Source organism: Erythrolamprus reginae, unplaced genomic scaffold (genome assembly GCF_031021105.1).
Source record: "Erythrolamprus reginae isolate rEryReg1 unplaced genomic scaffold, rEryReg1.hap1 H_22, whole genome shotgun sequence".
NCBI lineage: Eukaryota > Metazoa > Chordata > Lepidosauria > Squamata > Dipsadidae > Erythrolamprus > Erythrolamprus reginae.
The window spans coordinates 172941-461298 of NW_027248476.1; the positions used below are offsets into that span (position 1 = coordinate 172941).

Below are 288358 nucleotides of genomic sequence, written 5' to 3' on the forward strand. Positions count from 1 at the left end.
ACATTTAAAAGTCTCCATGCTTCCATGGGATCCCCAGGCCTAATAGCTGAGCCATATTGGGACCAGCCTGGGGGCGGGGAGGGGAGGAATAATGTATGAAGGTAGAAAAAGGACTTGTCTTGGGCATGAAGCTCTTTGCTGATGTGATCTGACATGAACCTGATGGGATGGATGAATGTAGTTGGGGCAATGTAACAAATAGAACAAGTGTTCTTCGATTATGAGCAACTTTGTGCACATACTAAAAGGATACATCTCAAAGTAGGTACGGTATATTCCTACTATGACATAGATTTTGTCATAATGCCTGTGTTTGTACAACACGCTTACCAATGCTTAATTAACTTAGTCATGGTTTAATGTTTTCTGTATTGTGGATTTCTTGGAAATCTGTGTCTGTTTTGACATACGGAGCCATAAGAACTACTGAAGGTAGCTCAGCCTACACATATTCATTTAGTGACCATTCAGAGTTACAGCAACACTGAAACAAATGAACATGTGACCAGTCCTCAAAGGTCCAATCGCAGTACCCATGTACATGAACATAATCTTATATAGGGAGCTGCTGTTGTTGTTGTTGTTGTTATTATTATTATTATTATTATTATTATTAATTAAACTTGTATGCTGCCCCTCTCCGAGGACCCGGGGTGGCTCAACATAGAATACAAAACAATATAAATCCAAATCTAATAATTAAAACAGTAAGCTAAAATCCCCATTATGATAAAAAACAATCAGTCTACTCAATCACATCCATACATAACATTTAATGGTCAGAGAAGAAGGGGGCATAATCTAGCTGCCCCATGCCTGGCAACATAGATGGGTCTTAAGGGTCTGACAAAAGGCGAGGAGAGTGGGGGCAGTGTGAATCTCCGGGGAGAGCTTATTCCAGAGGGCCGGGGCTGCCACAGAGAAGGCTCTTCCCTTAGGCCCCGCCAGATGACATTGTCTGGTTGATGGAACCTGGAGAAGGCCAACTCTGTGGGACCTTATTGGCCACTGCGATTTGTGCGGCAGAAGGCGGTCCCGTAAGTAGTCTGGTTCAATGCCATGTAGGGCTTTATAGGTCATCACCAACACTTTGAATTGTGTCTGGAAACCAATCAGCAGCCAATGTAGGCTGCGGATTGTTGAAGAAACATGGGTGTATCTGGGAAGACCCATGACGGCTCACGCGACCACATTCTGCACAATTTGAAGTTTCCAAACACTCTTCAAAGGTTGCCCCATGTAGGGAGTGTTACAGTAGTTGAACCTCAAGGTGATATAGTTATAGCTATAGTCATGTGATTGCTATATGCAACCTTCCCTGCCAGCTTCTACAAGCAAAGTTAAAGTCCTGCACTTGTGTAGATAGAACAATACATGCGGCAATGAAATTCTGTTATTTTGTCTTGGGTTACCATATCTGAACTGCAGAAATCATAACCACCACAGTCAGGGCTGCATGAAGTCATGTAGGCCACTGCATTTTGACCAGCTAGAGCTTCTGGATGCTCTTCAGGGACAGCCCCATGGAGAGTGTGTTGCAACAGTCAAGATGGAAGCTAACAAGGACATGAGTGACTATGGGTAGAAATTGTTGGTCCAGGAAAGAGTGTAACTGGTGCACAATTCACACACAACCCAGTGCACAACATAGCTACTATCCAGTGGCTAATGGAAAAGGCAAATTACAAAATGATTCCTATTTTTGGTTACATTGATTATACAATTGCTTTTCATTTTGTAGACCACAATTAATTACTAATAGGTCTTAAAACATGATTATACTGGGTCCTCTTATCTGCCTATTTAAGAATTTTTGGGATAACTAGGAAATAAAAATGAGTAGAATAAGGAACAACTAAATGTTTCATAATTGAGTACTGTATACTAAATTGTATACTGTTATTTATTTATTTAACTTTTATTATTTAACTTATTTAACTTAAATGGAGAACATGTCTCAAGAAATGTTAGATTAGGTCAGGGGGAAAAAACAGAAATTGGTATTCAAACATCAAGACATCCAAAAACTTCAATTATGCTTATGATACTTATACTATAATGGCTGGAAATGAAGAAGACCTAATTATTTCTTGTTGAAACTGAATTAAAGAATGTAAAAACTATTCTGCTACAGTATTCAACAAAAATCTAAGATTATATCAACAGCTAATGACAACCTAATATAACTATGGAGTGAATAAATTAATAAGTTGAATTAGACTAGATTTATTCTTCCTAAACTAAACAATTCATGGGTGCCTAATGTAGACATACCATAAAGAAATTACATAACATTGTTTATATACATAACATGGGTACTGATAAGAGGGATGGTAGGCATCCTGGTGCACTTATGCATGCCCCTTACTGACCTCTTAGGAATCAACAGTGAGGTTAATAGTGGACAGTCTAAAGATAAAGTTTTTGGGGTTTGGTGATGAAACCAAAGAGTCAGTTAATGAGTTCCAGGCACAAACCACTCTGTTGCTAAAGTCGTAGTTTCTACAGTCAAGTTTGGGGTAGTTCACTTTGAGTTTGTATCTGCTGTGTGCTTGTGTATTATTGTAGTTGAATCTGAAGTAGTCATTGACAGGTAGGGCATTGTAGCAGATAATTTTATGAGCTATGCTTAGGTCGTGCCGAGGGTGACGTAGTTCTAAGCTTTCTTAGCCCAGGATTTCAAGTCTGATTGCGTAAGATATTCTGTTGTGAGTAGAGAAATGTAGGGCTCTTCTAGTAAAGTATCTCTGGACACTTTCTAATGTATTTATGTCCAATATGCAATGTGGGTTCCAGACAGATGAGCTGTATTTAAGGATTGGTCTGGCAAATGTTTTGTATGCTCTGGTTAGTAGTGTGATATTACTGAAGCAGCAGCAGCTATGTTTGATTACATTAACAACTCTTGTAGCATTTTTGGCAATGTTGTTGCAGTGGGCTTTGGCACTTAGGTCATTTGATATGAGTATTCCAAAATCTTTGACAGGGTGAGGGTTGTCTGCAAGGTTTATTTCAGCTTGTATTTGGTGTTCTGATTCTTTTTGTCAATGTATAAGAAAGAGCATTTGTTGGTTGAGATTTGGAATTGCCTGGTGTTTGACCATTCTGATACTGACTCAAGATCTTTCTGGAGGATAGTAGTGTTGTTAGTGGTGTTGAAGAGTTTTACATCATCGGCGAAGAGTATGCAGTTGCTTGTAATGTGATCGCAGAGGTCATTTATAAAGAATATAAAGAGTATTGGTCCTAGTATGCTGCCTAGGGGTACACCACTGTTAACAGGAACAGGGTTAGATAGGGTGCTCCCTATTTTGACAACTTGTTGTCCGTTTGAAAGGAACACAGTTATCCAGAGATGTCGTAGGATTTCAGTTTCAGAAGTAGTTTATCATGAACCACTGAGTTGAAGGCTTCATAGAAGTCTACATAAATTGCGTCAATTGTTTTTCCCTGGTCAAACTTTGAGGTCCATATGTTTTTGCAGTGCAGTAGTTGTAGATTACAGGAAAAACCAGGGTGACACAGTGGTTAGAGTGCAACACTGCAGGCTGCTTCAGCTAACTGCTAGCTGTAGTTCAGCAGTTCAAGGTTGACTCAGCCTTCCATCCTTCTGAGATGGGTAAAATGAGGACCCAGATTGTTGGGGGTAATATGCTGATTCTGTAAACCACTTAGAGAGGGCTATAAATGCACTATGAAGTATATTGACCACAAGGTTTATTTTTTTTTGAAACATAGTAAAAATACAGCTGTAAACCAAAATGAAAAATACCTTGTTGTCTAAGGTATTCTCAAAAAATGTTTGAGAACATCTTGAACCACAAGAAATAATTCAACAATAGATGAAATAAAACCTGATTGCTTACTGATAGCATGAATAATGAAGCTAACTTTAGATATTTTCAAGACACTAAAAATGTAGGATCCTTCATAGAAGATGCTGATGTTTTAAAAAAGGCAATAAAAAGGAGATCTATAGAAGAGAAAGTAGGTAGTTATGTAAGCATAACCTTACAAGAACTGAACCAAGCTGAAAAAATCACGCCCATCAGCCACTAAGAGTTGGAAGCAGTTAAACTAGTACAACAACAAATGTTTCTTGAGGCAGTTCCAACAAGCCCTTATTCAAAGTTATACAGTGGAGAAAAGCAATATTTCTGTGTCTTGAAAGCTTCTTGATCTGGAATGTTATTGCTTCTTTGTCTGTTTGGCTTTATCACAATCTAAGGTCATGAAAAGGGCTGTGAACACAGAACTAGCTAGGATATATATTGTGGATTGATTCTTATCTGTGTCAGAGGAGCAAAAGAATTGGAATGAAAGACGAAGGGAAATGATGAAATTGTTGGTTATTGAAGGTAATATTAGATAGAAATAAGCTAATGGGGTAAATGGAAAGAAGAAATTAGATAAATCAGTGCTCCAGAAAAATATAAAAAGAAAGAGAAAAAAGAATTAAGATATTTCAGTATACATCCAGTTTATAGACAGTTGCAATTTTCTTTTAGTACACAACATATTAACGTATTTTTTAATGCTTCTTGAATAAGAAACAATGTAATGTCATCCCTTTTTCATTCCATTAAGTTATTCATAGTAATTATCAAAATACACGGAGAGGGGCGGCATACAAATCTAAATAATAAAAATTAAAAAAAAATTAAAAAATAAACATTTTCAGGCTCTTAATTCATTTATATATGAATTATTTTTGGAGCAATTATCCATTGAATTCAGTAACTCTTATTTATAAGTACTGTATGTACATTATGTATAGAATCAACAGTTTCAAAATGTAATATAGTTTATTTCATTCAAAACATTATTTCTACCAGTTAGATTTTAAATATTTTTTAAAGTATGCCTCTTACATGTATCTTTTAAATGGTAATAAAAATAATTTATCCTTTTAATATTTCCAGTTATTCATTTGACATTTTTTTCTTTTTCTTTACTAATTTCTACATTTTAGATTATCAGAATATTTAATATCTATTGTTGTACTTTTGTTTTGGTTATGAATAACGTAAAACCTGAAACACATTTGAGCATTTATTATTTTAACTCTTTCATGAGATATTTAAATTATATTTCTGTTTGAAAGAATGCCTGACAATCCTTTCTTTCAAGTCAAGCTAAAGTGGAGAAGCATATACTACATGGAAAATTATGTATCTTCATTATCTCAGGATTGCACAAGAATCCAGAAAATCTCCACTTCTCACATCCTAATCCACTCACTGATACTGAACTCAAGGCAGTAGCTAATTTTTTGTGGCTATTTCTGCTTCCTTTCCCTTCTGCTAGCCTCCTTGTTTCAAATTTCACTATTGAATTTGTTTGTTCCCATTCAAAACAAGCCCATCAAACTGTCATGTATTGAGGGTTGTCTGATAAAGTAGAAAGACATTGCCACATTATGAAAGAATGCTTCTGCTTTCCCATGCATCTATTTGTTTTGAATGTGAGCTTAACAAGCTAAACTTGCAGTTAAAACAAGCTTACTGACCACCTTTTCAGTAGGCATGGTAAAATAAGAGAATCCCCAAAAGGGGAAAACATGTCAACAGAAGACAACATCCAGTATCTTAAGGGGGAATTGTGTCCATGCTAATTGGTGAAGAATACAGGTAGTCCTCAATTTACGACCTCAGCTGAGCTCAAAAATTATGTTGCTAATTGAGACATTTGTTAAATGAGTTTTGTTCCACTTTCTTACCACAGTTAGGTGAATCACTGCAGTTGTTTAGTTACATGGTTGTTAAGTGAATCTGGCTTCCCAATTGACTGCTTGTCAGAAGGTCACAAAAGGTGACCACATGATCTCAGGATACTGCCACCATCATAATTATGAGTCAGTTGCCAAGTGTCTGAATTTTGATCAAATGATAACGAGGATACTGCAATGGTAAATGTGAAGAAAGGTCACTTTTTTCAGTGCTGTTGTAACTTTGAATGGGCACTAAATGAACTGGTGTAAATTGAGGACTAACTGTATCAGATTTTACACACTTTAAAACCATTATAAGATCAGAGATACTTGTTGTCCATTTAAACTAACATTTATAGACTGTAATTCACATCTATGATTATGATTATGATTTATTAGACTTGTATGCCGCTCCTCTCCGGAGACTCGGGGCGGCTCACAACAGTGATAAAAACAGTACATGATGACAAATCTAATAATTAAAATCTAAAAATAATGATAATACATTTAAAAGTCTAAAAACAAGGAACCCCAATATATAAAAACATACATACAATCCTATCATACACAAATATTACATAGGCAGGGGGAGATGTCTCAGTTCCCCCACAATTGACGACAGAGGTGGGTTTTGAGGAGTTTACGAAAGGCAAGGAGGGTGGGGGCAGTCCTAATCTCTGGAGGGAGCTGATTCCAGAGGGTCGGAGCCGCCACAGAGAAGGCTCTTGCCCTGGATCCTACCAGACGGCATTGTTTAGTCGACGGGACCCGGAGAAGACCAACTCTGTGGGACCTAACCGGTCGCTGGGATTCGTGCGGCAGAAGGCAGTCTAATAGCAAGTTTAATGCATTGTGTTTTGTGTTGGCTTCTGTGATGCTTGAATTCAACTACTATCAATTCAGTAAACTGTGGTTGAACAATTGCTCACCATTGCTGAGTCTAGTGATGTTATATTTTTCAGTTTCCATGGGAAAGTAGTTGTTCATAGCAACTTTATCTAACTATGCCACAATTAGAAAATAAAAATCTGAGCACAAAACCACATACTGGAAAAATATGTTAAATATGCGGAATCTATTCTTATAGGTGGGAATGGAATTGCATTTATAGAACTTGCTCTGAATTGCAAGCATGGGGAATGCAGAGGCAGCAAAAGAATGCTAAATTTATTTCAAAGAATAAGGCTACTTTACATAGCTCAGTATTTTAGTGTTTTCTCATACTATTTTATATGATTAGAAAGAAAAATAGTTTCTGGCTTTCCATGTAGATACAGCATTAGTTACACTTAGCTTGTAATGGAGTACATGGGCTATTTTGCTCATAAGCCTTTGGTTCTTTAGGATATAATTTGTATTTTGAGAATTTTTCTTGTTGCAGGGTGGAAATAAATGGCTTAACTGGCTTCATTAATGCAGCAATAAAAATCCTTTTTATTCAAATAAGTTTGTATGAATTATGAAATATATATATAATTAAAAAACATACATTTATATTCTTCCATTATTTTTCCAGTATGTTGTTACTATGTTAGCTATCGCAGTAGTCAATAATATGTTTATAATTTATTATGTATTTTTAACATAAAAGCTTATTAAACTATACATGAATTATATAGATTTACATTTTTCCAGTGCCCAAATCCTTCTAAGGATGGTGGTTACCAGTAGCTGTTGCTGTCAGAATTAGGGATGGAACTTGGGGTATTCTCTAATAAATTGAAGGTGAAGGGAAGATGGAGCAAAGGGGAGAGGATAACTGAAGGTGAAGCATCTGCATTACTTTAGTGAGGGAGAAAAAAAGTAGACTGATAAAAAAGAGGAATGCGATTGGGATAATCAAGAAGATTCCAAGTGGAAGACTATCATCACAGGAACTGATAGTGAGTGGTACAGGGTTCAATAGCTTGAATGCAATCTTGTGGGATATTCCCCTTATATTAGAAATATAACCATTGGTTACCAGGAAAGCTCTAGAGAGTGGGGGGGCAGCAGCCTTGGTAACTTTAAGTCTTGTGGACTTCAACTCCCAGAATTCCCCAGCCAGTCATGTTGAAGAGAATTGAAAGAAACTGAAGTCCACAAGTCTTAAAGTTGCCAAGGTTGGACATCCCTACTCTGGATCCTGGGAATTGAAGAATTTGCCGCAGAGGTACACAGCCTCTTGGTCAGATTGTGGAGGGGCAGTTGTGCCAACTCTTTCCCCCCACCCCATCCCAGTACAATTTTTTAAAAGTTCCATTCCAAGCATATTTGAAGGTAAGATTGTTAAAGTACCTATTTTGAAAAACAAGGAGAAACAATTCTAATTTTAGTTAGAAACCATTATAAAAGCAATTTTGTAATACAATGAATCCCACTACACTAGTAAAACAACAGTAGGCTATTGTACACATACACAAAACAATTTACTTGTATTCGGAATTTGAAAACTATACAGAATTATGTAGACATTATTTTATTCACCCTTCTTAAAAATTGAGAATCCAAATTTGCTTCTTTCCCATATGACATTAAACTACAATTTCATTTTATGAGCATGAGACATGATTGATAATTCTTCCTTTCTCTGCTGCATAGTAATGAGAGGCCCCAAAACTTATTTCCTGCTAATTTATTGTTTCTCATTATATCCAAAATGGGAATGGGTTTATTGAAACAAGGCACAATTATTAACATTGACCTCTTCCATTAAATCATAGTTCATACCATGGTCTCTCAAGGTTCAGATACAAAGAGCTGAAAATTGAAGTAAAAACTTCCAATCTCCATGCAGTTGTGCTGGAAAGAAATGGAGATTAAAGCTTTCTCGTGTGATATATACGAAATATATTTTAGTGCGGCATTCAAGGTCAGGCTATTCTTATCAATATGTACTCCAATCCAGAAGTGAGTTCCTACCAGTTCTAACAGGTTCTTTAGAACTGTTAGTAGTTTGGTGATGATATCATGGAGTCAGTTAGGCTGATGTCGGTGTCGGTCCTACCATCTTGGATTTTGCTTCTGCACATGCACAGAAGCCAAATTTTGTTTCTATGCATGCGCAGAAGCTATTTTTTCATTGTGGGTGTGCCTGCATGTGCACAAAGCGCATACACAAGGGGCGATCCTGAACAAATTGGCAGCAAAAAGATCCAGAACCTACCTCTGCTCCAATCAATGTGTAAGCGGTAAAGAGAACATAGCCAAATAGCTACAAGGAACGAAGCTCAAGAACAGTACAGTGGTACCTCTACTTACGAACTTAATTCGTTCCGTGACCAGGTTCTTAAGTAGAAAAGTTTGCAAGAAGAAGCCATTTTCCCCATAGGAATCAATGTAAAAGCAAATAATGCGTGCGATTGGGGAAACTACAGGGAGGGTGGAGACCCTGTTTCCTCCCAGGAAATTCCTAGAGAGGCTCCATGGAGGCTTCTCCCTGCCTTTTCCAGTCCTGTTTCCTCCCAAAAGATTCCTAAAGCGGCCCTATGGAGGTTTCTCCCCACCTTTTCTGGCCCTGTTTCCTCCCAGGAGATTCCTAGAGAGGCCCCATGGAGGCTTCTCCCCACATTTTCTGGTTACAGTTTCAGAGGCTTGGGTTTGTAAGTGGAAAGTGGTCCTTGAGAAGAGGCAAAAAAATTCTTGAACACCTGTTTCTTATCTAGAAAAGTTCATAAATAGAGGCGTTCTTATGTAGAGATACTACTGTATATATTAGTCTCTGCTACTTCCTTCAGCAATTTCTGATTTATAGTAACCCTTATGGAACCTGGAATCTCCATAGCATGTGGCTCTTTCATCACTCTGTTGCAGCTCCATGTCACTCAATACATGTGTCACAAGCACCACCAATATGTAACATCCGCGGGTGCGGGATTTATTGAACTTTTTGACCCAACTGTTTTTTTTCTGAGTTCAAAATCTTTTTATTGCATGCAGAAATTTAAAAAAAAAAATTTTCTGTAGCAGTTCATTGATTACATAAATGCAACACACTACAGTTTTTTTAATACATAGCATAAAGGTAAAAAACAGTATATGACCTGAGTGTTATCTTCCTTTTAGATGTCAAAAGCTTTTTGTGGCTCCCCGTGTTTTCTTTTCTGTGGGAAATGGGTCCAAATGGCTCTTTGAATGTTTAAAGTTTCCGACCCCTGTCTTAGGTTATGGTGATAGTAATTTATTTGGGAAATTGTTTTGTTTTGAATGTATTGATACACATTTCTTGAAAGAGAGACATCTGAATTGTGTATTTTAAAAAATATAATTCAACATGGAAGGATGCATGTAATTATTGCCAAGGACAATAAGATAAAAGGAAGCTAACTATTTTCAAAGTCAAATGAAAGATAGTTCCAAAATTCATTTAACATATACTGTAGATGAAACCTTATAATGAAAATAGCTTCATTATAAAATTGTAGAGCAACAGTAGAGGGCACTCTAGCAGGAAATTGCACTCACAAGTGAAGCTAATATGCTGTATATTCTACAATATATATCAGCATATATATAGGTTTAATAGAAATAATAACAGTTATACATGATTCAATATATTTAGAAGAATAATACTGACCATAGTTAAATAAATAGCAATATTCAGATGATTTCAGATACCTTTGCATATAGTAGAGATTCTTTCATTTAGATTCAGGCAAAGCTTGTATGTTACATGCACATATTCAGAAGATTAAAGGATGCAGAGCTTCCACCAGGAAGAATAAAAAGGAATTTCAATGTAGAGTCCAAAAGTTCAAAGCATCCAAGCACCATTTCCTTACAGAAAAATACTTTAAGAAATTTATTATATATCCAATACACCAAATATAACATAGCACAACTTGGATAAGTTTATACTGGTTTGATGAATTGAGCATTTGATACATAGAGATCCTGTGACATTTGCTTGCCTGAAGTAGGCAATTGGAGTCAACCATTCAGTAATGAAAATAGAAATACTATTTGCAGTTTGCTGTAATTCACATAAAAGAATCACCAATGTAATGAAATATGGTCATAGCAGTTGTTACCTCACAATGCTTGCAATGGCAAGCATTGCAATTATGTTATCACTAGGTATTTAGTTTTGTTTCTAATTGTAAAAAATAGGGATGTAGATTAAATGACAGTATCTGTATGCAAGAGGAACTAGCAGCTAATTTAGCCGATCTTGAATTTTGTGGGAGTAAAATCAATTACACTTATAGGCAGAGAATTCAATAAAGAGTAATAAAGAGATTGTGAAAAAAGAGATGGAATGGAATGGTTGCAAAAAGGAAAAGATGTGATTTCCTGGTTCACAGAAAAATAAAATTTAAATTATTAATGGGCAGAAGTTAGTGCAACCATAAAATCAATGAAGAAAATCAGGATTTTGGTGCATTTGAAAGTGGGTTCAATTTCTCATCAAACCTTCTTATGTTACACAAAAGCTCATATATTTTTGAACTCAATCCTTATTTAGATGGATATTTCTCAGATCTGGAAAGTACAAGTATAAATGATTACCGACAATTGCATTCTTATGGTTAAATTAAAGTAATGGGCAGAAGTAGGTTCCTCCTGATTTGGACTGGTTTGTCCGAACTGGTAGAGACTCACTAGTGACATCACAATGACATCATGGAAACAGTTCGATTGGTGCCAGTCCATGGGCATCACCATCTTATTTTGGGGGGGGGGGGTTTCCAATTTTTTTTCCTCGCATGGCACAGGAGGAAGCAAACCAGTAGCAAGGTAAGTTAGAACCCACCCCTGGATAGTATCCTACTTATAAATTGTAAGGTGCAAAACGCAGTCTTTCTGTGAGAATACAAGTACTGTAGTTCAAAATAAATAGACTCACTAATACATACAGAGAGAAAATGTAGCCAAATGGAAATTCAAAACAAGGAAGAGAGTATATATCTATATTCTTATATTTTGCACATTACTGCTTATATCCATTAAATGTACCTGAAGGGTGGCAATTTTAGACTTTCGGAACGCTAAACATTTAATTCAATTTTGTTTTTCTCAATTCCAAAAGCAACTCTGAGCTTTCTCAACTGACGATTTATTATGGCATAAACTTTCCACAGATTAAAGAAAGCTTATAATAAAATTTGTTAGTCTTTCAAGTTGAAAGGGAATAAAGGAGGGAGAGAAAGAAAGTGTGAGAGATAGAAAGGATAGGGAGAAAGAGGGAGGGAGAGAAAGGAAAGAGAAAGAGAGGGAGAGAAAAGGAATGAAGGAGGGAGAGAGAAAGAGTGAGAGATAGAAAGGATAAAGAGAAAGGGAGGGAGAGAAAGGGAATGAAGGAGGGAGAGAAAGAAAGAGAGAGATAGAAAGGATAGAGAGAAAGAGGGAGGGAGAGAAAGGAAAGAGAGAAAGGGAGGGAGAAAAAGGGAATGAAGGAGGAAGAGACAGAAAGTGAGTGATAGAAAGGATAGAGAGAAAGCGGGAGGGAGAGAAAGGAAAGAGAGAAAGGGAGGGAGAGAAAGAGGGAATGAAGGAGGGAGAGAAAGAAAGAGTGAGCGATAGAAAGGATGGGGAGAAAGGAAAGAGAGAAAGGAAAGAGGACAGAGACAGAGAGAAAGGAGGGGGAGCGAATTATGGATGTCAGAACTTGCGCATGCGTGATAGCGTGCGCCCACACTTTATTTATTTATTTATTTATTTATTGAGTTCTATGCCGCCCAGTCCCAAAGGGACTCGCTCAGACACTATACTTTTCCGCCCACACTGAAAAAAAATTAGAGGGAACACTGCTTTCAACTCCTAGAGTGCTTCTTTACCTGATACACATCGCTTGAAGTTAGATTAGCCAATAATCTATAATCTATAAACTATAATTGCCTAGGCATGCTCTGCATTGGGCAGACTAATGACTAACGTGTAGAACCAATGTGGAATAAGCCTTGCTACAAAGCTCAAAATCTACCTAGTGCTAACTACCTTGTTGTATGCCAATGAGACCTGGACTGTATACAGGAGACATGTTAGACAATTGAACCACTTCTATATGACCTGTCTCTGTAGAATTCGGATGATCCGGTAGTAGGATAAGGTGGCTGACACTGAGGTCCTCTCCAGAGCAGGCCTGCCATCAATTCCCACCCTGCTGATGAAAGCCCAGACACACTGGGCAGGCCACGTTGCTAGGAAGCCAGACCATCGCATCCCTAAACAGCTCCTCTATGGTGAGCTGTCTAAAGGAAAGCCATTGCATGGGGGACAAAAGAAGCAATACCAAGACACATTGAAAGCCTCTTTCAAGTCCCACAATATCGACACCACCTCCTGGGAAACCCTGGCACAATATTGACCAATGTTTTTATTTATTTATTTATTTAATTTGTCATACAAATATAGTATTGTATTGTACTATGTTTAACCTAATATAAGTATAAAGTAGAGATAGAAAAGATAAAGAGACATTAGGACAGGAACGGTAGACACTTATGCACTCTTAGAAAAGGGGAGAGGTCTATTGTAGATAATGTAAGGCTGAATATTTTGGGATTGGGGGAAGAAACAACAGAGTCTGGTAGTGATTTCCAGGCGTCGACCCCTCTATTGCGGAAATCGTATTTTCTGCAGTCTAGTTTGGAGCGATTTACATTTACTTTGTATCTATTGCATGCTCTTGTGTTGTTGTTGTTAACGGTGAAGTAGTCACTAACAGGGAGTACATTGTGACGTGACACATGCTGATTCACCAAGGCTGCTAGACATCTGAGGCCAGAAGAACATTCATAGCAAAAGAGAAGCGAACACTCCGCAAAGCCAGAGCTGCAAATGCTGCACAACACGTGGCAGAACATTTTGTGCCTGTATAGGCCTTAACAGCCACCTGCGGACGCATGTACGTACAGCCAGTGATGGGCTACCAAAATTTTTACTACCACACTGTGGGCGTGGCTTATGCATTTTGTTTCAACATCTTTCAGTGCAAACTGGGTGCTCTGGGCTAGAGCTCCAAATTTTGCTACCGGAACTGTGTTCCTGACCGTTCCCGTAGGAGCCCATCACTGCCACAACACATTAGATGTCAAGATCCCCTTCAAACATCATCAAACTATAATTCTCTCCTCCCCCGCTTAATCTGAAATACTTAAAAAAAAAAATCAGGAAAGACTTAATGAACTCAATCTGTATAGTCTGGAGGACAGAAGGAAAAGGGGGGACATGATCGAAACATTTAAATATGTTAAAGGGTTAAATAAGGTTCAGGAGGGAAGTGTTTTTAATAGGAAAGTGAACACAAGAACAAGGGGACACAATCTGAAGTTAGTTGGGGGAAAGATCAAAAGCAACATGAGAAAATATTATTTTACTGAAAGAGTAGTAGATCCTTGGAACAAACTTCCAGCAGACGTGGTTGGTAAATCCACAGCAACTGAATTTAAACATGCCTGGGATAAACATAGATCCATCCTAAGATAAAATACAAAAATAGTATAAGGGCAGACTAGATGGATTATGAAGTCTTTTTCTGCCATCAGTCTGCTATGTTTCTACATTTCTAAATAGGCAAGCGCCACCCAAGGAATCGAACCCCATTTATAGAATTTTGTCAAGGCCTCTTTTTGATAGCAAATGGAAGAATTCACCTAGCGTGTAAAGAGGAAAAAAACGGGACAATCAGCACGAAAGGCTGAGGACAGCTCCGGAATCAGAAAAAAATATACAATGAAAACTTTCCTCGGGCAATTTTCCAAGGCGCAGATAAAGACCTCCCGGGTTTTGCATCGGCCAGAAGCGGCCGGTTCTGTCGATCCGTCCCCAAATTCACTTCGCTCCAAGTCATCCCCTCTCTCTCCCCCGCCGCCACGAAGTTGGATATAAAGATTTTTTTGAGATTCCCTTCGGCCCGCAATGCCAGGGCCGCGTAAAGGCAAGAAAATTCGCCCCGCCCCCGATTGGAACTCCCTCCCTCAATTTGGGAACAACAGTGCCAACGGGAACGGAGAAATGGGGATGGTGGATCTCCATCGGGGACCGAGACGCCTTTGATTCCCATCCCCACCGGCAGCCCTGCAAGCCAGCCCGAAGCTACCGCGCGGGAGGGGGGGGGGAGGTTAGGAAGGAGGAGTGAAGTTCTTGGTCTCCCGCTCCCGCCTGAAGTTCGGCAGCCGCTCTTCTCTCTCCCCACCTTCCCGTGCGCACGAGGGGGGCGGAGCTTGCGGCGCCCTCCCGGGGCCGTCGGTGCGCTCTGGCTCGCTGCATACGGATCGAGGGGCGGGCTGAAGCCTTGGGGGGCGGGCGGGGGGGAGCGGTCCCGCGTGCCCCCTCCCCCTGCTACTCCGCATGCCTGCCAAGGCCGAGGGAGCTTTTTTAGCAACTGCGGCTGCCACAGCGCTGCTTTTTTTTTTTTTTTTTTTGGCCACCTCTCGCTCATTCTCCCGCGGCGGCTGTTCTGCCTCGAACGGGAGGCACAAAGGGGGGGGGAGCCTGTTGGGGGTGGGTGGGAGGGCGCTCGGGGGGCCACCAGAGAAGTGCAGCGAGAAGAGGAAGTAGAAGAGGAGGAGGAGAAAAACAAGCACCTGGGGCTCGCGGCTGCTCGCCTCACCGCCGTTCTCTCTCTCCACCCACCCACCCCAAAAAAACACCCCTCCGCCCGCCTCTCATGCCATTACAGCAACAAAGAGCACGCTGAGCGGCGGGGCGGTAGAGGCGCCTGGCTCCGGAGCTCCGTCAGCCCAGAAGGCGGCGGAGGACCATGGCTAGGAAAGGGGACCCCGCTGTCTCTCCTTACGGTAAGTCTGAAAGAGGAAAGGGCAGGTGGCCGGCTGGCCAAAGCACAGCAGCGCGGGCTGAGTGAGGGGCGCGCGCTCGGCGCCGCAAACCTATTCCGGGTAATTTGTTTTTTGTGGCCTGTTTTTAACCCCGGGGCGTCCAATTGCCTGAGATGTTTTATTATTATTTTTATTTGCCTGGGGTGGGAAGAGAAAGCCAAGCGAGGGAAGAAGCCCCGTTCCGGCCACCACCACCCCCGTTCCCCGCTTCCTCCCCTTCTTCCGCCGAGGCGGCTTGTTGCTGCGTCCTTGAGGAGGTCGGAAAGTTGGGGCTCGGGCTGCGCGAAGCGGGGGAGGGCGGAGAGGAGGAGGAGGAGAACTCCGGTGCGTTTCGCCCTTTCCTCTCTGGCGCGCGGGCTCTCGGCTGCAGCCCTGAGGCGGCGTTTGGGGGGGGGGGGCAGGTGCACCCGCGCAGCTTTGTCTCCCCTGGGAAATTGTTGGCCGGTTGGGACCCGAGAGGACTGGGCAGGCGTGGGCCAGAGAGAGGACAAGGCTTGAGGCGGGAGGTGGTGGTGGCTCTGAGGCGAAGCGGCGCCTGACTGAAGAGGATGGCGGGGCAGCGCTTCTGGGGTGGGTTGGTCGCGAGATAAACAAGCCAAAAAAGCAAGGCTTGGGACGCCTTGCCTGCCCACCCACCCCCCCGCCTTTGCACTGACTGGATTAGAAACTATTCCTGTTGAATGTTACTATCGAGGAGTTGGGGGTGGCAATAAATCCGGGGGGGGGGTGTACGGCAGAGGCGAGGGAGATGAAAGGGGGCCGGGTTAGGGGTCAGGACAAGAATCTTTTAGGCGGGGAAAGCGAGGGGTTGAATTTGGAGGGGACTGAGGGGACTCGTGACTCTTGGGGAACAGCCCCTTTGGGGACTTGAAAAGATCTTAAGAGCAGTTCTGGAAGCAGAAGCGATAAAAAAAATAAAATAAAACCGTTGTCATTCACAGCCACTTTTTCTGGGTCCAGACAAAAACAGCTAAGCCTTCTTTGCTCGTTTATTTAAGGGTTCCTTAAGGGAGGAATACATGGGTGTAAAAAGCTGGGATGCAGTAACTGCTCCAGGCTCCATGTGGACATCCTGTTGTGATTTGCAGTTCAGAGGCAGGGTAGAGATAGATGGATGCTCTGTGTGATTTGCAAGGTAGATGGGTCTCCTCTTCAGTGCCACCACTAAAACCCAATTTAGATTTTAAATTTTTTCCTTCTGTCCTCCTGGTTCAGTACCAAAAGCTGTTTTGTGCCAGATATTTTCTATTTATATTCGACTTTGAAATTTGGATTTAGTCAGCAAACAATGCATTCTGGTTCACTGCAATAGGAATGACCATATGGGATACTATTCAATCATGTTCTGGGGTTTGTAGATATTTTTTTAAAAAAAATATTAAAACATGCTCAGGATTTGTAGATGTTCAAAGTGATCAATGGATTTTAAAGATGATTGTGGGGTGGGTATAATGGCATATCAAAAGTGAAAAGGAAGGCACAAAAATGTAGTAGTCATTACTAGTTTTTCTTTGGGTGGAAGAAAGGGAAGCAACTATTTTATCAGAGTTTTCTCAGTGGTTCATATCCTTCTTTGTTCACAATGACAAGGCATATTTCAGCTATTTGATTGCATACCATATAACATCTTACAAATAATACCTACAGTGTTGCCTGTGTAAGTCTTGAGATCAATACTGGGGTGGGGGGGAGAGAGAAGCTAAAATAGATACATTTTTATGAGTCCTATGTTATGATATATAGTAATCTTTTTTTCATGAGCTCTAATTATGTACATGAAATGCATACAAATAAGAGCTGAGTTTTCCATAAGAATATAAATATGTCTTATGAATATAAGGCACTACCCTTGTATTTAATTGTTTTTTATTTTATTTTTATCCTGCAGTTATTTTTACAACTCAAGGCAGTATGCATAAACATTCCACCTCTTATTTTCTCTTTACAACTCTGTAAGGTGAGTTGAGCTGAAAGGGAGTTATCTAGCAGGCATTCATTCACACATATGGGAAAACTGGAGCTCACAGTCTTCTAAGGTCTAATCCAGAGCCTTAATCACCACTATAAGTAGCTCTTGACCTTTCATTTAGTGAGCATTCAAAGTTGCAATGGTACTGAAAAAAGGAACTTATAACCATTATTCATATCCATGACCATTGCAGCATCCCTATGTGATCAAAATTCAATCACATGGTAATTGGCATTTATTTATGATGGTTGCAGTGTCCCAGGCTATGTGATCACCTTTTGCAACCTTTGGACAAGCAAAGGCAATGGGGAAGCCAGATTCACTTAACAACTATGTTACTAACTTAGCTTCTGTAGTAATTCACTGTGAAGGCAAAGAAGGTCATAGAATGGGGCAAAACTCATTTAACAATTCTCTTGCTTAGCAACAGAAATTTTGGGCTTAGATATACCATAATCACAAATAAAAGACTACCAGTACACAAAATTGGCTCTCAGTTATACAGTAAATAAACTACAGATAATCCTCAACTTACAACCATTCATTTAGTGACGTTCAAAATTGTGATACAACTTTCACATTTATAATCATTACATGATCCTCATAATCATGTGATCCACAGTGGCGCACTGCAGGCTATTTCTGCTAATCACCCACTGCCAGCAGTTGGGCAGGCAGAATGTCACCAGGCTCAAGGTTGACTCAGCCTTCCACCCTTGTGAGGTTGGTAAAATGAGAATCCGTCTTGTTGGGGGCAATATGCTGACTTTGTAAACCGCTTAGGGAGGGCTGTAAAAGCACTGTGAAGTGGTATAAAAGGCTATGTGCTATTGCCATCAGAATTCAAATGCTTGGCAACTGGTTCACATTTATAATCGTTGCTGTATCCCAGAATCATGTGATCACCTTTTGCGACCTTCTGACAAGCAAAGTCAGTTAGAAAGACAGATTAATTTAATCATCATACTAAGTTAATAGATGCAGTGTTCACTTAACAACTGTGTCAAGAAAATGAGAGCTTGCTTAACAACTGTCTCACTGAGCAATATAAATTTTGGGCTGAATTGTGATAAGTTGAGGACTACTTGTACTGATGCATACTTTGACAAAGAGTGCTTCTTAAGTGCACTAGTAGGATATTTTTCATTACTTTCTAACCTTTAACTGGATAACCAGGGACTGAACTACTGAGTTTTGTTTCTTCCCTATCATTTGAATGAAAAAAACATGCAATATCTATTTATTATAGAATGAGGCCAGCGTATGGGAGATTCCTGTGTATTTATTAATCAATTTTATTTATTAACCGCATTTGTATAGCAACCCATCTCACAAAACACAGCCTGGCTTGTACATAAAATTCTGTACAACCTGAAATAATACAGTGTACAAACAACCAGTTTGTGCCATGTAGATTCACAAGAAAACCATTCAACTAGAAAGTGTAGCAATTTAATGAAGAGTCTTCTGTCACTTAGCAACATTTTGTTTTACTCTAGATTCTCCTTTTCCTATTCTTTCCCATAATTCATTTTGCTCTGTACCTATAATCTACAAAGGATAACTCTAATAACAATGTTAGTTTTAAAAGACACAATGTATTTACATTTCTTCTGCAACAAGTTATTAGGATTGCCTCTAGAAATTGTGACATGGCTTTTTTTAGTCTCGGGTGTATGAATGTGTGCTGGATAAGAAAAAAGATGCTGTCTATGACTGCCTGGCAGAAATCCCACTCTTTTTTAAAAAAACGTGGGCCATGTGCATCGCACACATAAAAACAGGGCAAGGCATTGATCACATAGTTGAAGCTGCCATCTTATTTTTATGGCCGGGGTGGCGCAGCAGGTAGAGTGCTATACTGTGGGCCACTGAAGCTGACTGTAGATCTGCAGGTTAGCAGTTCAAATCTCATTACTGGCTCAAGGTTGACTCAGCCTTCCATCCTTCCGAGGTGGGTAAAATGAGGACTCAGATTGTGGGGGCAATATGCTGGCTCTGTTAAAAAGTGCTATTGCTAACATGTTGTAGGCTGCCATGAGTCTAAGGAGAAGAGCGGCATAAAAACCAATCAAACAAATAAATAAATGGCCTCTTCCTTTGTTGGAAACCTTTGTTAAGTTTGGATACCTTTGTTAAGTTTGATCTTTAGCAGGTGTGGGGACTACACACATATGTATTTTCCCAAAAACATGACCTACCCTGAAAATAAGCCTTAGCCCAATCTTCATGCCTACGCCTAAAATAAGCCCTACCCCCCCCCCCCAAATAAGTCCTGCCCACCATCTGGTTGTACAAGTTGGGGCAATGCACAGGTGTAAAAGTCAAGCTAGGGCAGGGTGGGTGAGTTGGAGATGCCCCATGTGCCCCGCAAGGGCATACTTTAGGACCACCACAGTCAGGCTTCCCATGGCCCCACACTGTTGCGCCACTGCCTGATTGCTTTTGCAACCAGTTGTACCTGAGTTTGTTGCAGTGGTGGAGCCGCTCTCAGAAGGACACCGTGAGGTTTATCGTGCCAGTGGAGTTGCTCACGGTAGAACGCCATGAGGCTTGTCAAGCCGGTGGAGCAGCTCATGCATGTAACGGCACAACACACCATGCAGCATACTGCCACAAGCAGCTGCACCGGCACAATGAGCCTCGAAGCGTCCTTCCAACAGTGGCTCCACTGGTACAACAAGCCTCATGGCATCCTTCCAAGAGTGGTTCCACCAGTGCATTGAGCCTCGTGGCCTGCCACTAGTGGCTCCATCAGTGAAACAAGACCTGAGCTCCAGTGTCCCAGAAACAGCAGGGCCAGCAGGCAGGGAGAGTTGAGCACAGGACTTCGAGAGCTTGGGTCATTATAGACAGTGGGACAGAAGGTGGGACAGGCAGTAGCAGTGCTCTGGCTCCCATTGTGCTTGCTGCCTCCTGCATTTTAAAAAAGTAAGACCTCCATGGAAATAAGACCAAGTGCTTATTTGGGGGCCCAAAAGAAAATAAGACAGGGTATTATTTTGGGGAAAATATGGTATTGGTTGGAAATATTTAGACTTTTTAACCAACATACCTGAAGAATAACAGAGTGGGGAAGACTGAATCAACATGAAATACACCAAAAGGTCTTAAACCCAAATAGTAAACCATTTTGCTACCAGAACAGGATGCTAAGAACTATTATGAAGTAACTAGTGAATAAATAAATTAGCTAATGCTTAGAAATCTTCCCATGGGGTTATAATGCAGGTTACTTGAGAATGTCTCCTTGAAATAATTAAACTCAATTTCAGATGTAAGTGGATGACTTTATGTTTTATCTTGCAATTTTTTCAGCCTCCTTTTTTGTTATATGCAAATTTGAAAAAGCAATTTGAAATGTTGTTTCACAGATAATTTTCTAGCTCTTAAAGGGGAAAAAAGATAGAAAGTGCAGAGATTTTCCAAAGTAAAATGAGGAGTTAATCTTGCTTTGATCTTTGCGGCAAATAGATGTCAAAATCTCTAACTCTGAAAAATAAGACAACCTGCCAAGCACCACTTGTCATATATTTCAGAGATAAAGGCATCATTATCCATGATTAGTAATAATTTTCTTTTCATTTTCTTAAAACTCAGATTAATGTGTAACGCAGAGGGCTGTCATTTTAAACCCTCTTCTAACTAACCAAAATAACATAACTTCAATTGTATCTGTAAAAAGGCAAGGTTAGGGACAATTTCACAGGAAAAAATGGTCTATGTGGTCTCTAAGAATTGATATTGACTTGATGGCATATAATTAACTTTAAGGAACGAAATTCAAAATAACCAATGATACTTGCCTCACTTGACCTAATCACTGAGGGTACATAATACTTCAGATTCAAAGTTTTAAAAAACTGTGTCACAGCATCTGGGCACAGCTGTAATACTTGTGGGAAACTGCTTAAAGTGGCCACCCGCTGTCCTCTGAAATACCTTTTGGCTTTGTTAAAGTGCTGCAAAGCTAATTTCTTCAGTATCTATTAACATAAATTTGAATAATAAGAGAAATCAAAATATGTAATTTCATACGAATATTTCTTCTTTTCATTGTTTCTGGACATAGGACAGAAAGGCTTAGAATTTAGATTCATCCAAGTGTCTAATAATAAAATCTTGGCAGAAGGTTGACAGTGCTGCAAATCTAGCTATATTGTACCCATTATCTAGCATTGTCTAATCCCCCCTCTCCGACTCTTTAGATGCAGCTGTCAGTGTACAGAGAGGATCCTCCCACAGATGATAGTAGCATTTTAAAAAAAGATAATCTGAAAGGTACAGGCACAGCAGAAGCATAGTTTACTTTTCAAAAGGAGCATTCTGTATAATTTGTTAATTACCACCATTTATTGATTTCTTTCTATTGTTTATAGTCATTGAAATGAGCTGTGTTGCAAACAGGCCACAGAGCTTCAGCTAAACCATTCATAATTTTTTGTTGGCTGTAACTAATGACTTTCCTTCTCAAGTTATTACTGTGACTGTTGGCTGACTCTTTGGATAGCACTAATTTGGTGCTTGTCTAGCTATCTAGAATGCAAAGCAGTCAATTGATATCTGAGAAGATATGCACAAATAGCTTTTGTAAACCTGTAAAGATTTCCTTTATGTTCTCATTTGTGATCTATTGCTTATTTTAGACGCATATGTGTGCTTCAAATATAATACTTACCCAGAATGAGCATTGCATGCTGCAGTGCCTTAATATCCTTTAATTGTGCAATGTACTGCAAAATTTTCACTTGAGATAGTTACAGTAAAAATAAAATATGTTTTTGACAGAGCAAAGTTTTTAAACAATTAGCATTGTAACTGCTAGGAATATGGCATAATTATATGTCTTGTATTGCACATTGGTATAGATCGGGAGTTGGCAATCCTGGCTCTTGACCGTGGCTTTGGACCCTCTCCTGTGGCTCCCTGTTGGATGATCCCACCAATGGGTGACCCCTCCTCTCCCCCTCACTCCTCTCCTGGCTTGAGAAGGGAAGGGTGACTGCAGCAGATGGAGACTCACTCCATATTCCAGAACAGGAGCAAAATGCCCCTCTACTTGCCTCTTTTTCTGGCCGTGGGTTGGTGCTCTGGGGCCACTAGAGCCACTAGAGCCACTGGGGAAGACATGTGACTTTTCTCCATGCTGAGACACTGGCTAGGACCGCTGGTTGCAGTTGATGTTCCATATCGTAATGGGCTCCAGGAGGAGGGGACGCCATCTCCCCCATTGTGCAATGTGCTAGGTTTAAATGCAAGAGCAGCAATCAGCCATGGGGGTAGCAAGAGGAATATGGGGAGATGTGCCCCACCTGGTGTCTGAGGGAAAATCATGCATCTCCCCACATTCATCTCACCATCTCCATGGCTGTTTGCTGCTCTTGCACTTAAACATGATGCGCTGCACAATGGGGAGACAGCATCCTCTCCTCCACCTTTTGGAGCCATTACGATGCAGAGCATCAGCTGGGGCAGCCCAGCCAGTATCTCAGCATGAAGACAAGGGCTGCAAAAAGAGGCAAGTAGAGGAGCACTTCACTCCAAAGCAAGTCTCCATTCACTGCAGTCACCCTTCTCTTCTCAGGGCAGGGGAGGAGTGAGGAGGAAGGGATGGTGATGGGCTGGTGGCGGGGGGGGGGGGGAGGGACAACCAGCCCCAGTGGTGCTGCAGCAGGGAGATGAAAGAGCTTCATTTAACTGGGAACCTGAAATGACTCTTGATTTAAAATTAAATCAGATAGTAAAAATCAGGGAGTAGGGAGAAAGAGAGAGGTAGAGAGAAGTGAGACAGAAGATACAAAAAACAACTATTCCATTAAAAAAATTATTTGTATTCTTAAAAATATACATAGAGAAACATGAGTGGTGGACGGTACAACAAATTAGGTGCCTGTCTATAACTACCTTCATTTATTTATTTCAACTATTGTAATAAAACTATATTGGTTCAAATGTACCATAAATCAATTTAGCATCTGGTTTTTGAAATAAGTTTATGTGACAAAAACTGCATTATCAGATTGACTTATTGCCAATTGTGTAACAAAAGAAACATTTGACAGAAATTATGTACTTAACAAATATGTCTGATAATATATAATCAGTTATTAGTTTATACAGGATTGAAATGTTCATAAGTACTTATTCATAGTTAGCTCACTTTAATTCTGTAGCTAAAAGGAATGTAAATTATAGTGATTTTTTGTGTTTTTGCAGCTGGTTGAATTTTTTTTGCAAAATAGTGCTATCAAGTGCTATTTTTATATTCTTATGCCATTAAGGAAAGTTCTACCATGAGATGGATGTTTGTTTTAATTGGTAGTATAAATGGTGCCATGGACATCTGCATAGTATATTTAGTTGGTATTTAAAACATAAAGTACTTTTATGGTAGAATCTATTTTAAGGGAAGATTTTTTTAAACAGCTACTCAGTTTTTGTTAAGAATTCTATTGTGAACAATTTTAGATCAATAGAAGGACTATTGGAACTGAACATGGAGTTCTGTGGACAAATCCCAGCTGCACACTATTGCAAACTAGTCATGCTCTTAGCTTCAGTTCTCTATTATAAAATAAAAAAATGAAAAAGAATTGATTCATTGAGGTTTTAGGAATGCCAAAGAGCTTGTGGATTCCTCTTTTATCTCAATTTGACCATAAATCTAATTTTTATGTTTGGCATTATCAATAGACACTTGAAAGGATCAGTTGCCCATTAAAAAAAAATCAGCTGAGTTGTGAAACATTTTTGCAATACATTTAACTTTAGAGAACTGAAAAATAACAATCTGATATGAAAAAAAGGAAGGACTGAAAGTGACAATTGTCAGTTCAAAAATTCTCTCAGCTCATGCAGCAAGAGTAATGGCCTTTATTTTTTAATCGACCCTTTGGAAGTAATTAGGGATAAAATTATCTATACAAATTCTCTTTTAAAAATTTGTCTAATATTCTGCATTCTTAGAACAATTTGTTTTGAGGCCAATCTGAAAAGTTCAGTTATGCTTTCAGAGATATGTCATTACCAGGTTCCTCCTCAATGCCTTCACAGTGATAGAGCTTCTAATGCACTTCATTTACTAAAAAAGTTGGGATGCCTTCAGAGTAATGGTGGTGTCCTGCCGGTGTGGCTAATTGTATGCAGCTCTATGGCTCTGGTGCACAAATGCAGATTCGAGCACAATTTTACTTCCTGCACATGTGCGTCCCCGTGTGAGATTTTGCTACCTGCACAGGTGCAGGAAGCAAAATGTCTCTCAAACATGCACAATTAGCCATACTGTCAAGAGTCCACCACTGCTTCAGAGATATATTTACCTTGAAAATTGTATAGCATAGTCAAACATCAGCACAGGAAAATGTTTTATGGCATTTTGTATTACAGTATATCATAAACTGTTTTATTATGATTTTTATGTAATAAAATGTTTTATGAAATTTTCCAAAAGCATCATGGATCCCAGATTCTATAAGTTAGCCCATTTGATATATAATGGATCAAAAATGCTTGCCCGATGATGCACTTAAAGTTTAAAAGTTTTAGTTGCATGCAGATGGGCATTGTCAGAATTATTTATTTAATGTATGTACCATTGTTTTCAATACATTAACTCCTAGACAAAGTTTGCAATGTCTCCCTATGTAAATTTGATGATATACCCACAGTAAGGTACAAAAAAAATCTGTGATAATAAGATTTAGAAAAACCCAGCATTAAAAAGTAGAGATTAAATAATTAGGAACAGGTGCTTGGACTAGAAGCTACACAGAGAAAGATTCAAGGACATCATTGCATGAAATACTTTTACTATAGATACTTGAAAAACAATACATTAGAAAATCAGTAACTTGAAACTCTAGAATTTAAGCCCTATTTAAGTCCCCAGATTCAAATTTAGGTGTATTTTTCCTACAGTACTTTTACATTTTAATGGCTTGAGCACTGTTCAGAGCTCAATGGAAGAAGAGATTAGCATTTTGGCATTATTATTTTAACAGACAAGTTTGTCTCAGTTCTCTGAGTTTTTTTGCTCTCTGTTCATTTATAGAGCTGTTAACAACTATAATTAAAATGTCAGGGGGGGAAAATTCCCTCACTAGATTTTAGTTGCTGTACTGTAATATTAAGTTTTTTATGCAGGGAGGAACCAAAATAAAATCTGCTTTATATTAGATGTTTCCAAGTAGAAAATTAATGCTACTTATAGTAGCAAGCTTGTAAAACTGAGAACTCACCTCAGTTGGATAGTTGGACACATTTTGAGAACCCGTTATGAATAATGGGGGACTAGTCATAAAACTGTCCTTTTTCTGAGGAGATTGGTGTGCTTCCATTCATAGTATAGGACTCTAGCTGCTGACTATATTTAAATATTTATAATAAGCAAATGTGGCGATAAAAATGATGAAAAGTGCACTGCAGTATAATGATACAGATAATGGCAGTATTTTTGCTGTGGTATCACATGAAGTACGTTAGTCATATGGATTATAGTGCATCATGGTGACACACATAATTCTTCCTTTGCCTTTCCCTAAGGAGGATATTAATAAATGTATCATGTTAAAAATTATATTGTTCTGAGGTTTTATATTTGTTCACATCAGTATGGAATTACAAGGTTTTAGTAATTAACTAAAAATTACTTGTTATTAATTGCCATAAAGAAAAAAATGTCAAATATTGGGTTAGATGTTTGCATGAGGTGATCTAATGAGATGCAGTGACATTTTGGAAATATTATAATCTATTGTAAATTTATATTTTAGACATGTTTAAAGCATGGAATATGTAAATGTCTGGTATAAACTTTCAAAACCCATTATGCTGACAATGACTAACTTAATGGCTTTTTTATAAGGATGTAGATAGGGATACTGAAAGCCATATATCTTCTCAATAATATAGCATATTTGGTAATTCAAAATAAATTAGCACCTGGTATTAAAATATTAATTGGCATTGCAAATTATTTAAAATGACTAATTTAAATAATTTTGAGGCTCTCCTATATAATATATAGAATTTGGGAAACATTGCAGCAATGTACAGTATTAAGATATTGAATGCTTGTTATGAACTCAATTGTACAAAGAAAACAATAAGCAATAGTTTTATTATAGAAAATGGTTTTTGGGCACTTATACCGCTAAGCTATAGAGGTGGGAGGGAAGCTAAAGTCAGCATTTAACTATATGACCTTTTATTCATATTCCTTAAAACATATGCAGAAATCATAGCAAACTGGATCAAAATACAGAACGTTTATGACTGGACATGATCCCGAGAAGAGCTTAGCCATCTTACAACACTTTAATACATTAACTATTCCTATTTGTTTTCAGTTCAAAAACAGGAATTATGAAAAATACAGCTTCACTATAAGGACATTGTATTGTGCATTACATTGTAATTGTAAATAATCTGTGTTTGTGAAAGGGAGGGAGGGGAGGGAAAGAAAGAAAGATGATTATTTTCTTTCTTTCTTTCTTTTTTTCTTTCCCTCCCCTCCCTCCCTCCCTCCCTTTCACAAAGACAGATTATTTACAATTACAAGGTAATAATGTGAATTAATGAGTGATTTATGACAGAGATCAGTTAAAACAATTAATTGAATAAGAATCAAGGAAAAATTGATAAAGTAGGAATAGGGATGATGATGATGATGGAGAAGGAAGAGGAGGAGGAGGAGGAGAAGGAGGAAGGAGTAGTAGTTGTTGATTACAATTTGGTGTTAGGGAGGACTTTTTTGTCCATTTGTGGCTCCAGTCCTTCTAGCAATAAGTTGTAATTTTAAACAGAAACACAGATCTTTTAAAATTTTTCATTTGGAGTAATAGGTGATTTTCTGATTGTCAGGGTTAATCCAAGTTAAAAATCTAATCTATCGCTGAATCCACTGCATCCCCACAAAGAATTTTAACATTAACAAATTTAAATTCCATCTTCAATTTTTCAGTATAGTTGCCATGGCAACTACCGGTGTCTTGCTGGGTACAGAAGTACATAACTATTGTGGGACAGTGCTTTGGGAATGAATTGGAATCAGGTGGGCCAGGTAATGGTCTTTTACCTTGAGTGATTAAACATTAAGGTATGTTGTCTTATTCCATAGGGTTGAGCTTTTTCTCAAGTTGGAGTGCAGTATTCTTGTATATTAATATTGTATATTTTTCTCATAACAAGTTTTCATTTTTAAAAGGTGGGCAGATAAGCAGTATCAGAAATGTTGTTGAACACCTATTTAACTTAATTTAATTGACTTATATGCCACCCATTCCCATGGGACTCAGGGTTTTATGGGACTCATTGGAAGTAAGAATGACCACATTATAAATTTTGATTAATATTGCTCTTTTTCAGAGCATTTTTTTCATTTAAAAATATGAGTGAGTAACCCAATACTGTATATGGAACGTTCCTAATGAATATCAATATAATTTGGCCTTCCGTAAGTGGAAGGACTTCATTCTGATAAACATTTCTGCTTTTAAAATATATTTTGACTGCTTTTTCTGACATCCTGCATGCCACCCTTCCAAATGTATATGGTAGGGTAGGGTAGGATAGAGAATGATATGAACCTTGGGTTGGGTAAAACAGGAATCTGAGAGTAAAGATGGCTTTCTGTTGAGGATATTAGCAGCAGCAGCAGCTCCCAATTAATATGGGAAAATCTATATCCAGCTCTATATAACGCACCAGAAATAGCTGCACCTGCATTCCAGAAAAACAGATAATAACCATATGAATCTAGACTGAACACCGCAATTGTCTACAACTCAATTTCCCCCAATTTTTAAATGTAACTGTATTATTTTTTAAAATGAAACGTAAATAAGCAGGAAGAAAAAGAACTAAAAAATGACAAAATCAATAAAAAAGAAAGATAAAAATGCAAAAAGAAATAAAACCGAAAATGGACGACTTCCAACTTTCTTAGACAAAAAAAAAAATCAAATGCTTACTGTAAAGTTCACAAGTCTATTTTATTTCTCTAATTCCACGTAATTCTAATCAAATCCCAAAAATCAAAATTTCATTTCCTGCAGCTTTTTGCAAAAATTCTAAAAGTCGTTTTCTTGTGGAAATAAAATATATCTACCTGGCTTTATTCTGAATTTTTTTTTCATGGATTCAAATTTTTAATGCTCCTACATTTTGTACTTCTGCATAATAAAAGCTGCTTTTGTATTCCTCTATTGGACCTCCTTACTTTTGATTTTGAGTTGGAGAGCATAGACCTGTTTACAAATATTGTAGTTCTTGCCAACAGCAAATGTTGACTTACAATCTGTAATACTTGACAATAAGTAAGCTTGATGGCATAGCTCCAAATCTGGAATATACTGTATTAATAGCACAGGTCTACAAAGAATATTTTTGTAACCATCACAGTTGACCTTGTACTGATGTCAAAAATGTATATAGTTTTTCTGTAGCAGGTATAGTTTCCACAGAGCAGCATCATTATTATAAGGTATAGGACAGTGATGGCGAACCTTTTTTCCCTTGGGTGCCGAAAGAACATGCGTGCATGTCATCACGCATGCATGAGTGCCCACACCCATAATTCAATGCCTGGGAAGGGCAAAAATAGCTTCCTTTGCCCCCCCAGAGGCCCTCTGGAGGCTGGCTCCAAATGCTTCCCCGGAGCTGGGAGAAGGTAAAAACACCCTCCCCCATCCCTCCAGAGGATCTCTGGAAGCCAAAAACACCCTCCCAGAGCCTCAGTTGTGAGCCAAAAATCAGCTGGCTGGCACACACATGCACGTTGGAGCTGAGGTAGGGCAGCAGCTCGCGTGCCAGCAGATATGGCTCCACAGGCCACCTGTGGCACTTGTGCCATAGGTTCGCCATCACTGGTATAGGAAATATACTAGCGACATTAAGAAAACAGTAATCTACATATCAGAAAAAAATGCTTGACGTGAAGTGATGGTTTCATATTTACATTGTGAAGCAACACTGCTTTCAAACTTCTATGGAATTAATCAATAAATAATTATCAATATGCAACAAAATACTCTTGATTCAGTTCTTCAAAGAGGCCATTCATTCATTTTATTGGATTGTGTGGCTTTGCCCTGTCTTCCAAGGTCATCCCCACATACCATTACAAAAATCACCTCTGCAAGCTAGAATTTAAGGCAGTTGTAGTCTAATACATCTGGAAGAGACCATGTTTGGGAAGTCTGCTCCTGACAAAGAGCAGCTCATTAATTTATAAAAGGCATAGCATTATTGCAGAATTTTTCATTTATTTATTTTTATCCCGCCTTTATTATTTTACAAATAACTCAAGGCAGTGAATATATCCAATAGATCTTCCTCCTCCTATTTCCCCTAAAACAACAAACCTGTGAAGTGGCTTTGAATTGAGATGATTGATATTGATATTTTATGGGAAAAACATAGAAAAACCACATACATTGAAAATGTAGAAATAACATAATTACAAAAATGCTTCTATATTAGAAACTTTATGTGTAAAACTAAGCAAAACTAAGCATATTTTTTAGAATCAGCACATTGAACTCCATAAAACAGATATATTCCCTTTGCTGAGGATTTTTTGTGTTGACCAGTGTAATGTTTAAATATTCAAAAAGTGCAATAAAGACATTACAATTGTTAGAACATTTTTGGGTGGTCACCTTTAAATAATCACAACAATGGCATTTGCTAGTCAAATCTGTACATGGAAAAATACCAATTAAAATTATGGGTGTCTTATCCAGTGGTGAAAAAGTCTAGAATCTGAATGCACGGAATTAGAACTATAGGGAGTGACTTTACCTTTTTGGTTCTGTTCGGTTCATCAATATATTTCTTGGGGTTTTTTCAGGAATGCAGAAGGAAAATAGTATCATATACACCAGTGATGGTTAATCTTTTTGTTGTCACGTTCCGAAAGGGTGAACACATAAATGGAATGCATGTGTGATCCTTCTATGTGCCCCACCCTATGCATGTATGCGTGACCTCCTCAAATGTGTCCTGTGTCCTATGCATGCACAACTCATGAGCTCCCCTGTGCATGCATGTGTGACTCCCTGCATGCTCCTCACCCCATAGATGCACATGTGATCCCCACATATTTATGTGGGACCCCCCACCACTGCACATGCATGCGTATCTCCTGCATGCGCCCTGCCGCCTATACATGTGTGGCAGAGACCGAAAAACCAGCTGGCCAGTGGGAGGCATGTGCACATACGGGTTGGAATGAAGCTGGGGTGATGGCTCGCATGCCGGCAGAGAGGGCTTTGTGTGCCGTCTGTGGCATGTGTACCATAGGTTCATCATCACAGATATACACCATGATGTGAATTATGTAATGTACATCTTTTATATCTGTGCTGTCAAGATGAGACTAAGGCTAGTTGCAAACTATGCATAATATTTGTAATGATGTCATGATACATGAGGTCATTGTGACCCCTACCAGACATTTATACTATTTCAATTAAAATTACCTCATCTTTTCAAATTATCCATTTGTCCTTTACCTGGCATCAGATTGCTGAATTGCAAGTAAGCCTTCATCTCGGCATTTAATTTTCATTGTAAACTTCTCAGCGACAGTTGTCTTTAAAATGTTTTCTTATATGGATCTGATTATTATCTATATGGTAGTTCCAAAGATTCAGAAAGCTACAAAACAGCCTTTCTCAACCTTTTTGAAGTGTTGTATTCAGCTCCATAATAATAATAGTTAATGTAATCAAAGAAGTCAGCCTTAAGCTATAGAGAAGACAAGAGAAGTTAATATAAGATTTTCCTAGAGTGTAAATTGTTGTACAGGGCAGAAAGTAAACCTGAAGAAAAGCAAGAAGTACCATAACCAAGACAATGGTCAGGTAAAATGTGAGGCGGAGGGGGACGGAGAAGTGTAACCTCAGTAATTTGCTCAGACAAAATCCGTTTTAATTCTCATGAAGGTAAAAGGAAGGGGAGAGGCAACATATTCAGACTCGAAAGAATGATTTCAGCATTTCAAAGGAGAATAGAGTAGAAAACCAAAGACTTGCCTGCTAATACTAGTTTTATTATAATGTAATAATAACAGAATCTTAGACCAGCTTAACATTTTTAAACTCTGTTGTTCTCAGCTTAAATACTGGAGGTTAAAACATGAAGAATGGTTGTCACAATTGTGAATGCCTATTCTAAAGATAGAAGGACAAGAGACGATCTGATAACAGTATCCAGGGACTGCCATAGAGAAGAGGGGGTCAACCTATTGTCTATGTGAAGCAGTTCAAGAAGCAATGGATGGATACTAATCAAGTTTTATAATTAGGGTATATGTCTTCCTCTTATGTATAGCTCTCAATTGTATATCTACTAGGGATTATTTGTTTTTTAATTTTTATTTATTCTATTTTTATGCCACCCTTCTCCTTAGACTCAGGGCGGCTTACAACATGTTAGCAATAGCACTTTTTAACAGAGCCAGCATATTGCCCCCACAATCTGGGTCCTCATTTTACCCACCTCGGAAGGATGGAAGGCTGAGTCAACCTTGAGTCGGTGATGAGATTTGAACCACTGACCTACAGATCTACAGTCAACTTCAACGGCTTGCAGTACAGCACTCTACCTGCTACGCCACCACGGTTCTTAGTATTGCATTGTAACTAGGCAATGATTGTACTGTACTTCATTAGATCAGAGTTTACTTGCCTATCTGGTATGTTTGTTGGTTTTATATTTTGGCAGAGAAGTAAAAAACTGAAGTTGGTGCTTCATACTAGTGATATATGTAGCCATTAATGTACCACTGGTACAAATGCTAAATGTACCTCATGTACTTCATTGCTATCTGTTTTGAGCTAGTACATCTGTAGTTATCAGTCTCACACATGTGCCACCAAGTCCCAAAAAGCTTATCTGGATTGGTATGAATTTACAGTTTTGTGCCAAAGCTGTGCTTTCCAAGTATAAAATTATCTATTGTTTCAGTATGTGAAAGTTCATTACTTTGTGGCAGGAAGCAGAAATAATGTTTTAGTCTCTGTCAAGCTAATATTTACTTCTTATCAACACTGTTACAGATGCCACATTATTTTTTCATAAAAGTATTGGTATTTTTGTTTTACATTTATAATATCCCTATCTGAAGACACTTTGTGTAGAGGCAATTGGCAGATCTTTTGCTATAGCATATTCTGCTTTTTTATAATTCTGTTCCTTTTCTAAACATGAACGTCTTGTGGTGTGTAGGAATATCATTTGTTTCACCAGGAAGTATCTTCAAACCTAGCTATTAGGCCCTTTGTTTGGCTTACGGATCCTGAGATATTCGTGAATGTTGTAAGAAAAATTCCCAGAAAGCAGACCAACTTATCTTAATGCCCTTACAGCTCTATGGTATAAAGCTCTATTGATACAATGCCTTCAGAGTGCAACACCCAGGCATTTCTGGGCATTTGCAGACAATGAAAGAGGGCAGAAAACGGCTAGTGTGCAAATGGTATATGACTTTAGGTCAGCCAGTCATAAATTAATGTATACTCTCATCAGGACTGCATTGCACTGACGGACTCCATTGTATTTTGAATAGCCATCAAGCAGAGAACTATGTCAGTAATGGCCCAGTCACAAAATCCCTCTTTATATGCATGGTTCTTGTGTAGGTAGACTTGTTCTTGGAAAAGAATTTTTGAATTCTAACTTAGTTTTCAGAAAGGATCTGCATGAAATACAGGGGAATGCGACTCTGTTGATTCTGCTTTTGATACTTTTAAACACAGTATTCCCTAGCATGTCTTTGTGAATTGAAATCAGTACTTTGTTAAAGTAATGCAGCTTCTGGCTGTAGGCAGTACATCAAAAAGTAGGTTGGTTTATTTGTTTTGGTGCCTTCAAGTCAGTTTTGTCTCTTACTGACTGTGTGGACTAATCCCTGCAGTTTTCTTGGCAAGATTTTGGGAAATGTTTTGCCATTGGCTTCTTATTGCTGAGAGTGAGTGAACGACCCAAGGTCACTCAACTGACTTAGATAATCCTATTTATGAACTGGCAATTTTGTTCTTGGATGCCAGACAGCAATACTTTAATCCCCCAGAGTTATTTAAATCTATTTAATGATGCTTTGTTATCAGGAGTTTTGAAGTTGCATGTAGAGAATAATGAGAATGACCTTGATGGAGAAAAGCAAGCTATGTTCCCAAAGCTATGATAGTAGTAGTAGTAGTAGTAACAACAACAACAACCACAACCAGAACAACAACAATAATAATGCAGCTTCCTGCAATAATACCAGCAGAACTGCAAAAAAACCTGTGCTACTCGGAACATTGTATATTTTAAGATACTTGGTTGATACCTAGGACTCTGCAGCAATCTGTATCAACCATTAGCACCAGTCAGTATTTGTGATGCATTTTTTAATGTTCAGTTGACTGAGTTTCATGTTTAATAAATAAAGTTAACAACAACAATACAAAACCACCTGTTGACTCAGATAGATCCTTAGTTTTACAGGCATATAAGAGGGAGAGGGAAGTAAAACACAATCAAATCTGCAAGATTTTATTATAAAACTACATCTTGATAAAAGTAAATTAGACTTCTCTGGAGACCCACTGTTACAGCATTGTCAAAAAGGTACTAAGAATTGTTAATTTAATTTTAAGTAGCTTCTTCTCTGGCAATATTATACTGTTAACCAGAGCTTACAAAACATTTGTTAGACCAATTCTGGAATACAACTCACTTGTCTGGAAACCACACTACATATTCAGTGAAGGGCTACCAAAATGTTTACTATCACACTGTGGGCCTGGCTTATGCAGGACCCCCTGCATTTTCTTTCAACATCTTTCAGTGCAAATTGGGTGCTCTGGGGTGGAGCTCCATTTTTGCTACCCCAGTGTGTGCCCCCCCCAACTGGGCAGGAGCCCACCCCTGTACATATCAGACATTAATACAATCAAGAGAGTCCAGAAATATTTCACAAGAAGAGTCCTTCACTCCTCCGCTCTCAACAAAATATCTTATCCCACCAGACTTGAAATACTGTGATTAGACAATTTAAAACTATGTTGCCTCCAATTTCATCTAATGTAGTTCATAAAATCATATACCAAAATGTCCTTCATGTTAATGACTACTTCACCTTCAACCACAGCAATACACGGCCATGTATTATTATTATTATTATTATTATTATTATTATTATTATTATTATTATTATTTTATTCAATTCTATTAGTAGTATTAGTAGTATTAGTATTATTATTAGTAGTAGTAGTATTAGTATTTATTAGATTTGTATGCCGCCCCTCTCCGCAGACTCGGGGCGTAATAGATTCAAACTAAATGTAAACCGCTCCAAACTCGACTGCAGAAAATACGACTTCAGCAGTGGAGTGATCAATGCCTGGAATGAATTACCTGACTCTATGATTTCTTCCCCAAACTCCAAAAACATTAACCTTAGACTGTCTATAGTTATCCTCTCCCCATTTCTAAGAGGTCTGTAAGGGGTGTGCATAAGCACATCATTGTGCCTACCATTCCTGTCCTACCGTCTTATTATCTTGTTTTATTGTTACTTTTTTACTTATGTTTATACAAACTATTATCCTATACATGTTTGACAAATAAACAAACAAATAAACAAACAAATAAACTAAAATAAATAAAATGTTTTCCTTTATGTCCCCCCCATTTTGGCTCTAATATTATTTAATTTTTAAATTGTTTTATTATGTGCTTTATATTTTATAAACTGAGGTACATGTGTATAAGGAAGAACATCAATGTTAACTACATAAATAAATGATTTTTTTCATCTGGAGTAATAATTCTGTATTAGCATAGAGGCCTTCATTTAGATACTCATATGCATAGCCTTTTTTAAAAAGAATAAATTATGTTCCTTCTCTTGTGTTATACCCTAAAGTAATTTAGTACTATTTTAGAATATTGAATAGTAGGATGAGTTTTAAAATAAAGTATTAGAGATTTGTCTCTAAGGAAGACATGCTCCTTCTTTCTGAACAATAAGGCTATTTTCCATTAACATTCTTCTAAGTGTGCAAAAAAAATTACTTGATTGGATCTATAGCTTATAAAGGCAGTCCATTGTTAATTACAGGAATTAAAACTTGAATTTCCATCTAAGTGATACAATTGAAAAATGTGACAACTTGTGACCATGTTGCTCAGTGATAATAGTTTTGGCACTTCTGGTTGCTGTCATTAATCTTTAAGGACAACATCATTTGCGATCTCCTGTCAGTTTCCCCATTGACTTTGCTTGTCAGAAGCCAGAAGTGAAGATTGCAAATAGTAATCACTAGACTGTGGGGTACTGCAACACTATAATTGTGAACTGGTTATTGAGCACTCTGATTGTAAACATGTAACCAGAATAAGTTCTGTGATCTTCGAAAGTATAAGGATTGGTCTTACGTATCACTCATTCAGCCCCGTTATAAGTTTCAATGGTCACTGAAGAGGTGGCTCTTAAGCACGGAGTACCTGTAATCGTATCTGTGAGCTATCTGTGCTGCCAGGCGTGGGGCCATTAGACCCTAGTCCCCTGGCCGACGAGTGTAGTATGTCTTGCTGTGTGAATGGGACTGAATGATTTTAAAGGTTATTAGAGCTTTTAAAGTTTTTAGCTATATTAATTGGTTTTTTTAGATATGTACATTGTATATTGTTTTGATATGTTATGAGCCACCCCGAGTCTATGGAGAGAGGTGGCATACAAATCCAATAAATAAATAAATAGATAGATAGATAGATAGATAGATAGATAAATAAATATAAATAAATATAAATATAAATATAAATATAAATATAAATATAAATATAAATATAAATATAAATATAAATAAATAAATATAAATAAAATAAAAAATAAAAATAAATAAAAATAAAAATAAAAATTAGATTTGTATGCCAACCCGAGTCTACGGAGTAGGGCGGCATACAAATCTAATAAACAAACAAACAAACAAACAAGCAAACATACAGTTTGGACACAAATCCAATTAAATCTGAAAAAAATCTGAATGGATAGTCCTTGGCAACAATAGTAATTGGGACTGGCAACTCCATTGCTAAGTGTTGTGATCATAAAATGTGACATCACATGAACACACTGACTTACAGCAGCAATTCCAGTTGAGGTCATTAAGTGAATTTCACATCGTTGCAGTTGTGACTTTCTGCTGGCTTCTGCCAGCTTCTGACTTTGCTTGTCAGAAGTTGACAGTAAAAGTCACAAAAGGTGGTCACATGACCATAGCATGCTGCAGCTGTCATAATTGCTAGCCAGTTGGTCATAAGTCTTCTCATTCATCAGTCATCCTAGTATCTTTTAGCAGAGGCTATAGATCAGGGTGATAAATTATCTCTTTATTTTGCTTTTTCTAAGTTTTGCGATTTTATTGTTCCTTTGCCATGAATTTGAGTGTTAGAGAAGTAAAGGACAAATAAGTAAATCAACTCATAATTGTATGTATGGGATTTTTTTTCATACTGAGCTTGTAAGATCAAAGAGCAATTGAGAGAGTTGCAGTTTGACCAATTTGAAATGAGTTCTTATTCTGAAATAGCAAGGAATGAAACCTGGATTTTCTTACTTGATACTCCAAAATAGCTATTAATTATGCATTTATGATGTCCATGTATAGAAATGCTTGCTTTTCCATTATTGGTTTGTCCTTAGTTACATTCACAAAAGATAAAGGCAAAGATTGAGACTATTTGTTCAGAATGGAAGTTTCAAAAATGGATCAAGGTAAGTAAGATTGCTAGAAAGTTCCTAGAGAAATCTGCCACCTTAAAGAAAAAAAATTGATTTTTTTTCTTTCAAAAGTACTTCTTTTTTTTAGAAAGTTTTAAATTGCAAAAAAATTCCAGCATGTCAGCTAAGAAACCAAACATCAATAGAACATAATCCCTTCAATCTCCTTTTATTGTAAACTATATTTACCATAAAACTATGTTGTGTTATTCATATTGAAATAAACCTTTTTTCTTTGCATTTCCATTATCCATCCATTAATCTTTTATTAAGAGCTGGGGTTACCAATTGATGCTGACTTTAAGCAAATGGATGTGGATGAATGGGAAAAAAAAGGTATATAATCATGAGTAAATCCACTTTTTATCAATTTTCTTTTAGTGAAATATAATGCTTTTCTAAATACATGCCATATTGCTGCTTTGTTACTAAGTAGCTAAGAATTATAGAGAATGTACAATATATGGAAAAATGCAATGATGCATTTTTAAAAAGTCAGAAAGATAGTAATGCTAGATTCCTTTTTTTAAAGTCAGATTACCTAGAATCACATTTTGGGAAATAAGATTTAAAAAAATAGAAAGAGGCAATCTATTTCTACAGAAATTTAAAGAACCTGAAGTACCTATCTAAGGATCAGCAGTGGACTGCTCCCAGTTCAGCCCTGTTCTAAGAACTGGTAGCACTGGCAGTGGGAGCTACTATGCAGAAGCATCGTTTGCAAGAACCAGTTATTTTCTGTTATGCCCTCCCCAGGAAGAAGTAAACACTTTGTGCCCACCCGCAACTCTCTGCTGGGACAATTGTTTGCAATATTCGGCACATTTTCACTGAAAAAACTCAAGCGATTGGGGTATAATTTGTTTAAGTGACTCCTTAATTTATTTGGCTACATGCTGTCCGCTGCCAACATTTTTAGACACAGTAAACATACTGGTCTTTCCTCATCTACTACCATAGTCCCAGTGAAACCAAGCACTACATACTGTACGCTTTGTCATTTTTCCTCATTATCTCCATCTGTATACTGTACTCCTTTTTTTTCATCCCTGTTAAATATTTTTTTCATGATATCTCTTGAAAGTTTGTTATCTGCACTTCATATCTCCTGCTCTGTGCTATTGTTCAATGAAAAAAACCTACTCCCTGCAGCAAAAAAGCATGTTCCCTGGGGTTACTTGCCCACCTGGTATTGCTCTACGCCTCCCCAGGGCCCCCCGCCCCACTATTTGAGAAGCACTGTGCTAAGGATACTAGCATTTGTAATTCAGCAATGTACAGAATTACACTAAATATATGACCCTATTCTGGCAATTGTGTAATACAGCAAATGCTTTAGACCAGCAATTCTCAAAGTGTGGTCTGGGGGCTGCTGGGAATCTTTTAAAAACTTTTAGGGGTTCCACAAAGTCAAATAAACACTTGAAAATTTCTCAGTTTTAATTTTTAATTCACTAAATATTGATAGATCAAACCCACAAAAACCAAAGCTCTTTGGGGGCCACAATCATTTTTAAGATTGTAAAATGGTCTTGTGTCCAAAATATTTGAGAGCCACTGCACTAGATCAGGGGTTAGCAAATGTTTTCTATAAATGGCCAGGTTCCACCCTCTTTTGACTTCATAGGGGCAGAGGTCAAGCATAATAGCCATTGACAGTATCAATCCATCTGCAAGGAAGCTGGTGATAAGCTGCCATCATACCCAGGATATCCCACCCCTTGCCCCAAGAGCATGGTTGAGGTTCAAACCTGGTGATTGCTTCCCATCCACCTATTCTTAAATACTTAAATTTACAAAAGCAGGCAGACTACAGAGGCTGTAGTTTGCCAAGCCCTGTTTCTAGATTTTGAAAACTTTTTAAAAGTTACTTAGCTCCCTCCATCTAAAATGTAATTTATAAATATTCCTTTACCTGGCAATGAACAATCAAGGAATTATTAACTTTGAAGATTCTTTTCGCCCTTTGGTTTATCCAAAGTCCTTATTTTGCCTTCTCCAGTTGGCTAAAGTTTAGGAAGAAAGAATAATATAAGCTTTGTCTAAAAACTAGAACCATCGCTGGTATAATAGACTGATTAATACATGACCTTTTTCCTCCCAGAAATTCGAGTGGGAGAGAGGCTAGTCAAAAGTCCTGCTGAAGTGGGAAGGAGCAGCATATGAAATAGATCTGGGACTTGCAGTTACACAGAGAGACATCTTTTGTGTTTCTAGAAAATAGAACATTAAAAAAATACCTTCCTCAGAGTAGAAATTGAAATAAACTTTGCCTAATTACATTGTTTCTGTATGAGGAAAAGGTCATACAGTGCATTTTGCCATTTCATAGTCCTCTTAAAGTAGCTTCTATCCGTCTTCTAGTTTTAAATGGGGCTGCTAAGATGATCGTGTGACAGACCTGTACATTTTTTGTGTTGTCTCGCCTTAAGTTTCAGGCCAATTTATTCAATCCAAGAATTTAATAAGCCATCCTTCCCCCTTCAGGAGTGATTAATAAATAGGTTCAGGGTGGTGATATCACTAGTCAGCACAGTTTTGTCTGTGGAAATCGAAGACAATGTCTTTTAGTAATAGCCCAATTCTGCACATTTTCTGAACAGGCTCCTGTATTGTTCAATTTTAGCTAAAATAGTAAGTGGATTATTATGTTCATTACTCTGTGCTCCTTTGCAAGAACAGTGAAACAACAGCAACATAAATTGGTGTGTGAGAGAATGTGTACAGTAGTCAATTTTTAAACATACTTTTAAGGATAGGAATATAGTGTGTCTTTGGTTTTTCGGATACTGTATTTTAGATGCTTCTCTTTCTCACCCCTTTCAAAATAGTGAAAAGAAATAGTGAGATTTTATTCTGACAGTTTCAATTTGGTATGTCAGATTGGCTCAATCCTGGCTATTTTTAAATGATTGGTGTGGTTTTGAATTCACTGCTTGCAGACACATTTGTGCACAGATGCCACCTGTCTCTACAATGTCTGGTCTCAGGCCTGCATGTTTGGAATACCAGCAAGAATTGTTCTATGGCAGATTTTCATCTACAGATTCAGTTCCATCCTTCTGCCAACCTAATTCACATGGGGAAATCTATCCCATTTTAAGCCCTCTGCTGGCAAAACTAAGGATTTAAGATAGGGCTATAACAGTGATGGCGAACCAATGGCACGGGTGCCACAGGTGGCACACGGAGCTAAATCTGCCGGCACACGAGCTGTTTCCCTAGCTCAGCTCCAGCATACCTGTGTAAACCAGCCAGCTCGCACTGAGGCTCTAGGAGGGCATTTTCGGCTTCCAGAGGGCTTCCAGGGAGATGGAGGAGGGCATTTTTGCCCCACTGGTACCAGGGAAGCCTCTGGAACCTGGTGAGGGTGAAAAATGGGCCTACTGGGCCAACCAGAATTTGGGAAATGAGCTGTTTCCAACCTCCACAGGGTCTCGGGGGGGGGGGGGGAGATAGGGTAGAGTCTTCGGAGAGGGGCGGCATACAAATCTAAGTAATAAATAATAATAAATAAATAAATAAATTTCGGCCTGAATTCTGGCTATGGGCATTTGCACAGGCATGATAGTGTGTGTGCACGCACTTTCGGCACCTGAGGGAAAAAAGGTTCGCCATCACAGGGCTATAAGCTTCTACTGTGTTGGTCAACATACAATATTGTGGCTAAACAAATGTTTTTTCATTTTTGTTTTTCATGAAGGGTTTTTTTTTTGTCTAAGAATTGTCAGAATTACTTGGCGAGAATGTTAATTTTTCATGTCAGGATTAGGTGAAAAGGTAGTCAAGAGAGAGCATGACTGTATGGAGACAGTATGTTTATACTGTACTATATGTTTATGTATATGTTTATACTGTACTATATTATATGAGAGCCAGTTGCTGTCTCTTTGCTTTGCTGTCTTTGCTGGAATACAGCCCTTCATTCCTGGGAATCCAGACCACAGTCACCACATGCAATCACACCTATACCTTTTTAGGAATACAATTCCCAATTTAACTTCCAAGAATTTCACCAGGTTCACAAATGAATTTTACCTTTTTAGTTAAATTGGAAATTGAAGGAATGTTTTCTGCCATTTCATAAACATGGATTCAGTACTAAAGAAGTATGAATGAAATAGATCCACCCCCCATTCAGTATCAATAATTTCTGCCAGTGGAGATTTATAGTACAGTATTTCTCTAAATCCAAGAAACCATTGATTTTAACATGTTGTTCATCTATAAAGTCAGTTGTGTAAGCTTATTACAAAGGCATTAAATTGCATTATTATTAGTAGAACTGCTCCTAATGTCCAGTGATAGTTTCAGAATAATAGCTATGAAGTTTTTATAAACTCTGCTGTGGCGTTATTAGGCAATCATTATCACTGGGGCTTTTTCACAGTTCTTCCTACTTTTTCCGTCTTACGAACCCGCCGCCTGAATGCTGAACCCGGAAGTTCGGCAAAAGTTTAGGTTCGGGTGGCCGCCAACAAGCCCCGCCGCCTGGCTGTCGCCTTTTGAAACAGCCGGGGGGCTCCTCGGCGTTTTCCCAAATGCCGAACCCAGAAGTTTGGCAAAAGTTTGGGGTCAGTGTTTGGGTTCAGGAGGATGCTGAGAAGCCCCACCGCCCGGCTGTCAGCTGTCGGGCCGGTTGGGAGGCTCAAACGGAGGTGGGGAATCCCAATAGGGAATTCCATGGGTGGAGCTTTAACGTCATGAAGACGTCCTTCCTGGTCGGCCGAAATGTGAACTCCAGGAAGGACGTCTTTGTGACGTCAAAGCTCCGCCCATGGAATTCCCTATTGGGATTCCACACCTCGGTTTGAGCCTCCTGACCAGCCCGACAGCTCCGCGGCTCTTTTGAAAAGCTGACAGCTGGGCGGCGGGGCTTCTCGGCGTCCTCCTGAAAAGTTCGGGTTTGGCATTCGGGTTCAGGAGGATGCCGAGAAGCCCCCAGCTGTTTCAAAAGGCGACAGCTGGGCGGCGGGGCTTCTTGGTGGCCACCCGAACCCAAACTTTTGCCGAACTTCCGGGTTCGGCATTGGGAGAACACTGAGAAGCGCCCGGCTGTTTCAAAAGGTGACAGCCGGGCGGTGGTGTTTTTTTGCGTTTTTTTTCTTGCACGCATTAATTCATTTTACATTGTTTCCTATGGGAAACAATGTTTCATCTTACGAACTTTTCGCCTTACGAACCTCCTCCGGGAACCAATTAAGTTCGTAAGATGAGGCATTACTGTATTTTATTTCTATCAGTTTAATAAAAAATCAAATACATGTCAAGCTATTATTACATCACAAGACAGTTAATACAAAGAATGGCTTAGTAGACCGAAAGCCCTGTTAGTCTGTGGTAGCAAAAAAAAATTAGGAGTTTGGTAGCACCTTTTCAAACTAAAAATATAAATTAAAAGGGATCTGTTTGTTGGATTTAAATATCAAGGAATACATGATGAACAGAATAGCTGCTTTTACATCGTGATTTTGAGGCTTAGATTTGAACAACGCTTCTGTTACTTGTCCCAGCTTCTGCCAACTCAGTTTGAAAGCATGTAAAAATGCAAGTAGGAAAATAAGGACCACCTTCAGGTAACAGTGTTCCATGCGCCTTCGGCATTTAGTCATGGTGGACACATGACCACAGAGATGTCTTTGGGCAAATGCTGATTTTTTGCTTTGAAATTGAGATTTGGTTACAACTAGCACATGTGTGTAAGGAACCTTCCTTTTACCTTTAATATTGGGTTCATATAATTGTTTTGTTCTTGGCATTAATAATGTCTAAAAAGTGATTTGGCTAGCTAGGGTATAAATGTGAATGTAATATCTGTTTGCGATATTTAAAACAATTGTATGCTTTCCTGGGAAACATTGCATAGCTTTATGTGTTGAACTGTTAAGGAGCAACAATCTTCCAAACAGCTTTAGGAGACTGAATCTGAAATGTTGCACCAAACCTACCTAATAATCCTATTCTACTTCCTCTTCTTCTGTCTTTCAGTTTCTGCTGCAGTCTGTAATTTTGTCTGCCTGGTTTGGTTTTTCCTTCTACATATTAGTGACTGTCTTTATTGGTTTCATTTCATTTTTTCCCATTCAAGATTTTAGTCTTGGAGAAAAGTGTATCTGTTGTTAAAGCACTGAGAAGTTTGTGAATAGATTCAGAGCCTATAAAAAGGTCCAAAATGGGAAGCAGGATGGTGGGAGAAATCTCAAGGTACTGTATAGTTCCTGTCAAATGTTAGTTTTGACAGAGCAGCTGTGCCACTTTCCTTCATCTTATTGCAAAGAGGATATGGGATTAACATCTTTGAAAAACTCAAAACAGATTTTCCTATACTTGTATCAGGCAAAAGGGAATAATATCCAGGAGCACTGAATCTTTAGGGAAAAGGAGGAAACATTGATAGAAGAGGATTCTGGAGATGAGAGGTGGTGGGAGAAAAGGATGGATGGAGAGAAAAGCTTTTAAGATTTCAACATTTACATGTTTCATTTCTAATACAGTGGTACCTCTACTTAAGAACTTTTCTAGATAAGAACTGGGTGTTCAAGATTTTTTTTGCCTCTTCTTAAGAACCATTTTCTACTTAAGAACCCGAGCCCGGAAAAATTTCCAAGGAAATTTGAGAGCAGCATGAAGGCCCAGCCAGTTTCCTGCCATTCCCCCTTTAATCCTGGCCATCTTGGGCTTTTCTGGGCTGCCAGAGGAGCCTTTTGGTGGCGCTTAAGGAGGCTTTGGCAGTCCAGAGAGAATGAAGCATTTTCCTTTCTCTGGGCACTTGGACAGGGAATAAACCTCTGCCAGCACCCACAGAAAAGAAACGCTCCCTTCGCTCTGGGCAGCGAATGTCCTCCTCCTCTTCCTCCTCCTCCTCCTCCCACCCAAATTCCGAGCTTTTATTTCTTTCCTAATTACAGTATTTGCTTCCATTATTTGCTTTTAGATTGATTCCTATGGGAAAAATTGCTTCTACTTACAAACTTTTCTACTTAAAACCTGGTCACAGAACGAATTAATTTCTTAAGTAGAGGTACCACTGTATATGGAATACAGTAGAGCCAATCCGATTGTAGAGGGTAAAACATAAGGCTAGAAAGTAGAAAATCTAGTCCCACCATAGGCACAAAGCTACTTGGTGACTTTGAGCTGGTCACTTTCTCTTAGTCCTACAAAGCAGGCATTTGGCAAACCCATTTCTGAAATCTTTTTTGGAGAAGACTTATCCAGGCAGCAGAAGTCAAGACTGACTCAAAGACATACCCACATGTGTGTGTGTATGTGCACCATAGAGAACATACTGTATATTATTATAATCCTTTTTGAACATCTCCCCATTAAATTTATCTTTAATCTTCCTGCTGACATTTGTGACCTATTTTGTCCCCCCCCCCAAACATAGTACATTTTCAGATCTAATAAAAATTTATGTGATGTGTTCCTCTTCTTATAAAAAACAAGGGTTTGCAAATCATGGAAGCTCTTTCTGATACTTAATAGATGGTAACTGACAAGTATAAAAATTTATGTTATAGTTGAAAGATAATGTTTTGTTTATTGTACTTGTTCTTTGACACCTCCTTTATTTTCATTTTAAGATTATTGTGACATTTTATTTTATGTCTTTAATATACCCAATGTGAAATGCTTTCAAACCTCCAATACAGAATAAACTTATCTGGTCAATGTATTACATAATTGGCATGAGCTATTCAGTATTTCTGTCATTCTTGTGTTGTATTATTTTTATAGCAATAAAGTTATTCCTTCGGAAATCAAAGCACAACTAATTTATGCTGCACAGCTTGAATTGTTATGTCAGTTCTGCATCTCCACAATCTGTAATCTGAAAATTCATCAAAAAAAATTCTTAGCTGCTCAGTGGTTCTCAGCGTACAGTGGTGTTCATCAAGAAGCTGGTATTACTAAGGAAGCAGATGTGAATATGTTTAAGCATCTTTGACTCACAGTTAAATGTATTTTCCCCCTTGGTATTACTTCCAATGACATTAGCTGATAAATGTTTTATCATATATTATTTCCAAAAAAGCTTTATTATTACAATTTATCTCAGGAAATTTCATTAGTGTTTAGCTTTGATCAGGCTATTCTAGCATTAAGACAGCTGACAGTTAGATCTCTTCTACCTTCCAAGGGATAAATTTTTAGGGTGATCCTTTATAACAGTGGTTCTCAACCTTTCTAATGCCGTGACCCCGCAATATAGTTCCCCATGTTGTGGTGACCCCAATCCAAAAAATAATTTTGGTGGCTACTTTAAAACTGTAATTTTGCTACAATTATGATTCAAAATGTAAATACACCTGATTTGCATTATGTATTTGCATTGCTACAAATCCAACATAATTTAAACATAGTAGTTAATCACAAAAACTCTTGAACTATTTCCAAAAACAGGTGAGGGCTGGGGGGGGGGGGTTTCTCTCTCTTATTCTTTCCAAAAACAGGTGAGGGCTGGGTTTTTTCCCCTCTCTTATTCTTTGGGTGCTTTTTATCATATGCTTTAAATCAAGAGTCACTTCTCTCTTTTTTCTCTCTTTCCTCTCATTCTCTGCCTCAATCATTTTTTCATTTATCTTTTTTCTTCCCTTTTTTCTCTCATTTCTCTCTCTACCTTCTCCTCCTCTCTCTCTTTCTTTCTCTCTCACTCTCTGTCTGTTGCTCTCTCTCTCTATCTCTTGCTTTCTCTCTCTCTGTCTTTCTCTTTCTCCCTCTATCTCTCCCCCTTTTTTCTCTCTCTCACTCCCCCTCCCAGATGGTCATCAGGCCAGTGGCGGCAGCTTGCGGGGCGTAGATCCATGCTCCCCCCAGATGGTCATTGGGCCTGCACCAGCAGCTCGCGGGGCGTGGATCTGCAGTTCCCCCCCAGACGGTCATTGGGCCTGTGCCGGCAGCTCGAGGGGCGTGGATCCGCACCCCCTCCCCCCAGATGGTCATCGGGCCGGCGCCGGCAACTGGCAGGGGGGTGGGGAGAAAAACCCCATTTTAAAACAAGAAAAACCTTCACCGGCCTCTGCACTTTCGTCGCTCCCCACCCCCAATTCCAATGCCCAGATCCATTGTGCATGGCCTTTGAAAAGGCTGCGCGGGGGGTTGTTTGTGCATGGCCGAACACCATGCCACCGCCCCATGGCTACTGCCTGGTGCCGCTGCTGCCGGCGCCCTCCCGCTGGGCCCCAAAGCTCACCTGCCGCCACCACCACCAGGAAAGCTCCAGTGCTGCAGCTGCCGGAAAACTTGGAAGGCACGAAGAAGGAATCTCAGCTTCCGGTCTCACAACTTTTTGCTCTCCGCACCCTCAGCAAAAAGTTGCGAGATCGGAACCTAAGCTTCCTTTTCACCATGTCTGACCATGGTTGAAAAACACTGCATTAGGCGACCCCTGTGTTTTGGTCATTCAACTCCCGCCGGGGTCGTGACCCACAGGTTGAGAACCGTTGCTTTATAATAACAGGTCAACTAGACATTTTAATCAAACAATGATTTCAAACCTTAAAATAGTGTTATGACTATGGCAGTATCTTCCAACGTTACCTACAGCTCTGTTGGAACAGAAATTTTATAACATGTTACATGCAACCAAGCTTCTATATGTCTTTGTATAGTAGGAGCTACATTTATCTGCCTATCCACCCACCCACCCACCCATCCATCCATCCATCCATCCATCTGTATCTCACCTTTATTATTTTACAAATAACCCAAGGCAGCCAACATACCTAACACACCTCCTCTTCTTTTCCCGACAACAACAACAATCCTGTGAGGGTAGGATGAGATTATGGTAATGCAGTCAGCTTTCATGCCTGACTGGGGATCAAACTCGCAGTCTCTGGCTTTCAAACCATGGTGACTTAATCACTAGATCAAATTGGTTCTTCGTTTCACTTCTTTTTATACTGTGCTTTTTTGTAAGGATGTTCTTCTATACTTTATAACTTGCATGTTCCCTAGCCACTCAACTTCATTTTATTTACTGGCTAGCCAGAATGTCTTAAACATTGCTAAACTTTACTGCTTGTAAAACCTGTCAATTTATGTCTCCATGCTTCTTTTGTTGCTTTATTATCAACAAGTTTTATAACTTACTATTAAGTTTTGCTTCACTTTTATGCTCCTAATTTTTAAATTGAGATTTTGTTGTTGTTCCTTGACTATAACAAAGAATTACTTTTTATACATTCAACCCCCAAACCAATTACAGTACTCACAAAATTGTAAGAAATTTATTCTTAATTGTGTACTCATAGGTAGATACAATATTTTCATTCTCATTGGTGATCTATAGGACTTTTTGTCATGCATAAACATTAAATCCACAGGATTTACATTTTTTAAAAATATAACAAGCTCCACTAATGCTATGATTAATTAAGAGGCAACCTCAAATTTTCCAATCCTTTTGTTTAGTGAATTCCCGAAAACTACAATGGAAATGTGCAAATGTGGATTAATTCAGTTAATTCCTTTATTATAGTTTTTTCTATTATAGCCAAAGTGAATTTGTTTTATGTAAAATAATTTCAGATTGATGTAGGACATACTGCTTTTAAATATAAAGAAAACAGTTTATGAAATCAATCATAAACTAATCCATTACACTCCACCTCAAAATGAATAACCTACTTTCCAACAAACAATTTGGTTTCAGAAAAAAATTATCCTGTGATCTAGAACTCTTACACTTCAAAACATTTGGACCACTAGACTTGACCAGAGTAAATCAATTGATGCAATCTACATTGACTTTTGCAAAGCCTTTGATTCAGTGGTTCATGACAAACTTCTTCTGAAACTTAAATCCTATGGTATCTCTGGACCACTACATGATTGGTTAACAGCGTTCTTATCTAACAGACAAAAAGTGGTCAAAATAGGAAGTCCTACATCTAATCCTGCTCCTGTCAACAGTTGTGTCCCTCAATGTAGTGTTTTATGACCAACACTCTTCATACTTTACATAAACGATCTTTGTGATCACATCACAAGCAATTGCGTTCTCTTTGCCGATGATGTTAAACTACCGTATTTAATATCAACAACATTGCTATCCTTCAAAAAGACCTTGACGACATAGCTGTTTGATCAAAAAACTGGCAACTTCAAATCTCTACCACTAAATGCTCTGTCTTACACATTGGTAAAAAGAATCAGAATACTAAATATAAACTTGGAGGAATTGAATTTATTGGTGACCCTTACTCTGTCAAAGACCTTGGAGTACTCGTATCCAATGACCCAAGTCCTGTAACAACATTATCAAAAAAGCTTTAAGAGTTGTTAACCTAATCCTACGCAGCTTCTTCTCTGGTAACATTGATCTGCTAACCAGAGCATACAAAACATTTGTCAGATCAGTCCTAGAATGCAGCTCTCCTATATGGAACCCACATTGCATATCTGTGCCTACCGTCCCTGTCCTACTGTCCTATTGTCCTTTATCATTACTTTTTATCATTACCTTTTCTAATGTTATGTTTATACAAACTACCATCCTATAATTGTCTGACAAATATAAATAAATAAATAAAATAAATAAAATCAACGAATTGTAGTTGTTATTCCATTATGAATAGAAATACTTGATATTCTATCCTAGCATTTGGTGAGAACTAAATTTCTGTAATTTCTTTTCAAAGTCATATTACTCTCCTACTCTTTATTTTGTTATTCTATAGGTTGACTTTTCTATGTTAAAATACAAATACCACTATGTGTTTATTTATATTATAGCGCTTATAAACTTTAGCAGGAATGATAAATGATACAAATTTATTATGCGTCTCATTCTGGTAATCTCTTCTTTTGTAATTCATTTTCACTTGTCTAGGGTTGCTAGACATTTCCTCCTGAGGTGCTAAGCAACTTAACTAACTGTCTGCCTCTGTTAGGATTACTTTCTTTTTACTTGGTAATTCATCCCAAAGGTTATGCTTACTTGCTTCCCCATCCATCCATCCATTTATTCTTAACTGCCCATCTCCCTCAGTATCTAACAGTACTTATATAACAGTATATAACAGGTTGGGAATCTAATCCATTCCTTTTGTTTACTTCAAGACTATTATGGGGCTAACTTTGAAGAGTGCTTGGAAACTTCAGCTCGTCCAAAATGCAGCTGCGCAAGCAGTCTTGGGTTTTCCAAGAAATGTCCATATCTCACCATCCCTCCGCAGACTGCATTGGCTACCGATCTGTTTCTGGGCATAATTCAAAGTGTTGGTTATGGCCTATAAAGGCCTACATGGCATAGGACCAGACTATCTCCGAGATTGCCTTCTGCTGCATGAATCCCAGCGACTGGTGAGGTCCCATTAAGTTGGTCTCCTTAAGGTCCTGTCGACCAAACAATGTTGGTCGGCGGGACCTAGGGGAAGAGCCTTCTCTGTGGGGGGCCAAGCCCTCTGGAATCAGCTCCCCCCAGAGATTCGCATTGCCCCCACCCTCCTCGCCTTCCTAAAGAGTTTAAAAATCATCTTTGCCACCAGGCTTGGGTTTTTAGATCTTCCCCCCTGACCAATGAATGTTTTCAGTATGATTGTTGAATGATTGGTTTGATAGGTTCTCTTTTAATTAGAATTTTAATTATTGTTTTAATGTATTATTAATTGGATTCATATTATTGTACTGTTTTTGTACATGCTGTGAGCCGCCCCAAGTCCTCAGAGAGGGGCGGCATACAAATCCAATTAAATAAATAAATAAATAATGCTAGGAAAAGCTAAACAGACAGACAAATAATTTAGATGAAGAAATCTGTGTATTTAGTGAGGTATCCGGTACTTCACTAAGGCTTACTTATGAAAGAAAGGCCAAAATAGAAAAGTAATAATTAAAAATATTCTGATCAATAATTAAAATCCTACTAATTTATAGATTGGAATCTTTGCATGGATACAGTTTTCAGGGATGTACTTATGTAGCATTACCATCTTTGTACATTATTAAAAAATAGATTCTAGATGCCTTTGAATACTCTTCTTGCAGGTTGATGAAGCATGATGTATCCTGGGAAAAGAACTCATTACATTATTACAGAGATATTTGTGTTCAGAGGGTTTTCAACTGTGTTCAGTCTTCTATGACTGTTCTCTCTGAACCTTGTCATTTCAACATTAGAGTGTTTCTCTATGAAGAACACTTATGCAGAATAGCCTTTTAACAGTGTCCTTTTAAAAAAAAACATCTATGCTAAGAGTAGCCCTAATACCAGATGCACCTTTTCCTCCCTAAAAGAGGCTCAGAATTCAGGTGTGTCTTATATTCTGAATGTAGCTTTTTTCATCTGACTAGGTATTAACGGTCTTCCCAGCTCTTATCTTGCAGGTTCTTTGTTACTCTTTGTGAAGAATGATTTCCAAGCCCTAAGTCTTTGCAGGTTTTTTTGAATTGCTCTAACTTGCTACAAATTTTTCTTTCCAGTCTTAACCAGGTGCTAACATTGTTCCGAGCTCTTACCCCTTGCAAGCTCTTCATTGTTACTCTCTGCAAAGAATGTTTTCCAAGCCCTAAGTCCTTGTAGTTTTTTTCATTGCACTACTTGCTCTGAATGTTTCTTTCCAGCCCTAATCAGGTGCTTGCAAGCTCTTTCATTGTTACTCTCTCTGAATAAGGTTTTTTAAATCCCTAACCAGAGAATAAAATAATGTGCTGAAGTTGACCAGATTAAGGACTCTAGCCAGATGAATACCTGGTAAGCAGATTCTTTTCCCTATTTTCCTCCCCAAAAACTAAGGCACGTCTTATACTCTGAAAATATGGTACATTTCTTGGCTTTGCTAAAAGTAAGTTTGGTTTTGATACTTTATTTCACTATTTTGATGTAAGAAGATGATAGAATTATTAGTTAAGCCAAAAGGGGCATGTTATTGTACTGGAAGTATTCCATTGCTTTGTCTAAAATTATTTATTGGGATAAAAGTTTCAGTGAAAGAGATAGTAGTTTCTGTAATGGGGTAAGATCTTTTTGGTGTTACAGTTGAGCTTGTAAAATTTCTCATCTAACGAGCCTTCTAAAACAGATGCTCTTCTCATATGTTAGATTTAGCATTAGCATTAGATCTTTCCATGCTATGGGCAACAGTTTAGTTGTATACTGTGGATTACAATTCCAAAGTCACAAACCATCATGGTTGTGGTATTGGCAATTATGTACAATTGGAATGCCATATTGTGGGCAAGCATCAAATTGTAGAAAGCTTAGTTTCTACCAGAATAAAAAATAAGTAAAGTCTTCACTGCTTGATGGCCTTTTTATTTCTTTTACTTGATGATTTTAAGAGGTCCGTATCCAAATTATATTCTAAATCATTTAAGGTCCTCCTTGAACAATCTTTTTATATCGTGATGAATAATATAGTTCTGGTTTATCCTGTGGCTTCACTTAGTACTGGGTGGTACAGGAAACTAATTGGTTTTTCATCACTTATAATTTGTCCTGATAGGATTTCTTGGACGTGCTTGGAACATTAAAAAGCAGCTGACTAGGAAATAATATAGCAATAATGCTGCACTTATTTTGGGGCTTGCAACGATAAATAGCCTCTGTGCTGTCGCTTTGCTAGTGGCAGACCAAAAGGCAATGAACTATAACACTGAATGCCCTCTTTCTGTTGACTTTGATACAATGCAATATCTGTGCTTGTAACTAGACAGCCAGCAAGATGATAATAAATGCAATGTCTCTCTGGCCAGCACACTTGAATTCTTGCAATGTTTATCCCAATAAGTAATGTGACAGTATGAGATGAGATTTGTGAAAAGCTTGTGGGTTTTCAGTAGAAATGACATTTTTCCAGTTCTCTTTAATTCTGACACATAGCCTCAGTACTGAGGAAAGGAATTATATACTGTAGAGCTCCAGAAATGACTGTACTGTATATAACTCCAAGTAATCCCACAGTAACTATATTGATTAGGGCCTCCAGGAATTATGATTCAGCAAGATTTGAAGGAGCACGGAATATCTATTTCTGACTTAAATTGAACCCTGTATTTATCCACCCAGAAAGGACTTTATTTTCAATTTTTTTCTAGCTTATGCACTTTTGAATCAGTCCTTCATGTAGAGTTATACATGATATCATATGAAAAAAATACAATCAGATTTACTTTTTAAATATATATATATAATTTAGATACCAATTCATAAAAGGGCTCAAACTGACATAGAATAAAAAGCAAGAATAACAACAATACAGGAATAATACAATAAAAAATATCCCTTGGTAACAGCATTGTATTCTCTCATTCTGACACCAGTGACAACTATTCAATCTTCATAATCCATGCATGGCATGAAAATGCAATTACAACAGCAGAGGTATGGCACTCATTCAGCTAGGAAACAAGGAAATAATCTAAAACCTATTTAAACTGAGTTTGCGTATGTTAAATAGGACACCAAATCTGCTTTCTTTACAGCAGCCATCAAGCCTTCCTAAGGAGGGCATTTCAGAACTAGAACCCAGGGAGCCACCATGAAAAACTCCCTGCTACTTACGTATGATTGGAACTAATCATGTGAGATCATACGCTGAAGCTTACCCCATTTTGAGTCTAGAAGATAACCAGGAGAGGACAATAATTGGTGACTTTCCTTTGTGAAGAGTGGTTCCAGAAAATGCCTCAGATCAGGCTAATAAAATGCAGAAAACGGGGATACTTTTGTTAAGTTTCCCAAAAAATCAAGAAATCATCTTGATAAATATTTTAGTGCAAGAATAACAGTGTATAGTTTTGGGCTAAGCCTTTGCAATTAGCTACTAAGTCCTATTTAAATTTTGTCAAAAAGAATCTAGATGCATATTATGCATTATTGATTATTTTAGTTAGTTATTTTATTTAATACATAATATAAACTCTATCATGTATTATTAATCTTGAACACCAGAATTCTGTGCACTAATGATCTTGGAAAATTGCATCAAAATGTATGCCATTCCCCTCCTCCTCCCCTTCCCAAAACTTCTCAAACAATCTGTGTCATTGGAAGGCTGAAGGCAAATGTATTATAAAATAAAGCTGTGTTTCATTTTACAATCTACATAAGTTTAAAAAAATGCTTTTGTAGGTACAAGGAATGGTAGGCATTATTTCTCTCTATATAATATTTTATGAATATATGTCATTTATGTATATATGTTTCTTCCCACCCTTGCCTTGGCAATAGACGGTAGTGACACATCCCATATAAAAGGGGTGAACTGATCTCTCCCATAAGGATTTTTGAATTAGATTGAGAATCATTGAAATTAGCATAAATGTTACATGCATTCTGGATTACTGCTGATACATCAGACTATGGCGAACTTAAATTGATTATGCTTGATTTGATATCTATATTGGCTTATAAATTAGAATCACTACTTGAAGCACAATATAATCCATTGATTCTGCAATTATAATTTGTTCTCTCCTAAGGTGAAAATTTAGCTTCCAAAGGATACTGCACTTAGACTCACATGAACAGAGATAGAAAATGAAGTCAAACATGCAGCTTTAAAACTGGATTGCTGTACATTTTAAATGTGGCTTGTTCAAGTAAGCTATAACACATAGTAAGCAAGCTATGTAGTGGCTACAACATCAACAATATTGCATCTGATGCAGTAAAGTATAAATGCAGAAATATTTATATATTTATAAAAGTTATATATTTATAAAGATAACTATACATTTGTACATAAAATATGGTATGGTTTGTGAATATTACCCAAGTTTGGCTAGCTCTTGTTTTGCAAATAATAGTATTTATCAATTTCTTTTTGCAAAGCAAAGTAAATTAAATGCTTTCACCATGGTAAAATGCTTTTACCATTTTTTTAGTCTATTAACTGATACATGTATCTAATGACCTTATAGTCATTGATAGAATAATATAAATTATATTTTTGTTACATATTAACTACCTAGAATACAGGTACTCCTTGACTTACAACAGTTCATTTAATGACCATTCAAAGTTATAAAAGTAGTGAAAACATTGACTTATGACCATTTTTCAGACTTATGACCGTTATATCATCCCCATGGTCACATGATTTACATTTGAATGCTTGACAAATAACTCATGATGGTTGCAATGTTCCAGAATTATGTGATCCTCTTTCGCGACTTTCTGACAAGCAAAGTCAGTGGAGAAAACAGATTCACTTAACAACTATCTTACTAAATTAACAACTGCAGTGATTCACTTAAAAAATGTGGCAAGAAAAAGTCATGAATTGGGGCAAAACTCACATAAGCTTACTCGGTCCGCCTTCTAATGTTCCATCGAAAAACAAACAATAGAGTAAGATTAAATATCGATCACAACTGAAATGTAAACATAGACTTTTACAACATAACTTTTTAATGTACTTTGCATGACAAAAACATCTACATCATCACACAAACACCAAAACTTACTACTACGATTTTGCATCTGATCTATTACCCTTTACCATATACACCCAGCACATAATCGAGCCGAGGTGGCGCAGCAGGTAGAGTTCTGTACTGCAGGCCACTGAAGCTGACTTGTGTCTAGTTGTCTTGGTGTGCGGTGGTCTATAGCAACGTTTTGAGGGTAGGAGTTGAAACAGTTTATGCCCAAGATGTGAGGGATCAGTAAATATGTTCACAGCCCTCTTTTTGACTCGTGTAGTATACAGGTCCTCAATGGAAGGCAGGTTGGCAGCAAGTGTTTTTTCTGCAGTTCTGATTGTGTCGGTCTGTGTCGGTCCTGTTGGGTTGCAGCACCAAACCAGACAGTTATAGAGGTGCAGATGACAGACTCAATGATTCCTCTGTAGAACTGTATCAGCAGCTCCTTGGGCAGTTTGAGCTTCCTGAGTTGGCGCAGAAAGAACATTCTTTGTTGTGCTTTTAAAAAAAAAATTAAATTGAGTACTACCTGTAATTATGTCCTGGAATTTAAAAAAAACAATTAGGCATAGGTGAAATGTACCAGTGTTTTAGCAACTAGCTAATTTCTTTCAGTTTTACCAATCTGTTGTTTAAATCATGCCTTAGGTCCATGACGGTGAACCTATGGCATGTTTACCACAGATGGCTTGCAGTACCCTCTCTGTTGGCATGCAAGCCATCACACTAGTTCAGTTGTGCTATGCATGCACACACACGTCCCACCGGCCAGCTGGTGATGGGCTCATTTCTGCGCATGTGGGGGGGGGCAGGGGGTGTGCAGGAGGTGCATTTGGGGGCACCATGCATACATGCATGGGGCAGGTGCATGCACAGGGATCATGCACACATTGCATTCTGGGGTTCAGGTTAACCTGTATTTTGGGCAGTCGGTCCAGAAAAGGTGAGCCATCACTTCCTTAGATGTTAGAAGGTTAGAACTTTATAGCAAACTGGTTATTGTGCCAACCTTCAAAATGAATTTGCTTCAAGGCAATTTTATTCAAACAGGGCAAAGATATATCCAAACTTATTTCCAATCTGCTTTTATCCTTCTTAATGATGCATAAAGGTGCAGTTTCGTACTGTGTATCAAGACAATAAACATACTGTGTTTGCTGGAAGAGCAAAGAACCAGAGAAAGGCAATATATTGAAACCTCTCCAGTATTGTAAGTTATAGGCTATGAAGATTTAATGGATACTAGACTTGTGCTTTAATTAAAGAGTTGAAATCTTTAGATGCCTAATTAAAAGCCAATTCTGAAGAAAAAAAAGTTCTTTTGTAACCTAATAAATAGCATGAATGCACCTTCACTGTAGAGCCCATAAATGTTTCCTCATTTAATTATCTTATAAATTATTTTTACTATTAAAATTAATTGTAAATTAGCTGTTCCTTTTGCTTTATAGATATTTTATTGAATTCACTTCACCTGATGGAAGTACATGATAGAGGGCTACTCTTTCAATGGGAAAGTGTCCTTCTTCTGAATTCTGTAAGCCTCTGCAAAAATAGGAAGGTTCCAATCACATTTCTTTGATGTGATGTGACCAATACCAGTATCAACATGAGCCAAAGTGAGCTTTAAGAATGGTTAAAGGCTTTTGGGTTTTTTGGTCCTATTCTTAACTTTAAAATAGAAGTAGTGTCTTTAGAAATAGAGCAGTATTTAAAAAGGGGGGCAATTAGTATATGATAAGGGTAAAGAAATTTTAAGAGGTAAATAAGGATGTGTGACAATTGAAAATAATCATTTTGGCCCTAAATGTAATAAAATTTAATAGATAAGTAAAATAGGTAAGTAAATAGATGAGATATAATAGCAAATAGTATTGTAAGTTTGTATAATGATATTTTTAAAAGTTTATATGAAAGTTTTCCAGGTGATAAAAGTAAAGGAGGCAGCATATTGTTGGATGATAAATACCGAATATAAATGTAAATTCATTGTATTGTATTGAAGATTGAAGGTATATGATATTGCAATGTTTAAAAGTGGAGAAAAATAAAAAACTTTTACCCCCCCCCCTCCAAAAAGAAATAAAGCAGTATACATCCATGTTAAACTAATGTTACAAAATGCAAACATATGCCACCAGAACATTTAAGCTAAAGTTCAATAAAATAAAAGCTCCATTTTAAATATCAAACCACTTCAATTCTACCAGATGGGCAGAAGAAGGAGGGAGAAAATGGAGTGCAATTATCAAGTTGTAAATTACTCTTGCAAAGTTAAGCTTGGAAATGCTGCTTGTTTTGCTTAGTATTGACAAACCAGAAAACAATAGAAGTGTGTGTGCTTTCCATCAAATCCTGAGAACTTACTAAAATGCATGTGAAATTCTGCTTTGCCCATACTTCCCATTCAATCATAGGAAGAGGCAAAAAAAGTAGGTTGTATGGAGAAGTGTAATTTCTACATTGGCACAATAGAATTTCATCTATTTCTCCTCAGAAGCTGGAGAGAATGCTTAGTATTCTGGAAGACAATTCACACAACACATCTAATTGGAGGGGCTTAGTTTAGTTCCTGGACTTAAGTTGATTAGAGTATTTTCATTAACTTACTTTTGATCCTGATAGGTAAATAAATAATAAATGTTAATAGGATCAATTAAAACAGTGGTTCCCAACCTTTCCAGCCCTGGACTGACAACTGGTATGTGTGTGAGAGAGAGGGGGGGGGGAGAGGACATGGTTTAATGTGTATGCCCACTGTTTGCACAATCAACCCCGTTCCCAAAGGGTTGTGAACCAGTACCGGGATATAGATGGAGTGCTGGGAACTACTGAATTAAAACATGAATGAACTATTATCACTAAAAACATGGTGTGTAGAAATGTTGGTTGTTAGTGGAGATTCTGGTTTGTTATATGCAGGAGAAAGGCTGGGTTTGTACCCTGCGACCACTGTGATGATAGTTGCCAATCTAGTTTTCAGAAGAGCAGGACATGAGAATATAATGGTATTTACTGGAACCCTTAAATGGCACAAAGACCAGAAAGTGCTTATATAAGGCTGAAAGATGCACCAGGACATAGCTGATATCAAAGCTGGGGAATCAAGGAGGAATTGATAGCATCCAGGACTAGACCTGTGATAGGAGCTGAGGCCAAAGGCAACCCACGGCATGTTGCAGTTGGCAGGGTTCGTGGTAGAGGAGACAGTAGAGTCTATGGAAGCGATCTGAGCTGGCTAAAGATGCTAGTTAAGCTTCAGTAGTGAGACAGCTGGTTTACTAATGTGGTCTTTGATAACAGAGCTGATGACTGCCCAAGGTTGTGGGCTTGTGGCCTCAGCCACAAGTTTAACTTGTGGAGTTGAGGAGGATGACCTCAACTCCTGGAATAATTTATGTTCAGTAGAGAGGATCCTGGAGGGATACTTTGGAGGAGAATAAGAAATGTTTGGGTAGTGCTTGACAGCACCATGTTAGGAAGAGTTTAGTATTTAAGTTGTTACCTTGTGATTTAGAGATTTCATATGTATGCCAGTGGTTGTCTTCCATGCTTGTGCTCTAAATTTAATCCTTCTGGGGACTCTTTACCACTTGTAGATTGTGGTATCCTTTCTGTTCTGTTCTGTTCACAACTGTTCAGAGTTCTGATCTTTCTTACTATATGAAGTTGGTGGAGAGCATTTTGGGGTGTCTGGCTAGGCTTTCAGTGCTACCTGTCATGGAAGCCTGCTTCCTCAAAGACCTGCTTATTGGAGATGGTTGGGTACCCGGTGAAGCATGAATTAACTATAAGTTGCCTCTTGAAACAGTCAAGGGATGTATTGCAGTAGTGGGTTCTAAAACCCATTACTACCAATTTGCACATGAACTCACATGTGTGATGCTTCTGTACATGTGCAGAAGGATTCCGGGCAGGTGGGCAGAGTCTCCGGCCACCAGCACTATTAGTTCTAATAACAGGGCTGAACTGGGAGCAACCCGCTACTGGTGTATTGGATATTAGCTTCCATGAATCTTGAAAGTGTGTCAGTGTCTGCTCTACATACAACCAGATGTGAGGGTCTCTGACTGAAATTGAGCTGATCTACCACTCTCTCTGATGTCCAGCATCATCCTTGCCTCAGTTGCTGGATTCCATTGTTGGGCTGCAATAGGGACTTTAAGGCAGGTAGCATTCAGGTGGTTTCAATTTTCCACCTGACCTCATTGAATCTGGGACAATTCACGAGTGAGTAACATGGTAACCATGGAGTTTCTTAAGCTATCAATACTGGTGGCTTTAGATTTTTTTGTTGCTGTTTGTATTTCAGGACGATTACAATGTGATCTTGTATTGGGGGACATTAGCATCAATTTATTTCCATGGACAGATTTGTTTTTTAATTACCTTTCATTTGACTGGTGACAAGCACACTCCCCCTCAAGGACAAGATTGTTCACTTGTTCTGATGGATACTGATCTTCTATATTTTATATTTCTTTTATGTTTGGAATATTTTTGTTTTGTTCATTGTGAACTATCTAGTCACTTTGGGATTGGGAAGCATCTGTAATCTAATGAAATAAATTATAATAGTTGATTTAGTTGAATAACAAATTATTTCTATAATAAATATTTACTAAAGTACAAATATCTTAAAAGATGTGATATTCTTTTTAAAGAATAGACTAAAGTGTAATGACAGAATAGTGTATGAAGGGAAATAAATAGCAGTGAATGAAGTGATTAAATTTTTTCATTGAAAACTACTAATATGGTAGGCTGCAAGCTTTGTTAATTTTATTTTAGTAGTTTTCATCCATGTTTACAGTATATTTTGAAAATGTATATATTTTATAATATTTTGAAAAGCATTAAAAGCCATTGAGAAATAATATTTTTTTACAATACATCAGTTAACAATGGTGCCTTTTAGATTATAGAGGGAGAAATTAGGATACAGACTTTTGGTGAAGAAATGGTACTGAAGATAGCTCTGCAAAAAGCAGTGCTGACAATTGTGGCTGTGAAAAAGAAGCCAATGAGTAAATTTGCTCCTTCAACCTCTTCTGGAGAAAGAGAGGACATGAGGTTGTCCACATTATGCTCCATACAGTGGCTTTTCATGGGCAGACTGCAAAGGCTATCATCTCTGGAGGGTAGGAGAACCAGGAGATGAAGAATTTTTTCACTCTTGCTCTAGTCCTAGTCAGAGGACATTGAATTTGTACTTCCTTTGTTAATCACTTTTGGAAATTGTCTATTAATTACTTTAAAGAACTTAACATACCTTCAAAAAGACAAAACTGAAAACTCCATGGGGATGTCTTTAGTCCTACATACATACATACATACAAACATTAAATGAGACTGTATCTTTATAAGCTTTAACAATTCAGAATGAACAGCCAAAAGTAAGACATGGTTTGAACTACAGAAAGTTTTAAACAGATGAAAGACTCAGAAAATCATGGAATATTTGATTTTGAATATTAAGACATTGAAAATAATTTTTAAAAAATGAATGCATTTTTATGGCAAAGAAATATTATTTGTTATATTGGAGACTTACTACACCATTATTGTGCATAATGTTAATCAGATCTGCTGCCCAACAGCATGTATATGGTAGAACGTCAAGTCCGAATAAGACACGCTGTTGTGCAGTTCATCTGTGGATATGAAGGTGGCTCTGCAGCAGGGGTGGGCTGCCCCAGGTTCGGACAATCCTCTAGTGAAGATTCTGCGCAGTTCAGCGAACTCCCAAATCCCACTCCTGCCTGGCCCCACCTGTCCCACCCCTTCCACTCTTCCCACACTGCCCCTCCCCTCTAAGGATTCTCCACACGGCCTGTTTTGGATGTCAGGTAAATGCAGGGCCCATGTGGAGGCTCAGGGAAGGTGAAAAACGGGCCTCCCGGAGGCTCTGGAAGGCTGGAAACAGGCCCATTTCTGGTTTCCGGAAGGCCTCTGGTGCCCAGGGGAGGCCATTTTTGCCTTCTTGGAGGCCTCTAGGGCTCAGGGAGGGAAAAAACAAGCCCCACCCCCTGCCATGGTGCAGGAGACCAGCTAGACCATGCCCACCCAGTAACCAGGCAGAGAACCTGTTGCTAAAATTTTTGAAGCCCTTCCCTGCCCATAGTTTCCATAGACATTCCATTATCTATGATAATACATATCGATTCTGGAGCAGTACCAATGGCTATGGATTTGGTGTAAGACTTATTAACAGTGAAAGTATACTTACCTTCCATCAGGAAGGAAATATATCAAAGGAGAAAACATTGTTCTCAGAGCTCATCTTTTATTGTGCTTCAGCTGCCTAAAGATGTATGAAAACCAAGTTTCCCCATTAAGCTGAAAAGCCCCTACATGGCACTCTCACATTTTCCATACTAAAATGTAATTTAAAAGGGATATCTTTTGACCTTATCTATGAGCTTTCTTCCTCAGTTTCTCATATCTTGGGAGTATATCTGGGCATCGGTAATAAAGATTTATTGAACAGCAGTGTACCTGGCATCATAGTACTGTATTTGAAATCTTTAATTTTCATTTGTTTTTGCTCTCCCCTTGTAGACAACATTTCATTACTTCATAACTTATTTATTCTTATTATCAGTATGTTTTTAATTGTAGGTATTAAATTCATATCAAGGATAAAAAACAGGGAGTACAACAGGGTTGCAGGAATAATATTTAATACACTGTTCAAAATGCAGAATGATTTAGTAGAAATGTGAAAAAATACCACTAAAGCTGCTTACCAAGATGACATTAAGAACAATTCTCTAATATTAGAAGCCATATTACAAGCTATTATAAGCCACAATAGACCACCGGATGGATCTCTTAATAGATGACAACAGTAATGTGCTAACTTAAGAGCTAATACAGACATTGATGGCAGGTGGGGTATCCAGTTTGATATAACTTCACAAGAATGGCATAGAAGAATTTAAAAAATATTTAAGGAAACAAACTAAGTACATGAAACAATCTAATGACTGAAAAAACCCCTCCTCATGTAAGAGAGACAATTATTCCAGGATCAAGTAAAATTTATGTATTGTACATACAGTACTGAAAAAAAATCTAATTCCCCTAAAGAAACAGTAGAACATTTAATAAAAGGAAATAAATAAGAGAGCTATATATTTCTGGGAAACATTTTCTTCCTTTAGAAAAATACCTCTAAACTTTTACTTTAGGCTTCCATCTTATATTCATCTCAGTTACTGAGGTCGATTTTTCAATATACAGGTAGCACTTGACTTAAGACCACAACTGAGCCCAAAATTTATGTTGCTAAGTGAAACAAAAAGTGACTTTTGCCCCATTTTATGACTTTTCTTGCCACCGTTGTTAAGTGAATCTGGCTTCCCCATTGACACATGATTCCAGGGCACTGCAACTATCATAAATATGAACCAGTTGCCAAGCATCCGAATTTTGATCATGTGACCATGGGGATGCTGCAACAGTAGAGGTGTGAAAAGCAACTATGTCACTTTTTTCAGCGCCATTGTAACTGAATGGTCACTAAATGAACCATTGTAAGTCAAGAATTACCTGTACTGTCTCCTTCTGATTCACCCTTCTTTTTGTCATTCATTCTCTGTTATTCATGCCTTTCCTGCTTTTTATTCTTCACTTTACTTTCAGCTTCCCAAATCTACCCTGTTATGCTTCAAAATGTGTAGTCTTTGATCAATTTGCAATACATTTGGGTATCCAGTGGAGCCTATTTTTTATTGCTTTTAAAATAATGACCAGAAGAAAGGAAACCTTCCTGACAAGGTAATTAACATAGTTATGATAAATTCTAATGCCCCACCTCAAAAATTGCATATACAAAGTGCTTTTTTTTAAAAAAAAAGTGAAATAATACAACAAATAAAAAACTCAGTTTAATAGTAAACATACATGTTTACATTTATGTTCAGATATGTATGTTTCTAATATATTAAATATGACTTTTTCCCCCAAAATGTTTCTTGAAAAGCCATTAGGTTTTGGGGGAAAGGAAGTGAATTATATAAATAAGATTGTGCAACAAAGGGGAATATTTTCAGAGAATAGTATTTTCTTGTACATGCCTAGTAAACTGAATTTGACAACTGGACAATGATTCTCTGTGCCCTTATTGCAGCATTGGAAAATAAATGTATGACTCCTTTCACTAAATAAATTGAAAACCTGATTGCACTTGGCACTTATGAGTAGATTGCCTATAGATATAGACTTTGTATGGACAAATAGAATGAAATATGGGTTTCATTTATACCAAATATAGTAGGTTATCTCCTTCAAACCAAACATCCTCACTCTTACTCCTTTGCCATCAATCCTTTCTTCTTGCTCATTGTTGACAGATCCTTCTCTACATGTTCTGATTCTCCTTTTCATTTTCTGGTACATTTCCCACCTTTGTCTCTTTCTGCTTTTTAAAATTATCTCTATAATTTGAGTGTGAGTGTTTGAGTGTGCATATATACATATGTGAGTATTATGCATGCAGATGAAGCTCCCTGTATCTTTGCTTTCCACTTGAGCTGGGAAAACCTAACTCTAATGCAGACAATAGCCCAAAGCTGAGGGTCAAATGGGGAAGATATTTATTGAAAAATTCATTCCCAAACCACCCATTCTAGACTTGATTCTTTCATTCCCCTTCTCCTTAACAGCAACAGCTAGATATGAATTACGAAACATAACATGATTGCACTGCTATTGACACGATTGCAGGGTTCCAATATTTTAGGGGCTGCCACAAAGAAGAAAAGCTCTATTTCTACTTACCAAAGCATCTGAAGGCAGAACAAGAAACAATGAATGGAAACTAATCAAGGAGATAACCAACCTAGAATCAAGCAGCATTTTTCTGATAGTTAGAACAATTAATCAGTGGAATGACTGAATGAAGTTGTGGATGCTTCATCACTTAGAGGCTTTTAAAAACAGATGGAAGAGCGTGTTGTCTGAAATGGTATAGGACAGAGGTCCCATTTGGAACCATTTGGAACAGAAAAGAAAACACTGTAAGCTGTAAGCCAATAATTTAACAACTGTGGTGACTCACACTCACCAGTCAAATGAAACTCCTTCCAGCCATGCCTACTCAACCGGTCATTACAGCAGAAAAATGTTTGTTAAATTATTTGCCCAGTCATGCCTCACACCTCTCAGCTAGCTCTTGCCACACTCGGTCTCGGGTGCGTATTCATCTTTGTCTGTCTGTCTCTCTCTCTCCCCCCCCTCTTTTTCTCTCTGATTCTCTCTCTGTTTCCTTCTTTCTTCCTCTCTCTCTCTCTTCCTTCCTCTCTGTGTGTCTGTCTGTCTCTGTCTCTCTATGTCAGTTTCTCTCTTTGTTTCTGTCTCTTTCTGATTCTCTCTCTCTCTATCTTCGACTATCTCTCTCTCTCTTTCGGATTCTCTGGCACCTCATCTCTAGCTGGGTCTTGCTGCCCAATATACTGCAGCAGGAAATGGTAGCTGGCTACTTCTGGTCTTTGTTGGTGCTGGGTGTGCCTTGCTTGCTTGGGGAGATGTACGACCTGTTCTCCATCCCGAGCCACCGGTCCAACCCCTGCCATGGTTGATGTGACTGCTGTTGCCAGGGGCGAAAGGGGCAGGGTCGCATTGTGCCTCTGTGTTGTAGTGGGATCCAGGAGGAGGAGGGGATCCCATCTCCCCCATTGTGAAGCATGCTAAGTTTCACTGTGCTGTGCAATGAACTGAGAGAGCAGCGGGCAGGCCATGGAGGCAGCAACAGCAGCAACATCAGCCACTTTTCTCTACAGAAGAGGAATGAAAGGAGGGAGCCTCAGCAAAGAGATAAAAGAGCCACAGGTTGCTGACCCCTAGTATGGTTTCCTGCTTGAATAGGGGGTTGGACTAGAAGACCTCCCAGATTCCTTCAACTCTGTTATTCTGTTAAGGAAGTGTGTGCTTGGAGGTATAGGTGTTGTTCTCTTTCTCTCAAATTTAAAGGTTCAGATTTTCTTTTCTGCATTAGTTCTCAAACATGTAAACATAATCTGATTGCTTTTGGTCTGAATCCCTGACATGCAATTAAAAAATATACTGCCCTCGGCCTGGTGGAAATGATAGGACCACATCCTGTGGCCAAAATTTATCCAGATTGTTTTGACTGAGTTTAGGTATCATACAGATGAGAGCATCAAAGGTAGCACGGAACCCCCGCCTACAATTATTTATAAATCTTTGTGACTGTATCCAACACTTTCCAGAAATAGATGCATTGTATTATGCTCTGGAGGAAAACTGAAACTGCACCAGTTCTCTCTCTGCCTATCCACAGACTAAAGCCAGAGGCCATTAGCACTGGACACAATCTGATCCATTGGGGCTCCTATCACTTGTGATCCATAGCTTCCCTATCCAAAAGAACCTGCAGGATGCAGCTTGCAAATGCTGCTTAGCCATAAGATTAATTCATGTCCTGAAAACATTTAATTGTCTGAAAAATTATCTGTTGTGATCGTAAATCTCCCACAGTTTAATGGAGAGTTTTCAGCATGTGTGCAGTTCATAATCATGAGCCTAAGAACTACATTATAGCTAATACATTCTTTTAAAAACAAACAAACAGGTTACCTTCATTATGATCAGTTTACTTCTCAATAGCACTTTTTATATAGGATTATATATATAATGGTATAATAATAACTTGCTCTTTGTCCTTTTTCTTTATTTCTCTTAATACTGATTGGTTAACTGATTTAAGGTAGAAAACAATACTATGGTTTACAATTCCCTATTATTTCTATTTTTGCTAGCAATACTATATCTGGGCTGTAAAAATCTGATGGTTAAATAACAATAAATTTAGATTTTATGGAATATATTGCTGCCATATAACAAAAAAAGTTTGTTCCTATTACCCAAACCTGGCCAAACAATATGAATTACAGGTAGCTCTCAACCACCATTCATTTACTGACTTTTCGAAATTGCAACAATACTGAAAAAAGTGACTTGTGACTGGTTTTCACACTTATAACTGTTGCAGCATCAGCATGATCATATGATAAAAATTCAGGCACATGGCAACTGGCATGTATTTATGACAGCTACACTGCCCCGGGATCATGTAATCACCATTTGTAACAACCTCAGGTGGCTTCTTTTTTTAAAAATAGTCTTTATTAATTTTCCAAGGCCGAAACGTGGCCTCCAGGAAGGACGTCTTCGTGACGTCAAAACTCCGCCCATGGAATTCCCTATTGGGATTCCCCACCTCCATTTCAGCCTCCAGATCAGCTGAAAACACCGCTGCCAATTGTAAAAACGGCGCTCTGCCGAGCGGCGCCACCTAGCTGTAACCTTCTGAAACAGCCGGGCGCTTCTCGGTGGCCTCCGGAACCCGAACGTTTGCTGAACTTCCAGGTTCGGTGTTCAAGAGAATGCCGAGAAGCCCCTCGGCTGTTTCAGAAGATGACAGCCGGGCGACAGCGCTTCTCGGCGGCCTCCCGAACCCGAAAAGTTTCCGGTTTTGGGTTCTTAAGAAGAAAATGATTCTTAAGAAGAGGCAAAATAATCTTGAACACCCGGTTCTTATTTAGCAAAGTAGAGGCAAAGTAGAGGCATTCTTAAGTAGAGTTAACACTGTAGTTGCATACATATGATCCAGTCTTTTAGATATATAACAATATATGGAACAATTCTTTGAAGAACATCCAATTTTATTTTACTAAATACTTTATTAATTCAGACCTTCCCAGGCAAGATATATATATAAAAAGTAGAGATTCGGTGTCTATGAAAACTTTTTTCATTACGCATGTGCCTATCTTTAGAAATTATACTGCGAAGTCTGCTTTGCTCAAGCTCTGGAACTTGCATAAGAAAAATTCTGCTAAGACTGTGGTACATTAAGACTCTGCAAAAAAGGGTTTGTTTGCTACGAGAAATGCTTTGCACCTTCATGGTTTCCTACACTTAATGTTTGAACTCTTGTGCCCCTAGGCAATTGATAAACTTTGACTGTAAAGCTTGAGCAACAAATTGAAAATTTGTGGATAGGTTTTTATGTGGCAACTGGGACTTGTGCTTATTGAAGGAATATAGCAGATTTTTCATTGTAGAGAAAATCTATAAGCATTTAACAGGATATTAAACTTTTGTTCTGCTTTTATGTATTTTATAGGGCATTCCCTATAGCATGAGTGAAATAATTCAACTTTATCTTGAACTTTTTCTCTGTTCTCATTTTGCAATAATATACAGTGGTACCTCTACTTAAGAACTTAATTCATTCCGTGACCAGGTTCTTAAGTAGAAAAGTTAGTAAGAAGAAGCATTTTTTCCCATAGGAATCAATGTAAAAGCCAATAATGCATGCAAACCCATTAGGAAAGAAATAAAAGCTCGGAATTTGGGTGGGAGGAGGAGGAGGAAGAGGAGGAGGACAGTCGCTGATGAAGGAAGAAGGAGAGGTGAGGGGAATCAAAAAATCCAAAACTTTAAGGCTTAAAAAAAAAGAGGGACTCTCAGACGGCGAGGAGGAGCACGCGCTTCCAATACACCAGGGGCGAGGCTGCCTCCCATATACTGCGCCAGAGAAAGAAACCGAGGGGAATGGCAGGAAACAGGCCAGGCCTTCATGCCACTCTCAAATTTCCTGGGAAATTTTTCTGGGCTCAGGTTCTTAAGTAGAAAATGGTTCTTAAGAAGAGGCAACAAAATCTTTAACACCCAGTTCTTATCTAGAAAAGTTCTTAAGTAGAGGCGTTCTTAGGTAGAGGTATCACTGTACTTTAAATCTTGAATAGATTAGATGTAAACACAAATTAAAAAATAGATGAACCTGGATTAATAATTTTCATTAATGGTATATATAATGCATGACTTTAATGTAAAAAATTCTCATTTGAAAAAGGAAATCATGTTCTAACATTGCACTGCATGTCTGTTGGTAAACTTAGTTTAATTAAAGAAATATCATTTCCTGAGAAGTGTCACTTATAAAGACGTATCTCCCTGATGTAATAGGTTGCAGCATGAAATACAATGATTTACAAGATTTATATATCAATTCCCAAATGGCTTGGGAATTGATTTAATGTTCTAATAATTATTTTTCTAGATATATAGTTCTGATAGAAATATTGAATATGGACATCTAAAATGTTTGTATTTCTCTTTAAAATCATAGATATACCTTACAAAGATATTAAAGTACAGGAAATAGTGGCTAAAAGTTATGTAGTTCAGCCCATTTGTACCTATGATATCATTCAGACATTTCAAGTAATGTAAAGCTATGGATAGAAGTTGTAATAAATTGAAGATTGTAGGAGGTTTCTGCAATCTTTCAGTTTCTTCCTTTGCAAAACCGAAATAACAAGGAAAAGACATTCCATTTACTGGCCAAAAACATATTTCATTTTCAAACAATTCCTTCAGATCCAGAACTATTTAGGCAAGAGGAGTTCTTTTATATGAAATAAACTCTTCTTCATATTCCCTTATACCAATTGTACAGATAGTATGCTATAAAATTAAGGATATCTGTTTATATCAGTGTTTTTCAACCAGTGTGCGTGCCGTGGGACGTGATCAGGTGTGCCACGAGCCCACCCCGGCTGGAGCTTCCCTGGCAGTGATGGCAAGTGAGCTTTGGGGCCCAGTGGGAGGGCGCCGGCCACTGTTACCTTTAAGCTGCGTGGGCGTGCGCCCGCACAGCCATTATGATCCCCCCCACGGAAACTTTTGAAGTGGCGCAAAGCCATGCAGTCCCGGATCACTCGCTTCTCCGGCCAGCAAAGCCGGCTGCCCAGGAAAGCGCCGCGTTTGAAAAGTGTGATGCTTTCCTGGGCAGCTGGCTTGCTGGCCGGAGAAGTGACTGACTGCGTGGCTTTGTGCCATGATGACAACGGCACTGTGGCAGTCTTCAAGCGGCGCCCTTCGTGGCGCCCCACCACCCGTTCCTGCAGGTAGAATTTTGGTGTAGTCCTATATTATAAACAATATTTTTATTCCTTAAAAGTTAAAACACTAATATACCTATAGAAAAGACAAATCTCAGATAATAGAGATTTAATTGAGCTGACATGACAATATAAATGCTTGATAATAGACAAAACAAAAATACTTATTTCAGTTCATCAAGCAAAGTAATTATAATAATTTTTTACTGCCAGGTTGAAAATGGATTGCACTTTGCCCATATATGTGCATAAAGGTATGTGAAAGTATTTTGTACAATATACAAAAATACATCAAACCAGCAAAGTACAGTACAGTATATACAAAATTCTTAACAAAAACTGGGATATTTTAGAACCCATGATAAAAGGAGTGCAAAAGTTTGTTATTGGAGTGTAAAAATTTGTGTACATATAATGTTATATGACATATGTAGAAAAATAAACATGTGCACCACAGAAAGGAAAGCAACAGATTTCTTGGAGCGGAAAGGTAGGAGGATCAGTGGTTAGGGAATTGTTTCCAGGCATTTAAAAAGAATAGTTTAAATTTAAATTACCATGAGCAAAGGAAAGAATCAGATTGAAGTTTTAAGTGTAGATATGTCCTTAGTGTCAACTATATTGCTGTATCCCTCTAATATAAGATTCATCGATGTTGGCTGTTTAATTTTGAACATAATTATGGTAATGATGTCAAGGGAAAGCGTAATAAAATATATGGATATAGTTTCATCTAAAATTTTAACTGCATTGCAAAGACGCTCCTTGGAGAAATATCAGATACCTAGATCATATATAGTCTCAAGTGTTGTAAAAATGCCAGAGCTGTGTTGAGATTTTAGAAAATTTAATCAGAATGGGTTGTGATGAGAACGAAAGCTCTTTTTTTTAATGGTATGTACCAGCTGGTGATTTTTAAGACCAGAGCCACATAGATGAAAAGTTTGTGCTTGAGTAGCTCCGTGTATATTTTAATGTATCTATTGTTTTTTTAAAAATGAATCATGTTCAGGGGAAAGACTTATGTAAATTAGTCTTTCTTTGGACAAGTAGTGCTTTTCTGCCTATTCTTTACAGTGATGAACTAATGCTGTTAAAATGTATTTTTTTTAAATTAGCAATTCCTTGTCTTCACAAAGTTAATATTATATTGCCGGTATTATACGACATTAGTTTCTTCAGACTCCATAATTGGTACACCTTTGTACCTTCCTTTTGTTTCTGGGAAAGAATCAAGGGTACTTTGAAACAAAATCATTTTGGAAATATAAGTTTGAGGTAGTGAACATCATTGGAGGACTACTTCCAATAGAAATATAGGCATGAGCAACGTAAGTGTATTTTGGCAACTCTACATGGATGTCAATTTTTGTAGTTAACACATATTTTGGATAATTCTGCAAATGTGATAAAAATATGGGGACACTTTTTGATTGCTTAAATTTTCCTGCCACTTCAGCTTCTAATAATTCCTGCACTAATTTTACTATCCAAATTACACATAGTCAGTGATGAGTCAATTGTCCGTATTGAAACTCCATATATCTTGGCCAAACCAATATGTAATACTAAAAAGAGAAGGCTTTAATTTTAAATTTGTTCATCTTCTACATATTCTGTTTTTAGAGAAAATTAATTATTTTGCTAGCCTTTATGAATATGGCTTCACATATTTTATTCTCAGCTGGTAATGAATATAGCTCTGACTTTTCATTTCTTATATTCAGTGGCAGCATTTGCTGCCTTAGAGCAAAAAGTTACCGGTAGTGATCACTTATTAATTCTTGGCAGCAGCTGAGTGTTGAACCCTTGAGTGATGAGACACATACACAGCGAGAGAGAGGTATTTTTTAAAAACTTCAGTTAACTTTTGTGTAAATCTCCTGATTTGGGGAGTCTCAATGCTGATTTATGAATATACTTCATATTTCAGAAGTGGCTCCTGAAATACCAATTAAAGTGGATCATAATTATTTCCCACCACATATATAGTACATTATGATATTTTAAATGTAAGGCAGCAAAAAGGGATAAATGTCCCTTTGCTTGCAGGAGTTTGACCTGGACCCAGGCCATCTGTTCTTCCTCATAATGGTGGCAAAAATGCAACAATGATTAGCTATACAGTACTGCACAGTGTTTATGAAAATGAGGAGTAATGCCCAAAAGAATGCAATAATTTATTTACATTCTCTTTATTTTGTAGGAAATGTGTCATAATCAAGGTAGCTTGGAATATTTTGAGGATGAGGGCTACCAGGGATGATGGAAATTATAGTCAAAAATATCCAAAGGTCATCTTATTGTGGAGTGTTGGCAGTTGAATAATTGCATTCATGAAGGAGAAAAGTAATCAGAGACTATAAAAATCAGAACACTGGGAAAAATTTGAAATGACAGGGCTATTGCAGAATAACCTTGTTACTATTTTGGGGAGAAAAGGTGAATTAAGTGTTCAACCTTGCACAAACTAAGGAAATTCAACTCAAAGGCACACAATTTCTTATGGAGAAATGCATAAATTGTATCACATTTGTTCTTGAAATAGGAGATAAGCCAAAACAGGCATGGTTACAAAATTGCACGCTGTTGGATGAGTTCTGTTCCATTTATGAGGCAGGCGATATCTGGTATGTTCCTGTGACCTCTATGGAGCCATACATAAAGCATTTTTATAGTCTTGATTATGCTTTCCAAGAAAGAGAAATTGTCTTTTTTTTCACATACATCATGTTGTGAATGGGTATTCAGAAATTAGCATACTAGAAGAAATTTTGGGGCTGTCTACACTGTATGTGAACACCAGATATTTACATAATGCAAAATTATTGTATTATGCACCTGCCTCAGGCAGCAAATTTTGATATCACGAGAAAGCAATAAATAGCTATTAAATTTGGTACTGCTGCATTTTTTCTGACAGAGAAGAAAGATGTGCTTGAAGGAACTTCTGACTTGAGCAAAATTTACTTGGCTAATTTCAGGTATTATACACATGCAAATTGAAAGTGAAGGGAAGTTATTTGGGATATAGTTCAATTGAAAGCATTAAGTAATGCATCTCTTGATTTCAATAAGCTAAAACAGCCTGAACAATGTACTTTATTATTTTTCAGGAAGAATTAATATTCTGGATTAAAGAAGAGTTGAACAAAGGGTCAGAAAAAACAAGAACAAGCTTGCATAAAAAGCTAGGGGTCCACAGTGAACAAAATACACAGCCTAAATTCAGAATTCAGTTTGCTAAGGCAGTTAAATACATGATTAACTTTAGGAATGTGCTTTGAGAGCCATTAAATCCTTGCTTGATGATGATGAGTACACACTTGAGTACATTCTTAAATGTGCTGTGTGAGACATAGATAGCTAATGAGTATAAAGAGAATGCTTTAGTGTGAGCTAGGGAAGAGTTGCCCTCCAAATATTTAGGACTACAACTCTTAATAGTCCACAGTTAGTATGGATAGTAATGGTTATAGTTATAGTAATCTGGAGTGTATTATGTTGCTTATCCTTCCTTAGTTGCATGTGTTTGTGTATTCATTAAAATGCATAATGAGTCAAACTTCATTTCATTTGACCTTTTGAACTATTTATAAATGCAATACTTTCATGATGTAAAAGACTCTGTATCTTTCACTTGTTAGCATACTGGATTTATTTTCACTTTTGAATGTTTTTTCCAATATTTACTGTAGAATGGGTGATAACAATAAGCATTCAAAATTGTGATTACCCGGAACAATTCTTCTCATTTATATCCAGAGTCTAGAAAATAATAGATATGTATATTGCCTTGACTTGGTGTGCCAGGCTAGATTAATTTACCTTTTAGATATTTTTGCAGAGGGCAATCAGTGGCAGCTCTATGAAAGCCGCCTGTATGTGACTAGTAAAAAGTGTCTCCATTAACCTTGTGAATGATGTGACAATTTGCTTCAGAGGTTTTGTAGTCTAGGAAATATGGATGGCAGCATCATCCGATTTTAGCCTTGTGCCCTCCAGATGCCTTTGAGTACAAATACAATTTGAAGCCAATGAGATTGTGAAAGCAAAACCTTGCTGCAGCTAGGATATGCTAGTCCCTTCTGGCCATCTTCACTGTCTCACTCTCAGTTCAGCCAAAGACTGAAGACTCCGTCTTCTTGCAAACTACGAAAAAAGCATAATATGGCTATTGCAGGGGGGGGGGGGGGGATGCATTGTGGAATATGTGTGCACACATACAGTATGTGAATTAATTGGGGGAGCAGAGAAGATAGAGAAAGTGAAGCTAGGAGGGTATCTGGCCAGGTGAAGAAACTGAAGAGTTGTAGGGTGGCCAAAGATCCCAATACTCTCTCGGGCTGTTAAGGGGAAAGAATGAGATCAATAAGAATTTACGGAACCTATGGAGTTTGGGACGCCCGCTTTCGCCGTTGTCTGTTAATTATGACAGACCTCACATTCTCCGTGCTAAAGGAGCGGGTCCGGCAGTCACACGGGTTGCTCATGTCCAATCCGGTGGAACTGAGCCTTGTATTAAAAAAGCCTGCTGGATCCGCCCCTTCCCGAATTCGCTCAGTTCTCGTATCCATCGGTACGGTGAAACGCTCGTTCAACATAACACCTTCCCTTGACTCCTTCTGCTTAGAACAGTAAGCATATTTCTCTATTCTTAACTTGTTAAATAGCTCGGCTCCTTTAAGGGAGAAGCCTGCAGCCCAGCCCCCCGCGGCTTTTCTTTGCCGCCAGCCGGCTGCTGCTGCCGGCTTGGATTGTTTCCCTCAATCCTCTCGGCCTGGAGGTTTTTTTTTCTTTGCAAACAAAAGGCTTTTAATTAGAGGGCATTACCTCCTGCGGTGTGAGACGTTCTCAAGTTTCTCTTGTCAGTCTCCTGGACTTAGTCATCGCTTCTTTAAACTCCGGAGCGTTTTATTTTTGGCGCGAAGGCCTTCGTGTCCCCTTAATTGCGCACTTTCGTTTTTGGCTCTCTGCCATCCGTTTAGTGCTTGCAGTCCACCGCTTGGATCCTGGAGTGGGCTTTGAGTCTCTCAGGCTAAATTCTCCACCGGCTAAGCCTCTAACCAGTGTGCCTTGGTTAATTGATTAACTTTAGGGAGGCTAGCCACGCTGCATTTGAGGACACGAACTCTGGTCTCGCCCAGATTGCCCTCAAGTCGCAGCAGCTCCTAGGCCTAGGAGCAGGATCCCACTCCTCTTGGGAACAAACCTTTTAAAAGTGCTTCTCCCCCCTAGGTTCTTTGGCTCAAGCCTGGTTTCTGCTAATTTCAGACTATGGCTTCTTTTCCCAAGAGAGGCACAGCTAAAGGTCCCAGAGAGGCCAGGCCTACAGGTGATGAGATTACTAATTTACCCCAGGCCTCTGTTTCCTCTCCTGCTGGAGCTCACCATGTGGCTAAATCCACCAGAGCTGAAAAGAGAAGGGACCTAGCCCTCCAAAAAATTCATGACAAATCAGCTAAACGCTTAAAGGTGCAGGCCCAAGTGCACCTTAATCCTGACCCCTCAGAAGCATCTATCCTGCCTCCTCCTGGGTCAAATGTTTTATCTCTGGATGAGCCAAACCTAAACTTACCCCAACCTAACCTGTGGGGTCTAGGGCCAGAGGAACCAGATTTAGTGGAAGACTCCTCCCAGCCAGAAACCTCTCAGGCTCCCAAGGACTCTTCTAACATTTCTGCTGATATTTCTTCTCTACCACCAGAATTTCGATCTATTTTCTCTGTCTTATCCAAGGCCATTGATGCTAAGCTCTCAGCCATCAATGTGCCATCTGTGTCTCACCCACCTGTGCGTCCTTCCCGCCCCCATGGTTCTTCCTCAACCTTTAGGGCTCCAATGGAGGAGGTCTCAGACTCCTCCCAGGACGAAGATGAGGATGAATACCCGGCAGAGGAGGAGGACCCCTTTCAGGGTCTCTCAGAGGACGAAGAATCTCAAGTCAAAACACCTACTCCAGCTACTATTTTTCCTTCTCAACTTTTCAAATCTCTCCTTCTCAAGGCAAGAGTATCCACAGGTTTAGCTGGACAGGAGAAGCAGACTGCTTCCTCCACTGATCCCCCAGAGGAAAATTTGCCATACTTCTCAGAAGAGCAGGAAGATAATGAGGTAATTCCTATGCCAAAATTATTTAAGGATGCTTTACTTAAACAGTGGGATCATCCAGCCTCTGGCCTCAACCCCACTACCAAAGACAAGAAATTGTACAAGCTCTCTCCTTCATACGAAGAGCTTCTATCATGCCCTAAACCTGATGAACCTGTCAAAACTCTCCATTCTGCTGCAGCCATGCCTGGTGAGGCAGAGGAGGTGCTTCGCCCAGAAGATAAGCGACTTGAGCAAATGCTCAAGAGAGGATTCACCGCTGACTCCTGGGCAATAAAGAGCGCCGCAGCTGCATCCTTCTTCTCCAGGGCTATGCTTCTTTGGCTTCGTCAACTTCAACAGCATATTCCTCCCGATGATCTGAGGGGTCAACAGGACTTCAACAAGGTTTTTGCTGCTGCCCAGTACGTGGCGGATGCCACTCTTCAATCCTCCAGATTTGCAGCCAGGTCTATAGCGGCCTCCACAACAGCCAGAAGACTCCTATGGCTCCGTCCTTGGCAGGCAGGAGTACGACAAAAGTGGCAACTTTCCATGGGGCCATTGAAACGTGACCTCCTCTTCGGAGATCTCCTGGACCCCCTGCTCACGGAGACCACAGACAAGAAGAAGGTTTTGGGCCCCACCATCAAGAAGGCGTCCAAAACACAGCCTTTTCGTCGCCCAGGGCGCCAACAGGAGCAGGGGCCTGCCTTTCAAAGACAGCCAGGTCAGTATTCCCCCCGCTTTCGTTCCCAAGCTAGAGGTTCCAGGGGTAGAGGCTTCCGGTTCCAAAGAGGAGCCTCTTCCAATAGGGCTTCAAAGAAACCCAGATGGTAATTTCCCTTCTCATCCGATAGGCGGCCGCCTAGCCCATTTCTCCTCCGCTTGGCGCCGCTCCTCCAAGGACCCCTGGGTCATTGACACTGTAGAAAGGGGCCTCTGTTTAGAGTTTATTTCCTTTCCCCCCAAACGTTTCATTTCCTGTCCCTCCCCTAGATCCTCCTCATCCAGTTCCCGAATGGAGGAAGCTATTTCTCATTTACTATCTATTAAAGCCATTCAACCAGTCCCCCCCGACCAAAAAGGCCGGGGTTTTTATTCCATCCTCTTTATGGTCCCTAAGACGTCTGGAGGCTGGAGAGCCATTCTAGATCTCAAAAAGTTGAATTTATTCATCAAGTATAGAAAATTCAAGATGCACTCCTTGGCATCCATTTTAGCTTCCCTTCATCCAGGGGATTTCATGGTCTCGCTGGACCTCACAGAGGCATACCTCCATATTCCCATTGCCAAACACCACAGGAAATATTTACGTTTTGCCTTCCAGGGCAGACACTTTCAATATAGAGCTATGCCCTTTGGGCTCTCCTCAGCTCCAAGAGTCTTTACCAAGCTTTTGGGAGCTCTAGCGGCTCACATCTGGGCCACGCCCATTCACATATTATGTTATTTAGATGACATTTTAGTTCATGGGAAATCTAGAGATAGGGTGGCCGCAGATCTTTCTGTCACCATGTCAGTTCTACAGAACCATGGTTTTTCCATAAACTTCGATAAAAGCCACCTTCGACCATCTACTGCCATTCTGCATCTGGGATCCATTATTAATACTGAGATATCCCAGGTATTTCTCTCTCCTGAGAGGAAGCAGAGCATAGAAGACCTGATTTTCTGTGTGTTGTCCCAACAATTAGTCCCCATAGTTTCCCTATCTTCCTTGCTGGGGAAAATGGTATCATGCATTGGAATTGTTCCCTGGGCTCGCCTTCACGCCAGGGAACTACAGTGGCTTCTGTTACCTTTCCAGAGATCGGGACGCAGCAACTCGACACGGCGTATCGCCATTCCACCGGCAGTTCGCAGATCTCTCAAATGGTGGATTTCTCCAGCCATGGACAGGGGCTCCCCCTTCAGGTGCCCAGACCAGTTTGTGGTCACCACAGATGCCAGTCTCCTGGGCTGGGGAGCCCATGCTCAAGGATTGATAGCCCAGGGCACTTGGTCTCTGGAGGAGGCCTCCAGGCCCATCAACTGGCTGGAGTTAAGGGCCGTCTCTCTAGCATTAAAGCAATTCTATCCTCACATCTCCAACTAACATGTTCTGGTCCTGACCGACAACATAGCCACCAAAAGCCATATTTGCAGACAGGGAGGCACGAGATCCAAGGCTCTCATGAGGGAGGCCCTAAAGTTAGGCCTTTGGGCGGAGAAACACCTCCAGTTGCTCTTAGCCGATCACATTTCGGGAAGCCTCAATGTCCAAGCGGACTGGCTCTCACGAGCGACCATAGATCCAGAAGAGTGGAACCTCCATCAGTCACTGTTCCACCAAATTTGCCTCAGGTTCGGTTTTCCAGTACTGGATTTATTTGCGACCGAGTCCAATACCCAGCTCCCCCGCTTCATCTCCAGATTTCCAGCCCCGGGAGCGGAGGCAACCAATGCCCTCAGGAGCCCCTGGCCTCCAGGCCTCCTCTATGCTTTTCCTCCAATTCCGATCTTACCGGAGGTGATTCACAAAATCATCCTAGAAAGAGCTCGAGTGATCTTGATCGCCCCCCACTGGCCTCGCCGGCCCTGGTTCGCAGACCTTCAACAACTATCCGTCCAGGACCCTTGGCGACTCCCCGTTTCGGAGGATATGTTACGGCAGGGGGCCTCATTCCATCCGGACCTGGAGTGGTTCCACCTCATCGGCTGGCTGTTATCCGGAGAGACTTAGACCTGCGAGGGTACGATCCGGATACAGTGGAAATCATCCTGAAGGCCAGAAGGGGATCGACCAATAGGATATACGACCATACCTGGTCAAAATTTCATCAGTGGTGCTCGCAGGAGGGTTTCTCCCCCCTGTGTCTTCCCATCCACAAGATACTTGCCTTTCTCATGAAAGGTTTCCATCAAGGTCTCTCCACCAGCACTATCCGTCGGCACTTAGCAGCCATCTCTACGGTCTTGGCAGGACCTCGGAGACAGCCGCTCCGTTCCTTTCCGGAGATCCAAGAATTCCTCAAGGGTATGGCCAACCTCAGACCGTCTAAGGTCCACAGATACCCTTCCTGGGACTTACCTCGGGTTCTTCACTCCCTTACTCAGGCACCATATGAACCCCTGAAATCAGCGTCTCTCAGGTACCTATCTTTCAAGGTAGCATTCCTGGTGGCGATTACATCCGCCCGACGCATTTCTGAATTGGCTGCTCTCTCAATCAGACAGGACCTCTGCCAGTTCCATCAGGACAAGGTGGTCCTACGCTTGGACCCCACCTTCCTACCCAAGGTCAGTTCCATGTTCCACAGATCCCAGGATATTGTTTTACCTTCCTTCTGCTCCCAACGGGATCATCCCCTAGCTATTAGATGGCACACTCTGGACTTGACTAGAGCGCTGAAAATTTACATCCAGCGCACAGGCCACATTCGGAGATCTGAAGCACTCTTCGTGGCCTATCACCCCAGATCCATGGGCTCCAAAGTGTCTTCAACAGTGATAGGCCGTTGGATCAGGGGAACCATTTCTAAAGCCTATGAATCAGCCTCTCTCTCCATTCCAAAGAATATTACGGCACACTCTACCAGAAGCGCTGCCACATCGGCCGCTTGGGCGACTCAAGCCCCGTTGGAAGAAGTGTGTAAAGCAGCCACTTGGGCCTCACCTAATTCCTTCATCAGACACTATAAAATCGATACATATGCCTCAGCAGATGCGGCCTTCGGTAGAAGGGTTCTCCAATCCGTTATTTCTCACAATGACAACTTGAACCCTCCCTAGGGACCTATCTATTGGGTATGTCCCATGTGACTGCCGGACCCGCTCCTTTAGCACGGAGAATAGGCGTTGATCGCTTACCTGAACGCCTCTTCTCGTGCGGTGAGCGGGTACGGCAGTCACTTCCCTCCCTTATGTGTTTTTCTCTTCTTATCTTCTATAACCTAACCTTATTCCTTTTCACGAGAGTTGAACATACTTGAGCTTTCACATCTGAGCCTAAGTCTACGGATTCGCGAATTCTGGGAAGGGGCGGATCCAGCAGGCTTTTTTAATACAAGGCTCAGTTCCACCGGATTGGACATGAGCAACCCGTGTGACTGCCGTACCCGCTCACCGCACGAGAAGAGGCGTTCAGGTAAGCGATCAACGCCTATTCTCAACAGTGCTAGCTGAGGCAAGGGCTGTTGAAATGTCTACTCAATCATTAGCCGAAATGTACTTGCCTGTCACCACTGCCGCTAGCCACAACACTGCAGCCGTAGGACTTGTAATTTTTACCTTTAATGATATCAGGAAGAGATAGGTGGGAGAGGAGTAATAGCACAATAACAATAGAGTAGGGGTGTCAAACTCACAATGACACATTGCCACGTGACGTATCACAACTTTTTCCTCCTTTGCTAAAATGGGGCTGAGGGTGGGCTGCGAGTTTGACACCCTTGCAATAGAGTGTAGTTAAAGTTTAAGAGATATAGCTGTAGAAGTTAAGAGTAAATGTAGAAACAAGGGTTTAAGGCTAAGAGATATAAAATCAGGACTCAGATACAGTATAGCCAAAATTATATACATACATACATATAGATCAGCGTTTCCCAACCGGTGTGCCGCGGCACACTGGTGTGCCGCGAGACACGGCCAGGTATGCCGCGGGGCGCTGCCGGTGCCGGGGCGGGGATACCCGAAACAGACGGAGAAAGCCCTCTCTCGCAGCCCCCTGGCTGGGATCGCTTTCGCTGCGAGAGAGGGCTTTCTCCGTCCGTTTTGGGAATCCCCGCCCCTCCCCTCTCACGCGCGCGCCGCTCCCCTTTGCTCTCAGCCCTCCCTGGCTTCGCTTCTCAATCCCTCCCTCCAGAGCCGCCAATAGATGGGTACTACTGGGAGTCCCGTACCGCGGCATCGAGCAGAAGCCGGGGGACAGCTGCGAGCGGGAGCCCCAGGACGGAAGTACCGGCAGCGCCCCGCCCAGCTGAAACTTTCCTGGCGTCGGCGGCAAGTGTCCTTTGTGGCCCGGTGGGAGGTGGTAGGAGGGGGGGCCTGCAGCGGCCGCAGGCAGTCGCGGGGAGATGGCGGCGGCGAGAGGGAGCGCTCTCTCTCTCTCTCTCAGCTGACTGCAAGCGGGAGCCCTGACGTGCGGTTGGACGTGCTGCTGGACGTCGTACATGCTGGCGCTGCGGGCCTGGCATATACGGTGTCCAGCAGCACGTCCAGCTGCCACCGTCAGGGCTCCCACTTGCAGTCAGCTGAGAGAGAGAGAAAAAGAAAGAGAGACATATAAGAGAAGCAGAGAGAGAGAGAAAGAGAGACATAGCAAGAGAGGCAGAGAAAGAGAGATAGAGAAAGAGAGAGAAAGAGAGACATAGCAAGAGAGGCAGAGAAAGAGAGACAGAGCAAGAAAGAAAGACAGCAAGAGAGGCAGAGAAAGAGAGATAGAGAAAGAGAGAGAGAAAGAGAGACATAGCAAGAGAGGCAGAGAGAGAGAAAAAGAGAGACAAAACAAGAGAAAAAGAGAGACTTAGCAAGAGAGGCAGAGAGAGAGAGAAAGAAAGAGAGACAGAGAGAGAGAGAGAGAAAGAGAGATAGCAACAGAGGCAAAGAGAAAGAAAGAGACATATAGCAAGACAGTGAAAGAGAGAGAGAAAAAAGCAAGAAAGAGATAGCAAGGGAGACAGAGAGAGAGAACAAGGGAGAGAGAAAGACAGAGGAAGGGAAGGAGGGAGAGAGAAAGAGAGCAAAAAAAGAGAGGAAGAAAGAAAGAAAGAGGGATGGAGAGAGAGAAAAAGGGAAGGAAGGAAAAGAGAGAAAGAGGGAGAAATAGAGCGGAAGGGAGGAAGAGAGAGGGGTTTTTGTCCAAACTTTTCTTTAGCCCGCCCCCCGCCCCCCGCCCCCTTCAATGTTCCCCAGGATTTTGAAAATATGAATAATGTGCCACGGCTCAAAAAAGGTTGGGAAACACTGATATAGATAGATAGATAGATAGATAGATAAAAATAAAACATAGCTATATCACAGGTATAAGCAATAATGGACAGCCAAAATGTTTACTGCCACACTGTGGGTGTGGCTTATTTTGTGGGTGTGGCTTGATGGTCATATGACTGGATAGGAGTGGCTTGCCGGCCATGTGACCAGGTGGGAGTGTCTTGAACAATCACGATCATCAAGTCAACTGTTAAGTCCTTGACTTACAACCTCACAAGTGTCTCTCTCGGGGGTGACAATTTGCTTCGCGTTTCCCATGCTTTCTTTCCTGGGTTGTCCCCTGCCTCAGGCTGGGTAGCTAGGCTAATGGGTGCTGATCAGCTGTTGAGAAAAGAGAGGGGAGGAAATGGGCTCCCTGCAACTCCTGCCGGTGCTGGTCTACCTGACACTTTCCGAGGAAGAGGAGGAGGATGGCAGGGGGAGATAGTCAGCTGAAGCTGGGCACACAGCTTCATTTCCGCCAGTGGAACTGCATTCTACTCCGTCCTGCTGGCTGCCCACCCCTGGGTATAAGGAATAGAATGGGATTAAGAAGTAGAAAAGGAATAGACATTGAAGTGGTACTGTTTAAGAAAAGCCATAATCTCCTTGATAGAATAAGCCTTTATTTTTTGAACTGCCCAAAATATTTTTACCTCTTTGCACTCTGCCATCCTGCAGAATAATCCATGGCACTAATGATGATGTGACTTTTTGTTCAGTTCATCTGGAATGCTTCAGATACCTTATGTTCACCTTCTGAAAATACCTTGGAAAGCTATGGGTTTTGCTGATTAAAAAAATTTATTCAGATAAGATATGCACATACATTAAGTGATGTAGTGAGTTGGGTTTGATTTTATTCTCTAAGGAAGTAACTTCAAAATAAGCTACTTGATTATTCTATTTAGCCAAAGTAGATTTATAATAGGAGAGGTAATGTATTGGCTGTCAACTTCTGAAGCTCGTCACTTACTGGAGGAGGGATTTATAACTCACAGCAAAGATACTTGCAAATGTAATTTGCATGTACTGTATTACAAGCATACTCACTATTGAGTAGAGTTTTAGGGATGGCCTTGAAAAAGGCATCCAGCAGTATTTGAAAAAAAAAAGATCAGCTTGACTTGGCAGAAAAACATGAAAAAGAAATTCAAATTACCCTAAATTGGCTCTCCTTGGTATAAAAAGGAAAAGAAGAACCATGTCAGGCTTTTAAGATTCTGTAATTATAGCCTATACTAATAAATCAGAGCTCTAAGATTGCTCACAGCTTACGTTTCTTAAACTTCTACTGCAGAGGGTTAACATTACTGTATTGTGTGTTGTTTCTGATAATGTTTGTTTGTTCACATATTTCAGAAACTATTCAATAATATTTCATTTTGAATACATATTTCATTGTTCTACAAATAGCTACAATGTAAAACAGATACCGTAATAACAATAGCTATTGTAAAACAGATAATAACAATAGCTATTGTTATTTAGGTATTATAAGACTTGTCTCCTGGGCCAATATGGAATTGATTGATCAGTTGCCAGGTTTTAAAAGTATTTAGGTTTTAGGTTTCTAAGTTATTTGATTATTCTTAAAATATAATGAACCCTATTGAGAGAATAATCTATAGAATCTAGGCATCTGGGGGAATTTTTCTTACACCTATCAACAACAGAGCTAACACTATCTTTTTATTGCCTCTAATAAAATGTAACTTGTAGCAGACTTTTTCCCTTCTACTTTTTCTTCCCATTTTTTAAACTGAAAGATGGCCTAGATCAGGGGTGTCAAACTCACATCATCATGGCTGTGTCACATGACATACAAGGACTTTACCCCTTTCACTACTGTGGGTGTGGCCAGCACATGAGTTTGACACCCCTGCACTAGAGGGAATATCTTGTTTTCCATAACCAAGCTACTTTTAAGGAAAATAACAGTATTAATAATAGCTAATATTTTGCTTAAGTTTGGAGCAATGACTTGACATGATTTTGTTATCAAAATTATGCTTTACTTTCAAAGCCCCATGCATTATTTTTTCCCCAGGATTTCTGATGATCAAACATCCGTTGACTCTAGTAACCCTTCATTTCTTACATAAAATAGAACATCTTGGTGACTGTTCCGTTTCCATGGAGACTCTCTTTGAATGCAGTTATAATTAGCATGCTGCAGCCACAGTAGATTGTCCTTTAAAAGAAATAAGAACATCGTAGAAAAGATGTGTTATGTTGTCAATTGCATAACATGTAAATGGAAGCAGTTTCTACAAACCACTATGATCTGAGGCATATCAGTTTACTAAAGCCTTAAAATAACCCCCAATCTTCTATTTTTTTTTACATGGCATGTGCAATTGTTAAAAACCCACATTTGGCTTTATGCACAAATTATATTATTTTAAAACTTATTATGGTCTGACTTATGAAATGTATATATGTTTCTTTGCAAATATATGATCCACTTGTGTCAATTATTTGTGCCACATATTTGGAACTGTGATAATGACTTGCATCTCTTATAGCAGGAGCATCCAATCTTGACGACTATAAAACTTATGGACTTCAACTTCCAGAATTCCCTAGTCAGCATGGGACTTCATGACTGACTGGGGAATTCTGGGAATTGAAGTCCATAAATCTTAGAGTTGTCAAGATTTGGAGACTCCTGCATTAGAGTCTTACAAACTGTTAACATGAATTATGTGTATTACTTAACCATACTGGTGGTGAAACTAAAAAGATGGGATTTTTAACATGTTTGCTTCCTTGAGAAGAGCAGCTGTATCTAATAGAAGCAAGCAGCTGAGGAAAAGAAAGTTTAGGAGAAATGGTGTTTGAATGAATTCAGTTCTGAGAGATTAAGAGAGATGGTATTGTTCATGAAGAGATTTATGAAACAAAAGGATACAGAGACTTAACACTATTTTTAGAATACAACCAGAATAGGAATATTATTGACAAATGTGATCTAAGTTATGGAAGAATCAGTTGTGGTAAATGAATGTGTCAAAACAAATATTCATTAACAGTTTCAGGGTTAAGAGTATTTAGCCTAATTTGTCAAAAACTATCACATAACTTTTATTGTTAAATAATCACAAAACAAGATGCATAGATAGGCTTGTATAATTCACTCTCTCAGCCCTAAGGCAACAGTAAGCTACCTCCGAAATCTGCCCATGAAAATTGCTTTCCACGAAATTGCTGGGAATCAATGCTGACTCAAAGGCACCTCTTCCCACACAGAAACTAAAACCACAACACTCAGAGAAGAAATCATATTTAGGTGTTCAATTTGCTGGTTAGCCACAAAAAGCAAAAGTAAATACAGTGGAACCCCGACATAAGAGCTGCTCGAGATAAGAGCTACTCGAGATAAGAGCTGGGAGAGGAGAGACATTTTTGTTCGTCTCCCGAGCTCAAATCCGCAATACGAGCCGAGAAGAGCCGGGCTGGCTTACTTTCCTTCCTTCCCGCGCTGATGCAGAGCCACTCGAACAAAGCGTCGCGCCCCTCTGACGCTTTCGGCGGCTTCCGAAGCGACGCGGGGCTCTTTTTCCGCCAAAAGCGTCAGGGGTGTGTGACGCTTTGTTCGAGTGGCTCTGCATCAGCGAGGAAAGGAAGGAAAGTAAGCCAGCCCGGCTCTTCTCAGCTCGTATCCCGGCACTTGGTGAGTGGAGAGGCGGTCGCCTCCCCTGCCGCCCCACTCTGGGGGTCCTTGGCTTCTGCTGGGGGTGGGGGGGTCCCAACGCTGTTTTGAATTTCACATTCCAAGTGGGCTAGCAGGGAGATAGGGAGCGCGCGCAACCGCCCGTGCGCCCCCGACATTGAATATCACCTTCGCCAGCCTCCGCTGAGAGAACACTGCCACGTCTCTCATGCAACCCCCTTGCTGAGAGCCCAGGACGCGGAAGTTCGCCTTTAGCGTTTGGCTTCAGGAGTTAGCTCGCAAACGGCGCGGCTGTTTTAAAAGGTCGCTGCCGGCCTGGGGGGCTTTCCAGAATCCCCCCAACCCCCAACCCCTTCCTTCCCACCCTCTGTCCATTCATTCACCCATTCCTCTCTTGATCGCTTAAAGCCGGTCCCTGGTGCAAAAAGGGTTGGGGACCTCTGTCCTACAGGATTGGGTGGCAGAGAAGTTGAACATATGTAAATTTAAAAGTTTAAGAAAGTTTACAAGTTAAGTGAAAGAAACTTCATTATTCATTTATATGTACATGTACATTTCTTCATTAAAAACATGTCTTTCTGCATAATTTAGACTAACTTTGTGAGTTTTTTGAGGGCTGGAACCAATTAAAATTATTTACATTAATTCCTATGGGGAAAAGTCGTTCGAGATAAGAGCTGCTCGACTTAGGAGCCCAGGTCCGGAACGAATTAAACTCGTATCTCGAGGTACCACTGTATCAGTTTTAAGAATGTAGGTGTTCAAGAATTCAGAGGTTTTCAGAAATGAAGCACACTGGAATGTTTAAATGCAAACTTTTTCAAAAGACAGAATAATTTACACATATAGGGGAGATGAAGAACAGTTCAAGCTAGATAATTGTTCAGCTTGATGACACTAAGAAATAGTAGAAAAAATATTTCCCTTAGTGAATGGGTGGGCAGAATGGTGACTTTGAGCATCCATATACCGTATTTTTCGCTCTATAAGACGCACCTGCTGATAAGACGCACCTAGATTTTAGAGGAGGAAAATAGAAAAAAAATATTTTGAGCCAAAAAGTAGGCTAAAATATTTATTACAATAACACTCTACTTACGAGCTGCTCGAGATAAGAGCTGGGAGGGGAGAGACATTTTTGTTCGTCTCCTGAGCTCACATCCGGGATACGAGCCGAGAGGAGCCACGCCCCCCTGACGCTTTCGGCGGCTTCCGAAGCGACGCTGGAAGGAAGGAAGGCAAGCCAGCGCCAGGCTCCTCTCGGCTTGTATCCCGGCACTTGGTGAGCGGAGAGGTGGTCGCCTCCCCTGCCGCCCCACTCTGGGGGTCCTTGGCTTCTGCTGGGGGTGGGGGGATCCGAACGCTGTCAGGGGGACTGTCGCTGGCAAAGGCTAGCAGGGAGATAGGGAGTGCGCGCAACCGCCCGTGCGCCCCCGACATTTCCAGCACCCCCCGAACTCCCAACCCGGGTTCGGGGGGGTTCTGGGAAGCCCCCCAGGCCGGCTGTGATCTTTTAAAACAGCCGCGCCGCTTCCCAACTGACTTCTGAAGCCAAAAGCCAAAGGCGAACTTCCGCGCTTCAGGAGTCAGCTGGGAAGCGGCGCGGCTGTTTAAAAGATCGCAGCTGGCCTGGGGGGCTTCCCAGCACCCCCCCGAACCCCCAACCTAGGTTCAGGGGGGGTGCTGGGAAGCCCCCCAGGCCGGCTGCGATCTTTTAAAACAGCCACACCGCTTCCCAGCTGACTCCTGAAGCCAAAAGCCAAAGGCGAACTTCCGCGCTTCAGGAGTCAGCTGGGAAGCGGCACAACTGTTTTAAAAGATCGCAGCCGGCCTGGGGGGCTTTCCAGCACCCCCCCCGAAGCCCCAACTCGGAACCGCGTTCAGACGATTCCCCCCCGTCCCCGTCCCCGCGCCTACCGCGCACCGCTCGCCTTCCCGGGCAGCCCGACACGCCGGATCGCTCGCTCCCTCGCGCGTCCCACCCGCCGCCAAGCCCCGCCCGCTGCCAGGCTCCTTCCATCCACCTTGCACGCATTAATCGCTTTTCCATTGTTTCCTATGGGAAACAATGTTTCGACATACGAGCTTTTCGACTCACGAGCCTCCTTCCGGCACCAATTAATCTCGTAAGTCGGGGTTCCACTGTATATCGCCGCCCCCCCCTCTGCTCCAGCGCCTCCCCCCCTCCCTGCCTGCATCTTCGCTCCATAAGACGCGGCTGATTTTTCATCCTACTTTGGGAGGAAAAAAACTGCGTCTTATGGAGCGAAAAATACGGTATCTATGGAAATCTTCTGTTGTCAGAGTCCTTGATCTGTCAGATTCTCTAACATCATCAAAAGTGGGGGCTCTGTGAAGTTTAGAGCTGAAGTGGTGCAGTGGTTAGAGTGCAGTACTGCAGGATACTTCAGCTGACTGCTAGCTGTAGTTCAGCAGTTCAAATCTCACCACCGGCTCAAGGTTGACTCAGCCTCCCATCCTTCCGAGATGGGTAAAATGAGGACTGAAGATTGTTGGGTGCAATATGTACTCTGTAAACAACTTAGAGAGGGCTGTAAAAGCACTGTGAAGTGGTAAATAAGTGCTGTTGCTATTAAAGGCACTTTATAGGTAAAGGTGCTGCATAACATAACAGTTTCCCTTTTAAATTGGTATAAAAAATAACATGTTAAGTCCTTGCAGTTATGACCGTGCTGACTGATAGTTGAGTCTGATTGGCTCAGATGCAAGAAAATGGCAAGTGGGAAATTGGAGCCTTGTAACTGGTTGAGAGTTTGACATATCCAGTAGCTTGTCAAGACACATGTTCTCTATACTGTTTCTGTGATGCTGAAATAAAGATTGTTGTTTGCTGTTCACTTCTGAAGTCTCTCTCTGTTTCTGTCAGTTTCACCCATCAATTTAATCCTATAACTCTTTTATTTAGACAGCCAATGATAGCAGAACAGCAAAAATGCGTGGGCAAAATGTTGTGTTTGTTTGAATTAATATGAGAAATTCGCTGATTGGTTAAAATGCGGCTATCGGAAAATAGCCGCGAAAGTTAAATGTTGACAGTTAGCAAAAGCCCGCGGTTTTATAACAGTATAAACAGGGCAACGGAGTAGCTGTTGCCCCAGTTCAAATACATACTACGAGAGTGAACGTTACTCTGTCTCAGCTCTTCAATAAATGAAGATTTAGTTCAACCAGACTCCTAGTGGTGATTTAACAGTGGCGACGAGGAGGTTGGACTCCCGCAAAAGCAACCATGACCGCGGCCATGGCTCCACCACCACCTTTCTTCAATTCTGACTTAGAATCTTGGACTTCTTACATGTCCAAATTCAGAATTTTTCTCCAGGCAAGCAACCTACACGATGCAGAAGACGACAGGAAAAGAGCCATTTTCTTGAGCTATTGCGGACCAGCTATTTACAGCTTGGCTTCAACTCTCGTTGACCCAGACACATTGGAAACCGTCGCATGGTCAACTCTACAAACCAAGCTTGCCGCGCATTTCCAGCCCACGACTCCCGTTCATGTACACGGTCACCAATTCACCCTGATGCGGCAATCAGAGGGAGAATCCACCAACGATTTTATTACCCGCCTCCGCGCCATTCTTCCTAAATGCAGATATAAGGATCCCGAAGAACAATTGGTTGACCGTCTCATCTTCGGGTTAACCAACATCACTCTCCAAAAGAAATATCTTGTGGACGAAGAAGCCTCCCTCCAAGACATCCTGAAGGCTGCTAAAGCTTCCGAAATATCCGAAACTTCTGTCGCAGAAATCAAGTGCACCACACCTACCGTCCACCACATTCCAGACGACCCCGAATGGCCCAGCTGCCCGAGTAATGACCAACATCTGGATTCCAACGCGCAGACGACGCCTGCCTCTGAGTGGTGATTTAACACAAAATAATTACATTACTATATTAAGGAAGCTGCAGTCCCAAAAAAGATCTCTTTATTGCAAAAACAAAAGTGCCTATGTTGCTAACTTTAGAAGCTGCTTCAAAAATCTATGCCACCAAATAAAGAGTGAATGCACCAATGATCTATAACTTTGTAAACAACCAACTCAAAGACTCGAAATCCATCCCACCCCTTAAAGGATCTAATGGTAAAGACTATAACGATGAAGCCATTAAAGCCAACCTCTTTCACACATTCTTTGGCTCAATCTTTGTAAACAGCAATGGCTCATGCCCAATATTGTAATCTGCAACTGCTATACTGCAAAAACATATGGACCACACAACTCGATCAGGGTAAAGTAATAGATGCAAATTACATAGCCTTTGATTCAGTGGTAAACAACAAACAACTTCTGAAACTATAATTATATGGCATCTCTGGGCCTGTATTCCTATCAAACAGACAAGTGGTTAAAATAGAGAGTTCTCTATCAAATCCTGCATCTATCAATACTGGTGTCCCTCAAGGTGGCGTTCCAGAACCAACACTCTTCGTACTTTACATCAATGACCTTTGTTATCATATTGTAAGCAACCGTGTCTTATTCGCTGATGATGTTAAACTATTAACACTACAGACAATGCTACTATCCTTCAAAAAGACGTTTACTATGTATCAGAATCATCAAACAATTGGCAACTTCCTATCTAAACCAACAAATGCTTTATCTTACATATTGGCAAAAAGAATCAGAACACAAAATACAAGCTTGGTGAACACAACCTTGTAGATGACCCTCACTCTGTAACAACCTTGCCAAAAAGGCACTAAGAGTAGTCAATGTAATATATATAGAGCGCTGGTGAGACCACATTTGGAATACTGTGTTCAGTTCTGGAGACCTCACTTACAAAAAGATATTGACAAAATTGAACAGGTCCAAAGACGGGCTACAAGAATGGTGGAAAGTCTTAAGCATAAAATGTATCAGGAAAGACTTAATGATAATTAAGACTTAATCTGTATAGTCTGGAGGACAGAAGGAAAAGGGGGGGACATGATCGAAACATTTAAATGTGTTAAAGGGTTAAATAAGGTTCAGGAGGGAAGTGTTTTAATAGGAAAGTGAACACAAGAACAAGGGGACACAATCTGAAGTTAGTTGGGGGAAAGATCAAAAGCAACATGAGAAAATATTATTTTACTGAAAGAGTAGTAGATCCTTGGAACAAACTTCCAGCAGACGTGGTTGGTAAATCCACAGTAACTGAATTTAAACATGCCTGGGATAAACATATCCATTCTAAGATAAAATACAGGAAATAGTATAGGGGCAGTCTAGATGGACCATGAGGTCTTTTTCTGCCGTCAGTCTTTTATGTTTCTATGTTTCTATTTTGTATAGCTTCTTCTCTGCCAATATAACCAGAGCATTCAAAACATTTGCTAGACAAATTTTAGAATACAGCTCATCTGTCTGGAACCTGCACAGCATATTGAACATTAATATAATTGAGACTCCAAAAATATTACATGAGAAGAGTCCTCCACTTGTCTGCTTGCAACAGAATACCTTCTTCCACCATTTTGGATTTAGACAACTTAGAACTATGAGGGTCACCCAGAAAGTAATGCACCACATTTTTTTTCTCAGCCTACAGTAATGGTATGAATGTGAAGATTTAGATATATATTATTTGAATTGTTAAGAGTGTGTGTTTAATTTTTTCATTTCTTCAGATAGTGTAGCTGCAGCAGTGTTTCAAAATGGCGTCTATAAGTGATGTATGTTATAAGCCCCCATCCACCCTACAGCCCTGACCTAGCTCTCTCAGACTTCCACGTCCACTTGTTTGGAACACATATTTGGGCCATTAAAGAATGCCATTCACGGAAGACATTTTGAGGATGACAAAGAGGTGATTTGCACAGTGTAGAAATGGCTTTGTGACCAGAACAAGTAATGTTACCGATAGGGCATACATGCCCTTGTGTCTCGCTGGAGGAAGGCCATAGAATGGGATGGAAATTACGTGGAAAAATAGAGAGTGTAGAAGAAACATTATTATTTCACTGTGTTCAATAAAATAAAATGTGGTGCATTATTTACTGGGTGACCTTGTATATCACCTTTGATCTTATCTGAATCTTTAATCTTTAACAGGAGTATGCATGTATGTATGTATGTATGTATGTATGTATATATGAATACGTACATATGTATATGCTTATGCATATATATACATGAGAAAGAGAGAGAGAAGTAGAGAGAGAGAATGGTTTTGAGGGTTATATTAAATTTCAACTCTGGAGATTCGTATTGTGCATTTTTCTGTCAATAGAGAATTCATTTATTTCCCTATCAGCCTTAACAGAAGCCTTGAAATTCTTGGTTTGCCAGGCAATCTTTAATGTAGCTTTAAAATTCTGTGCATGTTCTTTGTTTTTTCCCTTATCACCAAATGCTGTCCTGTATTATTAGAATCATAATCACTATTACTCATAGGCCAACATATACTGTTGTTTCAGAAACGTATGGCGGAAAACAATTTTTCACAAAATTTCCCATGAAATGCATACAAATAGGGTTGCTGACTTTCCAAGAGATTTGATACTTAATAGGTCATTTGGGGGGGGAAAGAGAATTGTCCTCAGAAATACATTTTTCTTCCATAACTCAAACTACTTTCTGTAGGTTCTTGGCCTTAATGAATGCTTAATGTTTTATTTGGGATAACTGGAAACAGAATTTATTTATATGTTTGCACTGAGTTGCTTTAAGGTATAGACGCCCCGAGTCTACGGAGAGGGGTGGCATACAAATCTAATAAATAAATAGCCTCAGCTCAGGGAATTAGACTAAAACTAACCAGAAATATTTTTGATTAGCACACTACTAACCAGGGAATACAAAACTTTCGCCAGATCAATCCTTGAATACAGCTCATGTGTCTGGAATCCACACTCATTTCAAACATGAACACTTTAGAAAATGTCCAGAGATACTTTACTAGAAAAACCCTCCACTCTTCCACTTGCAACAGAATACCATCTGCAACTAGACTTACAATCCTAGGTTTAGAAAGCTTAGAACTACGTCACCTTAAACATGACCTAAGCATAGCCCATAAAATCATCTGCTACAACATCTTTCTTCTCAATGATTACTCTCATTTTCAACCACAACACACAAGCACACAACAGACACAAACTTAAAGTAAATCGCTCCAAACTCAACTGCAGGAAATATGACTTTAGTAACCAAGTAGTTGATACATGGAACTCACTACCTGACTCTGTAGTATCATCACCTAACCCCCAAAACTTTATCCTTAGACTCTCCAGTGTTGACCTCACCTGTTTCCTAGGAGGTCAGTAAGGAGCGTGCCTAAGTGCACCAGCATGCCTTCCGTCTCCTGTCCTAATGTTTCTCTCTTACTAGTATCATGTATATAACTATTACTATACCTTTGTATACTACCAATAAGTACTTTACAAAATAAGTAAATAAAATAAATATAAATATAACAAATTATCTACATGAAATTTTTACCTGTACAGAGTCTGAAAAGAAAAATGTTGACAAATTATGCATATGGTATATTATATACTTCATTTGTTTTTTCATATTAATAAATCAATAGCTTTGTTTCTTTTGTAGATGTTAAATCTTATTCTCAACAATGCAAAAAGAAATTCTGGAATATTAGACACACCACCACCACCACTACTACTTTCATTTTATATTTTAAAAAAGTATGCTGCACTCAATTACTTGCCAAATATGACATTAAAGGGAAATTTGTTTCTAGCTCTGGGTTCTATTGGAATAAAACCAGTGGTGGGGTTCACATAATTTCCCTACCAGTTCACTCAGCATAGAAGGTGTTTGTGCATGGCTTTCTGCACATATGTTTTGCTCGTGCATGCTGCTTGCACATGTGTAAGTTCAAAAAGTGGCCCAAAGGTTGCTACTACTGGTTCACCCGAACCAGTCCGAACCAGCTGAATACCCTCTCCAAATAAAACAAAATAATTATGATTCTATATAAGAGTTTATCTCCAACTTTGAGATAGGAGGGGTAATGGTTGCTTATCCTTGGGAAGGATAATCCTTCACTTAATAATTAAAAAGGGACACTGAAGCTTTTGGACTGGTATTCAAGTTTGGTTAATATGGTCTGCACAATAAAATAATATTCCTAGAATCCCTGCAGTATTTTACTTGACCTGGCCTACCTCACAAGACCCATAGATTCTCAATGGTCTTTGTGTTGTACATTTATATTTGTCATTTCCATAGCTGAAAGATATTTAAATGCAACCTCAGCATGTGCGTTTTTAGCTACAGTGATATCTTGATGCTCAACTGCTTTGAAACTTATCAAATTTGGAACTCAATGCATTTTGACACAACTTTTTTGTCCTGGTATTAATAATTGTTTGGTTTCAATACACAAACCTGTTGGTGTTGGCTGCCTTGTGACTTATTACATTATTCCTTATGGGAAAATTTTGTTTGGTACTCATTGTTTTTGTTATTCAATGTGTCTCCTGGAACCAATTAACTAACACTCCCAAGGTACTCCCAAGGTATAAGCAAAAGGATCCAGGAAGTTTCAAGTCTTTAGAGTGTATATGTTGCCTTGGTGCAAACCTACCAATAATACTGGATTAATTTTTCACAATACTTCTAAGTATGATGGCCTAAGACAGTGATGGCGAACCTTTTTTCCTTTGGGTGCCGAAAGTGTGCATGCGTGTGCTATCACCCACACCCATAGTTCAATGCCCCCATGTGCCCCATTCCTTGTGCATACGAGTGCCCCCTGCATTGCCCTACCCTTGTGCATGCACACACAAACCCTCCTGCCCTTTTCCAACATCCAATAGGGTCATTTTTCACCCTCCCCGGGCTCCAGAGGCTTTCTTGGAGCCTGGGGAGGGCAAAAGTGCTCTCTTCCTCCTCCCCTCAGAGGCCCTTCGGAGGCAGAAAGCACCCTCCCAGAGTCTCCGCACAAGCACAAAATCAGATGGCTGGTGTAGAAATGTGTGCTGGAGCTCAGCTAGGGCAATAGCTCATGTGCTGGCAGATATGGCTCTGCGTGCCATCTGTGGCACACATGCCATAGGTTCGCCATCATGGGTCTAAGAGAAACTCAGTATGTTGTGTCTTTCTCCGGGTCCCGTCGACTAAGCAATGTCGTTTGGCGGGACCCAGAAGAAGAGCCTTCTCTGTGGTGGCCCCGGCCCTCTGGAACCAGCTCCCCCCAGATATCAGAGTTGCCCCCACCCTCCTTGCCTTTCGCAAGCTCCCACCTCTGTCATCAGGCATGGGGGAATTGAAATTTCCCCTCCTCCTAGGCTTATAGAATTTATACATGGTATGTATGAGTGGTTCTTTAAATTGGGTTTTTTTAGATTGTTTTAATATTAGATTTGTTTACATTGTCTTTTTATATTGTTGTTAGCCGCCCCGAGTCTTCGGAGAGGGGCGGCATACAAATCTAATAAATATAAATACAAATTATTGTAGTGAAGTTTCTACAGTCTATCTTTAACTCACCTTTCAGCAATATTTTAACCTTGGGTCAATTCCTGTAATTCTTTTTAGGTTATTGTCTCTGGATGTAATCCCTGATATAAACCCTGAAATCTTTTCTGATTACTGGTTTGTATTTTACTATTGTTTCCTTTTCATCATTTTCCACAAGTTACTCTCTAGTTACTTGCTTGGTTATTTACTTTTTCATTTGAAATTATGCTTTGGTTGTGATGACCTCACCTTATCCAAACTGAATTCATCAGAATGTGTTTTATTAAAGGGAAAAATCAATTTAGTTACTCTTGCAGTTAATGCAATAGTATATGCTAATGAAAAATCCTTAAATTAATTGTGTATATGGATATGTTTTATATTAGTATGTTTGTTAATTTGGAAATTTTGCTGGGAAACCTCTCACGAGGCAGTAAACAAATATAAAATTTGGGTCTAAATGATGTAAAACTTAATATTTCTTTTTAAAGTTTCTACAAAAAAAGCCTATTGTTATTTTCTTAGCAATAATCATTTGCAGCTTATGTAGTGATATTATACAAACCTAATTAAACCAAAGGGACTTGCAAAAAAGCCAAATAAAGCAAGTTAGAATTGTAAACAAGTTTGGGAAGTTATTTTTGCTATTTACATTGGCCATAATTTTAAAAAAATTGTGCAATTATTTCTGTATAAAAGTGAAAAGGAAGTACAGATTTTAACCATTAAATGAAAGCTATATAGGTAGTCCTAAATTTACAACTATTCATTTAGTGACCATTTGAAGTTACACTGGTATTTTTTAAAAAGATGAATTATGATCTGCCCTTGCAGGTATGACCATTGATCATGTGACCACATATGAACATATCTATGGTCACCTGATCAAAATACCTATCGTGAGCACATATGAACATACTAGTGTTTGCAGCTAGTGTTTGCAAAAAATGGTGATGAAAAAATAGCTTCTTGCCTACCTCAACCATGGGTTCACTATTACTCTTAGTAGGTGTTGTCCTGTGCTTAACCCCTTTTTTTCTTTTCCTCATTGCATTATTTTCCTGAGTTGCTTTTCTCCCTAGCACAGCACATCCTTAAAAAGTACTAAGAGCAAGTTAACAAGCTTGGTTCTGGGATGTTAATGAACTGAAGTTTGCTGGCAGCTGCTTCCTAAAATTGAGAAGTCTCTAATAAGTTTCACACTGAAGTCTTTTATTTGCTTCTTACTGGCTTGGGGCTGGGTGAGTACTAGGTAAAGTGCAGGCATATGCCTTGATTACTCTCATATAATCCCTTCCTTTCAAATTAATATAAATGCATTAATTTTCTTGCCAATTATACCAGTGCTGGGATAGGCATTCCAAAAGGCTGGGAGTGGGGAATAAAAGCTATAAGATTTGTTCTTTTACTGGGCTTCATTTCTGTAAACCTTTCCTGCTCTTTGCTTCATATCCTTCTGATGCTGCAAAATAGAGGAAAGCTAAAGTCAAATCATAAGCACAGCAGTGTCCACATGATTTTCACTTAGTGGCCACTTCACTTAAGGACATAACTGCTGGTCCAAGATTGCAGTTGCTGAACAAGAACTACCTGCATTGTTCACTATTTAACAATAATTATCTTATTTCAATTCTAATTATCTAGATCAGCTGTCCTGAACATTTAGGCACCAGGGAACCAAAAGTTTGGAAACATCTGGGGAAGGCACGGTTTCACATGCTACCTTGATTTTGCACGGGCCGTAGCCTTGTACTGATCCACAGCCCAGGAGTTGGGGACCCCTGATCTACCCTATGTGGCAAATGGGCGTAAACACTGAGAAAGCAATTGCTTTTGTCCTCAGATTATTATTATTTTTATTTCAACCAGATTGTTTTCCAGTGATAAAAGAAAAGACAATCCCTTTCTTTGACTGTGAATCTCAATTACTATTCTTATAACAAAAACAAAAACCAAGGCTTCCATGTGATGTTTGTTATATCCAGCGATGGGCTATGAGCCGGAATGCTAAATTGCACTCTTAAGTTCTTGCGGGACCAGCGTAATTTTGCTGCTGCACCTGTGGAGGTAGCAAAATTGCGCCCATGTTTCGGCGAAGTTTTACCTGCGGCTCCGTGTGCAATTTTGCTACCTCCACAGGTGCAGCAGCAAAATCGCGCTGGTCCTGCAAGAACTTATGAACCGCGGCGGCAAGCACAATTTAGTGTTCCGGCTTGTAGCCCAATGCTGGTTATATCCCTAAAGTACTCAGCTTTGTAATCATGAAACAATATATATTAGGCATAGTGATTAATCTACAAATACTAGTTCTTTGTGTGCAATTGTCCCTGCTTGAATCCTAGACATTGCAGAGTGGCGCTAATTGCCATATATTGTAATATGGAAGGAATTAACATCTGGTCTTCAGTATACAATTTTGTTTCTTACCACTAAATCTAAACAGGGATTTTATATTCCTGTGTTCTTCAGCAAACTGAATCAGAAGAGCTGACGTCATGAACAAATTCAATGTGTGTTGCTATATGCATTTCTTAGTGCCTCCTAAGTATTCCACCAGGGAAATTAAACTAAAAACTGATAACAAAGATGATATCAAAAAATGCAGTTGCTTAATTCAGTTGGGAACGGATGTCTTCAGAATGCTAACTAGTGATGAGTAAATAATTGACAATCATCTAGAAGGACAATCGTAACTAAACTTAGTTTCATACATTGATGACTAAAATCAAATTTTGGACAAGTAGCTTGACTGCAGAACAATGTGGTAATAGGATTTAAGAGCCGAGGTGGCACAGTGGTTAGAGTGCAGCACTGCAGGCTACTTCAGCTAACTGCTAGCTGTAGTTCAACAGTTCAAATCTCACTACCGACTCAAGGTTGACTCACCCTTCCATCCTTCCGAGGTGGGTAAAATGAGGACCCAGGTTGTTGGGGGCAATATGCCAAATAATTAAGTGGCAATATTTATATGTAATGTTTATTTTTAGTATTAATACTAGGGAGAACAACTGTAGAACTCTTGTTATAATTATTAACCTGATTTTTAAATTATACATTTTAATCATTTGTAAACAATTTTTTTTTTAAAACTATAAACAATTTTCAATCATATATCCATATATTTTAATTGCTTCATTATTGTAATTTTCTTTGAATATATTTAAAAGTGTTTTTAAGGCATTACCTCCTAAAAAATGTTCCTTTAGTAAAAGGTTTAGATTTTGGAAACAACTATTCTTATTGGAAGTTCTGGCAAATTTTGAATTTGCTTCAGTGTTTACGTGTGATTTTGATGCAAAATAGATTCTAACTAGGGGCAAAACCCAGTCAAATGTTGTCGATGATATTCTAAAGTAGAAAGGCACAATTGGAGTGGTTTATGAATAGCTTCACAACTGAGACATTAAATTACAGCCTGTGTAATCACACGAGGATAATGAATACAGGATACATAAAACATTTTTATTATTACCGGTTACCTTTAAAGTTGAGCAGAATGAAAATCCATCATACTGGCGCAGTCCCACTGACATCTTACATAGGGTCATTATAATAAAAGGAATATATATATATATATGTATATATATATATATATATATATATATATATATATATATATATATTCATAGATTTTCACGGGCATATGTATGTAGATTGTTCTGAGTTCGGGTTTTGCCCTGTGTAATATTTTGCATGTCTATGCGACGTTTCGGTGAAATCACATTCACCATCATCAGGCTGAAACTTCAGCCTGATGATGGTGAATGTGATTTCACCGAAACGTCGCATAGACATGCAAAATATTACACAGGGCAAAACCCGAACTCAGAACAATCTACATATATATATATATATATATATATATATATATATATATATATATATATATATACACGAAATCTATGAAAACACACACACACACACACATATATATATAGTGGTACCTCATTATATGAACTTAATTGGTTCCAGGAGGAAGTTCGTAAGGTGAAAAGTTCGTAAGATGAAACAATGTTTCCCATAGGAATCAATATAAAAGCAAATAATGCGTGCAAATCCTTCAGGAAAATCCCAAACTTTAGAAGGGAGCCGAACAGAGGGCAGGGAGGAGCAGCTAAAGGGGGGCGGGTGGAAGAAGCAAGGCTAGGCTAAAAGGTGAGTGGGAAGGAAGAAAGGCAAGGAGGGGCGCCCCTCCCTTTTCTTTCTTCAAAAGACACCGTTTCAGTGCCTTTGCAAGCATGTTATTCTCTGCAAAATCTTTCCTCCTCCAAGCCACCCTTCCCTTTTCTTTCTTCAAAAGACACCGTTTCAGTGCCTTTGCAAGCACATTGTTCTCTGCAAAATCTTTCCTCCTCCAAGCTGCCCCTCCCTTTTCTTTCTTCAAAAAAGGGGGAAAAAAGAAACCCCTTCATCCCAGCAGCAGCTGCTTGGGTTCGTAAGGTGAAAATAGTTCGGAAGAAGAGGCAAAAAAATCTTAAACACCGGGTTCGTATCTTGAAAAGTTCATTAGAAGAGGCGTTCATAAGATGAGGTACCACTGTGTGTGCTATGCACTATGTAGTTCTCATCATATTCATCTATTACATGTCCTGAAACCTTTCTCTTCCAACTTCAAATTCAAACTCTTTTCTTCCTTTTATTATAATGACCCTATGTAAGATGTCAATGGGACAGCACCAGTATGATGGATTTTCATTCTGCTCAACTTTAAAGGTAACCGGTAATATATATATATGGAAACTATATATATATATGTGTGTGTGTGTACCTACATCAGCATGAAGGATGTTTGACATCCTTTAGTTTTTATGTGAGCACTAAAAATCCAGTTCATTAAAGGTAGATTAAGAATGAAAGTACATTGCAGGATCTAATTCAGCAGTGTCAAACTCATGTTGTCACAATGGTGTCATTTGGCGCATTGAGATTTTTTTCTTCCACTAAACTGGCAAGAGGCATTCAGCCCCACAGGCCAGATGTTTGACAGCGGTAGTCTAGTTCCTGAAGTTAAACATGATCAATGTAAATAGGGGATTAATAGTGATTTTTTTAATGTTTGAAGTTTTAAATCAGTTCCTTCAAATATTTATTGTCTGCTCAAATTGAATTTTCAATAGTTATATATGCTCTTTAGGCTATGCAACTTTATACTTTTATGCTTTTTGAGAAAGGTTGGTTAATTTAATGCTCATCAAGTAAATTAGACAAACAAAATGTGCTGATTTACTAGCTTTTCATTCCTAAGAGTGGGCTTATGATAGCAAATTATTAAGCATGACAGTACATACAGAATATGGATAATAGTCTTTAGGAAAAATGAAGGGTTTTTTTTCATTCCAGGTTAAGAAAGCCAAATTGGGAAGGCTTTGAGGTAATGATTATTGTATTTTGACCTCATGATCCCTAGCAATTGGTAGCACTTAGCTGCTTGGAAACAACATCATGACTGTTTCCTTGGATATCTAAAGATTACTAGGGGTTGTTTATCTCCTATGTGTTAAAATATCTGTTAACAATTTTCTTACAAATGGGAACATACAGCAGTTATATTTTCTGTTGAATTTAACTATTTTACTGCTGTGTTAAGCTGCAGTTAGCAAAACCTATGGTTTTTTTAAAGAGCTGTGATCACTAACAAGATATTTTCACCATTACTGCTTTTGCCTGTTTCTTTTATATCTTCTAGTCTCAGTTCTAGTATTTAAAAGTTCATAAGTCGAGGATCATAAGTCCTCGACTTATGATCACAATTGAGGTCAACATTTCTGTTGCTAAGTGAAACAGTTGTTAAATGAATTTTGCCCCATTTTCTGACTTTTCTTGCCAGGCTAGTTAAGGAAATCACTTCAGTTGTTAAGTTAGTAACATGGTTGTTAAGTGAATCTGGTTTCACAAAGCAATTGACTTTGCTTGCCAGAAGATCAAAAGGGGATCCCAGCCAGAACACGGCAACTGTCGCAAATATGAGCATCCAAATTTTGATCTATTGGGATGCTGCAATGTTGTAACTTAGAGCAGTCACTAAGTGAACTATTGTAAATTGAGGACTACCTGTAATAATATATGTGTCAATCTTGATTTTTTAAAAATCTTTCTCCCATTTTGATATTTTATAGCCGTTAAAAGAAATTGGAGCAAGTGGGCACAAGTAATAAATAACTGTAATCTTTCTAATGAACTTAGTTTTCAATGTGAAATTCACAAAAATGCATTGATTGCAGTTTGACAAGCCTACAATTGAAGTGTATTCTTACACATTGAATTAATGTGATATTAGTATGGCCTATTAAAACATCTCAACAATGATTCATGGTTTTAAGACCTTTAAGTGTTTTTCCCCCCTTCAACTTTAGAACTAATTTTGTTATGTTTATATATTGGAAGAAAGACGTGTTACCATAAAAGCTCATTGATATGGTGCCATTAGAAATCTAGTCTAGTATTTATTCTACTTTGATAAGATCCAAAAAGTAAGATAAGATTCTAAAAGTATTTAGAAACAATGAGAAAAAACTTGAAAGTTTCTGTTATTATAGCCAATCTTAACTAAAGTAATTGAGAAATATTTTGTGAGTTAGTTTCAAGGTACATTATACCTAGTTGGATTGACAGTATGTCACACTGATATCCTTTATGAGTTGTGGTATAAATCTAATTAATCATAATAATGAATAATAATATACATAGGATTATATTGTGATTGCACTGCATATGGATGTCTGTATATGTTGGCATTTATGAAGTTTTCACAAATTTTACCATGAAACCAACCTCTGAATATCCTTGTTCTTTCCTAAATTTGGAATGGGATATTGTGGAAAATGCAGTATATTGGGTAGGGGGTGGGGGTGGACAACACACATATGGTAAGTGCTATGTTGCCCTTTTGAAGACTAAATAAAAAATAACCTCATCTTTGGTATAATATTTTAACATGAAAAGTTAAAATAAGGAAAGTACATACTGTTATAATTGTGGGTTGTTTTAAATGTGTTTTCTGCATAAATACGAATGAGTGACTTTGACAAGAAGCCAAAGGATGCTATTTTTTAAAAAGCTAAACAAGTTAGGGCAATTGTTGTAAAACTGCGGGACTGTGGGAAGAAGTTTAGCTTGCAGATTCTTTGCAATTTTTAAGCCATCAAATGTGATATCATATGTATCCAGATGCTTGTCTTGCACAGTCAAATAAAAATTTCAGATACTTGGAAGCTGAAAGTGCTTTTTAAATTATTATTTTATATATTTAAGATTTGACATATTTTAACTTTAGATGAAATTAACAAATAAACCAAATCTGAAGGATGGAACTGACTTTGTATTTTCTTCAGGTGCAGATTTAGTTTTGATTATTTATAAAGTTTTTATCTGCAATAAGATTTAGGGAAAGCTTAACGTGGCAATTTTGCATATAGTCAGTGCAATTACTTTTATTTTTTATTTGTTACAAACTTGATAGTAATATAACTTTTCTTTCTGATTTATCAAACTCAAATAAAATTTATAAAATGTGCCTTATATTCATGTACATTGTATGCCATATTAATAATAAGCTTGCAAAATTAGCAGAAAAGGCTACATCACACTAGTAATAAGCTCAATGAATGAGCACGTAGTTCCATTTGATGCTGTTCAAGATGTACATTTGGATATAAATATTTTATTATTTTATAATTGCTTTCAGTTGTACAAATGTAACATATGCATAAAAGTGAGAATTAGGATTTTGAATTGATAAAAGTATGTTCTAATAAGTACAGTATTAAAAAACCTCTATTGAAAGAAGGAAATGCAAGAAATAATTCCTTCTTTTAGTTGAGATTTCCTTTTTATAGTATCATGGTTAAACTGTTAGACTGGATAACAGAAACCTAGACTAATGTGCCCCACCTGACTATGGAATTGAAAGGATGATTTGGGATTAATCATTATTTTTGGGTTCACCAATCACAGGATTGTTGCTGTATGATTAACAGATTAACAGAGTTGAAAGGGATTTTGCAGGTAATCTAGTCCAACCCCCTACCCAAGCAGGAGATATGATGCAATTAAAATGATGTGAGCGTCTGCATGTATACTGTGTTGAGCTCCAAAAGGAAAGGAAATATGTAAATTTAAGGTACTAACAACAATAATTCTTTATAAGAAGAAAAAATGAAAGACACATTTTAAATGCTATAAAAATCAAAAAATAAGATCTATCGTGTATAAAGAAAGCTTTTGACACTTTGAAATAGTCCTTCATGCATATGCTATTGAAGAAAATGATCAAAACTCCCTTAAATTGTTACAGAGTAGTTAAAAGAAGAACCCAAGATAATAATAAATAGTCTTCCGTAACAAAAATATACAATAATGAAGCTAATAAAACAATAATGTTCCCCCTCTCACTTTTATTTTCATTGGCACTACAAGTACAAAGATATGTAAAGAAAATAAAATTTCAGGAATCAAGTTAGCAAGCCAAGGACATAAACTGAAATTATATGCTGACAATGTTATTACTATTATTTCTCATATAAACATTATTGATAATGGAATATATACAGCAATTTAATTCAGTATCAGGAAATTGGATTAATGAGGACAATACTGAAATGCTGACGTTGAGTAGATCTGAAGAAAAAAGCAATAAAAGAACTTTATATTTTTAGTGGCAGTATATTCATTATGTTCTATTTTGTTTTCCAAGATCTCAGCAAATCCTTTCATGTTCAATTAATTATACTGATATTTCAAATCTTGCTCTTGCTCTGCATGTGTTTAAAAACATTTAATATTTTATCAATATCAGTGAATAATGTGTATTCCAACAAGCAACTATGTTCATTATTTTAAATTAGATCATTGCTTTAAAAAGACCTGTTTAAAAATTCAGTATCTGAACTACATGGCATATGGGATTATAATGCAAGCACTGAATTGCTTAATTAGACAGTTTTCTTTCTATACAAAACTTATTGCTCTCTTTAATGAACTTTAAGGAAGTAGTTAAATTTTGTTTTGTTCTGTATTTATTGATTTCAGAGGATTTTATGGAGAAAGCACAACTATAAATAAATGCATTCACTATTACTTTAAAAATATTATAATTGTGTATAGAAACATTGCATAAGACCATACAAAACATGCTATTAATCATATATACAATATAGTTTCAACTTCAGAGACAGAATTGTAAAGATAATGCAAACCTTCTTAACTTAGGAGCCCAATCTAGATAATAGCAACTTCAGTCCTTTTTCTAAGCAAGATTTGGATCAGTAGAGACATGTTTTCATGGGATAAATTTTTATATTAATTTTAATGAGACATCACCTAAATAAATCAGTAAGGAAAAAGAATTCCAATTCACTGGGGATTCACTTATTTTGCACTTTATATTTATTTGTTTAACCTTTTAAAAATGGGTATAAGTAAATCCAACATAAACAAATTACTCTCTGCAGCATTAATCCTTATTATATTAGAAGAAATTGTATTTTCTTCTATTCTGGCAACTATAGATCTTCTAATTTATATTTGGGACATTATTTTCCTAGCTATTTCAACTACTTTTATAGTATATACAGCGTATTACAAATCATTTTCAAAAGTAAAATAAAGCATGGAATAGATATATAGTTTGTCTTTTCTTCATGATATAGGTACAAATTCTTCTACAAAATATTGCTAAGATACAGCAAGCTATAAACTCATACTAAAGGGCAAACTATATTCATTAAAAGCATATTTTAGAACCATAATTTAGGCTGAATTACATTACAGGTAATTCATGGATTGCTGCCTTGCTGTGGCAAAGGGCCTTGCATAGCTCAATGAAGCTACCAGATGTGCTGTGCAGTACCATCCAAGATTTACAGGTCATAGCAGAGAGCTCTGACAAAACCTGTTCTACTAGAGAAGGAAATGGCAACCCATTCCAGTATCTTTGTCATTAAAACCCCATGGACAGTGCTAAAAGGCAGATAAATATGACACTGGAAGATGAGTCCCTTAGGTCAGAAGGTGTCCAATATGCTATTAGGGAAGAGCAGAGTGCTAGTACTTGTACAACCAGAAAGAATGAAGCGACTGGGCCAAAGCCGAACGGATGCTCAGCTATGGATGCATCTTGACAGTGAAAGAAAAGTCTAATGCTGTAAAGATCTATTCTCCATAAGAACCTGGGATGTAAGATCCATGAATCAAGGCAAGCTAGACGTGGTCAAACAAGAGTTGACAAGACTGAACATCGACTTCTTAGGAATCAGTGAACTAAAATGGACAGGAATGGGTGAATTTAATTCAGATGACCATCAGGTATACTACTGTGGGCAAGAATCCTTCAGAAGAAATGGAGCCTTCATAGTCAATAAAAGAGTAGGAAAAGCAATACTGCGATACAAGCCCCAAAATGACAGAATGATTTCAGTTCGAATCCAAGGCAAACCATTCAATATCATAGTAGTCTAAGTCTGTGCCTCAACCACTGGTACTGAAGAGGATGAAATTGACCAGTTATATAAAGCCCTATAGCATCTTATAGAATTAGCACAAAAAAATTATGTCCTTATCACCATGGGGGATTGGAATACAAAGTAGGAAGCGAAAAGATAACCGGAATATCAGGCAAATTTGGCCTTAAAGTACCAAATGAAGCAGGGCCCTGGCTGGTAGAATTTTCTCAAGAGAATATGATAGTCATAGAAAACATTCTTTTCCAACAACCCAAGAGATGACTCTACACATGGGCATCCTCAGACAAAGGGGATCAGATTGAACAAAGAAATCAGATTGACTATGTGTTCTGCAGCCTAAGATGGAGAAGCTCTATATAATCAGTAAAAGCAAGACCAGGAATTAACTGTGACTTAGATAATGAACTTCTCACCGCAAAATTTAAACTTAAATTGAAGAAAACAGGGAAAAGCACTAGGCCACTCAGGTATGAACTAAATCATATCCCTGATGAATATAGGGTGGAGGTGATAGATTTAAGGAATTAGATCTGGTAGACAGAGTACCTGAAAAACTGTGGATGGAGGTTCGCAACATTGTACAAGAGCAACTAAAACCATCCCAAAGAAAAATGCAAGAAAGCAAAATTGCTGTCTGGGGAAGCTTTGCAAATAGCCAAGGAAAGAAGGGAAGTAAAAGGCAAGAGAGAAAGAGAAAGATACACAATTGAATGCAGAATTCTAGAAAACAGCTAGAAGGGATAAGAATGCCTTCTTAAATGAACAATGCAAAGAAATTGAAGAAAACAATAGAATAAGGAGTACCAGAGATCTCTTCAAGAAAATTAGAGATATGAAGGGAATGTTTCATGCAAAGATGGGCATGGTAAAAGAGCAAAATGGCATGGACATAACAGAGGCAGAAGAGATTAAGAAGAGGTGACAACATTACACAGAAGAACTATACAAGAGCAAACTTAATGTCTCTGATAACATGATGGTCACTGACCTCCAGCCAGACATCCTAGAATGTGTAGTCAAATGGGCCTTAGGAAATCTGAGCAACAACAAAGCTAGTGGAAGTGACAGTATTCCAGCTGATCTATTCAAAAATCTTAAAAGACAATGCAATAAAATGGCTATACTCAAATTGCCAGCAAACTTGGAAAACTCAATAGTGGCCACAGGTTTGGGAAAGGTCAGTTTACATTCCAATTCCGAAGAAAGGCAAAGCAAAGAATGTTCAAACTATTGGACCATTGCACTCATTTCACATGCTAGTATATTTAAAATCCTACAAGCTAGGCTCCAACAGTGTGTGTATCGAGAACTACCAGACGTACAGGCAGCATTTCGAAAAGGCAATTTGATCTAGAGATCAAATTGCCAACATATGCTAGAACAGTGTGGCAAACCTTTTTTTCCTCGGGTGCCGAAAGAGTGTGGGTGTGCACTATCGTGCATGCACGAGTGCCCATACCCACAATTCAATGCCTGGGGAGGGGAAAACAGTTTCCCCAGTGCCCTGGAGGACCTCTGCAGGCTGGAAATGGCCTGTTTCTCAACTTCTGGTGGGCCCAGTATGCTCATTTTTCACTTCCCCAGGCTCCAAAGGTTTTCTTGGAGCCAGAAGAAATGCCCTCTGCCATCCCCCCGGAGACTCTCTGGAAGCCAAAAACACCCTCCCAGAGCCTCTGTGCGAGCCAAAAATCAGCTGCCTGGCATAAACATGCATGTTGAAGCTGAGCTAGGTCAACGGCTTGCATGCCAGCAGATTTGGCTCCATGTGCATCCTGTGGCACCCGTGCCATAGGTTCGCCATCACTGTGCTAGGACATGGAGAAAGCTAGGGAGTTCCAGAAAAACATCTACTTCTGCTTCGTTGATTATCCAAACATTTTGCTGTGTGGATCATAACAAATTGCAGCAAGCTGTTAAAGAGATAGGAGTACCAGACCATCTTATTTGTCTCTTGAGAAACCTATATGCTGGTCAAGAAACAACAGTGAGAATTGGACACGGAACTGAACACAGAATCACTGATTAGTTCAAAATTGGGAAAGGAGTCCAACAAGGCTGTAGACTGTCATCCTGCCTATTTAACTTATATGCAGAGCACATCATGAGAAAGATGGGGCTAGATGATTCAAAATTTGGAATTAAGATTGCTGGGAGTAATATCAACAACCTGAGATATGCAGATACACTCTAATGGCAGAAAGTGAAGGTGGAACTAAAGAGCCCTCAATGCAGGTGAAGGAGAGTGCAAAAGTTGGCCTGAAACTCAACATTAAGAAAGCTAAGATCAAGGCATTCGGCCTTCTCAATTCCTGGTAAATAGATGGGGAAGAAATGGAGGTAGTGACAGCTTTTATTTTCCTGGGCTACAAGATCATTGCAGATGTGGATTGCAGCCAAGAAATTAAAAGACACTTGCTCCTGGGAAAGCTATGGCAAATCTAGACAGCATACTAAAAACAGATATATCACTCTGCCAACAAAAGTGCATATAGTCAAGTTGCAATATATCGTTGAGAAAGACCATAAGAAAGGCTGAGCGCCAAAGAATTGAGGCCTTTGAACTACGGTGCTGGAGAAGACACTGCAAATCCCTTGGACTGCAAGACAATCAAACTGGTCAGTCCTAGACAGGGATGGTTTGTGGATCCTTTTGCTGCCGGTTTGCTCTGGCAAGTAGAAGCAAAATCCAAAATGTCATCATTGATTTACTAATGATTTTAAAGAACCAGTTAGAACTGGTAGGAACCCACCTCTGGTCCTAGAGGAGATCAACCCTGACTGCTCTTTAGAAGGCCATATCCTGAAGATGAAACTCAAATATTTTGATTACTTAATGAGAAGGAAGGACTCACTGGTGAAGAGCTTAATGCTGAGAAAGATTGAAGGCAAAAGGAGACGACAGAAAACGAGGTGGCTGGATGGAGTCACTGAAGCTGTGAACTTGGGTGGATTCCAGAGGATGGTAGAGGAGGGGAAGGCCTGGAGGAACGTTGTCCATGGGGTCGGACATGTCTTTGTAACTAAGAACAACAATATTAAAGGTTTGTAGCGTTCATTAACATTACAGTGTTTCCCTTTTGTATATAGTATTTGGGGAATGAAGCAGAAACAAAGCATGCAGCGTACAATGGATTTTTTTAATCAGTTGAGCCTCTATTTTGGCTACAATTACCTTTGAAGGCAGTGCTACTTTTAGTTGAATGAAAGTGCAAAGAGAAATAGTAATACTTAAAGAGTTATAGAAAATTACATCTGAAATTTTTTAAAAATGAAAGATTAAAAAGATTTAAAAAATATGAAAAACTATCTACCACCTCTTCTAAAATATAGACTGTTTGTGTTTTATGATACCTTTCATGATGTTGAGTTAGAGAGATCACTAAAAGGTGTGTAAGAAAATCTTTATTTAAGTCAAACAAAAGATGACTAAAATGTAAGAGAATCTAAGCTTTTATGGTCTTATCTTGCAGTGAGGAAATAACTTTTACAAGACAATTACACAGTATATCTGCTTTGTGGCTTAATAGTCTGGAAGTTATAAGGCCATGGATGGGAAGGAACAGAATCAGGCTTAATCCTGGAAAGATTTAGTAATGTAATATTTTGTACTTCCGATCCCTGATTAGGAAGGTACTGTATTTATATTTACCCCTTTGGATAAAGTATAGTTTGGGGGTCTTCATGGACTCATAGCTCCTATTTGAATTGGAGTTGTGGCCACACAGATGTTCCAAGGTTCTATGCTATTCCAATGATTTATTTTGAACCATTTACTGTTGTGGGCTTAGACAACAGTGTTATTTGTAAACATTGCTTGGTTCTGATAAATTTTGTACCACAAATCTTATTGTTTTAATTAAATGACAGCCAACATGTTTTACACACATACCACACACACATGCATAAGATCCACGGGGTTCATCCTTTTTTAATCACATCACATTACTGTATACTGTATTTATTGTGTTTTGTGAACCAGGTTAATTTTAGTCTATTCAACAAAACATGGTTAAGTAACACAAGCTTATTATGTTTTTTTAATTCTTCCCTACCTTCAGCTTTATCCATCTTTTGTTTGCAATATATTATATAATTTATCTAACAATATAGCAAACTGAAGACTTTCTAACCAGTGAAAGACTGCAAAAAATTTACTACCACACTGTGGGCGTGGCTTATTTTGTGGGTGTAGCTTGCTGGCCATGTGACCAGGCGGGAGTGGCTTGATGATCATGTGACCAGGGGGTGGCTTAAGGGTCATGTGACTGGCTTAAAGGTGGCGAACTTGACGTCACTCATGTTAAGGCTTTGGGTTAGGTTTAGGGTGCCTGGCATCTCCTCGTCTCAAAGAGATACAATTTCTCTTACTATTACTGAACATCCAAAATATACTATTTAATTTTATGTATATATGCCATATGTGTACATACTTATTACACACAGGCACACAAAAATATACATTATCTATTATATAAAGTCTATATACACACATGCACACACAGCTCTTCTAAAATTATACACATTCAATCTCATTTATTATGATAGGAAAAACATACCCAAAGCCCAGAAGGGAAAAAAGAAAAAAAAAATCAATTTTTTTCTACCAGTTCTGCATATCTGACCAAATTTTTTATAGTGGCTCTGCATACATGTAGGAGCCCATCACTGCTTCCAATAGATAACAGTATATTTTGCTCTGAGAATAGACCTTTTGACGTACAGTATGTCTAATAAACAATCAAATGAGTTGCTTTACTATTTTTAAGTATATATGGAAAATCCTTTTATCAGATTCATAAATGGTCAAGAGTTTATTACAGATAATGGTTGTATTGATAATTTTGGTGTTTGATTCTTTGCCTCACTCTATAGTGTAGAGCTATTCCCCCAGCTTTAACTAATATTGAATTTTAGTTATCTGACACAAGCTCAACAACTACACATTTTAATAGCTTTGTATAGTTATATATATTTCTCTAGGAACACACTTTACCATTTACAATATCACTTGCGATTTTAGCTATACAGGTACATTTTTCTGACAGAGTACACAAAACAAACCCCATGCAAATTAAATTCTTTGTAAGTTGGATTTCCACTTGTTCACGGAGCCTAATAACTTCCAATTCAAATGGCTTTCAGAAAACTTTCTTAAAATTCTTGTCAAGCTCCTATGTCCCATCTCCTTTCTTGATAATAAGAGCAATAATGGCCACCATTTAATCTGTTTTCAGATTGATCCATGTGTGAGAAAATTGAGGTCAAGAGGGGCCTGGCAGTTAATGAGATTTTTACATTTTAAAGAAACTATGGTCACAACTAGGAGCCATATTTGGCTTGAAGTTGTTAAGCCTTTTCAGTTCAGATTGTGAAACTGGTGTGAGACCAGGTTCCTCTGACCGAGTTTCACATAAGACTTTAAAGTGAGCAATTTATATATCACTGGGTGTGATATATAAATTGTTAACAAACCTGTTATCATGTGTCAAAATAGTGGGAGACTTTTACCTTGAGCTACAGAAAAGAGCTATTACCATTATTTCAGATGTGAGACCAACATACATCTGGAGAGGCCAGATAGAGATAAATGTTGGGAAAAGTTCACTATGAAGCCCTGAAATATACCAATTTTTCAACTGGCCAAAATAATAAAAGGCGCCAAATATTATCTTTGATTTTTTTCTGGGACTTAATGGAAACTTATAAAACTAAACTAAAACTAAGCATTCTCCAATAAATCTTTGGTTTCATTGTATTGATGCAATTATTAGCCTTTACAATTTATCCAGAATTGCTACAATGAAACAAAACGGTAAAAATACTGGAAAGAGTAGCACACTTAATACAATCTGTTTGTAATTCTTTCTCTTTCTGTTGGTTCACTGTTACTGTGTAGATAAGACTTTATTCATACCCTGGGGAAACAGAACAGAAGGTTTGAAGGGTGGAGTGGCAATGTCCCAAACAAAAGAAATGATTTGCCCTCAGAAATGGTGACTGAAAGTTGAGGAAGCTGGCAGAGAAGGTAGATAGGATATCATGTAGGGAAACATCACCGATTTAAGTGGAAAAACAAATGAGGACAATTTGCATTACAATTCATATCATGTGAATTTTACAACGTCAATAAATTGGTAGCAAACCTATATTTAAAATTATTTTAAAAGCATTTTTTGGTGTGTGTGTGTGTGTGTGTGATTACATTTTCTTAAAAGCCCAGGTGGTCCTTATACTCCATTTTCTCTATCAATATGTGGCCACATAAATCTATTTAGCTTCTCCCAGAATAACACAATAATTATGGGATCTTAGACAGTCTGTCCTCGAGGGCAACAGATGGCATCATTTGGAATCTCACCAAGAGAATTTTATTCTCAAATGGAATTTATTAAACTTGGATAATATCCCTCCAGGCATTATTTATTTTGAGTAGATTATGCCAGAGAGTGATTACAATATAGTTACATGATGACACAACATTTAGAGGGGAAATATCTGATACATTGAATTCTTTCTTTATTGTCTCCTTTTTACAGTAGACTAGTGGTTTATACTTGAACCAATGTGCTTACCTGTATCTTTAGTCTAAGATTTCTATAGTAGCATTGACATATGGGGTGGTTATACAGTATATAGTAATTGAAAACCGAGATTACACATTCTAAAATCAGGCTTGTAATTTGTTCATTTTATTGTAAAGAGAAATGAAAACCATTTGAAAACAATTTTATATGCATGTGTGTATATAAATAATCCGAAGCTTTTAGTATTTGCCATCTTCTCTATTTAATACATTTTGGGGTTCATAGTTTTTGATTCAGCATAGGAAAAAAACCACTGATATTCTAGGGGAAGCAGATAATTATTCAAAATATTTTATCTTCAAATATGGGCCTTTTATTTGCTTCAGCAAAATTTACAAGCCTGCAGCAGATGCATAATCTGCAAGAAATTACCGTAAATCCCTATAAATATTGTTAAGTATGTTGCCTGCCGCCATGGTTTTCTTGGTATTGTAGCCTGATCTGCCCTCTCTTTTGTCTTCTAGTCAACCTTCTCCATTTTTTTGGGCCCTGACTAAAGATCAGCTTTTTAATGAAATATACTTGAATGGCACATTGGTTTTGATTTATAACCTGCTTGTCAAAACATTGAAATTACTGTTGATATAAAGACGAAAGTGCCTGCGGAGAGGAAAATTATCTGCAAAGAGTTTAGCCATGTGGATTGAGAAACCCATTTTTCAATTTTCCATCATTGTAAAATTAATTTAAAGGTTTTAATATAATGTATTTATTATATTGTACCTGCTGTGCTGTTGGTAGTTTAGTTTTAGCATCCTATGATATCCCTGAAATGAATGAAATTTTTATGTTGATGTAAATTGCCATTCAACATAACATATGGATTATAACCATCATGCACTTTGCATTAAAAAAAAGCTTCTTAGCAAATAGAAAATGAAATTCTGTTGCAATTATTAATATATTAAAATAACTTTTCAGTATTTTAAAATACTCTTAAGCAAAATGTTTGGAATGTTTTTTATATGTGAATGCAACAAATGCATGAAAAGCCTTCCATTACAACTGCACCAAATAATCAACATACGGTAGTGTAATTGTGGGCAGAGTTGACACAACAGTTGGTGAATTTCAAAATGATTTGTAATGATAGAGACACTATATTGAGTACTAAACTGGCTGTGGTGGTTTCAAGTTGAGCCCCTATTTATATTGTTTGGGGCGGGGAAAGAACTTTAATGAAAATAGCATAGAATTCCTACTTTTAGAATAGTAGCCTTATTTTGGCATGAGATGAAATAACTTTACAGAAAGCAGAAGTCCTTCCCCCATTTTCACTTGTGTCCTGATTGGAAGGCTTGGTGTGTCACTCCAGCTAAGCTTTATTTTTAAACCTAGTCAAATAGTACTTTGTGGACACAAGCTCACTGTACAAACTGTTCTTCCTGGCAAAGGTCTTGTAGTGGCTAAAGTGAGGAATCAGAAAATGGCTAAGAAAGAAGAATTCTACTACGGAATAAATGGTAAATCTTTTTTTCCCCTTTGCCTTTACAGTAATAAGTAACTTGAGAATTTTTTTTGTGGTAAAAGCTGGCATTAAACTCTTTGAAGATCACTTTCTCTGATCTCTCACAGTATTTAAGATGTACTAAAAAAAAACCAGCAGAATTTTAGAGCTGTATGTATGTAATTATTTCCAAATTACAATTTTTTGTTGCTTGAATTAGCAGTGCTGTTATGATTCATTTGAATTTATATTTATCTTTGTTCATGTAATTATGTTTTGCTACTGTGTTTTAATTTTCAGTTAGGTTAAAGAAGAAGTTGTCTTTTTGGTTGTAATCATGTTTATTATGGAGTGCTAAATATTGATTCATACTTAAAGTAGCTAAACATATAAAGGAATTAAACCAATGTGTTTTCGAAGCAATTAACAATCATAAAAGTTATGATAACTATGAACATAACCCTAACAATAGAATAAAGTTAAAGACAGTGTTTTCAACATACAAATTATTAACAAAATTGAATACTTGCAAAAAGAAATATTAAAAAGAGCATGTTGCACTTCTTTCCATGTGTTATCCGCCATTCACCAGGACTGGCGTTAGCATATAGCATGGAAAAAGTGGATGGAATGTTGAGAGAGAGCTAATTTGCATATTGGTATGTAAATCAGTTTTTGGCAGTTGGAAGATAGAATTCTTAGATATTCATATGCTGACTGTTGATGAATCTGCATCATAGAGAGCAAATGTATAGAGAAATATAGTCATACTGTCGAGTTGTTTATTTGCGTAAATATGAAACCAGTTCAATGAGAAAAGAAGAAATAAAAACATAAGTTTTATATTGGAGTCATTGTATTGTGTACTCCAATATACATTGTGTACTCTAATACAGTGATTTTCGACCTTTTTTGAGCCGCGGCACATTTTTTACATTTACAAAATCCTGGGGCACACCACCAACTAAAATTACACAAAATGACACTCTAACGCAGTACATATTATACATATAGTTAATAATATCGTTTCTAAATGTATTTATATTCACTTAGTGTGAAACTTGGGCCTGTTTCAATGAACACAAAAGGGATATCCTGGCAGGAATGGTAGTTTGGGGACCATAGTTCCCTCTAAGCTGAGCAGTGAGCAATTGCTCACTTAAAAATCATCATCAACTCAGAGTTTTTCAAACCTGCCCAGAGGCTGAGAGGGAGAGAGTGAGAGGGAAAGAGTGCCACCCAGTCCTGAAGGGACTGCCGCTCAGACACTATACTTTTCCGCCCACCCCCCAAAAAAATTAGAGGGAACACTGTTGGGGACCCATATTTAATTTCCCCACGGCACACCTGACCATGTCTCACGGCACACTGGTTGAAAAACACTGCTCTAATATATATTGAAGCATGGTTCTGCTATGAGGAATCTCTGCTGTATGAAGTGAAGAATAACAGAAATCCAACAGGTGGGTTCCAACTTACTTTACTGCTGGTTCACTCCCTCCTGGATTGTGTGGGCATACGCTTTGCTCAGTAACATGCCCAGCACATGCCCAGTTAAAAAAATCCAAAAGCAAAAAAGATGGCAACTGGAAAAAAAAAAGGAGGCCGCATGCACAGTACTGGAACTCAGCTTCTATGCATGCTCAGAAGGAAACAAATAAATCAATTTTTTAAAAAATGATGGCGGTGGCCACAGATTGGCACTGACTAACCAGTAGGCTGCTAACAGTTTGGTTGAGCTGGTCTGAACTGGGAGGAACCCACCCCTGATACATACATACATACGACACAAATATCAACATTGCTATTATTGCAGCATTATGCAGAAAAAAAGGAGAAATATAGAAACATAGAAGACTGACGGCAGAAAAAGACCTCATGGTCCATCTAGTCTGCCCTTATACTATTTCCTGTATTTTATCTTACAATGGATGTATGTTTATCCCAGGCATGTTTAAATTCAGTTACTGTGGATTTACCAACCATGTCTGCTGGAAGTTTGTTCCAAGGATCTACTACTCTTTCAGTGAAATAATATTTTCTCACGTTGCTTTTGATCTTTCCCCCAACTAACTTCAGATTGTGTCCCCTTGTTCTTGTGTTCACTTTCCTATTAAAAACACTTCCCTCCTGAACCTTATTTAACCCTTTAACATATTTAAATGTTTTGATCATGTCCCCCCTTTTCCTTCTGTCCTCCAGACTATACAGATTGAGTTCATTAAGTCTTTCCTGATATGTTTTATGCTTAAGACCTTCCACCATTCTTGTAGCCCGTCTTTGGACCCGTTCTGATTTTAATATATAAAATAAATCAAGTTTTGACTTGACATGGGTTTTAAAATAGATTTTACTGAAGTGAAAAAAATATGTATATAACTGTGACAATTTACCTAGGCTTTACATGGTTGGGCTAATGGAAGGAAAGATCTGCATTTATCTCTCAAAGCCTAGATATATTTTTCCTATGAGTTGCATAATTGGTTAGTCATGACTTTGTTTGGGATGCAGACAAACATCCCAAAGTATTTGACAGGACTCTTATATGAAAAAAAACCCTATTTGAAACCTAGAATTTGTTTTGAAAATGATCCTTGCTTTGATTCTTAATTTTTTAAATTCTTAATTCTTAATTTATGTTTGCCTTTGATGCATGGTTGTATCAAAGAGTCGGGGCAGAATTTAGAATAACAATTATCCTTAGAAGACAGATGCCAGTCCCACTTTTACATATCCATATAGATTTAATAATGTACTTTTTCTGACATTATGGAAAAGTATTCATGTGTAAAATACATTTACATGTGCTAAGTAATTACAATTTTACGCAATTGTCTTAATTGGGTACACAATTGCCTTAAAATTGTGTAGAGTTCTGATAATGAAATTTTTAATCCAACTGGAGAAAGGTAGTACAGTAATTGGAGGATCTGACGATCAGTTCATCTGCTTTTCAATATTTTAATTATTGTTTGGATGAAAAGAGGGAAAGAATGTTTATTAGATTTGCAAATTTATTAAATTTGCAAAGACAGAAATAACATTCCCAAAACTGGATAGATTGGAGAAAAAGCTAAAACTAATAGTAACAGGGATACATAAACAGTTGTTCACTTAAGACATGAAAAAGACATGGACGGGTATAGGATATGGAATAGTAGGCTTAGTAATGTAATATCAAACAGAGTATGTGTGCTGTGGCTACAAAAAGCACAAGTGTAATTTTAGTTTACATCCACACAGGTATAATTTTTAAACCACCGAAAGTGTTCATTCCATTCTCTTTTTTTAACAAACTCCACCTTGAATTCTCTGTCCAGTTCTAAGCACCGTACTTTAATAAAAATTCAGAAAAATTGGAAGAAGTTGAGAGAAGGACAATGAGGATAAGCAGAGGACTTGTCTTTCATTTGAAGAAAGATTATAGGATCTCTGGGTATGTTTAACCTGAAGAAAAGAAGACAATATGATAGTAGTCTTCAAATAACTAGAAGAGTGTTACATGAAAGGAGATTCATAGCCTGTTATCTTTTCTTGAAAAATACAGGATCGAGTAATGCATGAGTTAAGAGAAAGGAGAATTCCAGCTCAATGTTAGAAAAACTTACAAATCACAGTTCAGCTAGGGCATAAAAAATGTGATGGACTTCAAGTATACTTGAAGGAGTTCTAACATTACTTATTGATTATACCTTACATTTATCTCCTGAGCCTAGATTTGATATGAATAATTTCTATATGACAGCATGAAATGTATTCTACTGTTTGATCGCATAGATATTTTCCAAAACTATTTTTTTATATTAGTAGTGAAATGTATTTCTGATGGGTACTGCAGTGGAAAAGAATGTATTTGTTGCAATGTAAACAGAAACAAATCAGCTTTCTTCATTTACAGAACAGGGCGTGTATTTGTAAGGTTTTAAGATATTATGGTTGTGGCCAAAGTCTGAATTTAGTTAATGAATAGTATTCATAATATCTTCCAGGAAGGAAAGTTCACAAAGCATGCAATACTTGTACATAGTTATTGCAAAGTTAACCATGATTATTGAGAATCTAGCATACTTTCATGGAAACAAGTATATGTTTCAGAAAAAAAAATGATGAAAGCATGTCTTTTAGCAAATACTAATTGAAAACCCATGCTTCATTTTTATGGATATTGGTTTGATAGGTATATTATTAAGTTGAATTACATCAGGGATTAGGCCTAATAAATTGCTACTGAATTCTCAGTATCATAACATCAGCAAGTCACAAAAATTTAAGGATATCTTATAGAAAATTATGATATTTAAATGGAATCAGGAAGATCTTTACAATATTTTGTTGTCTAAAACAAATCAAATTAGAACAGTTTATTTTGGGTTTTTTTCCTTTAGACAATGCAAATACATTTTTTGGCTAGGAAGTTATTTATGTATGAAACATCCTTGTTAAATATGATGATGAATGTTTGAAAACTACATTGCATTTACAGCATTTTAAAAATCTGTAATTCTACATTTTGAATTCAGAATAGAGCAGGGCTAGGTTGCTTGGTATCTCCAAATATTTTGAATTACTGTACATCTCCCAGGATTCCTTACCAGTATCTATACTAGCTGAAGAGCAAAATATCTTAAGGACAACAAGTTCCCTATCTCATTTAACAATAAAATCTTCTAAAACTAATGGCACTAAGTTAGAAATAACGGGGGGGGGGGGGGGGGAGAATAGTGCAATATAGTCAATATACTAGAATTACATAATAGAGGTTTAACCTCAAGCACGACTATATTGACAAGATGTTACTGTGCTTTCATCTGACAAGGACTCAAAATTAAATCATTTACTTTATATGGAGAAAAAGTAAGCTAAACTGATGGCTCAAAGAACTGAGTGACTTCAGATTTGTCTTGGTTTCTGTACTTCATCTCAAGTACAGAAAGCTGTTTTTCCATTATGAAACTAACTGCTGTTTTCATAACGATTGTATCATTGTGGCATTCCCAGCAATTTGGAAATGCACACCACCAGACATAGAATTGTTGTATATAATAAAATAATATAAAAAAAAGATATTGTTATATTTTTGGGTTTTTAAAAAATTTACATATTCTGAATAATAACGAGAAGCAAAAGTAATAAATACTTTAATTTATCTGTCTTTAATCTGCTGTAGAAGATTTAAAAATTGCTGAAAAGATGCTACCACAATGTGCTGAAATTATGAGCCAATTGTAGATCAACTGACTTAGCCTAAACATTTTTCCTCCTTTAGACTTTTTAGTATGAAGTATAAAAAAAAGCCCTACTGCTTAGTATAGATATTTTCAATGTAGTGAAGTAAACATCACATCTGAACAAAGTACCTATTAATCTGAACATTTCCCTACTTGGAGTTTTCCAGTATTAATGCCAACATGGTACATAGTACACAGTAACTTACTATGCTTGGAGATTCTTAAAATAGTTTGTGAGGCCATTGGCTTTCTTTTTTTAAAAAGGATCATTCTGCCCTGAAAATATAGTACTAATAATAAAACAACTTTTAAAACATTGATTTTTATCATTCCTAAAGGCTGATTTAAGGATAAATTTATTTTTATTTCTGAATTTTCTGATGGGAATTTGTCTAAACAGACAACCCAGTAGAAACATACTATGTGAACTCATTCAGTTATAGTTGTGGCCAAAATCAGTATTTATCCTATTATCCAATTATCCTATTTAATTTATGAAAATTAATTAATCCTGTTTAAATGTTTTGCTGCAAAATATTTCCAGCAATGAAAACTGCTGTAAAAATATGTTAGTTTATGAACAAAACACTCTTCTCAACATTAGGTGGGTTCGTGCAAGAATTATTGAGACAATATAGTAACTTTCAACCCATCATCTAATTGACCTTAGAATAACCTGCAACAGATTTATTTTCTGAAACACCTGCAAATCTAGAAAATATAACTACAAACACTACCTCACTTCCCAAATGTACTGACCACTGATTACTTTTACATTGTGACTGGTTTCTATTCACAATAACCTCAGATGATGTAATTGTCTATTGTTCAATTCTCTGACTCTGGCATATTGGCGTGTCAGACATGTTTCGCACTAAAATGACTTAACAAAATTGGGGGGGGGATCCCAAGTAAGGGAATCTCAACCAGAAGGTATATAGACATGGCAGGGAAGAATATGATAGGAAGAGAACTAATACTTGTTATCACCCCTAATTCACAGGTCAAAAACTGCTCAAATGTAGGAGAAATAATTTTCAGTTCTTCCTAGATAAAGATTATTTCCCTTTGCCTACAGACAGAGAGCTAGCAGCCATGTTAGCCCAGATGGGAAAGAGTGTGTGCATGTGTGTTTATATGTGTTTATATGTGTTTATGTATATATGCATGTGTGTTGTTTGTATGTGTATGTATATATGGTATAAAAGTCAAGATGGCTGTCATGCCATAAAATCAAAGCCTTGCTCCATTTTACATGCATTTTGGATTTAAAAGGAATGGACTTCAACTGCATAGCAACATTTGTGCTTTTTTCCCTTTTAAATCCTCCTCTTGATTCAGGCACACAAACCAAATTCCAGTTGCTAACTCCATATTTCCATGTTGTAAATGGCATTTTTGACCCACAGCATAGTTCCCTCTAAGCTGAGCAGTGAGCCATCGCTCACTTAAAAATAATCATCAACTCAGAGTTTTCCAAACCTGCCCAGAAGCTGAGAGGGAAAGAGTGAGAGGGAAGGAGAGAGAGAGGAAGAGAGGAAGAGAGAGAAACAGATAGAAAAAAGAGAGGAAGAAAAAGAGAAAGAAAAAGAATGGGAGTAAGGAAGAGAGAAAGAAAATCAAAATCTAGTTTGAAACTAGCTCAACTATTTAAGTGGCATTTTGATATTGATAGAGTTGCCCTATTATGAGCTCACTGTTATAGACACACAGTACAGTATTTTATTTTGAAATTCTCTGAGGCAAAACAGGGTGGGTTTTTTATTTATTTCTTTGTTTATTTGTTTATTTATTTATTTATTATTTCTGTGCCGCCCAGTCCCGAAGGGACTGCTGCTCAGACACTATACTTTTCTGCCCACCCCCCAAAAAAATTACAGGGAACACTGACCCACAGTATTAATTTTAAATGTTGTCATTGATCAGTATAAGCACAATTATTTGACACATTGAAGCAGATCTGAAATTAGATACTATAATATTTGTGCTTATTTATTTGTAACCTTCCTTTGTTGTTTTTACAAATTACTGAAGGCAACAAACATACCTAATACTCAGTAAAGGGCTACCAAAATCTTTACTACCACACTATGGGCATGTCTTATGCAGGACGTCCTGCATTTGCTTTCAACATCTTTCAGTGCAAATTGGATGCTCTGGGGTAGAGCTCCATTTTTTGCTACCCCACTGCGTTCCCCCACATCTGGGCAGTGGCCCGCCCCTGCTAATACTCCTTCCTTGTCCTATTTTCCCTGGAAAAACTACTCTGTCAAGTGGATTAGGCTGAGACTGAGTGGCTGACCCAAGATCACTCAGCTGACTTCTCCGTACTGAAGGAGTGGGTCCAGCAGTCACGTGGGTTGCTCCTGTCCAATCCGTTGGAACTGAGCCTAGTATTAAAAAAGACTGCTGGATCCGCCCCTTCCCCAGAATTCGCTCAGTTCGCATCCTCGGATGTGTGTGAATGCTCGTTCCTCTCGATAAAACACCTTCCCTTCGATCTCTCTTCTATAGCAAGTAAGAATTTTCCATTATTTAGCTTGCCGGCAGTGGATTTTACTCAGCCCTACAGGGCTTTGAGTTGGGGGAGAAGTTAGCGGCTCAGCCATTCGCGGTTTTTCCCTCCGTGCTGTAGCCGCGGCTGGTCTGGTATTTTCGGCCTTGGAGGTCCTGCCGGGGGCAAGCTTGATTTATTTGACTATAATTAAGGGCTAATTACCTCCCGCGGTGTGGGACTTGATTTGTCTCCCGGGCTTAGTTTCTCCTATTGCAATTAACGGAGCGTTTATTTGGCGCCAAGGCTCTGACGCCCAGTAAGTTGCACTTTCGGTTTTGCCCTAAGAGGTCGGCCATTAGTGCCTCCAGCCCGCCACCTGACCCTGGAGTCGTCGCTTTGAGTTCCCTCGGGCCTATTCTCCACAGAAGTGGCCTCCAACCAGTGTGCCTTGGTTTTTCTTAAAGTTAAGTTAGCGAGGCCTGCCACGCTGCACTTAGGGACAAGAACTCTTGGTATCGTCCGGATTGCCCCTTAAGGCGCAGCAGCTCCTGGGCCTAGGAGCAGGGTCACTTATCCTCTTGGGAATTCCACAAAAATAATTCTTCTCCCCCCTATTTTCTTGGCTCAAGCCTCGTCTTCTGTAATTTGCTCAGACTATGGCTTCCCTTCCCAAGAGAGGCACTACCAAAGGTCCCAAAGAGGTTAGGCCTACTGGTAATTCTTCTGAGGTTCCCCAGGCCTCTTCCTCCTCTTCCTCAGGCTCCCATTCCTTAGCCAAGCCCACTAGGGCTGAGAAGAGAAGGGACCTAGCCCTACAAAAAATACATGATAAATCAGCCAAACGTTTTAAGGTGCAGGCCCAAGTGCATATCAACCCTACCCCTCCGGAGGCCTCTAACCTGCCTCCCTCTGGGGTGCCTGTGCTATCCCTGGATGAGCCAAACCTAAATCCACCCCAACCTAACCTATGGGGTTTAGGTCCAGAGGAGCCAGATATTACCGAGGATTCCCCCCAGCCAGAACCTGCTCAGGGCCTCAGGGATCCTCCGGCTTTTCCGGCTGATATTTCTTCCTTACCACCGGACTCCTCTCAGGAAGAGGATGAGGACGTGGATGCAGAAGAGGATGATGACCCCTTTCAGCGTCTTTCGGAAGACGAGGAATCTCAGATTAAGATTCCAGCCCCAGCTGCTATCTTCCCTTCGCAGCTTTTCAAATCTCTCCTGCTTAAAGCTAGAGTATCTACGGGGCTAGCCGGGCAAGAGAAGCAGGCTACTCCTTCCACAGACCCTCCAGAGGAAAATCTTCCTTACTTCATGGAAGAACAGGAAGACAATGAGGTAATCCCTATGCCCAAGTTGTTTAAGGATGCCTTGCTTAAACAGTGGGACCATCCAACCGCAGGCTTCACTCCCACTCCCAAGGACAAGAAGCTCTACAAGCTCTCCCCCTCCTATGAGGAACTCCTAACATGTCCCAGGCCAGATGAACCAGTGAAGACGCTCCACTCGACTGCCGCCATGCCTGGCGAGGCAGAGGAGGTTCTCCGGCCAGAGGACAAACGACTTGAACAAATGCTCAAAAGAAGCCTCCTTGCAGACTCATGGGCCATTAAGAGTGCTGCAGCGGCATCCTTCTTTTCCAGAGCTATGCTCTTGTGGCTTCCTCAGCTCCAACTACACCTGCCTCCAGATGACTTACGGGGCCAACAGGATTTCAACAAAATCTTCGCAGCTGCCCAATATGTAGCAGACGCTACTCTCCAATCTTCCAGATTTGCAGCCAGGTCAGTAGCAGCCTCCACAATGGCCAGAAGGCTTCTATGGCTCCGCCCTTGGCAGGCGGGGGTAAGACAGAAGTGGCAGTTAGCCATGGGTCCGCTGAAACGCAACCTCCTCTTCGGAGACCTTCTGGACCCTCTCCTTACAGAGACTGCAGACAAGAAAAAGGTCTTGGGACCTACCACCAAGAAGGCCCCTAAACCGCAGCCCTTTCGACGCACGGGGCGTCAGCAGGATCAGGGCTTCGCATTTCAAAAGAGTCCAGGTCAGTATTCCCCGCGCTTTCGCTCCCAATCTAGAACCACCAGGGGCAGAGGTTCCCGTTATCAGAGAGGATCCTCTGCTACCAGGACTTCCAAAAGAGCCAGATGGTAAGTTTTCCCACCTTCCTATAGGCGGTCGCCTAGCCTGGTTCTCTTCCGCCTGGCACCGCTCTTGTTAGGACCCCTGGGTCATTGACACAGTGGAAGGGAGGCCTAAGGTTAGAGTTCATTTCTCCCCCCCCCTAACCGTTTTATTTCTTGTCCCTCTCCCAGTTCCCCTCCATCTCGTATTCGAATGGAGGAGGCTATTTCTCATTTGTTGACTATTAGAGCTATTCAACCGGTCCCCTCTCTCCAGAGAGGTTTAGGCTTCTATTCCATCCTCTTCATGGTCCCTAAGACCTCTGGAGGCTGGAGAGCCATCTTGGACCTAAATTGAACCGGTTCATAAAATATAGAAAATTCAAAATGCATTCCTTATCTTCCATTTTAGCAGCTCTTCATCGGGGAGACTTTATGGTGTCTCTGGATCTCCCGGAGGCCTACCTCCATATCCCCATTGCCAAGGTCCATAGGAAATTTCTGCGCTTTGCCTTTCAAGGCAGGCATTTTCAGTATAGGGCTATGCCATTGGGCTCTCCTCAGCTCCCAGAGTTTTCACTAAACTTTTGGGATCCTTGGCGCTCATATCCGGGCCTTTCCCATTCATATTTTATGTTATTTAGATGACATTTTAATTCATGGTAATTCCAGAACTGGTGTAGCTGCAGACCTCTCTTCTACCCTGTCGGTTCTACAGAACCATGGTTTCTCCATAAACCTTAAAAAGAGCCACCTTGATCCATCCACTTCCATCCTGCATCTGGGGACTATCATTAATTCCGAAATATCCCAGGTTTTTCTCTCCACTGAGAGAAAACGCAGCATTTTGGATCTCATTGCTCGCATCCTGCCCCAGCAATCTGCCTCCATTGCCACCCTATCCTCCCTTTTGGGTAAAATGGTGTCATGTATTGTATTGTCCCCTGGGCCCGCCTTCACGCCAGGGAACTACAGTGGCTTCTATTACCATTCCAGAGATCAGGCCACAGCAACTCGAATCGACGCATCACCATCCCACTGACGGTTTCGCAGATCCCTCAAGTGGTGGACTTCTCCAGCCCTAGACAAGGGATCCCCCTTCCGGTGTCCCGACCAGTTTGTAGTCACCACAGATGCCAGCCCCTCGGGCTGGGGAGCCACGCCCAAGGTCTTTTAGCTCAGGGCACATGGTCACCGGAGGAGGCTTCCAGGCCCATCAATTGGCTAGAGTTAAGAGCCGTGTCTCTAGCTCTAAAACAATTCCAACCTCACATCTCCAACCAACATGTGCTGATTCTCACCGACAATATAGCCACCAAAAGCCATATTTGCAGACAGGGAGGCACAAGATCCAAGGCCCTCATGAGGGAGGCCCTGAAGTTAGGCCTTTGGGCAGAGAAGAATCTCCAATCGCTTCTAGCCGATCACATCTCGGGGAGCCTCAACGTCCAAGCGGACTGGCTCTCGCGAGCGACCATAGATCCAGGCGAGTGGAATCTCCATCAGTCACTGTTCCACCAAATCTGCCTCAGGTTCGGCCATCCAGTGTTGGATCTATTTGCGACCAAAGACAATGCCCAGCTCCCTCGCTTCATCTCCAGGTTCCCGTCTCCGGGAGCGGAGGCAATCAATGCCCTCAGGAGTCCTTGGCCTCCGGGCCTATTGTATGCCTTCCCTCCAATTCCAATTCTGCCAGATGTGATCAACAAAATCCTCCTGGAGAAGGCACGAGTAATTCTGATTGCCCCTCACTGGCCTCGCAGGCCCTGGTTCGCGGACCTCCAACAACTGTCCGTCCAGGACCCCTGGCGACTCCCCGTTTCGGAGGATATGTTGCGGCAGGGGGCCTCCTTCCATCCGGATCCAGAGTGGTTCCACCTCACCGCCTGGCTGTTATCCGGAGGGACTTAGACCTGCGAGGGTATGACCCGGACATAGTGGAAATCATCCTGAAGTCTAGAAGAGGGTCTACCAACCGGATCTACGACCATACTTGGTCCAAATTCCATCAGTGGTGCTCGCAGGAGGGCTTATCCCCCCTGTGTCTTCCCATCAACAGGATAATCGCCTTCCTTATGAAGGGTTTCCACCAAGGTCTCTCTACCAGCACCATCCGCCGTCACCTGGCCGCCATTTCTTCCATCTTGGCGGGGCCTCGCAGGCAGCCCCTACGCTCCTTTCCAGAAATCCAAGAATTTCTAAGAGGGGTGGCCAATCTCAGGCCTTCTAAAATCCACAGATATCCTACCTGGGACTTGCCATGGGTTCTCCACTCTCTTACTCAGGCACCTTACGAACCCCTGAACTCTGCGTCCCTCAGGTACCTATCCTTCAAGGTAGCATTCCTGGTGGCGATTACTTCCGCCCGACGCATATCTGAGTTGGCAGCCCTTTCTATCAGGCAGGACCTCTGTCAGTTTCACCAGGACAAGGTGGTTCTGCGACTGGACCCCACCTTTCTAACTAAGGTCAGTTCCATGTTCCACAGATCTCAGGATATCGTCTTACCTTCCTTCTGCCTCCAACGAGAGCATCCCCTGGCAATTAGATGGCACACTCTGGATCTCACTAGAGCGCTAAAGGTTTATATCCAACGCACAAGATCCATACGGAGGTCTGAAGCACTCTTCATAGCCTACCATCCCAGATCCTTGGGATCCAGAGTGTCTTCCACAGTAATAGGTCGTTGGATCAGAGGGGCCATCTCTAAGGCCTACGAGACAGCTTCCCTATCCATTCCAAGGAATATTACAGCGCATTCCACCAGAAGTGCTGCCACATCTGCCGCTTGGGCGACTCAGGCTCCGTTGGAAGAAGTCTGCAAAGCAGCCACTTGGGCCTCGCCAAATTCCTTCATAAAGCACTACAAGATTGATTCGTACGCATCAGCGGACGCGGCCTTCGGCAGAAGAGTACTCCAATCCGTTATCTCTCACGATAGCAATGTACTCCCACCCTAGGGACCTATCTCTTGGGTATGTCCCACGTGACTGCTGGACCCACTCCTTCAGTACGGAGAATAGGCGTTGATTGCTTACCTGAACACCTCTTCTCGTACGGTGAGTGGGTACAGCAGTCACTTCCCTCCCTTTGTGTGGTCTTCTTTACCTTCTATTCTAATTTCTTATAACACATGAGAGTTGAACATTAAAGAGCTTCACTACTGAGCCTAGTCTACGGATTCGCGAATTCTGGGGAAGGGGCGGATCCAGCAGTCTTTTTTAATACTAGGCTCAGTTCCAACGGATTGGACAGGAGCAACCCACGTGACTGCTGTACCCACTCACCGTACGAGAAGAGGCGTTCAGGTAAGCAATCAACGCCTATTTCACAGCTAAGGCAGGATTTGAATTCATTTTCTCTCAGTTTCTAGTCTTGTTTTTTAAGCACTACATCAAACTGGCTGTATAGAATACGGTATATTGAATTATATAGAAATTTATATAGAAATTTCAAAATATAGAAATCAGTAGTATAAAGACAAGTTCTTCAAGAAATGTAATTTCAGTATTGTAATTATTGAATGAAACAATTTCAGAAACCTATTTTATAAGCTTGCCAGTACATATATGTAATTATCTGCTTCATATTCAACAAGTGGCATAGAGATAAAAACTAGCAGAAGTCAAAGTGAAATTCAAGATTTAAGACAAAAGGCAATGTCTCGTCAGCAGAGACCTTTTACTTTTTCTACTTTATTTCAGATAAAATTGATTAAAAGTAATATGTTTAAAAGATTAAACTCACATTGACATTTTTTTTTAAAAAAAATGGGGTTTTTTAAAGTATGGTTGATGTAGGAGGAATTGTGAAAAGTATAAACAGAAACAATTTCTACAAACAATTACTACAAATGCTTCTATGACATTACCAGGAAAGGCACTTATAACTTGCAATATGATATACTTTTACTATTTATTTTTTTGTTAAAAACAGAATTGTTAAACTACACATAGCTTAGGACCACTAATTTACAGTGTAGGGGAAATCACCCTGCACTGTTCTGCATATGCAAATTCATTTAAATCTGCTCTCTGATTAATACTGCTCAGTGCGAAAAGCCAACTTAATAATTTCTGTAATCAATTCTCATGGTGACTTAGAAGAACATTTCTAATGATTTCTTCAATTCAAATCAGAAATTAGCTATATATTTCTATAACAAAATATCTATCTATCTAGATATTTCCTCAGCTAAGGAGTACTGATGAAGTTATGACTTCCTGATTATATATCATGGTCTTCAGTATAGAACATATGAGTTATGCCCCTGATTAAAATTTATTAAGGCATCATAATTCTTGATGTGATTCCTGACCTATATATATATGGTGTAATCACAAAAATGACATTTTGAACTTCTGAAGACCACGGTGATAACATATTCAATCTCTAAACTTACACTCATTCAAGAGTTCCCCATTCCTTCCACTGATTTTTTTTTATTTTTTTGCCTTGGGTAAAATTACACAATAAACTCTTGTAATCACTGCCAAATATTTACAGAAGAATCACAATAATTCATCCTTCGGTGAACTACTCTTTTAATGCGTGCTGTGGAAACACCAGACTCTGAAATTATAATACAGTAGCTCCTCTGTCTTCTCTTAAGCTGCTACCACATCACAGAATTTCTCTAGGGGATATTTATCCTCTTCTTCAAATTCCTCATTTCCCAAGAGTTTGCCACACTTCCATCAAACTGGACTGATGACTTGGCATATATCCACAGCTTTAAAAAAAGGTTTTTCTGATCAAAGCAGCTTTCTTTTTCTGTGTGATCTTCATAATATTTGCTCTAGCTGTTATACGATCTTATTGCCATCTTATCGCCATCTAAGCTGGATCAAATTTCTTTTAGGTCCAGGATTCAATTTTGAATCAGAAGATTCAAAGTTCTTTTTGAAGACCTTGTTCTTCAGGCCATCTTTCAGAAAATAAAGACCATTCCTTCCTATTGATGTCTGAAGAGCACTCGGCTTCTACGTGAACCAAATTATGCTGTCCCAGAATCCAACATTTCTGTCCTTCCAGAGAACTTAATCTTTCTTCACAATGTTCTCCCAAATAGATGATAGGAACAATGAAGTTTTGTTATTAGTTGGCCAAACAGAATTAACCTCATGTTTACTCTATGAAACTGATGACGGCATCTGAAGTTTTAGCCAAAATACTTGTCAGGAAAGCTGTGAGCTATGAACTGAGATTCCAGCCGCATTTCAAGATCAGTGCTTTTGCTACCTTTCCATGTTGCACTGCACTGTGATTCACAGAGTATCTAGAGAATAATAAACATTAATGGTTTAACATCATTGTTGGCCATATGCCACGGCTGAGTGGTAGTAGCTCAAGAAGACAAATCACTAACCCTTGAGAGTAATCTACTGCATTTTATATGGCATTATTCATCCAGAAGGGTACCAAAGTTCTGTGCAAGTAAATATATATTCATTAGTCTTGGCAATGGTAAATGCTATAATTTATTTTACATTACAGATATCTGTTATAAATCTCTTTATTCATTTCCTGATATTTTTGTTGGTTTTTGGGCCTCAGGCTTTTTTGTGTGTGTGTTTAACTTCTACTTCTACTAGCCATCTTTGTCACTGATTTCCCCCCCCCCCCCCGTGCCTTACTTTTCCATTTCACTGTCCTGTGTCTGTTTTACAGAGTCACACCATGGGAATATTCTCTGAACACGAGATAGATATAACATTATTTGAGAAAATGATATATTGTGTTTTTAAAAATAGCAGGTCATTTTTCTAGCTACAGTCTCCTTGAATAAATCTGAGTATAATTATATATAATAGTTCATGGTTATAAATAGTCTTACACATGGCTATTTTTTTCACAACCCCATAGCATTTAAAATCCTTTCCCAGCCCTTTTGATCTTCAGAATAATTCTACATAAATGGAAAAGAGATGGCAACAATTCAAAAGGAGCGGCGTCCTAAGGACCTTTCTTATCAAAACAAAGTTTGAGAAGTTGTTCTTACAGCTTGTATTGCCATATAATTGATCACGCTGAAAAGCTTCATTTCATATCACTTAATTTATGCGCCCCCTTTTCTTCTAATTAGGGTCTTGCTCTTCTTGCAACACTGGCTGTTTTTCTGCTAGTTACAGCCATTCATACTTTCCATTGAAAAATGTGATAGTTCAAGCACTCATTTTAAGAATAGTGAATTGAATATTGAGGCTTTATTATGTTCTTAAGATAACAGGCAGTTCATCAAGAATGCCCAGAAGGATACAAGAAAAAGAACATCAATCATCCAGGTTTTCTCATTTCCATTTAAAGAAGTTCCAATATTATTGTACTTTCCATTCCACCACCTATTTACAGTTCAATCACTTTCTTACAAATTATGTTACTACTGTGGTGATTCATGGTTAGTTTTCAATGAATAATGAAGCTGCTTTATTTAAACAAATCATTGTTGAGATTAACTAGGATTTTATGATAGAACCATATAATAATTCAACTGATTATGTACTTTCAAGTTGGTGTAAACATTTAGAAATTCATAACTAGACCCAGAATGATCTGTCCCCAATCTGGCCCTTCAGATTTTTTAGTGGTAGACACTTTGCTTCTAAAATCTAGTTTGTTTTACTCACAGCTAGTTGTTCTTTCTTTTCCTTTTACCTTTCCCAACATTACAGACGTTTCAAATCAGGTATGCCTTAATACTAATACCATTAGAGTAGCCTGTCAACTGCTGGCCCTTCCAGCAACCAATTCAGATCAGGAGAAGGCATGGGAGTCAGAGTCAGCAACAAGGCAACCTGAGAGCTCCAAGGGGGAAGAGGGAATAGAGCTGTCGGAGAGAGAGAAAGAGAGACAAAGCCATCAGTCCTCAGATGGAGAGGCTAAAGCAGTGATAGCAAACCTTTTTTCCCCTCGGGTATCGAAGGAACGTGTGTGTGCACTATCGTGCATGCGTGAGTGCCCACACCCATAATTCAATGCCTGGGGAGGGTGAAAATAGCTTCTGCCGCCCCCTGGAGGCCCTCTGGAGACTGGAAATGGACTGTTTCCATACTTCTGATAGGCCCAACAGGCTCATGTTTCTCCCTTCCCAGGCTTCCCTAGAGCCAGGGGAGGGTAAAAACGCCTTCCCCTATCCCCCTGGAGGATCTCTGGAAACCCAAAAATGCCCTCCCAGAGCTCTGTGTGAGCCAAAAATCAGCTGGACGGCACACACATGCACGTTGGAGCTGAGCTAGGGCAACAGTTCACGTGCCAGCAGATATGGCTCTATGTGCCACCCGTGCCACCTGTGCCATAGGTTCGCCATCACTGGTCTAAAGTCTGGAGGTGGCTGATGGAGAAAGAGGAGGAACAGCTGGGTCCAGTGCCTGATGCACAGTTTTGCCAGAAGCAGAGGAGAGGGGGGCAGTGGGAATCTATGATTGATCCTTGGGACAGAAGAGCCACCACTGCTAGTGAAGTCTTACCCTAGCTCCAGGAATAAAATGTGGGGGACAGAGATGATTGGATGTGACAGATAGCTATTAATCTTGCTGCCAGATGGACTTGTTAGCCTGCATTGAGAGAGAAACTTTTTGCCAGGACTGCTGGCACTCCTAATAAAAGGATCATTGATTTAAATACAGCAGAGGGTTTGTCATGTGTGGTGAGCTGAGTCAGAACAACCACATAGACCAAGGCTACAAAAATCTGGCCATATATAATAGCTAAAATCATATCATAAATGGTCAAGACAATTTTAAAAAATTGATCTCTTTGCTGGGCTGAAGGAAAATGTCTATCTGCTCAAGTAAATCAGCCATTATCTTATAATGGAATACAGTGGTACCTCTATCTAAGAACACCTCTACTTATCTAGATAAGAACCGGGTGTTCAAGATTTTTTTGCCTCTTCTCAAGAGCCATTTTCCACTTACAAACCTGAGCCTCCAAAAACTGTAACTGGAAAAGGGGGGGAGAAGCCTCTATTGGCCTCTCTAGGAATCTCCTTGGGAGGAAACAGGGCCGGAAAAGGTGTGAAGAAGCCTTTGTGGGGCTTTTCTAGGAATCTCCTGGGAGGAAACAGGGCCGGAAAAGGCAGGGAGAAACCTCTGTGGGGCTTCTCTAGGCATCTCCTGGCAGGAAATAGGGCCTTCACCCTCCCTGTGATTTCCCCAATCGCACATATTATTTGCTTTTACATTGATTCCTATGGGAAAAATGGCTTCTTCTTACAAACTTTTCTACTTAAGAACCTGATCACGGAACAAATTCAGTTCGTAAGTAGAGGTATCACTATACTACCTGCTCCCTGTCATCACAGAGTATGTTGAATCTATAATGGATTATTTTGGGATCTTCCTTTGAATATACCGTCCAAAATGTTTTTTTATTTTTTTTTACAGTCTTAATTTTTGAGATTCCAGGGAGCTTTACTCATATCTCACCTTTGCATATGGTTGTTTCCACCGGATAAGACACTTATAGATTAAGATTGTAGCTTGTCTAGAAGTAATTTTTTTTAAATCATTTTCATCCTTACTTTTTTAAAAAATGGTTTCACTTCGATTCTTTTGTAATTCTAGCACTAAGCCATATAATATATGGATTTAAGAAGCTTATTTTTATGCAGTGCTGGAGTGTATGAAAACTGATAAGAGTTACTGACTAACTAATGAAAGGATTAACACTGTGAATTCTATATGCTGCATTCCTGATGTGCTTACTACATTCCCCATTACTTCAATGAAAGATTGAAGATAGTAGTACTAACAAAAAAAGATTTTTGCTATAGACTGTCACAGAGAAGAGGTCAGTTGGTGGTATGTAACTATTAAGCTGCATTACATTTTTTGTTTGTCAGAACCAACCTTCACCTCAGAACTGTATGAATTAGTTGCTTGATAGAGCACCACTATGTTTGGCATCTTGAGTTGCATTTGGAGGAAAAAAAGAGGAGAATAAAAATCTAAACAGCAAAAAAACCCTAAATTTGATTGATTTTATTTGATTTATTGGATTTGTATGCCGCCCCTCTCCGGAGACTCGGGGCGGCTAACAACAATAATAAAACAGTATACAAAATAATCCAATAGTAAAAATGATTAAAAACCCATTAATATAAAAACCAAACATACATACAGATATACCATGCATAAAATTGTAAAGGCCTAGGGGGAAAGAGTATCTCAGTTCCCCCATGCCTGACGGCAGAGATGGGTTTTAAGTAGCTTACAAAAGGCAAGGAGGGTGGGGGCAATTCTAAATACAGTAGAACCCCGACTTACGAGACTAATTGGTTCCGGAAGGAGGCTCGTAAGTCGGAACGCTCGTATGACGAAACATTGTTTCCCATAGGAAACAATGTAAAGTCAATTAATCCGTGCAACAACAAAAAAAACCGCTGCCGCCGAACGCGGAAGTTAGCGTTCAGAGACAGCTGCGAAGCGGGGCGGGTGTTTTAAAACGTGGCAGCCGGCCTGGGGGACTCGGGGGGAAGCCCCTGAGCCCCCCAGGCCGGCTGCCACGTTTTAAAACATGCGCCCCGCTTCGCAGCTGTCTGCTGAATCCGGAATGCTAACTTCCGCGTTCGGATTCAGCAGAGAGCTGCGAAGCGGGGCGGGTGTTTTAAAACGTGGCAGCCGGCCTGGGGGGCTCGGGGGGAAGCCCCTGAGCCCCCCAGGCCGGCTGCCACGTTTTAAAACACGTGCCCCGCTTCGCAGCTGTCTGCTGAATCCGGAACGCTAACTTCCGCGTTCGGATTCAGCAGACGGGCTTCCCCCCGAGCCCCCCAGGCCGGCTGCCATGTTTTAAAACACCCGCCCCGCTTCGCAGCTCTCTGCTGAATCCGAACGCGGAAGTTAGCGTTCCGGATTCAGCAGACAGCTGCGAAGCGGGGCGCGTGTTTTAAAACGTGGCAGCTGGCATGGGGGGCTCAGGGGCTTCCCCCCGAGCCCCCCAGGCCGGCTGCCACGTTTTAAAACACCCGCCCCGCTTCGCAGCTCTCTGCTGAATCCGAACGCGGAAGTTAGCGTTCCGGATTCAGCAGACAGCTGCGAAGCGGCGCGCGTGTTTTAAAAGGTTGCAGCCGGCCTGGGGGGCTTGCCAGCACCCCCCCGAGCCCCCCAGGCCGGCTGCAACCTTTTAAAACACGCGGGATACGAGCGCCAAGGAGCTGTCTCCTGAAGCCGAAAGCGGAAGTTAGTGTTCGGCTTCAGGAGACAGCTCCTTGGCGCTCGTATCCCGAATGTGAGCTCGGGAGGCGAACAAAAATGTCGCTCCCCTCCCAGCTCTTATCTCGAGTAGCTCGTAAGTAGAGCTGCTCGTATGTCGAGGTTCCACTGTACCTTATGCGATAAGAAAGTGCAGGTAGTCCTCAACGTATGACCACAATTGAGCCCCCAATTTTTGTTGTTAAGTGAGACATTTGTTAAGTGAGTTTTGCCGCATTTTACAATCTTTTTTGCCACAGTTGTTAAGTGAACCACTGCAGTTGTTAAGTTAATGAGACTATTGTTGCATCAATCTAGCTTCCTCTTTGACTTTGCTTGTCAGAAGGTCACAAAAGGTGATCATAGGACCCCAGGACACTGCATCTGTCATAAATATGAGTCAGTTGCCCAGCACCTGAGTTTGGATCATACGACCATGGGAGCACTGCAAATGGTTGTAAGAGTGAAAAATGGTCATGTCACTTTTTAAAAGTTCCACTGTAACTTCAAACAGTCACTAAATGAATTGTTGTAAATCAAAGAATATCTGTGCACATTTGTTTTTAAGGTTGGGAATGCAGATGAAGGGTTTGGAGAACTTTAAAGGGTAGAAGGACATTTCAGGCTCGATATTTTTGTGAATCTCTTTTCATGATTTCAAAAGGGGATGCTTTTCTGCATAGTAATGGCAATTACATCTAATTGATTCATAGATAAGGATTTTGAAGTAAAACTAGGTTTGAAAGAACAGAGTTATTTAGGAGTGGAAATGTACACTATAAGATATAAGATAGTATATAAGATAATGATAGAAAATCATTCAAAGAATAAAGTGATTGATTGGTTTGGCGAAAACAATATATCTTTCTTCTATTTGTCTTAATATACTTTTGACACATAGAATTTCCATGTGAACTCACACAAATAGACTTGCAATACTTTTCTCTTAAACTATACATTGAAGATCTTAATGACAGATTTGAAACTGTAGAAAGTGTTCACATACTTGCATTCTCATGCCATACAACAATTTTATACGATGAAAATAACATAGGCTTTGTTAATTCTGTATTTCTTGGTTTGACACTGACCTTTTAAAAAAGTCATAAATACAGTATATACTAGTTGATTTGACCTCAAATTTAGAAATATTCATTTTTATTTACTATTAGATTAAATGAAGGTAGCCTAAAATCTCTTTGTGTAGAAAAATTCATACTTTACTTGCTGGTCAGTTAAAACAAAACATTCACACACTTATTATTATTTTTTCTAAATACAACGGAGTGAAATAATTAGATAGATTGCTTGAATAGTATGTGCGTTTTTCTACAGCTAAGATCAGATTTTTGAAGAACATCTATTCAAACAACCAAGGTAAAAAAGGAGGTGGGATCAGGATAATATCCATATTTGATTTATTTTAAATAAAAATGTAAAGTGATTTAAATTTAATGTATCACATGTAACTAATAAGATTACTCCCCATGCATTTAATAACTTAATTCATGCCAATTAATTTGAAAGGCAACTTTTCAAGGACTTTGGGGGAATAAAGGCAGTATCAAAGCAATATCAAAGACAATTGCAGTTGGAATATTTCTGCCCATCACTGAACATGTCTGGAGCTGCAGGATCTAAGTGAGATAGCACCTTATGTAGACATTAATGTTGTTGTTGTTGTTTGTTCTGCTAGGTTTCAAGGTGTTCCCAATTTCAGTCTTTTGATTTGGTTCCTGGTTCTGGATTCTTAGTTCTGGATTTTAGTTCTGTTCTCAGCTATTAGGGAGTTTTCTCAAAATAATTCATTTAGAGCACATGGAAGCAGATGAGTCCTGACTTTTTTTGGTTATGTTTCCTATGACGTATTTTATAATCTTTTATTTTAAATGCAGGTGAACCCAGAAAATTTGATCCAAAGTTCAGCGGACCTATTCACAACAGGTAAATGTTTTATTTTGATATATCAAATTGTGTATTTTGTGTATGAATATAAAAGAGGGTATATGCATTTAATTGACCAGGAAGGAAAACGTTTTTTCTAAAAGGAATTCTTGGGAGCACTTATTTTCCTCTCTCACTGAGGGAGGAAAAACATACTTAAGAGAATCAGGAATCATCATGTTTCCCATTCCTTCAGTACTCTTAAAAGAAATATTTCTGTTAAGACTTGCTTCACAGCTGTGTGAAATTTGGAAAATATTCTTGCCCTTGTTGCACAGCCTTAAGAGTTGTTATTTACAACTGTCTCCTATATGAAAAGATTTTGAAAAACTGAAATTGGAGCACAGAGCATTTTGGTAGTAAGTATATGCTGGCCTATTGCTTGTGTGGCCAGGGCTGCCAAGCCACAAGGGTTGGAGACCACTGCTGTGAAGCACTAAGAAGTGGTATATAAGTCTAAGTACTATTGTTATTGTTCATTAACTTTCTACCATTTAAAAGACAGAAGTTATTCTGTGCCAACACTTTTAAGTTCTAAGAATATCATTCTTCCAAACCAACCATTTTATCCATTATTTCATTTTCTAATAATGCTATGTTAGCTCACATAGAGAGAATTGTTGAGGCTGGAGACTTTTACTTTATTTGTAGCATGCCTAATTCACATTTATGTCTGTATTTGGTTTTTATTTTTATTAAAAGGATCAAAGTCGTTCTGAGCAAGTCAGAACACCATATGTAAATTCTTAGTTGGTGGAATGTGGGCAATACTACACTATCTTCCAAAGTATATTACAGATCTATCTTAATAGATAATACTGTATGTGATATGTGTATGACCCGGAGTCCTGAGTAGTCTATACTTTCACCTTACTAGAAAGTTTTATGTCGAAGCCTCAATTATCCAAAGCTATGATGTTAACAGCTTTTGGTCCATCTGATAATAAACACATAATAAACTCACATAAGATTATGATTTGAAATGTAAGACAAGTAAACAGTAAAGAGAAAAAAAGAAAAGGAAGGAAGGAGTGTATTTGTGAAACTAAGAGAAAGGAGAATTAAAATAATCTGATCTTGTGCAATGTATTCATTAAAGCATGCAAGGCAAAGAAGGTAAAGTTTGAATTATAAGTAAAAAGAATAAAATGTATATTAGAAAGCATGGGTCAACTATTTTGTGATAGGTGGATCTGCAAATAGAAATCCTAATATTGAGATCCTCTCAAATTAATGGTGATAATGGAAGAATGAAATAATAGATTTGGGGAAAATTGTGGAACACACTGAATGAATATAATCCAGAAGGCAGAAAATCAATTAGGTTACATGAATAGGAACAAGATAAAAAAGTATAGAAAAAGTGACTTCACTATTTGGAGACTAGAATAAATTGGAAAAATGGTAGTTCAGTGAAGATTTGCTTTGAAAATGTTGGCTCCAAATAAATGGTTTAAGCATTAATCTACTCATGGGTTTGTGTGACAAAGGAATAAATATAAATATAAAAGCACAATTGACTGGGTTGTTTTTGATGAAAAATTGGCAGAATTAGTGTAGAATGCAAAAATGGTGAGATTGTCAGATGTAGGTCAAGCAATTTTTCTGATTATATCAGAAGTAGATCTTGGAAGAAAAGTGGGCATGAAGCAAAAAAAGTTAAGAAATAGAAAATATGGGTCATGGAAAAATAATATTAGCAGATACTGTAGATTACTCCATCAAAAAATGAATAGAGAGTGGACATAAGGAAAGAGAATGTGATTTCTTGTGTGGAGTAATAGTAATGAGAAGTATGAAAATGAATGCCTGGTGGAACATGAACTGGATGAGAATAAAAAAATATAGGGAAATAATCACTACAAAAATGGAAGATGATAGGAAAATACTAATACAGTACATATGTGTATTGAGTAAAGGAGTGGCAATAATAATAGTCATAGATAGCAAGTGGCAGTTAAGATTGAAAGGGAGGAAAAATGCTGAAAGATTTTGATAAAGGTAAAAACTTTTTAAAGTAGACGAAGAAGAGTTCAGTAATGAGCCTTCTGCAGAGTAAGCGGAATTAAAAATAAAAGGGCTCAAAAGATGCGAGATAAAACTGAAGTGAGAAAAAGCTAACATGAATATCGTGGATGTTTATATTGAAGTTATAGAAATATGTTGAAGGAATGGGATTGAAGTAAAAGTAGGTGAAGAAAAATAATGTGAAAATGTTTTTAAAAGTTTAAAGCTGCAGGTTTAAATAGTTTAAGGAAGAAAATATTAAAATATAGATGTGGTGGGCTTATGGAATGGCTGTGAAAATTCTTTAACATGTGAAAACAGCATCTATGCCTGAATAATAGAAGAATATGGTTACTATTATAATACTTAAAGGAAAAGTAAGGAAGCACAAATGAAGAGTACAAGAATAACATTTCAGAAGTATAGGGTGGTTTTGTGCCTACATGTCATGCAGAGGTCAAATTTTTGCTATTCAGCAAACTATTAAGAAATGTGTGAATACGAGAAAGGAACTTTATTACATGTTTGTTGATTTAGCAAATGCATATGATAAGCCTGAATTATGCAATGTTTTACACAAACAAGGACTTGAAAGTTAACTTGCTGAATGTGAGAGGCATATAATGAAGAAAAGCATGAGTAGGAATAAATAGAATTTTTAATGTGCTTCAATATGTATTGGCAGTTCTGTGTTAGCAAATACTTCAAAAGAAAAGGATTTAGGGGTAGTGATTTCTGACAGTCTCAAAATGGGTGAACAGTGCAGTCAGGCGGTAGGGAAAGCAAGTAGGATGCTTGGTTGCATAGCTAGAGGTATAACAAGCAGGAAGAGGGAGATTATGATCCCGCTATATAGAATGCTGGTGAGACCACATTTGGAATACTGTGTTCAGTTCTGGAGACCTCACCTACAAAAAGATATTGACAAAATTGAACGGGTCCAAAGATGGGCTACAAGAATGGTGGAAGGTCTTAAGCATAAAACGTATCAGGAAAGACTTAATGAACTCAATCTGTATAGTCTGGAGGACAGAAGGAAAAGGGGGGACATGATCGAAACATTTAAATATATTAAAGGGTTAAACAAGGTCCAGGAGGGAAGTGTTTTTAAAAGGAAAGTGAACACAAGAACAAGGGGACACAATCTGAAGTTAGTTGGGGGAAAGATCAAAAGCAACATGAGAAAATATTATTTTACTGAAAGAGTAGTAGATCCTTGGAACAAACTTCCAGCAGACATTGTAGATAAATCCACAGTAACTGAATTTAAACATGCCTGGGATAAACATATATCCATCCTAAGATAAAATACAGAAAATAGTATAAGGGCAGACTAGATGGACCAGGAGGTCTTTTTCTGCCGTCAGACTTCTATGTTTCTATGTTTCTAATATTGAAGAAGGAGTAAGACAATGATGGACAATGAACCCTTGAGTACTTAATACATTAATGGATAAAAGTACAAGGAATGGTTGTGGTTATTTTGGAGATGTTTTGATTGAGAACATGAATATACATGTAGTTTCGTAAACAGGTACAGTGGTTCCTCTACCTAAGAACACCTCTACTTACGAACTTTTCTAGATAAGAACCATGTGTTCAAGATTTTTTTTGCCTCTTCTCAAGAACCATTTTCCACTTACAAACCGAGCCTCTGAAACTGTAACTGGAAAAGGCATGGAGAAGCCTCCGTGGGCCCTCTCTAGGAATCTCCTGGGAGGAAATCACTGGAAAAGGTTGGGAGAAGCCTCCATGTGGCCTCTCTAGGAATCTCCTGGGAGGAAACAGGGCCTCCACCCTCCCTGTGGTTTCCCCAATTGCAGGTACTTTTTGCTTTTGCATTGATTCCTATGGGAAAAATTGCTTCTCACAAACTTTTCTACTTAAGAATCTGGTCACGGAACGAATTAAGTTTGTAAGTAGAGGTACCACTGTAATTTTGTATTACTGAGAATCTAAATAAATTGCTGGAAAATTTAAATATATTGTATTGTGTCTCTGTGTGCATTTTGTAATTTGATCCTCATTCATACTTTATGTTTGAACCATCTGAAATTATTTTTTATTACATATAGTGCATTCAGAAAGTATTCAGAACCCTTTCACTTTTGTCAATTCTGGTATGCTGCAGCCTGATTCTATAGTTGTTGGAATTCATTTTTTTCTCATTAATCTACACTCAGTGTCCCATAATGACAAAGGATTGGAGTGGGGGAATTGAACCTGAATGCTTTTTTTTCTATGGAAACAAGATAATACCATACAGTTAGCCATATTTATCAGAACAATCATACCAATGCCAAATGGTAATTATTTCTGGTATATACAGTATTACATTAGCAATATTAGCACATCAAAATAATAATCTAGCATATAAGAAATACAGTGTTCCCTCGATTTTTGCGGGTTCGAACTTTGCAAATAGCCTATACCACGGTTTTAAAAAAAATTAATTAAAAAATACTTCACCTATACCACGGTTTTCCCCACCCAATGACGTCATATGTCATCGCCAAACTAATAATTTTTGCAAATAAATAACAAAAAAAAAATTGTTAATAAATAATTATGTTTATAAATATCAGGATCACTAAGTGTCTTATTTAATGGTGAATACCAGTAATAATGGTGAGTAAATGGTTGTTAAGGGAATGGGAAATGGTAATTTAGGGGTTTAAAGTGTTAAGGAATGGCTTGTGATACTGTCCATAGCCAAAAATGGTGTATTTACTTACGCATCTCTACTTTGCGGAAATTCGACTTTCGCGGGCAGTCTCGGAATGCATCCCCCGCGGAAATCGAGGGAACACTGTATTAGAATCCATTCCTATTATCATTTATTGCCCAACAAGCATGAATTCTTCAGAGGAGAACTAGCAAAATTAGCTGCTAAGCAATCCATCTAATTTTATTTTAGCAATAATGATATTTAATATGCTTAGAGAGTTTAAAAGGCTTGATGCTGGAAAGAAAGAAAAGTAATAAAAGGTCTGCTCTTTATCTTCAATTTTGACTTGAGGCAGAATTTCTATTAATGGGAGTTGAAGATGTTTGGAATCTTTTAGAGACTACATGCTATGTAGCAGCTTACTAGTGGTGTAGCAAAATTAACTTCTGATTTTATCCCCTTGCTTTACACTATGACACCTTAATATAAATATATTGTTACCATGACAATAACTGCAGATACTTGCATTTCGCAAGTTCTACAACCACAGCATATTCTGCAAGGCAGGTGCTACCTAACTACTGTATTGTCTAATTTCAGTATAATTTATAAGGCTCTAGGAAGAAATGCAATATGGGAAACTAGCATTTATTTTCTGGAGATAAAAAAAATCTTCTTCCCACTCTGCAATGAACACATAATTCAAAATTTCCTCTCTCTTTTTTTTTTTATAGTTCTTTATTAAGCAGAAAGTGTTTATTGTTGGCGTATGTGCTGGATCTGTTTGTATGGTATTCATTAGTCAGTATTTTGTCACTATAGACCAGTGATGGCGAGCCTAGGGCACGGGTGCCATAGGTGGCACGCGGAGCCATATCTGCTGTCACGCAAGCCATTTCCCTAGCTCAGTTCCAAGGTGCACGTGTGTACCGGCCAGCTGATTCTTGGCTTGTTCAGAATCTCTGGGAGGGCCTTTTTGGCTTCCAGAGAGCCTCCAGGGGAATGGGGGAAGCCTTTGGAGCCTGGGGAGGGTGAAACATGAGCCTACTGGGCCTACCAGAAGTTGGGAAACAGGCCATTTCCGGCCTCAAGAGGGGGGCAGGGGAAGCTAATTTCACCCTCCCCAGGCATTGAATTTTGGGTGTGGGCACTCGCACATGCGTGATAGTGCACACACGTGCTCTTTCGGCACCCGAGGGAAAAAAGGTTCGCCATCACTGCTATAAACATTAGTCAGTATTTCTAACTGTTTATGACAAAGCACTGTGTTTTGTTCAGTAAATTAGTGTGTATATATTTAGTTGCCCCTGTTCGTTGTTAACCACACCTTCTGTAGAAAATGCTGTTATTGCCAGAGCAAGCAGGGCATTTATATATTTTTTATATAGCCTTTAGTTTTCTTTAAGAAGTAATCTATCTCTGTATCAGTTGTGGGTTCCTACTGGTACGGTCCACTCTGCCGTTCTGGTAGCGGCCTGCTGATTGCGTAATTTGTGTGCAACAGCTTCAGTAGCATCTTTGCTGGCCTGTTGGGCATGCCATCATTTTTCCTGATTTTTTTGCCTTTTTTTTTTTTGCTTTCTGCACATGCATGGAAGCAAAATCTTGTGAGGGGATGCTTGCAAGATTTGAGTGATTTTTTTTGCTTCTGTGCATGCACAGGAAGCAGAAAATTGCCAGAATCGTGCATGCGAGAGCATCCCCTTGCGAGACACATGTGGAGGAAGTAAAATTACATGACCATGCATGTGTAGGAAAACATGGCAATGCATGCGCAGTACACCGGTATCAAGGTAACAGAAACCCAGCCCTTCTGTGTCTAGAAGCATAGACAAGCAATGCCCTGTATTAGAACAAACTAAACACTGAAAAGTACCTTCAAATTCTTAGCAGACAACTGTACTTAGTTTGATGAGTAGAATTTTTTCTGGATACAAATCCTTTTGCTCTTGCTAGTCAGCCATCATCAGCCAACTAAACTGACTGAACTCAAGATCTAGTGTGCATATATAGGCTTGAATGGCATTATTGCCCTCAATTTATATCTGTTTTGAATTATATGAGATGACTCAATGCACATTAGATTTTCAGGCCCCCCTCAAGACACTATTTTATGGATATTTAGCAGTTTCAGATGGCAGAGGCATTTGTGCTGAGATGGATATTCTAAACTTGCATTTGTTAGAATTTGCCCACAGCACTCTGTTAATTAATTTTTTTTTAAAGTAGTTTTTAGTGGCATGTCATCTTTTATAGCAGAAATTGTTCAGTGTCATCAAATCAGATCCAGAATCTATAATAATATTTGATGAGAAGTTGTTTAAAATTAATACAATTATTTCCCTTGATTTTTATCAATTATATCAAAATTATAGGCAGAATAAATGAACTATTAAACCACTATGAATCTCATCAGTGTCCCATAAAATATGCTTTGTACCATTTTTGTCAATTAAAGTTAAATAGATAAAGAACAATTGCAATCATAGTAGTTTGATTATATTGGCCTATATTATCTTGCATAATTGATTCTATATTTAAGTGTTTTTTAAAATGTTAATATAATTGCATTTATGTTTGTAAACTGCTTTAAGAAGTAGAGGCTATGGACATTTTAAGCAAATAAATAAATTATTGTGTACATGCTAAGTAACACCCATTAAAACAAGTTGCCCCTATATGGCTTATTCAAAATTGTGAAACTCTTTTTATTACAAATATATTATTGTGAATATATTACAAATGGTTTTTTTTAAAGGGGCAGTACTTCTGTGCAGTCAGAGATAAAACAGGGATCAGGATCACACAATAGTGTTTATATTATTGCAGTAGTTTATATTATAGCAATAATATTTTTTTTAAAGTCAGAGATCAATTATTCACTATACTGATAAAAAATATTTAAAAGAACAATATAACATTATTTGTTCATTATAATAGACAAAGTAAACTATTCACATCTAAACAGCAAATATACCTTCTAAATTTATGGTGACAGAACTAGACTAATAAACCCTTATAACCATAACAGTTGAACAAAACTTACCAAGCCTTCTACAGTGGTTCCTCTACCTAAGAACGCCTCTACTTATGAACTTTTCTAGATAAGAACCGGGTGTTCAAGATTTTTTTCCTCTTCTCAAGAACCATTTTCCACTTACAAATCCGAGCCTCCAAAACTTTAACCGGAAAAGACAGGGAGAAGCCTCTGTGCAGCCTCTCTAGGAATCTCCTGGGAGGAAACAGGGCCTCCACCCTCCCTGTGGTTTCCCCATTCGCACATATTATTTGCTTTTACATTGATTCCTATGGGGAAAAATTGCTTCTTCTTACAAACTTTTCTACTTAAAAACCTGGTCACGGAATGAATTAAGTTCGTAAGTAGAGGTACCACTGTATTGATTTCTTGGATACATCACCTAATAGAAAGAATGAATTTTTTGTTATTGTATGAACAAAAGCATAAAGTTAGAGAGAAGACTTAACCAAATGGACAAACACATGAGATTGATTTTGGTTGTTGTTGCTTTTGCTTTTTCCTGAGGGATAGCATTATGCTTTTCTTCTAAAACTGTAATTAGTAACTCACTTAGTCTAACCAAGACTATCCTTCTATCTGTCCTACTAAGTCAGATAAGGATGGGCAAGCTACTAGTTTTTTTCATGTAAATATTGCCCACTGATTGGAGATAGGAAGCATGATTTTTTAAAATGACATTTCCTGTCCTATGTGGGAGACTGAAGTTCAGAGAACTCTATCTTACTAGCCCTAAATGCTTTTCTCCAAGTGCCAGGATAAGATTAGGTGACTGCATCAGAAGTTTAATATAGTGTAGATTTTGGTTGTTTTTAATGTTTTTAATACTGTATACAGTATTTAGTTTTATACTTTTGATGTAGCCATTATGCTGTTTAAACTTTTTTAAATCTTTGGAAACCACCCAAAGTTGGTCATAAGATGGACAGCTATCTAAATCTAAAGAAATGATGTACAGGATGAAGATGTTTAGATGGCTGAAATGAAAGTTTTCCGAAAAAAGTTCCTTTTCAATAATAGTTTAGGAAAGTTTATTTTTTGACAAGGCTTGAGTTACAGAGTTGATGTCAAAATTGAAACATAGGAGTGCTAAGATATATCTTTGCTTAACTCTTTTTTCATGGGTATTGAGGCAGAAAGATCTCTGAAGATGAAACATATGCCCTGCATGAAAGCATTTTCCTGCAGAATCATAATTATGTGAAGTACACTGACAAGCTATAGTAGAGACTGACCATTTGCCCCATAGCATCTGTCAAGAAATCAAAAAACACCTTTAAATCAATAAAGGCACTAGACTACTTTTCTGCCAAATGATGCAGGACAATACAATGGTCAGACATTGACCATTCTGCTTTAAATTCTGCTTCTTCGCCTGTATACACTTTTATTTTGACAGCCAATCAGTTCATTTCCCATGCCGATACCCGGCGGCATATAATTTGCTCATAGTACTTAGGAAAACTGATAGACCAACAATTTGACAAATCCACCATTTCTTTTTGTTGTAACTGACAGTGGTAATAGAACAAATCCATTCCACAGGCAGAATAGAATAGATAGAATTCTTTATTGGCCAAGTGTGATTGGATACACAAGGAATTTGTCTTGGTGCATATGCTCTCAGTGTACATAAAAGAAAAAGATACATTTGTGGTATAATCATATGGTTCAACACTTAATGATTGTCATAGGGGTCAAATAACTCCTACCCTCAAAACGTCGCTACAGAGCACTGCACACCAAGACAACTAGACACAAGAACAGTTTTTTTCTGAACGCCATCACTCTACTAAACAAATAATTCCCTCAACACTGTCAGACTTTCTACTAAATCTGCACTTCTATTCTATCAGTTTTTCTCATCATTCCTATCACCCATTTCCTCCCATGTTGACTGTATGACTGTAACTTGTTGCTTATATTCTAAGATTTTTATTAATATTGCTTCTTTGTTGCTTATTTGACCCCTATGACAATCATTAAGTGTCGTACCACATGATTCTTGACAAATGTATATTTTATTTTATGTACACTGAGAGCATATGCACCAAGACAAATTCCTTGTGTGTCCAATCACACTTGGCCAATATAATTCTATTCTATTCTATTCTATTCTGTTCTATTCTATAAGCAATGAAGAAACAGTCAATATTAATAAAAATCTTAGGATACAAGCAACAAGTTATAGTCATACAGTCCTAAGTGGGAGGAAATGGGTGATAAGAATGATGAGAAAAAACTAGTAGAAATAGAAGTGCAAACTTAGTAAAAAGTTTGACAGTGTTGAGGGAATTATTTGTTCAGTAGAGTGATATCATTTGGGGGAAAAGCTGCTCTTGTGTCTAGTTGTCTTGGTGTGTAGTGCTCTGTAGCGACATTTTAAGGGTAGGAATTTAAAAGGAATGGTCAGTGTAGGGTACTGGTAGTCCTTGACATATGACCACAATTAAGCCTAAAATTTCAATTGCTGCACAAAATATTTGTTACAGCCATTTGTTTACTGACAGCTTTGAAAAAAATGATTTTTAAAACTGTTTTGTACACTTTCACTTTCACTGGGACTCTGCAACCACCATCAACATTCCTCAGTTGACAAGCTTTGGAATTTTGATCATGTGAGGTAGCAATGATCATAAATGTGAAAAATAGTCAAAGGTGACTGTTTTCAGTAGCATTGTAACTTCAAAAGGTCATTAAATGAACTGTGGTAAGTTAAAGAATATCTATATTGAAGCACTAACCAAAGTTTACTCCATAAAGATCTAGGTGTGGTGTGGTCATGACAATAAGTAACCCATGGCCTTTCAAATGGTGAAAGACAGAATAAATCATCTATCATCACTGACCATATTACTCAACTGCAACAAAAAAACCCAAAACCATTTACATTAGCCATAGTTCCCTATGATAAGCTTGTTCTTGTACTTTTTCATCAATATTTTCTGTCTGTGAACATTAGGGATCTTAAAACAAAATTGTAAGATGATGTCAATATTTTTTAATTTTTTAATTGGGTGGAAAAAGAGATTATTTTTAAATTAATCCTTTGCAGAATATTAATCTTTTAGTCATGGAAAAGCTAGATGATTCAGTAATTTTCTTCTTTTTCCCCACATGGAATGTTGAAACAATTTAGAAAGCCAATTTTTCCTGATTGTGACAAGGCTTCAGCCTTTCTTAATTATATTTCTTGAACTGCTGGGCTGTAATAAGACCTCTCATTTCTCAAATTGAGAAACAATCATTTTCTTCCCTGCTTTCATATTTAAGCTTTGTAAAATAAGCTCAGACTTACTTATTGGCCTTTGTGTTTCTCATAGATAACACAAATGGGAAGAGCAGGCACGTGGGAAAACAGATTAAGCTATTGCTTTCCAAGGAATTTAGATAACTCTTGGTATGACTATAGAAAAATATTGAATATTTAAAATGCCATTTTAATGGCATGTTACTAATAATAACTTATTGGGAAGGAAAAGCATAATATGTTAAAGTGAGAAAATTGCTTAGGAATGCATTTTTTCACTGCTGCTGCTATTATTTTGATTATAATACATGCTGGACAAAGAAGTCATTTATAATATTATAATATTTCCTTCCTGATTTATTTATTTATGTATTTTTATTTATTTATTTTGTCCAATACACAATGAGAGTTTTAGTGGGTATATATATATATATATATATATATATATATATATATATATACAGTGGAACCCCGACATAAGAGCTGCTCTACTTAAGAGCAACTCGAGATAAGAGCTGGGAGGGGAGAGATATTTTTGTTCTACTTACAAGCCCAAATTCGAGATACAAGCGCCAAGGAGCTGTCTCCTGAAGCCAAACGCTAACTTCCGCGTTCGGCTTCAGGAGACAGCTGCGAAGCGGCGCGCGTGTTTTAAAAGGTTGCAGCCGGCCTGGGGGGCTCGGGGGGGTGCTTGCAGCTTTCTTTCTTGCTCTTTTTCTTTCTCTCTTTTACCTTCCCTTCCTCTATTTCTTCTTTTCTTTCTCCTTCCCACCTTCTTCCCTCCCTCCCTCCCTTCACTCATTCCTCTTTTACTCTCCCCTTTCATAAGTTTCCTTGCTTCCTTCCTCTGTTCCTGTCCCTTCCCTCTTTCCTTCCTTCCTTCCCACCCTCCGTCCATTCATTCACCCATTCCTCTCTTGATCGCTTAAAGCCGGTCCCTGGTGCAAAAAGGGTTGGGGACCTCTGTCCTACAGGATTGGGTGGCAGAGAAGTTGAACATATGTAAATTTAAAAGTTTAAGAAAGTTTACAAGTTAAGTGAAAGAAACTTCATTATTCATTTATATGTACATGTACATTTCTTCATTAAAAACATGTCTTTCTGCATAATTTAGACTAACTTTGTGAGTTTTTTGAGGGCTGGAACCAATTAAAATTATTTACATTAATTCCTATGGGAAAAGTCGTTCGAGATAAGAGCTGCTCGACTTAAGAGCCCAGGTCCGGAACGAATTAAACTCGTATCTCGAGGTACCACTGTATATATATACACACACACATAGTAAAATACATGATGAAGGATATAGAGGAGATAGTCATAATAAAATACAGTGTTCCCTCGATTTCCGCGGGGGATGCGTTCCGAGACTGCCCGCGAAAGTCGAATTTCCGTGAAGTAGAGATGCGGAAGTAAATACACCATTTTTGGCTATGGACAGTATCACAAGCCATCCCTTAACACTTTAAACCCCTAAATTACCATTTCCCATTCCCTTAACAACCATTTACTCATCATTATTACTGGTATTCACCATTGAATAAGACGCTTAGCGATCCTGATATTTATAAACATAATTATTTATTAACAATAATTATTTTTTTGTTATTTATTTGCAAAAATTATTAGTTTGGCGATGACGTATGATGTCATTGGGGAGGAAAAACCGTGGTATAGAAAAAACCCACGAATTATTGTTTAATTAATATTTTTTGAAAAACTGTGGTATAGGCTATTCGCGAAGTTCGAACCCGCGAAAATTGAGGGAACACTCTATATCTATGAAAGAATAGAAAAGAAGATATAGTAATAGAACATATTCACAAAGGTTTCTTATTATCTACTGGACTGTGTGATTTGATGTCCATCACAAATATCTCCTGCAGCAAATTGAAAAAAATATACAAAACTGCATTGCAGTTTGTCTCAGAAACCTCATATTTCCATTGTATCATGACTTGACTAGATCTTGATCCTTCTGTGCACCATTAAATGTCAGAGGATAATGCTTGGAAAGCCAGATATTGTAGCTTTTAGTCACACAATTCAAAATGATAGATAATAGATACAAGAGAGAGATGGGGGGGGGAGAGAGTGAGAGACAGAGACAGAGATATGTGTGTATATGTATACGTAAAACACAACTCAAAGCAGTGAACATACATAACACAGATAGTCCTTAACCCAGGGGTCCCCAAACGTGGCAACTTTTATGACTTGTGAACTTCAACTCCCAGAATTCTCCAGCCAGCTATGCTATGCTGAAGAATTCTGGGAATTGCAGTCCACAAGTCTTAAAATAGCCAAGTTTGAAGACCTCTGCCTTAACCTATGACCACAATTGAGCCACAAATTTCTATTGCTAAGCAAGACTTTTCTTGCCACCGTTGTTAAGTGAATCACTGCAGTTAAGTAACATGGTTGTGGCTTCCCCATTGACTTTGGTTATCAGAAGGTCACATAATGTGATCTTAGGACCCTGGAACGTTTCAGCCATTATAAATATGTGCCAGTTGTCAAACTTCCAAATTTTGATCATGTAACCACACATGGATGCTGTAATGGTTGGATCAAAAATAGTCATTAGTTACTTTTTTCAGTACCATTCTAACTTTGATTGATGGTCATTGATCAAATGATTGCATGCTGAGGACTATCTGTACCCTGTCTCATATATATTCATATATCCATAGCCATATACTCATGCACCTATTTTTCTTATATGTATATGTAGAATATATGTATATACACACATACTTTACTTATGTGTAAATATATGTAAATATGTATTAAATGTATTAAATTTTTCATTCATGTTACTAGCAGCTCCCATTTCAACCTCTGGCTCAGCAAAAGAGAAAATCACTTTTGGAAATTTGAAAACAAAGTTATAGCCAACCTCTTAGTCAGAGTCACCTAATATTGGGACAAACTATTAGTAAACCTAATTCTATGTTATCTATGTGACTGTTTGCAGGTAGGGCAGTGATGAAAAAATAACTTTGCAGCTAATCTTATTTATGACTTTCTCAAACCTAGAATGAAGAAAAGCTGAAGCAAGATCATAAGCACAGCTACAGATTTAGTGACCATCTAACTTAATGACTCAGTTGCTGTTCCCAGTTATGATTATTAAAGAAGGACTACCTGCATTAAGATCCTGTTTTTTTAGGATTTTAGAAAGGCAATTTTCTTAGACTGAGCAGGAGATATATATACAGATTACAACAGAGACTTTCAGCATGCAATTCACATGCTCTTCCAGTATTTATTTAACTTGCAATTAATCATCATCAGTGGTAACAATACACTTAACTTACATCAATCACAAAAACAGCTCTAGGTGACTTACATATTAGTGTTACAATGAACACAATAATAAAATCAATCCATCTTATCATACATCAGTGATGGGCAACCTTTTGAGCTTGGTGTGTCAAAATTCGCCAAAAAACCAAGCATAACTCGGGTGGTGTGTCACCTTGAGAAAAAAACATAATTTTGTGATATTTATAGTTTAAATAACAAATATGTATAATTATTTAACTTATCTGCTTAGTGACTTCTTTGTTAATCTGTCAGTTGGTTTCTTTTGTTGGTCTTGCTATTATTTAACTTGTGTGTGGTACCATGAACTAAGATAAGTGAGGGGGAGGGGGAATTCTTCCAGTGATGGCGAACCTGTGGCAGTCCAGCAACAGCTGGACTGCCACAGGTTCACCATCACTGATTTAGTGACTTCTTTGTTGTTGAATTTCATTGGCTAAATCTTCAATTGAGGTTGAAGGCATCCACTCAAATGTGTAGAGACCCAGCTTTTAACAGGAAAGAAAAGGAATACAAGATTCCCTCTTATTTATCTTTTTTCTTGTTAAAGAAAAAATATTTCTTTTATTTACAGGCTATATTTTATTCAGAAATCCCAAATGGCCTACAGCAGTGTTTCCCAACCTTTTTTGAGCCGCGGCACATTATTCACATTTACAAAATCCTGGGGAACGATGAGCGGGGGGGGGGGGGGGGGGGGGGGGCTAAAAAAAGTTTGGAGAAACCCTCCCTCTTTTCCTCCCTTTCGCCCTATTTCTCTCTCTTTCCCTCTTTCTTTCACCTTCTCTCTCCATCCCTCTTTCTTTCTTTCTTTCTTTCTTTCTTTCTTTCTTCCTCTCTTTTTTGCTCTTTCTCCCTCCTTTCCTCTTTCTCTCTTTCTTGCTTTCTCTCTCTCTCTTTCTCTGTCTCTCTTGCTATCTTTCTTTTATTCTCTCTTTCTCACTCTCTCTCTCTTGCTTTCCTTCTCTTTCTCTTTTGCTTTCTTTCACTCTCTCTCTTGCTTTCTTTCTCTCTTTCTCTCTCTTTCTCTCTTCCTTGATTTCTTTCTCTTTCTTTCTCTCTCTCTCTTTCTCTCTCTTTCTTTCCTTCTCTCTTTCTCTCTTGCTTTCTTTCTCTTTCTCTCTCTCTCTCTTCCTCCCTTTCTCTATTTCTTGCTTTCTTTCTCTCCCTTGCTTTCTCTCTCTCTCTCTCTTGCTTTCTCTCTCTTACTTTCCTTCTCTCTTTCTCTCTTTTTCTCTCTCTCTGTTTCTTGCTTTCTTTCTCTTTCTTTCTCTCTCTGTTCCTCTCTTTCTTGCTTTCTCTCTCTTTTTCTCTCTTACTTTCCTTCTCTCTTTCTCTTTTTCTCTCTCTCTTGCTTTCTTTCTCTTTCTCTCTCTTCCTCTCTCACACACACACTCTTTCTCTCTGTCTCTCTCTTCCTTGCTTTCTCTCCCCCTCTCTCTTGCTTTCCTTCTCTCTCTTTTTCTCTCTTATTCTCTCTCCTCCTTTTTCTCCCTCTCTTTCTCTCTCGTGCACCACGCCGGCAACAGAGAGAGAAAGAGAGAGGGAGAGCGGAGAGAGAGTGGAGGGCGGCTTGCTGGTCCATGGCCCCCTGGATCAGCATCCCTGCATGGCCCCAGCGCAGACTCTGCCATCGCCTTCGCCTCCGCCTAAGAGGCAGCAGCCACATTCACCCCTTTGCCCTCCCAGGTGTCCATGGAGCTCAGTGCCTGGCCACGCGCCGCCTCCGCCTCCCGGTAGTGCGCCAGACATCTACCTGAGGAACGGGGGGTTGGGCGTCACGAAGGGTGGCGCTTGAAGTCCACCATAGTGCCGTTGTTGTCATCATGGCACAAAGCCAGGCAGTCCCGGATCGCTCGCTTCTCCGGCCAGCAAGCCGGCTGCCTGGGAAAGTGGCGCAATTTTTAAATGCGCGCTTTTCAAATGCGGCGCTTTCCTGGGCATCCGACTTTGCGCCGGAGGAGGGAGCGATTCAGGACTGCGTTGCTTTGCACCACTTCAAAAATTTCTGCCGGGGGAGGGGGTTCCTAATGGCTGTGCGGGCACACAATGTCCGGCGCCCTCCCACCGGGCCCCAAAAGCTCACTTGCCATCACCGCCAGGGAAGCTCCAGCCGGGCCGGGCTCCTATTCTCGCTCTTCGCACGTCCGCGTACCTTTTTTTTTTTTGGTGCTCGGAAATCAACAACGCGTATCCTTTAAGAACCTGCGCTTGCGCTCTGCCGGCTTTTTCCTTCCCGGGCTGGGTGGGGGGGAGGCGAAGGAGGCGCGGGCTTCTCCAAGCAGCAACGAATGTGAAACAGGAGGGGGTGGTGAGAGTGAGGAGGCTTTTTGGGGGGGGGGGCTCGCGTCGCGTGCGTTTGGTGCATTCTCTCCAAAAGTTTCTCCGGCGGCCGCGTGTCACTAAAAATGGCTACACGTGTCAGTGCTGACACGCGTGTCATAGGTTCGCCATCACTGTCATACATAGAATGAAGAACAGGAAACTCAATAACAACAATAAAATGTTGCTTCTTGGTTATGGCTTCTGTTGTGTTCCTAATACAGTATTGCTTCTACATTGCCTTCTTGTAACCAGCAGTTAAGGCAGAAATAACCTTTGTTGAATATTGTGCTTTTATATCTTGCATTTTTTAAATAAACACAATACTCTGTCTGAATCACATTAAAATAAAAATAGTGCAATTCAGTTACTCTGCAGGTATCAAGTGAGCAGTGTGATCTAACTTAGAAGCAGCTGCTCAATGCATTTAATCTATTTGTATTAATTGGTGAATTCTGTAGTTTTAATGACTGAAGGTGATGGGATCAAGAGCATGGACTCCTAGAAGGGTAATCTTTTCCAGCTAGATCAAAAAGAGGAAAATAATGCTAAAATAATCCTTAATGAGTATAAGAGAAGTTCGAGAGTTTAAGTACTACCATTCATTATCACTTGGAGTTTTTCCAAATTGGAGTGTGACCTCAGCATCTGAACTCATATGAAACACAGACTTCTGTACCCTAACAGTGTCAGAGACCTTCATTCATCTTGCATTTGATTGCTGGTTTATCTTTAATGAACTACGTAAAAGTTCTTAGATTGTTAATTGTGCCTAATTTTTCACTTCATACCAGTAGTGGAACGGCTATGGAAATGGAAGAATTCTAACGGTAGTAGGGTACGTGATTCTCTGATGATCCTAACTCATTAAAAGAAAATCAATTCAAGACATTCTAACAGAAAGCTTTGAACTTCTTTCCATCTCTCCATTCTGACATATTCTGTAATTGCAATGAACATTTTTCATTGCTTTTGATTTCACAATTTCCCTAAAAGCCTCCCCTTTGTCCTTTCTTTTAATTGTTTCTTGTCTTTCATATTTCTCACGGAAGCTGCCTCACTTTACCATAGTGGTCAAATAGCTTTGTTCACATCTCTCCAAGGACATTTCTGTTTGGAGGACTTTTTATTTTTATTTCTTGAAGTTTCAACTTGAAAGACACATCCCAAGATTCTTAGCACTCCTTACGAGTGGTTATTCTGTTTGCAGTTCATGAAATCATCTTTTATTCTCTTACATAACGTTAAGGTATCTTGGGTGTTGATAGTAAGAATGTCAAAAGAAAGAGTAAGATAAAAATTAAAAAGACCACGTCTTTTAAAATAAAATAGATCTTCTGTAAATATATTTACTTTTTTTAAAATTCCATTTCCTAATTAACTCTACTGCGGTGCAGTGTTATGGGATTTTATATGATTGTTCATAATGTTGAAGTACGTATTTCCCCCACACTTTTTTTGTTACAACCCACTACTTATTCACAGTGCACTAAACTTTATAAACCTCTTGGAACCTTTATCGTATTTTATCTACATCATAATTGTACCTCTTAAGCCCATCATGTCAGCTTCTTTAACAACCAATCATTTATATCTGTAATCAGTGTAATGCCAACCTATTATTCATAATCAGAGAAATGCAATGGATATCAGGAACCTGTATTTCTTTCAATTTGGCCCTTGCAGAAAAAATTGGTTAAAGTAGGCTGAAGTTTCAGCTTAGTAAGATGATATTGTTTGATTTGAACGCTATTATAGTTCAGACATTAACTCTCAATAGGAAGGTACTATCTTTGAAGGACATCCATGACATGAGGCTCATACCAGCTACTAATGAATGAACAGATAGAAGGTATGGTCAAGGGGACTTTTATCCAACTTTGGGGCAACAGTTGCAAGCTGGATTGTGAGGATTTTACAATGGTAATTTTGAGCCATGCTGGAACAGTGGTTAGAACATAGTATTGCATCCTAACTCTTGTCAACTGGCAATAGTTCGATTGTCACTGGCTCAAGGTTGATTCAAACTTCCATCCTTTGTAAGTTGATAAAATGAGAAGCCAGATTGTTGGGGGCAATATGCTGACTCTGTAAACCACTTAGAGAAGGCTGTAAAGCACTGTGAAAATATTATTGCTATTGCTATCTTTAGCTTATTGCTATTGTTATCCTTATTACCATATAAGTAAGGTTCTCCAGATAGAATTGTGTCTAAAGGTAACTTGGAACTGCAAGCTGTGTCAGCAAATTTATTTATAAGTGATGATCTGGTAACACCAGTATATGAATTGTACATTGGTTTTCATTTAACCAATAAAGACCTTGGTTTGGCCAATATGACTTGGCTGCAAAGTATCTCCAACACTATCTCCTCTGAATGAAATTGATATGATTATCATGGGAGTGCCAGTTGTGCCAGTTGTCATAGGAGAAGAAACTTGACTTTGGTGGGGGGGTTTGCTGTAAGAGTTTTCAGTGATAGCATATCTTTTATAAAACAACCTCCTTCCTGAATTTAAAATAGAATGAAGGTATTCCAAAAATTAGTTAATATAAAGTTATTTGGAAGAATGCATAATATCTAATTATTTTAGTAACCAGTTATTGAGTTTTGGGCCAGATAGATAGATAGATAGATAGATAGATAGATAGATAGATAGATAGATAGATAGATAATCATATTAAGTACTGAGAGGGCTTGGTGATTATGGAAATACAGTGATCCCCCGCTCGTTGCGAGGGTTCCGTTCCAGGACCCCCCCGCAATGAGCGGGTTTTCGCGAAGTAGCGCTGCGGAAGTAAAAACACCATCTGCGCATGTGCAGATGGTGTTTTTAACTTCCGCAGCGCTAGCGAGGAGCCGAAGATTGGGGGCGGCGCGGTCGCTAGCACCCCCCCGAACCCCCAACCCGGGTTTGGGGGGTGCTAGCAAGCCCCCCATGTCGGCGGCCCGCGCGGCTTTCCAATGAGTCCCGAAGACAAACACGGAAGTTTGACGTTTGTCTTCGGGACTCATTGGAAAGCTCCGATCGTTTTAAAGCAGGCGCGCCGTTCTCCGCTGACTCCTGGCGAACTTCCCCGCTTTAGGAGTCAGCGGAGAACGGCGCGCCTGCTTTAAAACGATCGGAGCCGGCCGGCTCCGGGCGCGCTGTTCTCCGCTGACTCCTGGCGAACTTCCCCGCTTTAGGAGTCAGCGGAGAACGGCGCGCCCGGAGCCGGCCGGCTCCGATCGTTTTAAAGCAGGCGCGCTGTTCTCCGCTGACTCCTAAAGCGGGGAAGTTCGCCAGGAGTCAGCGGAGAACGGCGCGCCCGGAGCCGGCCGGCTCCGATCGTTTTAAAGCAGGCGCGCTGTTCTCCGCTGACTCCTAAAGCGGGGAAGTTCGCCAGGAGTCAGCGGAGAACGGCGCGCCCGGAGCCGGCCGGCTCCAATCGTTTTAAAGCAGGCGCGCTGTTCTCCGCTGACTCCTAAAGCGGGGAAGTTCGCCGGAGTCAGCGGAGAACGGCGCGCCTGCTTTAAAACGATCGGAGCCGGCCGGCTCCGGGCGCGCCGTTCTCCGCTGACTCCTGGCGAACTTCCCCGCTTTAGGAGTCAGCGGAGAACAGCGCGCCTGCTTTAAAACGATCGGAGCTGGCCGGCTTCGGGCGCGCCGTTCTCCGCTGACTCCTGGCGAACTTCCTGGGCGAAGGGCGGGCGAGCGGGTGCTGGGGGGGGCTTCGCCCTCCCGCCAGCAAGAGGGGGAAGACCCAGGGAATCCGCCCAGCAGCTGATCTGCCGGGCACCATCTACGCATGCGTGCCCATAGAAAAAAAGGGCACGCATGCGTAGATGGTATTTTGACTTCCGGGTTCAAAATTCGCAAATTACCCTGTTCGCAATGGTTGGGGACGCAATAACCGGGGGATCACTGTATACAAAAATAAGCGGAGTAAGAAAATAAATAAATAAATATATTTTTCATTATTCTTTTATTGCTTAATTGTTCCTTCCTTTCTTCCTTCCTTCCTCAATGCCCTAAACCAGTGTGGTGAACTTTTTTGACCCCAAGTGCCAAAATGAGGGAGCACATGCATCTGCGTCCTGGAAAAGCAGCTAAGTACATTCTGGGAAGATGTTCTTCCAGTTTTCAGTGTGCCATCTGGTGTTCTGGTTTCTGGTGCATGCATGTGCAGACCAGCTGGCTGGTGTTCATGTGTGTGTGCCAGAAAATGGAAAAGTGTCAATGAAGCACCCCCCACAGCCCGCCACTGAGAACAAGCCAGTGCAACCCACCACCCATCACTTTTGCCAAGGAAATGTGACTGCTTCCCAGCCAATTCTTACCTCAGGGCTGGGCTGATGTTCCTTCCCCCTGGAGCAGGCTTCTTGTGTGGCCCCATCCCTCTAGCCCATGACACCAATATGCATCCATGGTACAGAATTCCTGGCTGGGTCAGGCGCACAGAGTAACATTTGCTGGTTAGATGGCCATCTGCTCTGCCTACTCCTCCTGCTGCTGTGGGGGGGAGAGGGGATGGTGGCAGTTCTCACACTGCCGCTTCCAGTTGGGATGCTAAAGGAGGAGGAGTTACTGTCAGGGAGGTGAACGGCCCCAGGATGGACCGAGGAGAGCACAGCTCATCACAAATACAGACACTGCCAAGGGCCTGGCTCACCAGTGGGGCAGCAGCTGAGGGAACTATGTGGTCACTCCTGCCCCTTGCCCTATGGCTGTTGCTGCTGCTCTTTTAGGGTGGCAAGGCTACACGGGAGTAGAGTGGCAGCCATAGGGCAAGGGGCAGGAGCAACTGACCAGCCCCCGCAGCCACTCACACGGTGGCAAGCCAGGCCCTTGGCAGCATTTCCATTTGTGAAGAGTTGTGCTCTCCTCTGGCCTTTCTGGGGCACTCACCTCCTTGATGGCGGCTCCTCCTCCATCAACCTGGCTGGAAGTGGCAGCACGAAAACTGCTGCTACCCTGTCACCCCTTGCCCCCACTGCCCCATGTGCCCAAACTGGCCAGGCATTCCAGACCATAGATATGCATCAGAATGTGGGCTGGAGGACTGGGCCCTCCCTCAGGTGGGGAGGGAGGGAAGTGCCAGCCCACCCATTCTGGCTGCTTTGCTCCCCTAGGAAGTGACCACAGGGGTCCCCTTTCTGCGTCTTTGGACATGTGAGCCATTGCCTGTAGCTCTTCCTGGCTTTGGTTCACTGGCCACATGGTCTTTGGGCATGCATGTGCACTATAAACTGGAAGACCCAGTCTATACATCCATCTTCTTACATATGCCTCTGTATAATTTTAGTAGAAACCAAGCCTTCTGTCTTAATGTTTCTCCAGCAACAGTGTTGAATTGGGTGGCTATAGAAATTGAATATATAAACTGAAGCTCCCGAGAACAAGCATATCCATTCATTTAAATTGAATTATCGTTCCTGAAAAACTTGTGGGTATATTTTTCTTTTAAACCCAGCAGAAAACATATTTCCTTAAGCTAGCAAAATACATTTAGTATAAGCGCTCAAGCCATAACTACACTTGCTTATTAGATTAGGATTCATAATGCAAACACCTTTCAGGAGAACTAGAAGGTCAAGGAATTATTCAACTATCAAAACATAGAATATACAATTACTAACATGACATGATCTAACATTTTACTGATTTAGAATTTATTACAATTCCGTTCAATGCTCCATGGGGAATTTAATCTTCATTTACCATGCAAGGTTTACACAGAATTCAGGCTTTCCATATTAATCTTGCTGTATGGGTTTAATATTTAATATTACCAGTAACTAAAAACTGTGTTCTTGAACAGTCTTGTCTATCTGCAAATGATTGTCATGGTACAGATTTAATATACTGACTGAATCAATATTGATTTTTTATTCAGTCAATACTGATTGAATAAAATTGGATAAAATTTGCATTATACTCAACATAAATGGTTTAAGTGATAAAATGTAAGCTTTCCTTTGAATTTGGTCATAAACTTAAGCATATTCTGGAAGCAAAATCTGATTATTTTGAGCAAATTCCTTAATTTCATCATTCAGAAGAAAATTCAGAAAACTAAAATGAGACACAGATCTTTAAACCTGATTTTTTCAATGTATTGTCAGACTGTTCTTATTCAGTATAACTGTTCTGTAGAAGAGTTGCGACAAAAAAAGGCACTTATGTAATTTATTAGTAGTTCTTGGATAGTGTGTAGTGTATGGTGTTGTATACTGTAATAGATCAAAAATATTGAATAGTGGGAAACTATTTCTTCAAATAGGAGGAATGTATTTAAAGCATAGCTATGTGGCTGCAGTACCTCCAAAAGTAAAATAACATTTCATTGCTCCAGCAATGAAGGTGGAGGCTAGATTAATCAAGATGAAAAGAAGTGTGATTGTAACCATTTGAATTTTTTTACATATTGGGTATGGTTGTCAGGGTACTGATTGAATATACTGATGGAATCAACACTGATTTTTTATTCAATCAATACTGATTTAATAAAATTGGATAAAATTGCTCTTTTAACAGTTGCTTTACATTAGTAAATGATGAATTGAGATATGAAGAGAAATGAAATAGTTTGAAAAGGATTCAGATAATTATTGATATTGTGGATATGTTATAAGGTTTGTATAATTATTACTTATAAAGTTCTCTATATAAGACTACATAATTTGCAAATGGGATTTTTCTTTGTGGAGATTTTAGAATGTTATTAACCAATGGATGGAAATGTAGTGATAAGATTAGAATTTGTCAAGAGATATAAAAAGGGGAAAGATATTAGAAATCTAGGACATTTGGGAATGGCAGAAAAAAACCCATTAATTAAGATATAAATTGTGGAAAGGGAAGAGTAAGGCCTAAAATTCTGACTGATACATTTCAGATACTCAGCTTGTTCTGAATAGTTCTGAATTCCTGAATACAGTTTTCATTGCTAAAAATACACGAAGTCCTCAACTTGCATCCTTCTGACATGTCAAGTCAATGGAGAAGCCAAGTCATTTAACAACCATGTTGCTAACTTAATTGTAGTGATTCACTTAATAACTGTGGCAAGAAATGTCATAAAAAGGGACAAAACTCAATAAATGTGTCACTTAGCAACATAAATTTTGGGTTCAATCGTGGCCATAAAGTCGAGGATTGCCGGTTCAATAAATCTGTGAAGTTTCTAAATTTATTTCATATTATGGTGCTGTTCACACTTTGCTGTTTGTATTCTGTCACCTTTCTAGTCAGTTTCCTTGGCTCGTTTGTTTCCCCAGTAATTCAGGTCATACAGTATTTCCCTCCCTCCCAATGCAGATTTACCTTAAATATGCTTTTAGCATGATTAGTGAACTATGTAAACATGCTATTCTGCCATAGCCTTATTGAGAGATCATATTTCATCTGAAGGTAATAGTAAATGATCTATTATATCCTATGTCATTACCTCATCCAATCTTTCTTACTCAATCGTTCATATCCTGACATGAGAAAAGATTGATTGAAAACAATATTTTTGAAGGTGCTCTGAAAGGCTACGAAAATGCTTCCTGTGAAGTTTGATCTTCAGAAATCCTTTCATGAAAAAAAAAAGTCTTTATAGTAGTTATTACATAATGCATATGGATATTCAAACTCTGGTTGACAAGAATTGAAATATACAAAGTTTGGTGATAGATTGTAAGTTAGATAAATATTGACAGCCCAGCTGAGTTAATATTCTGGCTGGAATAACACTATAACTTTCTATCATTACAACTGATTTGTTTATTTATCAAATGTATATGACTATCTAACTCACACACAGTGATTCAGTGTATCAAACTTAATATATCTAGTATCCAAACAGCGCAGGATAGATACACAAGCATTTCCAGATTCACAGATAGTCCTACTTTTAATAGAATAGAATAGAATTTTTATTGGCCAAGTGTGATTGGACACACAAGGAATAAATAAATAGTATCCACAATTAATAAGAATCTGTTTTGAAGATCCTCAAGATTGGGAATCTAATGCTGAGAGATTCAAAGGAATTTGATTCAAAATCCCTATTCAGCACTGAATATCCTTGCCATTTTTAAAAATCTAGTTGAAACATCTCTTCTTTCATTATTAAGAAATGAACATACTATTTTTAAGCCACATATACTGCTTTCTCTCTCTCTCTCTCTCTCTCTCTTTCTTTCTTTCTTTTCCTTCTTTCTTTTCTTTCTTCATTTTTCATATTTTTATAAAGACTTCAATGAGGTGAACATTCAATATACATCACTGAGTTATGTTATTATTTTCTATTTTATTCATTAAACATGAAATTCAGTCAACTGAACATTTAAAAATGTATCACAGATATCATTGACTGGCACTGATGGTTGCTGTGGGTTGATGCCAGTATCCTAGGTATCAACCAAGTATCTTCTTAAAATGTATAATGTTCCAAGTGGCACAGGTTTTTTGTAGATCTTGTGAGACTTTTGAATGCAGAAGAATCATCATTTGGAGCACAGTATGCCAGATATCATGGTTGTCAAGGGCCAATGTGTACAATTTATTAATATTGCTGCACCAGGAGATGCCAGAGTTGAAGAAAAACAACTGGAAAATTTATGAAATATTGTGATCTGGGCATCAAAACTATATGGCTTTGGATGAAGTAGGTAACAGTGATACTGATTGTCATCAGGGCACTTGGTACCATATCCAAGAATTTTACAAACATATCAAGAAATTGAAGCTTCCTGCAATAACACCAGTGGAACTGCAAAAAACTGCACTACTTGGAGAATCATATATTTTAAGAAGATACTTGACTAGCAGCAACCCGTATAAACCACCAGAACCAGTCAGTGATATTTGTGTGACATTTTTAAATGTTAATTTGACTGAATTTCACATTTAATGAAATAATAATAATAATAATAATAACAACAACAACAACAACCTATTTTCCTCACAACAAGCCCATTGTGAGATAAGTTGTTCTGAAAGAAAGTGAGTAGCCCAAAATCAGCCATCCAGCCAGTGGATTTCTGTAAACAAATACTTGATGGAAGCAACTCTTTTGTAGAGCCAAGCATATTGAATATTGACAATTCATACTAAATGTTTTATTGATGGAAGGATGGTTATTTCTGGAGTGAAAACCATTGGCTGAAAGCAAACAGGTGGCTTTGAAATGAAATTTGGAAGAAAAGTAACACTAGATTATCAGATGGGTGCTGAACTGATGCACTCTGATGTGTCTATATTGTGCCAAAAGAGATACCGTACTTGCATCGGGCCACAATTAAATTGTAATTTTGATATATTCTTTCTTCAGGCATTGCACAGATGTATTGTGTTGTGGAATCTTCGTTGTTGTCATCCTGGGCTACATTGCATTAGGAATTGTGGGTAAGTAATATTCATGGATAAAGTTCATTAGAAAGTAGTTCTTCACATGCTATTTGAATAAATGTTTGTTTTTCGTTAAGTAGACATGCCAGTTGAAGAGAGCTATTTTCATTTAAACTATTTATTGGAAACAAATTATGGAATGTCTATTTACATTAGTTAGCAGTGGTAATTGCAGAAGAGACAAAAATGATGGGTATATTGATTTTTTTTTTTTAAAGTAAGGATGAAACAATGCAGGTAATATTGCTATGGTTCGATTATGTTGTAAATTACTGTAATTATATAAAACTGCAATTGTAAAAGGAAAATGTAAGAAATAATTGTATCATTAGAAAAGAGAAGGGAGAAAAGGAATATATACATATGTATGTTTTTTAAAAGGTTCATTAAGCCTCTCAGTGATTTAATGAATTTGATTTGATTTTGCCTTAGAAAAATACTCTGCTATTATTTGTAGTTTACCACCTAATTTCAGTCCCAGTGGGAGAAATTCTTTAAGGTCAGAAATAAAAGTTAGGTTAATTATATTAATCTGATCAAGTAAAACTACAGTTTATTTCTTAAAGGGTTTTTCAAGTAGCCCTTAATTTACAACAATTCATTTAGTGACCATTTGAAGTTACAATGGTTTTGAAAACAGTGACTTGACCATTTTTCATACTTATAACTGTTGCAGCACCCTCAATGGTCATGTGATCAAAATTCAGATGCTTAGCAGCTGATTAATGTTTATGACATTTGTAGTGTCCCAGGATCATCTGATCAACCTTTTGTGACTTTCTGGTAAACAGTTAGTGGGAAAGCCAGATTCAATTAAGACCCTGGTCACTAACTGAACAACTGCATTGATTCATGTGGCAAGGTTGTAAAATGGGGCAAAATTCACTTAACCAATGTCTCACTTAGCAACAGAAATTCTGGGCTCAATTGTGCTCATAAGTTGTCTTCATTTGAGATAGATTTGCTTGGAATACATGTCTGTCCAGCATTGGTTTCCCAAAGTAATTAATATAAACAATTAATGACATGACATTATCACACATGTTTTTCACATATGTACAACATGCACATTGTCTATACGATATGTATCACTATATGCCAACTATTAATAAAGTAAAACATTGACTAGCGTCGTTTGGTCCTGTTTCAGAGCAAGCAACATGGCCATGAATATTATCTATTTATTTGGGATGATCCTTTCAAATAAGTTTTAATTGGCTATAATAGGTGTTGGATCAATATTTCCCCTCTCTCCGCACAAAATGTTGTACTGTTTCTTTAGAAGACATATTAATGCAAGCTTGGCCATATTATATTCATATTAATGTTTTTGGCATTTGAATACATTTATAGTAATTTTTAGTAGGTAACAAAAGAAAATCCAGTAGGTAATGAAAAGGAAGTGATACAGTATACAGGCAATACCAATAAGAAAATGGAATCTGTATTCCTTACCTGCTAAAATAAATTATATCATAACAGTATTCCCTAGAAACATTGTAGATCCATATACCAGTAATTATGAAAGTGAAATGGCTAAATATTTAATCTAATTATATTGATGCTATTTATTGATATCAATACTGCTGTTTGCCCTTCACGCATCTTCCCTAAACAATTTCAGTTTGAATCCCAGAAGCTCCAGAGAACCAAAAATAAACCCACAAGAACTTTTAAAAGAGTATTGGGCAGCATGCAATAAAGAACTGGAATGTCTAGCATGAATGGAAGAGAATTCTGGTGATTCTGGGTTACCTCTGCTTGAATCTATATTACAATTAATGAAACAAAAATGCTATTTTGCATCTATTTTAAAGAAAAAATCATGTTCAGCTAATTGTTGCAATGAACAGAATTTAATACTGTTTTATATTAAGCAACTATCTTATGACCCAATACCAAAACATGGTTATCTCTATCTTATTCTTTTGTGGTTCCTGTAAAATAGTAAAGACATATTCAGGCTAGAAAATTTGCCAGACCAATGTTTGAATACAGCTCATCTGTCTGAAACCTATACCACATATCAGACATAAATACATTATAAAGTGTCCAGAGATACTTTATGAGAAGAGCCATCCACTCAACAGAATAGCTTATGCAACTAAACTTGAAATTCTGGACTTAGAAAGCTTAGAACTACGTTGCTTTCAGCATGGACTAAGCATTGATCATAAAATTATCTGCTACAACATTCTTCCTGTCAACGACTACTTCAGCTTTAACCACAACATTACAAGAGCACACAACAGATAAAATCTCAAAATAAACCACTCCAAATTTGACTGTAGAAAATATGACTTTAGCAACAGAGTGGTTAGTGCCTGGAACTCACTACCTGACTCTGTGGTTTTGTCATCAAACCCCCAAAACTTTACCCTTAGACTGACCATTGTTGACCTCACCCAATTCCTAAGAGGTCAATAAGGGGTGTGCATAAGTGTACCAGCATGCCTACCATCCCTGTCCTAATGTTTCCTCTTATCAGTATCCATCTTATGGATATAAACAATGTTATATCTATGTATATTACCAATACATACTTGACTAGACAGACAGACAGACAGACAGACAGATGAAAAATAGATATATAAGTATGTATAAGTTTTCTTTGCTTATACTTTTAATGTTCCTATGTCCTTTATTTTAAAGGGTAGTCCTTTATTTCAAAAAACTATCCTGAGGATTTACTTAATTTCATGATTTAGTTTTTAATAAATTTCATGATTTATATTTGTTTAATGTTTTAGGTTATTGGTTCTGCTTTTGATTTTTTTGTGAAACATACTTTTTTATCCTTAGCCTTTTCATCCTTTTAGCCTCTTTTATTTCACTTTTACAGATTTGTCCTTTATTTTTTCAAAGAAATATGGTCTGTATTTATAATAAGTAAAGTTCATTATTTATAAATCATGGTGTTTCAGATTGTATTTACTTTCATTTGTTGATCAGCCTACTAGAAAAAAGTCCCACTTTTTATGGACATGTCTAGTAGCATCTTATAAACTGTATTAGTTTCTCAAATTTCAGGCTATGATGTAGCTAACAATTGGAAACAGGCCTCAGTTTTGACAAAGTAGTAAAGATCTCATTAAGCCTCAAGTCTTGAAGGACAGTACTCTATTATTGCTTATAACAATATTTCACTCACAATCATAACAGAAACTTAGAAAGTAGAAACTTACATTTCAAAGGCACTCTAGGTCTCACCACACAGTGGCTTCACATGCCTTGGTGCAGAAAAATGTAAACAGTGGGATGATTCAGTTGAAAGCAGCAGAAAATCCTAGCTGAGATAAAACTGCCAGTTGTATTTTACCCAGAAGCAAAAGCAATTTTGTTTGTAGAGAAGACTTTCATTCTGTTAGAACCATGCCTCACTACTTTTGTATTTCACCGTAGATAACCCCTTTATGAAATAGTTTCTTTAATTTCTTTTTAAACTTTTGTTACCGGCATGCCATCATGAAAAATGAAGTGATCAGATGATTGGGCAGGGAACGGATGAAGTAGCAGGGAAACAGTTGGAAGCTTGCGTTTGTGCTATATCCTTAGATGTTTCTACAGCTTTGCACTTTCTGCTACTACAAAAAATCTTTCTTAATCTTCTGGCTGGGATTTTATGGCAGTTTTCGATAAAAGGTTTCACCAAATAATAGAGTATGAGAAATATGTCGAAAATTGATGGAGATAATGACTGAATGCTTGGCTTGTTTCTCTCTTCTTCACAGTTTGGGTCACTGACAGTATGGTCAGCTTTGCATCTGTTGAAAAAGTGTACGTGTACATCATATTGTGCTTGCCTTAATTATAAGGATAGAACATCAAATATCAAATTAAATTTCTGAACACCAGCAGATGCTAAAAGCAACTCAAAATGAGATTTATTTTTGTATGTTTGCATATTATCTTTTACACAGAGAGACACCTAGAATTTTTTTTGTCCCTGTGTCTCATTCTACATCTGAAATGTTTCCCCTTCAGAAACTTGTAGCATTCGCACCTGTCTCTCTTCCTTAAATTACAATTTCCTTTTCTTGTTTCACATTTGCCCATGTGCTTTATTTTTAACCAAGAGATGAGATCACCTTTGGATAGACTCCAGACACTTGTCCTGTTCAAAATGCATGAGAGTCCATGAAGGAAAATAGAGTATAATCAGTTCACAATCACAGTTGTGCCTCAGGCTACTCATGATTCAATAGGATCTGTATATTTCTGGCTCTTTAAAGAAGAACAAGGGGGAAAGATTTTTCTCCTGACTACAATTAGATATGGGTGACCCTGCATTTACATGTGACTAGAACTCAAAAAATTCTCATCGGGCTTCATTGCTGTTGTTCAATCAATAGAAAAGTCTACATTTCAGAATCAAACCACCTAAAATTCATGGAACATTCTAAAATATGAACTTTTATGCTGATAGGAACAAACACTGGTTGAGAATTTTTAATTTTGTAATTTTCAGCATAGAATTTGGCATTATTGGGTTTTCAAACTTGACACCAGACAATTTGATAAAAATAATATTTTTTTTAAAAAATGTTGCTATGTTCTGTTTCAGTTCTCCCTGGCTTTTGAATACAGGCATTCCTTGACTTATAACCATTTAATTTGTGACCAAAGTTACAATAGCACTGACAAAAGTGACTTACAACTGGTCCTCATACTTCTGACCATCATAATATACCCATGGTCATGCAATCAATATTTGGCTACTTAGCAACCAGCATGTATCCAAACACAGTGGTACCTCTACTTAAGAATTTAATTAGTTCCATGACCAGGTTCTTAAGTAGAAAAGTTTGTAAGTAGAAGCAATTTTTCCCATAGGAATCAATGTAAAAGCAAATAATGCATGCAAACCCATTAGGAAAGAAATAAAAGCTCGGAATTTGGGTGGGGGGAGGAGGAGGAGGAAGAAGAGGAGGAGGAGAGTTGCTGCCGAAGGAAGAAGGTGAGGTGATGAGAATCAAAAAAATCCAAAACTTTAAGGCTTAAAAAAAAGTGGGACTCTGAGGCAGTGAGGAGGAGTATGCGCCTCCCATACATCCTGCGCAAGGCTGCCTCCCATACACTGCGTCAGAGAGAGAGAAACCCAGGGGGAATGGCAAGAAACTGGCCACCCTTCGTTCCGCTCTCAAATTTCCTGGGAAATTTTTTCAGGCTTGGGTTCTTAAGTAGAAAATGGTTCTTAAGAAGAGGCAAAAAATATTGAATACCTAGTTCTTATCTAGAAAAGTTCTTAAGTAGAGGCATTCTTAGGTAGAGGTACCACTGTATATGAATATATCCCTATCGCATCCCACGGTCATATGATTACCATTTCTAATCTTCCCAATTGGCTTCCAATAAGCAAAGTAAGTGAGGGTAGCCTGATTCACTTAATGATTGTGATTCACTTAACAGAAGGTTATAAAACGTTTTAATTGAAAGCAACTCATTATACTATCACCTCACCTAGCAACAGAATTTCTGATCCCAATTGTGTATATAAATCGAGGATTACCTATAACTATGAGTTTCAGAAATATTTATTTCTAGAATTATTAAAGTACAGTCTATATACGGCTATCTAAGGGCCCAATCAGTTAAATTAAACTTTAATTAGTCCATATAATGGGAGCAGGTTGCAACCCATTTAATCTTGGTACTAATTGCTTATGGCATGAATACTTTCCTGTACACCTAATACAGTGGTACCTCGAGATACGAGTTTAATTCGTTCCTGACCTGGGCTCTTAAGTCGAGCAGCTCTTATCTCGAACGACTTTTCCCCATAGGAATTAATGTAAATAATTTTAATTGGTTCCAGCCCTCAAAAAACTCACAAAGTTAGTCTAAATTATGCAGAAAGACAAGTTTTTAATGAAGAAATGTACATGTACATATAAATGAATAATGAAGTTTCTTTCACTTAACTTGTAAACTTTCTTAAACTTTTAAATTTACATATGTTCAACTTCTCTGCCACCCAATCCTGTAGGACAGAGGTCCCCAACCCTTTTTGCACCAGGGACCGGCTTTAAGCGATCAAGAGAGGAATGGGATAAATGAATGGACGGAGGGTGGGAAGGAAGGAAGGAAAGAGGGAAGGGACAGGAACAGAGGAAGGAAGCAAGGAAACTTATGAAAGGGGAGAGTAAGAGAGGAATGAGTGAAGGGCGGGAGGGAGGGAAGAAGGTGGGAAGGAGAAAGAAAAGAAGAAATAGAGGAAGGGAAGGTAAAAGAGAGAAAGAAAAAGAGCTAACTTCCGCGTTCAGCTTCAGGAGACAGCTGCGAAGCCGCGCGCGTTTTAAAAGGTTGCAGCCGGCCTGGGGGGCTCGGGGGGGGGGTGCTGGCAAGCCCCCCAGGCTGGCTGCAAGCACCCCCCGAGCCCCCCAGGCTGGCTGCAAGCACCCCCCGAGCCCCCCAGGCCGGCTGCAACCTTTTAACGCTGTTCTGTTCGATAAAACTCCCTAATAGTATGTTCCCGGGTCTATTTGACCCGGACTGCAAATTGATCATTTTAGGTACTTATATTTGGTCTTTTTGAAAGCTTTTTTCACCTGGAAACATGTTTGAACATTTCTGCACACAATGGAATGAAAATTGAACTGAAAAAATTAATCCTTATTGGTTTATTTTGCACATAAATGTGCCTCCCCCCCCGTTTTTGTGAACGTTTTTTCAATTTATGGATAGTTTTGCTTGCAAAATCCATTCTATTTTACTAAAGTTGGTGTGGGATTGGTAGCTTGAACATTTCTGCACACAATGATATGAAAATTGAACTGAAAAAATTAATCCTTATTGGTTTATTTTGCACATAAATGTGCCTCCCCCCCCGTTTTTGTGAAAGTTTTTTCAATTTATGGATAGTTTTGCTTGCAAAATCCATTCTATTTTACTAAAGTTGGTGTGGGATTTGTAGCTTGAACATTTCTGAATATAATGATATGAAAATTGAAGTGGAAAAATTGATGCATATTGGTTTATTTTTCATATAAAGTTATTTCAATTTATATAAAAATTATGCTGTTAATTTCAAACTTACATACCTTTTTTAAGTAAAATGGATTTCTTTCATAAAATTAGTTATCTGGCTACAATGTGGTTGATTTTCAAAAGGATATTCCAAATATTTCTAGACAAATATGTATAAACAGTGACAATAATGACACACAGCAAGGCCGGGGGGGGTGTCCCTTTTGTGGCAAAAATAAACCAATAAGAACCATTTTTTTCAGTTCATTTATATTTTTCTTATATTCAGAAATGTTCAATTTAGTATATCAAACCTTTTGGGGGAAAATTCCTTAGGGATTTGTAGCCTTAAAAAATAGAAATTGACACGAAATTCAGAAAGGATGGGGGGAGGGGCTTTTTGATCAAAATAAAAATATAAGTCTCAATTTTTCCAGTTCAATTTTCATATCATTATGTTCATAAATGTTCAAACTAGTTTTCCAGTTGAAAAAGTTTTCAAAAAGATCAAATTCAAGTACCTAAAAAAAATATTTTTGGTCCGGTCATATACGAACAGAAACAGATTCGAAGTTATGATTTTTTTTTGCCCAGAAAACAATTAGCCACCACCCCAAAAATATTTTTTGATGATCAGCATTGTTAAATTGAGTAAATGGATGCCTAAGATTTTAAAGAATATTTCGGATTTGGAGCATTAAAAAAAAAAAAAGTGAAAATGGTTGCAAGCAGCCGAGGGGGGGGGGGAGGCCTTATTTCTGATGTTAAAAAACCAGTAAGAATCATTTTTTTAAGTTCCTTTATATTTTTCTTATATTCAGAAATGTTCAAGGTACCATTCCCACACCAACTCCAGTAAAATAGACTGCATTTTGCAAGCAAAACTATCCATAAATTGAAAAAAACTTTCACAAAAACGGGGGGGAGGCACATTTATGTGCAAAATAAACCAATAAGGATTAATTTTTTCAGTTCAATTTTCATTCCATTGTGTGCAGAAATGTTCAAACATGTTTCCAGGTGAAAAAAGCTTTCAAACAGACCAAATATAAGTACCTAAAATGATCAATTTGCAGTCCGGGTCAAATAGACCCGGGAACATACTATTAGGGAGTTTTTTTTTTTCAGCAAGAAAGAAACCTCCCACCCCCCCAAAAAAATTCTCATAGAGAGAACCCCTGAAAGGATGAAAAGTCATGAAATTTCAAGTTTCAGATATGCAGGGAAAATTTTTTACAGGGACTCAAACTTGGCTTCGGGTCACATACGACCCGAACAGAACAGCAGGGTTAAAACACGCGCGCCGCTTCGCAGCTGTCTCCTGAAGCCAAACACGGAAGTTAGCGTTCGGCTTCAGGAGACAGCTCCTTGGCGCTTGTATCTCGAATTTGGGCTTGTAAGTAGAACAAAAATATCTCTCCCCTCCCAGCTCTTATCTCGAGTTGCTCTTAAGTAGAGCAGCTCTTATGTCGGGGTTCCACTGTATAACAGTTTATTGTTGAATTATTAGGTTTCAAAGCAATAATTGCAGTACAAATTATTTTATGGAGGAAAACTATAATTGAATAGATGTTGTTTTTCTGTCCAAAACTGAGGAAAGAAATATTTTTCTTTATTTAATTGTTGTAGAAGAAGAAAATTATAATACCTGGATTAAATAGTGTGCTTTTTTCTTTTCCACTTGATTTTCCTAAATATATTTCCGGACCTACATTAGTGTTTCACATGTGCCATTTTTCACAGGTGTCAAACTTCATGATATGATATAAAATAAGGCAAACTCTCAGTATCTGAAAGAAAAATACCACGATATTACCACAATATTGCTATGTTCTGTACATAATGAAATGTGTGCAAAAATGAAGACAGAATAAAATATGCTTTAAAATTCATATTTAAATAAAAGTAAGGAAACAAAACTCTGCCTTAATCCAGCTGAAAAAACAAATCTGGGAGTTATGCATTACATTGTCCCTTCTACCCTTTGGCTTGCAAAGATTAAAGCATGGTATTTTCATGCCTTACGATTCCAATTATTATCCTGACGACCTTACAGAAGATTTTGATTTTGGCTTGATTTGATTTCAGTTTTTCTACATTTAACCACATTGAACGAAGAGGAGTATGAGACTTCAGCAATTATAGTAGATCAGAGTCAAAGTGATTTGCATAAACTGGGATCTGACAGTGTATTTTAATTGGTTCATACAATTCTGTGTACAGAAGGCAGTTCAGAAGTATCCATGAAGTCAGCTGAGTGTATTTAAGTTGGCTCAACACTACCGACTGGCTTTACGCCAACAAAGCTTTTGTAATGCATCCCTCTCCTCATTTTAATAACTGTCATTTTCTAAGTGCATTACCTCATTTTCTGGCTGTCAGCCAGATACATTCTGATATAAAAGGGGAGAACAGAGAGAGAGAGAGATATTTAGCTTTGTATTAATCTTCGCTGTATTTTTTTCATTAAAAAAGGCAACTGTTTAAGAAGCAATCAATATTCTAAGTATCCATTGGGAGAGATTAAAACAGTTCATGACAGGAATTGCATTTTAATGCGTAGCAAAGTCTAATTCCAGTCAAAATGACTTGATGCTTCCCTGTTTTCCTTACCCATTTTACAGCCTGGGTACATGGTGACCCAAGAAAAGTAGCCTATCCAACTGATAGCTATGGGCAGTTCTGTGGTCAAAAAGATACACCGAATGAGTAAGTACCAAATTCCTTTGCATCTGTGTCCTTGTCACATGCACCAGAACTATTAGCTCATTTCTTATTTTTTTGCAGATGTCTTACTGAAAGCGTGCAGGTGGCTTCTGCTTTCGTTTACTGAGTTTTTAAAATTGGGGTTCCAATTAAGATTTTTTAAATAAAAAGCCTTAACTTCAAAGCAAGTCAATGCTCAGCCCAGACACTGTCTGTCACTTAGATATGTAACTGTTACATCATAAATTCAAGTGACTGTAAACCTAAGATGCGTTGGGTCTGATTAGCCAACATAAATTGAATGCTTAAATAAGATGTCAAGTGAGAAATTGTTATGTCATTCTGAGAGAAAAGTAATTTCTAAGCACAGTTGACTGCTTCCTATTTCTGTAAGTTTGTCATGTTTTATTCAGGCAGTATCATATGGCAGAAACTGAAGCTGGCAAGAATGCTCTCTTGCTTGCTTAAATTGCTTGCAAACATTTCAGTTGTCAGGGGCTGCAATGCTGTTTCCCAATCTTTCCAAAGACTTAAAGGGGACCATGGTTATGTCACTAGATAGGATAGGATTAAAGATGTCTAGTCCGTTTTTGCTAAGATTTGGTATGGGAATGGAAATTAGAGACCTATAGAAAGCAAATTATATCCATCCCAACCTTAAAATTACCCCCAAAATAATGTCATTTATTTATTTATTTATTTATTTATTTATTGGATTTGTATGCTGCCCCTCTCCGGAGACTCGGAGTGGCTAACAGCAACAATAAAACAGTGTACAATAGTAATCTAATACTAAAAATGATTAAAAACCCATTAATATAAAAACCAGACATACATACATACATACATACATACCATGCATAGAATTGTAAAGGCCTAGGGGGAAAGAGGATCTCAGTTCCCCTATGCCTGACGGCAGAGGTGGGTTTTAAGTAGCTTACGAAAGGCAAGGAGGGTGGGGGCAATTCTAATCTCTGGGGGGAGTTGGTTCCAGAGGGCCGGGGCCGCCACAGAGAAGGCTTTTCCCCTGGGTCCCGCCAAGTGACATTGTTTAGTTGTTGAAATGATGTAATAAGCAGACCATGAAAGGAAATTTTGAAGAGCCAAACAGGAGCCTGTTGATACAGTACATCAGAATTCTTGAAAATCCTGGATATAACATGCAAATATATTATATGTTTATTTTATTTATTTTGTATGTTATTGTTCTTACAAGTAACTCAAGATGGATCAAAATATATTCAGCACACCTTTGTCCTCCTATTCTCTCCACAACAACCCTGTGTGCTGGGTTAGGCTGAGAAAGAGTGACTGGCCCAAAGTCACCCAAATGGCTTTCATGGCTAAGCCCAGATTTGTATCTGTTTGCCCCATGATATTCGATTATTCAAAAATACACTTGCTTCTTTGTATTTATAGGGGATATAAATAAGTGGCATTTTAATATAATTTTCCTTAAAGTATAATAACTCTGTAGCATGATACATGAGCCTTCCAGAACTTGGCAGTCTCCATATATATTAGTATATATGAAGATTGTACTATAAATCCTTTGGACCCATTTTCAGCACTCATCAAGCTTTATCTGCATATTTCATTCTTTTTTGAATTACAACTGTAGAATTCATTATGTATGAAGATATTGGTAAGCTAGTTGGGAGGCAAAAATAAAAATTTCATGTAAAATGGCTTTGACCGGTTGTTGATATGGATTAAAGATTTATGGTTTATAAAGCACAGAAGCTGCCTCTAATTCATATCTTGAGAGTATTTAAATTTGAAGAGACATGCTAATCTTTATATTACTGCTATTTGAAGTGCTTTGGCATAGAGCAATAAAATGTAAATAATAGTTCCAATGGTTCAACAAATTCTACACCAGATAAATATTTTAGAATATTTGATGTTTTGAAACAATTTCAACATTCTTAGTTCTTCAGGAAGGAATGGTATTGAACTAAAATAACAGGATTACAGTAATTCCATTTTAGGTTAAGTGGTACATTGTGAGGGAACTTTGTTATGTGAATTCATCTCCTTGTTCATCTCCATATAAACAAATATTCCCTTTGCATTTAGAAGACAATATTGTGATACTCTTAAAAAGAAGGCACGGCTTTACTCTTTTGTAGTGCTTTCTCTGTATTATCAGCAAATAGAAAACACTTCAATTCCAATTAGATTGCCACTCAGCAGTATGAATTTCATTGCAGTGTGCATTTGAAACCTATCAATTTGAACTTCAGTTTTAAAGAGTCCTAGCTGTATACTCACTGTGTATATCAAGAGGTGATAGCCAGAACACTTTAAAGAACTCTAGTTTTTCTTATCAGATCATGCTCTTATTAGAAAGCAGTGTGGCCATATAGATGAATATGGGTATGTTTTTCTTTCTTAACTTAACAAAGGGGATTGTAAAATTAGCTTTTCAATGCATCAAAGCCCAACTGCTGTGGCCTAGATTGGGAGCTCTTGCCTCACAATCAGGAGGTTGTGAGTTCAATTCTAGGTAGAGTCAGATGTAGGATCTCCTACTTCAGCAAGGGGTTGGACTAGATGACCTGCGAGGTCCCTTCCAACTCTGTTAATCTGTTAAATATTTTTTGGCAAACCATGCTAAAGAGACTGCTAAAGAGGCCTGAACAACTTTCAAAAAAGAGGCCAAGCAGCCTGGAGTATCTCTTATTTTTCCCCCTTATTTTATTTGTTCAATTCAAATCCCATCTTCTTCTGTAAGGGGTTAAATGGTCTACACTGGGATTTTCTTTATGGATCTCTGTAACAGCAAACATTTAACTTATGTTGGACTGAAATAAGAAGAGAGTAGCAACTTATTTTCTAAGAAGTAGAAAGTATTTTCTAAGAGAGTATTAACTTCTTTTCTAAGAACAAGAAGTAATGGATGAAAACTAATCAAAGAGAGAACCAACCTAGATCTAAGGAGAAATGTATTGACAATTCGAACAATTAATCAGCAGAACAACTTGCCTCCAGATGTTGTGGGTTTCCAACACTGGAGGTTTTAAAGAAGAAATTGGACAACCATTTGTCTGAAATGGTATAGAATTTCTTGCATGGGGGGGGTTGAACTGAAAGGAGGGTTCTATAGAATTAGTATTATGTTGATGGCCTGGATCGCTAGAACCGGTAGCAACCCAAGCCTGCCATGCCCCTAAAGTGGTTCCCTTAACAGCGTCATAAGCTCCGCCATCTTGTTTTTTGTTTTGTGCATTTGCATATGTTTTTTTAAAAATACTACGCATCCCTGAGATAGATATAATTCTTTATTGGCCAAGTGTGATTGGACACAAAAGGAATTTGTCTTTGGTGCACATGCTCTCAGTGCACATAAAAGAAAAGATACATTTGTCAAGAATCATGATGTATAACACTTAGTTGTAAATAATTTTTAGATAATTGATAGAGCTTGATGAAACACACAGTATTCTTTACTATTTAATTTGTTGATATTTTATATCTACCCTTTCTGAAATTCAGGGTACCTCTAATAGGAAGTTACCTTAAAAAATAAATGGGTTAATGTTTTTGCCCTCTGATTAAGCCAGCTGTATGTTTTATATGTTTAAGTTTAAGTTTAAGTTTAATCAGATTTGTATGCTGCCCCTCTCCGCAGACTCGGGGCGGCTCACAGCAATAACAATACAATGTAAAACAAATCTAATATTTAAGTTAATTTAAAAAACACCACAAATTAAAACCAATCATACATAATAGCATACCATGCATAAATTTTATAAGCCTAGGGGGAGGGAACATGTCAATTCCCCCATGCCTGACGACAGAGGTGGGTTTTAAGGAGCTTACGAAAGGCTAGGAGGGTGGGGGCAACTCTGATATCTGGGGGAAGTTGGTTCCAAAGGGTCAGGGCTGCCACAGAGAAGGCTCTTCCCCTGGGTCCCGCCAAACGACATTGTTTAGTTGACGGGACCCGGAGAAGGCCAACTCTGTGGGACCTAACTGGTCGCTGGGATTCGTGCAGCAGAAGGCGGTCCCGGAGATATTCTGGTCCAGTGCCATGAAGGGCTTTATAGGTCATAACCAACACTTTGAATTGTGACCGGAAACTGATCGGCAACCAATGCAGACTGCGGAGTGTTGGTGTGACATGGGCATATTTAGGAAAGCCCATGATAGCTCTCGCAGCTGCATTCTGCACGATCTGAAGTTTCCGAACACTTTTCAAAGGTAGCCCCATGTAGAGAGCATTACAGTAGTCGAGCCTCGAGGTGATGAGGGCATGAGTGACTGTGAGCAGTGACTCCCGGTCCAAATAGGGCCGCAACTGGTGCACCAGGCGAACCTGGGCAAACGCCCCCCTCGCCGCAGCTGAAAGATGTTTCTCTAATGTGAGCTGTGGATCGAGGAGGACGCCCAAGTTGCGAACCCTCTCTGAGGGGGTTAGTGACTCCCCCCCCCCAGGGTGATGGATGGACAGATGGAATTGTCCTTGGGAGGCAAAACCCACAGCCACTCCGTCTTATCCGGGTTGAGCTTGAGTCTGTTGACACCCATCCAGACCCCAACAGCGTCCAGGCACCGGCACATCACTTCCACTGCTTCGCTGACTGGACAAGGGGTGGAGATGTAATTCATTGTAATCTTTTGTTATAATTCATTGTAATCTTTTGTTATAAATGATCTATATTTATGAAAAGGTATTCTTGGGATTTTATACAATATGTATGTAGATTTCTACATACAAACAAATTCTTCATTGATTTTTAGTGCCACCTTGTGATCAATATAAAAAATACCAGTTTCATGATACCATGGAGTATGTGTTTAAACTTAGTAACTGTACAAGATAAATTTACTGCACAGTAGAAAATTGGATTTGTGATAAAACATTAATGTAAAAAGTATGATTAAATTAGCATGAATTACTGCTATCTATCCTATTGTACAGGGAAAGAACAATTTTCTCAAAATTAATCTTCATATGTGCTATAATAGGAAACCCTACAGGCTTCCTGGTTTGGGAGTGAATTTTTAATATGTATATAATATATTTATGTATTTTGTTAATTATTAATGATTGCTATACATATACATGGAATGAAAATAATCATTTTATCTATTTTCTAGAAACAAAACAATTTTATTTTATTTTAACATTCTGAAATGTGCCAGTCCTATAGTGCTAATAAACCTACAGTGCCCTACAACACAGGTATGTAATACATAGCCAAAAACACACAGATTATATCTTGATACAGCTGTTTTGAAAATAAAAGTGTTACAAATTGGATATACATAAAGTAAATGATAGTGTTAGATGTAAATTCTGTATTCTCAAAAGAGATATACTGTACCAATAAGATGAAAATAAAACTGTCTGTTTAGAATATCATTTAATAAAGAAAAAACATTGAGTGCAGGATTGAGTAGCTGTGATTTTAATAGGCAGAAGTTAGAATGGGTTTCTCTAGAAACAATGTTTTGGTAATGATCATTTATGTTGCTTCTTCACTATTATTACCATATATACTGTTTATTCCTGTTTTCTAGATATATACTTAAAGGGACATTGCAAAACAATGATAGTAAAATAACCTTGTTCAATTTTGTATACTGTATATTGGAAACTACATATATCGGAAATTCACTGGATCAGCTACTTTTGGGGAAGATGATATAGCAAATAGTCCTTTCTGTATTTCCTCAAATATATCCTAGGAGTAGAAAATATTCTGACAATAACTTAACTCTAGAATTTTATGTAGATAATCAGAATTTTTTTCTAAGATGAGAAATTACAAAGTTTTGATTTCATTAATATTTATCTACACAATTCTATACGAGCAAGAAGAATATTCATTGTATTTCTGCTACTTTGGAAGAATGTAATAAACAATCCATTTAGATAATCCTCTGATTCTATCATTTTAAATAAACATTTTACCAAGAATCAATTAATTAATTAATTTTAAAAAACAAAGACAAAAGCTTTTAACCATCTGATTATTATATGAATACTTTTGGTGATTAGGATCACATCACCAATATTTTATGGCTCATTTCCAGATTTCAGAAGATAGATTTCCTGGAGATTTTTGTAAAGAAAATTAAAAATGTAATTGTATTATACCTACAGTAAGATTACATTACAATAACAAAAATGATAAAATACCACTTCAGTAATGACACGTTCTCTTTGACTCTTGATAGTATAATAAATAATGGGAGAAAAATATATACTTTGCCTGCCAAAAGATTATGTATGCTTGATTCACAGATTCAATTTGATTAATTGCTGCACAAGATACAAATATGTCTTCTTTTGGGGGTTATCATTTAAAACTTAATTTTAAAAATTATTTATGAGATACTTAGAACAAGAAGGAATGCAACCAGTAGGAGAAATTCTGTAGACTTTGAAAGAAGAATATTTTTGCTTCTTCTCATTTCTCTTGCTAGACATTACAAAATCGAAAAGAAAAAGAAGAAATTGTTAAATGTGTATATTGTATAAATCCTTTCATAAACAATCTGTTAAAAAAAGAAGAAGCGCTTTTAGAGATGACAACTTTTTGTATAGGTCTTTTGGTAATATAACTCTCTCATCCTCCACTATTACTTCAATTGGGTTTTCGGTTTTGTCTTAAAAGCTTTGTGTTTCAAAGTGCCCAGACAGATTTGCAACCTACATTGAAATGCAATCTTCCTACAAAAGTTATTGGGAGTACTACAAACAGTTTTGCAAGCCTGGATTTACTAAGCCACGCAAGGTGAGTGTAGATACATTTTATCAATCTAGAATGAATAACATCAATGGCAAATTTATATCTGTATGACTGTCACCATGATGACTTACAGCAAAGCTATTGCTATAAAGTTTCTGGTGCAAAGAAGTCAGCTTCCAAAATTAAAATTAGATGAATGTCTCCTAAAAGAGGCCAAAATACAATATCAAATGTAATCATCTAATCACTTAAAAAGTAATTTATTCTATTTATATTTATTGAATATATATCCTTTATAACCTCTAGGATCTCAAGTTACCTTAAGTGAGCCACTTACTTCATATTATGGTTAAAGAGCCGAGGTGGCGCAGCAGGTAGAGTGTAGTACTGCAGGCCACTAAAGCTGACTGTAAGTCTGCAGGTCAGTGGTTCAAATCTCGTCACCGGCTCAAGGTCGACTCAGCCTTCCATCCTTTCAAGTGCTATTGATAACATGTTGTAAGCCGCCCTGAGTCTAAGGAGAAGGGCGGCATAAAAAAAGCAAGTAATATATCTATCTATCTATCTATCTATCTATCTATCTATCTATCTATCTATCTATCTATCTATCTTATCCCTACAAAAGCAACCCTCTGGGGCACAATGGACTGACAGATAGTGATAGTCAACCCAACCGTTGAGAATGGTTGAACATTGATCTCCTCCATTGTACCTTGACTACTCTAAAACACTAGCTGTCTCTGAAAACATAGTAGGCCTAGATTCTTGATTCATTGACTGCAATTTTCTATAGTTTTAAAACAAGCCTTGCATTTACAATTCACTGAACAATGCACCACAGACCATATTTAATAGTTAAGTGTCTATATGTATAAAGGAGATCCATCACTAGTTGAATTAAATTAACTGTCTTGGTCTAAAACATTTTAGCAGAGGTAAGGAAAGAGTGAGAAGGGTAAACTTAAAAAAGATCAGGAGTTACATCACCCTGGTTCATATGTAGATCTCCTTTTCTACTGTGTCCCATGTCTTCATATGTGCGCTATTTACCTCTGTAATGGGAAAAATGGCTTCCTTTGTCTATTTCTTTTAACCAAGGTATTTGAATTTCAAAGTGCATCATCACTTAAGGGGAAAAAAGCATCTAGCACTATGATGACAAACCTATGGCATGCGTGTCCGAAGTGGCATGCTGACCCATGTCATCTGGCACATGCAGCATCTCCCATTCCTCTTCTGGTTCTCTGGCGTGATGATCAGCTCGCCTTTGGAAGTACAGCAGTGCCAGAAACTGGAAGAGCTGGTCTTGTTTTCTAGCCTTAGCATGTGTGACAGCGAGCTGATCAGTGTGTGTGCATGCGCAGCAGTAAACAGAAGACTTGCTGGCCAGCGCATATGCACACATCAGAAACTGTTCTGGTTTCTGGTAGAAATTTAGCAATTACAAATAACTCTTATTACATGCATTATATCATGAATAAAGAAACTCCATTTATTTCTCTGCTCTTCTGGAATTCAAACACATTTCATACAGGCACTTGGTCCGTTATCTCCCTCAACTGCATTTCTCACATTCCTTCTCCTTCTCCACTTAACAAGATTTATTTTCCTAACAGCATGATTTCTAAAACAGCAGCTCTGACTGTTAATCAACACAGAATACTTTTGCTTACTTGTTGCAACCACTGAGATACTGGAACACTGCTATCATGTCTCCCCTGGTCCTTCTTTTCATTAAACTAGCCATGCCCAGTTCCTGCAACCGTTCTTCATATGTTTTAGCCTCCAGTCCCCTAATCATCTTTGTCGCTTTTCTCTGCACTTTTTCTAGAGTCTCAACATCCCATAAAAATGGGATGTTTTGATTATGTAGTCTCAACTGATATCTTGGCTTTTTGAATCCTCATCTGACAATTCAACTTAGCAAGTACAGTGATCCCTTGATTTTCGCGATCTCGATCTTCGCGAAACGCTATTTTGCGATTTAAAAAAAATATTAATTAAAAAACCCCACTTCCGCGTTTGGCTTCGGGAGTCAGCTGGAAAGCGGCGCGGCTGTTTTAAAAGGTCGCAGCCGGCCTGGGGGGCTTCCCAGCACCCCCCCGAACCCCAACCCAGGTTCGGGGGGGTGCTGGCAAGCCCCCCAGGCCAGCTGCGACCTTTTAAAACAGCCGCGCCGCTTCCCAGCTGAGTCCTGAAGCCAAACGCCAAAGGCGAACTTCCGCGTTTGGCTTCAGGAGTCAGCTGGGAAGCGGCGCGGCTGTTTTAAAAGGTCGCAGCCGGCCTGGGTGGCTTCCCAGCACCCCCCCGAACCCCCAACCCGGGTTCGGGGGGGTTCTGGCAAGCCCCCCAGGCCGGCTGCAACCTTTTAAAACAGCCGCGCCACTTCCCAGCTGAGTCCTGAAGCCAAACGCCAAAGGCGAACTTCCGCGTTTGGCTTCAGGAGTCAGCTGGGAAGCGGCGCGGCTGTTTTAAAAGGTCGCAGCCGGCCTGGGGGGCTTCCCAGCACCCCCCGAACCCGAGTGGCCGGGCGAGCAGCGAGCGAACGGCGGGTGGCCGGGCGAAGGCCGGGCGAGCGGGTGCTGGGGGGGCGGGGGCAGCCGACATCCAAAGCAATCTGTCGGCTTCCGCACTTTCGTCGCTTCCTACCTCCACCATCTGCGCATGCGCGGCCATTTAAAAAAAAAAGAGATCACGCATGCGCAGATGGTGTTTTTACTTCCGGAACCCTACATCGCGAAAAATCGATTATCGCGAGGGGTCCTGGAACGGAACCCTCGCGATAATCGAGGGATCACTGTACAGTACTTTATTTTAATGATAAGATAAAGCAAAAGATACAAGTCATTGGAATTACAGCCAGGTCACTGGTTTGAAGCAACTTACTCTAATCTTTCAAAAATTAAATTCTTCTCCAATTATCTCATTTTGAAAAGTTTTTAGAAAGCCTGGATTTCAGTCCTAAATTCATTACATTTATTCTATTAAAAGGTAATTTAATTCTGAAATTAGGTCAAAGCTACTTGCTCAAATATTTTCTCTTCAAAATCATGACAGGAATCTTCCAAGCTCTTTTTTTTTTTTTTTTAAACCATTAATAGGATACCAGTCAGACATGAACTTCATAGTTCCCACTGAAATTCTAACCAATAATTTGTAATAACTTTTTGATTCTTGGCATTAAAAATAGATAACATTTTTCTGCATTTCTGCTTATGCTTTGATTTTGACTTTCAGTCTGTAACTCAAGTTATGCGTGATGAAGATTGTCCTTCTATGATTATTCCAAGCCGGCCTTGTAAGTATCTGTATTTATATTGTGTAACAATTAAAATTGGCAGGGCCAAATTTATTCTCTTTTGAGGTTTGAAACATTCTGAGCTAAAGTTCAAGGACATAGTATAAGGGATAAATGAGAAAAATACTCGATTTATACCTTAGGTAAAGCATAATTTGTTATAATCATGATTTGTTCTAAATGCCAGTGATGGCATACCTTTTTTTCCCTGCTGGCCGAAAGAGTGTGGGTATGTGCTATCGCACATGCGTGAGTGCCCATACCCATAATTCAATGCATGGGTAGGGTGAAAACATCTTTCCCCACCCTCTGGAGGCCAGAAATGGCCTGTTTCCCAACTTCTGGTGGGCCCAGTAGGCTTGTGTTTTGCCTTTCCCAGGCTCCAAAGGCTTCTCTGGAGCCAAGGGAGGGTGAAAATGCCCTCTCCCATCCCCCACGAAGGCTCTCTGGGAGCCAAAAACACCTTCCCAGAGCCTCTGCGTAAGCCACAAATCAGCTGGCTGGCACACACATGCATGTTGGAGCTGATCTAGGGCAACGGCTTGCATGCCAGCAGATATGGCTCTGTGTGCCACCTGTGGCACCCGTGCCATAGATTCGCCATCACTGCTATATGCTATCCAACTATAACCATGAATCATGGTTCACACATGATTCATACATCAAATCCCAATAAACCAATTATGACTTGAAGGAAGGAAGCCTAACTAAACTTAAAAGCAGTGGTGGGCTGCTAGCTGGATCACCTAATTGGGTTTGCCTCCGTGGCTCTGGAGGTACTGTAAGTTTGGGCGGAATTATGCTTCTGCACCTCTGCAGATGGCAAAATCGCGCACGGAGACGCAGGTGGGCCCATGTTCTGGCGAGGTTTTTTGCTTCCGTGCATGTGTATTATATTTAATGAAACAGATATTATTTATAAGTTACACACTATACTGTGTAACACGTACTGCTTTAAATACTGTATATACAATTTATTTTAATTATTATATCTAATAATATTAAATCTAATAAGATGAAATTTAGTGCAATTTGGTCTGTACTGTTTCATCCCAGTATAAAGTATGAATCATAATAAAAAGACACATGACACTACAGATAGCTTTTTGTTTCCACAGTTCTTAAGAGGTGCTTTCCTGATTTCTCTACGAAAAATGGAGTTCTGACTGTGGCCAACCAAACTACTTTCAAAGATGGAAGAGGAAAAACACGGAATGTAACAGATCTCAGGGAAGCAGCAAAGTATGTATAGTGTGTGTTTTTTGTGTTAACCTATGCAACTTTGCTTGACTAATTGTCATATAAATACATTGCCATGGATTTTTTTTCAGTAGTAATCTCAAAGGCAAACCTCTATGGAGAGCAAAAGGAATTTCATGATTTTGATTTCATTTGTTCCATGAGCAACTTAATATGCAAATTATTTTGCTATCCATGCCTGGAAGTTGAATCATGGCAACTTGACTTCTTTTTTTTGCTCTGAAACATTCACTCCTTTTCCAAGTATCTTGGCCTGATTCAGTCAAATAATGACATCATAGCTTGTTATTAAGATTTTTGTTTTATTTTTATCCTTTCTTTCTGTTTAAAGAGGATATTAAAGGTTGCTTAATAAAAGCAATACATTTATTTGACCCAGAAGTTTTATCTGCAGCAAAAGGAGGATGCGCTAATGATTGGAAAAATAGAAGTTCCCTTTTCCCAATATCAGCATCCATTGTAGAGAATCTCAGACATTAACACCCTTGAAAATGTCCAAAGATACTTCACCAGAAGAGCCCTTCACTCCTCCACTCGAAATAGAATACCCTATGAGACTAGACTTTCAATCCTGGGCCTAGAAAGTTTAGAACTAAGACGCCTTAAACAAGATCTAGGAATTGCCCACAAGATAATATGCTGCAACGTACTGCCTGTCAGCGACTACTTCAGGTTCAACCACAACAACACAAGAGCACACAACAGATTTAAACTTAATATTAACCGCTCCAAACTTGACTACAAAAAATATGACTTCAGTAACTGAGTTGTCGAAGCGTGGAACTCATTACCGGACTCCATAGTGTCATACCCAAACACCCAACACTTTACCCTTAGATTATCTACGGTTGACCTATCCAGATTCCTAAGAGGTCAGTAAGGGGCGAGTACAAGTGCACTAGAGTGCCTTCCGTCCCCTGTCCTGTTGCTCTCCTATATTTCCTATACCTTTCTTCTATTCCTATATCTCTTCTTCTGTTCTTTCATTGATATGTTCTATTACTATATCTTCTTTTCTATTATTTCTTAGATATATTTTACTATGAGTATCTCCTCTATAACCGTCATCATGTATTTTACTATGTGTATATAGATATATACCCACTAAAATCCTCATTGTGTATTGGACAAAATAAATAAATAAATAAAAAATAAAAAATAGAGTTGAACTGAAAAAAAGTGATTCCGCCAAAGACTTCCACTATTATGTGTTGCTAAGATTGCTCTTGAACCTGCATTTCTTTGGCCCTTGTTGACATCTTAGTCACGATAAGGACTCTCAAGCATAAGAAAGACAACCTTAAAAATAAACTCCAAAGCTTTCCATCTTGCACAACCTTCAGAATGGTTAATTCCAAAAAAGCATAATCCATGGTTGACTTTCAGATGACACAGCCATCTATAGTTAACCAGTACTAAAACCCTACAGATACAATAGTGCTTATAATACTACTAGTAACAGCAATGTGGTTTAGATATCCTACAGCAGTCATGGCGAACCTATGGCACAGGTGCCACAGGTAGCACGTGGAGCCATATCTGAGGGCACGCAAGGCACTTCCCTATGTCAGTTCCAGCGTGCTAGTCAGCTGATCTTTGGGCTTCTTTTTGGCCATTTTCATTCTCCCCAGGCTTTAGGAAAGCCTCTTGAATCCTGGGGATGGCGAAAAACAGCCCAATTGTCAGATCTGAAATTTGGAGGCTTCAGTGTGCATGTTCTGGAGGGGCAGTTTGTGGAGTTGTGCACATGTGTAGGGGGCAGTGTAGCGATTGTGCGCATGCCTGGGGGAGGGCATTGCATTATGGCTGTGGGCCGCACGTGAATGCTATCGCACAGCACACACACTTTGGGCACCCGAGCCAAAAATGTTTTGCCATCACTGTCCTACAGTATTACTGTTTAGAAACCCTATGGTGTTATTTTAATTTTGAAAATGTTAATAGTTTAATAGTAATCTATATGTACTGTAATATATAGAAGTATGTTTATTGAATATGTATAAAATTATGACTTAAATTCTTACCTTTTTGGTAAGATTCATATTTTCCTGTAGCTCATTATGTTCTTTCATTGATATGTTCTATTACTATATCTTCTTTTCTATTATTTCTTAGATATATTTTACTATGAGTATCTCCTCTATAACCGTCATCATGTATTTTACTATGTGTATATAGATATATACCCACTAAAATCCTCATTGTGTATTGGACAAAATAAATTTAAAAAAAAAATAGAGTTGAACTGAGAAAAAGTGATTGAGCCAAAGACTTCCACTATTATGTGTTGCTAAGATTGCTCTTGAACCTGCATTTCTTTGGCCCTTGTTGACATCTTAGTCATGATAAGGACTCTCAAGCATAAGAAAGACAACCTTAAAAATAAACTCCAAAGCTTTCCATCTTGCACAACCTTCAGAATGGTTAATTCCAAAAAAGCATAATCCATGGTTGACTTTCAGATGACACAGCCATCTATAGTTAACCAGTACTAAAACTCTACAGATACAATAGTGCTTATAATATTACTAGTAACAGCAATGTGGTTTAGATATCCTACAGCAGTCATGGCGAACCTATGGCACAGGTGCCACAGGTAGCACGTGGAGCCATATCTGAGGGCACGCAAGGCACTTCCCTATGTCAGTTCCAGCGTGCTAGTCAGCTGATCTTTGGGCTTCTTTTTGGCCATTTTCACTCTCCCCAGGCTTTAGGAAAGCCTCTTGAATCCTGGGGATGGCGAAAAACAGCCCAATTGTCAGATCTGAAATTTGGAGGCTTCAGTGAGCCCTGTGTGCATGTTCTGGAGGGGCAGTTTGTGGAGTTGTGCACATGTGTAGGGGGCAGTGTAGCGATTGTGCGCATGCCTGGGGGAGGGCATTGCATTATGGCTGTGGGCCGCACGTGAATGCTATCGCACAGCACACACACTTTGGGCACCCGAGCCAAAAATGTTTTGCCATCACTGTCCTACAGTATTACTGTTTAGAAACCCTATGGTGTTATTTTAATTTTGAAAATGTTAATAGTTTAATAGTAATCTATATGTACTGTAATATATAGAAGTATGTTTATTGAATATGTATAAAATTATGACTTAAATTCTTACCTTTTTGGTAAGATTCATATTTTCCTGTAGCTCATTATTGCTTTGGGTAAAAACCCTGAATATTCCATTTTGCCAATTAACCAAACACTATGAACAGAGTTGTGACTTAGTTTACCTATTACAGTGCTATCTAAGAATGCCTCTACTTAAGAACTTTTCTAGATAAGAACTGGGTATTCAAGATTGTGTCCCCTCTTCTTAAGAACCATTTTCTATTTAAGAACACGAGCCTGGGAAAATTTCCCAGGAAATTTGACAGTGGCACGAAGGCACAGCCAGTTTCCTGCTATTCCCCTTTTAATCCCGGCCATCTCAGGGTTTTCAGGGCTGCCAGAGGAGCCTTTCAGTGGCGCTTAAGGAAGCTTTGGCAGTCCAGAGTAAATGAAGCATTTTTCTTTCTCTGGGCACTTGGAAAGGGAATAAACCACTTCACTGTGGTGACTCCCTCGCGCTGCCTCCCATACACCCGGCGTGAGGTTGGCTCCCAGAGCATCTTTTGTGGAAAGGCAAAAGGGGGTGCTTCACCCTGGCTATATCAATTCGGTTTCAACCAAACTGAGGAGTCACCACAATGAAAGAAAGTCCCCGGCTACAAAGCAAGCGAGAGGAGTGGAGAACCCTTCAGCATGGGAAGGAATAGGAAGCAAGTAGCAGCAGCAGCAGCAGCCACCGTCTTTCAGTCAAAGAAGTGGGAGGTTCCCCTCTCTCGCCCGCTGGGTTTCTTTCTCTGGCGCAGCCTCATACAGGATGTATGGGAGGCATGTGCTCCTCCTCACCACCTCAAAGTCCCTCTTTTTTTTTAAGCCTTAAGTTTTGGATTTTTTTGATTCCCCTCACCTCTTCCTTCAGCAGCAACTGTCCTCTTCCTCTTCTTCCCAAATTCTGAGCTTTTATTTCTTTCCTAATGGTTTTGCATGCATTACTTGCTTTTACATCCATTCCTATGGGAAAAATTGCTTCTACTTACAAACTTTTCTACTTAAGAACCTGGTCATGGAACGAATTAGGTTCTTAAGTAGAGGTACCACTCTACTTACACTAAGCTCTTAGGTTGGTTGATTTACATGAGGGACACAATCTAAAACCTGTTTTTATTTCCCTTTTTAAAGTGGCATCAATAATGTTCTTGATGCAAGATCAGTGGGGATGAAGATTTTTGAAGACTATGCGAGCTCTTGGCACTGGATTTTAATGTAAGTTTTTATTCCTCAAAAGTCATACTTTCAGCATATAATGTAAATATTCATGGTACATGCAAAATGGGAATATATCTTCTCTTCTTTGCCATTCATTCTTTTGTGCTTCCTTTATTCAGTTCTTTTATATGAATTCATTCTTCTATATTTCTAGTTGCTATTCGCTTCAGGTCTCAATGAAATTAGGGAAAACCATTAAAGTGCCATGTTTTAAGCAGTCTACAACACTGTAGGAGACTGCTTGCTCATTTTTTTAAACTGTTGTATTTTTTCTTTTGTTTTTAATTCCCAGAGGGCTGTTTATTGCAATGGTAGTCAGCTTGCTCTTTCTTGTGCTTCTGAGATTCATAGCAGGAGTTCTCTTCTGGATTTTCATCTTTGGTGTAATTGCAATTATAGGATATGGTAAGTGCCAAATGTTACATGCAGCCATCTAACATTTTATTTCTAATACTGAGATAAGCAGAACTGATAATCAGTTAATTCTATACCATTTCACACTTTCCTCATTAAATAATTTACTGTTTGACCATTCTATTTGTCCTCTAGATCACGAGTGTCAAACCCGATTGCATTGCTGGCCATTATGATGGATCCAGATTGTTTTTACCCTTGCTGTGCTGGGTTGGCCACGGCCTAGACAGGCTATATCCGACCTACGTGCCATGTGTTTGACACCCCTGCTCTACATACTCTCTTCCTATTACAAACTAGCTAATTGAACCTTAAATAGCCATGGTATAAACAGCAAACCCCACTCCCTTCTAGCACTGATTATGTTATCTAAAACAGTCAAACTCAGACCACATCAAGGATTCCATACAATATGTTCTTCCTTTGACATTACAATACCTAGTACTAGTATTTTAATACTACTTAGGACAAGAAAAAACACCCTAGTCTTCTGCCCCACCATGCAGATGTTTATTTGTTATATATGTGTGTTTTAGTATACCTAGAGTATAATATCACTGTCTGGTTTTTGTTAGGAAATGGCCATTGGAGTAAACAAATCTCTACTATTTTACTCATTCGGTTTTTGTATGTTGACAAATTTCTTCTTGTTCTGCTCTACTAAATATCGAATTATAACATGACGGATTTATAGAACTCTTAGTTTACAAGAATTTGTAGTGCCTTACAATCATCCTCTCAAAATTATCCAGTGGCAAGCTTTTTCAAAAATGTATGTGTGCTTTTTCTATAGATAGAGAAAAAGATTAGTTATCTGGCTCATCACTTGTGACAATTTAATAACTATTTCACTGCATACTGAGAAAGTGAATTTTTCTGCAGTTTCCTGATTCACAAACACCTGTACAGTTATCAAACATGACCTGCATATCATATGAATGCTCTATTTTGACAGCTATCAGTATAGAATATTCAATATGCTTCATGTTTGATGTTGCTCTCTGATAGAACTTGAGATTTTTTTTCTGCTTGAAACGTGAGAGAAAATACTGGGTGATATTTGCAAGTCAGGAAGCTATTTTCTTCAAATAAGACATTGCAAGGTTTGTTTTGCTTTCTTTTTACTATTTATTGGCTAGATTTATAAAATATCTCATAGAGTAGTTCATCTCTGTTTGCCATATAAAAATGAAACATAATAAAATTTAAAAATAATGCAATAATTCATTTGAAATTCAGCACAGCTGAAGTATGCAAATGTTTCCCAGCATGGCAGGTGTGACATATCATGAAGTTAAAAAAATTAAATATAGCATTGAGAACAGGAACCAAACCTAAATCACGGGAACTGAAACTAATATATTCAAAATTTCAAAACAACTAGATTAGAACAAAAGAATTCTATTCTTTCACTAGCAAAAATAGAGGGTTTTTTTTGTACTATAAGAACATACCAAATCAAGGATTACTGCTGTAAAAAATATCTCTGTTTTTCTCTCTTATACTATTCATACATTTCTGATTGATAAGCATGTAAAAGTGCCTTTTCTTCATGCATACATATCAGAAGGTGACTTTTACTGGGTGATAGGTCCCAAGTCAAGCAGATAGTTTGTAGCACTTATATTTCATCTGGCATCTTTCTGCCAGAAAGTTCTCTTTGGTTTTGAAATTATTATTATTATTATTTATTATTATTATAATTTATTGGATTTGTATGCCGCCCCTCTCCGCAGACTCGGGGCGGCTAACAACAGTGGTAAAACAACATGAACAATCCAATTAATAAAAACAACTAAACAACCCTTATTATAAAAAACCAAACATACACACAAACATACCATGCATAACTTGTAGTAGCCTAGGGGGAAAGGATAACTTAACTCCCCCATGCCTGGCAACAAAGGTGGGTCTTAAGTATGGTAATTTGCAAAAGACAAGGAGGGTGGGGGCCGTTCTAATCTCTGGGGGGAGTTGGTTCCAGAAATGAACTATTGTACAGATTATCTAAAGGATGTAAATTGTTTTATGATTCAATTTTTTATTTTTCAAAAGGTATCTGGCATTGCTACTGGGAATATCATCGCCTTCATGGAATACCTGGTTCTGATCTTACCATCTATGATATTGGATTCCAAACAGATTTCAGGGTCTATCTGCAACTGAGGCAAACATGGTTAGCATTTAGTAAGTGAATTTTTGAGAAACCTGTATTTTGAGCCACCTGCTTAACATTAACCTGACTAAACAGCTTCTTTGATGATTGATTGACACCAAATTCAATATACTCCATGGTAAGCTATGATATATTTAAACATGGGTTGACAAATAAGCTACAGTTGGATGAGTTTATCCCGCATATTGAAATAATTAAAAAAAACCAAGGATATTTTGACCTAGTACAATATGCCAGTTTGCTCTCTGAAAACCAGATTTCCTAAATGTCTTGTTTGTCTAAACAAGACATTTCTAAATGTCTTTTTTTTCACTGCAGTTCTATGCCACTACAATTTGAATGGATTCTTGGAGGCTTACATGATACAAATAAATTTATCCATAGTACAAATTGAAAATTAAAATGCTATAGAATCACACCACCATCTAAGCTCCAATATTAGTAAGAAATAACAAAGATAAAAGATGGCCAAGTGTAATTGGAAGGCTTTCTGGAGAAACTCTGGCTTCAGGATATTCTTGAATGTTATGAGAGATAAAGTTGGTCTTATCTCCAGTAGGAGTTCACTCTAGAGAACCAACACAACACTTGAAAAGCAGTGACTTCCATCCTTAGTTTCTTTTATTCTGCAAAGTTGAGAACTAGGAATATGTTACTCCTAAATACCCATATATTTCTGGTGCTTTTTTTTAGACCAAGTCGTACTGCAATATCTCAGGTGCCAATGTAGAAAGGTCAACATCACTTTAAAATACCTCTATAAGTCAATTGGAAGCTAATTCATAACTCACAGCATAGGTGTAATGTGTCTCCAATTCTAGACTAATAGTTAGTTCTGATTTGTCTTTAAAGGTAGTTCCATGAAGAGTGCATTGTAACTATCTAACTGGGTATTAGTCAGAGCAAGAGTTTTATTATTTATTTTTATTTATTTATTTATTATTTTATTTATTTATTTTGTCCAATACACAATAATACACAATGAAGGTTATGGAGGATATAGTACAGAAGAAATACGAGATATAGGAGAGGCTATAGGACAGGTTGTTCCCAGGTTCTCTGTCCCCACTGCTGTATCAGCTGGAATGGGACAATAAGTTGTCTAGTTATAACTTTACTTGCTGTTTTAGCAGGAACTGTGAGATCAGAAGGTCCCTCTAGTGACAATCTTGCTCCTTTGTGAGCAGTATTTGCTCATCAAGATGTAACATTGGGATCAACAGATAGCCTCTGCTTTCTGGAATTCAGTTTTAAAACATTCTGACCTCCCCAAATCTTGGAAATCTCCAAACACTAAGAGCATTAATGTCATCTCTTGCACAGGGCAAGAGAATATTATAAAGTATGTTATTGTCAGCAAACTAATAATATTGCACCCCAAAATGTCAGATGATCTCACATAGCAGCTTCAGCTAGAGTATACCCTTGATACCTGGAAATTATGGGATAAATGGTTTGACACATCTATATGGGTCCAAATTGTAGGCATTTGCTCTGGAATATGCTTTCAGGCCATGCAAAATGTAGCCAAGCTGTTGACATTATCTGTTCTTTAAGTGAATGAATGAATGAATTAGAGAATGCATGTTGAAACAAAGCTCATGCTTTGTTGCACCTGTGAAGGTAGAAAACATGGGGATAGGCTGGAAAGATCCTAGAATAAGTAGGATAAGTCACACTGAAACACAGTACTGTACAAAATATTTAATTTTACTGCCCTATATAGATAAATTAGTTTCTTAAAAACACATTACATGTATTATATTTCAAACTCTAAAGTCTCCCTGTTTGTTTTTCCTGCTTTGGAGACAATAGTATTGTATTCCAAAATGTCTGATGGATCAAGATTTAAAATGAGTGAAACTTATAAATAATTCCTGTTATGTTCAATACAACTGAATGTGAGTTTTCTTGTCTGTGTTGAAGTGGGTTGTTCCTTTATTTTTTTATCCTGTTTCTTTCTGAAATAGGGAAAAAAATCAGTTTTATTTCTCATTTGCAGAATTTCTGAATCTTTACAAAAATCATAGTGGAATTCTAAATAGCTAACTTCAAGTAAATATCAGTACAAAAAGTACTTAAAGCACAGAAGTAAATGTCAGTACATAAAAAATAACTGAAATTCAGGCTACTTTTTAATCATTAAAAAGCTATTATCCAGAAATAATAATGATAAGCACTGTGATACAATAAATAAAAGAACAAAATCAGTCACTTATAAGCATTTATTATATCCAGCATCTTCAGATACAATGAATTAAAAGAGCAAAAAGGAGTTAGTGAATAGGACTGTCTAATTGCAAACATATATTTTGTACTCTAACCATGTTTAATCTAAATTATATTTAAAGCTCTCCATTGCACTGAAATTGCTTTGCTTTCAAATGAATGGCTTTCTTCATCAACTTTGTTGTATAGTATGCCCTAATATTAATTGAAGAGAAGCCTTACACATGCAAAATGAAACACACAAATACAATTGTGATGAGAGAGTACAATCATGATGGCAGACTTGCTTTAGTACATATAAACTAGCCTAGTCTAGATGTAAGTATGTTGAGATTTAATTCCACTGGAATCCTGAATAAGGTGCAGTGGAGAAAGGGACTACTGGAACTTGTTATGAGATTAAGTCAGCCTTATTTTTTTCATAAACTTGTTTCTTGTTTTTTCAGTGATACTACTTTGTATAGTGGAAGTTATCATTATACTGATGTTAATATTTCTAAGAAATCGAATTCGGATTGCAATTGCCCTTTTGAAAGAAGGTAGCCGGTGAGTATTATTGGCATCCTCATTTTTGCAGTATATTGAACATAGCCATCCCCATCCATTAGTGCAGGGACTGTGACCTAGTACAGATTTTGAGGTTTTGTTAGAAATTCAAGTGCAATATACCATTTGATCTTTAAAAAAAAGAAGCATGTTCAAATGAGAATTGTGTGCAATTTCACTTTGTGGCCTTACTTGGCAAGCAAGCAACTGATTGCACCCCAAGCTGATTAAACATATTCAATTGTGAGGCAGGAACATTATTTTCCTGCAGCCTAAACCATCTAATTTTTATATATTTCAATGTGACCTTAAATATATAATGGGATGCTCTATTCCTTACCCTGTTTACTTCCTAATTTTAGAGAATGGCTTACAGAGGTTGGTGGCATTTTTTTTCTATCTGCACCAGCTGACAGCTGTTTTTTCTCATTCAGGCTGGTAAAATCAAATTCAGATCCACGGAGAGTTCTTTTCTGCTTTCACACCCTTTTGTGATGTTTTCCTTCTGCTTCTCAGCACATTTTTCTGAATCATGTCCTATTCTCCATTTGACTTTCCTGGAGTAGCAATAAATTTTCAGCAGTTAACACTGATCCGTCCATTTTCGATTCAACAGAAAGCCTTCTAAGCATTAAGTTTTGAATTGATCAATGCTTTCTTTATCCATTTTAGTTGCTAGCCCCAATGGCCATTCTACTTCCCTTCATTTCTTCTTCTTAGAGTGCTCTGTTATAATTTTTTGGGACTCCATTTCCAAAACCATCTATTCTCTACTATGAGAAACATTTCTCTGGGAACTGAATCATCTTTACTCTTCCCATCAACAAAGCTGACACGAACTAGCCCAGAACAACGGTTTGAGTGCCTGCATAAAAATATCACTATATTTCAATAAGGATTTTTTTTTTTTTAAAGACTGTATACAGAGTTGGCAAAATAGCATGATAACTGGAAAACTGCCCAAAAGATATGAGGCTATTTGCTCTAGTTCAGTGGAAGGAAGGAGACCAGACATTCCCTTTCAAAGAAGGTTATCTTAATTGTGAAGAGAAGTATTCTGCAAAAAGGCAGAGTCTTGATTACTGTGATTAATTTATTATTATTTATTTATTTGTCAACAAGTGCAAGGAAACAGGGCACATGAAAAAATGGCACAAATAAACAGATATAAAGAAGCAAAATATAGCATATGTATAGTATGCATATATGTATGAGTGCATACAAATAGGTACACTATGACAGGAATGGTAGAAACAGAAGTGGGCTGATAATGTGGAACAATGACGTGTGCTCGCCCTCATGGCTCTGAGTGGTAGTGGAGACCTGCATGATTTTGCTACTGCACCCATGCAGAGACGCAGGTGCACCCGTGTTTCGGTGCAGTTTTTTGCTTCGTGGAAAAACCGCACTGAAACACAGGCACATCTGCGTCTCCATGCACAATTTTGCTACCTGCACAGGTGCAGTAGCAAAATCGCACTGGACTCTACTACTACTCAGAGCCACGGCGGCAAGCTCACGTCACCGTTCCACCTTAGGAGTCCACCTCTGGGTAGGCAGGCTGGTGCGCTTATGCATACCCTCTTAGGGGCCTCTTAAGAACCATGTAAGGTTTAAAGTAAAAGGTAAGAAAGAAACTAACAACAAGATCAGGTAAACTGTTCCAGACATTTAATACTCTACTGCAGAAGACATATTTTCTGCAATCAAGATTAGAGCGGGTTTCATTTAGTTTGTATCTATTGATAGTCCTAGTGTCATTACGGTTGAAATTAAAGATGTTAACAGGTAGGACGTTAACGTAGATGATCTTGTGTACTAAACTTAAGCTGGAATGCAGACAGCATATTTCAAGGTTATCCAGGCCTAAAATTTCAAGTCTAGTGCAATAATGTCTGAATACAGTGTGGGTTCCAGGCAGGTGAACGGTATTCAAGGCTAGGTCTGGCAAAGTTTTGTATGCCCTAGTTAGAAATATAACATTACTAGAGAGAAAACTTCGTAAAATAAGATTTACAACTCTTGATGCCTTTTTTAGCAATGTTGTTACAGTGAGCTCTGGGGCTCCATAAAGAACAGCTTTGTCTTTGTCCATGTATAAACTGAGTTTCAGGCTGTTTTTCCTCACCAAGCCAATAATCAGGATTGCTGTTTTGGGGGAATTTGAGTAAAATATGTAGTAGGGTATCAACTTTATAGTCTTGTCATCAAGCTCTGGGTTTACCTGGAAGCATAGCAAATTAAATAATACAATTAAAAGAATGTGTGCAGAGATTTTCATAAATCTCTAGTGAAAAAAAAATCATTATAGCTTTGACTATACAGTATTCCATTAAATGTTACTGAAGATCACAGAAATACTGACCAACATTTCTGCACTGGAAATTGCATAAATATGATGCATTTTGATGCATTGATCAAAAGAAATGTTGCACTCCATTGTGAACACAGCAGAATGCAACCCTTAATCAAGGTCTTGAAAAATATGTGGTTAATGACTGAAAATGAAGTGTAATTTTTTTTTCAAGTTTAGTTTAATCATCACTTCAGTGAAATGGCAGTTTATATTATCAATAAATCAGTTATGATCTATTCCTAGAATTTAACAAGCAGATTATTATTGTAAACAGTTTATGATGTCAATAAGGCCTATCTATTATTAAATTCTGAAATGCACTGATTTGTAGTAATTATTTCTTGAATAGCATAAGCTTACTCTGTTCTTCAGTGATTTAAAAAAACATTCAAGATGTTTCTAGCACAATACATCAATTGTTCATGTAGAACTAACATTTAATGCAAGGTTTAATTAAATTCTTATTTGAATTATGTGAGATAATTATAAACATGTGCAGAGAATATTGCTCATAATAGGGAATGCTAATGAAAATTGAAATGGTAATTATATAAAAAGCACTCTCAAGTAGAGAAGAAAGTTAGGTTTCATAACATTACCAAGAAATTACCAAGCTGACGTAAGGTGAAAAGGACTGGAGGATTTAATGATAGACTGCATGTGGAAGCTTACGTTTGATACTAGTTTTAATATTTGAGGTTTAAATGGATATATGGAAGAGTGTGTGCTATGTTGTCTTTTTATTGATATTGATTTAATTGTTGATTGGAAGTAACCCAGAATTCGATATAAGATGAGTGACTATATAAATGTTTTAAATACATAAATAAATGCATCCATTCATTCCTGGACCAAGTTGCTCTGTTCACACACACGGATGCCTTGGTCACCTCTGAATAGACTATTTTAATGTGCCTTATGTGTAGTTGTCCTTGAAGAATATCCGAAAGTGACAGCTGGTACAGGAGAAGTGGAACAGCCAGATATGTGTTACTAGACTAAGGGATCCAGATGTGTGGCAGAACCTGTGCAATGGCTATATTAATTCATTGGTTGTGGCTTTTCATTTTTACTAGCTGTTAATCGTGTGTGTTGTTTTGTGATGTTTTTAATCTGCCTTGAGTCATGCATTTGAGATGGGCAACCATATAAATGAAAATAATAAACAAGCATTGACAAAGAATAGAGAGAACAATAAAACGTTCCCTAGAAGAGATTTATTAGAAAGGAGAAAAGGAAATGCAAGTCTTTTATTTAAATGTAATTTTATTTTACTCCATGCATAGACCCAAGAAAGTCTCCATTCTTGTTTATCCTTTTCCTACTTGTGAGCAAACAGTCTATGCTAACCATACCACCATATCACTTCTGAGTGGCTTTCAACTTTCTGCCACGTCACTCAGAGGTGGTGCTTGGTAATTCATTGAGTTTAACCCTCCTGTCCCAAAAAATATGTTGCCGTTGTGTTTGAATGGTTCCTGCCCTTTACAGAGTCCCCTTCATTGGCAACAAAAAATGAATATGTCTTGTGTGTATTTGTAAACCCAAGAAATAAAAATCTGAAGTTTATTATTCTATGGGATTTAGCAGGGAGCTATCCAGCTTCTATTTTTTCTTCACGTACAATTCCCAGTATTCAAAAATGATTAGTGTGATTGTGTCTCCTGGGAGTTAAAACCTCGGCCATATTTGAAGAGCTACAGTTCTTATTTCTGGGATCCTATTGTATAAAGAAGCGAAGGGAAATAAGATTGATTATATCATGTACATCTGCTAAGAACTATGATGGATAAAATTTTGTGTAGAACAAAAGTCAAAAGTTGCAATTAACTTTAAAAAAAAGATTTTTGAAGCTAATACCAAAAATTACAGCTTGGGGACGGGGTGGGTGGGTGGAAACATGCCTTGTTGTAAGACATTGAGTAAAAATATTGATTAAAAATATTAAGGGATGATACAAAATGCAAATTAAAGAGTTGAGGAACCGGTAGAACCTGGGTCAAAATGAAAGATGAAATTTTGTAGGGCAATGATTAGCAACCCAATTTTATACAGCTAAAGGACTTCAGAAATAAAAAAAATATAGGTGTTGGCTGTCACATAATTTTTTAGACACATGGGCAATTTTTAAAAATTTTTTAGGAAAATATTGTTTGCATGAACTCCAGGTTAATGGACAAATGGGTGGGAAGGGGATCTGTTAGTTATGGCCAACGAATATGGCATCGTGGGAATTTACATTATTTTTACGATGACATTTAGTGCAACAATTTGCATAATGAAAACTTACACAAGAAATAGAAACCACAATAGAAATTTGGTATGCTGTATACAAAGTTGATTGTTTTGCAGCTGACATCTCATAAATTGAATAACTTTATTCATTTGTTTATTTATTTAGAGCAATTGGTTACATCATGTCTACATTATTCTATCCAATTATAACCTTTATTCTTATCGCCATCTGCATTTCATACTGGGCAGTGACAGCTGTGTATCCTTTTTATCAAAGAGTAAGTGGTTATGAATATTATATTGAATCCAGAAAAGAGTGATAAATAGTAAATTCTTAAAAAGAAATGTAAGTAAGCAAAAAAAAACATTGCTAAATGTTATGCACCACAATACACTACAGTAGTCCTCAATATATAACCACAATTAGGACCAGAATTTGCAACGGTAAGCAAGGCAGTTATTGAACCAATTTTATGACTGTGTTTGGCACAGTTGTTAAGCAAAGCACTGCAATTGTTAAGTGAATCAGGTAGTTGTCAGGTGAACCTTGCTTCCCCCATTGACTTTGCTTACCAGAAGCCTGTTGTGAAGGTTGCAAATGGTGATCACATGACATTGCAGTACTGCAACTGTCATAAATACATGCTAAGTGCCTGTATTTTGATTATGTGACCATGGGAATTTTGCAGTGGTCATAAGTGCAAAGACAGGTCATACTTCACTTTTTGGTATTGGTGTAACTTTGAATGGTCACTAAAAGAATGGTTGTAAGTTAAGGACTATCTGTGTACCTTTCCATATTCTTTTACCCTAGAAAACTATCTTTGTGGATTTTTATAGTATAGATAGTCCTCAATTTATGACCACAGTTGAGTCCAACATTTCTGTTGATAGGAGAGACATTTGTTACATAAGTTTTGTTTTACAGTTGTTAAGCGAATCATTGCACTTGATAAGTTGGTTTGTTAAGTGAATCTGGCTTCCCCGTTGATTTTGCTTGTCAAAAGGTGATCTTAGGACACATTGGTGGCAAGCATCTGAATTTTGATCACATGACCATGGGGTGCTGGAACGGTCATAAATGTGAAAAATGGTCATAAGTCCCTTCTTTCAGTATCATTGTAACTTTGAACTGTCACTAAATGAAGTGTTGTCAAGGTCTTTTGTACTCTTTACACTGCCTTTTATTCTGTAGTCTTCTTACTTCTTTCCTTTTGCAGTTCTTTTTAATGCCATTCCATTACAGCTTTCTTATTCTGCTCTTCCTCTAGATCCCTTATTTCCTCCTTCAAATAGTAGTAATTCAGTTGTCAGGTGCAAGCTTCAGGTTAACTTTATGAATAGGCCACAGCATTTTAATTATTGTTGGTCACTTATATTACAAGAATCTCAGCACACTTGCTGCATTCCTTTGGGAACCAGTGGATAAGGCTTCACTAGTCTGGTCTCTCATGTTTCCCCTTTAACTCCCTCCTATCCTTTAGTCAATGATTTATTAAAGTTTATTGCAAATATCAAAACCAGAAGCACATACAGATGACTGATTCAATAACTTCTTTATAAACATAATAACAGATGGATTTACAATACCATTAGCAGAGTTCTTCTTTAAGCAGTTTCAGACAGCAGAGAATGGTTAGTTTCATTTTAGTAGAGTTCAGAGTGGACAAGGGAGCAAAGTTTACAAAGAACAGAGAGGACTAGAGCCACATCCAGCCTTAAGCTTAAGCTTTCAGTTTTGATTCTCTGCACAGACTCAGAAGTGGTTAGCTTCTATTGGCTGACTCAGTTGCTATGCCTATTCATTGGCTAACCTTGTTAACATGGCTCTCCCAGTTCATGAATATCTTAACATGATTCAATCCTAATTTATTCTTCTCTGAAAAACCCAACATTTTTCTTCCATTCTTATTTTCATATTTTCATTCTTGTATTTAATCCAAATTTCTATTCTTCACTCATCTATTTGTTTTCTTTTGCTACTACACATATTTTTTAAGTCATTCCCACTACATTCAACTTAGCCTAACATACTCTCAGTAGCATATAACATAGTAGATAGAAGCAGGCTGTTCTGTCTAGGTCCCCCCCAGACGCCAACACCAACCAAAAAGAGTAGCCAGACACACTGGTATAAAGCAAAGGCAGTTTATATAATTGAAAGCAAACACAGGTAACAAAAACTGTTCTTACAGACAGGAACACTATGAAGCTTCACAGAGGTTTCACGAAGGCCAGGTAATAAAACAGGATTCTTGCTGGCAAAAACAATGCTGGAGATAATAAAACCCACACCTTCCCCAAGTCTTCCAGACTTCTAGGCCACAAGCCAAGATCAGAGACGCCAAGAATTGAAGCAACGTCACAGGACTCCCAGTTGATAACTCTCCACAAGACTGTAAGGGCGGGCCTGCCTTTTCAACCCTGCTGAGGAGAACCACACCCAAAGCCAGCTGTTGCCAATTCAGGGATGGAAATACCTTTCTAATTGGCCCCGTCTTTGAGCTGCACGTCGCTGCCTCATGTCTATTATAGCCTGTGCGTCTTCATCCAATGAATCCAGGCTACTAGCTGGGGAGAGCCCCCCCCGGGGGGGGGGGGTCTCAGGTTGTTCTCCCTCCTCCTCTTCCTGATGTTCCTCTCCCCCATCTGCCTGGTCCTCCCCCTCCTGTTCACTGTCCTCCTCCTCTGGGCATGGATCCGGCAGAGCTCCAGCCGGTCCCTGAGGAGCCTCAGGCTGAATCACTACACATGCTATTATATACTTCTTTCAATAATCTTTCTTTGCAGTAGATTACATGACACCATTACATTTCACCCTCATTTGCCCATGTTAAAATATTTCCACTTCTCATTGTAGTAAGCATTTTGTTAGAGTACACAAATTCATATACTCTGGGGTTGGATTTTTTTTTTTTTTGCAGTTTATCTATAACTTGCAATCATTCATCACAATTTCTCTGTCAGAATTAAGTGCTTTGGTGATTAATTCAATATTATTCACAACCATATCATTTGTTGCATTTGTTAGAAATCATTTACATGCTCCGTCGAGAATATGCATACAAATTATAAATACATTCACCTTCCTAACCAGCACTCATCTAACAAGCTTTGCTTATACACTGATCCCTAAATGCATTAAACAATCAAGGGGAAATCATATAAGCTTGTTATTCCCTGCTCAATATTAATAAATTGTTAAACACTCCATTTATTCTGTGACATCCTTTAGAGTGTGCTTTTAATGCTTTCAGCAACCAGTCTTAAACTCCATGCTTTATGCAAAATTGTCATAATTCAAGCCTATCCAATTTATCATATTTATTTGCTAAAGCATGAAAGAAGTTAGCATCTCGACCTCCTTCAAAAGAAGCTATATTTTGTATAGGAAGAAATCTTGATCTCCTACCCTTTAATGGAATCAAGTATCATGTGATATTTCTATAAGGCGTTTCCTTTTTTACCTGGTGCCAAAAATTACCAGCAAAGATGTCCTTGATATTAAGTAAAAGAATAAGAAATTATTTATTATCTGCATATCAGGCAGATAGGTTTTTAGAAAATGCATGCTATGGTTGTCATATTCTGTGCTAGTCATTAAACAACAAAGGAAATTAAATGCATTCTTTGTGACTCTTCCTCTTAGTAGAATGTTGCATACTCTGACTATCTGATTCTGATTGTTCCTTAACCCAATTAAATCAAGTTTCCTGGCTACCTCAGGAGAACCTGTGTACAAAGTTATGGCTAATCAAAGCTTATGCAAGTATGCAAATTTGACCTGTTATCCAGAGGTAAGCAAATGAGAAGGGGAAAACGTTTACATTCTAATTCTTCATTAGTTAATGCACTATCCTTTCATAATGCCATATGCTTTAAAGTCCCCACATTGGTTTTGACAAATTTGTACAAATGAATCTTTTCAGTCAACTCTAATCAGACAGAGAAGTGTAGCATTTAATACATTGTCCAGACACATATAGAAGATTGAATTATTGGTTATTTGGTTAACTTTGTTAAGCATTTTCTGAAACTGTTAGAAACATTGGAAATTTACTTAAGCCTGTGAAGCATCTGCAACCACAAGACACAATACTGCTTAAAATGTGTCAGCTAGTTTAGGAATTTAGGATGATTAGTAAGAACTATTTGCCATAAGAATTAATTACCATTTGAGGTTTTTAAATTTTACCATCTTTAATTCTGCTATAGCAAAATTTCCATCACCTGCAGAAGTTCTGGGTTTCTTAAAATAATATTAGATCTAGTATTTTGATTGTGCTTATGCAGGCTATACCAAGCTGTTTTTATAATATGTTGCACAAATACACTGTTATCACACTATGCCAAATGGTATATATATACTGTACTTGAGTATCACTAATACTTATGCAATCATTAGCTGAACAGTGCCCTCTATTGTTCTCTGTCCATTTGCCTAACAATGGAAAGATTCACAGTTTGAGACTGTATGGAAATCACTTCATATCTCCAACTGATTATATTTATTTTGTCCCTGAACAGACTTTCAACACTACTAATGTGACCAAACTGTGTCCAGGGGCACAGTGTACATTTGCTTTCTATGGAGGAGAAAGTCTATACCACCGCTACATCTTAGTCTTTCAAATTATCAATGTGTTTGTCTTTCTCTGGCTGGTCAATTTTTCAATCGCATTGGGTCAATGTACCCTTGCTGGTGCCTTTGCTTCTTATTACTGGGCCTTCCGAAAACCTGCTGACATCCCACCTTTCCCTCTCTTTTCTTCATTTGGACGAGCAATACGGTAAGTAAGAAATTACACCAGTAATTATACCTGTGTTTGAATTCACTTCTGTCTCTTCCCTGTCATGTTTCCACACGGCTAGATTTTAAATGAGTCTGTAACTTTCCTTTGACCTTGGCAATAGCAGTAAATTAGAATGCAGTAAATAGAGAGATAGAGATATATAGATATCATTTGTTTGTTTGTTTATTTAATTCAACTTCTATGCTGCCCAATCCCGAAGGGCTCAGGGTGGCTTACAACAACAATGTAAATACAAAACAATAAAAAGAAGTCAAATTTTAAATTTAAAAAACTATAAAACCCTAATTTAAAACCCATAAATTAACCTATCACAACAACATGCATACTAATCATTCATACGATTTGGCCATGATATTTATTAATACGTGGCCCCCGGGCCTGCCAGCAAAGCAGGGGCACAGTGCTAAAGACATAGATGTCTGTCTTATCTATCTCTATCTCTAATCTCTATCTCTGTCTCTGTCTCTGCCTGCCTCCCCCCCTCCCTCCCTACCCATCCATCCATCCATCCATTAACTGTTTTTGTAACTGTACAATGTCTAATAACATGCTTCTTTCTTAATAGTAACATTTGATTTTTTTCTTTAGGTATCATACAGGTTCTTTAGCATTTGGTTCCTTAATTCTTGCAGTGGTTCAACTAATTAGAGTAATCCTGGAATATCTTGATCACAAACTTAAGGGTGAGTTTTATGGAATAAATTTATTGTATTATTCATTTATTTATTTTGTCAAACATATATTAGATAGCAGATATAGGTATAAACATGGTTATTAATACATGAAATGGATACAAATAAAAGGAAACATTAGGACAGGGACGGTAGACACATTGGTGTACTTATACATGCCCTTTACACACCTCTTAGGAATGGGGTGAGGTCAACAGTAGATAGTCTAAGGTTAAAGTTTTGGGGGTTTGGGGAAGAAACCAGAGAGTCAGGTGGTTTCTAGGCATTGACCACTCTGTTGCCGAAGTCATATTTCCTGCAATTGAGTTTGGTGCATTTTACCTTAAGTTTGTATCTATTGTGTGCTCCTGTATTGTTGTGGTTGAAGCTGAAGTAGTCATTGACAGGTAGGACATTGTAGCGGATAATTTTGTGTACTACACTTAGGTCAGACTGTAGTTCCAAGTTATCTAAGCCCAAAATTTCAATTCTGGTGGCATAAGGTATTTTGTTGTGAGTAGAGCAATGGATGACTCTTCTCGTGAAATATCTCTGGACTCTCTCAATTATATTAATATCCGATATGCAATGTGGGTTCTAGACAGATTAACTGTATTTGAGAATTGGGCTAGCAGTTGCTCTAGTTAGCAGTACAATGTTATCAAAGAAGAAGATATGCAAGATTAGGCTAACAACTCTAATTTTTTATCTTTTATTGTGAACATTTTATGCCTTCTCATTTATATGAAACAAAAATTTGGTGGAAGCATTTATACTTCCACCCAATTTATATATATTTATACTAAACCACAATTGGTTTACATATCTTGCTACAGTGTTTCCATGTAATGGACTTGGGAAAATGTACTTTACAGCAAACTATGAATGGAAAGTTTCTGACCATTGGAAGAGTGAACATTCCCAGTTCACTTAAGCAATGAAACAAAATATTTAAAGTTTTATCCAGCCTTAATTTATTTATTTTTCATCTCTAATTCTCATGTACAGTATAAAATATCCTATATGTCATCATCCTGACATTTTGTAATTGTTAAGAAATGTTTTCTCTCTTTCATGCAGGCTCACAAAATGCATTTGCTAAGTTCTTGCTTTGCTGCCTCAAATGCTGTTTTTGGTGCTTGGAAAAATTCCTTAAATTTATAAACAGGAATGCTTACATCATGGTAGGTTTTCTTTTTAACACTCTCCTTTTCTAATACATTTCTATGCAATGTCTAGTAACTATAACTGATGTGGCAATTCAAATTTTCCAATTTTTACATTTTAATGGTTTAAACCATAGTATTTAAATTATTTTTGGATTGAAATGTTCATATCTTTTTTCTGCATATTAAAAGATATTTTAATATCTAGTCTCAGAAAACCTGAGTACACGTTAACAGCTGTTACTATTCTGCAGATTGCAATCTATGGTAAAAACTTCTGCACATCAGCAAGGGATGCATTCTTTCTTCTCATGAGAAATGTGGTGAGGTAAGAAGGCATAATCCTGTAATGCTCCATATATTTGCCCTCACTAAAAATGTGCTTGATGAATGTTTTAAATATTCATATTATTCTCCTTTGTCTAAGACCAATGTCCTCTACTGTAGAAATGCTGTTCTGCCCAGAAACTCTTGGAGTTGCAAATGCAATACTTCTAGAGAATTTCATTTTAGGAACAAAGGCTAGATCACAGTTTTAATGGTTTCACACAATTGCAGAGACACAAATGTTAAAGCATGGACTAATACTGTGAACAAGTTTGTTCTAGATTCACAAAGAATGTAGTTAACACCCCTAACAGATATTTTATTTGAGTTAATTTGAGAAATGTTATATTTAGTTTATTTAAGTGCAGATGCCATCCATCTTACATCAAGTGAATATGAATAAAAGAATTCATTTTTAAGCTTCATGGGCAGTTTTGTTATTAATAGAAGATTGCTATGGTGTGGAGGTGTGTACATATAATGGGTAGACAGAATGAGCAAATAAATACTGTATTCCTGGGTCAGGAGTTTTGTACTAAGATGTTCCAAAACGATGAAAAATGCAAACATAAAACAGCTCTCACTAATACTGCTTCCCATTCAATCTGGGACATGTTTTAAAGGTGTAGAAAGCTGTATTCAACTTGTAGCAGCCCTAAATACAAGTAGTCCTCACCTTATAACAGTTCTCTTAGTGACCTTTCAAATTACAACAGTACTGAAAAATGTGACTTTTTCACATTTTCAGGTTATAACCTTTGTAGCATCCCCATGATCAGTAAAAGGCAGCCATTCGTGACCCTACTGGAATGCTCAGGGGTGCGCACTTGCACATGGGCACACATACCCACCGTTCAGCTCCCTGTGCTTGGGCAGTCGTTCCCCCTGAAGCAGTCCCACCTGGGAGCCACTAGGAGGAAGAAATCCTCCCAGGAAGGAGAGCAGCTCATTGGGGAGAGGACACTCCCCTGTCGCACATTTGCCAGAGTCTCCCCAATGAGTTGCTCTCCTTCTGGGAGGATTTCTTCCCGCTGGAGGCTCCCAGTCCCAGCTGGGACTGACTGCCACCGCGCCTTGCAGGACCTAGCCCTGCAGCTGCCGGCCAGCCACATTGGCAGCAATGGATGAGCGCCACGCTCTCTAGGCCCATCTAGTGTGAGGCATTGCTGCTATTGGCTGGGGTGACGCAATTCGGCTGCTGCACATACGCAGAAGCTGAATCCCATGTGTACGGTGTATGCACAGCCGGCGGTGATGGAGCTGCATGCACAGCTCCATTTCTGGTGGTGGAATGGTGTTCCATGCCGTTCCACTTCCTGTCCACCCCTTCCCATGGTCATGTAGGTGTTCCATGCCGTTCCACTTCCTGTCTACCCCTTCCCATGGTCATACGGAGAGGGGCGGCATACAAATCCAATAAATGAATGAATGAATGAATGAATGAATGTATGGTCATGTATCAAAATTCAGACATTTGGCAACTAGTTCACATTTATGATGGTTGCAATGTCCCACAGTCACGTGATCATCCCTTTTATGACTTCTAAAAGACAAAGTCAATGAGGAAGCCAGATTACTAAATTAACAGCTGCAGTGATTCACTTGACAACTGTGGCAAAATGGCCCAAAATTTACTTAACAAGTGTCTCATTTAGCAACAGAAATTTTGGGCTCAATTGTGGTCCTAAATCAAAGACCACTTGGACAGTTCTTCACATGTATCTTTATTCATGAAAGTCCAAGAGAATATAGAATAAAACTATGGTGCGGGCATGTCCAATTCTGTCAGCCACATGCAGCTTTGGATAGCTAGTAATGTGGCCCCCATAAAATCGTAAGAGAGGAGAGGGGGGACGGGAGGGGAGGGGAGAGTAGAAGAGAGGAGATAATATTATATATCTCATATATGGCCCAAAACAATTTACTCCCTGCAGCCCAGGCAAACAGAATGGCTGGCATACGTGGCGTGATATATAAGTACAGTAGTCCACAAGTTACGATCACAATTCAGCAAATAAAATAATATTTGCTCCCCCCTCCCATTCAATAATTTAAAATACTAATCTTCGCTTCTCTAAGAAAATGAATTATCAGATTACAAATCTTTCTCTGAAATGAGATCCTTTAGATATATAGAAATACCATGTCACATAGTTATCAAAGTAATCTTAACAGCTAGATTCAGATCCCTACTGCCTTTGGGGCAAAAACAACATAATGACATCAGTTTTCTTATCTGTTGCACAGGGTTGCAGTCCTGGATAAAGTAACAGACTTCTTATTATTCCTGGGTAAACTCCTCGTTGCTGGAGCTGTGGGTGAGTCAGTCAATTAATTTGTTTGTGCGGGTATGTGTTTTATTTCATTTTATTCAGAAAGAAGTTAAAATACAAAATGCAGAATTAAAAACAAATTCAAAAGGACAAAAGGAAAAAAAACACAATGCAATCAAAGCATTAAAAAGGTGCATAAAAAAGGCATGAGACACATGTGACCACCTCTAGTTGAACACTGATATTCATTACTACAACATTAGTTCTAATAAATTAACTCTCATTCATTCTTTTCAGTTTTGTTAAGGCCATTGGTCATGCTGAGCTGATTGTTGACACAAAAACCCTGTATGGGTAGTCTCAACCTATGACCACAATTGAGCGCAAGGGGAGGACCATTCCCACAGAGGTTATCAGAGGTTATCACAGGGAATGAGACAGTTATTAGTTAGGAAGTGATTTAATCATGACAAAAAATAATACAGGTAGTCCTCAACTTATAACAGTTGAACAATGACTTTTCAAGATTGCAATGACTTTTCAAGATTTTTCACACTTACAAGTTGCGACCATTGCACCATGTCAATGGTTATGTTATCAAAATTAAACAATTTGGCAACTGACTCATATTTATGAATGTTGCAATGTCCTGGGGTCATGTGATCACCTTTTGTGACCATCTGACAAGCAAACTTATTGGGAAAGCCTTATTGTTACTAACTTTAACAATTGCGTGATTCACTTAACAGTTGTATAAAGAAAGGTTGATAACTAAAAGGGGCAAAATTCATATAACAACTGTCTCGCTTACCAACATAACGTTTGGACTCAGTTATGGTCATAACTCAAGGACTACCTGTAATAAATATTCTTCAACAGCAGATCAAAAGATAAGTGTTCGGAATTAAAAGAATATGTATATTATACACATTATTTTATACCTAGAAAATGAGAATTGTCTGAAATGAAACCATTTAACAGTGAAATTTCCTTGTGCTTAAGAATAAATTTCTGGGACTAATTAATTTACATTCATTCTTTTTCCTGCTTAGCATAGCTGTTATTCTAAATTAGTATCTCAATTTATCATTAAACATAAGATTAATGGAAAGGAGTGAACATGGTTCTCCAAGAAATAAACTAGATAAGCTTTCTTTTTTTAAATCAAATGTGGGTTTCTTTTCTGTTTTGGTAAATGCACATGTTATTAAAAAGAGACCGAAGGAATGATAAAACAGATTAAAATTTTCCAGTTGCATGAATTATTCACAGATAATTAATTGGAATGCGAATTTTAGACCACTACAAATATCAAGGATAATTAATGTAAGGGTTTATTGTTTGAAAAATTATGTTATAAAAACTCTTGAGTGCCCATTTCTGAAAATTCATTTATGTTTAAATGGAGATGCCTAGATGGCTTGGAGGTCAATAGTTGAATAGCAATAGCATTTAGACATATACTGCTTCACAGTGCTTTATAGCCCTCTCTAAGCAGTTTGCAAAGTCGGCATATTGCCCCCAACAGTCTGGGTCTTCCTTTTACCAATCTCAGAAGAATGGAAGACAGAGTCAACCTTGAGCCTGTTAGGATCGAACTTCTGGCAGTTGGCAGAATTACCCTGCAAATAATGCATTCTAATCACTGTGCCACCATGGCTCTTTTATAAATAAATCATTTATACAGTACATTTACTGTATATGTATATTCCCAGACATGGAATGATCTATTGCAAACTATATTGTTTGTTTCAAAACGTGAGAGATAAAAGAGCTTTGAAAGACATATTGTAGCTAATACTCTGTGGTTTTTTGCCCCTCTCCTGCAGGTGTCCTAGCCTTCTTTTTCTTCACACACAGGATACCAGCATTTGCACAAGAAGCACCTTCACTGAATTATTATTGGGTCCCCCTCTTGGTAAGTTCAAATAAAGAATTAAAGTTCCAAGCGTGTGGTTGGCTATTAGCATGGTGAGCATCGGGATCATGTCTCTCCAGCCCCCAACAAAACAAGTTATCCCACACTTTCTTTGCTTACTACTGCTCAGATACATTCTGGGGAAAGTGTCTGCAGCTCCGGTACAATATCTCAGTTCCCATAGATTAACTCTAATTCACGTTCTGACATTAAGAATTGCAGGCATGGGGGGGGGGGGGGGAAATCAAATTTGACTTGATTTTGATACTTGGATCTCAAATCATATTTTAGGAAGGTAGCGTGATCTTCTCCAAATAGTTTGGATTACATCTTTAGAGATTAACTTGCTGCTTTCATAATGGATAGAGCTGATGGATATTGGAACCCAAAACATAGGGAGGCCCTAGGTTGTTTGCTGTCTCCAATCTGCCTTGCTCTTCTGCATTTCTGTTTTTCTAAAAAAAGGAAAGAAGTCCCTGATTATGTACTATGTGCCTTTAAACAAAAATTGGGCAATGGATTACCAGCATAGTTTGTAGAGGGTTAGTGTAACATTAAAGGAAGATATACTGTAACTTGAAACTACAGTATCCCATTCATAAAGCTATTAATAACATTGTATTTTATTATTAACAGCCTTGTCTAGTTCTAGTAAATCTGCTGGAAGGTGGGGGGAAGAGGAAGGAGGACCAGGGAATCACTGTTACTTTCTAAATGGAATGTCTTCAGAAAAACTATCAAAATAATGTAAATTTAAACGTGGTTTTCTTCTTTTCCAGACTGTCATTTTAGGGTCCTATCTCGTTGCACATGGATTCTTCAGTGTCTATGCAATGTGTGTTGACACACTTTTCCTCTGTTTTTGTAAGTCATCAGACTTTTGTTATTTATTTCCTCTTTCAGTAATACTCAGATAAGGGCCTGGTCATTCAACTTCCTAACAGAATCCATGAACATGTTGGAGGGATCTGTTTCTTGCTTCTCTTGTTACAGTTTACTCAGCTGAAATTTTTATTGCATGGGCAATCACATGTCAGATGTGATTTCATTAGTCAGCTAGTGAACTATTACTAAAAGCTAATTACCACGATGGCTTTTTTGAGAAACTGCTCCATAATAATTACTAACTACTAAGTATTTTATAGCTTAATTTTGTCCAGCAGCATTTTAGTAGATAAGTGTTATGTGTTCTTGCTAATAACATCCTTGCTGTTTTAATCATGACAGCCATGTTGGTTGAACTTAAAGTAACATATTTCCTCTTCTGCAACCAGGTTGGCTTTAAAGGAGCTGGAATATATTTTACTTGGGAGCATGAATTAGTAACTGTTCCCACATTAGTCTGTGCTCTGTATGCAAGTAGGTTTAGCCATCCATATGAAATTATAAAGATGACAAATGTCTTTGAGCATCTTAGTCGTGGAAATCCCACTTGCTACTGAGAAAGCACTAAAGACAGAACGTTAGAAAAATGATCCATAGCTCAATAAATAATTACACTCCCCAACTTCCTCTCTCTCCTTCTTTTGGTTGAGAAACAAAAAGATTTGGTTGGTCCATCAATCACTTGCAAACTTGACCTTTACGTGACTAATACTTGCATGGGAACTGTGGCCGTAGTTTTCCATGTTACTAGAATCCATTTTATTTCAAAAGAATCATTCAACTGTCAACATACCGTCTTATAATTGCAGTTGATTTACTATTAAGCTCCCCCCACAGCCCCCACTGCCCAAGAATACTGTGGAATTACAGTATTGGGGTTCTGTGCTTTCATCACTAATTTCATCAGTTAATTAGATAACTTCAAAGTTAACCTGACGCATGGGCAAAAAATATGGATCACAGCATGGCTTAATGCAACTTAGCTATGACCTGTTTAGTATCAACCTGAAATTGCACATATGAATGCTTTTGTGATATTCTGCAATGGCATCACACACTGAAATTCAGCTCTACCATTGTAGGAATTCTAATGATTCTTTCCCTCTCTTTCTTCTGAATTTCTCATTTGTTTTGGTTTGACTGCATGTCTGCTCTTTGCTTTGGCTCTTTCTGACTACTTTCTACTCAGGCGAAGACTTGGAAAGAAATGACGGATCTACAGCAAAACCTTACTACATGTCAGCTAGTCTGCACCGGATTTTGGGGAAGAAGGAACTGAGTCCCAAAAAGTTAATGGGATGATGCTCAAAATTGTAACAGTGCTAGTTTTAAGGAGGGTGGGTGGGGGGTGGGGGAGAATGATTTTAAAAGCAGGATGCGTATAATTTAGACAAAATATTTTTTTTAAAGTATGACGCTTCTGGTTAATAAATAATTTCTGCTGCTTTGTACGATCTAAAAATAAGCAAACAGGCAACATTTTCAAGATGTCTTTTAACCGCTGTGAAATAAGGTCACATCATAGTTTTATAGAGTGCCTATGGGAAACATGTAAATGTGAAGCTTCTTTTTTTTAACCTTTAGCTCTTAGTGTTTTAATAACTTTTCTAACCTGAGATTTTGCTGTCTGAGTTGACAGCCATTTTGATAACTTTTTTTATAGGTGTATATTTGTAAAGGATATTCAGGCAATTTTTCAAAGCACTACAATGTATCCTAATTAGCCATAAACATATCAATATTATCAGTAATCAGCAGGTGGTCCTAAATTTGTAATGATGGTGCTATAGCTGTATTTTTACTGTATGGGCTTATTGACAGCTACTTAAACTGTGACTAAACTATACTAATGGTTCCCTGGGAAGAAGGGCACATTGCTAATTCAGTTGCCTCCTAAAAGTTGAAATGGAGATAAATTGGGATCCTGCTGATTTATCTCTCTCTCTCAAAAAAGGTAAAGATTCTTCAATTTTTTTAAAAAATAGAATGTTATGCCAATATCTATTATTCATTTTTTAAAAAATATACATCATGCAGTAGCTCCTGTTCGCCACCAGATGCAATATTTTATCAGTGCAGTTGCAAAATATCAATTATACAGTAGTACCTCTAGATACGAGCTGCTCCACATGCGAGTATTCCAAGATACGAGCCACAAGGGGAGAGAAATTTCTGTTCCAGACCCGAGCTCAAATTCGGGATACGAGCCGAGCGTCCACTAGGTGGCAAAAGAATCCTTGCTTCTGGCTATCTCGGAAGGGAAAAACAAAGTCTAAAGCCATTTGTTCCAGATACGAGTTGTTCGACATACAAGCTCCCTTCTGGAATGAATTAAACTCGTATCTAGAGGTACTACTGTACTGGTTAAGAGTGCCAGGATTTTATATGTGCTATGTAAACATTTTTTTTCTAAACAAATATCCATAAAATAAAATCCAATATAGTTTTTTCCCCTACGGAAGAAGTCCTTGTAAACAAGCTTGCTCTTTCCTCATTTGGTCTTCTGGAGATTTGTTGGAACTTCTGTTCCAGCCCTGCCCACCAGTTCAACCCTTCTTCAGTGTATCTTTGGAAGACACTAGGTTGAAGAAGGTTGATCTGATCTGAAACTCAGTTCATTTGCTTTTTGTTATAAATGTTCTTCCTTCTTCTTCTGCTTGACAAAGACAAAGAATTAAAGATTACTTGCCTTTTAGGTCCCGCCTTTGCATTATTTATATGGGAACATGGGATCATTTTTCATTCAGAGAGGAAAGAAATGAGAGAGATATAATATAAATGAATATTCCTTATAGCTGAAGTTAAAAAAAACCCTGGTCTTGAGTCTCATAGAAAAAGGCTTAATGAGTAAATATAAAAAAATAGTATCCTGCGTCATAAAATAGAAGTCACCTTGAAGAAAATGCAATTTTCTTATTCATAACTACAATTCAAAATGCAATTACATTCTTAATCCCATTTCATATTAATAAAAGCTGGGGAGACAACATTTTCTAAATAGAGTTTCTTTGCATTCATGCGGTTTATTTAGGGGTTGCCTCATATAAACTTTTATTTCTGTTAAACATTAAAACAATGGGTAGTCTTAGTTATACTGTTGCTCCTGGATCACAAGAGGCTTTTGAAATAAGGCACACTATATTGAAAACACAAATCATGAATTCTATTATCCCCTCATGAAATTATCCTCTGTCATTAATACAAGGGTGATTAGCCTCAGTTTTGATTGAAGCTTGTGTCCAGATTTATGTTGGTAATTCTACTTTTTTCTCTAACTTATTGCACAAATGCCAAGCTTATTATTCTAAAATTGGACCCTCCGAAATTCATTCAACTAAGCCCTAGTTTTACATTAAGCTGGACTTGGTTTTAAGATAATTGGGGAGTTCAATCAATATTAATTGGACTAATATAGAATCTTAGGTGTTTTGTTTCCAGCATTTTAACTGTTCTGTTGCAAAGAAGAAGCTTTTCCTAGAACTTCATTCTGTTAAAAGGAGCGACTTATTTCTCGATGAGAATTTTTTTTTGAGAAAGGTGCTTACATCATTTGTATTCCAAAACACCTGAGAGAGTTATCAGTCTGGGATATATATATATATATATATATATATATATATATATATATATATATATATATATATATATATATATATATATATATATATATATATATATGCACTCAGCTGAATGCCCATTGCAATGAGTAGATATACTTTTTCACCCAAACCAATGTAGTCCATCCAGATTAGCACATAATTAGCTTTACTGGAGGAGGGAATATTTTCCTAATTATACCTACTTCAGCAAAAACTCTTCTAGAAGGTTGAGAAACTTTTGGGGACAACAGGAGGAACCAGCACCCGGTTAGAGTTATTTGCCCTTCTCTCAGCAGAAGCCTCCAAAGGAGTCTGCCTATCCCAATGGAATGGTCCTTTCCATTTAGAGGAAGGCAATTTCTTCCCTTCAGTGCTACTAAAAGGGACAGCAAATTAGTTTCCCTGCATGCAAATATACAAATAAAAAAAATGAATGGAGCCTCTTAGCTACAGTAATCGTAGCTTCTGCTCTGGTAATCTTACACTAATAAACAGATAATACAAAACTTTCGCCAGACTAGTCCTCGAATACAGCTCATCTGTCTGGAACCCACACCACATTTTGGACATAAACTCTCTAGAAAATGTCCAGAGATACTTTACTAGAAGATCCCTCCACTCCTCCACTCATAACAGTATACCCTACGGCCTACGCAACTAGACTTACAATCCTAGGTTTAGAAAGTTTAGAGCTACATCGCCTTAAACATGACCTAAGCATAGCCCATAAAATGTTAAAAAATCATCTGCTACAATGTCCTTCCTGTCAATGACTACTTCAGCTTCAACCACAAGAACACACAAGCACACAACAGATACAAATTTTAAGTAAACCGTTCTAAACTCAGCTGCAGGAGATATGACTTTAGTAACTGAGTAGTTGATGCATGGAACTCTCTACCTGATTCTGTAGTATCATCACCTAACTCCCAAAACCTTTCCCTTACACTATCCACTGTTGACCTCTCCCAATTCCTAAGAGGTCAGTACGGGGCGTGCATAAGTGCACCAGCGTGCCTTCCATTCCCTGTCCTAATGTTTCTCTCTTACTAATATGATGTATATAAGCATTATTATATCTTTGTATATCACCAATACGTACTTGATAAAACAAACAAACAAATAATAAAATAAGCAGTTAGCAGATATCTATTGTTAATGTCTCTAGAAAGTGACTTTTACCCATGGATAACTGGAGAGCAGATTGAATCATATGTAATTCATCATTTAAAAAAAATGTTTTCCCATTGTAATGCCTGTTCAACCTTAGATTATGGCCATATATGAACCCAGCTAGCATGGAATCCACATAATGTTAATATCTTGGGATATATAGTAGGCAGAATCATTGACTTAGTCCTTGCTAAACATATCCTTGCATATTAAATTTTAGATTTAATCTTCAATGAAATAAATAGATGATATTTTAGATGTCTTTAGGAATTGTTAGACACTGGATTGTTTCTAGATAATTAGAACTGATTCTAACTATTAGAACAGGAGTGACATCTGGAAAATGTATGTTGTTATCATGCTGATTAAAACAGGGGCTTAGTAATCAATCCAAAGAAGATAACACATAAAAGAGGAAAAAGAAACTAAGAATTTGCCAAAGAAGTGACAAAATTACTTTTTTTCCACATGCAATCTTTATTCTGGCCTAGTTTTTATTTAACAAACCATGGTTAAAATAAACTATGATTTAATATGTGTGAGCACAGCCGATAGGCTGTACTTAAATAAATAAGCCCAGTCAGAAATAAAATGGAGAAATGCCCTTAAGGGAAACATTCTAGAGTCGTTTTGTTAACTAAACACCTGGGGGGGGGGGGGAGATGTGAAAATGCTAAGCAATAGCACTGAAATTTGGCTGCCATTCAGCCAATTTGAAATGTTCAATAATGGCAAAGTGTACATCTGATAGGCAAAATTCCTGAATATCTTTCTCAGAAATGAATGAGCATTAATGTGCAAACTAAGTAATAATTTATTTTTTGAAAGGCAAATAGCTTTGAACTTTGACTGGTGTGTTTCTTAATCCTTAGGGCAAACCCTGCCGGTTTGTTATAGTGTCCATTTTATGCATACAGCGCTTTAACATAAAGCTAAAGCTTGATCAAATGAACTTCCTTGCTTTCGAGAAGTCATAATGTACTAGAGAAATCATTTCTTGATGAGATGATAACTTTGAAATAGGCTTGGATTCTGCACTCCTTCGAGTCAAGAGCCAAGGCTAAGGCTTCTTGATGGAACTGGTGCAGCATCTAGCCCACCTGATTCTAAAGGGCTGATTACATTATTGCACCAGTGTTTACATTATTATTAATGCCAAATCATCCCATGTGTAATATATATATAGTACATACATATATATATATCTATATCTCGCCAGGCTTTTCTGTTGTGCACAAAACAGCCAGCAGGTGGAAGTATTGGATTGGTTTCATTTTTTGCTTTCTGCCTTTCTTCCTCCTAGTGGGAGATTTAGAAAGTCAGGATGGTTCTACCAAAAGACCTTATTACATGAGTAAATCTCTGCTGAAGATACTCAACAAGCATAACATGCAAAGCAAAAGACATTAGAGAAGGTGGACTATCCTGACCACGCCATTGCATTGGGTCTGGTGCATTGTTTCTGCAATACGTTGTCAGCTTTTACTTGTGCAAGTTTTATACCAAAGCTATTGTACCCCGTGAAACCATCCGAGTTTGTCGTGATACCAATCTTTAAAATTCCAGGGACAGAGGAAACATGAGAGATTTCTCTTCCCCCCCCCCCATTGCTCTCTCTCTCTTGATTTCTCTTTAATTACTGTGGCTTGGATTTTAAAATGTTGGCTGTTGTTTATTTTTCTTCTTTTAAAAAAGAGGTATGAAATGTTTTACTGTTAAAATTTTTGTCCTAAGTGAGTAAACAGATTTTTCAAAACAATGTTAAGAGTTTCTAAGGAAGAAAACCTGTAAATGTCCTTTTTCAATGTATATGGGTCAAAGAATATGTAAATGTCTCTTGACTGCATTTCAAGTTTTGTCACTTTCCTAGCCTGTACAGCTGTGTGCTCCAATACAAAGTGCCTTACTGGCTATTGGTATCAACTAGTTTATGTTCCCAAGTTTACAAGCATCATGTGAACCATTAATCTACTATTGCTTGAAACAAAAACTCTCTTTCGATTTACTTGAAAGTATTGGTACAAGTTTAGTTGTTTTATGTAGTTGTAATGGATTAGAAAATCTGTATTTTCCCACCTCCATCTGCTCTAAAAGTAAAGCAGTGGGCAATATAACCTTTAGGTTTTTCTGCTTAGTTTTATCCAGTTACTGAGGTTACTGAGTCTCTGCTGACTTTCCACTTCAACATGTGCTGCAACCCACATATAAACCTGTTTTCTGGGGGAATTTATTCAACTTCCTCTATCCAGGAAATCAAAAATAGGTGTGCTAACTTTTCAGACAGGTGTTTTATCTATCATCTGAGCCACCACAATTAAGGGTAAATAATGTATTTATTGCCCATTTAAGAAATACTATTACATGGATGTTAATTTTAGAAAGTCTTTCCTGCAAAAGAAAAGCAGGTTAAATTTTAAAAAAAATTAAAGAAAAACTTCCAGAGCAATGCCCAGAGTCGATCCCACTTTTCCTCAATCTATCATGGCATCAACTCCAAGCTAAACTAATCCAGCTTCTCCCATCCCATGTCACAAAACCGTATCTACAGTGGTATACGTACATGTCAGAAGCCACATGACAAAAAGAACAGATCAAGATTTTTTTAAAAAAACTGAAATATTAACTACTGATTAATATTGCCTGTAAATAAAGGTATAAAGGTAGTCCTTGACTTATCATCATTCATTTAGTGACTGTTTGAAGTTACCACAGAGCTCAAAATAGTGGCCTGTGACCGGTTTTCACACAACCACTGCAGAATTTATAAAGGTTGTGGTGTCCCAGGATCCAAGTGATCACCATTTGTGACCTTTCTCCACTGCATCTGGAAGGAGAGTCCAACATGGGTATTTAACCAATCCTATTGGTAGAGACTGAGTAAAAAATTAACATAATAATAGGCACCGCCCCCAGCAGTCTCCCATGAGCCTCAGTTTTAAAAACTCAGTCCAAGAGTAGAGTCATACTGAGTTTGCTTAGAGTAAAATAAATGTTTTTTACCATGTTTAATGTGTTGTTTTTGTCTCCTCTCTAGATCAGAACAGCGTTGGAGCAGGGGTCTCTGTCCTCCGAGGACAACACCCCCACCAATCTCCTTAGGGGCTGTTTCCCTCCGCGGGATCTGCCCCCAAGAGGAGCAACTCAGCCCGGAGTCACTGGCCTCCGCGGTCAAACGAGGGCTGCGGGCCGAAGGTGGGGGGGTCCGCCCCCCCCACTGGGAGGTCCGAGACGAAAGGCACCCCAGGGGACTCCGTAAGAAGAGCGGAGTCCCGATCAGCTGTGAAGCGGCGAGGTTGCTGGTACCGCCGCCGCCGGCGGGAACGCTGCCAAGCCTCGGAAGAGGCAGGAGCCGAGAGGTCCCCAGGAGGTTTGAGGACGTCGGGGAAGCGGCGAAAAGGCGAGTTTCGAGCGGCGAGGCGTTGGGAAGGGCGAAAAAGCCCGCGAAAACGCTGGGCGCCGCCATCTTGGGTAGCCCCCAAGAGAGCTATAAGAGCGCCAGCCGGAAGGGCTTCCGGCAGCTGTAAGGCGCCAAAGGAGCTTTGAGCCCTAGAGCGCAAGCGCAACAACAAGGGGTAGCCGATCGCCATTTTGTTCGACGTGACGAGGTGCAAAAAGAGGTTTTCGAGCTCGGTGATCAAAGCAGATTGCTAATAGTGAGTACAATGGATAAACAAACCGGAGAAAGCAAAGCGGGGTCACCAGTAGCCCCTAAGGAAAAGGAAAAGGGGAAGGCTAAGGAAAAGTCCAAGGCCTCCCAGTCTCCAGCCTCGGCAGCCTCACTTAAGGAGGCAGAAAAGCGCATAAAAGCGCTGGAGAAGAAATTAGAGGCAGCCTTGCAGCCTTCCCCTTCAGTGGTGCCCCTGGCTCAAAGACAGGCACCAACTCCGGACCCAATGACCCCACAATCAGCCTATGGGCACACGGGGGCCTTCCAGGAGGGTGATTGGTCACCAGATGGACAGTTCTTTTCAATACCTCAGGTGGCACCTTCTCCAACTCCGTCTTGGACACGACCTGAGTCAGTGGGGCCGGCTCAGAGAGGCCCACAAGCCCCTTCAGCCACGTTCACCCCTACGGCAGCCGGCCTGCGGTCACAGCAGGGTTCCTGGCAGCACATGCCCGCAGATATGCAGGAGATGATGGCTGAGGTCTACGCGCAGGGGGTGAACGCAGGATCAAGCCAGTATGTACGCCGAGCTGCACCCCAGTCAAGAAACCTTTGGCCAGCACCGCCCCCCTCGGGGCTGGGGTCCCTATCAGAAGAACCGGCCTTTGGCGAGGACAGTGACAAGGAGTACGAGTTCTCGGAGGATGAGAACCCGCCGGAGCAACAGCCTGTAGCAGGTCTCTTTAAACCAGCATTGTTTAGGACCTTGCTTTTTAAGGCAAAGCAAGTAATGAACCTCCAGGGAACCAAGACAACAGAAGAAGACGCCGGTAAGACTTCAGCTTCTCTGCTTAGGGAGCCCCAACCCGAGACTGATTCTATCCCGGCTTCACACATTTTCATTGAAGGAGTCAAAAAACCGTGGCAATACCCCGCAGCGGCCCAAGGACCGTCTAACCTGGAGAGGAAATTTTATACGTTTGATGAGGAGGTGGAAAAACTTTTGGAGTTCCCTCCCATTGACCAACCAGTAGTGACACTGGTTTCCAGTGCCCTAGTTCCCTCCGAGACGGGAGAGAGCCTAAAACCTGAAGACAGGAAGGCGGAAACCCTGTTGCGCAAAACCCACCAGATGGCTGGCTGGGGGTTCAGGGCAGCTGCTGCGGCCTCCTTCTTCAACAGAGCCTCAATAATGTGGCTCCAAGAAATGCAGTCACGGATTGGACCGGAGGAGGGTAGATTACGCCAGGATTTAAGTAAGTTACTGGCGGCAGCAGAGTTTTCGGCCGATGCGACCCTCCACGCGGCTAAGTTCGCCAGCAGAGGCATGGCTACCACGCTCTCTTCGCGTAGACTTCTGTGGCTACGTAATTGGCCAGCTGATTTGAAGTCGAAGTGGCGCCTGGCTTCAGCCCCATTGCAAGGTTCTATGCTGTTTGGGGAGATCCTGGATAAAGTCTTAATTGAAGACAAGGACAAGAAGAAGGTCCTGCCTAGATCCAACAGACGACAAGATAGGAGGTTTACTCCTTACACGAGACGTCAGAACCCTCGCTGGGACGTTTCTACCAGTTCTGGACAGACTCAGCGGCCCTTCAGCCAGAGTCAATATACACAACAACCCTTCCGGAGCGATCGAGGATCGTTCCAGGACAGACAGAGGGGATACCAACAGCCCAGGCGGCCCTTTCGGGGGTACAGTCAAAGAGGCTTTCGTCGTTCAAAATGACTCAGCCGGGAGTCTGCCGCTGGGAGGGAAAATACAACATTTCAGTCCCTCGTGGCGGATGACGTCTTCAGACAGGTGGGTGCTAGCCACCGTGTCGGACGGACTACAACTAGAATTCATAGGACAGCCCCCTTACCGGTTTGTACATTGCCCGGTAATCCGGGACCCTCAAAAGCGACAACTAATCCACAAAGAGGTGGCACATTTACTGGAGATACGGGCCATCGAACAGGTGCCCCCAGTGGAAGAGGGAAGGGGATTTTATTCCCGAATTTTCCTCGTACCCAAAGCGTCAGGAGGATATCGAATGATACTGAACTTAAAGCGGCTGAATGTCTTTATAAAGTACAGGAGATTCCACATGCACTCCTTACAAACCATACTCCCTTCAATCAGGACTCGAGACCTACTTACCTCAATAGACCTGAAAGAGGCCTATCTACATGTACCGGTACACCCGGCTCATCGGAAATTCCTCAGATTCTGTTCGGAGGGCATTCACTACCAGTACAAGGCCATGCCCTTTGGCCTATCTTCAGCCCCGCGAACCTTCACCAAGTTGCTGGATGCTTTGACAGCACATCTAAGGTCACACTCCATCAGACTGATGGCCTACCTGGACGACATAATTATTTTGTCCAGGTCCCCCAGTCAGGCCAGGGAGGATTTGTCCAGGACGGTGCGGATACTAGAAGCCCATGGCTTTACCATCAATTTGGAAAAAAGCCAGATGGTTCCCGCTACCAGACTTCAACATCTAGGAGCCATTATCGACACCATAGCAGGCACCGTATCTCTCTCTCCCGAGAGACAAGAGAATATCCACCGTCTTGTTACCAACCTGACCCGTCGCAAACGGGTCCCATTAGCACTGTTGTCAAAAGTGTTGGGGACACTAGTGTCCGCCATCGGGATCGTACCCTGGGCCAGGCATCATATCAGAGGCCTTCAGTGGTTCCTGTTACCGGCCCAGAGGGCCAGGATCAGCCATTCAAACAGATCAATCAAGTTACCCAGGGCACTCGTAAGATCCCTACAGTGGTGGACCACCGGAGCGATCCAGGGAGGCTCGCCCTTCAGAACACAGGATCGGCTCATCCTTACCACAGACGCCAGTTTATACGGATGGGGAGCTCACTTGGGTCGTCACATGGCTCAGGGCATCTGGACATTGGAAGACCTGTCCCCGGTCAATATCAACTTCTTAGAGCTGAGGGCTGTATTTTTAGCCCTCCTAGCCTTTGCCCCCATTGTAGAAAACAGACATATACTCATATTAACAGACAATGTGGCGACCAGGGCCCACCTGAACCACCAGGGGGGCACAAGGTCGCACCGCCTTATGGAGGAGACCACACGGCTTTTCAATTGGGCCGAGACTCATCTAGCATCCCTCACTGCGGAACACATCGCCGGAATCAGCAACACCAAGGCGGATTGGCTCAGCAGGGCGACTCTGGACCCGTCCGAGTGGAAGCTCGACCCGGAACTCTTCACACAGCTGACCCAGAGGTTTGGAATACCCCTGGTAGACCTGTTTGCCACCAGCCAGAATGCTCAACTCACGAGGTTTTTCACAAGGTTTCCAGATCCGAGAGCGGAAGGAACGAACGCCTTGTGGACACCTTGGCCCCCGGGACTTCTGTATGCCTTCCCACCTGTAAACCTGATCCCGAGGGTGGTGGAAAAGATCCTCCAGGAGAAGGCAGAAGTACTCTTAATTGCCCCTTACTGGCCGAGACGTCCGTGGTTCGCCGACTTGATGGCGCTCTCAGTGTCACCCCCGTGGAGGATTCCGGACCAGGCCATCTCTCTCAGCCAGGGGAACCTTCATCATCCGGATCCCCAATGGCTCCACTTGACAGGATGGCACTTGAAAGGCATAGACTAAGACAATGTAACTTACCGGAGAAGGTCATAGCGACTATGCAGGCAGCTAGGCGTCCATCGACCTCTCGAATTTATCAGGCGACTTGGACAGCCTTTTGTAAATTTTGCACTACACACTCTATTGATCCTGGGGCGGCTTCTGTTCTTGATGTTCTGGGGTTTTTACAGGTAGGGGTAGAGCAGGGTCTGGCCCCTAATACCTTGAAGAGGCAGGTAGCTGCTTTATCTACCATGATCCAGACATCAGAGTCTCGAACGTTATCACAACATACTTGGGTTCGGGATTTTATTAAGGGAGCCACAAATAAACATTCTCCTCCAGTCAGGAGATTTCCATCCTGGGATCTCACACTGGTCCTACAAGCGTTAACTAAGCCTCCTTTTGAGCCGCTGAGGACTATACCAGTCAGGTTACTTTCCTTGAAAACAGCCTTCCTTGTTGCGATCACATCCGCCCGCAGGGTGTCAGAGTTGTCAGCATTATCCGTAAGAGCAGATCTTTGCCATTTCTATCCGGACAGAGTGGTACTTAGGTTGGATCCTTCATTTGTGCCGAAGGTAAATTCGGTGTTCCATAGGAAGCAAGAGCTAATCTTGCCTGACTTCTGTGCTCATGGAACTCATCCATCTGAGTTGTTATGGCATAAGATAGATGTCAGGAGGGCTTTGAAGATTTACATTAGGAGAACGGAACAGTTCAGGAAGTCAGAAAATCTGTTTATCTCCTTTTCTGAGGCTAGATTAGGGCTAGGACTGTCAGCAAAGTCTATTAGTAGGTGGATTAAGGAATGTATCTCTGAGGCCTATAAGGCGGGAGGGCATACCCCTCCAGAGGGGGTATTAGCTCATTCCACCAGGAGTGCGGCTGCTTCAGCAGCTTGGGCGACACAGGCGTCCATCGAAGACATTTGTAGAGCAGCAACCTGGGCAGCACCTACCACATTTATTAAGCATTATAAAGTGGACTCCTTCGCTTCTGCGGAAGCGGCTTTTGGCAGGCGAGTCCTTCAGAAAGTTTGTGTTTCTCCTAAGTCCCTAATCAGACCTTCTCCCTCCCATGGGCCTTGAGAGCTTTGGTATATCCCATGTTGGACTCTCCTTCCAGATGCAGTGGAGAAGACCCGTTGTACCTACCTGAACGGTCTTCTCGATGCACTGGAAGGAGAGTCCAAACCCACCCGGTAGTTGAAGGTCAGGGACTCCGGAAGTTGGGTTGGGCTTGGTTTTTGGTTTGTTCATTGTTCAATAAATCTGGTTATCCTCTTTCATTGGTTATTCGTTTTTAAAACTGAGGCTCATGGGAGACTGCTGGGGGCGGTGCCTATTATTATGTTAATTTTTTACTCAGTCTCTACCAATAGGATTGGTTAAATACCCATGTTGGACTCTCCTTCCAGTGCATCGAGAAGACCGTTCAGGTAGGTACAACGGGTCTTCTAGCCTGCTTCCAACAAGTAAAGTCAATGGGGGAAGCCAAACTCACTTTATACTTAACCACACAATTCATTTCACAACTGCAATGATTCACGTAACAACTGTAGCATGAAGGTCGTGAAATGAAATAATTCAGTTAACAACTGCATAGCTTAATATCAGAAATGTTGAACTCAATTTTAGTCATAAGCCGAGGACTATCTGTATTATTGAATATGGAAAACAAAAAACACATTTCCTTCCTTCCTCCCTCCCTCCTTTCATTTCTCCCTTCCTTCCATCCTTCTGTTCATCCTTCCTTCCATCCATCCTTCTATCCTTCCTTCTCTCCATCATTTATCCTTCTGTCCCTCCTTCCATCCATCCATCCATCTTTCCTTTGATCCATCAATCCTTCCTTCCTTCCTTCCTTCCTAACACCCTCCCTCCCTCCTCCCTTCCTCCTCTCAGCAAAAGCAGAAACATATAAAGGATATCAAGTGAGGGAAATGGGTAGATGTGCAAGAAAGTGGGAAGGGAAGCGTTATTTAGGAATTACACAAAAGGCTGCAAACTTATTAGGCAACTCTTTCCTCATTCCAAGTTATTCAAAGTGGTGTTTTTTTTTTTGTAGCGATATTTGCAGTCCTTTGCAACTCCCGGGCCATTTCTTTGCTTTATTAGCCAACCTAGGAAGAACCTTGCTCCCTTTACAGATTTGAAGGAGCATGCAACAGCTGCTCCAGATACAGCCACAGGGATCAGCTGTGAAGTTGGCAGTCCTACAGACAAGCTCCCATGTGAACGCTGGGAGGAAAAAGAAATATTTTTCTTGTTTCGCCTTGTATGTACGATGCCTGTAGATATCTCGGCTTTCAGAGCTGATGAAAACCATGCCGGTGGTGGTGGTGGGGGGGTGCTTTGTAAAACAGAGCTCCGAGACTGCGGTTTGAGCAGAGTAGGACTGCGCCCTCAGCATTTGTGTGCACGCTCAGATTACCATTCTGTTGGTTGTCTGCAAATGCACACTTTATTATTAGCCTGGAGACATCCCCCCCTCAAAGTATAAAACAGATGGATGCAAAACTCTGCTGCAGTGCTCTATTGGCCATCTCGCTGAGCATTCCCAGGGAGAAATCCTTTCAAAGAATGGAAGCTTGGAAAAGTATTTTGCAAAGGGGTCCTCTGAACCCTATGGCCATTTAGTAATCATTATTCTGAAATCACACCAACAAATGTTACACTAGCAGTAGTATTTGTGCCTGGATAGCACTGCTACTTAGCCACAGGTAGCATGGGTATGTCCTTTTAATTTTGCATGTGCCCTTGCTTTCGCCAAGACAATTAGAGCCCCTATTGATTTCAGTCCTGATGCATAAATACTTACAGTACTAACAAAACTTACAATATTGCAGGTTTTTTAAAAGTATTTCTTAGGTCTAACATGCAACATCTTAGAGTGTAAACCTTGCATATTTGCTCAGAAGTAAATCCCATTGAATTAAATGAAACTTCTTTCCTACACTTATCCCATAGTTATATTAGATATCAAATTTATTTGGTAGCAAATCCCCTTGCTTATGACTGTCTGTGCCTAGATTCGTGGAATTAAGGGTAAATTCTGGCTTTATTAAAATTAGAAGTACTCATCATTGCCCCTGGAATCAAGATGTATTTTTAGAGCCAATTATAAGACATCTTGTACTTCCATGCACTAATTAGCTGAGTCAGAATCACTTCATCATTAATTATTCTATAATTTAGAGTCCTGCTTTATAAAGTACAAGAAACTGGAACAAGGAGATACATATAGTACACTGGTGTAAAGTATTTATTGCTTTGTTAACAGGTGTTAAAAGGCTATTTCATTTATAAAATCCATCTACAGATAAGCTGTTATTTTAAAGGATGACTTTTAATTTTCTAACTTTAGATACAATCTATTATTCCCCTTCTAAAATGTTAACATTTATAGTTCATGGTAATGAAAGAGAAACTTAATAGCTTCTTAGTTTCTGAGATGTATATTTAATACTTTCTTAAACAATCATTAATGCAGCCCCTGATAAGAGGTACATCACCATTTCAAATATGTACTCGTAATTTGCATGGTAACAAAAGAAGGACTTATTTTCTGTTTCTCCGCTGATCACATTTCTACTTCAAATGTGATTTTTAGAGACTGTTTTTGTGCCCAAACCAAATTAACTTGAGCACATGGTCATCTAAACTTTAAAATCTATTTGCTTCTGCTGTGCAGAAATTTTAGAAACATATTGTTGAAAATATCTTTGCAGAACTTAATATTTAACACAAGTTGTTACTTATTGTTTAACAGCTCTTAAGATTTGTTCTAATAAAGGTTTAGATATAAAATGATGACTGGTTTTTTTCTTCCTCTCTGAGTGTAATAGACTCAAATGATATGTGTGTTTCTTCCTTACAGAGCCTTTCAGTACTTCACTATTTCATAAAATCTATTTGATTGGTTTAATTCATATTTACTTAGCAGTAATTCCCATTGGTTTTATAAGGACTTCCTGCCTAATACCATGTGAGGTATCCTGTCATGTGTCACTCAAATGTAATTCCTTATCGGTCTAGATAAGGTGTCAGAAAAAAAGACAGAGAACATGTGCGTGATATCTATTTTAGTTGTCCTAAATGAACAAGTATTTAAATGATTCTCCACATAGTAATCATTTACAGCAAATCTGAATGGTTGTTAGATTGAAAAGCAAGGATGTCTACCCAATCCATGACTCTGTTTTATGTCTTTTAAAGCTATTCTGAATTGCCAAGTTTTGTTTCGTGGCTACAGTTCTTCAGCCAGCCAGTTTTCTTGTTTTCATCATGATCTAGGATAGTGGTGGCAAACCTTTTTTCCCTCGGGTGCCAAAAGAGCGCAAACATGTGATATCGGGCATGCATGAGTGCCCACACCCATAATTCAATACTTGAGGAGGGCTAAAACAGAGGCACTCTGGGAGTGGGAAACAGCCTGTTCCCAACCTCTGGTGGACCAAGTAGGCTCGTGTTTCTCCCTTCCCAGGCTCCAAATGCATCCCTGGAACCAGGGAAGAATAAAAATGCCCACTCCATCCCCTGGAGGCTCTCTGGAAGCCAAAAATGCCCTCCCAGAGCCTCTGTGCAAGCCAAAAATCAGCTGGCCAGCACACACATGCACGTTGGAGCTGAGCTAGGGCAACTGTTTGCATGCCAGCAGGTATGGCTCCATGTGCCACCTGTGGCACCCATAGCATAGATTCGCCATCACTGATCTAGAATCAGTTGAAAACTCGAGGAAGCTTACAATAAGCTGTACTGTACTGTAATTACTTCCAAAGTCAAGTGACGGATTTGTGTGACTTCAGAAAGCCATTGGAAAGAATCTTTCAACTTGAAAACATTTTAAAAATTGGAATTCAAGTCATTCGTTAACTTGCAACCATTTGTTTAGTGACTGTTAGAAGTTATGACAGCACTGAAAAAAGTGACTTATGACCATTTTTCACAGGACCATTGTAGCATCTCTATGTTCATATGATCAGAATTAAGGCACTTGACAACCAATTCATATTCGTGGTTGCAGGATTCTCGGGTTAAAGTGATCATCTTTTGTGACCTTCTGACAAACAAAGTCAATGGGGAAGCTGGATTCAGTTAATAATTGCAATGATTCACTTAACAATTGTGGCAAGAAAGATCATAAAATGGGGCAAAACTCACTTAACAAATGTCTGACAGTGAGAAAAATGTTGGGTTTGGTTGTGGCCGTAAATCACGGACCACCTGTGATTGGAGATTTAGATCTAGTAAAGTCTTACTCATATATAAGAGCAGATGATTCTGATATTGTTCTTAGTACTAAGCTCTACTTGGTTGCTCCATTCACAAGGCACGATTATCTAGGCTTAACTGGTTCACACGACACAATGAACTAAATCACACTGGCTTGTGGAACATGAGGCTTAAGGGGATTGGCTATTTTGTGGTTTAGTATTCAGACAAGCACAATTATAGTCACATGAACAAAAAGGTCAAAAGAGGCACACACTACTCCATCTGCATTTCTATTTTTGAGTGGGAGAACTCTTGTTCATTCTGCAAAGCACATGGAATATGTCTAAGCACTAAACACTATAAACAACATATGATACAAGTTTACAACAATATTTCATCATTTATAAATGAAAGCATTAATCATCTTGGATTAAGACAAAGAATGTATTCTAATCTAAAAGCTGGGGTCGGGAAAGATTGTTGAGAGTCCAAGATCTTTAAAGTCCACCCTTTATTTACAGAGTTGTTTTTAATTAAATCTGGATTTCTTAAAACAGCTCCAGCATTCCTTTGGTGTCATATGCATGTGCTGTGACTTGGACTACAACTCTTGGTTATCCTTGATTATTGTGCCTTTGCACATTCCCAAGCCATAACTTATCACAAGCTGCTTGCTTTCTCATCTTTAAGGCATGCTCATAAATAGGCTTTTGGTGATTGATGGGTTTTCTGTAACACATAGTTTTTCTTAACCTTTATTTTAGATTTAAATCCCCCATTGGCAGGAGGCCATAGAAATCTTAATCCATCACCAGCTGAATTTTAAAACTTGGGCTCATCCCCCCCCCTTTAATTCCATTATAAATATTCTGAACTAAACTTCATGGCATGTTCGCTAACTAGTCCATTACTTAAATATAAGCCATGCTTCTCCGTCTTCATTATAATTACATTTTTTCTTTTGTTCCTAAAAGGCTTTTTTTGGGGTGGGGGGGGTAATTGTTTCATTTTTATCACCATAATGTCAAGCCTGTAAGGTCATTTAGACTAGAAATAGTGACTGGCCCAAACACATCCAGAGATCTTTGTGGTTCAATGAATCCTTGAACTCAGACTGGTAAATAAACTAAGATCAAATTAAGTTGGTTTTCATTAGCCTGCATCTTCCAAGTCAAATGTGAAAGGGGATACAATTGGCCTTGTGTAGACAACCCTTTCTCTGAATACCGACTGTGGGTCCCTTTGCATGTAACAGAGGCTAAGAATTAAAGAAGTTATTCCTGCTAATGGTCTCCACATGGAGTGAATTTTTATAGTAAATAAGCAGCCTCCATTAGAATTGCACATAAAACAATGAGAAAAAAGTGACTGAGAATTTATACAATTTCAGTTCCTCTTCACTATTTATTAAAGCAGCTGTGTCTGTCTTTTTCAGATATGTGGGCCTGAAAAATTGCCCTAGCTTCAAAACAGTTTCTCTCCTTGATGCAGGCAATGAGCTTATATAAACATAATGAGATATCATTGCATTGCATTAAGTCATAGGCAAGTCCTGTGCTTTGCGGTATTGCAAGTACTATTTCATTTTTGAAGAATGAAGAATCTATTATTTATGTTCACTAATTATTATCCTCTGAAAGACGTCTACAGTAAGCCCGACATTGCAACTTTGAAAAAGTGTTGTTTCCTTTAACTTTTAACAGAATTTTACTATACATCAACTTGCAACTTGACTATACACCAGCTCCTTTTGCTTATTTGCAATAGAAAACTGTTTCAATGTGTTACATCTTATCCAATAACAAACAGAATGTTTTTTCACAGGGAAAGAAAAAATTACAAAGGAATTTCTAATGCATTCTGTGGACAGATATATTGAAAATGGAAGTTGAAAATGTCATTGCTCCCCTTAAGAGTATAGAAATATTATATTCATACTGGAGGACAATTACTTATGTGTAATTTGTATAAGTGAGTAATATGTTTAGGGTTTTTCAGAGCTTTGATAATGCATCATTTTAAAAAATTTAAAAGGTCAAAACACTTTCCCCAGTTGCCTTTCTTGCTCTGTTGTCTGAGCAAATAAATTTCCCGCCTCAATACATTTTCATATCAGCATATCCCAAAGCCTCATTTCTGATTATTTGGCTATATAAGACTAATTATGTAGTTTGCTTTTACATATGAAACATTTGCATTTTGGAAAGGAGAAAAAATACTGCATTGTTTCTCCAGTAATAATGTAATTTGCTTATATCTAAATATTACAAAACCATAGATGGACTCATTTAAAAACTTTGAAGGAAGACAAAATCCAAACATCCCCCTCTAAAAACTAGGCAGTCTGGTTAGGGAGATCTTAATCATCTGTTCAACACTTCTGTCTTCACCTCAGTCCTAGGGCTGAAATCTAGCAGGTTCTGACAGGTTCTGGAGAACCAGTAGTGCAAATTTTGAGTTGTTCGGAGAACCAGCAAATACCACTTCTGGCTGGCCCCAGAATGAGGTGTGAATAGAGATTTCGCAATATCCTTCCCCAAGCCATGCTTACAGAATCTTAGGGATTCTGCTTAGGGAAAATTTTTGAATTTCACCCCTGGATTCTCCTGCCTCAAAATTATAGAACTTAAACGCGAAAGCCAATCCTGAAACAGCATAACTATGTAAGTATGCAGTTTTGCAAATGAGGTATTCTCTAGTGAATTCTAGTGTAAAGTCAAGGAAGCCCAGATTGCAGATGTAAAATAATTTTATTGAGAAAGGGCAAATGCAAGCAAAACAAGAGAAGACAACAATCACATAGGATTTCAGATCAAATCAATTCTACCTGCTTGGATCAAATCTTTGATCTCAGCACATACTCATTGCAGAAACATTGGTTGGAAACATTGGTTGAAAATGTTATTTTGATCCAATTTAGATGTTTGCAGAAAGGTTCTGCTGCTGCTGCCTTTTGCTTTTCTGGTTATTTTTAAGCACTTTCCACCATTTTTATATTATCTGAAAAGTAAAAGAAAGCCAGCCTCTTTGTGAGAGACTGTTGTTTTTTCCATAAAGGAGGATGCCCTATTTATTAAGTCCCGACTCTACTCAGAAAATCAGAAATCAGCTTCTCAACAGTTGTGCCTCTTGAATAAAACAAGGTTATAAATAATACATAAATAAATAAATATAAAATAAAATAATAAATAAATAAAATAATTAAAAACAAGGAGAGATTTTTGGGATAATAGAAGCTGAATGCCATCTATTCAGCAGGTCAATGAATCAAATTCTTCAGGAAGCACTTTGATACCACATCAATAGTACAGATTGGTTGCAAGTTTTTAAAAAATGATACTTTGAATTTAACAAACGACATTGATCTAGCACAGAAAACTTTAAATGAGCAATCTTTCTTCAAATAACTGTTTTCCATTCATTTGTTAAAATGGTTGACTACTAAGATCAGAAGAGAGCCCAATTAAATAATACAGCTTATTTTTTTGGACCAGTGCCCCTGTCCACATATATCTATTTGTTGGACATGATTCTTACCTGATTCTTATCAGACCACCAGATTTTCCTTGTAGATATTTATAATTTTGTTTACAGAGTTTCTCAGTGTCCTTGATAACTTTGGGGCTGTCTTCAGATTGGTACTTGATACTAAGACTGATAACTGGACATCAAAGGATCTTCTTGGGAACATGAAACGTCTACTGCTAGTCAGACTACAAAAACGATCTAAATGAGACCTAGTCGTTACAACATATGACATATTAGTATTCAAACCCTCTCAGTTGATCTTGAGTAAATGTCTTTCACTTAACTTTACCTACCTGAAAGATCTATGAAACTAAAGAAAAAAACCAACTCTGAGTTCTTTGGGGAAAAGATAGAATAGAAAAATGAATCATTCAAGATACGTCTAATAATATATTATGCACACTAATATCCATGTCAATAGATGTCCATTACTGTATTCAATTTTACTTTTTATACACACCCATACTGCATAAGAATTTTTATTACTGTGAAAAAAAAATCTAGTTTTTCCAGTGAATTCCAGGATGTTTGACCAAATTAAGTTTTATATTGGAATATTGAATCTTGCAGAATTTCCAGAAATTAATAATAAAGGTAACCCAGTCTCTGAAGTATATCATTGGAATGAATTTTGCAAAGGAATAAAACCATAGTAGGAAATCTAATAAACAGATAGGACCAGAATTAGAAATTTATTTAACTATAATAAATGCCACTGATATTTCTTGATTAAAGCCACTTAGCAACATACTTTAATGAATAACAAAATTTATGATCAAATTATAAGAAAAAGTGCTTATGCTTTAACTTGCTATATGTTAGATTGTTATATGTTAGCTTTAGAGATTAGAAGCTGTTCATATCTGCAAGTTTACATTTCAAAACTATCTTCTTTCACAAGATACATTTAAGGCACCAATGTAAACACCCTTTTTTTTGCCAATATATTTAAGAAATAAATGTAAAGGCTCATGCCGATACCATGTGATGTCATGTGATCATTGTAGAAAGATTGAAATCCTGAATTGTGAAATCTGGTGTGTAAGACAGTAATTTTGTATAGTCATAATGATAAAAATGCCCAGGGGTTATATTTATAGTCAACTGTAGAAGGAAAATTCAGGCAAGTTAGTAAGAGAATGTTAAGTATTATTTTGTTTTTATAAAAATGGCAAAATGTCCCTGACAATGAAATATATTAACTGTAACATACATATATACAATTCCTGAAGCCTGTAAAATGATATTTTAAAATGCCTTTCAATTAATATTGGTGTTATTCCAGAGCTTTATGAAATAAAATGGCTTCAATACTTTAACAGCTGCAAAACTTGATTATGTAGGAATATCTTCCACAAGTAAACAAGCAAGTTGGCTGCTTACTAAAGCAGCAATTACCATAATGTTGCTTCCAGAAACTAATAATAGATCACCCAGTAAGAATAATCATGAAGAAACTCACAAGTTTAGAAAATTAGATTATGTAAAGGGAGGGGTTTTTTTCTTCCTCCCAAGTATTACTAGAGAAATGAAATATATATCATGAATTATTTGGGAAATAAGGGGGGAAAGAATTTTTCTCACACAATATTATATTAACTTAGGGAATATTTTTCCACAAGAATAAAATGACTGAAACAAGATGGATGGATCTCTTTTCCGATAAAAGTATTGAAGAAGTAATCTTGGTAAACTTTGCAAATGCAAAGGTTACAGAACCAAATTTCCCAAGGGATAACTGTGGTGGTTCTTCTCTGATGGAAGTATTTTTTAAAGCAACAAAATAGGAGTGCTGACTTGTGGGAATGTATATTAAATAGAATAAACTTTTGCTTTAGGGAAGTAGGGAAAAGAAAGGAAGTTGGGAATGTTTTAGTGTATGTTGACACTATCCAGGTACAAGATATACATTAAAAGGAAAATGTATTTTAATTCAGCTTAGCAGGAATTTTAGCAGATGATGGGACAAAGTAAATTTATTTTAAGGGGGTATTTTTGTGAGCCAAAAATCAGGAAATTATGCTCATTAGTCAGATATCATTCTTTAATTTTATTCTCTCTTAAGGAGGCAGCCAAGTACATTACATTACAGCCACTCAGAGTCCATTTTGGAGTGACCGGCATATAAATGCAATAAATAAAATTAGTACAAGAAATAATGAATACATAGCTCAGGAAAATCCCAAATGATAATTAATACTAATGAGAGAGAGGAACTGGACAGGGAGGGGTCAAATCGTTTTCATCATATCACTTTCCCCAAGATGACGTACAAATCAAAATTAAAAGTTGCCCATGTAAATAATAATCACTTTAAGAGAAAAATAGGAAAATGTAGTGGAAGAAAGACTTATATCAAACTCATGCCCTTATCACCTCACGGTTGGACTACTGCAATGCACTCTACATGGGATTACCCCTGAAGAGTGTTCAGAGACTACAATCGGTCCAGAATGCAGCTGCGTGAGTGATTGTGGGTGCACCTAGGTACACTCACATTATACCAATTCTCCGCAAACTGCACTGGCTCCCTATTGGTCTCCGGGCTCAATTCAAGGTGTTGGTTATTACCTTTAAAACCATACATGGCTCAGGGCAATTGTTCCCAACAACCGGTAAGATCCCACAGAGCTGGTCTCTTTCAGGTTTCATCAGGTAAACAGTGTCAGCTTGTGGACCCACAGGGAAGGGCCTTCTCTGTGGTTGCCCCGGCTTTCTGGAACCAACTACTCCGAGATCTGGACTGCCCCCACTCTATTGATCTTCCAGAAAGCATTCAATTTTACGAGGTCCGGCCTTGAATGATTTCTATGTATGTGATTTTTTAAACTGTTTTTTAAAATCTTTTATGATGTTTTAAAATGTATTTTATATCCTGTTGTAAGCCACCCAGAGTCCTTCAGGAGTTGGGCAGTATAGAAATACAACAAATAAATAATTAAATAAAATCTACCTAGGACATCATCAATGCGTTGTTGCTTTGTTTCAAAGCAAGGGCAAAACTATTAAGGACTCCATGCATCACCTGAATGATAAGCACATGGGTAATGTAGAATATACAGGTAGTTGTAATTCTCTTTCTGAAAGAGATTCATTGAATCACATTCTCTTTCTGAGTAATAGATGCATTGATTCACGTTTACCAACAAGCTTGTTTCTGTAAGAATTTTCATCTCTCATATCCCTCAAATAGCAATCAAACTCCCAGAAAATAAAACTCTCTATCACTTCAAAGTGTAATTTTCCTCTAAGAAACAAGTTTTTTTTCATGCACCAATTGTTTTAAAATATAGAGAAATGGGGCAAAGGAGACAATGCATATTACATGGCTATTTGGCATTGCCACTACAGATCAGCTCCTTATTAAATCCACTCTCAAATTAAACCTGCCAATGAGCTACAAAATCATCAGACTTTTTATAGTTTCACCTCTTACTTTTGTTCTATTACACAAAATATTTTAAACCAAATCTTCCCAGAGTTTCTATGTACTGTGGCTTGGGTTAGCAGGCAACAACTGAAAATGTTTGCATTTGAATGGAGATGGACACACCTGCTTCCACTTGAACTGGGAACCACTGGAGGCAGAAGAAAAGAGCAGCTGCCTTAAGTCCAGTGATTGTAGACTCTTGCCTTTAGAAAAATCCAGACAGCAACACGGGTGACCACTTAAAAAAACAGTAAACAGGACAAGTCATGCTTATGGTAGCAGCTCCATCAGAGCTTCATCAATATTAACCATATCTGCCGTCTATTTTCACCCAGAAGAATTCCCAATTTATTCTGTAAGTGTGCATGTGTGCTCTAATCAATGGAAAGGAGGTAGGTGCTCTGTTTTAAAAACTTGTATAGTTGAAATTCCCTGGAGGGACCCAGCTTCTTAGAAATAAATGTATTTTAACAAAACATAATTGAGATTTATCACCTCTAATTATAATTACAGTGGTACCTCTACTTAAGAACTTAATTTGTTCGGTGATCAGGTTCTTAAGTGGAAAAGTTTGTAAGTAGAAGCAATTTTTCCCATAGGAATCAATGTAAAAGCAAATAATGCATGCAAACCCATTTGGAAAGAAATAAAAGCTCAGAATTTGGGTGGGAAAAGGAAGAGGAGGAAGAGGAGGAGGAGGACAGTCACTGCCCAGAGTGAAGGGAGCGTTTCTTTTCTCTGGGCGCTGGCAGAGGTTTATTCCTTCTCCATGGGCCCAGAGAAAGAAAAACGTTCCGTTCACTCTGAACTGCCAAAGCCTCCTTAAGCGCCACCGAAAGGCTCCTCTGGCAGTCCAGAAAAGCCTGAGATGGTTGGCATTAAAGGGGGAATGGCAGGAAACTGGCTGGGCCTTTGTGCCGCTCTCAAATTTCCTGTGAAATTTTTCCGTTTTCGGGTTCTTAAATAGAAAATGGTTCTTAAGAAGAGGCAAAAAAATCTTGAACACCCGGTTCTTATGTAGATAAGTTCTTAAGTAGAGGCACCACTGCAGTCATTTTAACACAATGAATCAGAGATGCGTTCGTCCCAATTGGCTCCAGTTCTATAGAACCGTTAGTAAACTGGTAATGATGTCACGGAGCTGGTTCTGTCAGTGCCGGTCTGTGGATGCTGCCATCTTTTGGGGGGAATTTTTTTGGGGGGAATTTTTTGCTGGTTGTTGCTTCTGCACATATGCAGAAGCCAAGTTTTCAGCACTGCATGTGTGCAAGCCATGCAGCACAGCCGCACAGTCACACAGTGTGGGAGGAAGTGACTCGGCAGCAAGGTAAGTTAGAACCCACTCCTGCAATGAATGGTGAGTATTCTGACACTATTCTATTGTAAACAGTTCAATATGTTATATTTATTTGTGGCCTGTCTTTATTATTTTTGCAAATAACTCAACTCCTTCCTCCTACATTTCCCAAAACAATAACCCTGTGAGGTAAGTTGGGCTGAGGGATGGTGACTAAACTACCCAGCTGGTTTTCATGGTTAGGACAGGACTTGAACTCATGGTCTCTGGCTTTTTAACTTAGTGGCTTAACTACTAAACCAGTTTACTGCAGGTACATGCCATCTGACAGGATACAGGAAGTTCTCAAATTACAAGTTCATTTAGTGACAATTTGATGTTACAACGGCACTGAAAAAAGTGACCTATGACTGTTTTTCACACTTATGACCATTGCAGTACTGCCAGTCACATGATCAGAATTCAGATGCTTGGCAACTGGTTTATATTTATGATGGTTGCAGTGTCCCAGGGTCCTTCAATCAATTTTTGTAACCACCTGACAAGCAGAGGTCGTAAAATGGGACAAAACTTACTTAACAAATGTCTCATGAATAACATAAATTTGAGACTTGATTGTAAGTTGAGGACAACCTTGAGAAACTGGAAAGCTGATTAAATGTTCAATTTGATGACGCCGTGCCATAGTTGTACTTGTCATATAAATCTATGGACCACCTCCTTATAATTCTGGCCCTTGGATGTGTTTCATTATATGGTAAGGGGTTTGGCTCTGTCTATCATATAAAGCTGCCAAATTTGTAGATGCAGACTCCCTAAATCTACTTCCCACGCTCACACTGCTTCATTTTGGCCACTATGCAATTCTGTGTTTTTCTCCCAACTTCATAATTTGCCTAAATTATGATCAAGCATGACATACATATAACTCACATTATAAGATGGGCTGACCAAAAAGCAGAAAATATAGACATATAGTTAATCGAATCTTATTCCTATCTATTCAATCCCATGTCAAAAGACAAGGAACAGCAATATGAAATGCAGCAACTGTGGAACAATTCTAAAGTAAAAGGATTCATCATTGTTAAAATTTTAAAACACTTAAGACTATTTACAATACAAACTCCATTTAAAAAAAAGCCATTTTAAGATTTCGTCTAAATCTGAAAACTCCTTTTGAGAAGCATGTGAACTCCATATATGTACAGTAAATCTGTTTTTCTTACAAAATTGTTAAATATATAGTATTTTAAAAGACACTACGCTTACGCATGCTTTCCACATTAAATCATTTGTATTTTTGTAAAAAAGTAAGTAAAAACTCTTGGCATTTCCAATGTTTGGTTTCCTGCACATGCTGGGTCCTTGAAGCTGTCATGCAATTGTTGCTCAGTTTATAAATATTGAAATATATGTTATATGTATCATAGAGATACATTCTATAATATGATAGCTCTTTTTAGGGCATAGAGAGATAACCAATGGCATCATCTGTATTTAAAAGATCAGGATCAGCATTGTTGATAGTAAAAATCAACACATTTAACCAGGTTTTATATGAAATATTATGTAAAAATATCTAGACTTGGTTGGTTTGATATTCGTACTGTTATTTGCAGAGGGATTGAATCTAGAAAATGATGATCAGTGATCAAAGATCTAGGTTGTTAATAGTCATTGCTTAGCTGCAATTGTATATTGAGTATGGAGTTTGGGCTAAACTTTCTGAACATTGTAATTATAAGGGTCTCAAGAAAGCCTTAGAAGTAATAGTACCACGAGAATGACAGATGTTACAAGACAAAAAATTATGATTAAGGATTAGCTAGCCATAACTCCTTGAAAGCCAAAAAATAGAATACGCATGCTTCAAAGCATATTCGCCCCCCCCCTGAATGCACAGTCTTGGAGATTACTGCATTTGATTTATAAATATATTTATCAAAATAGCTGCAAGCGAGATGGATGTCTATATGTATACCTGAAGCTGAACTCAGGTGGAATAGATTTATTGGTTAAAACTTTTATGTTCACTACTATTAGGGCACTGATTTAAAAAACTTCAGGATATTTAAAGATTGTTTTGGAATATTAAATATATTATGAATATAAATACATATACTGTAACTATGGTATATAATTCAGAAACATTGGTAGATAAAATATATTCTGGAGAAGGCCAAACCAGAAAAATAGGAAAATGTTAAATAGCCTAATAGTGCATTTTTTGGGGTAATGTGCATCATTAATGTTCAATGTCTATGTTTAAATGATTTTACATCAAGTTATCATTACCATCTAACTTAGAGATTTCCAGATTGAACAATTACAGAGTCTGTTTTCTGCTTATATCTTTACAACTAGTAAAATCATGTTGTTTTTTATTATTATTATTTAAAAAACACAATTATACCATTAACACATTGCCATGTTTGTTTGGCATGCTACAACAGAAGGCTTTATTTAGGTCAATGCTGGAGAATGCTGGCAACTGAAATTTTGCCAATTTGTGGACATAAGCTTTGAAGTATAGGCTGTATGTAACTCAAATACAAGTAATACTTTAATAACAATAACTTACAGGTACAAACTTATGATGAACTATAATTTCACAAAGGATTGTAAACATTTTGCACAATTGTCAGTCCTGTCTTTTAGGCAAAGTGCTCTTTTGATGATAAATAAATTAACAAACACATAGCTAGAGTGGACTATTTCCAGACAATACAAAAAAAAAAAGATGTTTCTCTTCAATAAAGTTTGTAAACATACAGTATTTATGGAGAAAGCTATAAAAGTGTCCTGCAAGCCATCTATAATTACACACTTGGGCGACTAAATGGTCTTCAAAACACTTTGGATGCTATTTAAGATTAAATTGATTTTCAATGACAGAGTACAATAGGTGACTCAGAATGTATCTCCTTAATCTCATGTCCCTGAAATAAATAAATCAGCTGTGATTTATTGGCAGTTGTATCTGAATGGGTTAGCAAAGGCTGGAGTCCAAGAGCAGAAAGTGAATGAGCTACAAAAATAGAAAGATTTTTGATCAGCCTGGCTGGAAATACAAAAATATTACTTGTGAATTAAAAAAAACCCAATTGTATTGATATGGCTAGGATACTAACAAGCCGTACCCATTTCAAGCTTGGGAAAAAGTCCGTCTGGAAAGACAGCGCATTCCACATGTTCAGACCCTTGATGATGCCTGCTTCTCCCATATGAACCTGCAGTTCAGCAAGTTGCAGGTAAGGGATTTTATTGCAACTTCATTTAACGTCTTTCTGAGCATATCTACAACTGAGAAAATTTTCATCATAAATATATAGAGTGCTTTAAATGATGGTAGCTATTTCAGCTAAAAGGAGAAGCCACAGCTGTTGTTAGAGCTAGGTGTTCTTTTTAACCAACAGTGGGTATCAAAATATGCCTAGAGTAAGGTCAATGTACCTTAATATATATATTTTTCATCTACATGAATGATTTGATTATGGAGTGTATATCTGTGTTTTAAGTGCTATGTAAATAATACCTTTTAACATTTGGGGAAGGGGTTGGACTACATTCCTTTACTCCTTAAAAATGTGAAATTCAAATGGTGTGACAGATGGAATGTGATGCTTAAACATGTCATTATTCCCTTAATAAGGAAATATACTAGAGAAAAAAAATCCCACTCTCATTGTATTGAAGAAGAAAAAAAAAGACTATGGACAAATCCAGAGCTAGAGTTGAATACAATCCCAAAAACTCTTTGGGAATAGAGCTTGCAAAATAATTGTAATATGGCTTAATACCTACTCATAGCCCCAGTGACCTAAAAACCTACCAGAAATGGGTCAAATAAAGTTCTAGTGTTATCATGAAGGTCTGTGAAAGGTCACAGGGAGAACAACCTCACTATCAATCATCCAACTATTATTTAAACAAAAAAAATCTTACGTACGAATTATCTCGCTTTTCTTTGAGCTATTCTTGCAGCCCCATAGTGATAGATAACTATAAGAATAAGGGCAAACGTTGTATACTGCAAACCTGAAATGAATCTTTGGAGAAGTAATATGAAAAATTCAAGAAGATATGTAGGAAATAACTCCTAGAGTTTTTTTAACTCTAGGATTTAGAATTCCACTAATGGGCAGGGAGACTAGTTCTTTACACTGGACTTATGCCTGTGATTCTATGTTGCAAATGGATAGAACCATATTAATTACACATAATTCCATTCTTTCCATGTGATTTCAACAACTGCGAGCAGCCTCAGAATCAGCCCCTTTAACAAAGTGAAATAATAAATTAGTAGCACACTTAAAGCATTTTTTTCTGAGGAGAAATATTATAAGTAAAGCTCCGGTTTCCCTTCTGAGCCGATAGCAGGCATTGCTACTCATCTCAAATGTCTCTCTGCAACAGTAGGTCATGGAGGTGTTTTTTTTTTTCAAAACTCCCTGGAAAAGCTAGGGTTTCTCACAATATGATATTGGACATAAAATAAAGGCAGAATTGGCAGCCTATGGGTTGCATGGTGCCCAACCCTGAGCTAAAGGTTTCATTTCACCCAATCTTCTCAAGTCCACGGAGCAGTTATAGCAAGCCACTGTACCTACCATCCATGTAACTATGGAGAGCTGTTAACATTGTCCCATCTTGTGGCACATATGCTGAATATGCCATTTCTTCTAACATTGGTGGTGAAAGTCTAGAAGCTTGGACTGTTGTAACAGGAGCAGTGGATGAGTGGTTGGGACTAACATGTTTCTTATGGCGTGCTCTACAATTTTGAAACCATACCTGGAAATGAAACAAAAAAACCCAATAATTTGATTAATTGTTACCCTTATTTTCATGCTAAACAGATGAATTAAAAACATAGTTATTAGTTGCATTTTTTTTGCATTGTGTCATTAATTCCATATAGAATCCAGTTAATAAAATCTCATTATTTTTCTCTCCAGTCTAGTATACAGACCCTATAGAAGATCTATAGAAGTCTATAGCATCAACATACACAATCATTATAAATATGACTTGCATTGCTGATAATTGCAAATCATATTGCTTCAGCCATGTGGAAATATTTAATAGGAAACTAACTATACTTTTCTTTTGGAAAAATAATTGTTTCTGAATTATTATAAGCTATTAAAATTATTTCAACTAAAAATATACTTTTAACTTTTTAAAAGTGGAGATCTTTTAAACTTTTAATATTCAGTATAGTTACTTGTATCACACGCCTGCTCAAGCCTGTTCTTTCTGCCAGTTTTTGCAATGTTTGTGCATCTGGATTGTTATCCTGAGCAAACTGTGCTTGCATTACCTGGAAAAAAAATAGCATGTTTTATGACATACTGACAAAAACTGCACAAATAAACAAGAAACGGTCATCCTGTAGCTTCAATAGTACTTTTGAAGCAAAGTGTACTATTGAGAATAGAGCTTGCAAAATAATTGTAATATGGCTTAATACCTACTCATAGCCCCAGTGACCTAAAAACCTACTACAAATGGTCAAATATAGTTTTATTGTTATCATACAGGCCTGTGAAAGTGCATGGCTTTCCTAAAAGCTAATTATAGCAAGGGACTAGAACAGAGCTAACCTGAATTCTTAAGAAAATGAAAAAAAGCAAAGCAAAATTAACCCTAACCCTAATTGACCATTGAATAACATACAATAGGAATTTATCATAAGGCCTTTGAATCATATCTATGTAACACATTCATCTTATGAAATGTTGCTTTCTACTTGTGTTTTAGCAAGTCAAAATACAAGAATCCTACATAGAGAATTTTCACAAAACATACCAAATTTTCCTTTCCCTAATTCCTTCATTCATAGTTAGCTCTGGAATTCTTACTCTGTTCTAACTTGCCAGTAGCATGCACAAGACATGTGATAAAGTTGATGAAAGGTAGTCCTCGACTTACAACCACAATTGGGTCCAGAATTTCTGTTGCTAAGTGAAATATTTATTAAGTGAATTTTGCCCCATTTTGCGACCTTTCTTGCCAGAGTTGTTAAGTCAATCACTGCAGTTGTTAAATTAGTAACACTGTTGTTAAGGGAATCCAGCTTGCCCATTGACTTTGCTTGTCAGGTGGTTGCAAAAGGGGGTCACATGACTCCGGCACTGTTTAGTTTAGTTTAGTTTAGTTTATTTAGATTTGTATGCCGCCCCTCTCCGAAGACTCGGGGCGGCTAACAACAATAAAAAACAATGTAACAAATCTAATATTAAAAAGTAATCTAAAAAAACCCCAATTTAAGAGACCAATCATACCAACAAACATAGCATGTATAAATTCTATAAGCCTAGGGGGAAGGGAGAAAAAAAATTTCAATTCCCCCATGCCTGACAACAGAGGTGGGTTTTAAGGAGCTTGCGAAAGGCAAGGAGGGTGTGTAACCATCTTAAATCTGAATCAACTGCCAAGCAGTCAAATTTTGATCACATTTAATTGAATCATCTATTAAAGACTTATATAGGTAGTCTGTGATTTACAACCACAATTGGGCCCCAAATTTTTGTTGCTAAGCAAGACAGACATTAAGTGGCCCCATTTTACAATATTTCTTGTCACAATTGTTAAGTGATTTACCCAGTTGTTAAGTTAGTAACACAGCTGTTAAGTGAATCTGGTTCCTCACTGACCTTGCTTTTCAGAAGTTTGCAAAAAATGATCACGAGTTATGACATTGCAACCATCATAAATTCATGCCAGCTGCCCAAGCATCTAAATTTTGATCACGAATCCCAGTGGCCGATAAGGTCCCACAGAGTTGGCCTTCTCCGGGTCCCGTCGACCAAACAATGTCGTTTGGCGGGCCCCAGGGGAAGAGCCTTCTCTGTGGCAGCCCCGGCCCTCTGGAACCAACTCCCCCCAGAGATTAGAACGGCCCCCACCCTCCCTGTCTTTCGCAAATTACTTAAGACCCACCTTTGTTGCCAGGCATGGGGGAGTTAAGTCATCCTTTCCCCCTAGGCTACTACAAGTTATGCATGGTATGTTTGTGTGTATGTTTGTTTGTTTTTATAATAAGGGTTTTTTTAGTTGTTTTTATTAATTGGATTGTTCATGTTGTTTTACCACTGTTCTTAGCCGCCCCGAGTCTGCGGAGAGGGGCGGCATACAAATCCAATAAATAATAATAAATAATAATAATGTGACAAGGATTCAGCCTGGAAAAGGGTCATAAGTCACTTTTTACAGTGCCATTTAACTTCAAATAGTCACTGAACAAAGTGATTATAAATCAAGAACTACCTGTAAACTGTAAATATTTTATTTATTTATTTCGTCAAGCAAGTATAACAGATAAAAGAAGAAGACAATAGGACAGGGACCGTAGGCACAACGGTGCTCTCAACACAGATGATCCCAATACAGAGCTCTTGCTAAAACTCTGCCTTACAGCAGGGGTAGGCAAAGTTGGCTTTTCTATGACTTGTGGACTTCAACTCCCAGAATTCTTGAGCCAATCATGCTAGCTCAGGAATTCTGGGAGTTGAAGTCCCCAATTAAACAAGTTGCCAAGTTTGAAGACCTCTGCCTTACAGTGTTGCCTGTGATAGCCATTTAAATAGTCTAAAATATATATTATATAATAAGATTCGATTTTCCCCAAACTGATATACACTAGGATTTCTGAACTAGAGATAGTCCTCGACTTATAACCACAATTCGGCCCAGAATTTATGTTGCTACGGGAGAAATTAGTTAAGTGAGTTTTGCACCATTTTATGACTTTTCTTGCCACATTTATAGAATAAATCACTGCAGTTGTCAAATTAGTAACACGGTGGTTAAGTGAATCTGGCTTCCCTATTGACTTTGCTTGTCAGACTTCAAAAGGTGATCACATGACCCTGGGAAACAGCAACGCTCATAAATATGAACCAAGTGTCTGAATTTTGATTATGTGACCATGGAGATGCTGCAAAGGTCGTAACTGTGAAAGATGGTCATAAGTCAATTTTTCGGTACGATTGTAACTTTGAATAGTCACTTAATGAACTGTTGTAAGTGGAGGACTAGTATGTCAGCTTTCTTATGTTTCCTAAATAACATCCTAAAATATATAATTTCACTTGCCAATGGTAGAATTTTAGGTTAAGTTTCTACTTTTTTGTCTTTTCACTTCCTTTATTCTTGGTTATTGTTGTTTTGTTATTTGTTATTTTGACGGCAACTTATCTTGTTCTAAATATATAGTAAACCATTTTCACTGCACATTTTATTTAAAGAGTGAGGTTTAAGTTTTAATCAAAATAAAAACATTTAATTTAAATGTTAAATGAATATCCTGTGTTTATTTTATAAGATCAGAATTAATATCTGAAACACTAACACTTAGACTAAAACTATTAAAATAAATTTTATTATTTTAATTGGAAACCAACAATTAAAGAAAACTCCTAAAAAGATGACAGCATTATGGTGCCAATGCAATAGAGGGTTAAATATGCAGTTACGAAGAATGCTAAAATGTGTTTAGTTTCCAGTTTATTTACAACAAAATAAAGCAAAAATGCAGTAACTGAATACAGGAATAAATTTGGTTCATAAACATACTCCTTTGCACTTATTTTGCAGCCATTGGGGCTGGTATAGAGTAACCTATTCTAAACTACAAAGATATCAACTTGTTTACAATATTCTTAACACAGTTAGGCAGCCAATACTAAATTAATCCCATCATTTAACTATAACACTTTGTTTGGAGTGAAGAACAATAATTTTTTTATTGTCACATACTATTGCATTTACATGGCATCAAAAACATGAAAAGCTTATGTTCCTTGGAAATCTGTTATTTGCACAGATCCTAATATTTTACTTCATGTTACATAGAACTACTGTATTTAACCTCCTATTGCGATTATGGAAGTCGTGTAAATGTCTGATGTAATGAAATTCATCAAGTAGTCAAAATAGATCAGCATTTATGCTTTCACTTTGCAGAATTACTAACTGCCTTGAGGGAAATTGAAAAGCTTGAAGAGTAACTAATTCATATGAAACAGCAAAAGCTCACAAATTTATTCCAGGAACATGCTGTGCCTTGGTATTAAGAGAAATCATATACCATTGAGCGTATAATTTCTTTATAAACAACTAATTTATACAGAATTTTTAAAATTATGCACCGTGTACAATTGCTATGCTTCTTCATCATGGCTATGCTCAGCTCCCCACCATAGCTCTGATTATAGCAATCTACGATTCAATGGTTCTACCTGCAGCTGATCTGCTGTGAAACTGGTTCGAGCTCTTTTTGCTGGTTTGGGATGATTAACATCTTGCTCTGTTAATAATGCACCTTCTACACTAATACCATTCCCTGAAATTAAAGAGAGAAGAAGTCCAATTGTAGCACTGATATTATTATTTACAGATATTCCTTTATAATCAACTTCCAATATCCACAATATACTTAAAACTATGAAAATATCCATTATTTATTATTATGAAACAGCTAGTCTGAAATTTGAATACTTATATACATTTTACACATTTCATAATTATTCAAAAATAATTTAAAGCAGTTTTTCAGAGTAACATCTGTATTATAAACCTAGTTTATATCTAAAAAATATTTATGAGCTACCAGACAGATTAGAACATTCAGGTGAAAATTAGTTTATTTTGCAATTAGCAGAAGTAAATAATCCAATAAAAGCAATGCTCATCTAGATAACTAATATCTAGTTTCATAGACACAACTTTTCTTATTGGCTAAATTTTGACAACCAAATCTACCCAATTGAAAACATTGAAATGAAGTGAACATATGTTTCTTTAAAAAGACAAATATGCAGTCAATGATGATATGTTTTGAAAGAACTGCAAAAATCTACCGTATTTTCCAGACTATAAGATGCACCAGTGTATAAGATGTACCAAGATTTCAAAGAGGTAAGAAAAAAGGTTTTTATCCTTCCTGTCCCCCAAGACCACTCTGCAAGCCTCCCAACTCTATGTGCACCTTGGTTTTGCAAAAATGGGGCCATCTTTTGCATAAATGAGTGTGTTTTTGCTTTTCCCCAGCAGTCTGCAAGCCTCCCAAACCTTCTGTGTATCTTTTTTTCCCAAAAATAGACCCATTTTTTAAAAAAATTGAGCATACAGAGGGTTTGGGAAGCCTGCAGAGTTCTTCCGGGGCCTGTGGAAAGGCACAAATGCCACAGTTTTTGAAAAAAAAATGCCCATTTTCACCCATTTTTTCACAAAAATTGGTGTGTTTTGCCTTCCCCCAGCCCCCAGGAGTACTCTGCAGGCCTCCCAAATCCTCTACGCACCCATTTTTCATAAAAATGAGAGGCATGGAGGTGGGCTTTGGGAGCCTAAAAATGGCTGTTTTCGGTGTATATGACACACCGACATTTCCACCCTCTTTTATGGGTTGGCGAAAGGTATGTTTTATACTATGAAAAATATGGGTAATTATGCCAAACAAGCTATTACGCCTTGTTTTTAGTGGTGTCTTTTAAAAAAAACTTTTACTGCTCAGAATATTATCACCAAAATGCTTAATAGAAATAAAAAAAATTTACAGGTAATTTGTATTTTGAAGTAGCTTATGTTTCAGGATAATTTTCACCACAGCCATATTTCTGATCATGATTAGAGATAAGGTAAAATTCTACAGAAGTTTCAAAGCTACTGAAAATAAACTTCTCTTAATGCTGTATCCACACATTAACTATGGAACAACATGTACAGCTAGAAATTGATTTTCAAAAATTGTCTTCAAGATTCAGGATAGACGTAAGGAAGAACACAGAAGATTTATGAGCTATCCTACATAGATACCCACACCAATTAATTAACAATAAAAGCTGTTGTGAGCCACCCCGACTCTTCGTAGAGGGGCGGCATACAAATCTCATAAATAATAATAAAAATAATAATAACAATGGAAAAATATTTTTAATTAGTTTATAAAATGCTGGAGGAGAGGGAACTATCTGCATCTCCAGAAGAATGGATTCTGTTCTGGGGAAGAGAACTTTAATGGGATAAAATGGAAGCTTACCATTTTCAACTTCTCTTTTCAAGTTGTCTAACATGCAATCGTAATGCACCCTACAGAGGACTTTCTCTTCAACCAAAGCAAACTCCTCTCCTGTTGAGAGCTGTCTTTTGCAGGAGAAACAGGCAAAGCAGGCCAAATGATACACGTTTCCCTTGGCTCGTCGAACCCAGTCAGTAGAATGAATGTGCCTACCACAGCGAGAACAGCGTGTTCCATACCGTCTACAGAAGAAGAGGAAAAACAAATGAAGCACAAATCACAAGCCTGATTCTGTAATATTATTTTGCCTGAAGTTTACACTAAATGCTCTTGGCCTCTTAAAAGCCTGAATTTGGATTTGTTTAATTTCCATTGCATTTTATCAACCAACAGAAAAATTACTTTTGCATTCCTTTATGCCTTTCATGGTTTCTGCAGAAAACCATAAGGGAGATACCCAAGCACAATACCTAACAGGTTATTCAGAAATCCTGTTGTTATGTTATATACCGTCTATAAAGTTACACTGGATTTTACCCCGATGTAGTTGAAATTGTTTATTTTTTTGAAATGTGGTATCATAATCAATCAGCTAGAATCCTTAATTTTATCAACTCCATCATATTTTTTTAAAAGCCCAGGTATCAAGAGACATGCTATTTTGAACAAATATGCTATTTTGTGTTCAAATGATCGTTTTTAAAAGAGTACACACAATATTTAAAACAAAAATAATGCACAGTTAAAAATCCAAACAAAATGGTTTATGGTAAGAGCAACTAAATGATGGAAGGAAAATATTAGAACTCAGCATTAGCAGTGAAAACCAAAATTAACCATCCAACCCAAGTAAATACTTTACAAATTTGGTTAAGATTTAGACTAACAGTAGATTCTTTCTTGATTTCAGATTATGCAGTTCACCCTCAAAATGCTCGTCAGGCATATAGATACATTATATTTATATACTGGGATCTATGAAAAATTAATGGCACAGGCATCAAAGAGCAATAGAACAATGGTAACTACTGTGTTATCATGCCGTCTTAAGTCACATATTTGTGACTTAATAAAAGGAAGAGTAGGGCACTTCAACGTTGTCCATTGATGAAAATGCAAGAGCCCTATTTCCATCTTTCTCTTTATTAAAAATGTTGAAAGACAGTCTCCAGTTTGGATGAAGACCACAGTAGGATCAATATCTAACTCTATTCTAATCCCAATTGGATGACTCAATTATGAGTAAAAGGAAAAAATATACATTGTTTTTAAAAAAATCTCAGAATCATTTATCTTTTAAAAAAAGGTATGATATACTTTCAAGGACAGCTCCACACAAGAGTATTTTGTGGTAATTCAAATAGGTGGTTTCTGCTAAGTGAGATGATAAAGATTTCACACATAAAAACATATTTGTTTAAATATTTTGACAATATTCAGTCAACTACTTTATTGCTATCAACTGAAAAATAAACTGAGAATGATAGTGTGTGCAACAGCACCATTGAACCTGCCAAAATCAAAGCAGTTAATGCCCAATACATCTTCAAAAGTTTACTAAAATTTTCCAAATCTCAGATTTGTAAATTAAGGTTCCACAAATAATTATAATAAATAATACAAATAATACATATTTGGATGAAAAAATGTTGGTCAAGTATAATTAAAATGAGTTTCTCATTTCTTTTTGTAAAGTGAAAAGTGCAGGTTTATGCCACGGTCACAAGTCCCAAATCCTTAGTAATTAAATGCTACATTTTCACTTACTCTTTTTATTAAATAGCAGTAGTTTATTCTAGCAGTAAAGTACCTTCAGTAATGTATCTTAGTTGTTGTGGATGCTCTGAAGAGAATGCAGGAATAGTTACTTCCCCATTGTAGAGGCAGTGAAATAAAAATACTTTAGTGCTAGAGAAAGTAACTGCACTTTGTGAAGGTAAACAGTTGCATATGGGAAGAAGACAGAAAAACTGAACAGAAAACATCTTAAGAACTTCAAACACTTTTTTGAAAACTTAACTCTACTATCAAATAGAAAAAAAATCATTCAAGATAATTGTGTTTGCAGGGTCCTTGGTGCTCTCTGGGATTGTTTTCTTGTAAAGGTTTCTTAAAGGTAATATCAGCAATGCTAGAAGGGAGTGACTTTTGTTCTATATTTATATACAAGTCACCCTTGTAGCACTGCTGATGTTACCCAGTTGGGTAATGAAACATCTTGAAGATGACAACCAAGCTCAGACAGAAGGACCCCAAAGTTCACCTCTGCACTACAAGTATTCTCTTCTGTTGATAATTGTGGGGGGGGTTTCTGTCTTTCTTTCTTTCTTTCTTTCTCTGTCTTTCTCTTTCTTTCTTTCCTTTCTTTTTCTTTCTTTCTTTTTAGATATACACATCAATGCATGAACAGTATGGCATCTAGGTATAATTCATTTTGATACAAATAATAATAATGATATTTATATTTGTTATGTTAATCAAGCTTTTATAATCTTAGTATTGATATATCTATTTGTATTAAAATATAATCCTTCAATATTTAATTGTTCAATGCCAATCATAATATTAGCTGAACATATATAGTAATACTGTCTTTAGAAAAACACGTGTTATGTGTTTTTATGCATCACCCCACGCAAATAATACTGTTGGGCAATTATTTATGTTCCATCTAATGTATAAAAGAGAAATAAAATACTGTTTTCATCAGGACCAGATATGTGATCCAGTGAATTTAATAATAATAATAATAATAATAATAATAATAATAATAATAATAATATTTGGATGTTGCCCTTCTCTGAAGACTCGGGGCGGCTCACAAGACACAATATAAACAATGCAAACAATACAACAACAAATCTAATTAATTAAACAATTGCAAAATAAAATCCCAATATACCGTAATTAAAATCAGTCAGCACTTTATACACTCCTATTTAAGTAAGAAAGCTAATCACCTACCACACTAAGGGCAAAACAAATATTCCAGCTTCTTATCACATATTCTAGCATACATTTTTGAGATATGCAAGAGTGAGCGAGGCCAATGTATCGTTCACATTAGGACAAATTACAATTTCAGATTCTAGAGTTCATTGAATATTAAAGTTGTCATACATGATACAACAATTTTTAAAAGCACCTGGAATTTTAATAATAAAAAAAACCCTCCACAGCAAATATAATCTGCTTAACATTAGCAATTATTTTTCAGCATGTAACATACTTCCCTTTTTAAATATAATGACTACTGAAGAAAAAGAGACAGATGGATTTTGGTGGTATATGTTTGTATGGTGGAACACTGATATATTCAAGATAAATACCTGTTACCACCATGCTCCACCAAGCTTATACAGAGGCAAAGGGTTATATAGTTGTACCCTGCCTTAAAGATTAAGGAGGGCTTGACCAGCCCACAGTAAATAAAAGCTTATAATTCTCTGAACAAAATAAAAACAATTCTATTATAGTGCCCAAATGAGAGTAGTGGTGGGCCAGCAGTGGCATGCATTGTTCATGCTTTTACTATGTTACCTAGTATTCTTCAAGTTTCAAATTCTTCCTCACAGTATAAAAAACACAGTTCTTGAGTAATATTTTGACCAAAACTAGATAAAATCTACTTAGCTACAAATCAATACGGTATGCAAAATCCATCTATACCCAGCATCACAAAATTATGGGGTCAAATAGCACTCTACAATATGGCTGCTGTCATTACACAATTAGACAAAAGTCTGGAAGAAATCTAACTCTGTAAAGAAATCTAAATCTGAATTAATCTTTAGACTAAATCTGAAATCTAAACTAATGTAGCAAGATGCAAAGTAATTTTTGCCTCTCTCTATATATAGTTTGTTCCTAGGACACACTCTTTTGAATGGAAACTAAAAGTATACTATACATGTCCCCAATATAAAGGAAGATTAATATATCTCATTAAGAGGAAGGCATAGGTATATTTGTATCAGTGTGGCACTGTGCCTTCAGATAATATTCCATCCAAAGCAAGTTGAACATGTATCTCTACACAGAAAAAACATTCCACAGATTTCCATTTGCTGTTTCAAAATAAAATGTACTTGAGCTGCACAGTATACCTGAAATAATCTAATTTGCAGAAAATGTCTTTGTCCTTGATATAGCAACTTGTATGCCTTCCTAAAGAGGTCCTGCATACACTGCAGGAAAGGCAGCGTACATGCCAGCACATATCATTTACCTAGGAAGGAAAAAGAAAATTGAAATCTTTTATTTGGGTAACTTATGAAACAAGAGTTAACAGTGTAAAACATTTTTAAAATATTCTAATTTTGCACATATTTAAAAAGGTAAAGCAGAGTTCCTGACTTTGTAGTTGAGAACAATGTATTTCTTGATCTATTTTTGGCTTGTTATGATTTTTGAACAGACATATGTACAAGTTATTTTAGGATTTGAAATAAATGTTTATATTAAGTTTAATAAATAAATAATTGTATTGTAGGAGAAGTAAAGCATGTAATACTATTTTAGTCACATAATTCAAAGTGGTATCATGTAAAATTATGTCAGCATGAACCTCTAATTCATAAACTAAGTCTAACAACTATGGCAATTACCACTTGATGAAATTTACCATTGATATTTCACATCTTAAATTGTTCCACAACATCAGGCAATAAGCTGAAATATGTTCCTGTAGGGACATGCAATTTTTGTATCTTTTCATGTAAAAAAGTAAATTCATATACAGTATCTGAAAAGACCTGTGTAGAATAGCAGTGTCTAATCCTGGATAATGAAGTTATCATAGACCATAGACGTCAGAAGCATGTTTCATATAATTGAAACAGACCAAATTTTAGCACATTTAGACATGTATTAAGAGAATACAGAAAGTTTTTTCCTCTATCATTAATTTTATTAAATTTATGCACCAAGAAAAATTCCTTTTCTGTCCAATCACACTTGGCCAATAAAGAATTCTATTGCATTCTATTCTATTTGAGGCATATTTAATTTGTGACATGTTCAGAACATGATTAATAGAGGCATACTAATTCTTCTGTGACATCTTTTTTAAAAATGTAAACTATTTTTGCAGTCAAAACTACATTTATGAATATTAACATACAATTTGATGTAAGTAAGATAAATCTAATTTCTTTGGACTCTCAAAGATAATAAAATTGCCTTAGTAAGATGTTATGAATGATTTGTCAGTAATGCTACACTTTCAATAAGCAAAAATTATTTTTTGAACCCAAACTGTATTATTTCTTAGAATTTAATTTCTGAAGTGCCTTTGAGCTTAAATTAAAATGTCAGCATACTGCACTCAGGTTTGATAAAATAATATAAATATAACAACATATTGCCTAAATCTCAAAATAAATTAAACTCAGCATTAATGATATGGAATGAAATTGACTGCTAACTGGACAAATGAATTTTTTGATATGTTATGTTGAAATTACCCAAATGGCAGTAAAGGGAGATATTGTGGTTATGGGTGATTTCAACATGCCTGATGTTGACTGGAATATCCCCAGTGCCCTTACATGCAAAAGTAAGAATATAGTAGAGGCCTTTACAGGAGCAGCTCTGGCACAGCTGGTTAAGACACCAACTAGAGGGGAGAATATTCTAGATTTAGTTTTTACGAATGGGAATTGGGTTTCAGAGGTCAAGGTGGGAGAAAATTTAGGTTGCAGTGACCATCTATGTTTGTGGTTTGATGTAAAAACTCATTGTGAGCAATCCTATAATGCAACCAAAGTATTGGATTTCAGAAAAACAAATTTTAATGCAATGGGAGAATATTTAGATAATGAATTAAAGGGGAGGGATAAATTGGCAGGAGTGAGCACCCAGTGGACTGTATTAAAAAAGGCCATCTTAAAAGCCACTGGACTGTATGTAAGACAAATAACTAAAGGTAAAAGGAAGAAGAAACCGCTATGGTTTAGCAATGATGTAAGGGCTATAGTCAATGAAAAAAAGGCTGCCTATAGGAGGTATAAAGAGTCTGGAAGTATAGCTGATAGGGAGGTATATAAAATGAGACAGAAGGAGGCGAAACAGATAATATATGCTGCTAAAGCCTCAAAAGAGGAAGAAATTGCCAAATCAGTAAAGAAGGGGGATAAAACCTTCTTCAGATATATTAGTGATAAGAAGAAGAAAAACTGCGGCATCACGAAGCTTAGTACCGGGAATAATACATGTATTAATGGGAATAAGGAGATTGCTGACCATTTCAATAGCTACTTCTGTTCAGTTTTCTCAAAAGACACCTTACAAAATAATACTATGGAGGGATATAGCATTGTTTCCAGCTGTACGGATTCAGCTCCAGTGATCTTAGAAGCCGATGTCTTAGAAGAACTTGAACGATTAAAGATAAATAAGGCAATGGGTCCAGATGGCATCCACCCCAGAGTTCTTAAAGAACTCAGATCTGTCATTGCTACCCCCCTGACTGATTTGTTTAACCAATCCTTGTTAACAGGAGAAGTTCCTGAGGATTGGAGAATGGCCAGTGTTGTGCCTATCCACAAGAAGGGCAGTAGAGAAGAAGCTGGTAACTACAGGCCAGTTAGCTTGACATCAGTGGTAGTTAAAATAATGGAGACTCTACTCAAAAAGAGGATAAATCAGCACCTAAAAAACAATAACTTATTGGACCCAAATCAGCATGGCTTTACTGAAGGCAAATCATGTCAGACTAATCTCATTGATTTCTTTGACTATGTCACAAAGGTGTTGGATGAAGGTGGTGCCGTGGATATTGCCTACCTGGACTTCAGCAAAGCCTTTGATACGGTTCCACATAAAGAGCTGATAGATAAATTAGTGAAGATTGGACTTAATCCCTGGATAGTTCAATGGATTTGCAGCTGGCTGAAGCGTAGACATCAGAGAGTTATTGTTAACGGCGAGTATTCTGAGCAGAGTCAGGTTACAAGCGGTGTGCCACAAGGGTCTGTTCTGGGTCCTATTCTTTTTAATATGTTTGTGAGTGACATAGGGGAAGGTTTGGTAGGGAAGGTTTGCCTATTTGCCGATGACTCTAAAGTGTGCAATAGGGTTGATATTCCTGGAGGCGTCTGTAATATGGTAAATGATTTAGCTTTACTAGATAAATGGTCAAAGCAATGGAAACTGCAGTTTAATGTTTCCAAATGTAAAATAATGCACTTGGGGAAAAGGAATCCTCAATCTGAGTATTGTATTGGCAGTTCTGTGTTAGCAAATACTTCAAAAGAAAAGGATTTAGGGGTAGTGATTTCTGACAGTCTCAAAATGGGTGAACAGTGCAGTCAGGCGGTAGGGAAAGCAAGTAGGATGCTTGGCTGCATAGCTAGAGGTATAACAAGCAGGAAGAGGGAGATTATGATCCCGCTATATAGAATGCTGGTGAGACCACATTTGGAATACTGTGTTCAGTTCTGGAGACCTCACCTACAAAAAGATATTGACAAAATTGAACGGGTCCAAAGACGGGCTACAAGAATGGTGGAAGGTCTTAAGCATAAAACGTATCAGGAAAGACTTAATGAACTCAATCTGTATAGTCTGGAGGACAGAAGGAAAAGGGGGGACATGATCGAAACATTTAAATATATTAAAGGGTTAAACAAGGTCCAGGAGGGAAGTGTTTTTAAAAGGAAAGTGAACACAAGAACAAGGGGACACAATCTGAAGTTAGTTGGGGGAAAGATCAAAAGCAACATGAGAAAATATTATTTTACTGAAAGAGTAGTAGATCCTTGGAACAAACTTCCAGCAGACATTGTAGATAAATCCACAGTAACTGAATTTAAACATGCCTGGGATAAACATATATCCATCCTAAGATAAAATACAGAAAATAGTATAAGGGCAGACTAGATGGACCAGGAGGTCTTTTTCTGCCGTCAGACTTCTATGTTTCTATGTTTCTAAATATGTTATAGTACAATAGTTTAAGGTTACAACACCACTAAGAATTGGAAAACACTAGTTATACAACTTTCTGCATGGACTCTGAGTTAGCTATAAAATAATACCAACCACCCCATTAGAAATAAAAGGTCTTAAGATTTCTTTGGTGTCGCTAGTAGTTGAGAAATAAAAATATATAAGGGGAAGTAAAAGTTAATAACATTCATATATTTAGCACTTTTTCTAAGTTTATAAATGCATTTCAATTTTCAAGAGTTGCCCTACCCAACATTAATGTGTTTGATAATTTCCAGAACATTGCCTTTAAACTTTTGGCACTGCATGCAACACATTAGGAAAGTTTGGTTTGTAATTAAAGAATAATAAATTGTTCTTTTGTTTATAACAAATCCGCTCCTGTCATGTATTTCCCAAATTCAGTTTTTTTAAAACTATGCGTAAATAAGAACTATTACAAAAACCTCTGCAATAATTGTCCCTGAATGTACTGTATATTAGTTATTAGGAAGACAATGGTTTTAAAAAAAACCAGACACAAGCACAGGCCTAACACCATTGAATGATTTCACTGGATGTAATCTCAATAAAATGAGTCCATATGCTATTTGAGGATTCTATGATCAATGTGGTTTGAGTTCTTCATAGAGTTTAGTAGTTATTTGCTTTCCAGTTCTTCTGTGGCAAGCTTTTAAATGTAGCATTTGTTGTGGATAAATACTGAAGTATTCTACACCCAATCTGAAGACTCAGACTAAGATTGAAACAGATTTTTTGTTTTGTTTTGAGAGGAAATATCACCTTCTCCTACTCAACAACTCCATAAAGCGAAAAAGCAAATAAAATATGAAAATAGCTTATTTTAGCCTTAAGTATTTATTAGCAGAGAATTAAAGTAATTTAATTCTTGGAAACTGACACTTCATAAATCCATACATAAATACAAACATATTTAGTTGGCCTGACTTAAATGTTGAGTTGCTTATAGGAAGCTATTGCCAAGTGCAGCCATGTATCAGGTATAAAATCAAAACTGTCCTTTTACAATAAAATTAGGTTTCAGTTCATTACCCATTTATTCATAAGTCAGTCATAAATTGCATTTAAATTTACTACATACAAATAAAGATTTAAAATCACTGTTCCTATAATTATAGAATGTGTTGAAAAGATGCTGTTTTACAACAAATGTGAATTAAAAATCAATCTTTACTTATATCTTAATGGATATATAATATTCTTGAATCCATTCAAAGTTTAAGTTTAAATTTAAATATTAAAATATAGAGTATTGCTTGCCTTTTAACATTGTATTGCCCTAACATTCCTGAATTAATAGTGACCAAATATGCAAATTAATTTAAGAGTGTTATCTTATTTCTGAAAGGCCAAAGATTACATTCTGCCAAGTTTCATGGAGGTACAGTTAGTTGAATTTAATTTCCTTTAAACATGAAGTCTGGTTGATAGCAATCTGAATTAAGCTCACCTGATGTAGTCCATTAAAACAAAGAGAGCAGGATTTGAAAATATTTGGGATGGCATCCAGGCTAATTTTCCAAATTAATCTCAAAGATATTTTATAGTATAAAGATATTTTCAAAAGTATTTGAAAACACTTTTTGTGATAACTTGCCACTGCAAATCTATTATAATGAAAGGGAATTATTTCAGCAATACTTTTTCTTTCCAAAACATAGTATTTATTCTAAAACATTTTCTTCTACACAACAAACAAGTGCTATAGGTTGCAACAAAGCTATTGAAGGGTCAACTTCAGGAAATCACAAAAGCCTTCAATCTTTATTCAGCTACAGAAAGTAAGGTAAGCAATATTCTAAAAGGCTGTTTCTAGTCCATTCTTAAGTAATTTCTTCTCCCAGCCAGATAAGTTTATTTAGCTTATGCTGGAGCTGCCCTTCCAGAAAATTGCTACCATGCCAGCTCTGCTAAAATCCTTCTCATTCACAGACCCAGTGTTTGCTCACCTTCAGTAGGTATTTGTCCACAATCTCTAGACCACAACTATTACAGATGCATTTGCTGGACCCGCAGCTGCCTGAGCCAGAAGCCAGGGAACGGGGCGAAGAGGATGGCGACAGCGGGGTGGAAGAAGAGCAAGAATCTTCATCAGCCACCACCTCTGGACTCACCTGTCACAGAGACACAAGCATAGGTCTGACATACTCGAGACTCGGTTCCTTCCTCCCCCCCCCCTTCAATTTACCACAGCACAAACCGAATTGACGACATCGTCTATCTATGGAGATTGTCAGCCACCCAGGTCTTGGTTGTTCCAAAGGGGCTCCTCCAGTCCCCCCAAGAGGCAACCAGATTGTGTTCTTTTTCCTTTGAAGACGTTTTGCTTCTCATCCAAGAACGGAAGAAGCCTCATGGATGAAAAGCGAAACGTCTTAAAAAAAAAACAAAAAAACCCGCAGACAGTCCAAGTTGCCTCAAAAGGGAAAAAAAAAGAGTACCTTTGGGACGCAATTGGCGATGTGTCCCCACCCCTTGCCGTCTCTCACAACGCTACTTTAATCTTATCTTAAGCCACCCCTCAGGGCAACGCGCTCCTCTCCTGAAAGCCAACTACAAGGGTCGTCGCCAAGCGTGTAAAATCCGTTAAGTCAGGCGGTTGTGAGGAGCCCCGAGGACAGAGGCCATCTAGGCACCCACCGGCTGAGGGGAACCAGCGCCGCGTGCTACAACTCCCAAACACCTCGGCTTGCAAAAGCCGCCTATCCCGCCCAACTTTCCACCAAGGCCAGAAACTTTACTCCCCCTTGGAGTCTCCCTCAACACACCGTTTTTTGAGGGACCCCTTTACAAGTCCGGCCTCAGAACCGCCGCCCCCTCCCTCCGGAAAGCAAAAAAGGGAGTCGCTCGCGCCTGCAGTCGTCCAATCAGTTCCCGCGCCCAAATTTAGGCGGGAATTCGTCCCCGGGAGTCGCCGGTGGTGACCTCTTGGCATAGCTCGTCGCCGTCGCCTCGTGTCAGCCTGCCACGTTCAAGCGCTGTGAGGGCTCTATTTGGGCCAGCCGTCTCCCCCGGGGAAGTTCCCACCAAACCGATAACAATCCCTCCTCCCATTCTTCCACGTGCTTCAACCCACTTGAGGCCCTTTCGCAAGTTCCAAGGACGCCCCACACACACACACACGCCGTCCCCAAATTGTCCTCTCTCGTTTCCTCACGGGTGGCGGCGCGAGTGCCTCTTACCAGCCCCGTGTCTCCGACGCTTTTCCGCCTCCTTCCAGTCACGGCGGCAGCGGGTGCTCCTCGCTCGCTCTCCTCAGCCATGAGCTTCGGGAACTGCAAAAAGAGAGAGCAGGACCGCCCTTAGCGCCTCTCCACAGAGCGCCGAGGACCTGAGGCGGAGGTTTCCTCTGTGCGTGTGAGGAGGAGGAGGAAGGAAGCAGGGCTGTCTACCCCACACCAGAGAAAGTTTTAAAAGGGGGCAATTAGAGGGCGACGGCGGCCCCTCCCCCCAAGGGGGAACCTTCGAGCGCTAAAGAGCACCAGCCTCAGCCTCCCCCCCAAGCCGGCCCGGCTGCCAGAGCCCCGATTTGAATGAAAATACCTCAGCTTGCTTAGCCCTCGAGGCGGCCGGCTGCAATTAAATAAGTTGCCCACCACTTCCAGCTCTGGTTTTTCGGGGGTTGTAAATTGCCACTTAAAACTCTCCGGGAGGGGTTAATAGGCCGAGGGAACCACTCGACTCGAGAAATTAAAACACAGGCGGCGCGCGCGCACACAACACAACTGACTGGAAAATGGCGAGTCCCTTGAATAGGAGAAGCCTTGAAATCAGAAGCCAGCTGAATTTAATTGAGGCGTGATTAAGAACAATTTGGTCCTTGGGTCAACTGGAGGGAGGGAGAGAGGAAGGAGGCATACATAAGAGGGCTTGACACGGCGAGGCTGAGACGCGAGGCGGTCGGGTCCTCTCGACCTCTCTCAGCTCAACCCCGCTCGGGGGGCCGAACAAAGCAGCCTTAGCCCTCGCTCTCCCTTATCAACTCCTTCGAAGCGGCCTCCGTTACCTCAGGATCGCCTCACTCGGAGGAGTTGCCTCCTGACCCTGTCAGAGCCATTAAAGAGACAGAGCTCAAGCAGACGGCTGGGGGAGTCTAGCTTAGCCGCCGCCAATCTGAAAAGACCCACCAAGGCGAATTTGCCTCACGGAGGTTTTCAATCATCCTGGTCGCGGTTGTCTCAAAGGTGCTTCCCCACCCACTCCAAGCCCCCCCCCAAGGCAACTAATACCACTTTCTTGGGTGGTGGTTTGTTTGTTTTTTTCCGTTGAAAACGTTTCGCTTCTCATCCAAGAAGCTTCTGCAGTTCTTAAAAGGGAAAAAAAAGTGCAATTGCAATTTTGGGAAATATTTTTGGGGGACCACTGAGGAGAAATTGCCACGGGGAAGACCGAACTGCTCCCAGGGCGAGTTTTTTCCCCGCCTTGGTCCCTCTTTTAGAACTTGCCTGGCACCTAAGAACTGAGTTGGCACTCTTTCTGAGGTTTTTTTTTTTTTTTAAATAAAAAGGCCCTAATTCAGAAAGACACGTCTCCGCGTCTCAGAGAGTAAAGGCCGGAGCCAAATTCTCCTCCCTCCCCGTTGCCGGCGTTCGTTCTTCGGGCAAGAGGACCCCGAAGGAAGAATGCAGGGCAGTCACCCATCCGCCAACTCCGAGATCGCTTGGGGTTTCTATCCCAGAAATGGAATCAGGTTCAATTGACCTGGCGTCAGTCTGGCCAAATTAAATCGAGTCGCCGTGTGTTTACCGATTGACTCTGGGCTGAAAGTTTCAATTAGCTGATGTAAGTCCTTAATAAAGAAGAAAAAACGATGGGGTGGGGTGGCATATTAAGGCGGTCTGCGATATTTCACTTACCCTGGATGAGTCCCATAGAAGGCAAAATAATGACTTTAGGATTCTGGCTCTACCTTGTTGATTGCCGGGAAATGTACTTAAAAAATAAAATAAAACCAAGGAAGCCTACTGGTTAAAACTTATTGCCTTAAATAGTTCGAAACCAGGAAACAACCCTCAAGCCACGCCAAAGATTAAAGTCAAGGGACTACTCCAGAGTAAGTGGCTGAAGCGGCACCAGTCCTCTAAGCCTAAACGTTCGATGGATTAGGAATTTACTCCTGCAGATATTTCGTACTAATGTTTTTCCATTTAACTGAAAAATCAAATTTAAGGGGGGAGATATAAATACTATACAGGCAAAACTGTAGCTTATCCTCTCGTTGAATCTCCTTCGCAGCTGGGGCCACTGGTCTGGTGTCAGGTCAGACCCTGCCAAGTTTTCTTTCAGATATTTTGGAACCCGAGGGAGAAAATGCGCCCATCAGACGTAAGCCGCCGAAGCACAGGAAAAGAACCGGGAAGGGAGAGAAGTTTTTGTTAACCCCGCGACTAACCAGCCCGAGTAGTTTCACTGAAAGACACGAAATTACTCCGGAGCAAAAAGTCCCATTACACCTTGGGGGAGGGGGGGAGGCAAGACATATTCGAATCCGGAACCCGGTTGGCAGAGAGCTCCGTGCAGGCAGACAAGCTGCTTAAGAAAACTCCCGGCTCACCTTCTCCGTCGCGAGGCGAAGCGCAGGCACGTCCTTCTCCAGTTTACACACAAACATCTGGCTGCTCTTCCAATACATGGCCCGGGGTTGGGAGCGCTCCTCGCAGACCCCCCTCCCCCGCACGGAAAAAAGTCTCTTCGAAGTCCGCCGGGCCGAAAAACGAGCTCCCCGATCTCCTCCTCCTCCTCTTCCTCCTCCTCTTCCCGGGCTTGGGATGCACGCAGTTTTCCCGCCAGCCTCTTCCTAAGCGCTCTGCTCGCCTTTACTGAGGTCAGACCCTGACAGGAAAAAAAGTTTTGCTTTCAAGGGGGTGGACCCTGCAAAGAGGGAAGCGCGCCTCTTGGCTGGCTGCTTGGAGCCTCACCTCCTGGCGCAAAACCCGCCTTCCAGCCACGGCCAGATTGCGATCGCCACCAAGCCAAAATAGTCGCTCTGGGGAGCGCCTTTCCCCCCCTGCCGTTTGGATTTTTTTTAAATAAAGGGGAAGGGGCAAGTTAACGCTGGATTACCCACTATGGTTGCCCCCCCTTTCCCCCCTTCACTCCACCCGGACCTCCAGCGGATCATCTTCCGCGGAGCGCAAGCAAAAGCCTGGGACGTGGACGGCGCGAATATTTCAGCATCTTTGCGTTTTTACGCGCTCCTTTCTAGGGGCGAGCGGAGAAGGCGAGGCTGGACGAGAGCGGGCCGCGTCCTGGATCACACGGCCCGGATAAAAACTTTTTCCTTAATGGGGACAAGCGAGAACATCTGAGTCACAAAGTCCCGCAGGGGACATCAGAGGCGGGCTAATCGGCGCAAAACCTCCAGCCGAAGGGGACTACAGGCCCGGTGGTCGGCGGCGCAAAATTCCTGCCTCCAATTTGCCACCCTCATCCCGCATCTCCGAAAACGCCTCGGACCTGGACCACCGAGATGCCCGGCGGGCGATCGGACTCCTTCCGAGACAGCGCAGGCGGCCTTTGATCCGTCTATTTTGGCGCTCCGCTCCCTTCCCTCCTTCCTCGCTCGGGCTTTAAGAAAGGAGGGAAAACGAGCTTCGAGCGGCGAAAGGCAGGCGGGGGTTTCTATCCAGCGGTGAGTGACTTTGACCTTGCGGGCCAGAGCCAGGCTTCGGTCCTTTAAGACGCAGGCCCCGGGAGCCGAGGCTAGACAAATCACTGCTTATGCTTTAGTCTGTTGTGGTTAGTAACAATCTATAGCTTAAAGAAGGCTTGTTTAACGGACCGTTTCCAAAGCGAGCAACCAGCTCACTTGACATTTGAACCAGATTACTCTTTCCAAGTCGCTCGCTGTTTAGTAGCAACGACAATTTAAGTTGCAATAATTTAAGTTGCACCCTTTGCGGTGAATTCTTACCGATAACTAAGTTCGTTTAATCGGGGCGGATCGCGTTGCCTCTCTCTAAAGGGGACTTTGCCGCCTCGCAGCCTGACCTCGGGTCGCGTCTATTCAAACACAGACCCCGGGCGAGGCTGCGTCTCCTGCATTCAAACCTTCGAGAGTTGGCTGCGATCTTGGGCAGGCGGCGCTAACCCTGAGGCTCTTTCGAGTTGTTTGATTTATTTATTAATTTATTAATTGGATTTCTATGCCGCCCCTCTCCGAAGACTCGGGGATTTATGTAAAGGGGAGCCCTATCTTGATTTTTTGCAAATGGTTGTCTTTCCTTGGGTCGCTTAAGAAGAGCGCAGCGTTTTCTCTCGAGGATAAAATCTTTCTTGTTCCGGGGCATCTTGGGACTTTCCCCCTCGACCTTCTGTAAATTCTGTAAATCCTCTATTGCTGACCTTCCTGGGTTTGGGATGGAAGGGCAATGGGGATTACTGAGCGATGATTTTAAAAAGGCGGCTTAAGGCGAAATGGCTTTGACTCTGGAGCGCGTCGAAGGCGGCACTTTCAACACCGACTCCACCGACCCCAAAGAAAGCCCAAAGTTGGCAAGAAGAGACCCGACGCGGATCTTGATCAGATTGAAGTCAGCCTCGCTCGGACAGCCGCAGAGCCAAAGACTGAGGGAAGCTGGTCGCTTGGCCGCGAGGAGGGGAAAGAAACGCCTCGGAGTGCAGCGAAGCGTAACTCGCAGCTTCCGAAGAATCCACCAGAAGCCGAATCGCAGCGTTGAGCGCGGAGAAAGCGAACGGGTTCCTTCCTTCCTTAAACCCACCGGCGACGTTCCTCGGTTTGAGCGATTGAAACGTCTGCAAGGAAACAACCAAGCTCAGAAAGTACCAAGGACCTCTCAGTTTGGACTCAGCCGGCCCGCCCGCCCGAAGTTAGAAATTTCAGCACAAGCGTCCGACTCTCGTTTTTTAAAGAAATTACTTTCTAGCGCTGTGTTTGTCTCAGGTTCACTTGTCCGTAATGTAATGTGTGTATTCGTTTGCGGCGGGGAGGGAGGGGGAGCGTGTCACAGTCACTATTAATAATATTTATTAGATTTGTATGCCGTCCTTCTCCGAAAACTCGGGGAGTCCCTTTTTGCTTTTTATAAACTAAAATTAAAATTAAAAGCTAAAATTCGACAGTGGGCTTCTTGGAACCACTTCGCCCATCCTTTCCAGTTGGCCTCCCGAGATAGCAAGAGGGCTGAGCGAGGTGCTGAAAGGCCGCCTCCTTTCTCCGAGGAAAACTAGGTCAAAACATTTTGGAAATCCATCTACCGCCTTCCGCGGACTGGGCAAGCAATGGATTTGGACTTCAAACTCCTACCCATCAGCCGGTGTGAGCAATGGTCCACAGTGATGGGAGCTGTAATCCAAATCGCCTAGTCTTTCCTAATGTATTAGGGAAAATTGACCCTCACTCACAATCCAGATCCTTGAGACTCGCAAAGACTAAAATGATGCCCTGTACGATTTTCCTTGTACCTCACCCTTGCTAATACAGTTGAATACGGGAAAGCCCCATATTGGACGACGAGGGCTTCAGGAGCAACCTGGCGGCTGACTTGACGGGCAATGGAGCTCTCCCCCCCCCCCCAAATAAACTTTAATGTTTGACCACTCTAACAGTCCAAAGACTGAAGATTCTTCTATGGCTATTCTTCCAAAACTATTTTGGTACTTCTTCCAAAAATCAGGGCCAATTCAAGAGCAGGGGTTGGGGTTCCCAACAGGGCGGTGCTCGCAGCCTGGGGGTGACAGCCGATATTCCAGGGGGCCGCGGAAACGTAGGTTTAGAAGTCCCTAAATGATAGTGTATATGCATAAATTATATACATATAATCATTGAATTTTGTAACGGGTGGGAGAATGTTGACTCAGCCTTCCATCCTTCCGAGGTGGGTAAAATGAAGGCCCAGATTATTGGGGGGCGATATGCTGATTCCGTAAAGCGCTTAGAGAGGGCTGTGAAAGCACTAGGAAGCGGTATGTGAATCTAAATAGCTACTGCTATTGCTATATCGTTCTAGGGGTGCGGGGTATGGAAAAGGTTGGGAACCTCTGGTCTAGGAGCTGTCCTTTTCTATCCGATGCAGCGCTCGGATAGAACCCGTTCTCCAAAAAAAAAAAAAAAAAGATCAGTTGTGATCTATCATCCCTCTCCTCCTTCCAGAGAAGTCCTGGCGCCACTTCCGGAGGAGGGATCCCTCCGGGAAGCGTTTGACAGCAATAAAGGAAGAGAGGCCGTCTGCTTTCTGCGTTCGCAGTACTCCTCCCTTGAATTAATAGCCGGGGTCGAGTTGCCACATCGAAGCCTGTCTAGCTAGGACGTTCCTGATCGGCTGACCTTGTTTCCCCTAAATCTCTTTCTTAAATTTCGGCCCCACCGACAGCTTCCAGCAGATTCTGTGCTCCAGTTGGTCCTGAGCTGAAATGGCTCGCCTCTGTCGGAAAGAAAAATTGTACTGCCTCGTAACTTGCACTCCCCCACGGAGCCTCTTTGGAACCCTTTTCGAAGATCCCTTCGCTTTATACATCAGAGGCGCGCTAACTTTAGTAGAGAGGATCAAAAGAGACGTTAGAGAGAGATCTCAAAAGATCTCTCTCTCTCCTTGCTTCTCCCTCCCTCTCTCTCTCCCTCCTTCCCCCTCCCTCCCTCCTTCTCTCTCTCCCTCCCTCCCTCCTTTTCTCTCCTCTCCCTCCCTCTCTCTTTCTCTCTCTCTCTCCTTCTCCCTCCCCCATTTTCCCTCCCTCCCTCCTTCTCTCTCTCGCTCTCCCCCCTCTTTCTCCTTCCTTCTCCCTCCCTCCCTTCTCCTCCCCTCCCTTCTTCCTTGTCTCTCCCTCCCCCCCATTCTCGCCTCTCTTTTCCCGTGCTCAAACGTTTCGGACTTTCTTTGCAGACGAAAACTAAATGCGCGCGAGGGGGGCTTTCACCCGAAAAGGTGCAATCAATTACAGAGCGGGGTTCTGCAATGTCAGCGCCAGCGCCTTCGTTCCTGGGAGGTCGTGGGTTTCTTTAATCTGTTGAGAGAGGAGAACTAATGATCGGACGGCGAGATCGGAAGTGAGATAGAATCAAGAGAGAAAAAAAATCATTTGGGCACCAGGAAGCCTGAATTTAGCTGCTTTTAAAGAAAGATCGGGCTTTCATTTTAGGACACCCACCCCCTGTTGTTTCCCGCCTCCCATCACGAGGGCTCCTTGGGGTACTGTTAACCCTGTAACTGCCCGGTGTACTTAAGACGCCTTAATATGAATAAACACCCGAAACTTCAGCACATTGTATTGGGAATCATTTCTAATGAAGCCGATGACGCTTCCAATGAGTGTGTCTTGTATGCGCGGATCGATCCTCAAGACTTCTGAGCTTTTATTTCACTTCTGAGCTTTTATTTCACTTCGTTCTTACCCGGGATGGATGACCTCCGGGAAGCTTTACCTTCGAATACAGAATGTTTTTATGGATTCTCTCCATGAACCCCAGAGCTTGTGTAAGATTGAATTCAGTTCTATGACGTTGAACGAATCGAAATCGGTTTTGACCTGGAGCCTTTGGAAAGTCAGTATTTGGTCCACTTATTGGGAAAGAAGGAACATTTTGTTCTCTAATTTCTCACGGTTTCTGGATGACTTGTAAAAAACTAAAGGCACTTCAGTCGCTGTAAAAAATGTAGGGTAGAGTAGAGTAGAATAGAACAGAACAAAATGTAATGAAATGTAAATATTTAAAAATCAATAAAATATATTTAAATCAACAAAAATATATTTAATATCTTTTTTGTTTTTTAAAAAAAGAGCAGAACAGAATAGAATTCTTTATTGGCCAAGTGTGATTGGACACACAAGGAATTTGTCTTTGGTGCATATGCAGGCGTTTAGGATGGAGTAGAGTGAAGAAAGACTTAAGAGAGTTGGTTTTTGTCGCCGTAAGTTTTTCCCTTCTGTCCTCAGTTTGCCCTTTCTTATCAGCTGTTGTTCGCCTGGTAAAAGGAAAAAAAATAGTTTCATCCACAGCCTCAGAGTCTCCTCCTCACATGAGAAGCAACTTTTCAAATAATAAAAGAACATCACCCGGTTGCAAAAAAACACCCACCCCCCAAAAAAACCCACCCTCCCAGCTTGGTTTTGGAAGAAAATCCTAAAACCCTAAAGGGCTCAAAAGGAGATTGCAAGCGTGCAAACTTCATTGTCTACAACGTTTTCAGTTCATTGAGCTGGCTGATGTACAGTCCAGTGGGAGATTGGAAAGATTGTCTACAGAAATCCATGAATAAAATCCTGCTTTCTTGTTTTGGACCATTGTTTTGTTTTTTAAAAAACCTGCAACCTACATGGTGATCTCTGAGCAAACCCACATTGAATGCAATGTGATTTACAAGCAGCCATGTAGCCCAACAAAGTATAACTTGTATGTCTTACGTGGAGACTGGACAAGAATTTAGAGAGGATATTCACAGCTGATTTTTAAAAAATTAGCCCATTTTAAAAAGGAGGGGAAGAGAAAGAAAGAGAGAGAAGAAAAAAGGAAGAAAAAGAGGGGGAGAGAAAGAAATAATGAGAAAGGAAAGAAAGAGAAAGAGACAGAGAGAGAAAGAAGGAAGGAAGGAAAGCAAAAGAAAAAAGGAAGGAAGGAAGGAAAGAAAGAAAGAAGAAAGGAAAGAAAGAAAGAAAGAAAGAAAGAGAAAGAAAGACCCGTTTACACGCTGCTTCTCCTTAAATGGACAGAGAACATTTGCTCGAGTCGGGAGGGGCGACCTTTGAAGGTCGGGAACCACATTGCCAAATGTGTTGAAAACCCGATGGGAAGTGGTCTCGGAAGGGTTGTCTCATGATTTCTAAACAAAGTTTTCTTTTCTTCCTTTAGTTATGTTTTGATTTTCCCATAGTAGAAAAATATACTCGCTTTCTCCAGAACCTCTAAAATCCATGGGAGACACGAAGAAGTTGAAAAAGGGACGCCTGACTGCAATAAAGTCGATAATCTTTAAAAGAAACCAAATAAGTTTTGATTTATGTCAAAAGGGACAATTGATTACAATACAGGAATTCTAAATTGTGTAACCGAATTCTGATTGCCATGGTCAAACATCATCAAATGCAAAAAAATTAGAGAGTTTTAAGGTAGGATTGACAAACGTTTCCAGTTGGCTGTAAGGTAAATATTTTTAGCGTTAGTAATTAAATACATTTGGCCCAGAGGAGAGGAAATTGTATAAAGAATGTTCTTCCATTTTTCCGCCAAAACTATTTCAGTATTCATCCAGAAATCATCAGGCAAATAGAATTTGGTTGCCACCACAAACACGTTTATTTGAAAGCAAATAATGTTCTTTCCAAACGAGTCTCCTCCTAAGCTCATTTACAGACACGTAAAGCTATGTCTCTCACTTACATTAAAATTAAAGAAAATCAAAGTCAAAGGGTGGTAGTTGGGAATCCAACCAAGGCTAAAGTTTGTTGGCAAAGAATATTGCTGTTCCCTTAACGCAAACAACTCACACGTGTTTACGATAGGAACGAGTTGTCAATCCTGAGAAATTAAAGGATTTGTTGCTTTTCAAGTTTTTGCTTCTAAAAAAAGAGTCCCCTCCCAAAAAATCAGAAAGAGATGGAGGCAGGGAAAGAGCAGAGAAGAAAAAGAGAGGTTAATATATACAGTACTGCTCAAAAAAATAAAGGGAATACTTAGACAACGCAATATAACTCCAAGTAAATCGAACTTCTGTGAAATCAAACTGCCCACTTAAGAAGCAACACTGATTGACAATCAATTTCACATGCTGTTGTGAACATTCAACTTTGTACAGAACAAAGTATTCAATGACAATATTTCATCCATTCAGATCTAGGATGTGTTATTGAGTGTTCCCTTTATTTTTTTGGAGCAGTATACTGTATATTAACCTCTCTTTTTCTTCCCTGCTCTTTCCCTGCCTCCATCCCTTTCTGATAGTCTGAGAACTGGTGGGCTTTAGTGCTCAGAACCTCATTTGAGATTCAGCTGGTCCTTTCCTCTTCAAGATAAAAAATGACTGGTTAGCTGTGGGGTTTCTGTGGTCCAGAATGCTGCCTGTAATTTGACATCCCCAACAACTATTCTAGACTAAAAGGTTCAGAGCACATTTGCAGAGAGACTCTTTCTGAATTATGCAGCTCATGCAGGTTATATGATACTTTTCTCCAGATTATTGAACTTCTTTGGTTGTTTTTTTTTAATATTTCTTTTTTTTTAAAAAATGTGCTCTTGGAGAAGAGGTCATAGAATTCCAAAGCTGACATGCATCATTTGAGTTGGCCATCATAAAAGTATTACCCAATGATTGATTTTGTTTTATTGGCCTCTCTCACATATCAAAAGAGTCCCAGCAACTGATTAAGTCCCACAGAGTCGGCCTTCTCCAGGTCCCGTCCACCAGACAATGTCGCTTGGCGGGGCCTTGGGGAAGAGCCTTCTCTGTGGGGGCCCCCAGCCCTCTGGAATCAGCTCTCCCTGGAGATTCGCACTGCCCCCACCCTCCTTACCTTCCATAAGAGTTTTAGGGCTCACCTATGTTACGAGGCTTGGGGCAATTATGTCTCAGCCCCTTGGCCAACGAAATATGTTGTATGATTGAATTGGTATGATTGTTTTTAAATATTGTATTTTTAGATTGTAATTTTAGATTGAATTAGATTTGCTGTACTGTACTGTTGTACTGTATTGTTATATTATGTGCTGTGAACCGCACCAAGTCATCGGAGAAGGGCGGCATACAAATCTAATAAATAAATAAATTTAGCTTTCTCTGTTTTTACATTGTGAAAATGTACCTTCCTTGCTTGGTTCTGGGCTGTTTAAAATGCACTTTACTTATCTCACATTTTCCCGCCAGTAATCCTGTGTACAAACTGGGCAAAAATTAGAGTATTCAAGTAAAGAGCAGAGGAGAATTAACGTTCAATCTATCTATCTTTCAGTAAAGTTAAGACAGCATGACAGAATGAATCCATATGTAGGCTGTGCTGGTGACTGTTGATGTGCCATGTATGCCATCCAGGGTACCAAAAATATACTAACTCAGGTAGGGTGTTTTTACAGAACCGTTTTTGGCTGTTTCAACAAAGTATTTACTCATATTTACTCAGTATATATACTCAGTATTTCCAATGGGGAAAACATGCAGTGAAATGCAAAAGCTTTTACTGTTATGCTTAGGTCTAAACAAAGCTATCTCCTCCTATACAAACGAAAAGGCAAAAGTAGATACATATTTGGATAATGCCTTCCTGTGAATCCTGTGTCAAGCCAAACTGAGTTCATCAAGCAAGACAAGTTCCTAATTTGTTGTTTAAATAAAGATTGATGGTGGTATATTAGGCTATACAAACAATTCTTTCCTTTCCCTTCGCTGACATTCAGCTGCATTAGATACCTCAACACCATTGAGTTCAACCTATCCCTCTTTCAAATAGGATGGGACTGGCATTCAGACATCAGCTTCAAACTCCTGCTTTGAAGATCAGCATGTTATATCCTGGAATTTTATTTGCTTAAATTTTTAAAAAGCATTTTCCTAGCTTCCGTTCTAAGACTTAGTTTTGAGAAGACCTGTTATCTGCAATGGGATTTACCTGTTCCATCCACTAAAGAATCTATTATTCAATTTACATCTTGGATCTCATTTTTAAAAAAGAACACCTCACCTATGAACTATCCCAGCCAGTTATAAGTACAATTCTATAGTACTTACTGGGAAATCTCATTCAACTCAATAGGATTTTCTTTTGGATAGACTTTTGTAAGTTAACTTTGTCCTCCAATGTTTAGGCATAGAATAGCTCTGGATTTAATGGTGTTTTTAGATGCCATATATTTGTATATTCAGGTAGCAATTTATTTTCTTTCAATAGGCAGGAGAAGAAATTATCTTTTAAGAAGTGGCCTAGAAACTTTATGGGAAAAATATAAAATATCTGAGATAATAGCTAGCAAAAAGTAAGAGTCATTCTATAAGTTCTACCAGTTTTCAATTTGAATCCTGCCCTGTTGGGAGGGTTTAAAACTTACTTGATAATCACTTTTGGTATTTAGATAAAATCTAAAGGGAAAAAGTAGGAATTGTTTTAAAGTCTGATTCAGAAGAAATTCTATAGCATGATTTGATAACAACACATATAATGCCAGCCAAACCATGCTTACTCAAAAATAAGTCCCTCTGACACAACATGTTTATCCATGGTTTACCTAATCATGGTTAGCAAGTGAATTAACTGAATTGCACACAACATGCTAAATCCCACGCTAACCACATGGCCAATTTTCCACATCTCGGCCTCACTTTAACTAATCACATTTTTAGCTACTATGCTGGGAAAACTCACTATTGCTTTGTTCATACAGTATTCTAAGTCTTGATTTGCTTAGTCATGATTTATTGAATGAGCCATATTTGGCTGGGTGGATGCAACAACAACTTTATATGAGCTTCTGAGGCTAAGTTAAATCCAAAAAATACTAGGGAATTCCTGGAACCTTGGCAGTCAGACAAATCAGCCATCAAGAGACACTTAGAAATAAACCACATTCACACACCAGTCAAGAGACAATAAACAAGATAAGGAGGGGGGGAGACAGACTAGAATAAATTAAGTAGGGATTATCACCAGACAAACAATCAAGCAAGCAGAAAATAAACTCTTAATCAAGGAACTTCCAAAGAGAAAATCATACCTCCAATAACAGGGCAGGGCAAGATGCTTTGTGTATAGAGATAGCAATGGGGCAGTGAGGATCTTACTAGGTGGTCAATAAAATGTCTGCAAGCTCAGAATGTATAAAGAACTTCACAGTTCTTGCTACAACATTGATCATATATTGTACATTCCCCCTCCCCACACTCTGAAACAAGAAATTGCAATGGTTTAAATAAATGAACATGCCAGGCTGAAATCAAATGAAGGCTATATAGGTTGGGTGCATAATGTGAACTCATCCACTCCTTAGAAAATGTGTGGCCTGTCATAAGCCATGTGGTTGCAGGATTCATTGTATAAGAGAAGAAGCAAGGATGTGTTCTGCTCCCTCTTAAATTGTATTTCTTTTTATTTGAGATTTACACACCTGTGCTGGGTGTGTATGTAAGGATCCTATGTATACTGCTCAAAAATTAAAAATAAAGGGAACACTTAAACAATATAATATAACTCAATGTAAATCAAACCTTTGTAAAATCAAACTGTCCACTTAGGAAGCAACACTGATTGACAATCAATTTCACATGTTGTTAGCACATTCAACTTTGTACAGAACAAAGTATTCAATGAGAATATTTCATTCATTCAGTTCTAGAATGTGTTCTTTGAGTGTTCCCTTTATTTTTTTGAGCAGTATATGTACTGTATATATATCTATTAAAAACAACAAATATCAGGGCCTAAATTTAAAGCAGAACCTGAATATGTACCAGATAAGGATTAGTCAGAAATAAAGCTTTTGGGGGAGAATATTGTACTCTGATGAGAAACCCTTGTCTCATGACACCAAGAGTCTCTCAAGAATATAATAAGATGTTTTAAGTCTTGTACAGAGGTGTTGATACAGCAATGTGCCGTGTCTTACATTGTTCCAGAGGCAGGCTTTAAAATGAACAATTGGATGCTTGATTTACACCTCCAGACACTTTTCATAGAGCAACTCAACCAGGTCCCACTCTAGGCTGGAGAGCTTGTTGGATATAACAGTGTCCTGAAGGAGTGTAGATCAATCATGGAGGATGAGAAGAATGGCTGAATGGCTGAAGAGATGAACATTGTTCAGCTATTCTTCTCATCCTCCATGATTTATCTACATTTATCTACACATGGCTTTCAGCTTGACTGTCATAGCAATTGTTTTATTAGATTTAGAAGGCTGCCCAACTCTGAAATGACTCTGGGTAATTTACATAATTAAATCATGTTATCATTGTATGCCTGAACCAATCCGCTGCAGGATGAAGGCCTCTTCATGGAAGCTGATGGACAGTAATCTGCCATGCTGGTCCAGTGCAGATTAGTAGATAGATGCTTTGACTTCCTAATGACTCAAAGAGTTTCATGTCTAATGGAAGAATAGGAAGGATTAGGGAATCCTTGATGCTCTTTGAGTTTGTTTTCTTGCAGACATTTCATTATCTGACTAGATATCATCATTAGTGCTAGAAGGGAGTAGGGTTTGCAGAGAGCAAACCATGCTCCCTTTAGCACTGCTGATACTGTATTACCTAGTTGGGTAGTGAAACATCTACAAGAAAACAACCAAACTCAGAGAGCATGAAGGGCACACAATTTAACCCTGAGCTAGAAATATCCTGTTCTAATGGAGTAATAGCATCCCGGTCTCTTAGTCTAGCATTTTAATTTATTTTACTTATTAATTGGATTTCTATGGTGCCCCGCTCTGAGGACTCTTAATCACTACCAATTAGATTAGATTAGATTTATTGGATTTATATGCCGCCCCTCTCCGCAAACTCGGGGCGGCTCACAACAATAATAAAAAACAGTACATAATAAAAATCCAATGCCCACCAATCTAATTACAATTTAAAATTAGTAATTTCCTAAAACAATCCCAATATATATAAAAAACAGGCACACAGTCAATCAATCAACAACACAACATGGGCAAGGGGGAGGTGTTTTAGTTCCCCCATGCCTGACGGCAGAGGTGGGTCTTAAGGAGTTTACGAAAGGCAAGGAGGGTGGGGGCAATCCTAATCTCAGGGGGGAGCTGGTTCCAGAGGGTCGGGGCCCCCACAGAGAAGGCTCTTTCCCTGGGTCCCGCCAGACGACATTGTTTAGTCGACGGGACCCGAAGAAGGCCGACTAAACAACCTAATCATTCGCTGTATGTGAACACACATATAGAGATTATTGACAGATACTATTTAATCAGATATAAGTACAGTGGTACCTCGGTTCTCAAACGCCTTGGTTTTCATACATTTCGGATTTCAAACAAAATTTTCTGCAAAAATTTGCTTCGGTATCCAAACAAAAATTCGGATACTGAACAGAAAATTTTGTTTACTATCTGAAATGTAAGATCTGAGGGGACGAGGTCAGAGGGAATGGGAGTCGGAATCCCGACACGCCCCTCCTGGCCGCCCTCTTAGCAGCCTCCCAGGCTCTACCTTGTAACTGCTCCAAGCTGCAGGAAGGGTAGGGCTGGCTGCAATACCGGCAGCTTCGGGGGGCTCCTTTCCACAGCGGTTCAGTTCGGTACCACCAGGCAGCTGCACCAACTTTTTCCTTCCCGGTGGCGGCGGCTCCGGCGGCTTCCCTACGAGGAGGAGCAGCGTCAGGAACGTCATGTGATGAAGGTAAGCCGCCGGAGCCGTCGCTGTCGGGAAGGAAAAAGTTGGTGCAGCTGCCTGGAGGTACCGAACTGAACCGCTGAGGAAAGGAGCCCCCCAAAACTGCCGGTATTGCAGCCAGCCCTACCCTTCCTGCAGCTTGGAGCAATTACAAGGTAGAGACTGGGAGGCTGTTAAGAGGGCGGCCAGGAGGGGCGTGTCGGGATTCCGACTCCCATTCCCTCTCACCCCGTCCCCTCAGATCCTTATCCCATAGGAAATGGAGGAAATACTGTAGATTTAATTGGTTCCCAGCAAGTCAATGGGCTGGGAACCAATTAAATCCATTTCCATTATTTCCTATGGGATAAATTAATTCGGTTCTCAACCAAATCGGTTCTCAACCACACTTCTGGAACGGATTGTGGTCGAGAACCGAGGTACCACTGTGTATCTAAAATGTGGCCTTACACCCCATTGATTTTATTAAATTTGGGGGTGGCAGATTTTCTCTGAACTGGAAATTGGGAGAACAATCTCTCTGCTTTCTAACTTTGGGTTAAGTGACTTTTCTTCCTGCATCCTAATTTGTTATAATTCCTTCTTAGACCCTGCTATGGAATTTCTGCTTTCTCCTACCATAAATATTCCAGGAACTCATTTCTAGTTCCACAAAGTGGGTTATATTTGTGCCAGTAAATCTCTCCAAGCCAATAAAGTTGCACAAGATGTTAGCTTAGGAGAAGAGAGGAATGCAGCTATTGTGTAAACTCAAACGTATTTGATGGATGGGCTTAAATTATGTTTCTCCTGGCAAAGGTATCTGTGTATATGCAATGGATTAGTTTGTCATGATTCTGCAGTGGGCAATGGAAAAAAGTGACATCCAAGACACCTTTGAGGCATCAGCCTTGAAGGCAGAGTTTGGGGCTAAATAAAACAGGTAGTCAAAGAAAAGGTCTTTATGCTTGCCATAGCAAAAATTTATGCTAAAATATACTAAAATGATTGCATCTAACCTCTGAGAGATGCTAGTATTCAAGATAGTTGTGAGCTGCTTCGAGTCTACGGAGAGGGGCGGCATACAAATCTAATTAATAGTAGTAGTAGTAGTAGTAGTAGTAATAATAATAATAATAATAATGATAATGATAATGATAATGATAATGATAATGATAATGATAATGATAATGATAATGATAATGATAATGATAATGATGATGATGATGTTCTGCTGGTGTGTTTCAACCGCCCATAATTACAGGGTAATTAGTCCAGGAAGACACACACCACACAATAAAAGGAAAACCCAAAAATTTTTATAAACAGAAAAACAGAAACAGCTCTCTTTTTAAATGTCAAAGGGATTTTCTGGTACACACAAGGCACAGGTTAAATGCAATCCAATTGCTCATCCAATAACTGGGAAATTGAGTCCAATTTTAAAGTCCAGAGAGTCCACACACAATCTTGAACAGCACAAAAACCACGATCTTGACGAAACAATGAATCAGATAAACTTCCATGAGGCTAAAACACCAGGCTGCACTTTTATCTGTAGCACTTATTACAGCAGCCCCACACAACCACAGGTGGCCTCATTTTCTCTTGTAATAATCCTTCAGTTGTTGTCTCCTATGCATCACTCTACGCATGCATGGATGTGTCATTAATTCTTGTTCAGAATCCAGGGATGATACAGATGATTGATCTCCTCCTGGGCTGTCTGCCAAACTCCCTTTTTCCCTGTCACTCATGCTTCCTTGGTCAGAGGAGGCTTCGTCGGCAGATTCCATTGGGAGCAAAACAGGCCTGCGGCATGTAGATGTTTCCCCCACATCCACCTTCTTGGGGCAGGAGCTGGACCAGAGCTAACCACCACAAATAATAATAATAATAATAATAATAATAATAATAATAATAATAATAATAATTTGGTTGTGTTTGCTTAGTACAGTACTTCATATGATCCCAGTCAACTGTGATTTATTCAATAAATCATAGATAAGCAGACTATGACTTTAGCACATGGGAATTCAGCCTAAATGTGTTCTGTTTCTATGTTCTGAAGATTACATTAAATAGGACAAACTTCTCTCACTGTATTCAATGATAATTTCATACTGATAATTTCATACTTTCATACATACATTTTTCAATATAACAGGCAATTGGTTTACACATGGCAGTTATTCCTAATATGGTTACCAATATGGTTTATCTAGCTCAGGGGCCTGCAACCCTGGCAACTTTATGACTTGTGGACTTCAACTTCCAGAATTCCTCAACCAGCATGTTCTGGCTGAGGAATTATGGGTGTTGAAGTCCACAGGTCATAAAGTTGCCAAGGTTGCATATCCCTGAATTCTATCTATTGTACAGCAGTAGCACAAATGATAGATTACAGCTATATTTTAATCATAGTTAAAATAAACCACAGGTCATCTAGAAAGGGCTGATCAGGGTTAATTTGTATTCTACAACCTTGAAAAAAAATATTCCTATTTTCCAGATTTAGATGAAGAACAGAATTTATACTTTCTTATAACTCTTAACAATTACATCATTCCTGTATTATTAAACTGTTAATTAGATTATTATAAGAAGTATATTCTTATGTTTCTAACAAGACTTACTTTCCATTTAAATCTTAAATCTTACTAGTTTAAAGGACCAATTATTTCAATTTCCTTAAATTCACATTCACCTGGACAGTTATTCAACTACTATTTTTAAAAACTGAATCCATTTCTATGCTGTGATAAATTATGACAAAGAAAAGAAAGCAAAGCAAAGTATATTTCTGGAATTACGAGTATTTGTTGTTTTCTTGCCTAAAATTTCACATTTGCTAAAATGTAAGTACATTAAAAGAGTAGTTTTACTTAGGAGAAAATAGACACGGGAATGCATTTCATTCAAATTAACACAAGTCAGTCTCTGTGTGAGAGTGTGTATGTGTGAATTCACATTTATAATCAAATAGTACAATTAGAACAAGCAGTTTTGGGTTTTGCTAACAAATATTCATGTTTATTAATGAACATTTTTAAACATTACTTTTTATTTCTTCAGGTTTCTGGTTGAAGAACCTGACTTCTTCCCTGTTCCTGAAATGCAAGTGTTGCACAGGAAGGCAATGATTTAATATTTTAGGAGAGGCATTATACAGCTTGCACTGCATTCCAATTTGTATTTCTCAAATAAAGACACAGCAGCATTGCATGGGTAGTGATGGTTAAAACTGTAAAGTCAAAATAGAGAATTCAGAATAATAGTTGGAAGGGACCTTGGAGGTCCTTTAGTCCATCCCCCTGCTCAAGCAGTAGATTCTATACAACTTCAAACAATGGCTGTCCAATTCTTAAAAGCCTCCAGTGATGAAGAACCCACAACATTTGCTTCAAATAGGATTGAAAGCCTTTTCATCTCTGTAGAAGGAAGAGAAAGTAAAAGTGACACAAGTATCTAATTCAATCACGGTTTTATAGTGTCTGTCAATGTGAGTGTCAATATCTACTTAAATTCCCAGTTAGATGCAGAAGGATGGCTTTGGGCAACTACTGACTTATCTGCTGAGGTCCCAGGATCTCATAGCTTCCTCTGGAATCATTTCCTTTGATAGTAGGTGGGTGATATTGCTAAATTCATACCACCTCCCCCAAAAGAGAAGAAAATTAATTATATAAGCTTCAATAGCAGTTGTGTAGCAATGCTCTGATAGACATCCAGCAGTTGTTATGGGAGAAGCCACTGAGCCTACATAGATTCTGTGCAATTTTTGCACTGAATCTTTATGCTGAGATAAAGAAGCCAACATTAAAAAAAAAGATTCCAGAAAAAGTTTTGGCGATTATGATAGAGCCTTTCAGATGGAACACAAATATTATTTCAGAATGACTGTACCCCATAGAAACTTTGAGAAATGTACACTAATGTTCCATAACTATAATGTATTTCATTGCATAATTTTGATGTCACCTCCATGAGTTTAAATCCAGTTAATACCCAGCATCCAATGCATCTCACCACAATGTATAACAATAATCATCCAGTATTGATGGATTCCAGTTGCCCTGGTATTATTGTTCCATTCATTGTATGTAACCTGGCGAAAGCTTTTGCCATGTTCAGCATAGACTGCATCTAGATTTTCAGGAAAGAAGTCCAAAAGTGAATGCAGAAAATGAACCTTCAGTGACATGTTGCCCTTCATGGTCTTGTGTGCTGTGAAAAGTTTGTCAAGTGAATGTGTTTTGGTGTTCTGTAGTTGCCAAGGAAACTCTTAACAACATCCTTGAATGCTTTCCAGGCAATATTTTCTGGCATTGCTAACAGATCTTTGAACTACTTATCATTGTCATTGATGATGTATCTGCTCTGTGGATCAACAAAAATGCATTCCTTAATCTAGGGATCAGTTATTCATGGAAACACCTATCTCAAATACAATTTCCTTATCCATCATTTTACATTTTTTTTTCATTAGTCAGAGTTTTATGTGAGGCAAAGGCAAAAAAAATGTTGGGTCAACAAGTGGTTAATGAGCCACATAGTTGTGTCCTGGAACCAAATTATTTTGGAGTGGCTATTTCTTCTTAATATAATGCAGCTTCCTTGTGTTATTGTCCCATTCACATATGTAACAACAGTACTTGGTATATCTGAGTTGCATTTCAAAGCAGCAGGGCCATAACATGTAGATTAAGAACGTAAGAACATAAGTAGAGCCATGCTGAATCAGGCCAAAACCCATCGAGTCCAGCATTCTGTGTCACACAGTGGGGATCTTGAGTAGAAAGAGAAGGCAAAACCCTCCCTTTCCCCTCACCCCCAACAAATGGTACTCAAGGGGATCCTGCCTGCCTCAACCAACATAGAGGCGGCAAATGGACATCCATTTCAATAACTACTGATACACTTGGCATCCATGAATCTGTCTAATGCTGCCTTGAAGCTATCAAGGCTGACAGCTGTCACAACCTCTTCTGGAAGTGAATTCCATAAACCAACAACCCTCTGGGTGAAGAAATATTTCCCTTTATTTGTCCTCGCTTTCTAACCTATGAGCTTTAGAGAGTGCCCCCTTGTCCTAGTATTGTGTGATAGAGAAATTTTTTTTCTCTATCCACCTTTTCTATCCCATGCATGATTTTATACACTTCTATCAAGTCACCCCTTTTTGAGTGGTTTTTTATCATATGTGCACCACAGCTAACAGGTACTGAAGGGTGTATATTGCCATTGTGTAAAAACAGAATATTTCTATAAAACACTACTTGATAGACTAAGTTATAGGTTATTTCATGACTACCAGTCAAATATCTGTAAGATACACCCACCCAGAGCCCACTGGAATGGGCGGCATATAAATTTTACTTACTTACTGGAGTGAGCGGCATATAAATTTTACTTACTTACTTACTTATGAAAAAAAGAAAGAAACAAAGAGTCCAGGAAGCAAGATCTTTGTTATCCAGTGGAATCAGGTAATACAAGTTACCTATGACAAATTAGAAATTCAAGATGGCCATAATTCATTTAATGGGAAACTGAGGGCAGAGTTCAGCTGAAAAGGATGCCATTCGTCGGCGCAGGGGTCTCCATTCTTGGCAACTTTAAGACTTGTGGACTTCAACTCCCAGAATTCCTCAGCCAGATAAGCTGGCTGAGGAATTCTAGGAGTTGAAGTCCACAAGTCTTAAATTTGCCAAGATTGGAGACTCCTGCATTGGAGAACAGGGGCAACCATACAGTTTATTGCGTTTATTTAAGAAAAATGAAAAAAAAAGTTTGGTCCTTGGTACATTGTCTTATCTATATAACTAGCAGGATGGGCTGCCTATGATTGGTTTTAAGCTAGCATCCACACAAGGATGCTAGCTTAAAAACACCAGTCTATGGAGATTTGTTCAGAATAAGCACCATATAAATCAGTCAAACTGGTAAGCTTGCTGTTTAGTAGAGTTATTTCCTTACAAGGTTACATTTGTATATTAAACACAGAGAGATGCATGGATGGGCCACTTTCTATAGGTGAAATGAATGATGCCAAGGGTCTCTAGAGAGCATGCAACAGGGGTTAGGGATCCAAGGTAAATTCTATTGAGTCCATTGAGATTCTCAGTCATCCAGGTCATGGCTGTCTCAAAGCCCCCCCCCCCCCCCACAAGAGGCAACTGGACTTTATAGGTTTTGAAGACTGTTTTTGCTTCTCAGCCAAGCTTTGACAGGAATTCCCAATTCCCCACCATCCAGATAGAGCTGAAGAAGCTTTTTGGATAAGAAGCGAAACATCTTCAAAGAAAAAACAGAAAATCTGGGAGAAAAGAAAAGCATCTTTGAGATCCAAAGGAAACCTGTCAGGCTTAAACCCATCTCTGTTTCTTGGCCAATTTTCTCATTAAAGGACCTTAGTGGCGGACGAGTTTCTTGAATGGAAACCAACAAGAAATCTAATCACTCTCCCAATCAGCAGGAAGCATGGAGGTGCGGATTGTAGGCTTGTCTAAGCCAGGAGTCTCCAACCTTGGCCACTTTAAGACTTGTGGACTTCAGCTTCCAGCGTTCCTCAGCCAGCCATGAATGATAGAGTTGGAAGAGGCCAGAAGGGTCATCTAAGTCAGAGGTCTCCAACCTTGGCAACTTTCAAGACTTGTGGTCTTCAACACCCAGAATTCGGGAGTTGAAGTCCACAAGTCTTAAAGTTGTCAAGGTTGGAAACCCCTGGTCTACTCTAGGCAGTTCCTCGGTTTTTCTCTTTTCAAGCCCGATTTCTGGACGAGGTGGCGGCTCCCCCGGCTGACTTTCGATCCTTTTCCCAGGGAGATCCCAGCGACTCCTTTTCAACCCCCCACCGAGCTTTGGGAGGGGAATTAGAAGAGCCTCCGGGGAAAGGGCGCCTGGTTCAAAAGAGCTGGACGGCGTTCCTTCCAAGTCAGAGCATTCAGACTGCCAACTTTGCTTTATAATGGTCTTTCTTCAGCAAGCGCAGTTTCTTCTGGAAAGAGCTGCAGGAAGACGTGTGAGACCCATCTCCTCTACGGACCATAGTGAGACTCTTTTGGAGGGGGCTTTGTGTTGTAATCATAGATTTATAAGCACTGAAATTAAGGAATAAGATATTACTGGAGAGTGATATTTAAGCTTAATTATGTGCTGTATTAAAATCTTAATTCTTCCTCTATGGAAAGGCAGCCCAGGCTGAGCAAGCATTCTGCAGAATCATGACCATGTATGGAAAGCATTTAAAGAAAACATATAGAACTTCCATATGGGGAAATGTATGGTATGCATTGTTGACATTCCTTTGCAATCACATAATGATGGGAAAAAGCAAGGAATGTAAGAAGTTTGCCTTATATGGTGCTGGTTTAAATGTATGTGGCGTTTGCTAATTGGTTATTCTGTACCACATGTCATAACTGTGAAATACAATAAAAATGAGATACCTTGAGGCATTCAGGGTCGTCTCTACGAGAAAACTTTCTCTGTCATTTCATTCTGATGTGGCAATTAAGGCACGTTGTGCCTTCCCCGAGGTCGACCCACTGAAGAAGGACAGTTTGCCTTCATTTGGTGTCCCCGAGTGATCCAGATAAAGGACACGTTTCCTGGTTCATCCTGACTCATCGACAAAGAAGAAAGAAAAAAGAAGAAAAAAAAAAAAAGAAGAAGAGGGAGATAAAGACGTCTACACCGAGGGCTGGCTGTCAGCAAACAAAGCACCCTCTTCCGTGAGTATGGGATCTCAGTTTTCTTCGTTACAAATAGAACATTTTAAGGAATTCAGAGAAATAACCAGGTCATCCATTTTAATTTTAAAAAATAATGGGGAAAATTTGCTTTTGCCTTCAAAAAAGGATTTAGTTAATTTACTAAAATATGTTTACCAAAATTGTCCGTCTTATCCAGAAAGGGGCAGTTTAAAATGTTCAACCTGGCTTAAATTAGGGGTGTATTTTCATGAGTCTCCTCGTGCCCCACCTAAAATTCTTTCTACATGGCGGATAATAATAGAATGCCTCAAAATTCATGAATGTGCTGTGAAAGGGGAATCTGAGCCCCCCCCGCCATATCAATCTGACTCTAAAAATCTCTCTTTAAAATCCTCTGATGAATCTGATGTATTACCGGTTATGTCTCAAAATTCCTCTGCTCCACACATTGTTATTCCAGTTCCTGCTGGGGCAGTGGCAAGGGGTTTACAGGAGGCTAAAGAGAAAGGAGACATAACCTCAGAGGAAATGTCACTTTGTGCACCATTGCAGACAGATGATGGTGGTGCGCTTTTTGTACAACCATTGCCTATTAAAGTAGTTCGTGAATTAAAACAAGCAATTTCACTTTATGGGCTACAGAATCCTTTTTCTTTGGGATTGTTACAAAATATTTCTGGTCTTTATATAATGGTTCCTAATGACTGGAAAGACCTTATGCGAATGATTTTAACACCTATGCAGTATGTAGTATGGGAGTCTGAGTGGAAAAGGGAGTGTGAAAAAGCAATTCTTAACCAGGGGGGGAACCTTTCTCTTGATGCAATTATGGGATTGAATGCTTTCTCTAGCTCAGTGTCTCAGATTAATTTGCCCTCTGCTGTCTATGGCTATAGTGGCCGTGCAGCATTAGATGCTCTTAAAAGGGTGGATGATGTTTCTCAAGCTGCCAGAAGTTCCTTTGCAAAAATTCATCAAGGACCAAATCAGCCCTATTCTGATTTTTTGGATGATCTTAAGAAAGCAATAGAAAGGGAAATCACCAATCCTATAGCACAGGAGGAATTAATTAAAAAATTAGCCTATGAGAATGCAAATGAGGACTGTAAGCGGGTTCTTCAACCTCTTTTGTCTCGCCCGGACGCGGGATTGGCTGATTATCTCCGTGCCTGCCGCATTGTTGGCACTAATGTATATAATATGGAATCCCTAGCCATGGCATTGCAAAGGTTTAACTCCAATCCACGATCTGGCAGATGTTATAATTGTAATAAAATTGGTCATTTCAAGAATCAGTGCAGGGCCCCAGGAGGGGGGGCCGCCCAAAGGCAGCGCTTTAATCCTAGCACTACCAAACCACGCAATCTTTGCCCCAAATGCAAGAAAGGGTATCATTGGGCAAATCAATGTAAAGTACAGCCTCAACCTCAGCCCCAGGACCAGGGAAACTAGAGTGGGGGCATTCAGCTAGCCCCACACCAAAGGCTGGAATTTTTGATTTTGGGCGTATGCTTCTTTCTTTTGGTCTCTATGCTTCTGAAACTGTGTCTATGATGACCCCTGGACTTACTTACTTTTTACCTCTTGAACCAGAGCCTGACTTTTATTTTCCAGAAGCGGGTGAAGATGACCCATCTGGTCTACCCCCCGCTTTGCCATTGATTGTATACCCCAGGAAGGAACTTATTACCCGTGGAGTCATAGCTTCTCCTTTTTTGAGAGATGCTGCAGACTTTGCCTCTGTTGCCCTTATTTGTCTTGTGGACACACCTTTAACAGTGGAAAAGGGTGAACTTGTTGCACAAGCAATCCCAGTCCCTTTAGAAAGGGAACCTCAGGACTTCCATAGAATCACTCACACTGGTGCTGCTCAAATGGACTGCCTTGCTGTTGACACTCGCATTTCAAATTCCCGCCCTATTTTAACTTTTCAGTTGAATGGACATTCTTTTTCAGGAATTCTGGACACTGGGGCGGATGTCTCCGTAATTCAACAGTCTGAATGGCCATCCCAGTGGCCCGTCATTTCCTCGCCCGCTGTCCGAGGTGTGGGGGGTGTTCAGAACGCTCAGGTTAGTAAGGATTGGCTTACTGTCACTTCCTCCGAGTGCTCTGTTACTGCCCACATCAAGCCTTTAGTTCTACCCCTTCACGTTAACTTGTGGGGGCGGGATCTGATCTCACAATTGGGCGGACGCCTGATTTTGCAATAATGCCTCCCCCTCTTTCACTCACCCTGCTTGACCCCTCCCCGGTGTGGGTGGATCAATGGCCTCTTCCCTTGGAAAAGTTAACTGCCCTTACTGCACTAGTGGAAGAACAATTGCAAATGGGACATATAGAACCCTCTGTGAGCCCTTACAATACTCCTGTTTTTGTAATTAAAAAGAAGTCAGGAAAATGGAGATTTTTGCACGATCTACGTGCCATTAATAAAATTTTACAGCCAATGGGTGCGCTTCAATGTGGCATGCCAAACCCCAATCTTATTCCCCGAGACTGGGACCTTATGGTAATTGATTTAAAGGATGCCTTTTTTTCCATCCCATTACAGAAGAAGGACTGCCAGTTATTTGCTTTTACGGTCTTACCATTAAATAATTCCAAACCTTCTTCTCGATATCAGTGGAAGGTTTTGCCACAAGGCATGATTAATAGTCCCACCATGTGCCAGTATTATGTCAATGCCGTTTTACGGCCTTTTAGATTGCGACATAAACAGCTCTTAATTTATCATTATATGGATGATATCCTCGTAGCCACCCCAGGCCCACCGGGCACTGTTCAGCAGTTCTTAGATTCCCTTGTTTCTCTCCTAGGAGTTGCGGGACTTCATGTCTCCCCTGAAAAAATTCAGATCAAGGAGCCCTATTTATATTTGGGCCATAGGCTCTTAGCAGCCAGAGCTGCTCCTTACTTGCCACACCTTATTTTACCGGACACAACCACCCTAGTTAAGTTACAACAGTACTTGGGCGCCCTCAACTGGGCGCGCCCGTATTTGGGTTTAACAACAGCTCAACTAACTCCTCTTTTTTCTGCTTTGTCTGGCGGCAAGGCTCCAGGAGACAGGATCCTTTTGAACCAGCAGCAAAAGGAAACCCTTGAATTTGTTGATACAGCTCTCCAGCAAGTATGGGTAGATCGTATGCAAGAGAATGAGCCTATTGTTTTAATTATTTTAAACACTGCTACCCTACCAACTGCTGTTTTGTCTCAAATAGGCCCCCCTTTGCGATTTTTAGAATGGCTTCACTTATCCCACACTCCAAGGGCAACTATTACTCAAAAGTATACTCTTTTTGCAAATCTCATTGTCAAAGGCCGTCGCAGGTGCAAACTTTTAGCAGGCATTGAACCACTTTCAATTATAGTTCCATGTCCTCTAAATACTTGGGATGCGCTTTTGGAAGTTTCAGAGGATCTTCAATTCGCTTTAGCGGATTGGCCTGGACATATTTCATATCATACCCCCCCAGATCCTAGATTTTCTCTGATGAAGATTTTGCCTTTTACATGGAAAATGCCTCGTAAGGATAACCCCATTGTGAACGCGGTCACAGTATTTGCTGACGGCAGTAAAAAATTTGGTGCTTGTACTTGGCAATTTCAGGGAGAATGGAAGGTTTTGACTACCACCCCTCAAACTTCAGCCCAGCGTGCTGAGCTTGCTGCATCTATTTTAGCCTTTACTCAATTTAAAGATCAGCCCTTTAATCTGATATTAGATAGTTTGTATGTTACTCAGATAGTTCAAAATATTTTTGAAGCCTATCTTTCTCCTTCTGTGGAGTCTTCTTTGTTAACAATGTTTCGTACACTACAGCTATTAGTTCATCAACGGCAACATTTTTTCTTTGTTGCCCATATTCGCAGCCACCAGCCATTTCCTGGTATACTACAGGAAGGAAATGATCGTGCAGATGCTGCTGCTACTCAGGCAGCAGAAGCTGGCTCTGCTTCTTATTACCTCGTGGCTCCCACTCCATGGGAAAGTCATGCATTTTTTCATCAAAATAAAAAAGCGCTCGTTAAACAATTTGGTATTTCATTAAATGAAGCGACAGCCATTATACAACAATGCCCTGAGTGTAGTAAACAAGGGGTTTCTATCCCTATGGGGGTTAATCCCCGGGGCCTTAAGGCTGCGCAAATCTGGCAAATGGATGTTACTCAATACCCTCCCTTTGCCCCCTGGAAATATATTCATGTGACAGTGGATACATTTTCAGGGTTTATAATAGCTACCCCTCAAAGAGGGGAAACTACCAAACATGTTATCAATCATTGTATTAGAACATTTGCTGTGATGGGACGCCCTAAAGAATTAAAAACAGACAATGGGCCTGCCTACACTAGTGCTGCATTTGCGGTTTTTTGTAATACTTGGGGAATAACCCACAAGTTTGGGATCCCCTTTAATAGTCAAGGGCAGGCTATTGTGGAGCGCGGAAATCAGACCCTTAAATATACCCTTGCCAAAATTAAGGGTAATCAGGGGAAAATTACCCCAGGTCTCCCATCATGTCAAGATATTTTGAACCGAGCATTGTTCACCTTAAATTTTCTTAATCTCTCTGGCAATCCATCTTTGTCTGCGGCCGATCGCCATTTTGCTTCTTCCCCAACAGCGGACCCTCGTCCACCAGTCTACTACCGGCAGCTCCCTGATCCTGCCTGGAAGGGACCTGCTCCACTCATCACCTGGGGTCGTGGGTACGCTGCCATACAATTGGACGATCGTGTACTTTGGGTCCCTGGAAGACACGTAAGACCATATCTCCCAAAAACTAATAAAAAAGGGGAAGTCCCTGATCCTGTTTTAGATGTCCACGACAACGATGACTGATTTTATAGAGGCTGTCTCTATGCCTGACCTGGAAACTAGGCAAGAGCACCCTCCTACCTATGATGATCGCTGTTCTGAGGACCCACCAGGATACCTTCCACCAAAAAGATATCCAATTTTCCGCAGACAGATGCCAGGATATCAATTTTCAATATGGGATGAACTCAGGGCTCCAATGACTTGGAAAAATTTTTGTTACCATTTTATATTGTTTGTACTAATGATACTATGTATAGGTTTAGCTATGTTATTTGTCTTTTGTAAAGAACGCCCAGTCAGCAAATATGCTCAGGTTAATGCGGTAATCACTACTGCCCCTGTTACCGCCTACCCGGAGGAATTTAAATCCTTATCGTTCCACCGCCGGGATCGTCGTCATGTTATTCCCTATCATGATTCTCTTATTTCATATCCAGCATGGAAACAAAATCGCTATCTGTCTGACATCCGTAATATTTCCTTGATTACTAATTACACAAATTGCTGGATTTGTTCTCATATGCCTGCTCAAGGGCATATAGGAATTCCCTTAATGGGTTTCCCGCTTAACGACGACCAACCCAACGAAAGAATTAGAAGCCGGTCATGTAGAGCAACCGGTAAAGTCTATATTTCTATACAACATTTAGCTTCGGTATGCTTTCACCGAAATACCACTCTACCGAATCAGACTGAGGTGGGCATTTGGCCGTTATGTGAGTTTACATTTTACCATACAGTGCAATATAAAAATTTATCCTCAAGGGTCAATGATGTTTACTCATTTCCTAGTCAGTTTAATACCTCATTGAAACGATATTTTTTGTGGCATTATGTTATATATTTTAATTTTTCTCAGCAAACACAAGCCTCTGTTGCTTTACCGGATTCACTTTGGCTACTTTGTGGTAACTATGCCTATAGAGAGTTTATAGTCAATCATACCGGTACTTGTACTTTTGGCATGGTGGCACCAGCCATTTCTGTTCATACCACTATTCCTCATGGTCGATTGCGTAACAAAAGAGAACAGCCACCCCTTACAGAAGGTGGCAGCATATGGACGCAAATTGCCAGAGCCCTTATTCCTTCACTAGGAGCGGCAATGAATTATAGAGATTTACATTTATTAAATAATTGGACAGTTGCCATGTTTAATACTACCATTGCAAGCCTAAAACTTATTAATGAAGAGCTAAGTGAGATTCGTACAATTGCTTTACAAAATCGTTATGCTCTAGATATTATTTTGGCCGCCAAGGGAGGCGTGTGTGCGTTAATTGGCTCTGAATGCTGTGTTTACATTCAAGACAATACTCCAAACATAACAGCAACTGTCATGCACATGGAAACCATGGTAGCAAGTAATCCATTGAGTAAAGGGGAGGGAGGTTTGCTCTCTATGAAGGATCTTTTTTCATGGCTACCAAATCTTAGCTGGTGGCGAAAATTGATAGTAGCTATTGTTTTGATTGTTATTTCTCTTATTTGTTTTTGTTGTTGTATTCAATGCATTCCTTCATTGATAACTATGTATAGAGATAGTATAAAAATTAATGTGGTACAAAGCATAAGACAACCACTTCTATTTCCCCCTGAGCCATATTATGATGATCCACTAAAAATGAAAGTACCACCACAAATGCCAGAGGAAGAAGATGACTCTGCTTTTTAAATTCTTCATTTGTTTACCAATTCCGTGATCATGGATACTGCAAAATTAATTGGAACAATCTGCCTTTTTGGCAAAAGCCAAAATATTCTTGGATCCTTTTCTCTCAATAATCATGCTTCTTTAAAAATAAAAACAGAGGAGATGTTGTAATCATAGATTTATAAGCACTGAAATTAAGGAATAAGATATTACTGGAGAGTGATATTTAAGCTTAATTATGTGCTGTATTAAAATCTTAATTCTTCCTCTATGGAAAGGCAGCCCAGGCTGAGCAAGCATTCTGCAGAATCATGACCATGTATGGAAAGCATTTAAAGAAAACATATAGAACTTCCATATGGGGAAATGTATGGTATGCATTGTTGACATTCCTTTGCAATCACATAATGATGGGAAAAAGCAAGGAATGTAAGAAGTTTGCCTTATATGGTGCTGGTTTAAATGTATGTGGCGTTTGCTAATTGGTTATTCTGTACCACATGTCATAACTGTGAAATACAATAAAAATGAGATACCTTGAGGCATTCAGGGTCGTCTCTACGAGAAAACTTTCTCTGTCATTTCATTCTGATGTGGCAATTAAGGCACGTTGTGCCTTCCCCGAGGTCGACCCACTGAAGAAGGACAGTTTGCCTTCAGCTTTGCGCCTCTTTGTTCCTCCAGGTCGCTTGGTGGAACTCGGAAGAAATTCCCTGGAGGGTCAGCCAGGTTTTGTCACTGCTGCTGATAAGAGCTCTACAGAGGAATCATTGAGCCTGTCATCTGCACCTCTATAACTGTCTGGTTCTCTTCTGCAACTCAACAAGACCGACGCAGACTTCAGAGGATAATCAGAACTGCAGAAAAAACAATTGGTGCCAACCTGCCTTCCATTGAGGACCTGCATACTGCACGAGTCAAAAAGAGGGTGAGGAAATATTTACTGACCCCTCACATCCTGGACACAAACTGCTTCAACTCCTACCCCCAAAACGACGCTACAGAGCACTGCACACCAAGACAACTAGACACAAGAACAGTTTTTCCCTGAACGCCATCACTCTGCTAAACAAATAATTCCATCAACACTGTCAAACTATTTACTAAGTCTGCACTACTATTACTACTAGTTTTTTCTCATCATTTCTATCATCCATTTCCTTCAACTTATGACTGTATGACTATAACATGTTGTTTGTATCCTTATGATTTATATTAATATTGATTGTTTCCCGATTGCTTATTTGAATCCTATGACAATCGTGAAGTGTTGTACCTCAAGATTCTTGACAAATGTATCTTTTTCTTTTATGTACACTCATTTCAGGAGCTGAAATCTGACTTCCGACGCTTAAATTTGACCAATTTAAGAGTCTTGGGCATCGCAATCCCCACAATCGCTCACCAGGTGTTGTCCAGCGGTTTACAGGGGAGGAAGCCCAGCAGGTCTGAAGAAGCTGGGAATGGTGACAATCTAACAGAATTGCTAGAATTGTCGTCACGCTGCTGATCTCCCTTAAAGGCCGTTGCGTCGTTGGTCAAATTGTCGGCGTTCGCGTGTGATCGCGTAGAGCGGAACCTGGCACCGGGGCAGTAAATCCAGAACAAGGGACTGCTCTGGGGTAGCCAGCCAGCCAGACCCCCCCCCCCCGGCTTTATCTCAAGGAAAACTTGAGCCTGCGTTATCGAGGCAAGTAATGCTAGATCAAACCGCAGCGCGTTCCTCTGCAGCGGTTTCAAAGCATAGGATCGGGATGCGCGCTTGAAACGGCCTCGAATGAAATCCAGGTTCAAGTCTTCGAAGGTCCATCGAGAATCTCGGGATAGGTTTTCAGGAGGCACGTCCTTTCGATCAGGGTGTCTCCAATCTTGGCCACCTTAAGCTTGGAGGACTTCAACTCTCAGAATTCTAGCTTTGCTGGTTGGGGGAATTCTGGGAGTTGACGTCCTCCAGGCTTAAAGTTGCCAAGGTTGGAGACCCCTGATCTTTACTGACTGGGAAGACCTCTGATCTGAGTTGGAGATCCCTGATCTGAACTTTGCTGGCTGGGGAATTCTGGGAGTTGAAGTCCTCCAGGCTTAAAGTTGCCAAAGTTAGAGACCCTTGATCTAAGCTTTAATGGCTGGGGAGACCTCTGATCCGGGTTGGAGATCCCTGATATGAGCTTTGCTGGCTGGATAATTCTGGGAGTTGAAGTCCTCCAGTTGCCAGGGTTGGAGACCCCTGCTTTAGATAGTGCAGCAGGTGCCACTAACCTGAGACGCCAAGATATTAGTTGTAGCGTTGCCAAGCTAGCCCGACACGTTAGGATAATAATTCATGAAGTCCCTTACTCCAGACACCCGAAGCTGGGCATCAGTGCAGAACTCCGCCTAATTGGCATCTTTCAATGTGGACGGGCCATTTTACCGGGCAATCAAGCAAGCGTCTTCAAAACCACATCCCACAGGCGAGGCCGGCCAGCAGGGATACCAAACTCACGCAACCAGCTTGAAAACCTGAATCCCAAGTGGACCCGAAAAAAAGCTGCTTTCACCGCACAATCTGTCATCACAGATTCTGCCTATGTCCTCCAGAGAGTTGGAACAAGGTTCTCTAAGGTCTTTATCAAGCCTTGCTCTTCCAATATATACTGCTCAAAAAAATAAATAAATAAAGGGAACACTCAAATAACACATTCTAGGTCTGAATGAACAAAATATTCTCATTGAATACTTTGTTCCGTACAAAGTTGAATGTGCACAACAGCATGTGAACTTGATTGTCAATCAGTGTTGCTTCTTAAGTGGACAATATAGTTTGATTTCATAGAAGTTTGATTTACTTGGAGTTATATTGTGTTGTTTAAGTGTTACTTTATTTATTTTTTTGAGCAGTGTATAACATTGAGACCAAGTTCGAGACACCCAGGAAAGGTATTAGAGGGGTGAAGAGGAAGTAGAAAGGAAGGGAGAGAAGGAGGGAGAGGTGGAGAGAGAGAGATAAGGGAAGAAAGACGTCTAGGAAGAATGAAGGGAAAGTAGGTAGGAGGAAGGAAGAAGGAAGGAAGGAGGAAGGGGTGTGTGCAAGAAAGGGCAATTGATGGGGCAGACTGCTGTTTAACGTTTTTTAAAAAATTAAATAGGGATCTTTGAATAAAGGGTAAAATGTAGAATTACGAACTCTGTATGATGTACGGCATTGTACGCAATATTGGAAGGAATATACATGTTGAATTTATATTTGTGAAAGTGGCGAAAACTAATTTTAAAAAACCATTAAGGCCAGGCTTCGTATCATCCCAACAAACTCTTATTAAATCGCCAGTCAGGAAATGATTTATCTTGCCTTGTTGTTCGCGTGGTCCAGATTGACGAGACAAACTTATCAACGGGTCTTATGTCCAGAACTGCCACCTGTAATGCCAAACACCTGTGGCTACTGGTACATCCGCCCAGCTCAAGAAGATTTATGGAACGAAGCATTAAGAAAAAGACCGTTTTCAGTTGGCAAAATATCTCCTTCCTGTGCCATTTTCGGCATCTTTTACCAGATCCATCCGTGCAGCTAAATAGTGAGGCAAAGACCTCAGTTTGTGGCTGGCTGAGCAAGGTGGGTGGGTAAGGCCAGCTCAGTTGCAGCTTCTGTCTGTCTGTCTGTCTGTCTGTCTGTCTGTCTGTCTGTCTGTCTGTCTGTCTGTCTGTCTGTCTGTCTGTCTGTCTCTGCCTCTGTCTCTCTCTGTGAGTGTGTCTCCGTTTCTCTCTGTCTCTGTCTCTCTCTCTTTCTCTGTCTCTCTCTCTCTCTGTGTGTCTCTCTCTTTCTCTCTATCTGTCTATCTATCTGTCTCTGTTTCTCTCTCTCTCTCTCTCTCTCTGTGTGTGTGTTCGTCTCTCTCTGTGTGTGTGTTTCTGTCTCTCTGCCTGTCGCTGTTACTGTCTCTCTATCTCTCTGTCCTTTTTTTTTTTAGAGCGACGGCTTCAGCTTTTGGTGATCAAACCTTTACACGAGGAAGGAAGGAAGGAAGGAAGGAAGGAGGGAAGGAAGATCTGAGGGTGACCCATCCATTCATCCGCCCGGACGGC

At 38.9% G+C, this 288358-nt stretch overlaps 2 protein-coding genes across 5 annotated transcripts; one reads left to right on the top strand and one right to left on the bottom strand.

Annotated features, from left to right (window-relative positions):
* Positions 1-15035: 15035 nt before the first annotated feature.
* Positions 15036-223186, top strand: LOC139155486 (choline transporter-like protein 5). Of its 4 annotated transcripts, none has more exons than XM_070730636.1 (22): positions 15036-15429; positions 134111-134159; positions 160071-160144; positions 169738-169822; positions 174926-175010; positions 176449-176568; positions 179761-179821; positions 180940-181063; positions 185300-185383; positions 185679-185791; positions 187856-187987; positions 190652-190751; positions 195509-195601; positions 199052-199139; positions 199870-200132; positions 200745-200839; positions 201908-202011; positions 202248-202321; positions 204568-204638; positions 206423-206511; positions 207291-207375; positions 215203-223186. In XM_070730636.1, exons 1-22 carry the CDS (start codon positions 15393-15395, stop codon positions 215265-215267), a joined length of 2091 nt encoding a protein of 696 aa, XP_070586737.1. In that variant the 5' UTR covers positions 15036-15392; the 3' UTR covers positions 215268-223186. The 4 variants fall into 4 exon arrangements, with proteins under 4 accessions (XP_070586737.1, XP_070586736.1, XP_070586734.1 ...); XM_070730635.1 differs by lacking the exon at positions 215203-223186 and adding an exon at positions 213472-214079; XM_070730633.1 differs by lacking the exon at positions 215203-223186 and adding an exon at positions 208586-210233.
* A 12093-nt stretch (positions 223187-235279) lies between these two features.
* Positions 235280-257570, bottom strand: LOC139155488 (LIM/homeobox protein Lhx8-like). Its single transcript, XM_070730637.1, is given in 10 exon segments — positions 235280-235829; positions 235831-235876; positions 237459-237642; positions 238076-238171; positions 242094-242197; positions 243893-244113; positions 247978-248099; positions 253792-253956; positions 255025-255117; positions 257397-257570. Coding segments are annotated over 10 exon segments (1137 nt in total). The 5' UTR covers positions 257475-257570; the 3' UTR covers positions 235280-235801.
* Between the last annotated feature and the right edge of the window lie 30788 nt (positions 257571-288358).

Bases quoted from the DNA above. Each gene is read 5' to 3' on its own strand.
- LOC139155486 (XM_070730633.1), top strand. From the start codon at position 15,393: ATGGCTAGGAAAGGGGACCCCGCTGTCTCTCCTTACG. The intron at 185,384-185,678 runs GTAAGTTTTTAT...TTTAATTCCCAG, and splicing joins TCTTGGCACTGGATTTTAAT to AGGGCTGTTTATTGCAATGG. The intron at 202,322-204,567 runs GTAAGAAGGCAT...TCTGTTGCACAG, and splicing joins CTCATGAGAAATGTGGTGAG to GGTTGCAGTCCTGGATAAAG.